Source organism: Bactrocera oleae, chromosome 2 (assembly GCF_042242935.1).
Source record: "Bactrocera oleae isolate idBacOlea1 chromosome 2, idBacOlea1, whole genome shotgun sequence".
NCBI lineage: Eukaryota > Metazoa > Arthropoda > Insecta > Diptera > Tephritidae > Bactrocera > Bactrocera oleae.
In genome coordinates this window covers 58,845,010-59,088,802 of record NC_091536.1, presented here as the reverse complement: position 1 = coordinate 59,088,802, position 243,793 = coordinate 58,845,010, and the positions used below count along the sequence as shown (strand labels likewise).

At 35.2% G+C, this 243,793-nt stretch overlaps 4 protein-coding genes across 6 annotated transcripts; 1 reads left to right on the top strand and 3 right to left on the bottom strand.

Moving 5' to 3' along the window:
• Positions 1 to 4,037: 4,037 nt before the first annotated feature.
• Positions 4,038 to 120,170, bottom strand: Dop1R1 (Dopamine 1-like receptor 1). 2 transcript variants are annotated; one of them, XM_036378456.2, is made up of 6 exons: positions 119,161 to 120,170; positions 73,397 to 73,502; positions 71,861 to 72,040; positions 55,203 to 55,332; positions 27,984 to 28,229; positions 4,038 to 4,850 (listed from the first exon to the last, which is right to left on the bottom strand). In XM_036378456.2, exons 1-6 carry the CDS (start codon positions 119,482 to 119,484, stop codon positions 4,313 to 4,315), a joined length of 1,524 nt encoding a protein of 507 aa, XP_036234349.1. In that variant the 5' UTR covers positions 119,485 to 120,170; the 3' UTR covers positions 4,038 to 4,312. The 2 variants fall into 2 exon arrangements, with proteins under 2 accessions (XP_036234349.1, XP_036234350.1); XM_036378457.2 differs by having other exon boundaries at positions 73,442 to 73,502.
• Positions 120,171 to 134,696: 14,526 nt separating this feature from the next.
• On the bottom strand, positions 134,697 to 144,629 carry LOC138859049 (serine protease gd). The gene is made up of 4 exons (XM_070113230.1): positions 144,012 to 144,629; positions 136,167 to 136,332; positions 135,487 to 136,105; positions 134,697 to 135,420 (listed from the first exon to the last, which is right to left on the bottom strand). The coding sequence occupies exons 1-4, from the start codon at positions 144,237 to 144,239 to the stop codon at positions 135,003 to 135,005; spliced, it is 1,431 nt and encodes a 476-aa protein (XP_069969331.1). The 5' UTR covers positions 144,240 to 144,629; the 3' UTR covers positions 134,697 to 135,002.
• Positions 144,630 to 146,705: 2,076 nt separating this feature from the next.
• Positions 146,706 to 155,883, bottom strand: LOC106619271 (serine protease gd). 2 transcript variants are annotated; one of them, XM_036378458.2, is made up of 8 exons: positions 155,142 to 155,883; positions 154,325 to 154,478; positions 153,646 to 154,261; positions 152,411 to 152,561; positions 150,367 to 150,687; positions 149,049 to 149,214; positions 147,295 to 147,961; positions 146,706 to 147,234 (listed from the first exon to the last, which is right to left on the bottom strand). In XM_036378458.2, exons 1-8 carry the CDS (start codon positions 155,337 to 155,339, stop codon positions 146,811 to 146,813), a joined length of 2,697 nt encoding a protein of 898 aa, XP_036234351.2. In that variant the 5' UTR covers positions 155,340 to 155,883; the 3' UTR covers positions 146,706 to 146,810. The 2 variants fall into 2 exon arrangements, with proteins under 2 accessions (XP_036234351.2, XP_036234353.2); XM_036378460.2 differs by lacking the exon at positions 150,367 to 150,687 and having other exon boundaries at positions 155,142 to 155,878.
• A 63,354-nt stretch (positions 155,884 to 219,237) lies between these two features.
• Positions 219,238 to 222,296, top strand: LOC138859048 (uncharacterized). Its single transcript, XM_070113229.1, has one exon. It carries the CDS (start codon positions 219,243 to 219,245, stop codon positions 222,096 to 222,098), a length of 2,856 nt encoding a protein of 951 aa, XP_069969330.1. The 5' UTR covers positions 219,238 to 219,242; the 3' UTR covers positions 222,099 to 222,296.
• The last annotated feature ends 21,497 nt before the right edge of the window (positions 222,297 to 243,793 follow it).

Sequence of the window (243,793 nt, the reverse complement as noted above, 5' to 3'; positions counted from 1 at the left end):
GTTTGAAAATCTTATTATCAATTTATTAGGTATATGAAAGATAGGGGTATTATGACCCGACTTTTCAATTTTTGAAATTACTTTATATTATTAACAGAATATAGTGCTTCCCTGAGTTTCATTAAGGTATCTCATATACCATGACCAACATACATATATGGAGTAAAATTAACCAGATGTTTGAAAGCTCTGTGATTAGTTATATGAGGGTTAGGGAAAATTTTCATCTAACTTTATTCATTTTAGACACAAAAATGCACCATTATAAGAAAAATACATCCACTTTATTTACTACACTAATTTGATACAATACACGAAATGCAACAATATATCTCACAGATTGACCGTTATTTCTGGTAAAAAGTTAACACCAGGCACTGGGGTCCCCATATTCGATAGCATGAACAGTTTTAGTCCAATTTTGAAAACTTTAATACTTGAGATGGTATACCTCAACTTCACTTTTTGTTCAAAGGTTTGTCCCGATATATTCATTGGTGATTGATTTGGTTGTAGCCGATTACGCCAATTTTCGCACTGTAACAGAGGATCGTCATGATAATTTTATGAGATGTGTGATTTTACCAGATGAATGGCGTTCTGTGGCAGTGGTCCGATTACACCCATCTACAACACCAAACTTTTTCTGGTGGCAAGGAAATCTTAATTTTTACTCAAATTACATTTACTAGTTGAAACTTTCGGTTGTTTGAAATATAATATATTAATTCCTATTATATAGTTTCAGTGGAAACTTTAATTCATTTTTGTATATGTTCCCGTATTTTAAGTGCAAAAACGAGTCGAAAGTCGTTCGTGAATAAGGTTTTAGCTTAACATTTTCTCAATGCGTGCAGCAGAGCACTCAACTGGAAATTCCACTTCAACAAGCAATCCATACAACTAATTGAAAATCAAGGTAACATATTTTTAATCTGAAATCAAAGTTTCGGATTTTGTTTTGAATTTCGCATACGCAAGTCTAGTTGGTTCTGAGTACTATAACTCTACTAGGAGAATGTATACAATTTAATTTCCTTTGCTTGCAGCTATTTGGAATACATTAATTAAATGCAAGTGCCAGTTTGTAAAACTTACCCTCACTGACTGACAAAAGTAGTGCAATAACTTCCGAATTTCCGAAAAAGCGCAATCAAAGCAAAGCAAGGCGCAAATAGTGATTCTGGCAATGGCGCGCAAGGAGCCAACCGTTCGCACTGCCATACTAGTGCGGGAAGGAGTAAGTTATTGACGGCGGCCTCTGTGTGATGGAAGCGCTGAGCGGTAATACCCCAGTCCGGCAGTCTGCCGTCAATCCCATTACCAAGTACTGTTTTGATTTGACTGCTACGCTGTGTTCTGTGCATTTTGTTAAAAACTCACTTTTAGACGAAGTTTTAATTAAATTTAGCATTGCATTTTAACAACGAGCAGCAGAACATTCGCTATCAAAGCGAAACGCGTTAATGACGTAATTTATAGATTGTTTATTTCGCTTTTATTAGCGCCGTTTTTATTTTAACATTTAGCGCCAGCACTGAATTGAAATTAACTAAAGCTAAGTATTAAATTTTAATGAGAGAGTTTGCTGAAATTGAGTTTTTATTGCATTTGTTATTTAGCATTGTTGGCTAAATAAAGGTAAACGGATTTGACAATTTAATCAAATTAGTTTAAAATTTTAAATACTAAAAATTTGTAGTTAAATTAGATTGCAGACAATTTAATAATAATTAACGAAAGCTACAATGCGAATGTTTAGGAATAATTTACAACATAAATATTCAAACATATTCAGGGGTTAGGTCATTCTGCAGTCCTTAAAAATAACCCGAATCTGACTATTTAGTCACAGAATAAGAAAAAGTAATATTTTTCTTCTTTTGGGTATTATTAAAAATTTATTAGAGAATATAAACATTTTTATATTCAGAGTATGATTCTTAAATTTTACTGAATATTTTGTGGTCGTGGCAGTGGTACGATAACGCCCATTTGCAAAACCAACTGACTTACGATGGCCAAAAACCATATTTCATCAAGATATCTCAATTTTCAGTCAAGTTACAGCTTGCACAGACGGACAGACAGTCACTCGGATTTCAACTCATCTCATTTTAGGTGATACAAACAACCGGTAGGTGAACAAAACTTTTATACTCTGTAGCAACATGTTGCAAGACTACAAAAATATTACTAATTTGTGAAATTGTGAATCAAAAAATGCTTTTCTATTCAATCTGCTAAAAGGTCAAAGAGTTCGGATCAGTCAGCATCTGAACTCAAAATTTATACGCGTTTTGTTTGAAACTACATTTTTAAATCAGACGACGTATTCATATAAAACTTTATCTGTAGCTTCACAATAAAATTGTCTATAAATTTTATTGGTTATAATTGTACATTTATTATAAAGTATTTACTCTCTGTTCATCAGTAAAAACTTTCAGCTTTTTTTACAAGTCTGCCGTGGTATAAAACCTATGTAAATCAAAAAATAGAAGTCTCATATGGGTAGGTTACGATTCTATCTTTATTTGGTTTCAGATAGCAGAACTTTTAGAAGTAAATAGCCAAATTTAGACTATTTTTCAGGGCATCCGGGCTGACCTAACCCTTTAAGTAACTTTAAGTTTCACTCTGTGAATTATGTTTATTATAGTTTGACAGTTGGAAAAATATTTGTAGCGCGTTTGTTCGTATGAATCTCAGTGTATTATCGAATGTGAAAGGTTGATGTGGTGCTCAGGACCCTAGACGAAACGAATGTGTTTAAGCGAACTTCGTAACATCTCTGATACAAACTTGATTAATTACTCACAAGCAGTTTATAGCTTTTCAAGATTAATATTTTGAGCAGTTTCAAAGATAAATGAACATAAACATATTAAAAAGACATGGCAACCAACTATTCTGAACCAACTTCGTCATCAAACATATGATTTCAAAGTATTCATAACCTTGTATTCTATGCTACTGCAAGAGTACAGTAATTTTTGTATACATATATGGATTACAAGTATACTGCAGTTTTAGTAATTTATAAATACAATATTACTGTATTGAATAGTTTATAATTAATGTATACCTTAGCCACAGCAACGCGTGGACGTGGTCCTCTAGTATCTTATAAAATTGTGTAACAATTTAATGCCTGTTCTATGACAAACAATATGTTAAATATTGGTTTGCTGTATGTCTTTTATTGCCATATTGCCATTGACCAAAACAAATATATTTAAGCTATAATAAGATATTAATTAGTTGTAAAATATTAGAACTACTAAAACTAGCAAAAAGTACCAATCCGTAGAAGCTTGAAAACGATTGGTTTTGTTTTGTAGCTTTTTAGATAAAAAAAGATATAATTAGTAAATCAGTAAATGAACGGATATCGGACTTATCGCATTTTGTTCAGCGCTAGACTTCACCTGTCCTAGATCACGAGATTGATAACTTTTGTTATGGTTACTAAATTAGTAGATTTCTAAAGATCCTTATTTAAGTTAACGTCTTAAATTTTTTCCAGTACTGTATCTCTTACGATAATAAGATCAAGGTCTACTAAGAACAAAAAAGCCAGGGATGAGAAAATATTGTTCTTGGATGCATTACTCAAAGACAAGATGCGTTTGCTATCAAAAAAAAAATGGCGTTGATACAATACCTAAATCAATATATTTTGGTAGCTACTATTCCTTAGACATGGATCCATAAACATAGCTCCATAGAAATACTCGTCATACAAGTATAGTTTAAGAGCGAATATTTTACTCAACCATCTCATTTCGCACAAAAACTCCATAAATTCCAATATACTAATTCGTTCATTCCTTAGCATAAACATACAACCCAACTACTTAGATAAATAATATTATTTTATTCTAAATAGTAGTTTTTACCACAAGCATACCTACAAATATATATACATATATATATGGTCCATTTTGTTTAAAAAAGTCTCAGCAGCTCTATATTGCTCACCCTGTTTTATTCCAGTTATTATTAACGGTTAAATGGTCTGTAAGTCGGTCGGTCGGTCACTCACCTTCAAAAACGCTTTGGCCTTCAGTAGCAAGGCATAACATTTACTTTCAACACGATTATCTCTCACGTTTCATCGTCACTATATCCTCTTCGTAGTTCAGCAATTTTAAACTAATTCCGTTTCCATTTCCGTCACAACCGGCAAAGCCTCCACGATGGTCGTGGTTGCCACAGTTACCGAATCTCACGGAATATATGTCGTCGTTAGTGAAGCAGCATCTGCACTGGACATGCAGCAAACCAACGCCGAAGCGGTGCGTTTTGGTCAAATCGCAGACACTTGCTCCAGTTCGGCCGACGAGCGTGCCGAATTCATCATAACCACGTTTTTCGCTGCATAATCGGTTACAAAACGATCGCTATTGCGCGGATGTATATTGCCAACTTCCTGTCGGCAACACCACGGATTTCTTGTAGTGAGTATGCGCTTGAAGGCGTCACGAAATTCTTTGTTGAATATTGAGTAAATGATGGGATTGAAGGCCGAGTTGGAATAACCTAGCCACGAGAGTATTTTAAAGGTCTGTCCCCCGATGCAGGTTTTACAAAAGGCGGCGACAATATTGACACAAAAGAATGGCACCCAACAGATTAGGAAGACCCCCATGATGACACCGACCGTTACGGCGGCCTTGTGATCAGAGACATGATAGGGTGAACTGTGATGTAGATTGCGCACTTTGAACTTTTTCGGTTGGTTTTTGTTGCGTCGTATACTTTTGTAGCGTTGCTTCTCGGCCACCTCGCCGGGTCGCGTCACCGCCTTAATGGACTTAACGTGCTTCTGTGCGTAGCAGTAGAGTCTGAAATAAGGTAATGGAAATTGCAGTTAGTAAGTGATGTCGTTTTAAATTCATTATAAAATATTCAAAGAATATTATATATATTATATATACATACATATATTCTATATAATACATATTTAATTGATATCTGATGTCTTTAAGTATAGAATTGTACATATTTATACATATAATATGAACCCTTCTTGAATTAATTTATCTCTTCAAAATAGCGATTGTCAATGAAATGAGATGAGATTGAAGCTTCGATTAAATCAAAAGGCAATTGCATCCAAAACCCGAATTTTTTAAAGGAAACGTTTTTCTTTTAAACCGCATTAGCTTTTAGAGAAATTTATTATTTTGATAATAACGGTAAGGTAGTGGCATTACGGTGAAGTAATCAACTGCTTCTCCACTTCTATTCGTCACCTGGTTTGAGCATCAAGTACCAGTTCGGAATTATAGAGAAGATTGCAAAAGCAATTGCTTGCTCTGTAGTGGAGAGAACTCGAAATAGTGATGCTGATTGTTGCTTCAAAACCGCACCAATTTCTATTAGTTCATTTCCCTACAGGGAGATATTAACGATTGTATGTATTCCATAGAGGCATTGAGTTGGCTGGCGAACCAACTACCTCTCATCCATGCGCATACAATGGCGTATTTGTTTTAGTGCGCAAAGGAAATTGCAAATTGTTTCTGCCGAAGAAAGGACGTGCCAACGTGTTCATTCAGACAACAATTACACCTTTTTCTTGTCAAATTCAAGCACGTCTCACCTTGCAATAACCAATTTGGGCATATTTCACAGCGCAATCCGAAAGTTGCCTTTTTAAATTTTTCCTATTCTTCTTGAGAATACTGGAAGATCAAACCGCCAAGCCGCAATTCCGCGAAAAATGGCGCAATTGTAAGTGGAAGAACGGCGGAAAAGCTTTTATTGGAGAAGTACGTGCAAGTGTGCTTTGCAATTGCATACGAATCTTCAATTAAACCATTCGCATTGTAACACTGCGGTGTAAGTTGCACCGTGAGGTGTGGCAAAATCCACGTTGTGTTGCTAGTGCATGGCATTAGGCGATTTGCAAAGAGCCGTGTAATCAACAAAGGAGGTGTGTATGTTCCAACGCTAGAGTACTAATGGCATTCGCTGCCTCTCACACACACACACACGTGATCGTTTTCGGAGAATGAACGTGGAGGAGGGACGGTAATGACCAGCTTGGTTGCACCGGTTCATCGCGTAATGGTTTTATGCTCATCTATGAGTAAATTAGAAAATAAATAAAAAATTACTCTTTCCCACTTCGCTTTGTAATTTCGGTAGAGAAACGAAGTTAAATGGGTCTCAAGTGGAAATTGAAAAATACTGGGAGTAGTCCCCAGTATAAATGGAACGTTAAAATATTAAATTGTGAATATTTGGAATTTACTCGAAAGAATTAGGAATATGAAATTTGCAATTAATTCAGAAAAAATTCACCTAAACACATTTGGCAACACATAAGCTCTTGCCTTTAAAACTTTATGAATATTCACTACTGAATATTTTAATATATATGCTAGGTTTATGGCGTAAAAGGTGTGAGCTTCTGTAAATTAAAAATTAATTTTAAAGTGCACGTCGTTTCGAAATTCTATGAAATACTCGTAAGTGCAACTACTACCTAGTGTGTCGCCAGTTTTCGAAGTATACTTAAATGTTTTGCTACTCTTTGTGTTTGAAGTGTTATTGCTGATACTTTTTGTAAAAATCGTACTTATTCCTAAAATATTTCTAAAATTGGACATTGATGAACAATTAGTGATCTTAGTTGATAAACCTTCATACAAAAGTTTAATCCAATAAGCTGCGACTGGTTACGAGCTTGATTAAAAACAAGGTTGTTATGAGCTTGATAAAATATGTTATTGTTTTAACGCTTGTTTTTTTTAGACGTGTAGTTTTCAATAACGCAATGTTTTTTTTTCGGAGTTGGTCTTTTTGACAACGGTTACTTGATTTATACTTAGTTTGGTGTACCTTTTCACTACGAAGAGACTGACTTCATCGCTGCTTTCGATATTCGGCCAACATAATCGACGTTTACCGAGTGAATATTACACTTTCTCAGAGACGCTGCTGATGTAGAGCTAAATATCGAAGAATACCCGCATGAGTCTATCCGCCTTTGCGCGCAACAATTTTAGCTGTGTCCATCTATTTTATGGAACGATCTTGAGCTTACAAAATCCAAATCGTTCAATAATTGAAACCGAACGGTGAATGAGCCCAAAACGTGATGGCCACAATTCCCGATTTTCACAAGAAAATTTTTTTCAGCGATGAAGTTCAGGTTTGGTTCGATGGGTACGTAAATAAACAAAATTTTCGCATTTGCAGTGATGATAATTCACAAGCCATTACTGAGACGCTGTTACATCCTCAAGAGCGAGTTATGATTAAGGGTTTTTTCATGATTGAACATCCTCCAAGTTGATGTGGACGACCTTTGGTTCCAATAAGTCGGCGCTACATGCCATACAACCAACGAAGCAATCACTTTTTTTAAGGAAACTTTAGATGAGCGCATTATCTCGAGTCGTGAGCCTGTTGCCTGGCCTTTAAGATCGTTCGATTTAACACCGCATATTTAAGAAACAACCCTAAAAAGCTAAATTAATTAATTGAGTTTAAAGAACGTCATATAACCTCTAAAGAACCGGATGCCTATTCGCCTAGAAATATGTATGACATTTTTCGGGAATATTATGGCTACATACATATAAAGAATCACGCATTGGCTCAAATTTTATAATCGCAAACAAATGTTTTAATATTTATGCCTTTAATAGCAAGGTAATTTAAATTTATTAAAACTCGCATTATTTTTTGTTATTTTTCACACACACGCAGGATGCAAAAAAGTTCATTGGAAATTTGAAACAAAACTTTTTTCCAGCCTTTACTGAGATGCGCATAGACGAAGCGCTATCAAATTAAAAATATGCTTGAATTTGCCACCGGCTTCGCTTTTTATGAAATTCAAGGAAAAGCCCTAAACGCAATTCAGTTGATGAACACAAAAAGTTTTAAATAGCAGATGGCCATGAAAAAATGCACAAAACAATTTTTTCAAACTTACGCTATAAAATATTATGAAAAAATGCACGTTTGGTAACCACAACAAACTGATAACAGAGTTACAAACTAAAAAACTATTCTCATGCAACAGCGAGAAGCGCCAACAACAAATAAGGGTGAGGCAAAGCTACAGAGGCAAAAAAAAAAAATATTGAGGGCGCGCCATATAAAGTAAACGTTATTGGCCAATGCTGCAAAATGGCAATCTGTACATTGGGAAATAAACCCAAAAAATGCAAAGGTACAAAGTTGTCCAACGAGTTTAGTAGAAAGGCGAACCGGAAAATATTGAATACTTTATAAAATATAATGAAACAAAATAGTTATCGGTATTTTGTTTCAATAAATATTAAAATTTAAATATTTTTAGTCGAAAAGGTGTTAAAGCATGCAGAATATGTGGCAGTTGCAAGTGCAAACAATAACTTTTCACGGTTGAATAAAATTTTATGTATGAACAGAATTAAATAAAAGTAAAAACAGAACAATACTCAGAATGCATAAACGAAATAATAAAAAACCTTAATGGCACACTAAAGTAAATGAGTGCATAAAAAGTTCGGAAGTTGGCGCCGGTCGACGAGAAAGAAATCACGGAAGAGGCATAGCGCGCCACAATAATAAAAAAGTAACAAATATAATGAACAAAACACATAAGAGTAGAAAAAAAGCAGCAACGAAAAGTAGTTTTGTTTACTACTCATTTATTGCCAAACACTACAATTTACGGACTGGCGTCTATTGCATTCGCTTCTATATAAAAAAAAGTAAGTGTGAGCTAAGATCGGGTATAACCGAACATTTTATACTCTTGCAACTTGAAATCGTGAATAAATTACAATCAAATTTGATATATTTTTGACTCATATTAAATGCCAAAAACTTAGACTTAGATTTATTGCTATATTTTAGTTCGCGTCAGTTTAAGTTATATTATTGTTATAATTGTTATATTAACTCGTCCAAAGAGGCTAAATTAAATATACTGAGTTGATGTGGAAATTCATTAGGGATATGAGGTTTGGGCCAACACCAATTTAATTGATATTGAGAGCCAAATCACACATTTTGACCAACCTAGACGATTTAAAGTCAGGTGTAGAGTCGGAAATCCTTTTATGGCGATAGAGAACGGGACTGAAAGGGAAGGCTGATTGCATTAGTTTTGACATTGTTCAGGTGTACTCTAGAACATATTGGGTGTATGCATTAAATCGTGCGAACTAAAGTCAGGTGAATGTTCGAAAATCCTGATATTAGTTATATGGGGGCTAGGTCAAGTTTTCACCCAATTTTTTCCATTTTGGGTACAGGGATACATTGTTATAAGTAAACAAGTAAGGAAGGGCTAAGTTCGGATGTAACTGAACATTTTATACTATCGCAAAGTTAAATGGTATATTCGTTTGAGACTTCTTTATATATTTTAATAATTAGAAGTAGGAACTGTTGCCTTAGTTATTTACTTTTCACTCACAGTGAAAATAATTAGAGCAATTTGTAAACTAAATTTACTCAAATTATGAGAAATCGTTCTTGTGCTTTTTGTATACGCTTATAATTGATTTTATATAGAATGCATTACAACTGTATTGAGAAGTATGAAAAGAAATCGTTTTTGAACAATGAATAACATTTTTTATTTATTATATCGATATTATTATACATGTTTAGCTTAAAAATAATAAATATTAACAACTTTAAAAATGAATAATAATAATATTATTATATTAATTTGTATATAATTTTTACAATATTAAACGTAAATTTTTATAGAGATTCTTATACATATATCCAAATTATATTTCTTTTTTCCTTATACTATTTAATTTCTATCATATATTTATACAATAATGTCATATATAATAACAAATTATATATATAATTTAAATTTTCTTAATTAAATTATTTACATATTATTCTTAAAATTGTCTTAAAACTACTGTCAAAATTCCTAAACCATTCCAATTCGATTATATTTGGAAAAAAAAATGAAGAACTATTGCACTAAGTCTGAAAACTTTAGTTCGAAATAGAGACACAAATACTATCATGATAGCTGTGTACTGTCTCAAAAGTAATTGCATTTACACGGGAAGGATCCATGTTTGAAAATGCCCAATCAATTTGTGTACCGGCAGGTGTAGTTGAATATTCTGCACCAAGCAGGGAACTAAAGTTTTTTTCTTGGAGCAGATTTCTTATTGCAGTCCCTGTAGACATTAAACAAATGTTAAAATCTCCAACAATTAGCACATTTTGATTGCCTAACTCAGAAGTAAGGACTTCCTGAAGTTCTACAATTAGTTGTCTGACAGAGAAAGCTGAATTTCTATATAGAACCAGAATATTAATATTGAAACATTTAAACAAAACCGCTTCTAAAACTTTGCGGACTGAATAAATTTTCTTTACAGCCTTTGATTCTATAGAGCAAGCAATACTATGCTTTGCATATATTATAATGCCCCGTTTATTTCTGTTGGTTGTTTCCGTGCTATCTATCCTCAGCTCGTTGATTGGAGTAAATCCTGGTATATCAAGACTTTCGTAAGGATAACTCCAAGTCTCTACAAAACATAAAATATCTGAAGATAGCATCAAACAGTCGCTTTTTATATCACTAATGTGAGCGTGAAGACTCTGAACATTATGGAATAAAATTTGATGTCCTGATGTTCGGGAAATCATAAAATTGAAACTTGTTGTCAAAGCTTTATTTGTGTTCAATTCCCCCACTTCCCTAAATACGAGATCCGATTCAGAAAATTTGTTAGGAGGAATAAAATTTCCTATGATGAATAGACCTTCTGCAGAAGTAGCTCGACTACAAGCGACATATATTGAAGCACTAGGCATTCTGGGTCGAGTATGAACTACAACTTTATTATATGTGGCACCCTGGCTTTTATGAATAGTTATTCCCTCAGCCGGAACAACTGGAAACTGATTTCTTTCAATTGAAATTTGTTCATTTCTTTTATATTGAAAAGATTTTAGAACTTTTTCAATTGGTGTCCAAGAACTTTCTAGAGGATGAGGCTTTTTTGATGGTGCTATCAAACCAACAGAAGGTTCCAAAAATTTAATCCACAGAATTGTTGGAAAAGAACAATGGAAATCAATTTGCATAAGTTGTCCAGCTGCCCCATTAACCAAGCCATCACACGTGTTTATGTTCACTGTAATCATATATTTGGCGGAGGTTTTTAGTGTCAATTCATAGGGCAGTCCCTGCGTTTCAGAAGTTTTGAAAAGTTTAACTTTTTCCAAAATATTATCATTTTCATTTATACCAATTCCTTTAACTGAGTCTTTTGCAGTTGAAAGGAAAGCTTCTGTTGGGATTCGACTGAGCTAAAGGGCATGAAATTATTTGTCTCTTCATTGGAAATTAACTACTCGAGTTTCAATGACTGATATGTCCTCATTTGTCATAGTACCAGATGCCATATGATTTAATGCAATTGCAAAGGCCTGATCCTCCCGTTGTCTCATTACCTCTGTTAATTCAAAGTATTTAAATAACTCCCACAAAGGGGAACCAACTAAAGTGCTGTATGCATCATTGGGATTAGGAGAGAATATCCACCTATCTCCAACAGGTGAGAGTTGCTTCAAATCACCAAACACTATGATCGGTATACCACCGAAGGGGCTGTCTGTTTTGAAAATTTGTTTTAATCTACCATCGATATTTCATCAATTATGATTAATTTTAAATCGATAAGTCTGGAATACAATGAATTCACTGTGTCATTGCTAAGTGGCCTCAACTCTCTATTCAACTGCTTAACAGGTAAAGAGAATATTGAATGAAGGGTCATTCCACCTATTCCGAATGCTGCTTTACCCGTAGGTGCGCAAAGAAGAACTTTTAAGGAACTTGGATTGGATCCAGGTGTAGAATTGTAACGATGGTTAAGAGCTTGATATATTGCAGATATCAAACGACTCTTTCCTACACCTGCACCGCCGCCAATGAACTCATAAAATGGGCGATTTGTTTTTAGCTGGTGCGTCAAATGTGTCAAATAGGTTCTTTGCTTAGTATTTAGACTTTGAACTAAAGAAAATAATTCCTCAACTGGAATTAAAGGGGGTAGTTTAATAAGTCTAATATTGCAATCAGATTCAGTGCCATTTTCTGTTGAATCATCGCCATGCAAGTCCAGCAAATTTATATTTGGGTTTATTTCTGGAAGTGCCAACACTTTGAACTCATTTTCCACGATAGGTAGTTCGTTTTAAGCACCTTCGTCCAAGTCTATTTCATTATAAAGACTTTCTAGAACATTTTCAAGTTCTCTTTGCTCAAAAATATCATATTTTCTTTGATTTTCCTCAATTATAATACGATGTGTTATGCAAGTCTGCTCATTATCGTTTTCAATGAGATCTTGCTGTTCATTCCGCCATGGATAGTAAAGCATTACCATTTCGCGGAAATACTCAACTCTGGCCAAATCTGGGTTAAACCTTCTATATAATACAAGGTTTGGTACGTTTTTTCACAAAACCGCTACCGTCTTTAAGAGGCATGACAACCCCGCTTTCTGGTAAATTATCGTCTTCCCTCTCTTCTTCTTCATGATCACTATCTTGTGCTCTTCTACTAGATTTAAAATATTTATACCTAGATGCAAAATCAGCTAAACAAAGAGTTTCTAACTGATCGGATCTTTAAACATAACGGTCTAAAATACCGGCTACGAATATTTCAGTCGAACCTGAAGGAAGGTGCTGAAGTTCCGCTCTAGGTTTTACCATTCGAACACGTTCCTCAGATCGAGAGGTATTTATAAATATTTCTGCATTACTTGCTTCCGAAAGATGAAGCCCAATGCAGCAATATACTGCCTCTTGTGCAGATATTTCTGTGCCTTATATAAATTTGTGACCTATATGTTTAAGTTTTTGCTTAACAGTATAATTTCCAGCATTTACCTCTGATATAGCTTCATTTAAGAGCCTAGAAATTTCCCTGTTAGACTTGTTAATATAATTAATTATATATGAACAGCAAGCATATGCATCCAGTATATATTGGATATCCATATTTGCTCTATGGAGTTCCAAAATCAGAGGATTATAAGCGTTTATAAAACGATCCTGTAATTTTCTTTTTAGAAAAATTTTGGGTTTTGTTAAACTTGACCTAAGGGCTAACAAATAGTCATCAAAAGACATATTTATTTTACTATCAGACAGGAAGTGTTCAAAATCGTTTAAATTAGAAATGTCTTCTGTAGTCATATTTGAATTTAAAACGTTTTGAATTTTGAAAAAGTTTTCCTTGTGCCTTTCTGAATTTTGACTTGTTGCTATAAGAGGTAACAGTATTTGCGTTGAAGGCATTGGTGGATATGGAATACTAAAACGACAAAACTGTTGTCCTCTTATTTCCCTAGTACAAGACCGACTGTGGTTATGCTTTTGATAACCCAAATAATTTTCTAAGTGGCTGATCGAACCATCGGTAGAAATATAATTGTCAATAAAACTAATGACATCAGGGAATGCCTGAGGATCTTGAAGTTTGATCCTGGGAGCATTATTAAGCCAATACATGCCATGTACATGCGGGGAACCTCTCTGTTGGAACTCCACTCTCCAGTAGAAATTTGTAACAAAATGCTCTCCAAAAATGCCGGCGTTATCTTTAAAAAGCTTAAGAATTTGTCGATAGCAGTAGTCAAAATATCTAGCACAAGTAACCGCGTCTGACTGACTTAAGCGATATCTATCTTGAGTTGTTAAACTGTTGGCTTCCTCTTCCGAAATATCTTTAGAATCAACAGTTTTAGAGAGGATGACCAAAAGCTCAACCCACTGAGATTCTGCAGCCGATAAAGTGATAAAGAAGGTTGGAAGCCCAAATTGGCAAATCATAGCGATTTCCTTTTTCTTCTCAGCTTCCCAGTGCGCAGGTGAGGAACGCCTTTCAAAACCTTGTAACCATCATCGTGTTGAATCAAGTTTTCGTTTAATAGATTTTGGGCCGTAACTCGGTTGCGACCTGAAAACTTTCTAAGGCAAATGGATGTACTATTCTTAATTTGTAGCAGTTCTAATTTTTTGCAATCATAGAACAACTTTGGAATGGTACACGCTCTTCTGTCAAAACGGCGAATTTCAGAACGTATTATCTTGCTATACGTTTCAGAGCATGTACGCTTCTGCCCAACGTATATTGTTCCAAATGACAACTCTTCTGAATTATTATCTTGAATTATGTCAATTGGTCTTTGTCCTTCACCTGGCGCTATAACTAAACGGTTATAGTCTAAGTTTTCTACAGGAATATTGTCCAAAAGAGTTTCTTGACCGCCTGGATTTAGCTCTGAAGGTAAAAGACCCGTGGGAATATTATTACCTGAGGGATTATCATGAGAAGTTTGTGCCGCATGAAAAGATTGAACCAATCGGGAATCCTCTGCAGATGCAACAAACGGAACTTCTTCTTGATTATTAAATTCTGAAATTCAGTTTGCATTAATATGTATATTGTGCTCACGATACAGAGGGGTATTCACTAAGAAATGCAAAGCTTCCACAATCTTTGCGGGCGTATGGTATCGATCATGTAATCATGATTGTATCCCAAACGCCTTCTTAAGTGAATTTGTATCACATGAGCTTCATTAAAGGACCTTGGTAGAGATGTCACATGTTAACAGAAACTGGTATATTAACAACAGCACCTTTAAATGAACTCTGACCTTGATATCCTAACGGACGGATTGTCATAAAAGCCAATTGAGGCATTATGAGACGTTCTTCAATTGGGGTTAAATCTTTCAAACAATCCGGTATTTCAGGATAGTCTAGACCGTTAGCTAAACATATTTTTGGAACGTTCTTTTCAACAATCGCATTTTTGCAAGTAGCACAAAAATTGTAATTTCCATCTTCTGAAGGAAATTTTTGCATTAAAAAGAAGGCGGATGCAGCATTCGGGTGACCTAGCGCAATAGTTTCGAAATTTAATTTGCGAACTTGGTGTGAAAACCATAAGCCGCCGCAGCAAATACATATTTCAGTAGGGCCCTTATTTATATTTTGGAAATAACTGTTTTTGAAATCTGTTAAATTGCCACTATTATCAGTTTCTATAACATTATTTTCTCTCGTTAATCGGATTCGTTGGGACTGCCTTTGGTTTTCAATTTGTCTATTGAGTGGGTTATCTCTACGAAGGCGAACTTGACCTTGTCTAAGACGTCTCTGATTCAAAATTTCTTCCCTCATACCCCTCCCACTAAGCTGTCGACGTTGTGTTTCTCTATCACGCTCCTCTCTCCTTATTTCAGGATTTCTTCTTGCATGTTCCCTTTGCATTTGATCACAAATGCGCTCTTAATTCCTATACTCAGGATTTCTTGCGCGAAGTTCTCTATGATCCCTAGTGTTCCTACTTTGTTCATCATAACGTACCTCAGGATTTTCTCGACGAGATCTATGACCTCTGCTGCCTTGTTCCATGTTGAACAGTATTTGCAACTTGCTCAACAGATCGAACCTCGGGGTCTTCACGCCGAGACCTATGACCTCGAGTATCTCTTATTTGCTCTTCAGAGCGAATTTGGGGATTTTGCCGCCTTGTTCTATGTTGATTTGTATTGATAATTTGTTCGGACAGACGTACATCGGAATCTAATCTACGATTAGCGTGACTTACAGTATTTTGTGACTGCTCACTATCTCTATATAAAGAGTTTGCACGAAGAACTCTCATACGTCTTTTATTCTGAAGACGACTTAGTAATATATATTTTCTACTTAATCTAGGCATAATTAATTAATAATAAATGGATTAATATATAAAATACTTATAGATAATACTTATATTGTATAATTCAGTCCGTCCGGGTGTTAAAAGTTGGATCCTAGGTGCTGCTCTCTTTCACTGTAATTTCTTGTAAGTCCTTGCTATGCTATTGCTCGTCACTATACACTGTTCTGTTTAATACACTAAAATTAGTTTGAATAAAGCACTTTGCTTGTAAAGACATCTAGTGAAACTGAAACTACAAACACAGTGTACTGATATTTATTATACTCTTGCAACATGTTGGTACAGCTTACGTACATTTGTAGACCTATATATTACTTAGCTATTCACTAATATAATAATACATAATATTTAGTTACATTTATATTTTAGAAATTAGTAGTTTATTTCATTGTACTGAAATTAATTTCTCGGAAAATCCCTCCGTAAATTACTTTTGTTACATGAAGGCTAAATTAACAATAACTTACATATAATTAAGTATGGTATACACATATGTAGAGCAGGTATTTTCTTCTTTCTGTCTTAATATCTAAACCTTTCATAAGCTGCCAACGGCGCTAGGTAAAAATGTAATTTTCTTGAGTTTACAGTTCACCTCATGACCTTCATATTAAAATGTGTCGCAAAACTGAAATAATAGACAGTAGCATGTAAACCGATGGTCGCAGTTTATCTATAACCACATAAAAAGGGTCTTTAGTCCTTACTTATATTTATTTCATGCAATTTTTTCTAGAAAGATTTTTTTGCTCTATACAAAGTCCAGCACTCTAAGAAACTTTTTTAGCATTGTTGACTAGTATATTTTATAATAAGTTCAACATGATGGCTGAGAAAATATACCTAACCACTGATTATCACCAAATATTAGAAGAAATATATGTATATAGAAATCTATATCTATCACTTTAGGTGATGCAAACAACTCTTTGGTGAACAAAGCTATACTCTGTTGCAACATGTTGCGAAAGTATGAAAATGTTGCGAAAGAATTCAACATTCATTACTCGATTATTTTTTGGTATCTTATTAACTTATGTTATTGATCATAGATTTATTTTGTGTCAATACTATTTTTTTCGCCGAAATGTTAACTTTTATAAAAAGAAGCTATTTAACTCAAACATGGTATATGTGATATAAACTGAACCAAATGGGTTAGATTTAATATGTGGGGTATATGAGGTTGCTGTTGTAACAGAGGAGCGGAAATCAGTATATTAGGGTTATAAGGTTTAAACAAAGTCTAGACCAATTTCATTCATATGCAGCGATATACATTATTTTTAAGAAAAACTGTCCATTTAATTTCATTAAATTATCAAATTGACGAAAAAAATTATACCATAAGTAGTACATGTGAGCTGGGAAAATCAAAGACCAGAAAATTCCTCCAAACCGTATATTAAAAAATGTTGATTAAACATCTATTATTAAATGATATCGTGATTAAATTACAATCAAATTTGGTATCTTCTTGACTTATATTAAAGGCCATAAACTTAGTCTCAGTTTTATTGCTTGAAGTGAGATATACATAAGTATGAATGTAATATTACCTCCACCAAAGTGGCTAAATTTTATATTATAAGCTTAGGTTAGCAAACGTCAACCAGAGAATCGGAATTCATTATATGAAGGTGTGAGGTTTAGACTTAGTATATACTAATTTTATTCTAATTCAGCGTCAAACCACATAATTTTTAAGAAATCTTTTCCACTTAATTTCGTTAAAATATCACGTTGATCAACCGGAACGGTGTAAAGTCAGGTGGAAAGACGGAAATCATATATATATTGGGGATAGAGAAATATATTAATATTGACATTGCTCAGCTATACTCGAGAGCATATTTTGAAGCAATTTTATATATAAACAAGTAAGGAAGGGCTAAGTTCGGATGTAACCGAACATTTTATACTCTCGCAAAGTCAAATGGTATACTCGTTTGAGATTTCTTTGTGGATTGACTGATATTTTCGGTAGAAGGTCAACTATAGGCACTGGGGTCCTCATATTTAGTACTTAGGGGTTTGAACAGTTTTGGTTCGATTTAGACAATTTTTGGCCGCAAGGTGGCATACTTTAATTGCATTATTTACGCAAAGTTTTACCCCGATATAATGATTGTTACCTGATTTGCATAGTGGAAAGTGAAAGAATCAGATGGAATTGAAAATGATGTTACATGGGAAGTAAGCGTGGTTGTAGTCCGATTTCGCCCATTTTCGCACTATGACATAGAAACATGAAAAGAACGTTATGCACCGAATTTGGTTGAAATCGGTTGAGCAGATCTCAAGATATGGGTTTTCACCTAAAAGTGGGCTGTGCCACGCCCACTGTCTAATTTGGAACGCGGTTCCTATAAAGCCAATTTATACCATCTCAGAGATAAAATTTAATGTCTCTGGCGTGTTTAGTGCTTGATTTATCGCGCTTTTAGTAGTTTTTAACAGTACCGTTATATGAGGAGTGGGCGGAGTTGCCACCCGATTTCAACTATTTTCACACCGTCAATAGAAGTGCTAAAAACATTTGCTTCTAGTGAATTTTGTTGTTATAGCATTAGCGGTTTAGGAGATATGCATATTAAACCTATTAGAGGCGGGACCACGCCCACTTTTTAAAAAAAAGTTCTAACTGCAGATTCCCCTCCCTAATGTGATCCTGTGTACCAAATAACAGTCTTGTATCTTATTGCGGAGCTTAGTTCTGACAATTTATTTGTTTTTGATTAATGGCGTTTTGTGGGCGTGGCAGTGGTCCGATTACGCCCATCTGCAATACCAACCGTCTTACTGTACCAAGAAACATGTCTATAAAGTTTCATAAAGATATCTCAATTTTTACTCAAGTTACAGCTTGCACGGACGGACAGACAGTCACCCCGATTTCAACTCGTCTCTTCATCCTGATCATTTATATTATATATACATAACCCTATATCTAACTCGATTAGTTTTAGGTGATACAATCAACCGTTAGGTGAACAAAACTATTATACTCTGTAGCAACATGTTGCGAGAGTATAAAAATGGTCTCTCATCTTCATTGAGATAACGCACATATTGGTTCAAAAATCTTTATATTATATTAGGTATGAGTATATGGAGGCTAAAGGAAGTATTGAGCCGATTCAATCCGTTTTTGACAAACAGACATGCTATTTTTAGAAAAGAATTTCATTTTGTATATATCTCACACATTGACCGATATTTTTTAATGTGTTATATGGGAAGTAGGTTAGTACTGTTATGTATGTATGTGTAATTGTTTTATCCTATGTGTAAAATTTAAACTATCTGACTTGTTTATTTACTGAGTTATCGAACATTTAGTAGTTTTAAACAAAACCGTTATATGAAGAGAGGGTGGGGTTATCACCCACTTCCACCCATTTTCACACCGTCAATAGGGGTGCTAAAAGTCCTAAGTGAATTTGGTTATTAAAGCTTTAGCGGTTTGAGAGTTATACACATTAAAACTATTAATCGGCGAGACCATGCCCACTTTTAATAAAATATTTTAAACTGCAGATGCACCTCTCTAATATGATTCGTCGTACCAAACAACAGCCATGTATCTTATTGTAGAGCTTAGTTATGGCAATTTATTGGTTAATGGCGTTTTTGGCGCCCAGACACATGTGTACCAAATTTCATCAAGATATCTCAATATTTACTCAAGCTACAGCTTGAGACGAATGAACGGACAGACGGTCACCTGGATTGCAACTCGTCTCTTCATCCTGGTCATTTAAATATGTATATCTCTATATCTAACTCTATTAGTTTTGGGGTGAACAAAACTATTATACTCTGTTGCAACTTGTAGCAAGAGTATAAAAATATATATCAAAGTGTGTTTATTGTTGTATATTATATGTAATGCGTTCGGAGTCTCAAGACAATGAAGAAAGCACTAAAAAGCTTATACCACTATTTATTACTCACTGCAACATGTGTTTCCCGTATAGTGTGTGTAATGGACGAACTTGTCGAATGAGCAACGAGTGCCTTTCCACACGCTTAGAAATAGTGCCTGCGAATATACTGCGGCATTTAGGGTCAAGACTTTAGGCGTACGCAGACCTATTTGGGTATGTAACAAGATGATGTATATTAATCGGCATGTCATTACCAACAACTGCAGTAACAAAGTGAGCAAGCACGTGAGCAATACTCAGAGGGTATTAATGCTTAGCCTAAACTGGCGCTTTCAAAAATGTAAATATACATATGTGCATACATATATGCTTCTGTGTTCAAAGCTCATTTAATGCTATGCTTTTTTTTTCATTAAGAAATTTAAAAATAATTTCTAGACTTTAGTACAAATATGTCAGCAAATATACATACTTGTATATTAGCTAGAGATGAAAACAGTGAGTTAGTTAAACGTGCTGAATTGTTTCGTTGGCTATATGGCACGTACATGTCGTCTTTTGTGTCCCCGTGCCCTTGGAGCACCCTAAATAGTGAATTTTTGTAGATGTACGGCATCTCTACAATGGTTTGTGGATTATCATCACTCCAAAGGCGAAAATTTTGTTTATTAACGTAACTCCGAAAAATATATTGCCTCATTGAAAATTTCACGTTAAAAAAACCTAGTTTTATACAGTTGAAAAATTATCAAAATAAAACCGCTACTATAAATAGTTTCCATTTAATTTATATATGAGTATACTATATGGTTAGTATCTTTTACAAGTAAAATAGAAGAATTGTTTTATACTTTTACTTAGCCTTCATTCAATTCATACATTCAATTTTGTCTCTCAATTTTAATATCTGTCGTAATTATGGGTGCGTATTTGGTGCATTTGAGGATCGATAAAACAGACCGTGACCCACTGATCGCCAAAGAAAACGTAATCCAATATCTATTAATCTATTTATTCTGAAGGAAATTTGGTGTATATATCTCAATTATGCCAAGTGGCCAAGTTATTTGCCTAGAAGAGATCCAATGTACTTGTACGACTGGTATTATTATTTTCGCGAATAAATCAATTTCAAGAAATCAATAAAACGCTTTATAAAGGAATATTAATTGTCATATTGTCCGTAAAGTTTCAAAGCATCGGATCTTCTCGATAATTATCTTGCAGCAATGCATTATTTCCCAAATGCGTTCACACTCTTTGCTTCTAACTATGTATGTTATAATATAATTTGAGTCTTAACGAATCGGGTGCGATAACTTCTCCACAAGCGTTGATAAATATAAATAAGTACTCTTATATGCCCAAGGAACTTTTCTTATTCAACTTCAATTGTCCTAAAAGGCTAAAAGCCATTCTGCTACAAACAGGTACATAAGAGGTGTGTTCAAAGGAAAAGGTGAATTTGGATTTTGCGCGGGCTGTGTACATTCGATTATCGATATTTTGTTTTTGTTATAATCGGACACATATGTTTATCATGTGTTTTCATTAGGTGCCAATTTCGATTAGTAAATTGTTTTTGACAACAGAAAAGATTAGTCACGTTTTTGTGTGCTCTTCGATTTTTGACTTTGTAAAGAAATGGATCAATGAATGTGTATTAAACTTTGTGTTAAAAATGGAATAAAGTGCCCCAAGGCACTTGAAATGTTGACTGTGGCATTGGCTGAGCCCACTTTGCCTCCAAAAAGTGCTTATAAGTGGTACAAGCGCTTTACAGAAGGCCGAGAAGATTTTGATGATGAGCATCCTGGAGGTACGACCACGTCAACAAGCGAAGAAAACATGAATATAGTGAACAAAATTGTTTTAAATATCATCGAATCACTATTAGGGAACTTGCAGAGGATGTTGGCATATCGGCTCATGCCATTCAATTTTTTCGAATGTCTTGGGCATTAAACGTGTGGCAGCGAAGTTTTTTCCGATATATTGCTAAATTTTGAGCAAAAGCAATGTCGCTTAGTATTGCTCAGAAGTTGTTGAATGACGTCAATAACGATCCGGGTTTGCTCAAACGGGTCATAACTGGTGACGAAACGTGGGTACATGGTTAGGACGTCGAAACCAAGGCCCAATCATCAGAATGGAAACTGCCAGATAAACCAAGATCGAAAAAGGCACGAAAAGTTTGATAAAATGTGAAGGTTTTGCTCACCGGTTTCTTTGATTACAATGGCGTGATCTATCATGAGTTCTTGCCAAAAGGTCATACAGTTAATAAGAAATACCACAAGGAAGTTAGGCAACGTTTGCGTGAAGCAATACGGCTCAAACGATCGGAATTGTGGAAAAACAAATCGTGGATTCAGAATCACGATAATGCACCAGATCGCACATCAATGCTTATTTGTGATTTTTTGACCAAAGACAAACCGTAATCATGCCCCAACTCCCTGCTACTTTTTCATATTCCCAAAACTGATGAAACCAATGAAAAGAAAGCGACTAGCCACAATTGATGAGGTCAAGTCAGGATCAAGTGCTTTAAGGTTTAGAAAAAGCGTGCACACAATAGTATGATATCCGAGGACGAGGACTTTGAAGGGGACTAAACAGATATTAATGAATAAATAAGTACTTTAAAAAAAATTCAAAATTCACATTTTCCTTTGAACACACCTCATACATCTGTTGTTACAAAAACCACCCTCAAACTCTATTTCAACTAGAAATTCTTAACTAACTATTCGAATAATATCTTCCTTACTTATTTACTGATGATGTATACTTTAGATTACATATCGGGACTTTTATGCCTAGGAATTTATCTATGCCTGTGTGTAGTACAGTTTTTACTGCGCCTTTGGATTTCCATCTCACATTTAATGAGCTAACAGTAAGATGCGCTTAACTTGTAAGTACCAAGTACTATTAAGAGCGGCTGGATATTCGACACAAACAAAACACTCATGTTTCTAAATATATATAAGTATACTCATATGTATACACGATGTATTAGCATGACCAGCAGAGCGTGCGTGTCTACCATATTTGTTGTTGCCGCACATGTGTGCGTATGTGAGTGCTTCGATAAAGCTGTCAGAACAAATTACATAATGAATATCCTTTTATCGTTATAATTTGTTCATTATTATTAGCTCAAAAAGTGTGGAATCTCGTTTTATTGCCATACACTACAACATAATGCCTCCTTGAGCGTTTGTATGTGTGTGTGTGTGCTCACATGTGTACTCAGTTATTAAATGTATATTTAAAATTATTGCATATATATAATCCCATTTTAATGCCATAAATATTTGCGCACATAAACATATGTAAGTACATAAATATTTCGAAATAAACTTATGGATGGATGTGTTGACGGCTATAAGCTAATGTAAGTATATCGTAAACTGTTTAAACAAGTTAGAATTTATTTAATTGTGAATCTGACGTAGCCCACAAGAGATGGATGACCAAATACCCAAAAAATGAAGTGATTCATTAGACGTTTCCAAAAGTGACTACATTCATTTCTGCGGTAAGGTTGATTTAAAGAGATAGTACTAGGAGAAGCAGTAAGCTAAGTTTGTGTCTGCAGGACATTTTCATATAATAATTGCTACTTTAATTTGAGTGATGACATTATTGAAGGATATTTTTATACCCTGAACATGGTATATTAAGTTTGCCACGAAGTTTGTAATACGTAGATGGACACATCGATTTAGCCATGTTTGTTTGACTGTATATTCGCAAATTATTTCCTCAGTTTTTGAGATGTCGATATAAAAATCTGCACACGTTTATTTCTCTTTACAAGTAAGACGCTGCTCATTTGTCGGAACCGCCGATATCTGACTACTATAGTATATAGCTGCCATACAAACTGAACGATCGGAATCAAGTGCTTGTATGGAAAGCTTTTGCATTTCAGATATCTTCAAGCAATTTTGTTTGGGTTATCTAAGGTAATGGTGCGATCTCCGAAGAAATTGTTTAGAACGAGTCACTGCGGCATATAGCTGACATACAAGCTAACCGAACAAAATCAAGTTCTTGTTAGGAATATTTTGTATTTTTTAAGGGTATTATATCTTTTTTTTCATCAAAAATGAAGGACTTTGTTAGCTTCTAGCATAAAAAAAGTCATACTGATAGCAGCCAACTCTCTGTCCTTATATGTTATGAAAACAAGAAAGGAAGGACTAAGTTCGGGTGTAATCGAACATTTATACTCATGTAACTTGCGAGAATCAAAGCCGGGGATATCCGTTCAGGTGTGGGAAAAATTTCATTTAAAAAAATCTTTCCAAAGATTTCAATAATCATTGTTCGACATTGTTCCGTTTATAATCAAATTTATATCTTATTTACTCACACTGTTGGTCATAGACTTAATTAGTTTTATATCTAGGTATATTGCAAGGTACAATTCAAAAGTTCCAGGACTTTTTAAACAACGCGGCTTCTAGTGGCGCCATCTGTCTGAAATTGTTATCTCTCAATTGTGTATTCTTCAGTGTTGTCGTATAAAATTTATATAACAGCTGACTTGTATAACAGCTGAGATAGCGCGCTACATGTGACATTACATTTGTAGTGTCGGTCGGAAAATGAGCATCGAACAAAGAGCCAACATTAAGTTTTGTTTTAAACTTGGTAAAACTTTTACCAAGTTTATGGCGATGATTGTCTGCCCCGTAGCCGTATTCACGAGTGGTTTAAACGTTTTCAAGAGGGGCGGGAGGACTTGGAAGACGACGAACGTTCGGGCCGGCCAAAAGATGTTGTGAACGAAAAAAACACGGAAATTGTGCGTGAATTCATTAAAAAAGAGCCGAAATCATCAGTTAAATATATGGAATCGGAATTATCAATATCCGCAGCGTGGATTTATAGTATTTTGACAGAAAATTTGGCCCTCAGAAAGGTTTGTGCTCAATTTGTCCCGCATACCACACAAAAGACCTCAAAATTCAACATTCAATTTGACCAAAAATCGCATTCATATTATCAACCATTCACCCTATTCGCCTGATATGGCACCCTGCGATTTTTATTTGTTCGGAAAACTACATTTGGCCATGAAAGGAAACCGCTATGCTGACGTTGATGCCATCCAAAAGGCGACCACCGCCATCCTCAACGCTATACTGACAAATGACCTAAAAAAGTCATTCGATAACCTTCTTGAACGTCCAAAACGTTGTATTCAGGCGGAAGGAGACTATTTTGAAGGCGACAAATAAATTTAAAAAAAAAAAACAAACAAATAATATTGGGTTTTTAATAAAAGTCCTGAAACTTTTGAATTGCAAATTGTATACTTCCCGTTAGCGAAAATTATTATAAAATCATCCCCTAATGAGATATATCTGATATAAACTCAACCGAAGAGGCTAAATTTAATATATTGAGTTGATGTGATAAACGTCAACCAAAAGATCAGAATTCATTATATTAGGGGTATGAGGTTTAGACCAACACCGATTTCATTTATATTGATAGCCAAACCATAAATATAATTTTATAATTTTTAAGAAAACATGGCCACCAAACTTGATTAAAATATCACACATTTTGACCAACCGAAACGATTTAAAGTGAGGCGGAAAGTCGGTAATTATGATATAGTATATATTGAGGCAGAGAAATGGAAGGGCTGATTGCATTCATTTTTGACATTGCTCAGATATACTTGAGAACTTATTTTCAAACAATTTAACTGATTAATTTTTATCTCCGATTAAGCCTACTTCCGCACTGTAATATAAAAATTAAATTGGTCGAATAGGATTCGAGATATGCATCTTCACATAAATGTGGGCAGTGCCACACCCGAGAGGACGGGGTTATAATTCGATTTCATCCATTTTCGCACTGTCGGTAGATGTTCTTAAAGGATTTGTCCTGAGCGATTTGGGTTATTGCAGCTGTAGTAGTTTAGGAGACATATACATTAAACCTTTTAGGGGCGGGGCTACACTCAATTTTTAAAAATTTTCAAACCACACGTGCCCCTTGTTATTGCGATTCGTTGTACCAAATTAGAAAGTCTACAAATTTTCAATTTCTACTCAAGTTATAAGTTCATTTGATTATTCCGATAATTTATATCTATGTAAGGATGGAGGAAAGATACGTCCGTGTTAGTTGAGAATTGACGATGCAAAGGGAACAAGCAGAAGCTTTATTGTTTCTTGTTACAATATGTGACAGAGTTGCATTTTAATTACAAATTTATTACTTAGGATTGAGAACGCAACGCACCGCACAACACCACATATATATTTATTACCCCATAGCTCTCTCGATTAGTTTTAGATGATACAAACAATCGTTAGGTGAACAAAACTATTATACTGTGTAGCAACATTTTACAATACTATAAAAAGGAAAAGCACTTTCTCGGTAAGTGACAAAGAAAATTATGAAAAAAGATTACAAACGTACACGTTCTGAAGCTTTGTTTAAAACCTTATATTTTCCTGCGACTAGTGAGTATTTGTTAGTTGTAAATGATTAGTATTTGGAGCAAATTTTAAACTACAATCCCCTTGGTAATACTTTAAAGGAAAAATTGTTCTTAAATGATTCTTACGCATCATAATATATTTTGTAACTAGGGCTTTTACAACAGTTCCATTTTCCAAAATAAGCCTAAATTAAAAGAATTTTAGTTATTCAGAAATCATGCAATTCTTTATATATTTACGCCTCAAAATCGAAATCTACCATCTATTAAATGCATGGAAAATCCCGAAAGGATTCAATCAATTTATTAAACACTTATCCGTTCAGCTTTATTTTACTTCAACCTTCTCTATAACTGTTAAATGTGCCACGAAATTCCTACCGTTAGTCACATTTGGTCATTTGAAATAGTAAATAAATAAAATGGGATGAAGTAACTGCCTCTACTGAATATCATTTAAATACTAGAAGCTTATTGAAAAGAATAAAATAATCAGTTGATTATATCAAAAAACAAGAAAAATTTTAGCTTCGGTTGCAGCGAGGCTAGAATACCCGTCACAAATAAAAAAGTTTTCCATACAAATACTTAATGTTGCTCTGTCAGTTTGTATGCCAGTTAACTGCTATAGTGGTCCGATGTTAACAATTTCATCGGGGATTTTACCATTTGTTTAGACAATCATCCATAATAAGAACTGGAAATTGATCATTCAGTACAAATAAGCAGCTTCTTGGGCAGAAAATGACGTATGCAAAACTTCGCGTTAGCTCAAAAACTATTGTGGTATGCGTATATACAAACAGACGGACATGGTCACGTCATGCTGATAGTTTCCTTATAGATGTTACAAACTTCGCGGCAAACTTAATATAGCCAGTTAAACTATAAAGTATAAAAATACATTTGTTGACGACTGCGTCGCGAAAGCTTTTTTAGTACAGTATTACCGCATTAACGTTTTGGCCAGGTGGAACAAATTATTTGTGGACAATACCCTTCGAATCATAAAAACAAATCAGCATTGTCTTCACTTTTGACTTCTCCAGGCGCGAATTTTCGGGTTCGGTGTTCATCATCATTTATGTCCTCACGACCACTTTGAAAACGTTGAAACCACTCGTGCACTCTGCTACGGGATAGGTAATCATCGCCATAAACTTGTTTAATCAGTTGAAACGTTTCGGTAAAAGTTTTACCAATTTTAAAACAAAATTTAATGTTGGCTCTTTGTTCAAAGCTCATTTTCGCACCGATGAAAAAAACATCCTGACACTTAAAATGCAATAACTTCACTTCCAATAGATGAAATGTCATGTCATTTTTACTGCAACTCGATAAAGGATAGTAGATTCTAACGCACTAGTCGGCATATAGATGGCGCCACTAGAGTTTACTTTGTTGCTTTTGTACTGTTAACTTTTGAACGCACCTTGTATATGTTACATACGCATTAAACTACCCTGCTGACTAGGGTGACTGCTTTCAGTGGCCTCGCTTGGATATCACCTTTAGTTTTTCAAACTATTTCGACATCTATGAAAGCTTAACTTTGTGTACTCAGTCGTCTATGAAATTCAACCTACCTCACTATGAGTAATAATGGTCATCTATCTTGTCGTCACACACCCAAATTGCATAGTTCAATTAACTCAAAGTTTTGTGTGATGGCAACAATTAATGGAGAAGGATAAGAGAGGGAGCAGAGATATACCGTAGCCTAGAAATCGAATAAATGCCATAAAGGGAATAAATAACTTTTTAAAAAGTTGCTTAGGCACTGTTAACCCCTTCATTTGGTTACCTCCGACACAAAAATTTACAATAACATATGTATATATGTGTGTGTACTTACCTACAGTAGATGCCAATCATAACCAGACATGGGAAGTAGAAACTGATACAACTAGATACGACCGCATAGGTTGGCGTCAGGTCCAGCGCACAGGTGGGATACCGTTTACCATTGTCTTCCACGATTAACGGCTGCTCCGGCCGATGCAAGCCCAACGAGATCGGCACAAACGAGACAAATCCGGCCAGCAGCCAAATGGCAGCAATTGTAATGACTGCGACTCGTCGTGTCACCCAGCGACCATATCTGCAAAGACATGCAAAAGAGAGAGAAAGAGATTGCAGCCAACAGACAAACAGAACAGCAGGGTATGTAATAAAGTCGGTAAGCGGGGACTTTTACTAAGTAGGTAAATCAACTGCTAAAACCGGAGTATTTGTGTATGTGAGTTCTGTTTTTTTGTTGTTTTTTTTGCGTTGCTAAGCTCTGTGCACAAATTTTGTGGGATTCAGCATGCTGCTGAAAATTGTGTGTCCATGCATAATTGTCGTGACAGTGAAAAGTCCGACTGATGACGTTGCGGTCGTCGTGGTGTTTCTTGCTGCATTGCTGTTTTGCAGCGGGTTCGTGGATGACAATGCTTTTTGCTCTGTAACCACACGTTCTGATTGGAAAATAGCAATTTTCTAAGCGAAGATGTGAATTTTCCATTCATTCTGTTATTGAAACATTGTCTGATGAGCTTTGAATGAGCTGCAGTTGACAGTCGTTGTCGGCGAGTTCTAACCAAAAAAAATTGTATTGAACTAACGGATATTACTAGTTCAGAAAAATGAAAACTGTGTGCATTTAACATATTTTGGGATTTAGCGACTCTAGTGTTGTAATTAGTAAGACTAACATATAATCAATATTTCATAAATAATTCATTGTAAAAAAAATTTGTTCACCGTGGATCCTACATAATTTGTCAATTGCTCAAAAAAGGCTTGTGGTGATTGGTCGGGAGAAATGTTAAAAAATACGATAGCGGTTCTTCAAAGCACCTCTATGACATTGTGATGGGTGATGAATCGTGGTTTTATGCATTTGGGCCCAACCAGGAGCAGTTGTCTCTATGAGAGTTTCAAGATGAGCCGAATCCAACAAAAGTTATTCGCCTACGAAGCTCTTCCAAGCAAATGGTTGCTTGTTTTTTTTGGAATAAGTGAACATCTGCAACCATACCAATAGAGCAATGACGAACAGTAAATTCTGAGTGGTACTCAACTTTTGCAGTTGTCCTTCCAGAAATCAGTAAAACCAACCGCCGAAGACGGATTGCTCTTCACCACGACAATGCGAGCATTAACACATCGATTAAAGCAACTGCATTTTTTAGTACTCAAAACATCGATTTGATGAGTCATCCGCCGTATAGTCTTGACTTGGCACCGAATGACTTCTTTTTATTTTCGTACGTAAAAGATAAACTAAAATGTCAACGTTTTTCGATACCTGAAGAGGCGGTTGATGGGTTCAGAACGCATGTTTTGGGGATATCTCAATCAGAGTGACATAAGTGCTTCGAAAATTGGTTCAAACGCATGCAAAAGTGTATAGATCTTAATGGAGAATATTTTGAAAAACAACAAAGCGATTTTCTATGATTAATATGTGTTTTTGTTCTTTAATACCGAAATAAAAAGGCAACCCTGGTATTGTTCAACTTAAACCTTATTCAAAGCTTTAAATATGTCGCCTTTCTACTTTTCCAGTTTCTCTATAAATCTTGCTTAAATTGTTGGAACCTGTGTTGGCTATGGAAATAATTTCATGAAACTATTTGGCTGATAGGTCACACCTCAAAAGTTCAAAGAGTTTTCAATGTAAATTACATCAAACCTGCACTGAAAATGTCAGATGGCACATGACACAGCTAGAAGCGCCCTACATTAAAAACAAACCTTGTAGCACGCTGAGCGATTACCATTATTCATAAAATATTTTGTAAATTTTGACCTTAATATACGTAATTTAAATTCATTCCGGACTGGATCACTTTCAACTAATTTTTGCGGGCTCGTTTCGGCTCAAAATAATTGAGTGGATCTTTTTTTTTTTGTTTTGTTTGTGGTAATTTAGCTTTGTGTCCCTTGAGTTTAATGATGCACATAATGCTAATGAAAATGAGTTTGTCGGTTGTATGTAAAGATTCAATAGCAATAGCAATTCATGTAGAATGAAACGAAAACAGAGACAAGCAAAAACACAAAATCAGCTTTCGCGAAAGTAATAAGAAATGAACAAGCTCATCTAATATTTTCTTTTGTCCTTTTTTACTCTTTCCCCCGCTACAGATGATTTGCTCTAAGTCATTAGACCTTTAGGAGGCTGTAATTTGTATGCTTAGGGAGACATGAGTGTAGAATACTTAATTTCGGCTTTGGTAAAGTTAATATTTAGTATGTGAAGAGCTGAATAGCAATTTATAAATAATTTTCTTACTTGAAATAGCGTAAAAATAAAAATAATATCTGGCAAAAATGAATCTTAACTCAAGATCAGTCCTACAGAAAAGAGAGCAAGGCATGGGCTCGGATACTAATGGGCACTCTGAAATGAAATATTGTATATTCAAATTCAAATATAGCGAAAATTTGGATCGAATGCTATTGAATAACTCCACTACTGTTCTAGATCATCAATTTCTTGGTATCAATAGTTGATTGTCAGCTTACGCAGCATCCACTTTGTAAAGGGCGTTCGTAAAGCCAATTATTTTTAAAAAAGTATCCTTTGATACTTTTAGAGTGCCAGGTTTTTTTTTCAACAGCCTTTTTTAGACGTCCACTGGGTTTGTCGTCTTCCCTGCTCCTATGATCCGTACAAAATTCAGCTCAACGCCAACAACGGCAGAACAAATCTTTCACGAAAAATCGTTTAAGGAGCTGGAAATGAATCCAATAATAACAAATTGGGACAATTTTCCGGCACGCATTACTCCTAATGGAATACATATGTATGTTCAGCAAGCTATGCGACAAAGTGAAAACGAGGTTATCCAATTGAAAGGTCTACCAAATTCAGAGAATTCCAAAATCAATTTCCATAAATTTTGTTCTTTGTTTTGGTGGTGCTTCGCGACGGATGTTGAGAATTTCTTATTTGTTAGAATTGATTATGCTTCTACTTTTGGACTATGATGAAAGGTACAGGGCAATGCAGGGTTAAATATAAAAAATGGTTGCTCTAGAAAAGTATCGATTTGAAGCAAGCCTAGATACAATTCGCATACGACAGATGGGTGTAAGAGCGCATGTGTTAACACATATTGCATATATTAGCATACTTTTACGCGCGCAAAGATATTATATCGGTGTTGGAAGAAGTCAGTTGTACGCACACAAGTTCAGCGTGAAAGAAAAGAAAATGAGCAAAAACAAATAAATATCTGGATCCTTATCTATAAGCATGTGAGCGTTTAATTTATGTTCACGCTTATGCGCATATTCAAATATGCCCTATCGCTTATGGTTCCTGCACAGCTGTTACGGTACAAGGTGTCTTTTGTGGTTGCATGCGCACGATTGTTAGTGAAACAAGCAAATCAAACGTAATAATTCATTTCAGATGCTAGAAAATGGCAAAGACAGAGTATGGAAAAAACCGACAACAACAACATTACCGATTGCTCCATTGCCTAGAACCGCTCACGAGTTTGGCTACAATCAAAAAAGCAAACAGTCGTCAGTCGCCAAAAATAGTGGCAATCGAGTGTAGGCAAAGACGGAAGTGTGCGCAATTGCATCTCCGCACGCATAAGGCTTACAAGCACGCACACACACCCACACTTGAGTTAAGCAGGTTTCAGACATTGCCAAGCACACGTTACATTTCCAATTCAAATTTTATTATTTCGTTACTTCTGCCTGGGGCAACAAACCTACTTATGATGTACTCGTATATATGTATGTACATATTTAAATTTTGACTTTGTTCTATTGTTGCTTTCTACATTCTATGTATGCACACACTTACACAATTATTTAAATTGTACATATTCACCAGCTCAAAATGCCTGTTATTTTTGTTTAACTTGCGAAATGAGCGCTTCACATGTCTACTGAATATTTTCCGAATGTCAAGTTCCAATTTAGACAACGTACGCTGTCTTAGTCTTCGGAGTATTAGCATACGCCGTGCTTGCGAATGCGGTCGGAAATTTGCATATTTTGTGGCGTACAAAAACGTTAATTCGATGAAATAATGCGATAGAATTTTTCTTTCTTCTCAAATTTAATTTAATTTTTCATAAAAGAAAAGCTACAAAAATAATTGCATAAATTTTACAAAGTGCTGTTTTCGATTCCTATCCTGGTGATTTCTATTCGTAATATATTGAAATTTTCAATTGTTTGTGAAATTATTTTAATTAAATTTATACAACCTTTGTTTATTCTATAGGTGAATAGTGTGAAAATAGATGAAATCAGATTATAACCCCCCCCTCTCCCCACATAACGGTTTTGTTAAAACTACTTAAAGCGTGATAAATCAATAGCGAAATGGGCCAGGAAACCTCGAATGCTGCAAGAAAACTTAATAAAAGCCGTGAACAAAATTGGACGACGGACGTGGCACCTCCTACATGTAGGTGAAATCACGTATCTCCGGATCCACTCGCCCAATTTCAACCAAATTCGGTGTATAACATTATGTTACAATGTGAAAATTGGTGCAATCGGACTACAATCACGACTATATAGCATTTAGCACAATTTTAATTTCCATACGATTTTTCCTCTTTTCATTACACAAGTCCAGTAACAATGAATATATTTGGAAAACCTTTGCATAAATAGTGCCTTTGAGATATGTTATCTTAGGTCCAAAAGTTGCCAAATCGGACCGTAACTATTCAAGACCACAGATACCGGAAATGTGAACATCAGTGCATATGGCTCACTGAGATTAGGAGAGAATCCTTACCTGATAATAGTATGTCTGTATGTCAAAAATGGTACCTAATAGAAAGATTTTCCAACCACCTATCTCATATATACCTTATACCGTACATATCGGGTTATATATAAGATATTTAAGCAAAATTAACCGAACGTATAATATTGGATATACCTTAGTTTAACGCCAAAAATATGTGAAATTATATTTATTAGGTGTAGTAAAAAGTAAAAAATGCATAATTTTTCCAATGGATGGCGTAATTTGTCTGTATCTCACGTTGTATAACTCGAATCGGGTTCGGCCGGATGGAATTAGAAAGATGACATTTCGTAATAAAAAAGCTTTTTTGACTGTTTTGTGATTGGTTGATTAAATTTTGTTTGGGCGCGCGTCAAAGATGGACACTAGCAAAGAGAAAATAGCTATATTATACAGTTTTTCTTTGATAAGAGCGAAAACGCAAGATATGCGGCTGAAAATGTGAAAGCGTTTATGGTCCTGATACTGTAACCGCTAATCATGTGGAATTTTGGTTTCGTCGATTTAATAATAATAACCCAACGATTACCTTCCTCCCGCCCAACCGACGCGAGGGGCGCAATGCGCATACGTGCGGAATTAGCCGAGTCAGAAAAGGCAAGAGAGTTTTTAAGTGTCAATAAATAAATAAATCAATAAAGTCTTTTTAATTTTGAAAAGTAAGTCAGATAAGTCAAATGTGATGGAATGAGAATTAAAATCATGACATATACGGCGAAATGGCTCGTTTAGTTCAAAATTTGATCTACAGGATTTTGGCAGTAAAGGTCTAAACTGCCTCGAAAAGCGAACCGGGATATTAAATTTAATTTCAGACAGAAGAAAAGAACTGCAAACTGTTCCGTTCAAAATTTTCACAAAGAATATTATGCCAAGCATTTCCCTACGACTAGAAAGTGTAAGTAGATTAATAAGTTTTAAACGACTAGTGTATGGAGGTAGACTTACCCTAGCATCCCATCGGAAATGCGCTAAGGCGAAAAGTAAAAATTGTTTTTGAACAAACTCTAATTTGTCAGAATGGATTAGGTCGTTAGGTATCAATATGAAGACTAAAATTAAAATCATTTCTATCACACCATGCAACCAAATTGTTTAAGTCTGTTTGCAACAGACACCTTTCCTCAGTTGAAGTGTATGATTTAAAAAGCTTTATGTCGTCAGCGTATAATAAAATTTTTGATAATTCTATTACTGAAGAGATATCGTTTATAAACAACAAGAACAGAATCGGGCCAAGATGACTACCTTGCGGAACACCTGAAGAAACATTAATTGTATCTGAAGGTGTATCCTCAAATATCACTCGTTGTGTTCTATTATAAAGATACCCATTGAAGGAAGGAGAGATTTACTTTATCGAAAGCTTTCCCTAAAACCCAGTCATACATGGTTTACAAATTCAAGTAAGTTTGTTATAGTCGAATTCCCTTACGAAATCCATGCTGAGATGAAAATTAACGGAGAAATCGAAAAGGTTATATGGTCAGTAATGATAGCTTCAAAAAGTTTAGGTATAACTGATACTCGTAGTTTTGCGATACCTCTATAGTTTTCATTGTTGGATCTAAATCCACTTTTATGCAAAGGAGTTATTAATGACTCTTTCCATAGGAAATATACCGTGTTTAAGAGAGGAATTAAAAATCCTTGTCAAAGGCAAGTAAATATATTTGGACCTATTTTTTTAGGAAGCATGAGGGTATCATGTCTGGGCCGTAACTCAAAATGGTTTTAACTTTTTTAAATTAAGTAGGACGTCTTCTTCAGAAATAATTGGAGCGTTAATTAAAGTATTCGAACACAGCACGTGCTGATAAGAAAAAGTTTTGGAAGAATTATTACAGTAGTTTGACTTCAAAAATTCTGCAAACATATTGGATATAATATCATTGTCACTTGAAATGATATATTTGTATTTTATCGCGGACAGAAATTTGGAAATCCTGCGTTTGGAGTTGACGAAATCATAAAACGATTTTGGATTACTTACAATATTTTTTTTTTACTTTATTTAAGTAATTATTATAACGTTTTTTGTTTAGGTCAAAATATTGTCAACGCAATACAGAATATTTAGAATAGTCGACAAGTGAACCGGTTTTTTTTAAATGTTTAAAGGCTCGAGTTTTTCTGGTTTTCAATTTATATAACTCTTTCGAAAACCACGGACTTATACTTTTGCTTTTATTAACAATTACTATTGGAACATACTTTTCAAATAATTTCATAATAATGTTATTAAAATGAGAGACACTCAATTCAATGTCACCATTATAATTAGGCCATGTTATTGTAGAAAGTTCTGTATTTAACCTTTTAAAATTAGCTTTTGCAAAGTTGAGCCGAGTACAGAAGCACGAAGTTTGATGATTATTATCCCGCACATTGCCTGAGATTTCGACAGATATTTCCAAAGCAGGATGATATGAGTCCTCTGGTAGAACAAGAGGATTTCTCTGAATAACGGAACTTTGAAGAGATATCAACGTATACTAAATCTAAGCATTTACCAAATTTATTCGGCATCAAATTAATTTGGTTCAGACCCAACTCAGACACTTTTTCGAAAAACTTATTAAAACATGACCGATTGCAAATCGGCACGATATAGTCATCGAAAGGTTTCCACGAAGCACACGGTAAATTGAAATCACCTAATACAATTATTGAATCCGCATTATTTGCCATCGAGGTAGCACTATTTATTAAAGAAGCATGCTGCATGTATACAGATAAGTCCGAATGGGGTGGTATATAAGATAGGGTTAAATAAATAAAGCAACTATTAACGTATACTCTAATACATTTAAATTCAAATGAGTCGGCCCCTGAAACAAGAACATCTTCAGATGGGATAGAGGAATGTACGGCAATAGAACACCTCCACCGATTCTGTTCAGTCGATCACATCTAAATATTTAAAATTCGCTGTTTAAAATCTCACTATCACAAATGTGAGGTTTTAACCAAGTTTCTGTAAATCCAATTATATGGAAATTAAAATTGGAACTGTTCAAATACAAGTCGGTTAATTTTGTATTAAGACCTCTAACATTTTGATAATAAATGCTTAGCGAATTTCTACCAATCATTTTTTTATATCGGTGGTTGCTTTTGGTAATTTAACAATGTTTTCCTCAGTTTGACTTCTAAGTTTAGGTTTAAGTTCGCGTACAAAAGCCCCAGGTGGCCAGAATGAACTATTTAAGATCTTTTTGAATGTTTCAAGAGATACGTCTATTTTAAACGATGATATACTTCTATCATAATCGAAGTTAAATTTACGGATATTGATATCATCGATTTTTAAACGTGACGAAATGTAAGACTTAATGTCCTCCACCAAGGTATCTTTAGCAAGTCTCGAAATATATATAGACTTTTTAGGTGGAATAACTATCAAATTATTAACTGATGAAACTAAGTTATTAGGGCGAGCCTCAGGAATTGTGAGACACTTATTACTATTAGATAGAGCTTTTGGGGAATTGAGCTCTTTGGAAGTTGACGGCTTATCACCTTGAGGGCAAGGAGAAGAGAGATTTATTAGGTCATTGGGAGGAGACGTTCTTTTCTGAACAGAAGAACTAAGTGTTACTTCATCGGAAGGACGTTTACGCTTAGGAGCAGGTTTCGAGGATTTGAGAATCATTCAGGCACTTAAAAGATTTGAACAATTTTTCATAGTGCCTAAATTTTTCAGTGAGGGTTACAAGATCACGACCGATCTCGTTAAAGCCATTGCGTGTCTCCCTATAAACTTTAAATAGATCGATTTCAATAGATCTACAATTTAAACAGGACCAACGCAATCCCTTACAGTCGAGAATAGAATCTAAGATTCTACCTGTCAGTCCAGCACATTTAATATGGGCTAGCCCATCACAAAGCCAGCATGAAACATAGCGATCTGACTCGCCTTTAATATTACAATTGGGGAAGTTACAAGACATAATAAAACAACAAGAATGAAGATCAAATAAAAGAGTAATTAAAACAAAATTTAATAGATATATAATAAATTAGTGTGTTAATAAAATCTTAATAATAATAAATTCAATTAAGAACAAACGCAAAAATAATAGCAATTTTTTTATCAAAGTTTAAAACCAAGACAGTTTGAAAAAGCAATATAGCGAGCAGTTTTAGAAGCACTGGAACAAATAAAAAGCTACACGCAACACAGCTGTGAATAACGAAGTAAATGAGATAAATAAAGAGAGAAAATAGAATAAAATAAAACAAAATGAAACAAAAAGCTGACTCGGCACCAAAAATTCGAAGGTTTAAACTTTTTAATAACTCACAAAACTTAAGAACATTTAATACTTATCTTGCACCTCAGAGTTAAAGCACTAAAAATTGTATTAAATCAGTAAAAAAAATCAATTAAACTTGAAGAATTTTGTAAAATAAAAACACAAAAGTTCACAGCCCAAATTACAGCTTTACAGCTTGAGGTGTTGCCACCTATTTAGTTCCCGTAATTTCGATGTCAAAGATGCACCACGCTTTGGAACGCCAATTGTCGAAAAATCTTTCAAATAATGGAAATCGCCGAGTTCAAACATCGATTACGATTGTCCAGGCCCTCAAAATTGCACAAAAAACCGTTTGGAACCATTTGAATACGGCTGAATAAATAGGTAAAGTAATAATTAAAGCATATAATTTCTTGCAAAATATAATTTTAACGGTTCAGAGATAATGGTTTTGATCTGAGAAATGAAGAACGTGGAAGACCTCCTAAAAAGTTTGAAGACGTAGAACTGCAAGCAATATTGGATGACGATGATACTTTGAGTCAAAAGCAAATTACAGCCTTGTTAAATGTTGCACAACAAACAATTTCAGATAGTTTGAAAGCTATGGGAAAGATCCAAAATTGTAGAAATTGGGTGCCACATGAATTGAATAAAAGAAAGAGGGAAAACCAAAACACTTTTGTACTTTTTGGTACTTTTGTAAAATTTTCCTTCAAGGACACGAAAGAAAATCTGTTTTGCATCGAATTGTCACTGGCGATAAGAAATGAATTTATTTTTAGAGTCCTGAACGAAGAAAACCATGGGTTAATCCTGGACAACCATCAACATCGACTGCAAAAACAGATCGATTCGGCAAGAAGGCAATGATCTGTGTTTGGTAGGTTCAAAATGAGATTATAAAATCTGGTGAAACTGTTAATAGTAAGCGACACAGACAATAGATGTTCAATTTAAACCATGCATTGATCGAAAATTATGTAATTATATAATATAATATTGATCGACCAGAATGGGCCAGAGGCAAAATTTATTTAGGATAAAATCAAAGTACTTGGCTGGGAGCTGCTACCCCACCCGCCGTATTCACCAAACTTGGCCCTTTCCAATTACTCATTTCTGATTTGTTTTCATCGATGGGAAACGCTTTGGCTGAGCAGCTCTTCGATACCGACGCAGATGTCGAAAATTGGGTGTCTGATTGGTTTGCTTGAAAATTCGAGCAGCAGTTTGGATGCTCATGGTGTTTAATAAAGCATTTACTTCCTTTGTTCCCTTTCTTCATTCCTTGACACATATGTTGACATCTTGATGAATATGTTCATTTCGGATATACCATGTGATCTTGTTATATCTCTAAGCGTTTCTGACTGGTCCAAATTTTTAATTTTAATTTAGAAGCCCGTTTAAATTTAGTTTAGTTTAATGAACATATAACATATAAACCAATGAAAATGGGTGCATTCGGATTATAACCCCGCCCACTTCCCATATAACAGTTTTGTTAAAACTACTAGTGCGATAAATTTATAACTAAATGCGTTAGAGACATGCAATTTTATCTCATATCTCGGGATCTACTCAACCGATTTCAACCGAATGCAGTAGGTCTTAGTATTCTGTCATTTCTACATTTCAGTACGAAAATGGGCGAAATCAGACAAAAACCACGCCTTAGGATAACCCAATTTTAAATTCCATCTGATTTTTTTACTTTCCAGTATCCAAATCAAGAGCCAATCAATGTATCCGGACAACACTTTTCACGAATGGTGCCTTTGGTATGGGCTACATTTTAACAAAAATTTTCCAAATCGGACAAAGTTGTTGAAACCTCTATTCACAATGAATATTAAATTCTTTCGCAACATTGTTAAAAGAAAGTTTTGTCCACAGCTGAAGGTATTTCGTTGGCTATGATTCTAGCAATTTGCAAGAGTATGAAATATTCGGCCACACCCGACCACACCCGAACCTTGTCCTTAATTACTTGGTTATACTTACGAATATTGCAGATTGATCAAATGAGTGGTAAGAAATAAATTTTGTGAAGGAAAAGTGAAAGGCTGTGAATGTCATTTTGCGACTTTATTGATATTTAAGAGAGCTTCTTTTCTTCTTTTGTATTTCTCTATGAATTAAGGATTAAAAGTTCGCATTTCCATTTATTCAATTACCCATATGCGAGCTTCTTTTGCATTTATCCTTCTTTTAACGAGTGTATATATACATATTTATATCGCAGACATATTTCCGTTTTAGTCTCTTAAAAAATATTCTAAGTTCACAATTTCGAAAAGTTGCCGTTGTGCAAAGTTAATCCATTTTATTGTTGCTATATCTTCGCCTTCATGTCAGTTTGCAAACTTAACTAACAAAGCGCGACAAATTGACAATTTCATTAGAAATATTTCCGGATCTACATGCGTGTTTACGCACACATATGCATCACGTAAGTATGTGTTCAACGCGGGAAAGCACACGCACACTCCTAAGGAGCACACTTTAAGATTAAATTTACGAATAACTTTGACATTGAATAGCGTATGCCGATAATAATGAGACACATACTTAAATAAATTGCTTGCATTGGTGTAGGTGTGCGCAGGAAAATACCCTGCGGGGAAATCTACTTGAGAGAACTCTCGCACTGTTGATGAATTTAAAGTTAAGATTGAATTGCCTTTTAGTTCTCCAGCATATGTATAGTAAATAATAAATAAAAATGGATAAAAGTGTACATCGACATTGAAATATTAAAATAAATTACTGTTCAGTTTTGGCTTGGGTTCTTTTTAAGTGAATCCGTGTTTTTATTCAACGTGAATAAATATGAAAAAAATTCCAGAACTCTGAAACTTGATTTTAATCTGGTACACAGAGAAGAAATTAGACAGTGTCTATTATTTAGACCCATTGTAAGTAAATTCAGTATTGCTGATCATATTATGAGCCGATGACTTGAAATTTTGATACCAGATCCCATTATTTGGTTAGGATAACGCACATATCGACGTGTATAGTACGTGGGGGCTAAATGAAAATAGAGGGTGGCTCACGAATCGTGATATCGAGAGGACTTGATAAATTGCCTGATTATGTCTGATGAGGCCCGTTTTGATCTAAACGGTAATGTAAACAAGCAAAATTGCCGTATGGAGTGAATCACTGTGTGGTGCGCAGTTTTATTAAGGTGTATTGTCGGACCCTGCTTCTTTGAAGAAAACATATGGTGAATCATTTTTTTTATTCAGAACTGCACCGAAGACGTATTTCTTTCAATAGCGTTGGGATGCAGCAAGATGGAGCAACTGCACACATAGCCAGAAGTTTTTTTTATGGGGTTATGTCAAGCCAGAGTTGTATAAAACAAAACCCAGAAATATGACTGAATTAAAGTAGTTCAGTAAATCGATAATTGAGGCATTCCCGACTTCAACCCTTTAGGCTGGTTGGCAGAGCCTCGTTCGCTAACAAACATGGCTAACAGGGGGTACCACGCGTAGGAGATGTTGACAATAGCATAGCAAAGGCTAAATATTCGCTTTACTACCCTTGGTCCATCTTGCGTAATTTCGATGGCTCTTTCACCAGGAAAAGTCTCATTGTGGACGTGTGTGTTATATTGGAACTAGGTGTGGTTGATCTTATGAAGAAGACACTCAAATTCCATCATTCGAATATCAGATATCAAAACTGATTTTGACTAATTAAATAGATAGCCAGTTATAACACAGGGTGTGCGATCTGTTATGTCGGTATGTAAACATTGAATAACTTGGAGTCTGGAAACCAAAATTCAGTACAATTATAAACGCAAATCGCTTCCTACCGAAACAAGGCATCAAGGCATGAAAATAGTCGTTCAGTTCAGTTCAAACCCACTTCCCACTATCCGAAGACATTAATAAGTAAACTTTAAAGACATTGGATATTATTTTTATACCCTGAATAGGAAATATTGAGTTTGCCGCGAAGTTTGTAACACTTAGAAAGAACGTCGGACGCCCTATAAAGTATAAATGATCAGCGTGACGGAGTCGATTTAGCCATGTCCGTCTGACTGTATAAACGCGAACTAGTCCCTAAGTTTTTTAAATATCGTTCTGAAATCATCTCATTGTTCAGAACTGCCCATTTTGAACTACTATAGGATATCCTATAGACCACTTTGTATGGAAAACTTTTTTAGTTCACGAAATTTGACACGGATTATTATCTGAAACAATGCTATATACTCTGGCCATATTGGTTAGAGCGGAGCACTATAGCATACAGCTGTTATTGAAACAGACCGGTATACTAAATACAATATATAATATTAAGCAAACTTGTGGATAGTCCAATTTTTTTAAAAACAACTCTTGTACGAGATAATAACTAAATAAGCTATAATTTTTAATAAAATAAGCATATATTTTGAGTAACTTTTCCTTGCAGGGCACAAAACATTACTTGCTCCCAGGCACAAACGCTTACTTCCTCTTACTTAAGCTATAGCGCCTTTAAAAAGTTTGTCTTTCTTTTGTTAAGCACTTCCTTTTGTTCACATGCGAGCAACATTTGTCAATTCGAACATGGTGTGTATGTAAATTAACAATAATTTCGTGTTGGTTTGCATAAATTTACACCAGCAGCGGCCAAAGTATAACAAAAGCAACAAACCAAAATGAACGGAATATTATGACACATGTTTTTTGGCAAAATCGTGCCTTCAAGTGTCATCAAATTGACACGCGACAATAAACAACCGGGCACTCACTTAAGAGAGTCCACATAAACATTTACACCCACATATTCCTGCAAAAAATACTTATAAACATATTTCTCTTGCTCATTGTAGGGTCATTACTGTTGGACCAAAGTATGTTTGTACATACTTCAACAATGCAAAAGTGCGATGGAATTGCTGATGGTCCCATGTGTGCATATTCCACATTGTCAACGCATTCTTGCACTCCACAATCTCATACTTGTTGTGGCTCAGCTGGGCTGCTGCACACCCTTCAAAGCACCCACTACCACTACTACACCGTGCATGTATGCATATATTGTTAGTGTGTGTTTGTGGACGTTTTTGAAAAATTTCATAATTTTGGTTGACTATTCGTCGTCATATGTACTTACATATATTATATTACATAGTTTTCAGTGTTTTTGAGTAGAAAATATTCCATTGAGCAGCTGCAAGCTGACATAAATAAGTACTAAAGGAAATGGTATCGTACAGGACTGTTGTAAATAAAATTAATTCTATTTGGATTTCATTTCTCAACATGAGGCAATAATTTAATAACATATTAATAAGTAATCTGTAAACGGCGGGACGTATGAGCAACTTTTTATTGCATGGTGACTGGTGCACAAAATCCAAGTACTTCTTCTTAGAAGTGTTCTTTAGTATTTTTAAGAAAATCGCTATAATGAAGCAATATTGTAGTTACTTTCAGATTTGATTTTATTTCATATTTTTGAATAACTCACTTACTTAATTTAGGTAAATGCAAACTTCATTATCACTATATGGAGACTTCTTGTGATATGAAAGGAAGCGGATGTTTTCAAAAGAAGTGCTGCTGATGTAAAGCGAAAATTAAATTTAATACATATTTTATATTCTATAATTATTTTCTTTCTGACCATCACTAAAACTTAATTTGGGCACAATTCCTTCTCTCTTGGAACGAACCAACCAGCCGGAAACAATATCAGACTAAAAATGTATGAATGAAACACTTTGTCAGTGAAGCCTTCTAACGCAAGCAATAAATAAACTGCGCTGAAAAAGTGTATGAATAAGTTAAATAGTATGGTTCGGATGAAGAGAGAGAGGAGGCTATTATTATTGAGGATATCTCATGCATTTCGTTAATAGTTCTACCAACACAAGTCCTTTTTCCGTATCATTTAAAAGAATGTGAATTGGTACGAGTAATTAAGGTACGGTCAATTAATTTATGCTATTTTATTATTACTGTGGGCTAATTTTCTCTGATTCTAAAAATAATGTTTGCATCCAAACAGGAATACTTCTATTTTCTAATGAGATTTTCCTGCAAACCTTTACCAAAATTTAGAGAAAGCAACAACATTCTGCGCACCCTTTTTCCAGAAACACTTTCACACCTTCACAATTTGTTAAATCTGCTTAAATTGGTGTAATAAAAATCTGTCTCGTGCAAATTACTGTAAATAGATTTTCTTTTATTCGGCGCATTATGCGCCTACTGGCGCCTTCATTGTATGTGCAGTGGGCTGTTTAATTTAATTGTAGGAAATAATTTAAAGATTCAAGCGTCCCAAATTGGGTGTAATTAAAAGAGTATTAAGTGAGGAGTGAAAAAATTACGCAAACAACACTAAACAAAAACAAAAGAAGAGGATAACGGCAATGAACACAACAAAAGAGCCGACAACAGATACGAACAAAAAATAAAAATAAGAAAGTCCAATGAGCTTTTCTCAGACTTCCCGTGCCTTTCGAACTGCTGCTCGTATTTCTCTAGTTACATTTTCTTACTTGTAACATCGTTGACTTCAGGACGCATTTACCTATTTCGTGCTTGTAATTTTATAGAACGTCGTCAGGATGTTTAAGCCCTGACTAAGTGAGAGGGTACAAGTGAGTACGAGAGGGAAAGTCAGTATGAAAGAGAATTACTATGACATGCAAATAAATCAAATGATCTGTGTTTTTTCTTGAGTTAAAGCATAGTGTGGACTCGCGTCAAATTCTGTAATACGAAATAGGGTGTGAATTAATTGGTTTGGTTGTAAAAGAAAATTTTATATAATATAAATATGATAACCTTCCCAGCCAAAGGGGACAAATTTAAACTAATAGACATTTTATCTGACATCCTTTTAGGCTAAAACAATACTTTCACGTGTTCCGGGCGAAACATTTCTTAGAAACACCCTTTTGAACTTTTAAGTGGGACACTTTAAGGCGTGTACTTGCATTTTAATGGCGTTTTATATTTTCTAGGAAAATTTGATTTCTCCTTCCTTTGTAAGTGCGCCGTTCGGATGAGTTTAGTAGTACTATAGCTATCGATTATGTTTTCGCTGCTAAAGTATAAAAAATATTCAAATATGAGCACTTAATATAAAGCAAATAAATACGGCATGATATACATCTATGCGTTTAAAAACGAAACATATGGAATGGACACATATGACAAGGTCGACCACTGCACATGTAGCTAAAACCTCTGCGGAAGATATGAAGTATTCTTTCTACAGAAGCTTCGAATAAAGGGTGGATAGAGATTGTCTCTGACTGCGAAGTACAGATCAGCGCTAAGCGATATTCATACAGGACAGAGCTGAAGTACTTGTGGCATTACTGGACAAATTTAGAATTGGCATAGTTATATAAGAATACTGTCCTTTCCGCGACATAGAGATATAATTCTAGTTTATTTGCTTTTGGAATTATTATATCCAACAAACCAGCATATCATCATAGGTTTTGAGATGGAGCTATATCCAATAAGGTTTTATGAAGAACAAGTAAAGTTGTGACCTTAGAAGAAAATATGTGGATATTCAGTGCGTTCAAAAAATAACATTTTCGTTTTCTAAAGTGTAAGTAGCGTTTATTGGGTAAAATTTTGAAATAATAGAAAATATATGTTTGGTTATAGCTGACGTTGATTCAATACTTGCTCCAATCTTCCGCGTTGTCTATTATAGCATGATATCTTTGATGACAACTTGCCACGAAACAAATGCAATTTTTTCTTAATGCTTTGTCTTTCACTAAAGCCAAGGCATTCTCTATTGGATTGGCGTCTGGTGGCTGTGATGGTCAATCTAAAGTAACAATATGGTTTTTCTCTTTCAATTGAGTACAGAGTGTGATGTTATGTTTTTGATCATTGTCTTCTTGCATTAAACCAACAAGGTTATTTTTACCGTAAAGAATTTCAACTGTTTTGAATAAACCCTTTTTATATAACTTTAACACTCTAACGGCTTTCAGGATTTCTGTGAAGCATTCAAAACTCAAAATCCATGAGCAAAGAAGCATCCATAAAAATGCACCTTTTGGGGGTGCTTAGCAATTATTTGAATACATATTTGTCGTTTTCTTAGCCAAACACGTCTCAAGGAGTTGATCAATAAAATTGTTTGTGTTTGCATCCACACAATGCAACTTTTTTATACTCTTGCAACATGTTGCTACAGAGTATAATAGTTTTGTTCACCTAACGGTTGTTTGTATCACCTAAAACTTATCGAGTTAGATATAGGGTTATATATATATATAGAAATTATCACGATGAAAAGACGAGTTGAAATCCGTCCGTTCGTCCGTCTGCCAGTGCAAGAAACTTTAGTAAAAATTAAGATATCTTGATGAAACCATATAAAGTTACTGTATAAACTACTTAAAGTGCGATAACTCATTAAATAAACTTGTCAGAGACGTTGAGTTTTGAATTTAGACTGGCACAGTTAAGCTTTATAGCAGAAAAAACAAAAATTGGACAATGGGCGTGGCACCGTGTTTTAATCATAACAGTGTAACTTTGTGTCTAAAATGAATAAAACCCCCATAATATCCGGATTTTCGAACACCCGTCTAACTTTAGTCCATATGATTGGTGATGTTCCACTCCCACTGTCTCATATACTTCTTATAATGATTGTCGTTATTCTAACAAGTTTTATGTCAAATATGTCGGTGAGTGAGTATTATTTATTTATAAAATTTCTTCAAAATATGTTCTCAAGTATACCCATGATTTAGTTATAAAAGGTTGTGAAGATAGCCCAAAATCAACAATTTGTGAAAAGTATCTATATTCTTTGATTCAAATATAAATCTTTCAAAGATTTCAACCAATGAAAAAGCGTGCTTTGAGTGATAGCTGATTACGAATAGATTGTAAACCACACAGTCATCAAATTGTGAACAGAAAATTAACAAGAAAAAAATAAAACAGTTTTTTTGACATTATGAAGACATACACTTCTTTCGTAAAAGAAAGCACGCTTTGTATCGATACAACCGTATATAATTGAGTCAGGAGTATACCTGAGCAAAGCAAAATTAATGCAATCAGCTCGTCCCTTTCTCTATCGCCAATATACCCTGTAAAATAATTTCCGTCTTTCCACCTGACTTTTAACCGTTTAGGTTGGTCAAATTGTTGATATTTTAGGGAAATTAAATGGATAAGTTTTCTTAAAAATTATGTGGTTTAGCGCTGAATTACAATGGAATTGGTCTCATCGAATAGTGAATGTTTAATTCTTTCGCAACATTTTTTAATATTATATAAAGGTTGGCCAGCACCTCAATCAATTTCCCGGGCTTTGTTTCTTTGCAGGTTGCTAGAGTATAAGATGTTTGGATACACCTGAACTTAGCCATTCCTTACTTGTTTCAATGTGTATTTTTGAAAGTAAGAGTTTGATTACGGTACTGCTGCGTTTAATGCCAGATGTCTGATATCTATCGTATTGTATTTAGAGATAAATATGTCTAATCCCTTTTTATACAAAATCTTTTTAGCTACTTTTTGACTGAGCAGTGGTTTTTCCTCAAAAATAAGAACAGTACCTATGTAATTTTGATTCCTGCATGATTACTTTGTCCTTCTGGTTATTCATCTCGGTTTCCAGTTTTTCTATAATGCTTATACCACCTTTTCAACAACTTGTATTTAAATACACCACCAATACCACCAATAATTCGGTAACATTTTTCAAATTATGCGTATATTTGTCTATGATTGCATCAGCAAAAACATAGTAGTATATGTTTACTACAAGTATGTAAGATCACTATGGGCTTGGAAATATTATATTTAGTGAGGAAACCTTAGAAAGAAGGATTTACTATAGAAAACATGACAAACAGTTATTGTATACGCAATATCTTAAACAGAATTTCAGTGCTTTTAATTAGTAATTAACTGGTTTTGTAGTAAACATTCGCAGTATTTAAATTTGCTTTTTTGTTTGTAACAAGGATCTTGAGCACAGGCAGACAAAAATTAATAAAAACAAGTAAGGAAGGGCCAAGTTCGGATGTAACCGAACATTTTATACTCTCGCAAAGTCAAATGGTATACTCGTTTGAGATTTCCTTGTGGGTTGACTGATATTTTCGGTAGAAGGTCACCTATAGGCACTGGGGTCCACATATTTAGTACTTAGAGGCTTGAACAGTTTTGGTTCGATTTAGACAATTTTTGGTCACAAGGTGGCATACTTTAAACGTATTATTCACGTAAAGTTTTACCCCGATATTATCATTGTTGCTTGATATACATAGTGGAAAGTGAAAGAATCAGATGGAATTGAAAATGGTGGCATATGGAAAATAGGGATGGTTGTAATCCGATTTCGCCCATTTTCGCACCATACCATAGAAATATAAAAAGAACGTTATACACCGAATTTGGTCGAAATCGGTTAAGAACGCGGTTCCTATAAAGTTATCTCATACCATCCCAGAGATAAAATTGTAGGTAGAGGTTCTAAAAACATTTGCTTCCAGTGAATTTTGTTATTATAGCTTTAGCGGTTTACGAGATATGCACATTAAACCTATTAGCGGCGGGACCACGCCCACTTAAAAGAAAAAAGTTTAACTGCAGATGCCCCTCCCTAATGTAATCCTGTGTACCAAATAACAGTCTTGTATCTTATTGCGGAGCTTAGTTATGGCAATTTATTTGTTTTTGATAAATGGCGTTTTGTGGGCGTGGCAGTGGTCTGATTACGCCCATCTGCAATACCAACCGTCTCACGGTACCAAGAAACATGCCTACCAAGTTTCATAAAGATATCTCAATTTTTACTCAAGTTACAGCTTGCACGGACGGACAGACGGATGGACGGACAGGCAGTCACCCGGATTTCAACTCGTCTCTTCATCCTGATCATTTATATATATCTAACCCTATATCTAACTCGATTAGTTTTAGGTGATACAAAAAACCGTTAGGTGAACAAAACTATTATACTCTGTAGCAACAGGTTGCGAGAGTATAATTAGGTAACGCTAGTATTCCACATATATTTTTCCTAACTCATTGCTGCAAGCAGAAATATTGAAATATTTGTATATTATTTACACAAATAAAAATATTGATGGAAATTTAACGGTATTTAGGTTATGACAAACAAATAATACTTCATTTCAAAAATGAAGGCATATATCGTTTGATTATTCATTTTATATACTAATAGAAGTGAGTTGTCAATTATTACAGAAATACTCATATAACTGTACTATTGGAGAATGTCCGAACTGATTTGTTTGGTTACTACATTTGATTAATTTTGTTGTTGTTGGAGTAATTTGGAAATGCCAACATATGCGCATTCCAAGCGAAACTGTTTTTGTTGGGTTAACATCGCTGAAACGCCAGCAATGTCTAACGGAATGCATAAAATATTGAACGAGTTGGGATTTGCATAAAATTTTGCTCGTTTGGCAAACAAATAGCCGGAAGCATTTCGTTTGCATAAATTTTGACCGAATATATAGTGCGTATTGCTAGTAGAAAGCATGGGTACACAATGTGGAAATGTACGCAAGTGGGCGTGGTTTTATGTGTTTACCGTTATAGTGCAAGCATATGTAAATAGCTATTCAGCGATTATTTATGTAAATAGCTATCAGTTATTTTGTTATCTACTGATTACCTATACTTTTGAATAATATGTACCATTTAAAAGTTTTTATACTCTTGCAACATATTGTTACAGAGTAAAACAGTTTTGTTCTCCTAATGGTTGTTTGTATTGGATGACGAGATGAGATAAAATCCAGATGTCTGTCTGTCTGTCCGTCCGTCTGTCGGCGAAATCGATAATTTGAGTAAAAATTGAGATATTTTGATATTCCCTGGCACCCATGGGCGATCGATATTGCAGATAGGCGTAATCGCCTATGTAGTGTCATAACTAAGCACTTAATTAAGATTCAAAACTGTAGTCTGGTACGATCTTCTGTAGCGAGGAGTGGACTAACAACTTTTTTAAAGGGGATTTGCCTTCGCCCCCTAATTGGTTTTATTGAGCTAGTTTAATCAAACTTCTGGATAAGAAGTTTTTAATCTTTAATCTTTTTAATCTTCATAAATATTTATTTTGTCGCCTTTAAAATATGCTCCTTCTGAAGCGATACACCTTTACCACCTCTTTTTCCAATCATCGAAACTTGGAGGCGTTGTGTGGATCGCCGGCCTTTCTTCGGGTGGCACACACCATTCAGTTTGCGCATGGAAATGTTGCTAACACCGAAAAAGTTAAGAAAATAGTACATGAAAATCATCGTGTTGGCATCACAGAGATAGCAGATGCTCTCAACATCTCTTATGGATCGACTCGCAAAATTTTGGTTAATATTTTCAATGCTTGACAACGTAACGCTGCTTTAGTGGTTCTGCAATTTTTTTTAAATCCTTATCGTTTGCACCTTCAAACTCATGAGCAATTATTTTATGTATTTATTTTAATTATAATTATCATCGATTTCGCGAAGTAAACTTTTTTTTTTCATTCTCATATAATAATAATTCTTTAGTGAAGACATTTAATAAAGCCGAATAAACGCTTTAATTTATTTCAGGAACTCTTACGTTTTTATTTGAATTCGCTGAGTGGACTTAAAAGGTTATCTCTATATTCACACTATATACAGCTTTTGCAGACTTTTTCGAGTGTGTTAGAGTGTTACACGTCTTTTTGTGTCCAACAAAATTGTGTAGGCGGTTTGCTCGACTGACCACTGATTGTTTCACAGACTCTGCATCTTTACCCGACACAAGAGCCAAGATGGCAAGCAAATAAAGACTAAGCAGGTAAATAATCAAACTAGAACCAAAAGCAACTGAGCTATCTATTTATATAACGACGCAAAAGCAAATGCAGTACATAAATTACATACTTATGTACATAAGTATGTACGTATCTTCCAATTTTTGCGAGGGACTGAGAGGCCGAAGATAAGAATAAAGAATAATACTTGCGCGCAACATGAACACTTGAAGTGTGTGAGAGAATCAGCTCGCAAGAGCTCATGCAGATTTATCTCTGCACACACACATAAATACATATGAACTCGTATTTACACGCAACAAATCCGCTGTAAGTCGGATTAAACCGTGCGTGCGGTAAGACGAAAAAATGCGACCAAAGGAAAAGGCGAAAGAAAATTGAAACAATAAATGTTTGTTTGTCAGTTGGTATGCTTTTCACAGTTAGAACAGAGGTATAATATAAACAACGTGTATCGCAGTAAATGTCAAAGTTAGTTGTTGCAAGGGAAATATAGGCGCGATTTAGTTTACTTTGCCTAACTTTGATGGTTGCACGTGCAGATTGTTAATGGATACTCTCAAAATTGTTTGGAAACCACAAACACCCAACAATACGAATTAGAGAAACAAGACTAATAGTTAAAATTTAATTTGTGAAGAAAAGTAAATTCGTGCTCTGCGGCAATATTCACGTTTTTTATACTCTCCAACCTGTTGCTACAGAGTATAATAGTTTTGTTCACCTAACGGTTGTTTGTATCACCTAAAACTAATCGAGTTAGATATAGGGTTATGTATATATAAATGATCAGGATGAAGAGACGAGTTGAAATCCGGGTGACTGTCTGTCCGTCCGTCCGTCCGTGCAAGCTCTAACTTGAGTAAAAATTAAGATATCTTAATGAAACTTGGTAGACATGTTTCTTGGTACCGTGAGACGGTTGGTATTGCAGATGGTCGTAATCGGACCACTGCCACGCCCACAAAACGCCATTAATCAAAAACAAATAACTTGCCATAACTAAGCTCCGCAATAAGATACAAGACTGTTATTTGGTACACAGGATCACATTAGGGAGGGGCATCTGCAGTTAAAACTTTTTTAAAAAGTGGGCGTGGTCCCGCCTCTAATAGGTTTAATGTGCATATCTCCTAAACCGCTAATGCTATAATAACAAAATTCACTAGAAGCAAATGTTTTTAGCACTTCTATCGACGGTGTGAAAATTGTTGAAATCGGGTGGCAACTCCGCCCACTCCCCATATAACGGTACTGTTAAAAACTACTAAAAGCGCGATAAATCAAACACTAAACACGCCAGAGACATTTTATCTCTGAGATGGTATAAATTGGCTTTATAGGAACCGCGTTCAAAATTAGTCAGTGGGCGTGGCACAGCCCACTTTTAGGTGAAAACCCAATTCTTGAGATCTGCTCAACCGATTTCAACCAAATTCGGTGCGTAACGTTCTTTTCATGTTTCTATGTCATAGTGCGAAAATGGGCGAAATCGGACTACAACCACGCTTACTTCCCATGTAACACCATTTTCAATTCCATCTGATTCTTTCACTTTCCACTATGCAAATCAGGTAACAATGATTATATCGAGGTAAAACTTTGCGTGAATAATGCAATTAAAGTATGCCACCTTGCGGCCAAAAATTGTCTAAATCGAACAAAAACTGTTCAAACCCCTAAGTACTAAATATGTGGACCTCAGTGCCTATAGTTGACCTTCTACCGAAAATATCAGTCAATCCACAAAGAAATCTCAAACGAGTATACTATTTGACTTTGCGAGAGTATAAAATGTTCGGTTACATCCGAACTTAGCCCTTCCTTACTTGTTTTACATTAGAGATCAACTTGATTTAAGAACTTAATAAACTTTTCATTGTGACATTGATATATTCAATTATCCATTTTGAGCTCAGAACTGAAAAATACCGAGCATTGAAATTACCTATTTAAAAATTCAGGCAATGTTTGTTGTGAAATCTCTCTTTCAGAAAAGTGGTAAATGAAAAGTGTTGATTTCTTCTAAAGCCTAAGTTAAATACTAATAAGACTTTATGCTGGGTAGCATGTACACTATGTATAGTCTGAAATGAACAAAATATGTTTACAAGTGTAATTGTAAAGGTCAATGGTGTACAAGGTCGAAGTTGACCAAGTCGGTAAACGTGTTGGAAACTCTCAAAGATACTAGATAAGTATCAAGGTGAATTGCAACAACATTTAATTTTACGTAAAGCCCCGAGAATGTTTTGGTTTAGTTACATAGTAGAACTTACATGTGGTGAGAATGTCTGTCGATGTGTCAAAATACAGACGCTAACGCACTCACTCAGCTGTTCGAGTTAAACGCATCGGCAGCGCTTTTTTTCCGATTTTGGGCTTAACACAAATAAATCTGTCTAAATTACAGGACCGTTTAACACCTTTACCAGCATATTTGCTTGATTTTCGCAGGAGATTGTACAATGCTTCGTTTTTATTTCCCAACTAATAATGTACTTTCATGTTGGTGTGTGTGTAGAGATTATTTGTATGAACTCAAAAAAGAATACAATCACCATAATTTAGTTGAAAACCATTGGTTATGGCTAGCGTGCAGTGACGGCAAATCGCAGATTCCTAATTGATTCATATTAGTTACACGAGTGGGATTATTTTTGTGCTCAAACACCTAATGTTTAAGTGATTAGCTATTTGAGCACATGAGTGTAGTATAATTAATCGATTGAGTGCAGTGGTAATTTTTTAATTTTGTTTTGTTGCAAATAATGAGTTGGTTAGTGTACACTTACGGCTTAAAATATTCCGCAGAAGTTGATAGAATAATTTACAATGAGCTCATTATCCCTTTACAACACGATATATAGGGTAAACATTCTGTATTTTGTATGAACTGATACTACTTATTTTTTTTCCTAAATGCAAATACAAGTAAAAATGTATTACCATCTTCAAATAATCTTAATGGGAAGTGCTCACCTACACATTTAAATGTTTAATTTCTTTTATCATAAATAACGACGCGAGATAATGCGTCATGTTAGAGTGTGAGTTGGATTTTGTTAGCACGTAAACCACGATCGTTTCGAAAAATCTTCCATAAAGTGGATGGGAACAGCTCCAATTGTTGCTCGCGATGGCGGATGGACACATTCGGTTCTTCTTCGATACTCTGCCCCACAGAGGCAGACTCTGCTCGGCGATCAATAATGGACGCATAGCGCGACGCGTTGCGTGAGCCGAATTACTATTTTGGTAAGAAATTTGCACGATGTTTTTAATGTTGTTCCGGACTAAGTTTGTTGATTATGAAATGAAAAACCAAACTGAATATAAATCAAGTAACAGCTGTCAAAAAGACCAACTCCGGAAAAAGTATTGCCTCATTAAAAACCACACGTCTAAAAAAGTAACCGTTACCACTGCCATAACAATACCGCTCACAGCCACGCCTTATTTTCACATTACTAATTAGGCGAGCGGCTCTTTTGAATTTTAGTTAAAATCAAAACATATTATTAACCATATCCCCTCTCAAATAATTCCTATGCTCGAGATTACTAAAAGTTCAGGTTTGCAAGCGCATCAATTTAAAAATTGGTCAGTAAGGATAAACAAGGAAGCTTTTTGTTTCGGTACTTTCCAGTCTGGTTTAGTATTAAAATTATGGCATATACTCGTAACTCCATAACTAAGGGTTATCTTCGAAGCATTTGGTAAGACTTTGGCGCTTAGTGAGTGTGCGGTATATTTCTGAAAATGAAGAACATGCTGATATCTTGGTCTAGCTACCAAATGTTATATGCAATGATTTCTTTCCCACAGACCTAAGGTTTTTCATTCGTTTCGCATAGTAGGATGTGGTTACAAAAAATATTCCCATTTATGGGAACATGCAACATAGATTAATGAACCATTATTTCCTGTCAGTAAATCTGGTTCTAAAAGTCGCGTTGGATTTATTTAAAGTTAAGAATCACATAGTATTTAAAGTCATGACCCTAATGATAATAGTCACGATTGCAACCCTCTCGACCTTTTCTAGCATACATCACCGCGTTTTCAGATTCTTTATATTTAGTGAGGGTGCAAGCCGAGATTTTTAATGTTATTCGGCCATGTGCCCAATCATGGATTGCCATCCAAGTCGTAAATCATAAAAATTCCTTATATTCTCCTGTTGTATTTGTACAGTTAAGCAACTTATGACTCTATATAATATATCATAATAATTTTATGCATGGAAGCACCGCTCAGAGTGCCCAAGGCGAGCTAAAGTTAGAGGACTTGAACTTTTACCAATTGCATACAGCTGCACCTTCGACCAAACAACGGTACATATAACACTTGGGTCTTTGAGGCATCTTGTTTTTTACGAACATAGCTACGCTCGTCTATTTATACAAGTATGTAGTTAAATTATATTGCTTTGCTGCAACAACCTGCCCGCGCACCGCTCTACGCACCTGCACATTTGAAAAATCAATAACCGAAAGCCAAAAATAGGATAGGATTGTCATACATGAATGCCCGCTGGTGCTCTGTCCCGCACCTTCTCCACCACCACTATTTTCAGTAACAGTTCAGTGTCATCATTCGCGTCATCATGCTGCATGCTTTTGTTGTTGTACCCATACCACATTTAATGTGCCTAGAAACTGTGCTGGACATTTAATGGGGTGGGTTCTACTGGCAATTATTCAATCAATTTTTCGCTGTATTAATATACTATATGTGTATGTGTGCTTCCTGACTACTGCATAAGTATGTGTGCATGGAATGGTGTATGTGTTTGCTATTATTTGTGTCATATCACCTGCCTTCGAAAGTTCTCTGTGTCACATTTACAGTTGATCCAATAATACATTGCCGCTGTTATTGCCACTTTGTATCGTACTCTCACACACACATACACATACAAACAACACCATTTGCACCTACAGCCATACATTAGCACAATATACTGTAGCTAGTAGGTATCCTTATGGGCCAGCCAGCTTAGTTGGCGGCACTTTCAACAGGAAGTCCATGTTTGTCATTTTTAACACCATCGTCACTGTGTTGTTGTTTTTTGTTGTTGTACTTACATAAGCTGTTTAAGGTCTTTTTCATGGCATACTGTTCGTTTATAAATTATTTACATTCTGCACCCCTGCAAATGTACACACACACACACACGAAATCTTGTACAGATGCCACACCGCTGGCCACTTACCTGAGCGGATCCTTTATGTGTATATAACGGTCCATTGAGATGGCGCATAAATTCAAAATGGACGCCGTTGAGCACATCACATCGAAAGCGACCCAAGTATCACAAAATTGTGCGCCGAAAATCCAATAGCCTGCAAAACCAAAGAGTGGCAATTTTATTATTCATTTTGTGTTTGGGAGAAAGATCACATTCAATTAATTCATATGAATATGAATGTATGCGGGCTTATACTTTTTTACTAATTAACTAGGAAACATTTTTTTTATTTTAATATCAAACGTTTTCTTAAGGATCTTATAATAAAGTGAAATAATTAACTGAAAAGTTGTTAACGGTATTTTTCCTAATATTTTAAACAACATGGAATACCACACTTTTATAACTTACGGTAAAAAATAACAGCTAAATAACATACAAACGTTAACCCTGTCACTTCTCAAAATCTCATCCGGCAGTATTTCACATGAAGTTGGGTCAACATTGGATCGTATGCCATAAAATACGAAAATGTGAAATAAATTAGAGCTTTTTCTTTTTAATTTAAATGAACTCGGTTTGTAAAATCTATCATTAAACTAATAATGAATAGTGTCGGCTCTAATTTTTATCGATAATGATCGAAAAACTGAACTTCGTTAGTATCATCTTTCTTTTAACAAAATAACACAGCGGACAATACTTTATTATTTTAGGAATATAATTTTAATGCAACTTTTTTTGTTAGAGAGGTTTCGCATATTGGAATATGGGGTTTATAAATATTGTTTCAAGTAAGTCAAAAGGAAATGCTTGCAGTATGTTTGGTTGTTATAGCTATAGTGGTTTTTGAGACGTGTAAACTAAACCTGTTAGAAGGCAGATTAGGCTCCACTTTAAAATACTTTAAACCACAGATGTCACACCTCACTGTAATCGCCTCTCCCCAATTACAGTTTTGAATCCTTTGCGGCTTAGTTATAGCACTTCAAAAGTTTTCGCTTAAAGGCGTTTTGTGGGCGTGACAATGACCCGATTTCGTTCACCCGCAATACTAACCAACAGAGTGGAATGGAGTCACATGTGTTGCAAGTTTGAATTTTCCGAAGATTCTTCAATTTGTACTCAAGTTATCGTACGCACAGACAGACGGTCGGACGGGCAAAGAGACATCCGGAGATCTTATCTCAACATCCTGACCTTTTTGTATATTAATAATATGTCTTACTAAATCCAAGTCGTGCAAAAATTTAAGCCGAACGAACATAAATCGCGTCGCACGTTTAGAGATTGGGTCCATCCCAATTTTCCCAAATGATGATAATTCACAAGCCATTTTGAGATGCCGTTGCGTCCTGTTTGGTGTGCCCTATGGAGGGAATCATTGGCCGATATTACTTCAATAATGAAGCTGGCCATAATATTACAAACGAACGCAAAGAGAACGCTTTTTCTTACCGGAATTGGATGATGCTGATGTGGGCTACCTTTGGTTACAACAAGACGGTGCTACATGCCATACAGCCAACGAAACAATCAAGTTTTTTAAGGAAACTTTAGATGAGCGGCTAATATTTATACCAGCCAGCCGCGGCGGTCACTTGCCCGAATATCAAATATTCTTTATAAGATATTTGTTTTATTTATCTTCCAAACCACATGTCTAAAATAGCACCCTTTATATGCATTCAGTGTTTTTTAAATTAGAAGAGATTGCCAAACATCAGGAAGGATATAGAAATAACATACGGATTGAGGAAGCTTTCTACTCAGTAGAAGGGAAACCGCTGCATATCTTCCCTTTTTACCGTAATAACAATCATTCCATAATTTTGTTAAGCCATCATATTCAGAAAACATACATAATGGTTTTTTCCCCGTGGGTTTATGAGCCAGTTATTTAGATATCTTAATAATATTTTGCTGTTTGCCATTAGGATCCGGCGCCTAACCTGAAAAAAGCTACAGAAAAATTCATACAGCTCAAAAGAGATAAATTTACAGGCTTTTTCGTTTAAATCTCAATTCTAATCAGTGTTAGATAATCCTGACCAGACAAGCGAACATATTTTATTTCAATATGTCCGGTTATCTCTGATCAGATTTGAATTACTTTACTTGAATAGTTGCTTTCATTTCAAAGTTTGATAACATATAAAATATTTAATTATTTCTAAACATTTGAAACAATTATTTGGATAATCTGAAAGCCGGCACTCATTGAAGCAATCAACCGTTTTCCAAATGATTGGTTCACAAGCCTAACAATATTATCGTGGATCAAAATTTTCCATTTAAGCCAACCACTGCTCGAGGACATGCATTCACAAAGACGTATCTTTTCGTTAACCACTATCAACGCACATATGCTTTACACAATATCCTCATTAGTGCCGATATTAATTTGTTTCCTTTAAATCCTTGAAATGAGTTTCACTTACAAAATTAAGATGAGGGGGTCGGATATGGACAAAATATAAACAGAAACACGAAGCTTTTTTAAACAAGTTGAAAAAGGAGCTTAAAATGGAAATAAATTAAGCAATAAGGACAAGGCAAACAACGCCGTTACATTATTAAGGTTGTGTACATGTGTGTGTCTGGTACACATATGCAATTATGTGCGCTTATTTGAATGACAAAGCACTTGCCCTCGGCGCAGACGGACAGCCAGTAAATAAGGTTATTTGCAATTCATTGGCGGAGTAGAAGAAAAAAGCTGGTAAAATCTTGTTGATGTATCGCAAAGGCAAAAAAAAAAAAAAATAAAAAATCGAGCAATCGTGTGGAGCAGAAAGAAAATGCAATAAAAATCAGTAAAAGTGGCCAGCCCTATATACTGACATAATCGAGTTTCGATCCTTTATCATGCACTTGTACTATATACCGGCATGAAGGTGAAAAGTAAAAGTAGTACAAGAAATAATGAAAATTGGGAGAGGATATGCAGAAATATAGAAACTCTTTAGTGGTAAATGTAATAAATGACTTCCTTGCTTGATGATGACAAAATAAGCTGGCTTGTGAAAATAAACAGGATTTTATGTCCTTGCGCCGGTAATTGAAAGGTGAAAGTAAATATACACATGGATGTACACGAGAGCTCTTCGTGGCGCTGAGAGTAAACAGTTGACTCTGGCCCACAGGATGCAACGATGTTCAATAAACATAGGTACATGTGTGTAATTCTTATTATATTTGCATATGCTTTGCAATAATATCGTCGACAATCTGTGAATGGAGGAGAAACAGAATGTAATACAAGGCGCGTTCCAAAGTAAACAGGACTTTTAAAAAAAAGACAGAACAAATGGTTTTATCGACAAAATCAATTAATTTTATTCAAAATAGTCTCCTTCTGCTTTAATACAGCTTTTTGCACGGTCCAAAAGCATGTCGCACGAGTGTTTTAGCTCGTTGCCAAGTATGGCCGCCAGTATGCCGGTGCAAGCCTTTTGAATGGCCTCCACGTCGGCATAACGCTTTCCTTTAATCGGCAAAAGCATTTTTCCGAAAAGGTAGAAGTCGCACGGTGACATATCAGGTGAATACGGGGAGTGGTTGATTGTTAAAATGTGATTTTTGGTCAAATAATCGGCCACAAGCGTCGATCGATGAGACGGCACATTATAGCAGATTCTAACGTCCTAGTCGACATATAGATGGTGCCAGTAGAGTTTACTTTGTTACTATTTTACTGTTTACTTTGGAACGCACCTTGTAGGTCTGTCGTAGATGCATGGACTTTACATATGTACACAGCCGACCCTAACCACTCGTATATGAAACTTTATATTGAAAGGTATGAAATGACTAAGTTCGGGCGTAATTTTATACTCTTGCGTTTTGCACGGAACATAGTCGGAGAATACCTTCAGGTTTTGGAAAAATTTTATATTAAATTTATCATTTAACCACATTATATTTAAGATAGCTTGTCTATTTAATTTCATTGATTTTTTCTATCATTATACGTTCACTAAATTTTCCTAAGATATCTTACATACGAGGTGTGTTCAAAGGAAAAGGTGAATTTTGAATTTTGTTGAAAATTATTTTTTTATTTATCATGCGCTTTTCGGTACGGCCATCAGCTCTCTCTTTGATTCTGACTTGATCTCATTAATTGTCACAAAATGCTTTCCTTTAATTAGTTGTCGGATCGTTCTTGACATCATTCAGCAGCGCCTGAGCGATAATAATGCGACATTACTTTTGCTCGAAATTTTGCAATTTCGGAACAAACTACGCTGCGACACGTTTCATGCCCAAAACATTTGAGAAAAGTGAATGGCATGAGCCGATTGATATACCAACATCCTCTGCAACTTCCCTAATAATGATTCGACGCATTTCAAGAATAATTTTTTTTATTGTTTCGATGTTTTCTTCGCTTGTTGATGTGGTCGCCCCTTGGTCATCGTCATCAACATCTTCTCGGCCTTCTGTGAAGCGCTTGTACCACTTATAAACATGTTTTTGAGACAAAGTGGGCTCACCGAATGCCACAATCAACATTTCAAGTGCCTTGGAGCACTTTATTTCATTTTTAACGCAAAATTTAATACATATTCTTGGATCCATTTCTGTTAAAAGTCAAAAACGTGACTAACCTCTTCAAAAACAATCTACTAATCGAAATTGGCTCCTAATGCAGGCACATGCTAAACATATGTGTCCGATTAAAAGAAAAACAGAATATCGATAAGCGAATGTACACCACCTGCAAAAAATTAAAATTCACCTGTTCCTTTGCCCGTATAAGCAGTATGAGCGAACCGAAAATTTGAAATTCGTATATTTGGCACATAAGCGCTATTGGTATTGTTGAAATGATATTATCCATTTTTGGTGTCACGACATATTTTTAACACAAAAAGATGCTCTCTAAGTTTAATTGAAATAACTCATTTTTTTAGACAGTATATGTGTTAAAATTAACCGAAAGTCAAACTTTGTGTTATATAATAAGTCAAAGGGAAGTCTTAACCAGACTTTACTCATTTTCACAATTGAACACATTAAAATCGGGAACATTTTCTTTTTGAATTTCAATAATAAATCTCAAGAATGATCGATTTTTTCGGTAAAACGTCATCTAAAAACATTAGGGTCAACATATTTGGTGTCTGGAGGAATTTATGATCTCATTTCGACAACGTTATTGGCTTTCGATTTATAGACTATAAAGTGAAAGAATCATATGAAAGTTAAAATTGTTTTATGTGGGAAGTAAGCGTTGTTGTAGACTGATTTCGCTCATTTTCATGGGTTAATGTTATGCAACATATTTGGTTGAAATTAATCAAGTAGCTCCTGAGGCCTAGGATTTCACCTCAATGTGCGTGGTGTCATGTTCATAGTAAAATTTTGACAGTGGCTCCTTTGTAGACCACACGATCCATCTTGGTTGTAGAATTGATTGCTTCGTATGAGTTTATTTTTTGAGTAATATAGCTTTGGTGATTTTTGTGATATTGATTGTGATCATTTATATATTGTATATGTATATATTATATCTACTTCGATTACTTCTGGGCATTTTAAATAACCGTTAGGTGAACAAATCTTTTATACGCTGTACCAACATGTTACAAGCGTATAAAAATGTTAGAAAATGTTAGCCTTCAATACTTAAACGTGTTTGAGTTCTAACGTAAACCAACATTTGCGTATGAGGCACTTGTTGTTGGCGTACGACTTGAGTAACGGATTGTTTGCACTTTCGTCACACTCGACTGAAGATGGTATTCGTGTTCATGCAAAGGATGTGGTTCTTGGTGATGATGGTCATGATGGTCTAGATGTAAGAACTTTGTGGTTGCATTAGTTGCATATTTCCGTTTTGCTTTTGCTTCGGCGGTGGCTTCAGGTAGCAGCAAATTTCTATGAGATCATTTGTTCTTCTTGAGAATTTTCTATGAAAAAGCTCCTCCTTCTTGTGTGCCAAGTTCCAAAAATATATTATCTTATATTTATAAAAATGAATTGCTGTTCGTTAGTCTTGCTCAAACTAGAGAAAGGCTGAACAGATTTGGCTAATTTTAGTCTTGAATCATTCGTGGAATACTACAAACGACAATTTTATTTTCCCATACAAACTAATGTTCATCCAATTGCTGTTGGTTTTTTTTGCTAAAACTCGAAAAGGCTGGACCGATATAGCTGAACAGAATATAATAATAATACTGTTTTTAAGGTTGTCATAGTTGTTAAGCATTTTTGTCATTGTATTGAAATATTTTTATGATTGTTATATATTGGAATCATGATTCAATTATATAAGGCTATGTTGATAGCCTAAAAACAGAAAATTGTCAAAAGCGTTTAATTCGTAATGTCAAAACATGCAACGACACCCGTTTACAACATCGACAAAAATTGCGCTATGGCTAAGATTCTCCAGATATACAAATGGATAATTTGGGACGAATGCACAATGGATCACAAGAGGTCGCTGGAGGTACTAGACAAACCTTTAAAATATTTACGTGGCAACTAAAACATTTTTAGTGGAGCCATGATTCTGTTTTCAGGTGATTTTCGCCAGACTCTTCACGGTATTCCTTGGTCAACTGTTGCTGACGAACTAATTGCATGCCTAAAATCATTTAATTTATAGCGGCACGTAAAAAAACTCCAATTAACGACTAACATGCAATGTTTTCGCAACCAGATCAAACTGCAATTATGCTTTCGAAGCAGAAATGGTAAGGTCGCAATTGACATCTCGACCGGATTAATAATATTTCCTTCAGATTGCTGTCACTTCACAGACTAGAGAGATTAGCTTATTCAGCGTGTTTTTTCGGACATAAAGCAACAAACCGTATATAATAACCATAATTGGCTAAGTTTTTTTTTTAAATTTTTTTCTTATACAATTCTACCTAGTATAAATATACATATGTAGGTGGATATGGCGCCCACAACTTTGGTACATTTAGCGATAGAAGGAAGCATAAATATCATACAAGTATATGCATAACACTTTAAATGTACAATATATTATATTCTGAATTAAAAGCCGTCAAACCTTGTTGTGGTATTCCTGGTGGAATCGATCGTTCTGATCATTCACTTATGTCACGAATATTTCACTGCATACTTGTATTTAAAGTCTTATTGCATATATTTATATCGCTTAGTTAACGGAAACGAAAACATTTTTGTCAGGACATTTTGCATTTTTTAGGACTTTATCTTAGAAGTAGCCGAGGCAAAGTTATATTATTCCTTGATATTAAAGATAGATGTAACAATTTCTATTGTTCTGGAACTAACGCTACCCCTGGAACTTTACGTTTTCTAATTCAATGTTGATGGAAACAAGAAAAGAAATAAAAAAATTAGGCCCGGTTTAAATGGAAAATTGAGAGCTTGTTTATGTTGAATCTTTTTTTGGGCGCAAAAACTGAAACTTTAGCGGCTGTTGAAAAGAAAAACAATCCACTTGGGGAATATCGGACACCGTAATAAATATGGTATGTCAAATATACTGCACAAATAAATATATGAAAATGTTTGTTTATATTTATCCAAACTTTCTCACGTATCTCTTTATGTAAAACAAAGTTTGCTCGTTTTGTTTTATCTTCTTCACTAAATGTTACAACTTTGTTATGAGTAAGTTCTTCTTTCTGCAAGTATGTTCTTTTACAATTTCACACTTCCTGAGAAGAACTACCATACGAACAAACAATTGCGTGAATATGTAAGAAAATTGTTTTTAAGTGTTTTTTTATATACGTGTGCTTCCCTTTTCATAAATAATCGGGATACCTTTCGAAAGCCCTAAAAAGAGATTTTCGCATATTATTTTCTTGATTTTTTGTGGCATTAAAGGCCATTTTGTCAATTCTAAAATCTTGTATTATATTTGATTTTTGGTGAGTAATTTTCGCTCTGAAAAAGTTTATTCTATGGATAAGCGCATGTTATACAAAATTGTTTGCATTAAAATTTCTGTTGATTTGTAATTAACATTTTGCACAATTACCGAGAAATGTGAACAATACCAAGTCATCGAAATTAAAATGTACTTCATTCCGTTTGTTTCATTAAAATTAAGTATATGCAAGGACTGCTTAAATAATGTGTTTATTATTTTTTTTAATTCTTGGCATAGGTCAAAAACATGCCAATCTCTCATTTCATTAAGTTGTTTTTTTCAACCTCTTATCTTCGTCATAAATGTGCACGATAATACATATTTTACTCATTCTTCAATGACGTTGATAAATAGCCTTTTAGCTCCTTACCATTTTTATGACGTTTATAAAGAAAATATTCTACACACCTATGTATATCTTAGGCAATAACTTAGATCTCTTAAGAAAATGAGAATGTGTTGTCATGCCAAATTTCAGTTTTTTGTTTTAGTGTTATTTTATTCAATACTAGTGAAATATTATCTTTGTTCTCTAGAGTTTGTTAGGGTTGTACTGTAGAACTTTTAAACTGCAGTTCCACACTTAAAGTGTATGTAGACTGTCCTTTCTTAGGGTAAGTACACACCACAGTTCACTATAAAATCAGTTCGACTTGGACTGAAAAAAAAGAAGGGCTAATTGATGTTTATCATTGTTATATTACCAACAAACAGCGTCATTAGTTAAGGTTGGGTTAGGTGAACGGGCTGATTTTTCGTGAAGCCACGATAATCAAACTTGGACAGCTATGGACGCCGGTTCGTTGGGATGCACAAAACTCCTAGGTATGATTCAAAAAAGACCATCACTTATTGACAAAGCTAGGCGAGCCTACTCTCTGTCAGCGAGCTAAAGGCCTGTATAACAGCTATGCTATCGGTGTGGATGCACACCTCCTCAAAATAAGCCGCACTTCGGAAAAGTACATTTGCTGCTACTGTAATGACTGAAATCTTTGCTTGAAAGACTCTACGGTAGTCTGGTAGTCTGAAACAACCTTCAACTTGACCGTTGATCCATCCGTGCAAAAGCTCAAAGCCCAAATTGGAAGCAAAAGGTTGCCTATTGTCAGTTTTAATGTTTAAAATCTTCGATTAAATGAGGTCGCAGAAATCATGAAATATATGAAATAATTAACTTGTTATAAAAAGTTGAATACGTTTCGTTTAATACTTAAAAAGTAATGGTTAGTGATCCAAGAGAAGGATAGAGTTTTTCTGTTTGAAGCGGGATCTCTGCGTCAAGCAAAATATTTTTTAGTACATGAACAGGGCATATTAAGGTTGGCACGAAGTTTATAGCACCAAGAAGAAAACCGCAGAGCCCGTACAAAATATACATATGTATAAATGATCAGCATCTGTATCTAAGCGAACTAGTCCCGCAGTTTTTGAGATATTGATCTGAAATTTTGCAAACGTCCTTTTTTTCTCCATGTCACAACCGCTGATATCGGACTACTATAGCATATAGCTGCCATACAAACTAAAAAATAGGAATTAAGTGCTCGTATGGAAAAATTTTTAATTTTACAATATATTTTCACCAAATTTGGCAACGATTATTGTTCAAGGCAACGGCTCAATATTCGTATAAATTGTTCAGATCGCGTCACTATAGCATATAGCTGCCATTCAAACTAACCGATTAAAGTTCTTGAGCTAAGAATTTTGTTTTATTTGTGAAGGGTTCTTGTTTCAATTCAAATTGCAGTTATTCAAAAAGTCTTCAAGTGAATCCCATCGCTTTTATGATAAGAATATTCTTTACGGTAGTGGCACATACTACAAAAGTTGCGTTAAGACTCAGTTGACAGCCGCATATTTTGAGAACCAATATTAGTTTCTCAAATAATTCTCGCAGACAACAGAATCACAGCAGAAGTCGAAGTGGAATATACAGAACTTGCTGTTGTTTTATTTGCGCAATTAAATTCATTTTAAAGCAGTAGTTTGTTTGGAATAAAGATAATGAAATTTTGTTGCGGTTCTTTTCTAAGTAACCTTTTTTCTACCAAACCACGAGGGCACACGAATACACTTACAGTTATGCAAGCTCGGCTTAGAATGAACTAGAGACTTACTCATACATGTGGGTGTGTGTATATATGAAAATACTCGCGTTTGCGATTTTCCGCTGCTGCCTTCCGTTGCTCATTTGCATTGCACAAATTGCGGAAATTTCCCATGAAAAACATTGCCATCACCACTGTAGATGTTGTTGTTGTTGGCACTGCTGTTGCTGTCGCCGCGGTGTGGTGGTTTGCTGATGCTGCTGACATTGATTGTCGAGAGAGGGGCAAAGGAAAAGTGACTGCATAAGTGAATTGTGCTGCGGCAAGTCGGCTGTGGAATTGAGTGACTGTGTGGTCGCATGCTACGTGGGCTCATTCTGTCAACGTCAACTGTTTCCCTTCTGCTTTCAGCGCTATGCCACATTATGCGGCAGATGCATAAACTGAAATATGGTTAATACGCACACCTATAAACACATACACATACGTATTTAATGGAATACACACTCGTATGTATTCACTAACATAGGTATTTATATGGATTAAGCGCCGTTATCCTTGGGAGTTCACGGGAAAGTATGAAATACTTGAACTTTTGTCGAGTTGCTTTTCAAAAATTCGCTTACCTTGGATCCGTTAAAATTCATTGTTACTGTTGACATGAAGTGCAAATAATTTTCTGTTGCTCTTACTAGTAATATTAGGAAAGTAATAAATGTTTATGCGATTTTTCACATCTTTTCTCTTCACATAACTGGGAAAAGTTGAACAGCTTATTACGAGCAAATAAATGTGTTGGTATGTATGGTATGTATATGAGTAATATATCATGTATATAATAATAATGTATATTTAAAGTCATCAACAATTTTTGTAGTGAATATAAACAAAGATTATTTTGATACGTCTGAAAGTTACGTTTCAGTAGTTCTGCAAAGCAGGTTTCCTTTAAAGCGAGAATCGCTTCAACTAAAAGTTCTACGTGGTAAGTGCCTTTATAAAGTTTGGAATCACAAAAGAGGTCAAATGAGGTTAAATTTGGACAATACGGAAGAAAGTGCAATTCAACCAATGTGGGCGGGATGACAACGCAGGTGTAGACAGAGTATTGTCACTTTTGTCTTTGCTCTCATCTTTTTCGCACAAATGTGGGTGATGTTCAAAGCTTCGATTGTTCCTTGGCCTCTGGTGCCTAGAGTTAAAACTATGTATCGATTGGCTTAAAAACCGCGTCAAACATTCCCGTGAGGTGTCCCACAGTCTCACGTGGATTAACAGGCGTTCTCTATTTTTCGGAAATTTCATTTCCAGTTACTTTATTCAAAGTTCCAAAACGGGAACCTTTTTATTTACGTCATTGATGTTTGATTTGTATACCTTAAAGTGAAAGAATCAGATGGAATTTAAAAGTTTGTTGTATGGGAAGTAGGCGTGGTTGTCATCCTTGTATAATATAAATGTTTTGTTAAAAACACATCAAATTTGGTTGAAATTGGTCAAGAAGCTTTTGAGGTATAGGATTTCACCTAAAGATGGGCGGTGACACGCTCGTTGCCAATTTTTACACCTGCTTCTATAAAACCCCTCTACCATCTAAGTTGAATATGAAATTTAATGGTTGTGCTTCAGTTATTCAATGAGTTATCGCACTTTTAATAGTTTTCAACACAACCGTTATATGAAGAGTGGGCGTGGTTACTTTCACAGTGAATGTAATGGTGCTAAAGGGACTTCTTCTCAGCAAGTTTGGTTGATTCAGCTTTAGCGGTTTGAAAGATATGTACATTTAACCATTTAGGGGCCGTGCCATGCCCCTTTTATAAATATTTTGTCCACAGATGTCCCTTGCTACTACGGCTCTCTGTTCCAAATGTTGCGTATCTTATTTCAGTGCTTACTTAAGGCACTTTATAGGTTTTCGTATAATGGTGTTTTGTGGGCGTGACAGTGGTCCAATTACACCCATCTGCAATGCCGACCGCCGTCAAGAATGACATGAAATTTTTCAAACATGCCACTGTCGAATGAAAATATATTGACTATTTTAAAAATTATCTTTTTTCGTTTTGCATTTCGATATTATTTTAAGATGCTCGTATGCCGATTATATCTATATCACGCATACACAGCCATTAAAAAAAACTATAACAAAGAAACAATACAACTCATAATCAAATATCATCATTATATGATTAACGTTTTAATGTGCAAAAATTGCACATTTATAACAAAGAATAGAAAGAAAACTTTATCTGCACATTATTCAAAAGTATTTGTGTCGTTAATTCAAATTTCGTTTCGCACTGCTTTGTCAGCTACTTTTAGCAGGTTTAATTTTCGCATCCCGTGTATTTTGATATCATCTGTTCAAAATTCCCTTATCTTAATAATCAGCGAAAAAGAATGAGAGAAACATTAGGGAAAATGAAAAAGGCTCGCACTTTGTCATCGTTGCCCCCGTTGGGTGCCAAGTAACATCGCTTGCATGGACAGACAGACACCCGGATTTCAACTTCTCTCGCCATCCTGATAATTTATATAGATACTTGTACTTGTATATCTAACTCGAATAGTTTCAGGTGAAACAAAAAATTGTTACGTAAACAAAACTGAACATTAAGCTTGTGTCCATTTTTCTTTATATGAAAAATGTTTCAAATTGAAGAATCTCTTTAGAGCTTGTCGATTTTTAACGATTTTTCTCACTTGCCTGTTTTTCTTTTGGCTCTTGCAAGTACTTTATCATTGATTAACTTTAGTGAAATACTTCAAAGCTACCCGAATATTTGTTCGGTGATAATTGAATTTACTAGTATTAGCACTTTTGATTTAGTCTTTCTTTGTGCGTCTCATTTTGACTTCTCTTCTTGAGGAAATGCAATACTTTGAATGAAATGTATCGTAAAACGTCCTTACTAAATGTGAATGCTTCTATTGTGTTTTGCCAACAACAAGCAACAATGAAGTAGTTTTGAATATCGTTCGTAACATTTTGTCAAAAAAGTGACTATTGGAGAAACTAACGGCATATTTCGGTATACAGAAATGGAAGGAATAAAAGTAAAGTTAACAGAAATTTTCATTTTATTTTAGCAATCACTTTCCAATTTTCGTTTGCATTTCCGTTTTAATTAAAGGTGTGCTGCTACTGACAACATTTGTCTCGTCGGAGGCTTGACACCAATTGGAGTGGTGGAGGGGATGACAGCAAATTTGCAAACGATAATAACACTCGTCAGCGTGACAGCGTAAGTGACAATACAGCAATGATTTCGGTACGTCAACTGTGCATCAGTCTATATGTTTGCGTGTATCTGTATACACATATGTGCAAGCTCCTATGGGCGTCAGCGATAATTGCAGTATATGTACGTCAGCCAAAACGAGAGCTAACAAAACTCAGATATGTTGGATGCTTACCCGTATGTGGATTATTGAGCCTTGAATCCAAATTGCAGGCGTCATTTCCAATTACACCAAATCTCGGTCGCACTGAGGAGGAAAAATAACGAAATAAACTTGCTTTCAATAGTTGGAAAACTAGTAATTGACTGAGCGCAGTGAAGCTATATTTCAGCGATAATCTACTGCATTGCTACGAATGCCGTTATTAAATTGACCCAAAAATTGGTTAGAACATTCAAAGCTCAACAGTTAAAAGCTCTTTTTATAGTTTAACAAGTTCGCTTTTTCCATTAATATAAAGAAAAATATATTTGGCAATCAGAAATTCATGTATGGAAAGCGAGTAGGCTTTGGTTCCATTGCTCGTCTTTATTTAGCATACTTTTTTCTTCCTTTTGGAGTCGAGTTTCGGTCTTAGAGATGTAGTCTAAAGATCCTAAGCCCTTAAGGTCTTAATTCTTTTAAGGGGTTACTAAGGTCTCATCGGGTAAAACATACTTTATTCAAACTTTTTATCCAGTTTTAAAGATACACATTTGATGAAGAATTTTTAAAATTTCGGAAAAAAATACTTAAAACTCCGCCATTGTGACGTCACTTTCGGCATTGTTGTAAACGAAATAAAAAAAATCCCTTCCCAAACTCACCTTCTGATGCTTCATAATGTCTTCTGTAATTGTTTAAAACCCCTTAAAGAGCTATAACCCTTAATAGCGATGCTGAAAACACAAAATGAGGTATTCCGAATTATTTGTTGGCCAGTTTAATGCGTGCTCATGGCATATTTACCTAACTACTGCTATAATAATTCCTGTTAAATGTTATTTTGAATAACGTGCCTTTAGTTCGTGTTCAAAATGGAGAAAATAAGTTAAGACACTTCTTAGCATCATACTCGTACGCCCGCTATTATTAAAAAACATAAAATTTTTATACTCTCGCAACATGTTGCTACAGTATAATAGTTTTGTTCATCTAACGCTTGTTTGTATCACCTAAAACTAATCGAGTTAGATAAAGGGTTATGTATATATTAGGTAAAGTAAAAAGTTCGTTCGGTTTTTTATTGATTTTTCAAAAGATGATAACTTTGTGTACATTTGTCCGATTTAAGTCAAATATGCGCCTTTTGTTCGTAAACTTGTTGGCAACGAGATGCCAACTTCATTATACCCCTCTCGTAGAAGACTGTGTCCCTATTGCCAAAAAACTCGGAGAGCCAATTTTCACAGGCCTCTCTTGATGCTATCTTCTCACCATTAAGCACGTTCGCCATGGACAGGAAAAGATAGTAATCACTTGGTGCCAGGTCCGGACTATAAGGTGGGTGCATTAGAGCCTCCCATCCGAGCTCCAGGAGCTTCTGGCGAGTCACCAAAGACGTGTGTGGCCTGGCGTTGTCCTGATGGAACACAATTCGGTCTCTGTTGATCAAAGGTGGCCTCTTCTGGATGAGTGCTGCCTTCAAGCGGTCCAGTTGTTGGCAGTAGAGGGCCGAATTGAGCGTTTGGCCATAGGGGAGCAGCTCGCAGTAGATGATTCCTTGCCCATCCCACCAAACACACAGCAAAACCTTCCTGGCCGTCAATCAGGTCTTGCCCACCATCTGGGACCTAGCAAATCCCTTTTGTGCTACACGTTCGTTTACAGTATCGGGCCCATAAACTAAATTAATGTTTTCAGCCGCTTTGGCTGCTTTTTCGCTTTGATCGCAGAAAAATTGTAAAATATAGCGAATTTTCTCTTTGTTGGTGTCCATCTTTGACGAGCGCTCACAACGAAGTGAGTAAATCAATCGAAAAACTGTCAAAAACAAACTTTTAGAGCGAATAAACACGTTTTCAGCGCCGTATAGTATGACATGATGCGACCCATAACACTAGTACTATGGACAATAACGCCATCTCTTTGATAAAAACCGAACGAACTTTTTACTTGACCTAATATAAATGATCAGGATGAAAAGACGAGTTGAAATTAGGGTGACTGTCTGTCCGTCCGTGCAAGCTGTAACTTGAGTAAAAATTGAGATATTTTTATGAAACTTGGTACACATGTTTATTGGCACAGTAAAACGGTTGGTATTGCAGATGGGCATAATCGGACCACTGCCACGCCCACAAAACGCCATTAATCAACAACAAATAAATTGTCATAACTAAGCTCCGCAATAAGATACAAGACTGTTATTTGGTACACGAGATCACATTAGGGAGGGGCATCTGCAGTTAAAATGTTTTTTTTAAGTGGGCGTGGTCTCGCCCCTTATAGGTTTAATGTGCATATCTCCTAAACTACTTAAGCTATAATAACAGAATTCACCGAAAGCAAATGTTTTCAGCACCTCTACGTACGGTGTGAAAATGGGTGAAATCGGGTGACAACCCCGCCCACTCCCCATGTAACGGTACTGTTAAAAACTACTAAAAGCGCGATAAATCAAGCACTAAACACGCCAGAGACATTAAATTTTATCTCAGGGATGGTATGAGATGACTTTTTAGGAACCGCGTTCAAAATTAGACAGTGGGCGTGACACCGCCCACTTTTAGGTGAGAACCCATATCTTGGGATCCTTTTAACCGATTTCAACCAAATTTTGTACATAACATTCTTTTTATATTTCTATGGTATGGTGCGAAAATGGGCGAAATCGAATTACAACCACGCCTATTTTCCATATGAAACCCTTTTTAAATTCCACTTGATTCTTTTACTTTCCACTATGCAAATCAAGCAACAATGAATTTATCGGCGTAAAACTTTGCGTGACCTTCTACCGAAAATATCAGTCAATCCACAAAGAAATCTCAAACGAGTATACTATTTGACTTTGCGAGAGTATAAAATGTTCGGTTACATCCGAACTTAGCCCTTCCTTACTCTTTTAGGTATATCATCGTTTACGTGTATCCTAATTATATAATTCAAGAAGAAAAAAGGTTATAGTGTTATGTTAAATATGCTCAAAATAGTATTTTTACTGTCTCATTTTGATTCATCATTATGGTATCGCTTTCGCTCTAACCTGTTTAATATTTTTACCCGTTAAGTTAAGGAAGTACAATTCGTTACTCATTCTGTTTGCCATGTAAATCACAATGAGACATCATATCAAAAGTCAATCAAACGGACTATCACTTTCCACGAACATCGGATTAATGCGAGTGTGAGCTCACTTTCAGTTTACCATACAAAGTAGCACGACCATTCATGACGATATTACCATTTCGTACGAGTGTATGCGTGCGTCATTATATAATTATATCGCTTACGAGTACACAAACAACTGCAGTGTTAAAATAATTTCGATAATAATTGCGAATACTCACCCAACAGATCATTGACGCCGGCGAATGTCATCACCAGGGATGCAACGAATAAGTCCGCTATTGCTAATGACGCCAGAAATAAATTGCCGATGCGCCGCAAACTGCGTTCCGTATAAATGGCGAGACAGACGAGTATATTGCCGGCGACCGATAGAAAAATCAGCACTGACAGGAAGATGCCTGCGGGGTGTGGTGTGCATTCCCCGGGTGTCGATGAAGTGAGATGAAGGCGGGCAAAAGGAAAATCAGCGTGAAAACTTACTATGCCATTCAGTACAAAACGCTTACGAGCACAAATACTTATGCATATGAGCCATCAAATATGTATCGTGAAATGATATGTGAGATATGCGAAGGTAAAATTAATAAGAAGTGAACAAACAGCGGTAAAATAAATAAGAACATATAGAAAAACACGAACATCAAAATCGAATCGGAAAAGCAGTGTAGTAGTGCATTTCGTTGAGGAAAGTAAGCGTACAACTATGCGACTGAGTGCTTGTGACAGAGTAACGGAGAAGAGATATGAGACCTGTGATCTGAGGTTGAAGTGAGCAGCGAATTTCAAATGTCAACCGATGCAATAGACGACGGATGCAGGTGTCAGAACATGCGACATGCTAGCATTCGAAAACTGTTTCTTAGCAACTTGTTGGTGTTTTTGAAAATTGTGAACAAAGTGTTTCTGATCATTCTGGGAGAAATCAAAATTTTTAGGTGCGGCAAATAATAATATCTTAATGAAAATTTATAATACTTAATGCTATACGTTTGTGACTCCGAAAACTCGGAGAGCTCTTGTCTTTGTTTTGAATTTTATGTCGAAGATTTTGGTTTTTGAATCCACACAACTTTTCGACTTTGGGATAAAAGTTTCCGATTCTTCATGTTATGCTTGATTGGGTAATATAACGTTAAAACAAATTTACAAATTGGGAGTTATTGCGTCGATTTCAATAGACATACAAGCAGCAACTTCTAAATTAGTTTAATAGAAGTCATCAGTCAAGTTCATTATGTCTATTATTATTAGTTCGTTATTAGTTCCAGCCTTTCTAGAACCTATTTGCAAACGGAGATCCGAACAAATATATCTTGTCACAAAATAACCTCAAAGTTTTTGATATTTCTGCCTACTTGAAAACAGCATTGGAACCGAAGAATATCTATTATAGTAAAAATTCGACGAAGAAAAACTTTTATATATAGTCACGATCCATCTTATGGGTGTTCTTGAGAAAGATTTTGGAAGAAATAAATTTTTAGCATTAGTCAAATGAGTTCAAGTTGTTTGTGGCTGAGCAAGAGTTACAAAACCACTGTATTATAAAGACGAAAAAACGAATCCACTTTGGCAAAGTTGCGAATAATTGCAACGTATATTTTAGTTAAAAAAACAATAATAATTAAAGACCCAAAATTAAATTTATGTGTATGCGAGTATAGGTGTGTGTAGATGCCTAAATAGTAGGTGATTTTTTTGTGTGCGTGTGTTTATTCATTCACTTGATAGACATTCAACGACATTTACTTTACCAACAACTAAAATTGACACAAGAGACACCGCATCAGGTTCCTCACCCACTATCGTGTCGGCCTCAGATGGATTTATCCACGACGTGTCATTGAAATAGGAAGTTAGCTGAAAAAAAAAACATTGAGGATATATTACTGAAAAGTGTCAGAAAGTTTTTGCAGTAAATAAATACGATGTATTATGCTGTCCGTTATTTACAAAGTTTCTTTTTTTTGACGCCGCCCAATAAAGTTTTAGTGTTTGTTTTAAAGAATATTATCGACAGCAATCTCTTTATTTTCACTTTAAACCGTGCCTAAATCATTTTACCTTTCGCATTATATAACATGAGGTTTTTTGCTATTTTTCATTGAGCAAATGAACTTACAACCTTGTAAAGAAGATATACATAAACAAGATTCTACAATTTTCAAAAAAGGGTTTTTCTATAAAACCCTTATAAATTCTATTCATCTGATATCTGATGATATAGATTCTTATGTGCGGTATTACAAAGTACGACTAGTGAGGCATTTATCTCAAAAATAGCTTCGATTCGCTAAGCGTTGGAGAGTAGTGAATCGAACAAACTAGACCAGTTTTTCAAACAAACTGGCTGTTCCTAGCTGTGTACGAGTAACTTATGCTTTAACATGTCCTCTGACGCATGCTCAGTTGTGTCGCCTTTCTTTCTATCGCCAGATAACTTTTTTTGTAACTTGGCTCTTTGTAAATGGCTCTCTGGTATCTAATTCAACGCGATAACTTTGTTGTTGCTTTAAAATGTAAATCTTTTGACAAGAGAGCAGCATGAAATCTAGTGAGTAGAAGAATGGCGTATTGCTAATAACTAATCTATACTAATATTATAAAGAGGAAAGCTTTATATGTTTGTTTGTTTGAATTGAATAGGCTTCGAAGCTACTTGATGGACTTGAAAACTTCTTTCACTGTTGGGAAACCGCACCATCTTCGGTGAACATCGGCTATATTATATTTTCTAAAAAGTTAAAGATTCTTACTAAAACGCCAGTAATGTTAACCAAGGTGTAAAAAAATTACCTTAAAAATTCTTTACATAGCATGCGCTGGGAATACTATTCATTATAGAACAAAATAATGTACTACGACTATGCAGCACATATTATTATCTACAGCCTCCTAACAGCATATATCTGACTGTTGTAGTTATGTCACAATAAGTGTTCTTTTAATTGAAAAATAATAATTAAAATAAGACCTCTGCAAAAGCTCGTTATTTGTATCTCGGTATTAATCCTTATCAAAACTAATTACTTCATATTCAAGACTGTTTCAATATCTTTATATAACTTTTTGAATTATTCGATTCAGACATTCCATGCGAAAGATATAACGAATTTGACTGAAACATAATATACAATGTATATGTATTGAATAATTTTTGCTTGAATATATTTGCAATATATTTTATGCTTTAAAACACCCTAACTCTGTTGGCTTCATTGGCTCCGTTGGCTCCGTTTGTCTCCGAAAATCATAACTTACACCAAACACAGCATTTTTAACAACAATATACAAAATAATCACAGTAAGCAATCCACTTGCGCTGGCGCCATCTGGAATTAAATAATAATGTTGCCCTAATCGTAATGTTGTTTCATGTTGAAAATGGATGGAAACAGTTCCTTCGTTCTTTTTTTTCATACACATAGCATAATAACTTTGATTTTTTATCGTCTATATCGTTCTGAGTATTAGATGTTTAAAAAAAATTAACCAAGTATATTTCTTATATGAAACAAAGTATAGCATTGGTATTTAAAATGAGCATAATCGGTTGTCTATTTCAGCAATAGGTTTAGTTTAAAAGTACTGTAATTTATAAAAGTATTTTGTAGAAAACTTGAAATATTTCACTCTCCTTTAATTCATATATAGAGTTCATTCTTATTTGTTTTAGGCTTTATTTCTTAAGTTACCACTTATAATATCATATTTTCATATATATTTCGAGTAAAAAGAAGATTTGATTCTATTTAGCTACGGTATCGTAAAAAGGTTACTTTGCCGCTGTTTTCTAAACGTAATTACGAAACATAAACAATATTTTTTTAAATTTCAGAAGAAATAAAAAGGAGAAGAAGTATCGAAAGCTCAAGACTTTCAATTGTAAGCTGTCCTGTACTCCTGACTCATATTATTAGGCAAACTATAAAAAACGTTAAACATTATAACTCGAACAACGACTAATACCTACCACATTCCTCCTTCTCCGTTATTTTTGCAAGTCATTCTTTCTCTAAAAGGCTGCCAAATTTTATTAACGCGTTGACGCGAATATTTACCATTAGCGCACCAAAGCCAAGCCAACGGCAAGAAGTTTGTTGTACATTAGTTTAATAATCCTTTTGCATTTGGAATTTGGTATTTTCTAGCTACGAGAACTTTTTTGTATTCACTTGCAATTTGCGCACAGGTCAATTTGCCATCGTAACTGTCAAGTGGCTGTCAAAATATGACAAGAACTGACAGCTCAACTGCGAATGTGTGAGTGACTTCAAGAAAAATTCCACTGCCATCACCACCTGCAGACACGATGGAAAAATAATAATACCGTGTGCAAAAGCGAGACTTTTAGTTTCCTAATGAAAATCATTCATTATTAGCAAACCGCACCCAAGACATGCTAATATTCGAAGCTCTAGTTGTTGTCAGAATACTACCATAAACAGATGTAAACAGCTGACGTCACTACGTTTAAAGAAGTGCTTGCTGTCAATATTTGCAATAACGACACTAAATTAAAAAAAAAAGTGTAAGTATTCAAGCACAGGGTTGCATTTAGTCTGCGTTAACTTTTTGACACTTTACATAATGATTTAATTGTATAAGGTTGACAGCTGTCGTAAACGTTTTTTTAAGTGATGCACGGATCATTGTGCCAACGCTGTTTCAATGCAAAGTGCTATTAGACGAATTTTCCATGATTTAAATCTACTTAGGCCGAAATATTAGAGAGATTTCAACAGATTTTAGTAACCCTTAACAGCCATTTATAAATCAATTCTTTCAAAATTCGACTCCAGTCGTAGTATATTTTCACAAAGGCGTGAAAGCCTAAAGTTGGTGTTAAATTTGCAAAACCTCACCATTTCAGTTTAATTGATCGCTCAGCAATTTGCCGAAATTTACAATTTCATAGTTTGCGGTGTAACGGGTTCGTTAACGAATTTGCACTTTAAGGAAGTGTCGTGGTATGAGACTTGCGATATTCGTAGGCAGCTGCGAAGCCAGCCAACGTAAATTCACTGTAATTGTTTAGAGCTTTAAACAATTCTCTATCTTAACTCTCACACATAAACACAGATGTTCAAATGTATGCATGGATTGCAGTTGATGGGTCGGTGGGTATGTTGATGGCTGGTCAGCTGCTCTGTGGTTTGCCGCCACAAATTTAATCAATTTACTAACCGCAAGTTCAGTGGTTACACAATTTGGAAGCGAAGCGTGTACATTTCGTTATTTTGGGTCGGTACTACTAAAGGTTAGGTAAGTTTGCCAAAACTTAGACTTAAAATGCACAAAATGATTCGACTTGCTAACAACTTGGAGCTTGATAATAGCAGCATTTTATATTTAGCAAAGGAAACATGATAAAAGTCTAGTACTGTAAAATCGAATTGATTGAATATTGATCGGTTTTAGTAGCAGCATGTGAAAACTAACCGAAAGATAGCATTCTTTTTCCAGCTGCTAAGACAGCTTAAATGGATAGGACCGTTATCGAACTATATTAAAAAACTCGTACACTTACCAATTAAGAATCTCAAGATAATATTATACAAATGTTTAAAAACGCACCATTCACAAAGAGAAAAGAGATTAATTAAAATATAGTTCATATAATTTTACCGCTATAATTGAAAGAAGGAAAACAATTCCATTAATTCGTATCCGCACGCAATATATAATATCTCAGATTATTCCCATTTTGTTCACTGTGTTATTGTTTCTAACACATAAAAACAATCGATAAAGGATTAAATCTAAAAAAAATTCAGGATAACGTGACAGATAAACATAGTTTAACAGTTCCGTATTAGACCGTGATCCGCCCATTTTTAGAAAAATTTTCATTTCACATAAGCTATTTCACCGATTGAAAACAAATTTGGTTCAAAACGTTTTATTACATCCGAAATCACATTATGACTACGGTCAGTTCTAACAGCTGAATATATTCGACTGCAAAATATTTTTCGGTACCACAACCGAGCAATAAAATGATGAATGCATTTATTTTTGTTACTTCAGCTGACCGAGTTGTAATGTGATCGAGGAAGTGGGCCGCTACCAGCTTATCTAGTATCTAGTACTTGTGTTTTACCCCATTTGTGATCTAAAATGCATATAGCCTGGGTGGGTTTAATGGGTAATTTCATCGTTTTCTTTCTTGCCAAAAGAAAAATTGCTTATGAAAGCGAAAATCTTTCGCAGTCGGCGTAAAGCTTGTATGAGCAAGTGTTCTTTTTTACATAGAAATATGATTGTAAACAACCGTAAATTGGACAACGATGGCATTCGCCAGAATTTGATTTGGGCATAAAGGTATATTCAAAGGCGCTTAACACAAATTCCATCAAAACTGTTTGATGGATTAATTACGGAAGGAATTGCTGTATTAATGGAATTTTAAAGCCTTAAATACATAGCTGAACGCATAATGTTTTCGCAAATAGTAGTTCATTTAATTGATTTTTTTACAAATAGCAAATAATTAAATATTATAGTAAATAAAGCAGTGCGTGGCGTATGGCCAAACTTTAAGGTCGCATAAAAAAAAGTTTTATGTTGATTGAAAAGAGCATAAAAAGAAATTCACCCATAAAACACAAATAATACTTAGCAAATGCGTAAAAACCGCAACTGCAACAATAATAATACATAAAGGGTGATTGAAAACCGCAGTGTGCAGATGCCGTATTTTTACACGCACTTACAGCCAATTAGTAGTGCGCCAGCAATGCATGTATTAAAAGCCAACACACTTTCATCGGCTCAGCACTGATGGATTTTCGCCGCTGTAATTGTGGTTACTTCGTTATTCTTTCCTCTTTCATTTAGCTTCGAAATTTTTTCCGCATTTGTTTTATTTATAAATTAACGAAAGTAATTGATTTAATTGTTTACTTTAGTTAATGCAATTTGGTTACAAAAACACAAAAGCATATGCATTTAATACAAATAGAGAAAAGATAACAATGGCGAAATGAAATGAAAACAATAACCGTTAATTAATAATGTATATATGTGTTAGTGCATGTAAAGCCATTCGATTTTTAAAACTTTAATTAAACACAAATATTGGCATGCCCACACATTACAAAGAAATCGAAAATGAATAGTTACTCATACGCCCGTTAGCGAAATGATATTCATTGGTATTCACTAAAATAATGTTGATAATTTTTTCCATATTTTATTAGCTTGTCTGTTTATTAGCCTTATTATAGTTAGTATTAAGATATTATGGAGTAAGCGGATACTTAGTTTCATACGATCACTGTCTCAATGGCACTGATATTTTATCCGTTCTATTCGTGAACTAAAAGGTAACTAGATGTTTTTCAACTTACTCTTTTATTATAAGATAAAGTAAATAATAATGTGCCTGATTATATATAAAAATAGTTTGTTGTTTGAAATTTGATTACTAAAACATTTATACGCGAGTAAACTTGACAAAGTGAACTAAAAAACTAGTAAAAATGTTAACTTTCGCTTAACCAAAGCTGTAATATTCTAAACAGGTTCATTTTTTATAGCACAAAAGTATAAAAAGGACTTTTTCTTGATTTTCATCGGTCAATTTATATGGCAGCTGTATCCTATAGTGGTCCGATCTGACCTTCGGAGATTGGAGCAAAGTCAGAGATTATAATCTATGGAAAATTTTGTGAAGATATCTCGTCAAATAGAAACGGTTTCCATGTACATGCTGTAGTGATCTGGTATCGACGGTTCAGACAAATTAGTAGCTCCTTGAGTATAATTGCACTGATAAGTACTTATGGCTTTTGAATTTCGGTTAAAGGTTGACAACTTTGAGTATTATTTGAAACAGCTTGTAAGTTGTCTGATAGCAATAAAGAAGATGATAGAAAAAATGTTCAACAAAAATAAATCCAAACAAAAGTATGACAACTACGGTAGAGAAGGCTGGCGAAGGTATGCAAACTATCAACCGAGGAATTCAAAAGTTAAAGAAACTCCACTTAAAAAATAGTTGGATGCTCCTCTCACATGTCATATCTGAATCTGTAAACATGGAAAGTAACATAATAAATGGAGGTACCTCGCGACTCAGTTCTCACCACTGACATATACTTTATTTTTGCTCGTCTCTTAAACTCTGAACCGTCAAGTCGTTGGTTTCTTCTTAGTTCTGTCTGCAGGGTTCCTCTTTTAGTATTCTCCCAATCTTCTATCAAAGTTCCAATACCCTTATTTCATTCGTGATCAGTTTCGCAGTTAGTTTCCTTTTATCTCCCTACTACACGGAACGATTATGGATATAATCAAGACTTCTACTTTTTCAGCTCCGACTTTGAGCTCTTTAGTGCTGCTCTCTGTACGACATAAAATAAACGAGGGAATTCGTTTAATAATGAGAGAAAACTTAACAAAACTTCCATTTTTATCAGACATATATTCAGCGGATTCAAAATTTCTCTTTTACGGTAATATTTACAGCTTGCGTTGTTGCACCCGTGATCCAAAGAGTTGAAATATTATAATATTAATACTAACTATAATAAATTCAACAGGCAATCTCTCTAATTTGCTTGAAACTAAAGGCCCTAATTAGTAAGCAGTTAATGGTAAACATTTTAATTTTGCAAACAGAGAGATATTACGTCCATTACGCAAGGTAAACGTTATCTGTTAATAGCTACTGAGTTTTAAGAATTTCATTCAATAAGAGGTGCCACATATAAATTTGGATTTATTTAAAAACTCAAAGAATAATAAACAATATTAAAATGTTAAATTTCAGAATCATCACTCATCTTGATAAGATAGGCCAAGGCTTTTTTGATAACGGAACAAACATGAAAGCAAGAAGGTTTTAAAAGATATATTGTACATTTCTAAAAATTCAATTACCCTAAGCTAACAAAAGTATTATTAGGTTTTTATACACTGTGCGATTTATTGCCGCGTTAATCGTTAGGTGCGTAAAATGCCTACCTAAATCCGTGATTATCTCTGCGGTAATAAATAATTTTGATGTTCGTAAAACTTTGAATATATTTCTCTACTTAACTTTTAGCTCCACCACGATTCGTAGTGTACTCTTGCTAAGCAAGAGTAAAAAGCAGAAGCAACGTTTAATGAGACAATAATATTTATACTAAATTTCGGCTGTAAATGCCACTATAATAAAAAAAAAAGTTAGAAGAATTTACTCAAAATCCGATGGCAGGGACTTTCACAAAAATATACCAAAGATAAACAAAAGTCAGAAAGTAAAAGTAATGTAAAGGAAATGTAACCGATTTGCAAAAAAAAAATGGAATGACAAAAACAGCAAAGCCTGCGAAAGCTAGACGAAATTGCGGATTTAATTTAATTGGCAATAAAAATGGTCAACATATACCATATAAAGGCCACAAACTGAAGGGAGGATAATTGAGGTGCTCCAACGTTGATGGTAACTTTTTGACAACGAGAATAAAAAAGAGAAAAATGAAAAGTAAAAACAGATGATTGTCACATAATCATTGTAATATATTATATATAAATATGTTTTACCTCTCTGCTTGTAATCGCTCTCTGGTATTTTAATTGGAACAACCAGATCTATTAGACAAAATTTTGTAAATATTTTTTGTAAAGATTAAAAAGTTCAAAACTTAAACATAGTCTCGCCATAAATTCTGTACGAAAGCAAAGTCGCAAAAAAAAGAGTAGCTTTTTTGTTGTTAAGAAGTGTATAATCATATACAATAATATGTTCTATGAGTGGGGAGCTAGGAGAAAATCGCAAGTAAAAATTTGAGCTTCTCAACAACTTAATAATTATGAGAATGTGTGTTTACCACATTATTCATCGTTTTTTCTAAATGTATACAGCTGACAAAAGAAAGAGAAGTGGTCGCCCACACGTGGTGCTAACCAATTCAGCCATAAAAACTGTTCACGATGTATTCGCAGAATTCCCATTAGAAAAAAGGAAATTATTTCAACGGAAATGGCTATACCGACCAGATCAATGTCAACACTTATTCGAGATGATCTCAACATGAAATAATACCGTCGGTCAATTAGTCATCTTCTGACAACGCGTTCGAAACAAAAATAGGTTCATCAGATTCAAGCGAATTCTTCAGCGGCACGTGGTCAACAGCCATATAAGTTTCCTTTTTAACACGCTTTTATTAGCTTCACTTGTATGTCTGTCTGTCAGTTTGTAACTCTACTGTACAAATAAATTGCCATAACTAAGCTGCGCAATAAGATACAAGACTGTTATTTGATACACAGGATCACATTAGTAAGGGGCATCTGAGGTTTTTTTTTAAAGTGGGCGTGGTCGCGCCCCCTAAAAGGTTTAATGTGCATATCTCCTAAATCGTTGAAGCAATAATAGCAAAATTCACTGTGAGCACTTTACCTACAGTGTGAAAATGGGTGAAATCGGGTGACGACCCCGCCCACTCCCCATATAACGATACTGTTAAAAAATACTAAAAGCGCGATAAACCAAGCACTAAACACGCCAGACATATTAAATTTTATCTCTAGGATGGTATTGGATGACTTTATAGGAACCGCGTTCAAAATTAGTCAGTGGGCGTGGCACCCCCCACTTTTAGGTGAAACCTCACCTTGGGGTCTGCCTAACCGATTTTAACCAAATTTATTATACTATCTGCATCAATATTACTTTTCACAAGTTAACAACGTAAATTTTATTACGTTGTTCGAGAAAAATTCTACATTCATGCACCCTCTGTTAGAAATTTATAATACTATCAACGAGAACTTAAAGAAAAAATCGATTGACAATAAATCGAACTAAAAAATGATAAATAAATATAGTTTAAAAAAACTACAAAAAAAAAACGCTTTTAAAGAATATCGAACTAAAAAGTTGAAAATTATTTTAAAAATTTACATTAAAAAATAGTATATAAAAAATACTAGTATAATTGAGGAAAAAGCTTGGGGCGCTTTGTGCCATAATTTTCGTATATCGAGCGCCCCACGCTTTTTCCATAATTATACTAGTATTTTTATACTCTCGCAACCTGTTGCTACAGAGTATAATAGTTTGGTTCACCTAACGGTTGTTTGTATCACCTAAAATTAATCGAGTTAGATATAGGGTTATATATATATAAATGATCAGGATGAAGAGACGAGTTGAAATCCGGGTGACTGTCTGTCCGTCCGTCCGTCTGTCCGTCCGTCTGTCCGTCTGTCCGTCCGTCCGTGCAAGCTCTAACTTGAGTAAAAATTGAGATATCTTTATGAAACTTGGTAGACATGTTTCATGGTACCGTGAGACGGTTGGTATTGCAGATGGGCGTAATCGGACCACTGCCACGCCCACAAAACGCCATTAATCAAAAACAAATAACTTGCCATAACTAAGCTCCGAAATAAGATACAAGACTGTTATTTGGTACACAGGATCACATTAGGGAGGGGCATCTGCAGTTAAAATTTTTTTTTTTAAAGTGGGCGTGGTCTCGCCTCTAATAGGTTTAATGTGCATATCTCCTAAACCGCTAATGCTATAATAACAAAATTCACTGGAAGCAAATGTTTTTAGCACTTCTATTGACGGTGTGAAAATAGTTGAAATCGGGTGGCAACTCCGCCCACTCCCCATATAACGGTACTGTTAAAAACTACTAAAAGCGCGATAAATCAAGCACTAAACACGCCAGAGACATTAAATTTTATCTCTGAGATGGTATAAGATGACTTTATAGGAACCGCGTTCAAAATTAGACAGTGGGCGTGGCACAGCCCACTTTTAGGTGAAAACCCATATCTTGAGATCTGCTTAACCGATTTCAACCAAATTCGGTGCATAACGTTCTTTTCATGTTTCTATGTCATAGTGCGAAAATGGGCGAAATCGGATTACAACCACGCCTATTTTCCATATGACACCATTTTAAATACCACTTGATTCTTTCACTTTCCACTATGCAAATCAAGCAACAATGATTATATCGGCGTAAAACTTTGCGTGAATAATACGTTTAAAGTATTCCACCTTGTGACCAAAAATTTTCTAAATCGAACCAAAACTGTTTAAGCCCCTAAGTACTAAATATGTGGATCCCAGCGCCTATAGGTGACCTTCTACCGAAAATATCAGTCAATCCACAAAGAAATCTCAAACGAGTATACCATTTGACTTTGCGAGAGTATAAAATGTTCGGTTACATCCGAACTTAGCCCTTCCTTACTTGTTTATATACTATTTATTCAAGTTAATTTTTAAAATTATTACAGATAAGGAAATGTTTACTATGCAAAACGACAAAATCTATAATCGTTGGTGTGGAGTCTCCTGAAAAGGCGTTACACCTCTTCACTTCTGTGATAAAGGGGTCAAAACTGGGCCAAAAGTATACCAACATAATTTTTTTGAAGGAGTGGTAAAGCAGTTAAGCAATACTCTTTTCCATGGAGGGCATTGAATCTTTGAGTAAGATACTGCTCCAGCACACAAGGCACCAAACCTTAAAATGGCTTAAAAGAAATTTTCCAAGTTTCATAACTCCAAATTCGAGTCCACTGGATTAAAATTTGTGGTCAGAGTAAGAGAACATGGCCTTTTGAATACGCCATAGGATTTGGAGGGTCTCTAAAGTTTTATGATTCAAGCAGCGTCGTCAATATCACTAGAAAATGTGCGTGTTGCAATTGAGTAATTGCCGGATGAGGGTAAAAGTAAAAGGTGGTCATTTCGAATAAAATTTTGTACAACGATAAATTAGTATTTGTTTAATTAACAAAAACTATTTAAAAATGTATTATCGTTTCATTTTTATAACGGCCTGAACTTATAACAGAACTTTTCGTAGGACGAAATAATTGAAAATAACACTTACTAAAAGTCGTGACTAATAAAAACAACTGCGTCTTAAATTCTTTGTATTATATAGATGTTTTAATTAAATGTTAAGAACCATGAAAAGAGTGATTAATAATTCAGAAATTACAGTGTGTCGTTATGTACCCTCTAGGAATTTTCGTAACCGATAAGTGTTTGCAGCGAAATGCATGCGTTTTTTTATATCAATCCAGCTGAGTTTGATATTTAATTCAATACTTTTCGGCCGAAATCACACTTACTTCTTCTGTGGGATATTTACATCTTGATAGTTACACCTTTTTCAGCGCCGAGGCACATTTTTGGCTTAAAGAGTACTAGAGTAAGTACAATTTCAATATTTGAAGACTGTTTTCAGAAAAGAGCTTCATCTAGAGCGGCATCCCGAAAGTGTGTTCACGCTTTTTTAAAACTCAAGATATAATCAATGTTATCGTCAGTGGTGAGGTAAAATGTTCTTGCAGGGCACGATGAAAGAAGACCAGTTAATATCAATTCACTAATTGGCTGTTTGAATCCGTTAGCACAAGTTTCGTGCATAAACGTTAAGTTCATACTTATAAACCAACTAAAACTGACTAATGATATACCAAATTTGGAGCACTATTTATTAGATAATAAATGATGCCAACTTGGGCTTACAAGATGATCTTAAAAAAACGCTGAAGGCTGATACTAAGGAAAACAATGTCCAAAGTTGGTACTCCGTACATAAACTCATACGCATGCTTTCCGTTTCCGATATATAAGTAGGTTATAATAAGATCTATTGAACAAATTTTTAGAAAACTGTGAGGATGACTAGAAAATGGAAGAGGGCAAATGTATAGGCACACACATTAAGGTGAGTCAAAAAACCTAATGTTTCTTTTTCGCTTGGTACTTTGAAAAATTGGTTGATAGACACCTTCAAGAGAGGCTCTCCAAATATGAGCTCGTAATTGTGACGGGAAGGTCCCTCGCCTACCAGTTTGGAATTTTTTTGTTACTATCAGATGAAAAAATTCATACCTCGCTTCCAACTACTAGAAAATATTATATAAAACATTTTAAATTGCAAAGCCCAATGATAATATACAAAAAAAATAGAAATCCGTTAGGCGGTGGACCTTCCCATTAAAATGAAGAATAAATAATTGAAGAACCTTTTTTAGATATATCTATCAATCAATTTTCCACAGCATCAAGCGAAAAAAAAACTTTCGGTTTTTTGACTCACCTTAATGTACATGCATAGTTTCGGTCGCATTATGCCAGTAACGATGGAGTGCCAGTACCCCGTGTTTTATGTTTTGTTGTGTATTCTGTAATTGAGCAAAGTAATCTTCAAAATATAAATTTTAAAACAAAACATTAAAAATATTAATTAAAAACAGACATATGTATGTATATGTAAGGTTAATATTTTAATGATGATTGTTAGTGGATGTAAATTCCATGGCTTATATTGCATTAGTGAATTCGTAAATAATTTTTATGCAACAATTATTTAACTTTTAAAATATGAAATCTTAATTTTGCACAAAATTCATTTGTATTTCCTCCACATAAACTTTTGTCATCCTCAGAAAAAAAGGTTGAAGAGCTCAAACAACTTAAACAAAGCTCCCCAACACCAGTTCGAGAATGATTATTTCATGATAGCAAATGCCCACATAAGAACATTGCCAACCTCAACGACTATGTATTTGACAGTTGGTTAGTAATGTATGGTACATTGCTTGTGGCGATGCGGCGTAAGCTTGTCGTCCGTTTTTGAATGAAATTAATAAGATTCACTGTGATAATTCTGGGCAGCTCTAATTTAATGTTTGCCTTTTGAAATAGCTATAAAATTGCGCTTGTGGGCAAGCAGACGCAAATAAATAATTGCTCGCCTCTTAGTAGGGATCAAATGTCAGCAAAACAACAGAGTAAATAACGGTAATTGTACTTATATTTAAATAATAAAGTACTGGCAGTAATAAGAAAGTATCTGCTGCAAAATGGAAGGAGCAGAAGCAAATACGGATAGCCAAACACAAAAGTGTGGCAGCAATTATATGCGAACTTAAAGCGCTCAATTGTATGCGCAAACAAGCGAGTGATTTGACGAAGGAAACTAAACTCACAATTTCATATCGGAACTGTAGAAATGGCGAGCAAGCATACATACAAATACACCTACATTTGCCATATCAACAGGAAATGTGCTAATAAGTGAAATCTGTCTACATTGCACAGTGGGAAGACTGTGGTAATAAGTGGGCATTATTTAATTAAGGCATAACCAAAAATTTAAAGCAGTTCAGTCGTTAAAGAAAAGCGTTTTTATATTTAAAATATCATAAGTTATTTCAAAGTCTCCCATTAATTGAAACGCTATGAGATAGTATATGATGTACGTCATTTTTTTTTTATTTTAGCCTTAGTATACTTAAGTTTCTGGATACGTGCATTATGTATTGTAATAATTAACAGTATCCCACCAGTGGCTTGAAATTAATAATAATATTGAAAATGTAAAAGTTCTGATCTTCCTAAGAGTAAAAGAATCCACCAACTTAAGACACTTTAATAAGTTGCCACAAAAAAACCAAAACTCTAATTCTGTTTATTTACTTTTCTGACAAGCTGCTTTTGTGATGTACATTGCGTTGAATTCGCTAATAGTTATAAGAATACTTACCGTATCCAGGTATACCTAAAGTAATTCGAAAATTTCCTGGTCTTTCAGTATTATTAACCATTCTCGAGTCGCCATTACTCTTTTATCAAAAATTTACATTTTAAAGCAAGAATAAAATTAGCGGGTTGAATCCGATAGTTAATACTTTATTGAAGTATTGAAGGTAGTATCCTGCTACCTCATTGAACTGGCATAGACGCCACTTGAAGCTAAGAGGTTAATATGAGCTGACGAGGAAAGAAGAATTTCTTGCTAATTTGTGTTATAAGAGATGTTAACCCAATGTTGCGCCGTAAGCTAGTTTGTTTGAACTGCTAGGATAATGCGTTTGTTTCGCCACTGTCTCACACTGAGCGATTCGAAAACAGCTGTTATAAACTATAAGTATTGTTCTTGGGAATTTGATACTTTCTACTAATTTCGAACGCTTTGTGTACTTGGTGATATTGAAAATCAACACCTTAGACACATACAGTTATATCGTCATTGCAAGAGATACAATGAAAAGGGAGAAATGCAAGATGATATCATTGCATCTAATTTAGGAGAGATCTACTTATGTGTTATGTTTATTTTAATCTTCGTTCTATTTACGTATATGTATGCGAACAAATATTTTGATTAAGGAAACAGAACTAAGCTCAAATCAAATTGCTGTAGAATATATTCACTTTCAATGAGAGGGGCAGCCAATGGGTTTTATTTTAAATTTGCTTATATAAAGTTCAGATTGTGCGAAAAAATTTATTGTTGGTTGTATATACATATAATAACGATACAAATAATGATACTGATCTTCATATAAATTCGCATTTTGAATCTGTTTGGAGAGTGGATATACATGACTGAATATGGCTTTAAATAATCCAAATATAACTCACGCTACTGATTCAGAGTGAGAGGATCAACATAAATGAATAAGAAAATGTCAGCAGCGGTACCTGTATTGAGAGCTCCTAACATCTCTCCGTACTCCATTTGGAGTAGAGTTCCTATTTTCCATCTTAAAGACGGTTAATAATTATTGTAAGGACCAAAACTATTTACTTATTCGATGATATCTGAGAATAAGTATGAATATTTACAAGTTTTGCTATGGGAACGGTATGGGGGTTACTTTAGACAGCGCAATCGGTCTGTTATTTCGTATGCGGCACACTGTGCGCTCCAGTCACTTCGAGTATCCATAGCCGTCGCCAAAGGAAAGTATGGGAAGCGTTAAGTAAAATATTGAGTTTGACAATAAAAATAGATACAAGTTGTAAGTTTTGTTATTGTAAAGTAGTAGACAAAGACGTCCGCAGCACTGATATTGTTTATACATTGCTTAACACATTCACACTTTGTTGGAACGCTGGCGCTACCCCTGACATTGTTGCAATGCCAACGTAACGGAAGCTTTTACGCAGATAGCAGCAATGTGCAACTGACCATTAAATCTTTGAGAGGGTGGTGCTGAGTCAAAGTGCCATGGAGACGTGAGCAAGCGACAGGAAAGACAATGAAAGGAGGACAATTGCAAAGCTTTACTCATCGCATCACTGCCTACATTTTTTTATAGATTGTGTTGATATGTAGACCTGCATGTGTATTGTTACGAGACGATGAAAGTAAAATTTACTTGATGTAGCTCGTACATAATATGAGTGTGTTTATGTGTGTGGCATGAGCAGCTCAATTCAGCAGTTAATGGTCACTAAACTTAAAAATATCTGTTAATGCTTCCGGCAAAAGTGTGTCTTGCGGCTGAGCGACTGTGTGCGTTGCTTTGACATTTCATTTTAGTTTTCACACACCTCTCTTGAGTGTCTAGCCGTATTAATATTTATTATGTTGTCGTCGTATATATATATATCATCATTTTGTAGCCCTGTGCAAGTAACCTGTACAAGTAACAACAACCGTAACACAATAAAAAAGTTTGGCGAGTATAATGGGCATTGAACTCGCTTTTGCTGCGTGTTGACTTTGTATATGGTGAGTCGCCTTGCGGGGCAGCGGCATGCGAAATCATATTTTGCTTTTGTGATTTGTCAAGGCGATATTACGGGCTTTATGTAAATTTGCTGTTGTCCACCATAGATTGGCTTTTGATTCCAAATATGGGTGGCAGAAGTTTGCCAGAAGGCGCGAAATATAATTGCTTTAATATAGACTTTGCGTCATTTTAAATTATAGCTGTGGGCTACTTGAAAGAGGCCTTAACTTAATAATTTATTTTATTAAAGCGAATTAAATTTTCTTCTTTAAATCATTAATTTAATCGTGGCAACTTTTTCAAAGTTTACATTTATAGTCATTTATTTATCTAAATTTTGGCTGTTCGAATTGACCACGGGAATTAAACTTATACGCTAGGGTAAAGTAAGCATCTACAGAACTCTACACCTGTTCAAGGATGGTGGAGCCCAAATTAGAACAGAAGCATACAAAGAGCAGCTACTACTAGAGCTATCTAGCGATAGAACAACGTCAAATCAGCCACTAAAGTTATTTTATATTTACTGCCCAAAGCCTTGTTCTGTAAGTGGATGGCAGCGAAGTCAGCTCTCGCACTGAGAAACTCCCGCCTCATAGTCGTCTGCAATAAGCGACATTCTAAGATACTTGGCAAAATCGATTTTCTACCCAATACCATGAATTTTCGTAATCTGCTAGAATTAAACCTAAATTCGGTTCCCAATATTGCCTTCCCTACCAGAGAAGAAGGGGTGCGGTGGCCAGGTACACAGGGATAAGTATCTATACGGATGGGTCAAAACTTTATAATCAAGTGGTTTTGGGACTTTAGCAGGCACTATCCTACAATCAGACTCCGACAAAGAGGGAACTTATATGCCTCTGACTTGTACATATTGAATCGACAAACTTCGAAGCAGCAGGCTTTTATATGAAAAAAATCGCAACTATTGGTAGGAGGTTTCTTGGTTGAACAAAAAAAAACTTTTTGTATCGATGAAGTTCATGAAAAGTACAGGATGGTTTACAATGGGCTTCCTAAAGGCCAAGTTGCGTCGTCAGACATCCACTCTACCTACCTACATGCCTATGTCCCCTAAGCAATATGTCGTTATTTTAAGGAAATGGAGCTAATTTATAAGAGACGAGAAGCTATTAAATTTCATTTCAAATTCTGTTTAAGAATATTTGATAAAACATACGTTTTTAACTCCAAACTTTTTTTGAGATAGTGTCTGTATTCGTTGCTGTCGTGAGTAATGCAAAATAATGACTTCGCAAAGATTAGATTAAAGCTGAAGTTAGGTTAGGTACTCAGACTGATACTTCGGTTCCTTGTAATCAAAAGACCGCCACATATCAACAAAGCTCCTTGAAGCTGCCATAAAATTGTTGAGGCAGGTAATCTCTATTCCAGCCATTGTGTCTTGTTCGGTTGGAGAGTGGAAGACTTACCGTGTGAGATTCAGTGAGGCAGTGTCCAGTAAGAACTCCCGTCGTTGCGGTAAGACGCTAAGGGCAAGTAGTTCAATAGACCTTTTACATTCCACCTTGATCCAGAAAAATATCATGTAGCCAATCCTTACCAGTCTGATTAGATTGGGATAAGGATTCCCTTTGTTATGAGCATATCAGTATGCAGTTTCCGGTGATTTCGCTATGGCCATGAACTGAAGCCAGTCTGATATAGAAATAAGTTGATGATATTGCTAGAGGTCAGACACTTTTGAGTAACATTGAGCGCGCGGTCAGAGAGGTTGCACTTCGAAGCAGTGCCTCTACCGTTTCCTTAATTGGAGCCACTTCTGCTTACAAAAAAACTTCAATGGATTGGTATCATGAAGCTAACTTAAGTCAATAGAGAGCTTTTAACAGAAAAATCCCTTTACAACCTTACTCCGAGCACATATACCTTGTTGGCATGAACGTAAAGAACAAACCAAGCGCCTTAAATTTTTCGTTCTGAAATTACACTTAAATATGTGAATTCGGAATAAAACATTTCATTTTTAAATCACATCAAATAAGAAAAAACGTTAACTTCGGTTGCACTGAAGCTATAATACCCTTCACAAATACAAAGGCTACTTACAAGAACCTGATTCCGATATAATTTCAAGAAGATACCTCGTCAAATGAAAGAGTTTTCCGTACAAGCACTTGGTTTCGATTGCTCAATTTGATATCGATATCGGCCGTTCCCACAAATGAGCAGCTTATTAGTAAGAAAAGGACAGGTGCAAAATTTCAGATCGATAGCTTAAAAACTGAGGGACTAATTCGCGTATATACAGACAGAGGGACAAACTGACATGGCCAAATCAATCCAGCTCATCATGCTGATCATTTATGTATATATTATATTTTATAGGGTTTCCTACGTTTCATTCTGGGTGTTACAAACTTCGTGGCAAACTTAATATACCCCGTACAGGATTTAAAAATTATTCGATCTCTTCGTTTGTATGTGAAAGTATAATACAGACCGTACCCGAATATCTTGATTTTGAAACTAAACTGTAGAAACCCAGATATATATAATAAAAAGATTAATTGTTCTCTTGAACGCTCACACAGGGCCGTTATTGTACTATGTCGTCATATAGTTTGCTTCTTTCGTAGGTATCCGTCGAAGCATCACATGAGTACACCGTAAAGTAAACTTTAGCGTTTTGAAACGTTCCTTGTGACGCTAAGATAAGTAATAATGAAAACACATGTGGTCGTTCAAGCCAATAAATTCATAATGATATTCCTATGAAAAAAGGTGCAAAATTTTGTTTTTGAATTTTGTTTTGACGGTAAAAATAATTTATTTATTCTAAATTTTCAGATATGCACAACACAAATAGCTTTACTTTAATGGCAACATAGGTAAACACCTGGAAAAAAAAACGAAATTCACTGATATGAATAGTGATTACATTCAGAGCTGTGAACCGGATAAAATGTAGTCGATTCAATACATTTGTTTGTAAAGTGAAGAAAAATGCTTAAAGGATTGTTTGTTAAAATAATAAGAAGAATGCTTTCTAGAAAGTTTTCGCTGATCTGAGATAAAATATGTCGTAACACAAATGTCATCTCTATTGAAGCCTAGAAGCTAAATCATTTGAAAATCCGTTTTACTTGAGAGAATTATTTGATTTTGTATTCTGAAAGTATATTTGTATACTCTCTCTTTTCTGAAATACGATAACTTCCCCATGAGTACTGATTTCAACAGTTAACGAAGAATCTTTAGTAGCGAGCCTTCTACTCCTTTCAATTCGAAATTACATATACTTGTATTTCCTGGTAATATTAAAGATGCTATTTCATTTCGAAATGTGACAAACTTATTTATATTTGTGGTTTTCGATTAGAAAATTTAAAAAAAGTATATAAAGTGCTTAGTTTAATATGTAATGTTGCAAACAAAAAATTTATTCTTTAAACGTTCACGATTAAAGGTCTTTGACTAGTTTTTGAAAAGTAACTTTTAGAGAATAAAACTATCGGCAATTTATTATATCTCTCATGTGATTTCTGTCTACAACTCACATATATAATTGCCCCACGAATTAAACCGTTTTCTTTATTTTAAGCAATCAATTTAAGTATACGAAATGCTTCAGATAAAATGCTAATGAGCCGCTTTTATTTTACAATGAACGCACAAATTTGTGTATAGCACATGGTGAAATGTGAACACGAGCGTTAAAAGACGTAGCAAATTTACCACCAACAGCGAAGTGAACATAGCTCAGAGCGCATAGCATTACCGTTTGCACAAACAGCTTCCATCCAGCTCTGCTTGCCCAAACAACGAACACATTTGTAGCCGTTATTGTGTGCATGTGTAGTAGATCGTCCATACGAACTGAGGGGTGAATGAGGAACGCGTGAGAGTTTTAAAATAAAATGAGGTTGCGTATACGCAGTACTGCCCTTATGTTTGCTGAAGCACTCCACGCGTGGTGGTATATTTGTCAAAAGCAAAGAGTCTTTAAACGTAGTACCTCGCTGTTTTATTTTCGAAAAGTTTACACATTACCAAATTCTTCCATGGCACAAGCTTAAAGGTGCCTAGCTTAAATATACGACTACATAAGAACTTCATGGTAAATGTGGTGTTGTTACTGTACTATACATATTTTGCATAGACGTAAAGCCATATTTTTATACCTTGAACAGGGTATATTAAGTTTGCCACGCAGTTTGTAACATCCAGAAGGAAACGTCGGAGACCCTATAAAATATATACATAAATGAGGAGCATGATTAGCTGAGTTGATTTAGCCATGTCCGTCTGTCTGTCCATCTGTCTGTCTGTATATACGCGAACTAGTATCTCAGTTTTTGAGATATCGATCTTTAATTTAGCATATGACCGTTTCTCACTAAGAAGCTACTTATTTGCCGGAATGGCCGATATCATACCACTATAACATATAGCTGCCATACAATCGATATCAAGTTCTTGTTCGGAAAACTTTTTCATTTGACGAGATATCTTCATGAAATTTGGACGGAATTATTATCTACGGCAATAATGGAATCTCCGAAGAAATGGTTCAGAACGAATCACTATAGCATATTGTTGTCATACAAACTGTATAATCGGAAGCAAGTTATTCTAAATACCCTTTTTGTGAAGGGTATTATAGCTTTAGTGCAAACGAAGTTAGCGTTTTTTTTTGTTATATTGGCAAAAAAAAAGGTCTCTCAAGTGAGTTTCGAAAGAGCTAAAATTGCGAAGAATTTCGAGCATTCAGCACTAAGGACCATAACAACCATGGCTCTTAATACCCTTCTGCATATAGCTTCCATCGATATAGCCGATATGGTATGGTGTATGGTCGCGAAAGTTTCTCACAAAAGCTGGGAATATAAACATGCAGATGGGAAAAAAGAAAATTTCGGAATACTAACACGCTTTTATTTTTTACTGGATCATTTGGATCATCGCTTCGCTGAATACTACCAATATTTTCTCCACAGTTGTAGTGTTAAGGCTGCCGGGATTAATTCATCAATATATAGCGTGTTTTTCAAGTCCATAAGCTCATTAAAAATGAGATCAAGATTAGTTAGGGAATACCTTACCTCACTAACAACGGTATCGTCTTGATAAGACTAACTAAACACATAACTGATATGTATAAAATTGCCTTGCTTATAGACGGGAACTTATCTATCAAAAAAAATTAGTTCACACATTTGTCGAGAATGTTGAGAAATGAAAAATATTTTTTAGGAAAAGGAAGGGAGACGGCCGTTAGCTTTAGCGGTACTAAAAACTTCTTTTACATCCTTTAGAACATAATTTAAACAAGGAAGGTAATACTTCATTAAAGGTCTATTTTCAAAACAAAGGTCCTTTTTACTTGTAACAAATGAATTACTTATTAAAATCTATTTTAATTATTTCAAACATCCAAGCTGAATTGATAAATGAAAAATTCCTAAAATATTCTTTTTTCCAACACAGTTGATTGTGAATTATTCGAAAATATTAGGAAAATATTCAATTCGAAAAGCATGCGTGCTCTTGGTTGCTTGAAGCATATTCTGTGGGATTGTTTGATATAATTTAAAACAAAAGTAATTATCTTATGCCTAAAACATTTTTTGTGTTCAATTTTCAAAAAAAAAAAAAATTATTATTTTAGGGAAAATTTCATGAATGTATGTACGTCTCTTGATATGCATGTAGACATGCTCTTGTAGAAAATGTATTATTAAATAATAAATAATAAAATCAATAAAATTACTAGAGTGCTGAAACTTGGAGAAACGAGAGAGAATCATTATCAATTAACCTTTGTACTCCGTTTTTGGCTCTTCTAAAAGTGGTCCCACTTGAAAACTCTAAAGGAAGCTATGTTGGTCTTCCAAACACACGACGTATTCGTATACAACAATGTGAGGAACAACACATCAGAACAAGCAGCGGCCAGTATATTGATTGAATAAAGAAGAATTCACGATAAGAAAGCACTATAACTCAGCCAGACATCGCTTACAGCGTAACCAGCCAACGAAAATCGACTGAAGGAAGCAAAAGCAGCTCCTGAAGTCGGCAATTACCGGCAGCAAAAAATTATGTTTTAATAAGCTCTGTGAAGAAGCAAATAAAGACCACTGGGGAACAGCTTACAAAATCTGTATGTCGATATTTAAAAAAGCAGCATAAACATTATTTTCGAAACACGATCAGATTCAGTCACTGAAAAAGAACTGTCGCCATAGAAAAAAACAACAAGGCGACTAGAATGGATGGCATACCCAACACATCTCTGAAGGAAGTTACAACCTTACAACCTTATCTGTTCGCTAAAATGTATAACGCTTGTATAAAAGAAGAGGTGTTCTCTGATACATGCAAGGCACCGCGTTTGGTTCTCCTCCCAAAACCAAAAAAAAACAACAGATGAACCTTCATTGTACCGACCTCTGTGCATTCTCGACACAATGCAAATCTCTGAATGAAATACGCGCACCTGTATACTTCATAAATATCATTATGAGCTATTTTAAAAACAGAAGGCTGATTTTCGATACTGACGAAGGCACCAAGGGTTACTCTATCTCGGGTGGAGTAATACAAGGCTCTGTCTAAGCTCCCTCTTATGGAACCACATGTGTTAAGGGGTGCGAAGAAGACAGCAACCAAAAAAAGTAAATATAACACATTATAAAGAATTATGACAAACAGAGGCTGCGACTCAGGCTCTAGACATCAAATCCTATGCAGGATCAATAAGTAGTGCTTTCCGAACCATATTAACTGACTGTGCTAAATTAAAGCCAGTATGCCGCCCATTGACATCCAGGGAGAATAACTCGAGTGATTATATCAACTATCAGCGCATAAAACAATATCTGTAAGGACAAAGAAAAGGTACAAGAGCACCAAATTGTGGCAGCAGCGGTCGCAATCCTCATCCAAAGGAAGGTGGATCCACAGACTGATACCAGACATCCAAGTCTGCAAAATAGAGGATACTTAATATGTCCTGTGACTCCCACGAAGGAATTTTTAACCGATCGTTCCGTGGGAGAGTCTGTAGTTGCGAGTAGGTTAGGTTTAGTGGATTAAAGCTCCGCACTTTGGCTTTCGAGGCTTCGCCTACTCTAAAAACACCAAATCCATATGATTTGTAAGAATATAATTAAAGACCGCACTTTAAGTAGCCTATTAAGCTCAGTCCTTATGTGAAGTGACCTAAAGGGTTGAGCTTTGATAAATGTGTTAATTACAATACTTTGTGAAGGAAATATTCAAAAGACCAAAAAAGTGAATACATTACATATGTATATATTGGTCTGAAATAATTCTATAATTATATTATTACTTATATGCTCTATGTATTTATATGACATATCTACATAGATATACACATATACTCACACATGTGAGCAGTTTGTTTTGTGTGTAAACAAAAGTTGTATCAAAAGTCTTGTGAATACTCACGCAAGTTCAGCCAAGTCCACGAGCGGATGCTGCTCCTGTCTTTAACGCACTGTCAGAGTTGTGCAGCTCGATTTCATTATGTCTGGCAGCTTTAGCCCAGTTTTGTGTTATTTATTTAAGTGTATTTAATTTCATCGCTTAACACATTAGTAGAAAGCCACTTGAGACGCATACTCATGGGAATTAGTGTTTGTGCGAGTCTCCATATATGTAATGTGTCTATCAGTGCGCGTGTGCTAAGAAAAGTTCCGTTTGGCTGAATCCTTTCATTTCACATACTGTGTTCGCAGAAAACTAGTACGTTTAGAAATTTGAGATTTGTAGATGTTATTTGTTCTTTAACTTTTTCTTTGACTTTCCTTTTTCCGCTATTGTGAACTAGAATGTTGTACAAATGTTTTCTAAAATCTTTTTAAATGAAAATTTTGATTTCACTCTCTTTCATCGAGACCTGTGCCATAAGCTATTATTATGAACCTGATTCCTGAACTCAAGATAGATGTATAAAATTTTGTGCTTAGACATTTTGTTGCTTTTTACTCTAATTCACTATAGCCGAAGTTCCAACCGAAATGCTGCACCGGGTCATCGAAAATTGGTGTAAACGCAGGGATATATGCAAACGGAGCCGTGGTGGCGACACTATTGGCGACCTCTCGTAGAACGAAATTTTCAGCCATGTTAGTATATACAAGCCACCTTTGATTCGTCAAGCGTTGGAGAGTAGTCAATCGAAAAAATCGAAATGTTGGTGGCAGTTGGTGGATAGTAGAAGGGCTTTATTGTAGCCTTTACTTTATCAAAAATAATATTGCCATATTATCTCAACGTTTTCATAAAGGAACTGCCGTCTTGGTATGTGACGAGTTTAAATAACCGCTCTGACCCGGCTAAGCCTAACCAATCAATTAATGACAAATGCGTCATCGCAAGGTCGCATTTGTGTACTAAGTCAGTCAATTTTCGGGGGTTTATTATATTTGAATATTTAAGCAAAAACCTGATTCTTGTTTGTATTTCTTTAATCAAAGTCCTTGGACGCATTACAACCTTGCGAGAAAAATTTCCATTGCCTTTGTTATTAGGACATCAGAGGCCCACTCCATAATCAACCACCTCAAAAATGGCAGCACACTGTAAATGACATTCGGTAAAACTCATATTTACATGCAAAAGGCAAACACTTGGTATAAACTCTCGACAGTCATGCAACGCAATCAATCGATTATTCGGTCTCTGGTTACCTTGAATTTACCATCGGTGGAGTCAATATGTGTGTATGCCAATATTTATTTAGCAAATACCATTGTGGCTAACTTGTATAGCTAAGAATCGAGTGCACACTCGCATGCTTTTAGAATAATTCATGTGTAATCATTAAATGCTTCCAAATCGGCTAGTTTATATGCGTAGTCAACTGCTTGAAAATTTATGTGCATTCTTATGGCCGCACACATGCGAAAATGAACACACATACACCCACATATATGTGAAGAAACGCATTGACATTCTTTCAGCGGCCAATTCGTTTGTCAAATGCTAAGCAACAATTACGAAATAACGCTCCAGCTCCACAGCTCAAGCTCTTTACAAAGTGGTGGCTCTAAGTAATTCACGCTTTTGGTGGTCACAGCGCTTGCACGAGCCCCTCAATTAATGCAAATGGCCAGCATCCATGTGCATGTGCGTGTGTGGAAAATTGTGCAAATATTAACATAATATTACTTGGTATTTGTTTGCTTTGCCACACAAATGACCAATTTGTGCAAATATTTGATTCGCCTTGAATTGGCTTGGCTTGGCTTGGATTGGCTTGGCCACTCATGTAGTTGAGTGCCTCAATTGAAATGCTTGTGATTTAATCATTTGATTGAATACCAATGTACATGCATTCGTAAATGGCCAAGCTCAATTCACTTCAAATGCTCCTTAAGTGCTTTGTTGTGCAGTAATGTTGTTGCAACTGACATTATATTCATAGTAATCAGCGCAAACTTTGCTTGACATCTCGAACTTGTGCATATTTCGAAATTTTGATTTCTTTACAAGCAGTGAGAGCTTCATTTATGATTGAGATGAGTTATTAAACAATTTAAAGTTGGGGAAAGATTTCCGTACGGGTTTAAATTCGCAGAATGGGATAGTCGATTTTTAATGAGCGCTCTTTCTAAGTTCAGTTAATTAACTGCGAATTATTGATATACCAATACCAAGATCGAATAAATTGTTTTATTGAACGTTGAACCGTTTGTCTATGTATGGTACGACATTCATATCTTCGTTCTAGAGGTCGTCAATCCATATTGATCGCGGCCTTCCCTTGCTATAGTGGGGAATGCTGTGGCCTCTACAATTTTTTTCTGCGCTCTCTTGTTCTCCATTCTCGTTACATGGTCGAGCCCTCTTAGCCGGTGCGCTTTGATAAAGCATAACATTTCCTTCTTTTATAGGTTGGTCTAGCTCTTGGATATATCTTAAACGCCACTCGTCTTTATCTTTTATTGCTCAAAAGATTTTTCTTAGGAACTTTCTTTCGAAGATAAACAGTTTGGTTTCGCCCTTTTCGAGTAGCGTGCATGCTTTTCCCCGCAGCACAATACTCGTACGAATGATGGTTTTGTATTCAGTCATAATAAATCGAAAGTATAAAATTACAGAAACATCAATGCAGTCAACGTCGGAAAAAACATTACCGATCGTATTGAAAGCCGTTACCGCGGTAATATCAGCAACAAATTAGCAAGATTTCGAACTCAGCAATTTGGATTGGGCACTTTCAATTCAATAAAATTTCACTCCCTTATTCAACAATATGTAGTTTCAGTTTATACCGAACTAGAAATGTTGGTGCAACAAATACACCGAAACGTTCAAAGTATTTTCGCATAAGCTTAGAAATTGTTCAATAACATTTTCGCATTAATTTGAGCATACAAGCAACAAAAATGTTTACGGTTCTGTTTCAGCTAGTTGTCATTGGTGTGAACTTATGAAGTTCATTGGGGTAGGTGAAAAGCTTACAGGTGTACATACTCGTACAAGTGAATTATTCACGAGATTGTGTTTACAAATCAACTTTTGTCGACATTCACAAATACAATTGGATGATAAAATGCGCTCATTTTCCGGACAATATATTAATGCAAAGGGAGAATAAAAAGGTAAAAACTGTTGTTGGCAAATTTAATGTGCAGATAACAAAAACACAATATGTTGGATTAATAGTATTGAGTTGTGTTTTGCAAGGAATTTTTCTAATAAGATATAGGAAAAGGAGACAATGGAGTTTGTGTGCTGTTATGAAGAATAGTGTAGAGGAGCACGAACGCAAAGCAACCCAGCGAGAACTAGTTAAACTATATTTGGGTCCTTTAAGTTCTTGTAAAGTTTCCTGCTTCTTAAGTGTCTTTAAGAGACCTTCTATACAAAATATGTAATCTTCCATATTTGGGATTAGGAATACCACCTCCGGAATGAGATAAAAAGGTAATCATACAAATGTTACAAAAAACTTATTCTCATACTATCGCAACAGAATCCACAGATTATTATAATTTTATTCACCTAACGTTCATTTATAATACCTAAAGCTAGTGGTGATAGATCTAGAGTTATACATACATATATATTCAAATGATCAGGATGACGAGACAAATTGAGTTCAGAATGTCTTTCAGTCTATCTAAGTAAAAAATATAAAAATAGACCAGCTTTCCCTGGTGCTAAAAATGAATAAAACCAGATTAATACTACCGCATAATAGAAGGATTTTCAAACTTTTGCTTGACTTTATATCGTGTATATCGACCAATATGTAAATATCTTCCCAAGATTACCGAATCCGGAATGGTTTTTTCCATTCATTTTTTTTTCAAGATTGGTACAACCTTTTTTCATGCTCGTGTGAAGCTTGATATCTATATGTCAATTAGTGTTTGTTTGGCAGGCGTTTGTTTACGACGCGGAAAGTGAAATCGGTGATTTTTACCATGGAAAAAAATTAACTATGAGTTTGCTTGAAATTTTATGGTTCCAGGCTAGGTTCACGCTAACGGAATCATTGAAAATGTTGCGGAAGTGTGTTGGGGAGTCTACTTGATCATAAACACAAATATTTGAGTAGCAAAAAGCATTCAGTGAAGGTCGTGAAGTCATTGAAAACTTAACTAAAGTGAGTCGTTCATCTACCTCTGTCAAAAAAGATCAAAAAAGTTAAGGAAACAGAAAAATCGCCGTTTGATATCAGAGAGATAGCAGATGATCTTAAGATCTCTTCTGAATATCGAGTGAACACAGTTTAGTTAATGTTTTGGGTATGAAACGTGTCACACGTATGAAACGTGACAGACCTGAAAGTCCGAGAGGTCTGTTGGTACGAGTCCAGTAGATGCTTGCCAACGTCACTCCGCGTCAAATTTTGCCAAATGCTATATTGCTTTAACTATTCTAGTGAACTTTCTGCCGAATATATCAGCAACATTTGTAGACAAAAATAAACACAATCACCTCAGACCCGTCGCTAGCGCCACTATACCCAATAACTGTATACCATTTATGTATTGTCACACGCATTCCATTCGAACCAACTTTGCTGCAAAATTTAATGCTTCAAAAGTGCCCCTTTAGCGAGTTCGTCATCATTATCATTTCCTATATCTTCCACATAGGATCTCAATAAAACATTTCCATCTGCTGCTGATTTTTGCTAGCATCTAGCATTAGTTCGCTAAATGATTTTTCGTTTTCCCTGATAGCGAGTTGGCCAAATTTTATTAGTTCGCTATTAGTTGGGCCAAGCCAAAATTTTAAAAACTTGTACACCAATCTCCTCAGGATGCCACAGAACATATGGCGGACATCGATCGGGATTTTAACCATTTTGGTATCTATGTCTATCTTATTATTTATTTTAGGTATTATAAGCAGACGTTAGATAAACAAAATTGTTACTTCCTGTGAAATATGAGAGATTATATAATTTTTCGAATAATATACGAATTTCGTTTAAAAAGTTTTGTGCAAGATTCCACAAAATGGGTCATCTTGACTTTCTTTACGAAACACATATCGAATAAACATTAAATATGTTTAGTGACACCATAATGTTATATATCATTCGGCTTTGCATGAGCAGTTGGTACACCAGGTGCATTTTTGGTGGGCACGTGGTATACCGTTTACGCTCTTTCGCACACACATCCACACGTATATAAATTAAAAATATATATACCGTACATGTGTGCATATACACACAGCTATGCAGAAAACTTCCGCAAAACTTTATTTGCTCACGTGCGCGCGTTACCTCCTCTTCTTTCTGGTTTGCGGTTTGTTGGTGTATTTTATGTGAAAACCCACACGTGGTACATGTGTTTCCGTAATTATGGCTATGTGTGTGCGTGTTTATTATTTGTACTAACTATTATGTTTTGGTGTGTTGTAAATTGCATACACCTCGCACTTCGGGCATCAAATACAGATATTTAGCCGTAAAATAATATTTACATGTTTCCTATGTGTTTACTACCATAATCATGGTTATGTTAAAAAAACTTAAATATTCGTTAAACTCTGTGCTTGCAATGGTATTTAGCTATAGAAATATTGCCCATTAAAATCATTTATTAGTTATTTTAATAACCACTTGCAATTATATAAAGGCATGGATGAGTATGGAAAAGTTAATGCCGTCGGGCCGTATTTTCTCCAAAACCAACATTTAAAATTTTGACTCGCAACTGTCTTCTTTTTTCTGAAGGGCAACGGTTCCAGAACTCTACAATGGTAGTAAAACTTTTTCTGCTTAGATATGTACTATTCTTTCATAATATCTTCTTATGTCCAAAAGTGGTAATTTCCATGTCGAGTTAAGCTATGTTAGTTATTAAGGCTGGCCTTTTAGTTCGGCAAAAGGTGACGAAATGGTTCTATCTCGCCTTTTTCCAAGAAATATCAAACAAAATTTTTAGCTTCACATCAAAAGTGGGCAATGACTAATTAGAACTCCGGAAATTACGACAAGATGAACCTTGCGCAGTTAGTACAACGGACCTCTTGTCATCCACTCTTGATCGAAAACGTCTTGCATTCACACAAGTGCAGACCAGGGACAACAATCCCTTTAGCAGAGACGAATTGTAATGATTTAATGTGATGCTTTAGATTGAAGTGTTCTGTCTGACATTTTCCCCAAAAACTGCAAATACTTTTGCTCTTTTCCGTTTAGTTAGAAGAATACGCCCATTATCTAAGAATAGTGCCACTTATACAACATTACAGTTTGATTCCTAAAAACCTAAAAATGAATAAATATTGTAATTAAGGAGATATACGTAGGCACCACAGATAACGCAATTACGAATAGTTAAGCTGACATATCTTTAAACTTCGGAAGGAAAAATATCATCACTTTTAGAGCGCTAATTTTTTTTATGTTTAAACATAAGAAAATAACCGTTAATGCTTCCTGAATTGGGTGCTAAGTAGTGTGAGCTTTATGTTTTCACGTGATTAATCTATATCGCTTCTCAGCGCTTTAGCCATAATGCTAACGATGAACATTCGTTCTTTTCGCATGGAATTATTTGCTTTTTCCCCCTGCTTCCCCCTTCACTGCAAACTTTTGTTAGAGTGTGTTTCTGACTTAATTATGCCAATTATCTCTTGCCTTTAAAATATGTCTTTGTGTGCTGGAATAAATACGCTTTCGAATAAATATCCCCGCTTTTCCAAAGCACACTTGTACCCCAATATTTTTTTTACTTTGAAGTCATCTTTTTATATCACGATTTAAGCCTACTTTCACTTATCATATGTAAATTTTAACTGCTCATAAATATAGCATACAAGCATACATTAGGTCGCCTTAAGTGGCAGGCTAATGCCAAATTGCCTTTTCATGCAATAAAACCCTATTTAAGCTTTATTACATCATCATGCACACACGTTGCAAATGTGTGTGTACGGATTTGCACTGTTTGTGTTTGCATGTGTGTAAACTCAAAGAAGTGTGTAAGAGTGTAAGAGCTAATTGCACTAATTCTTTTAAAGAGATTACGCAGATCTTATATGACATCTGGCTCTTATAAAATATTAAAAAGTTAAGCAAATGAAACCAATATTTTCACGAAATTTGTTTTACTTAGATATTACATTAGATAGATGTAAATTTTCATTAATTTTCATTACTTTAATAATTTAGTATTTATTTGGAATCACGCAACAATATTTTTTATGACTACGGTATGTTCCATGGATTAGTCCGAATTTCAATGACGAGTTAAAATTTGTTATTTGAATCGTAACCAGCTTTAATTAAGATAATATGATATATGTGTTTTTGCATATTAAAATGTATTTGTGAACGTCTAAATACATAGAGATAATTCCATTTTTTGTAATCTTTTGAAAACAAACTTCATTTTATTTGATTTTTTTGCTTAAACTAAAGATGAAAAGATATTGCTTCAACAAGAGTCATAGTACACACGAAGAACTTGGTAGAATAGGTTGCCTTGTTTTTCACTTAGATTTCGAAAATACAAAACTGATTAGCCACGACGGCGAAAACAGGCGCGAATTGAAAACTGTTTTTGTAAAAAATTAATAAATTGTGCAAATTTTGTTATTGTTTAATTAAATTACTTATATATTTTAAACTGAATGTATTTGGTTATTTATTTTATAAATTATGTTGTACATAAGACTCGCTATATTCGGCCACTGTATATGGGAAGCCGATTTTAAACATTTTCTACGATAAACTATGGTATATCCAATACTTTACCTCCACTTAATTTTGCTAACTTTATATATTGAGTGATATATATTACTCCAATATGTTTTTGAAATTTTATTTTTAAACTGTAATCTAAAAGAATCAGGTAGAATCTAAAATTCTGACATATGAAAAGTAGGCCTGGATGTTGTCCGATGTTGCCCATTTTCATATCAATATGATGTCATGCACATGGTAGAATACAACAAAACCTTTATGTAGGAACTGGTGCCAAAGAATACGCCTACAAGGTTTTGTCGATTCATGTCGCAATTTTTACCCAAGTTGCAGAGTGACCGAACAGATTCCCATTCTGATCATTTACATATATAACTCTTTATCTGTCTTGAATAGTTTTAGGTGAAATAAACAACAGTTAGGTCAACAAAAGTATTTAACTCTGCAGCAACATATTGCGAGAGTATAAAAATGTTAAATGATTTTCAAATTTCTACATAGTCATATAAAAATTTACATAGATATTTGAGCGTTGAACAGAATTGACAAAAAACCGTCAGTATATTTTACAATATTTTTATTTTCTGGAAAAAATCATAAATACTTTTTTTGGAGTTTCTGTAAAAAAAAATCTTGAATTTAACAGACCTCTCTTTCTTATGAAGCTTAAAGCTTCTAATTGTATAATGAATAAATTACTTCAGCGTCAGTATTTAATATATTAATGCTATCTTGCAACTCTTGTATATATATAGGTATATATTATATATATGCACTATTTATCTACTGTAAATATAAATATAAAATAATTCGTGCGGTTTTCTAATCGAGGGCTCTACTATTATTATTTCGCGTCGTGTTCATCTGTGGCTATATTCATTTCAAAGGTACTGTCATTTCGCGTCATTTTCAGTAGATGTCATTTGTTTTAGCGTGAACAACAATTTGCTTCATTCATTTGAAAATGTCGAAATTTGTACCAGATAAAGTGTTTATGCAGGGAGTTTTTCTTCATTATTTTAACACGAAGAAAAGTGCTACCGAAGGACATCGTAGTTTATTGGACGTTTGTGGTGACCATGCTTTAGCCGAACGAACGTGCCAAAAGTGATTTGCACGGTTTAAAAGAGGCAATTTCGACTTAGACGACGGACAATGACCCGGACAGCCAAACAAATTTCAAAACGAAGAATTGGAGACACTGCCCGACGCAGATGCATGCCAGACGCAGGAAAAACTGGCAAAAGTATTAGGAGTTGATCAAGCAACCGTTTCCAGACGATTAAAATCATTAGGATTCATCCAGAAGCTTGAAAATTGGGTGCCTTATGAATTAAAGCCAAGGGACGTCGAACGTCGATTCTGCATGTCGGAAATGTTGCTTCAACGCTACCAAAAGAAGTCATTTTTGCATCGGATTGTCACTGGCGATGAAAAATTGATTCATTATGATAACCCAAAGCGCAAGAGATCGGATGTGAAGCCCGGCCAACCATCGACATCCACGGCAAAGCCGAATATCCATGGGGCCAAGGTTATGCTATGTATTTGGTGGGACTACAAGGGTGTGCTCTATTATGAGCTATTGAAATCGGGTCAGACGATCAATGGGGACCTCTACGAAAAAAACCGCACGAATTATTGCGTACACCCAATATAATGCAAGACACAATTGTATTTTATATATGAACAGATGTATATAATATAAACAACATTGCCAGCACAATAACATGGTTACATTCGAGACATCTAAGGGCGACTTGAGATTTAAATCAAATGCCATTTCAATAAAATTACTATGAAATTGTGCGCATTCTCTCTCTTCAGTGGGCACAGCATCTGTTTTGATGTACCAGCGACCGGTTAATTTGGTCAAGAAATATTGTGGTATTCTACTTAATTTATTGTAGAAATAAACAGTTATTTTCTAACATAATATCACAAATGAATGATTATTGACAATTTTATAAAGAACGGTTGATTCAAGTAGAGGTACTTTTTTCAATAGCCTTTTTTTGACAGATCATGCATAAGTCCTGTCAAGTTCATATGTTATTTTTGTTCTTGTATTGTTTGTCATTTTATCATGGAAAGACTGACGCCTAAACAATGTTTACAAATGTTCAACCGAATATGGCGCATATTACGTCGAGATCTAAAATTTCAATCGTACAAACTACAACTTGTGCTAGAACTGAAGCTGCTCGACCTTCCCAAGCGACATCGCTTCGCACCGATGTTTTCGAGCCGAAAAAAAGACCCGAAGAGATTCAAGAGCTGCCAGTTTATCCAGAAAAAACAACCACACTAATGTTTCCGAACCGGTGGAAGCATCGGGCCATATTTCTTCAACAATGATAGGTAACCGTCAATGGAGACCGTTATCGCGCCATGATATTTGATGCCTGAAATTGATGCTCGTGATCTCGGCGACACTTGGTTTCAACAAAACGGCACCACTTTCTTCACATCGCGTCAACCAATGGATTTATTGAGAAAACACTTCAGTGATCAGATAATATCACGTTTAGGGCCGGTCGATTGGCCACGTAGATCGTGTGATATCACACCGTTGGATTTTTTCCTGTGAGGATATGTGAAGTCTAAGGTCTGTGCGGACAATTCCACTTCGATTCGCGCCCTTGGCGTGTTATTCACAAGTTACCAGTCGAAATACTCGAATGGGTCATCGAAAATTGGACTCAACGGATGGACCATCTGAGACGTAGCCGCGGCCAACATTTAAAAAAGATAATCTTTTAAAAATATTACATTAAATTTGAATTTTATGTATCTTAAAAACAGTAGGGAGTTTCGAAATGGATCACCCTTTACAGCACAAAGCGAAATATCACTCATACGCCCTGTGGTCATGAAGTGTATCTCTCCTTATAGCCGTCGCACAATAGCTTATTTCTTTGAATAACCATTTTAAACGAAATTACAATAATGATAATTTAAATTCGTAAATGTCGACTCATTAAAGTCACATATATTTACGAGCAACCGAATGAAAAGTCAAGCGATATAATTTGCAAATAATTTGAATTTGTGTTTAAAATAATTTGCACAAGTGTAATTTATGGTTTTTATTTAACGACATTTTTCGGCACATTTGCATTACATTCAACTACTTAGCGGCTGATTTTTGACTTTGTGGAAATATTTCTATGCGTTTACCATATTTTGATGTTATTCCAACAACTTGCTCTATGTACATTTGGGTTAGTAAGTCAACAATAAAGTGTTTATCGTTGCTATATATATTTCTAGCAATTCATTATTGTATTGTTATTTTGTTTATTGTATATGTTGTTGTTCATTGAGAATTTGATAAAGAAATAAACAAGCGCAGAACTGCATGCATGTATACATATGTTTGTATGTATGTGCATGTGCATGCCCATGCAATTTGTGTACTCAAGAGCATTTGTCATTTATTTGTTTGGTATGCAAATATTTCATTTCTAATAATCAAAACACACTTGAACGAAGCGCACGCTCACATTCAGTTGCGTAGATATGTGCGAGTATGTATGAGTGTGCGAGTGTCCCATATTTACTGCATGACACTCCATTCACTGTCTTTTGAGTTCTTTTGCTTGCAGCTGTGAACAGTAGCTCACGTATGACCCACACAAATACACAAAATATAATTAAATTAATATCCACATTATTTGGATTTATGTGACATTAAATAAATTTGACAAATTGCTCAGATTTTCAACTATTTCACAGCCAACGATCGCTCATGCGAGTAATATTTTATGTCTGAGTAGAAATTTGAATTTGTAGATTAAATTTATATGTAAATTTTACCACAACTGGCTAGATTTTAGCTATTTTTGAGTTAAACTTGCCAAATGTCAAAAATATTCTCGGTTGAAAATGAGTGCGGCAGCAACCTATTTTCATGATTTCTATATGTCCTTTGACGATGTGGTTATATTACATGGTTTACAACCCATATTTAAATACAATAGTTTTTGGCACCGAAATTTCACCCAAAATGATTAGTGTGTCTACAATTTTTGAAAAACTCCAAATATGAGACTGCTGTTCTATAGCTGTAATTAAATTAAATGTTTCCGACGTTATTTCCCGAGCAGTTATCGAACATTAAGAAACTTATAACGAAACCTTTACTCGAGCCCTTCCCACGGAAATAAAGTAGGTACATGAAATTAAATAACTGGAAGTATGAAATATGAACAAAAAACCGCTGACCGAACCTAGTAGGTACATAAGTATACATGGTTAGTTCACACTCTAGTTGCATATCACTGAAAGATGGTCTAAAAATATGGCAAACGTTGATTTTGGACGAAATAAAAACTTCCAAATGTTTAAGTTTATACTGCAATAGTTGTACAGGGCAAAACCGCAATAAAGCCATATCATCCATGAATAGCTTCTTTTTAAAATCAGCTACACTTACTCTTTCGGCAAATATAATATGCTGGATTCCTAGTGAGTGCCCTTGCCCTTATGAATGAATTAACTTGCATTATTACACCATTTTTAATTGGAAATTACTGGCAAATATACTGACATCATCAGAGCAATTATATTGGTAAGGGAGGGCTTAGTCCGGGCGTAACAGTATTCAGCTGAATTTTTGTCCACATACATTAATTGCTTCTTGATTTGTATACTGGAAAGTGAAAAAATCAGATGAATCTGGATGGGCCATCTTTCAATTTGGACACCTTCTCCTATAAAGCCTTCTGGTGCCATCCTGGATGTTAAATTTTATGGTTGGGGAGATATATACATTAAACTTATGAAAGGGTAGGGCCACGCCCACTTTTTAAAAATGTTCAAACCACAGGTGTCCCTTATTATTGCCATATACCAAGGAACAACTGCACAAGGTTTCATGACGATATCTCAAATTTTACTCAAGTTAAAGTTTGAACGGGCTGACGGACACGCAGACATATTTCATACCCTTAAATTTCTATTGTTATTAATGCTTCGAATTCTTACTAAATAAAATATGTCAGACCATAATCAGCAAAGACAAATCTAATAACATAAGATATTAATAAAATGCGAAAGAATTAAGTAAAATATAACACAGCTAACGCCTTATTTTGATGGGACAAGCCCCCACAATAGTGTGGCAGTAATATATGTATGTATATATGTATTTCATACATATTTATATAAATGTTTGTACAACGGTATACACGAAGTATCAGTAACAACAATGGCAATCAAACTCCTGAACTCGCAACAAACTGTAAGGCAATGAGCCACTTGGGAGATTACTCACTACAGCTTTGCCTTAAATATCATCCGCTGGTATTTCATTTATTCGGCTTTACTCCGCTAATCCTGTGTGGCTATATATTGAAATAGACGTGACTCAAACGGAGGAGGTCGTAATGTGTACCGTACAGTATGTAATGTTGTCATATGTAAATGAAAATTAGCATATAATATACTTGTATACTGTTTCAGGCATTTATTGGGTTACCGAATCTAAATGAGGTGGAAACTATAATTATTAGCAGTTATAGATCATTAAAGGGTTTCTTAATATTTTAAAAACAAATTAAAACTATTTGCAGTTTACTTTCCAGTAGTAATTATTGGAACGTCCTATGTCAAAATAGATGTCATTGACATCAATTGTCGGACACCTTCGGTCGAGCGATACCTAAACTTAACATATTTTAAGCCGATTCGTATTTTATTTCAATTCAATAATTTTAGTTTAGAAAGAATACGATTGATCCATCGTTCGCTCGATATGTGTCCTCCTTGTAGGTGTATGAACCACTCCGTCAGTAAATCGATCAGTAACGGACCGTACATATGTATACATGGTTGCATTTGAAAGTACATTTTATAATTGTAAATATTTAAAACAAATTGATTTGTTGCCCGCCGACAATATATTGGTGTCCAGTTTTCTAAATACGAAGCTAAAACATTTGAAATATATAAGACATATTGAGTTATCTAGACGATATTAATACGAAGAACGGTTAATTTGATTTTTATTACAATATAAAAAAAAATGTTTAAGTTTTTTAATTTCATTGTATTATTTCTGGAAATTCAGGAATTCATGGTCATTATCCGGTCTATCCAAGACAACGCTTACAATCAAACGACTCAAAGTTTGAAGCCAATGAACTCAGTAACACTACGGACAAGCCATCATATTTGAAATTGTTACATAACTCGAGGACACCTCCACGTAGAAGGTAACCTTAAACTTACTTACTACTACTTTGCCTCTCAGGTCTCTAAGATCGGTGGAAAGTGAGTTTAATAGAAGGCGCCAAGGAGGTTTCTGCCTTAACCAAAATTTCCATTAACTTTTATGTGAATAGCTAAGCGGAAAGTAAGGCTATCCACTGTACTAAGCAAGTCCAGTTATCTGGAGGAAGTGATTTGAAAATGTTTCACTATTAATTGATTCCAAGCCCCACTGCAATTATATCTGTTAAAATTCAAGAAACAGATGTAAAATAAATGTACTGTATTGCGACAAATTTTTTTTTTTTAAAGAGTTTTATTATGAATGTACACAATACGGATATGTGTGGTGGTTTTCAATTAGGGAACACTTTTTACTTGATTCGTCGTTAGATGACGAAGAGTGCGCACCGAGGACGCTATTGCTGCTGTGGAGCAGATAATCGAAGAATACCCGAATGAGTCCATCCGCCTTTGCACGCAACAATTAGAGCTGCGTCCATCCATTTTATGAAATTAGCGGAAGGATATTGGTTTGCGGGCTTACAAAATACAACTAGAACACGAATTGAAGCCGAATGGCTATCAAGCGCGTCGAACGTTCGGGGAATGGGCCCAAAACAAGATGGCCACCGATCCCGTTTTTCACAAGAAAATTTTGTTCACCTATTAAGCTCACTTTTGGTTAAATGGGTACAGGGCCGGCCCGACCCAATTTACCGCCAGACAAATGCCAAATTTTCCGCCAATTCTAAGCTTATTTTCACTGTTGGATGCGCTCTATAAGCAGAGGAAAAGATTTGTCATTATTTCTTCAAAATTTACGCCAACCATAATGTTACATACAACGGGGAATGCTATATAGCTATGATAAATGACGTTTTCGTGTCTGATATGGACAACATACAGTCCCAATTGCTGCAAAAAGTGGTCAAATAGTGGACCTCTCGGCTGGACTTTATTCGAGTCAGCCCGAAATCATTTTTAAAGCATAATGGCAAATCCTCATCTGTATAATAAAGCAAATTCTTGGACATAATATTAATTTATACGCGTTATATTTATTCTTGAAAACCACATGGTTTTAGAAATATCCTTTATTTTTGTTAAGGAAAACCTTTACAAATTTATTTTAAATAAAGTTATATATTACTACTTGTTTCATCTTTTTTCACATTTCAAAATCATGATTTAGCTATATAGAGAACTACTTTAAATTACTCAATCACTGAGTATTTCAAAAATTATATAAATTTTACTTGATTTAACGTGAATAATAAGTAGCAGCTTAAACTGTCAGCTCCGATATCGAAAAAAAATTATCAACTTCGAATGCCTTTCAATCGTCAAAAGCAGTCGCTTGTCAGTTGTGGTTACAAATCAGTTTTATTCGTGTTTCATTCCATGTTTAATCGGTTTGTCTGGAAACCGCATTCACTTTTTCGTGCTTAAACACACACATGAGCATTACATTTTGAGTGTCATGTGCATACGCGTCACGAATATTGTGCTCGTTATTAGTCGGCACAATGGCCACTAAGTTGTTGTAAGCCTGTATGCGTTTAATTATGAAGGTAAATTGGCAGTTGAGGCCTTTAATTGTTACGTGTCAGCCGAAAGCCACATTTCGCGCCTATGTATGTATGTATGTAACCGTGTTTGCTTGTCACTTGTAAAACAATGCCATAATTTTTCCCCTCGTTGTGGCGAGCTGCTGCCGACATTCTGTTGCATATTTATGGGGCAACTGTCAAAAGCGGCTGATCATTTTAAAACCGCCGCACAGATATACTCGCATATACACCTACATATACATATGTGTATGATAAAGGTCATTTTTTGCGCCAATATATAAATATTTATTGCGATTTCTCGCATAATTTCCATGATTTTCTGGTAAATGGTGTTCTTTGATATTTCATATTTTCACAATTTTTGTGATGTGAGTTAAATTTTCTTAATTTGCAATAGTTTTGAGGTTAGCGGTTTTAAAATCCATTGATAGTAGCGAGATGTATTATTTCCATATCATAAGAATATTGGGGAAATGCTAGGGAAGCTTAAACAATTTAGAATTACGAAACAATTAAAACTGAAGTGGGTTTAAAAGCTTTCAGTTGAAATACTTTTTAATCAGAGTTGACAACATTTAAACATTTTTTAGTCAATAAATTAAATAATGCTACCGAATTATGACAATCTCATTATTAAACTGAGTAATTCTAGACTAGTCGTGTCTCCTGATTGAAAATTGTATTTAAAAGAATTTTATACGAGTAATTGATATTGGTATCAAATGAAAGGGTTTCAAAGGTTGTCTTTGAACTGTAGTATCCAAACAAATATAATATTCACTGGAGAAGTGTCAAGATAGCCGAACCTGAATTTAACTTTTTTTCTACTTCCGATTTACACAGTCGCGCGCACTTAGGTATTTATGCATCCTGTAAAAGCGATATTTTCTGTTACTTTACATATAATAAATAGACACATATACAATAGGGATTTATAAAAAGTTTAAAATTCCACAATATTCTCTTTAGTTTTTTCTCCTTTCAGTAAGTCATTATAAGTATTTCGTTTTTATAAATCGAGTTTAACAAATTAAAATATAATCACTGAATTCATAGAAATGCCATTTTTTACTAACTTATTGATTTGGTTGATCTGCATAAAACTTGTACATAAATTTGAAGTGTTTATTACTTGTCTTTTGACCTATTTTGCTTTTGGTGCGATTTGGTTAGGCGCTCACATTTTATTTTCATGTTTTCTATTTACATATTTATTGCATATGAAAAATATTGACATTTAATATGCATTTTCTGTTTAACATACATTTTATTCGAAATTCACCCCTATATTCCCTTAGGTAATTTTTATGACAATTAGTTATGTCAAAATCACTTAACTTAAACTTTTTTTTCATAATTTCTGTTCGAAAATTTGCGCGTATAACTGTCAATCGCTCATATAATTCAAAATTTAAATCTTAAACGATTTACATATTATTGATTATTATTACTTGAATGAATTGACTATATAGGATTTTCACACTAGAGTTTTTATAAGCACTTGAAATCAAGGATAATATTGATTGACCATAATCTCAAACTACATATATCTCGTAAGTTATAAAAATATGTTAAAAATTCATTGAAGAACGCATTTGCCCGATGAGCCGTTCAGATGAATCGCCTTCCATATAAGCAATGATTGCTCAATTTTATACAACGCATTTACCGAGTATAGTCGCTTTGACAACGAATACGCGGCTGTCTATTCGACACTAATGACGACATTTATGATTGAAAATCAACAATAAGCCATACATAAAAGTAATTATGAAGTGGAGGAAGTGACAAAAAATATGCAGCTCTATGACGACCTTTAACAGAAATCAGCGGCAGTAATTACCAGTATAAAAATTGAATCTTGGTATTTTAATGGGATTAATACTCCACATAGACAGACACTGTATAGCGTTATGTCCACTATGGAAACATAGATGACAGGACAGAAAGAGGGAGAAATCACGTGACATCTAATAGTGAGGACAAAGCTATTCTTCTCTTCTTTCAAAAAAAACAACTACTTAGTTTAAGAAAAGCTAAAAAAATTTAATTAGATATATCTCTAAAAACAATAGGGGACAGACCTCAGAAATCTGGCATCCAATGCAGCAGTACTATAATCAAACCTATATCCAAAACACACATTGAAACAAGTAAGAAAGGGCCAAGCGAACATTTTATACTCTTGCAGCTTGCACGAATCAAAGGCCGTAAAACTCCTTCGGGTGCTGGCCAAACTTTATATTAAAAAATGTTAGTAAAGAATTTTGCTTTATTATCCGAAGAAATCGTGAATAAATTACAATCAAATTTGGTATGTTCTTTGGTATGTTATATTGAAGACCATTAATTTAGACTTAATTTTACTGCTATATTTTACTTCGCGTCAGCCAAATATCTATAAAAACATCTTCAATTGAGATACATGTGATACCAGAAGGAACTATATTCTATAATTTTTAATATATCAAGAAAACTTGAACATTTAATTTCAGTAAAATGTCACACATTTTGACCGAGCTGAACGGCTTAAAGTCAGGTGGAAAGACGGAAATCACTATAGGGAGTAGATTGGGGGAAAGAAAGGGGCGGGCTAATTGCATTCATTTGGACATTGCTAAGGTATACTTGAAAACATATTTTCAAGGTAAGTTTTAAATACATAACTTCCACACTTAACGACATATTCGCTATAAAATTTGTTAAAAATACGAAAATTATTACAGGTAGTACATGGGATTTGGGGGTAGTATTGACTCGATTTCTTCTACGGCCAATACCACATATTACTAACATGTCAGGTACTAATAAAATAATCCCTGGGTTTCATTAAGGTGCCTCACATATGTACCATCACCAATCATATGGAGTCAAGTTGACCGGTTGTTCGAAAATCTGATATTAGTTATACAGGGGCTAGGTCAAGTTTTTACTCAATTTTATCCATTTGAGGCACTAAGTCACACTTACTAGAAAAACATGCTCTCTCAAGTTTATTGAGATAACTCAGGTATTTGCCGATATACGTATGGGGCATAAAGTAACCCGGAAGTTCGAAAATCTTTTTATTAGGCTATGGGAAGTATTCAACCATTGACATTCAGACATTCTATTATCAGAAACGGATCTTCTCCGAATTTCAATTATATAAGGTGCGCGACAAAATGATAAGTTAGTACAAAATAAGCAAACGGGAATTCCTTGAAAATTGTAACTACTTGTATATTAAAAAAAAGTATATCTAAATGACAAGGAAAAAAACTGCTTTGAGACGTAGAAAGATACCGTTAGATTTAATAAAAGTGCGTTTATTTAAATAAGAGCACAATACATTGCTTTGTATTGAAAACTTGAGTATTAAAAAGAGGGTATGGAACGTGGTCGCTCTCTAGCTATGAACAAGAACAAATTTCTATACAACTCAGAAAATAAGCATGATAGAAATTGCCAAAAGTTTGTGTAGATCTTTGTGCGTCTTACAAAACTTTGTCAAAAACAGAGAAAATGACCGGAAATTCAAAAGTACAGGTCGGCAAAAGATTCTAACTACGCGTGAAACCCGTGCTATTTCACGAATAGCATCGAACTCTATGAAAAGTGCGGCAACAATTAAGAAAGATCTTTTGTCTAAAAGCATCCATTAGGACAATTTAGAGATCTATCAATGCTCAACCACACATTGTACGATCTAAATTAAAAAAAGTGCCATATTTAACTAAAGCACACAAGGTAAAGCGCAAGGAATTCGCTAAAAGGAATATGAGGACCAACTGGCATCAGGTAAACAATTTATAAATACAAGTACGTTTAATTTAATGCACATATTATTTTTCAGATAATTTTGATGGATCAGACGGTTTCAACTATTATTGGCCAGATTTACGTGAGGAACCAATGTGCTTTTCGAAGCGGAATTTTGGCGAAGGTTCGTTAATGGTGAGGGGCGCTTTCAGTTCCAGTGGTATCTTAGAACTCCACTTTTCATCAAATCGGATGAACAATCTGGAGTATCAGATTGATTTACCATATTTGCAGAGTTTGATTTACCATATTTGAATGTGAGGTGAGGAACTGTTGCCCGAAAACCTACACTATCCCTGTTAGGCATTAAACTTTTGCCAAAAATAGGGGGATGGAAAAAAAAATTATTACAATTCTCTGAAAACGAAAAATATGTCGGAGTGCTGTAGCCGAAAGAGTTGACGAGGTTCGTATAACTAACTGCTAAAGTTTAGAGGTCAGAAGTTTTATAGGCAAATATCTTCCCCAACAATTGCAAAATTTGCAGCACTCGAGATTTGAAAAAATTTCAAGAGACTAGATCTTTCCAAACGTTTAGTCGCGCTTAATGTTTTATAATAATTCAGGTATTCCCAGTTTGAATGAACTACCTGGTTCCAGCACAATTTTTCAAGAACAGATTTTTTTCTTTTTGGTCGACTACTGTTTAATATTCGATGTTTGACCCCACTCAAAATTCCTATAAACTATTAAAATATGAAATTAACCAGTAGTTATTAAAACAGTTAAGGATTTGCTCTGCAGTCTATACATTAATTTATTTAAAATGTCGAGAAAGATAGATCTTCCGCTTATGCCAAAAAGAAAGTTTCCGTTATTGCCCCGCGAAATAATGACAAACTTATTTAAACATTTCGAAGTCATGTTCAACTTTTCAAATACTTCTGAAGAATTTCTAGTCTCCTCTCTCAAAATACACTAAATTTACCATCTATAACTTTCCGCTTTTATATTTCTCTGCATGTCTATGTACATATGGATCCTATGAGAATGTGGGTATGTTATGCAAATGAAGATTTTACGGCTTTATTTTACAGATTGTTGTTAATTTTGCACGCTGACTGGCAGTAAAAATTATTTAATGGCAATACTGGTGAATTGTAAAACATAAAGAAAAATCCAACAAGATGAGGAAAACCCGTAATGGAAAGTGAGAAAATTAAATAATTTTACTTAAAATTAGTTCATTTGATTTAACTCCAAAAAGTCTAAACAAATAAAAAAGCGATAAAATAAAAAATCCCCAAAACGTACTGAGAAGAATTTCAAATTATACCTATACATGTATATACTTGTACTGTTTGGAACTATGAGGCTATTAAGATGTCTATAAAAATATTTACAGGGATGCACAATTGATGATTAATATTGGATATATGTAGTTTAGTGCTAATACCGGTTAGTCAAATGAGAAAGTTCAGCCTTATCAAATTAGAAAATTATTTCAATGGCATTAATACTCTTTGATATTTTCCTTAGTCTATCATTAGAAAATAATTTTTGATGTTGGGTGGTTGGGAATCGAACCAGGACCAACGTAATTTGTAGTGGTCAATATGGGTGCTTTTCAGTTTAAATTATATAATATATCAGCTTTATACAATTTATTTTATGTATTACCGACCAGGTAGTTGTAAAGGGGTCTTTTTTCTGAATTTTCTTAGAAAATTTAGCATGGTAATGTGTTTTGCCGGAAATTGAGTTAAACCGTTTCTAACCCTTAAAAATTCAACCCCTCCCCTACTTTTGCTTTAATTTTTGTTTTCTTTGTGTTTTTATCTTTCGTTTGCAATCGGTGTTAACCTATTATCAATTTCTTTCACTTTTTGCCAAAGGCTTCTGCATTGGTTTAATGTGCATATTGATATTAATTATTAATCACGAGAAGAAAAAAAATTAAATGGATAAGGATTTTGATTTTCCATCAACCAAAAATAGAACGCTTGCACTGGGCTTGAGCCATATATTCATCGACAGGCTATGACAGAACATTTCACTAGTTTGAGCGTAAATTGCTATATGAATATTGATAAATTTGGAGTTTTTTTTAAATGATTGAATCATTTTATAGTTTACCATATATTAACCAAAATTACTATAATGCAAATTCTGTGTTTTTAACTGTCATAAAAAAAGCTGCCAACTAAGCAGAACAATATAAATTTTAGTTTTAGGAGACATTATTAAATGGTCTTTCATGTTGATATTGAATAAAATTACGATTTACCAACGAAGTAGTGAAAATAAAAAAAAAATCAAAGTCTCCGAGTGAAGATACAAGCACCCTGTATAGTGTTATCCGCTAACTTCCATGAAATGAGTGCCATTTTTTTATTTATCTATTGAAAAATGTTAACTTTTCAAAGTTAAGTTATATGAGGACAGCTATAAAACTTTTCAAAATGGATTTGGTCACAGACAGATATTGAATACCATAATACCACAGAAAGAAACTAACGAGATGAGCGTGGCCCACCTAAGGTGTATATACTCGTATAAATAAAATATATGAATCTTAATCTTGAAATGCATTTTATCCATGAATACATTTAAATTGATTTTCAAATATGTTAAATGTTATTGTATTTTTTTAAAGGCACGCTTTGGACAAAGTTGCATAAAAACGGCTTAGAGTTTCCGCTTTCTACTTGTAGATTTACGACGGTACAAAGGTTGTGCCATACATAAAAATCAGCGGATGGAAAATAAATAGGGTTATAAAATGTATGAATAAAACTTAAGTATAATAACTTCAAATAAATCACAAAGAGAGGGATTTTGAAAACCGAACATAAAGGAAGTCGCTTTTACACACGTTCAACCGGTGGTACACAATATACGGTCAATAAACTCACACTTTTTTTTTTCGGAACGAAAATAATAACGCTCGCCACGTTGAATATGAGTATAGCCTGGTGCCTCTTTTGCCCTCGTGCCATTTTGCGTTTGTGATTTTACGATCGGAAACGTACTATGTACTTATGTAGCTATCATAAGAAAATAGCCCAACCGGTTCTGCTGCCACAACACAGGTGCCGCAACCCATGCAGATGTGTTGAGAATGAGCGATTCCATAAAATATGGTCTTATTTTTACCCGGAAGGCAAGACGAATAATAATCGCCCTGGCCGGTGGTACGAATGAGATTCAAGAGGACCAAGAAAAGAAGGCTGGAATGTATGTGGGTGTCGAGATATATAAATAAGACATCCGTCCTTAGATAGGTCAAAGGTTAAATTTTGTTGCAACTTACCGTTGTGCCGTCGTAGCCGTTTGTGAGCAGTTGTATATCGATTTCAATGTCCAAATCCACTTTGGCGGTGGTCAATTGAAGCGGCAAATAATCGGCGCTGCTAGCAGCGCTTGCAGTCTCACTTGTCGCGATGTCGCTGCCGGCACCCATAATGTTGGCGACATTGCTGTGATTGCTGCTGCCCGTCGCTGTTGCTGCTGCGAGCGCCGTAGCTGCTGCCGTAGCGAAGGTGGTAACTGTTGTTGTGGTTGTAGTAGTCGCAGCAATAGCAGCAAGCGCGGCGACAGTTGAACCTGCAGCCGCAGACATTTTCCTCAACGGCATTTAGCGGCGTGGGATTGGTATGTGTGTGGGTTCTATTTACTTACTACAACAAGGTCATACACACACACACACTCTCGGCAGGGGAGTGGAACGCTGATAGGCTAGAGGAAATACTTCACAACGCTGCGCTTCACTTGGACAATAAGTTTACGGAATGGGTGGGAAATGTGTTGGCATGCGTGCGTGCGTCTATGTAATGGACAACGGTACAGGTTTTACTCCCTTCGGTGTTGCTGCGTGTTATGATTTCACTGGCTGGTAATACAATTAAAGCGCACATTTACAACGAAAAACTAAAGTATCTTTCTACGTGTTCTGAATTATTTTTGCGCTCGCTGAAAAATCACAAAATTTTCACCCGATGCATGCACTCGGGGATTTTTCTGCAAATTGTATTTCTTCGTTCACCCGTTGCACATATGTATCATTTATAATAATTCACCTTTGCTATAATTCACTTTAAGCATTTTGCATTTGTTGCCTCAAAAGGCATTCATTCACATTATCACCGGCTTTCAAGTTCACAATCACAATGGATTTCACCTTAGCACTCATATTTAGTTGTTGCAAGCGTGCGCCAGTGTCAACATTGGTAGGTTTTCATAATTTACTCAGTATATTATGGCTTCGTTCTTCGCTTTTTTTTTATATTCACTTATTTAGCCTTCTGCTTAAACTTTAAAACTTTGGTTCTGAAAGACAAAAATAATAAAAATTGTTAGCTCTCTATAGTTTCAAGCATTTCTTGCCATTAGTAATACTTCTATCTAAGTCTATGGTTGCAGTTTGTTATCTACTCTTATAAGCAACATAATTAGAATTTGACTTACGATTTACCGAATATAACATTAGACTTATTTCTAATGGAGGCAATTAATACGACATTTAACATTCCAACTATATATCCAAACAACCATTTTTGTGCCCCGAATGTGTTGGGTTTGGATGAGGTAATACAAAGAATAGAATTTACATAAAGTCATGTGTCATACAAACTGATTGATCAAAATTATGGAAAACTTTATTTTTTGACAAGATATCACAAATTCACAAATTTTGGCATAGATTTATATTCAAGGCAAACTGACCGATCAAAATCAAAATAAAGATCTTCATAAAAGATCTATTTTCCCATAAAGTATCCTTAATTCCACTTAAAGGTCGGTTTTAAAACTGCCACTCTTCAAGTAAAAGTAGCTGTAGTAAATGTTACGGACTCATGTTTTCTTTAATCTTAAATTAATAATCAGATATTGCTGAAGAAATTCAATTAGTGCTCTTGTGAAAATGAATATATATTTGTTGCAATGTAAAGTATAGATATTATATCGATGGTAGAAGCAAAGAAAACAACCGGTGTATTGGTTTCCCGGAATAAATGAAGTCCTCGTAATTCACTCAACGAGCAATTCGAATCATAAATTGGGTTGTTTTTTTCACGTTTCTAAGAAACAAAAACCATACTGTAATATTTCTCGGTGTTACTTAATCCTTAAACATCTCTTCTTTGAGGAAGACAGAGCAGAGATTCTGCAGTTGTTTAAAATATCTTAAAGTCAATTATTACGAAATCATTGCATAAATATTAGTTTGCTACACTCGTGGCAGTGTCTGTAGAACTTAATATTAAAATAATTATATTATTTATCAGATTAAATGTACACGGCACATATATATGTCTATACATAACGCTGTCAAAATCAGAATTTAATGAAAATAGATTTTTATCGCTTACTGCATCAGACAGAACTCTACTTATATAATTGAGAAAATATTTCGAGCAGTAAATTTGCATTACAATAAACGAATAAATAAAAAATACACATTCGCATGGCTTTGCATTTTCCGCAAAAGTTTCCACTGTTCGCACAATTTCCATTTTCGCTTTCCGCACTTTCACCAAACACTTGCAAAGTTTTATCGCATGCGATAGAAAATCACACACAAATATTTTTTTATTTGTTTTAATGCTCACAAAAATGTTTGAGCAGACTAATTTTAGCCGCAGGCAACCATTAGTTTTTTGGAACTGTGTGGCAAGTGCCTTGCACAAGCGAAGTCTATGTAATATTCAATATAAGTAGGTACAAATTTATAAAAGGATAAAAAAACTGCACGAACAATATTGAATTCGAAAAAAACATAATTTGTACCGCAGAAAATAATTATACTTTAAATTAATTTATCTACTTCCCCCTAATTATTCGTGGGTTTCGTAAATAAATGCAAATAACCTACGTCGAAACGCAATATATAATATAATATAATGTACACTTTATTATGCTGTTATATACTTAATACTTGGCGTGTAGCTGATTACTTTTTCGCAGATCATATCCGGAACCGGAACGGAGCTACTCGCAATGAAAGATATACGAAATTGTTTCGGAACATGTTCGCCAGAGAGCAATAGTTTTGCACATCTAACGGTTGATTGTTGTATCCAAAAACTAATCGAGATGACCTATGACATAAATATTTATCGAAATAAATTAATGTACCTGAATGATCTATATATCTTCTCTGTTACTCTGAAGAAATTGATACCATAATAAAGCATTGTCTTTTCATCACCAATTAAAACGTAAATTTGGTATATTGGGAAAGGCTTGGTCTTAAGGATTTTAGTAAAAGTCGATGGGACCCCGGACTTTAATGGGTGTAGTGACATAACATATAAGTTACCCATAACCTCATAAACTAATAGCCCTTCTGTATTACTTTTAAGATTCTAGTAACTTGTCGCTATTATCTTCTGTATCACTTAATATTAATTAGATCTGGAGTTATATATATAAATAATCAGGATGACAAAATGAATTGAATTCCGGATGACGGTCCGTCTGCCATCCGTCCAGGCATCTGTGGTATGTTAAATTTTGAAAAAGTGAGCGTGGCTCTGCCCGATAATAGGTTTGATGTACAAATCTTCTATACTACTAGAGCAAAATCAACGAAATTTGCTTAGGACAAATTTGTTCGACATCTTTTCCAACAGTGTGGATTCGAATTATATCCACACTGAGACATGAAAATTCAAGTCTAAAATTGTCGAAATCGGGATATAATCTAATATGTGACCCCAATGCCATTAGCTGACTATTTACCGAAAATATCGGTCAATCTGTTACTACTGAAATTCGGTAGAATCTGGTTCTGCTAATTATTTACCTTTGTGTCAAAAATGGATGAAATCGGGTTAATACTTACCCTAACCTAACCCTATGTCAATATGTAAGATATCTTAAGAAAATTAAGTTAACGTATAATATTGAATAGTTATATTATAGTTTATTGCTTTCCAGGGCCCTTAGCCCTTCTTAACTCGTTATGTACAGAAGATTTATAGGTAACAATAGTGTAGAGTAGAGGCATGTGACCACGCTACAACTAGCTGCTTGTTCGAAACAAAAACATTTATAGAAAACTTACTATTTTCAGACGTGTCGACAAATCAAACCAGCTGGAGTAATTGCCTACAGTGCTAGGTAAATTTTATTATTTTGTTTATTATATTACCAAGCGTACACGTTAACTACCGAAGTCGTCATCTTTGTATACCTCACAAGTAGGCAAAGTGACCACGACCACCGCTAGAGCCCACTCATACATATTTACATATGTGTAACACTACCTCTAACAATTGGTCACGACCTACGAAACTTGTCGGCAAAAGCAAAACGGAAGAAAAATATTACCTATTGAAGAGAGCGCGCTAAGGGTGCTATGAGCAAAGCGCTATGGTAGGTGTTGCACCGACGGCAGCGAGGTGGGATGTGAGAACAATTAAACTTGCAACATGCTGCTCGGAATTTAAGTAAAAGAACAAAGCAATTCTTAAACGTCTTATTTCTTGAACTCACAATTGTTTTCATGCACAAAATAATTGTATGTTTTTAATTTATTTTAGAATTAAATTTTAAATGAAAATAAGGAAGCAATAGACGTGGGTGACTTAGAAACATTAGGGGTGTATAATGAAGTTTTTCAAAAAATCGGTTTTTCATAGCATTTAACTAAGATATTAATGAATTGATAGTTTTTGTAATAAAACAAAGAGAATTGAATAGGAAGGTCCAATCCGTTGCGGTGTCGAAATATTTCGGCTTAAACGTTAACTTTAAACGTATTTTCCTTGAAACTCCCTTTTCCTAATCGGGTGTGACAATTATATTAGTTGAGAGTAGTTCAGTTGATATTTTAACTATAGCTTCACAGCAGCATTGTCTCTTAAACTACATACCACTTTTTTGTTAGTACTGTAACTGTTTCTAAACAGTTTTCAGAAAAATGTATCTAAAAGTAAATATATGTGTAATTTCAGATAGCACGAGTTTCTAGAGTTTTAGCCACCGATTAAGGCCCATTAGCCGTCATTATGTATTAAAATATCAATTTACTTTTTATACCTCCAATGTACTTATGTAACATGTATTGTATATATATATAATTATGTATATATGTTCAGTAAAGCCTGAAACTAAAAAAATTTATTATTTTTTCCTTATCGCAAAATAAATTGTCAAAGGCATTTCTTTTTTGGGGACTCTATACTGGCTTAACTTCTTAAGCCAACTCCAACGGACGAATTTGCCAGAAGTCATTATATTTTCTGATTTGTTTTTTTTTGCCTTTGAGTCTAATTAATGAGATTTTTCGATATATATGAAAGGATTGCAAATTGATTCTTATGGTAGATGTGGATCTAAGGCAAAATTTTTACGGCTTTTCAAGGTTTTTCAGGTAAGAGACCTTTAAAACAGGATAATATGAAAAATATACTTAACACATCCTTTTAAAGTCTGTTGACTTTGACTTTGGTATAAAGTATCACTCCAAATATTTTAACCAGTTAATTAATGTTGTATTCACATTATTGATGTCTCATTTATTTCCAGGCATGTCTAAATAGTACCAATTTTGGTGAATTTTTTGTACTTTATAATTAATGTTGTTGCTTAACAAAATTTTAGTTTTATTTATAAACCATTAGAAATGTTTAATTGGATTAAATATATATGAATTCAAACAACATTTTGTATTTTCTACAATATTTCTCTTTACATAGGTATATACAAAGTTTTGAAAATAGACACTTATTGGATATTTATCATATTTCTGTATGGAAAAAATACTGCACTACTGGTTTCAACAAAAGCTTCATTAGGCACAGTTTTAAATAGAGTTACCACCTAACAGAGAAAATGAAACTTTAATTTACTGTTGTTTTGAAATCGATTTTAAATTACTACTGTTAAAAGTAGTCATTCAGAAAGAATTCAGAAAGTTTTAAATTTAAGCATATTTTTGAAGAAAGTTGGCAACTCGAGAGGAAAATAAAAATAAATGGCATACAAAATTTGTGCCACTCTAAGGCTTTCAAGGAAGCCTTCCGAAAAATTCGTTTTTTTGTAAAGGAGTTGTCAACTCAGGAAGAAATTACAAATAAATTTCTTAAACAATTTTTACCAATGTTAGGCGTTGGAGGCTGCCTGCCGAAAAGTGTAAGAAGTAATTAATATAGATTTATTTTTGAATAAACTTCCCAATTAGGATTAGGATTAAGGAATAAAATATAATATATTTTTCTTACAAAATGTATCCCATTTTTTAAGGCGTCTCAGAACACTTTTTGGAAAATAGCTAATATAGATAAATATATAATATAAAATAAGAATTATAGAATTTTAATCAGCAGTTGCTGAGTTTTATATTAAATATTCATTATTTTTCTTTCTTTAATTTTTTTTAAGATCAATGTAAATCCGTTGATTAAAACTTTGTTTTTCAAAGTACGTTCTTAATTAAATAATATATTTTAATGTCACATTTTTTAATAACAACGCTACAATGAATAGTGTGAAACTTATAGTGAGACTTTATCTGATTTTTGACACAAAATTGCACGAAAATTTATCCTAATTAATTAATTGTTTTATTTTTTGCATATCCCTTGGTATAATTAGTTCCAAAATTTTATCATTCAGATTATTTTAAAAACTTGTTATTTTCCTTATAACATAACAAAACAAATTGGTTTGTAAATAATCTTATATATGTTTATTTTTACTATACTATTTTCTATTTTCGCATAATTAATTTATGTTTAGTTAATTGCTATATATTACTAAGTTTTACGTAATTAAAAAAAATCACTATTTTTTAAAAATATATGTATAAGTTGTGAAGTTTGAATTTGTATAAAATTTCTTATTGTTACGGCTTCTAATTAGTTTTACAAGCACTTTTTAATATTTTTACTTTAAAAGAAAAATTTAACTGCAAAAATATTTTTATTCGATTAATTTTAGTTTGTTGTAAATATTCGTTTAACTTTATTTACATTTCCTTCGCCACTCAATTTCGATAAGCTCCTTAACACACAAAGAACTTTAAAACCACATTTCAAAGATTCTATTACAATTTCCATTAAAATTATAAGAAAATTTCTTTGCGCACTTTGTCATTAATATCAAAAAACTGCTTCAAGCCGCCTGTGTCACTGAATTATTCAATTTAAATCACCAATTTATTTTACTCTCTTCGCACTTGCCTCTATTCTAAGTAAGTAGAACGGTAGTGTTTCACTCTATGCACTTTGCGCCATTATCACCCGCTAAATTGTTTGTAAACACTGAACGCCTTGCTGGTGCACCTTCGCCATCGAATACACAGCGACTTCGAAGACTAATCGCAATGTCAGTTTAAAATGGCATTATTACACTAGTCACTTGAAATCACTTGTATTTCTCTCTCACTCTCTATCCTCACAGTTGTGATTTCAGCTTTTCTTCTTTTCTGCTTTCCTTATATTCTTTTTTACTCAAACAAATAAATAAATGCCGCTGAGCAGTCTCAAAATCAACCGTACGGGATGAGAGCTTAGTTTCGACTGAATAGCTTGAGCCATCGAGGCAGCGTTCCAAGCAGCCATGGCAAAGACCAACGAAAGCCATCGAAACTGTTGGGTGATATACATACAATTCGCACTGTATAGAGATATTTACATATGTATATATGTACATAGGACGAATATTAGGCTGTTGTTGTAACGTGCGTTAACACACTGCTTCGCATCCTTTTCATACACACAAACAATATTATTACTTTCTACCAAAATGCTAGGGCTGTACACTTCCACTCACACCCGCATACATAAATGTCGCTTCAGCGCCACAAGATATGCAACAATTTTCGACAGTACTGCCGCAACCGACTCGCCTACATATATATGTGCTTACATACATACATACGAAAACGCATGAGAACGAATTCAACAGGATGCTCGTATTTTGTATGTGCCGATAATAGGTAAAACATATTTACTGTTATAGCCCTGCTTGTCGCTCGTTGATTGCTCTGCTTAAATAAGTAAATTGTTGTTGTTGCTGTTTCATCCGCTTTTCCTTATCACAGAAACCGCGGTTAGGATTGAAAAATTCGCCTGCTCGCTAGTCCGCCAACCGCAACATGTACTCTCCCTCAATGCTTATCAGCGAGAGAAAAAGGAGCTTTTCACCACACTGCCAAAAGTGCTCTAGCTTTCTCTCATAAGCCTGCTCTCTTATGTGTTCTGCTCCGATTTGCTGTCGCACTTGGAAACCCACCTGTTGAACTTCCCTAATTTGTAATTATATGTTTATGTGCGGCAAAGTTTCAAATATACATATACACATATTCATCGTCTTATTTAATGGTTTTTACTTCTTTGTGCAGTTTAGCTCTCCATTCGATTCGATTCGACAAAATGTTATATTATATTAGGTCAAGTAAAAAGTTCGTTCGGTTTTTATCTAAGAGATGGCGTTATTGTCCATAGTACTAGTGTCGCATCATGTCATACTATACGGCGCTGAAAACATGTTTTTTCTTTGACAGTTTTTCGATTGATTGACTCAGTACGTTGTAAGCGCTCGTCAAATATGGACACCAGCAAAAAGAAAATTCGCTATATTTTACAATTTTTCTTCGATCAAGGCGAAAAAGCAGCCAAAGTGGCTGAAAAAATTAATTTAGCTTATGGGCTCGATACTGTAAACGAACGTGTAGCACAAAAGTGATTTGCTAGGTTCCGTTCCGGTAATTTCGATGTCAAAGATGCACCACGCGTCGGGAGGCCTGTCGTCGAAAATTGCGATAAAATCACGGAAATAGTGGAAACAGACCGTCACGTGAGCACTTATTTAATTGCTGAGGAACTAAAGATAAGCAAGGAAACCGTTTGGAACCATTTGCATATATTTGGGTGTCACAAGAACTAACGCAAAAAACATTATGGACCGAATTTCCATTTGCAAATCGCTGCAGAATCGCAACAAAATCGACCCGATTCTGAAGCGGATTGTGACTGGCGATGAAAAATGGGTCATTTACGACAACATCAAGCGCAAACGGTCTCGGTCAAAGCTCGGGGAAGCGGCCCAGACGGTGGCCAAGACCGGATTGACGGCCAGGAAGGTTTTGCTGTGTGTTTGGTGGGATTGGCAAGGAATCATCTACTGCGAGCTGCTCCCCTATGGCCAAACTCTCAACTCGGCCCTCTACTGCCAACAACTGGACCGCTTGAAGGCAGCACTCATCCAGAAGAGCTCATCATTGATCAACAGAGACCGAATTGTGTTCCATCAAGACAACGCCAGGCCACACACGTCTTTGGTGACGCTCCAGAAGCTCCTGGAGCTCGGATGGGGGTCCTAATGCACCACCGGACCTGGCACTAAGTGATTACCCTCTTATCCTGTCTATGGCGAACGCGCTTAATGGTGAGAAGTTGGCCTCAAGAGAGGCCTGTGAAAATTGGCTCTCCGAGTGTTTTGCCAATAGGGGCGCAGCCTTCTACAAGCGGGGTATAATGAAGTTGGCATCTCGTTGGCAACAAGTTTACGAACAAAATGGCGCATATTTGACTTAAATCGGACAAATGTACACAAAGTTATCATCTTTTGAAAAACCAATAAAAAACCGAACGAACTTTTTACTTCCCCTAATAATAATAATATATACATATAATATAACAAACATTACAGAGCAGATAAATATTATTATACATACAGTGAGTTCAAAAAATAACGTTTTCGTTTTCCTTTTTTTAGCGAAATAGTGTTTAGTTAGCGAGGTAGTGTTTATTGAGAAAAAGGTTGCAGTTGTAGAAAATACATTGTTTTTTTATAGCTGACGGTGATTTAATACTTTCAATTAAATGTTCCGCATATTCCACAGGAAGGGACCTCCAGGTATGTTATGCTGGAGTAGCCGAATACAATATATTGGTTTATGTTTTCTTGGTACTTTGGTTTTCATTAAAGCCTAAACATTTTCTATTGGATTGGTCTGGTGACTGTGATGGTCAATCTGAATTTGCAAAAAAATAAAAAAGTTATCCGCGCATTGATCGCCCAAAGAAAGAACGTTATTTTTGAACGCACTGTACTTATCAAATTAAAGGTATTTCTAAAGACCAGTTTGTCCAGCCATTTGTTACTGCAATGACTGAATTGGTTACAAATTCCAGTCCTAGTTTGTATAGGGAACATATGTATGTAAAACTCCATTCAACAAATACGGGAGACGGAGTTACGTCCTTACAGTAAATAAGTAGCTCGACACAGGAATCACCTAAAGTGACCAACAGGTCAACCAAACTTCGTATGAACCTCGGCTTAAGGAATTTCACAATAAGGATAGTGGGTATCCATGGAGCTTTCCTAGAATATAACGAATCGGAATCTAATTCTAATTCTGCCTCCATTGATAGATGAAGCATTTTTGAATATATGGAGTAAACTTTAGCGAGAAGAATACCTACGAGGTGTGGCTTTAATGAGATATCACATTTGAGAATAGTTTAAATTTGCTTATAACTTTCCTGGTAGTTTCATGTAATGAATATACGAACTTTCATGTTTTTCAATCGTAACGGGATTAAGCTTTTTTTCATATTTCAGATATCATAATTGTTAGAAGTACAAAAAACATGTATATACAACGAGGTTATTTCTTATAACGGGTGCTTTTTTTCGAGGTATAGAACTTATTTTTGGCGTTACGGTTCAACATGGCGACCGATTTAACAGCTGTTAAGTGATTTATTCTCAGTTTGGATTGGCAATTCATCATTAATAGACTCACGCCTGAACAACGCTTGCAAATAGTGTAATTTTATTTCGAAAATAATGGTTCTGTGCGGAATACGTATCGCGCACTACGTTCATTTTATCCGTTCCAGGAGCTGTAGTTCCAACAAGACCGCGCAACATGTCACAAATCTCGTGCCACAATTGATTTATTGAAAGACACGTTTGGTGACCGCCTAATTTCACGTTTTGGACTTGTGAATTGGCCTCCAAGATCTTGTGATTTACCACCGCTAGACTACTTTCTGTGGGGTTATGTAAAGTCATTGGTCTATGCGCATAAGAAACGCTTAACCATTTGGAAGACAACATTCGCCGTGTTATTGCCGATATACGGCCACAAATGTTGGAAAAAGTCATCGAAAATTGGACGTCTAGATTGGACTACATTCGAGCCAGCTGTGGCGGTCATATGCCAGAAATCATATTTTAAATGTAATGCCACAAGATTATATTTCGGATAAATAAAGTTGATGTCAATCGAGTAATCCATCGTTGTTTTATTGTATTTTAAAGTTCTATACCTCTAAAAAAACACCCTTTTTATGTGTATATTGTACTCTATATTTTTGTCTCACATAAACTGTGCATCAAATGTGATCATTCTGGACTTTCTTGAACAAGTAATTTGTAAAATTTAATAAGTAAATTAATTCCGTTATACATTCTATTGAAAAGCTGGATGACCACAATTACAGCGCGTGGATCGTTCATGTAAAAGCTGCATTTGATGCAAAAGACGAAAAAGAATTAGCCAGCATTATTCTATGCATTAAGTCTTCACAGATATATAATGTGAAGAATTGCCGCACGTCAGCTTGTGCGTGAGAAAGACTAAAAGAAATTCATATGCCTAAAAGACATGCACGTCGCGTTACATTGTTAAACTTGCGTATCAAATCGTCTGAATCGGATAGTATGGCCAAGCATTTGGAAAAGTTCACAGATCTGATAGAAAAATTGTGTATCTAATAATAATAAAAGGAAGTGAGAAAAAATGTGTGAACATTTAAAAAATAAAAAATTATATATTGTACATATTTACATACAAATAAACCTAATACTATGTTCGCATCGAATTGAAATCCTCTTGAAAACACAATTTATGGATTGTGAACCAAAGTCGTTCTGACCGACATTGTATGTTTTCGATGAGTTTTCATTGACAGTTCACACATCTATTCGTTTACATTTGTTACGTACCCTGCAAGAACACGGACGGTCATCTTATAACCCATCAGTCATAGCTGAAAAAATTTTGTCAGCGCGCAGAACAAAGTTTCTATCATTTTCTTAAGAGCCTTGTTTTCTTTTTCATTGTTTGTTTTGTTTTTTCTGAGTCATTGCTGACCATAAATCCGTCATAGCTGAAAATTGTCAATTATGACTGAAACGCTATCAGAAGTGAAAAACTCTTTTGCGCAGTAGATAATATAATATAATTTTTATTTCTTTAATAAATTTCAAACTTTTAATCAAAATTAGTTATAGTTATATACTTAAATATAAAGAGGAATGCAACAAAAAATATAATAATATATGAATATTATATATAAATAAATTGTCACTTGATGCCATCTCCTCCTCTCAATAGCTCTGCGTACGTCTTTCTCCAATCAGTGGATAGTTCTTAATTTAAAAAGGCAAATGTAAATTAACAGTACTGACATATCAAACGTGAGTGTATCGGTGAACCCATCAGCAGTTTCTTGTAGGGTACGTTTAGGCCAATTATGGAATGTAAACAAATTGTCAACTGACATTTAGGGCTGGCAAAATATGTCTTCTAATAATATCGATTAAACTAGGGCAGGCACCGATTAAAATGAGTGGAATGTAAGTTTTCAAGGGGTTTTCAGCGAAAACTGTGTTTTCGTTTGAGAGATTTCGTATGGATGAAAACACAAGTTTTCGCGTGAAAACCTCTTTTGTCTACGAAAACACGAATTTTGTGTCGGTGCGAACATAGTATTAGAGGTCAATTAAATATAGCAACATGCACACCCTTTCCCGTGTACATTGCCGGCAGGTATGTTGCTGCGAAGTGCGCTCATAGGCTCAGGTAAGGGTATATGAAGGAGTCCACATAAGCACACGCGGAAATTCTCTCCTCATTCAACTGCATTCCTGAAAACTTTGGTCTCTGCATCGCACAGGCTACTAGTGGTGGTGTTTTCGCTGCTCACATACCGGCTAGGATATGTGGATGGGGAGCAGTCGCTGGAGAAAAGGCGCAGTGAGCTTTTTCACAAAAGGTTCTTATGATCCATTATATTGGAGTTTTAGGTAATCTAACATAATACTCTTCCTTTTCTTCAAATCAATCGAATATTTTTAACCAGTCAATACGAAATATTCGCTTTCTGATGGCAATATTACTTTGTTCGGTTACTGCGGAGGTTTTAGGTACTTTGATGTTATACATAAAAAACCAGTTGAAAAGTATAATACTAACAACTATTCAAAATTTACTTTTGATGGTTCTCATTAATAATAATTTTTTAGTTAGTATGAAAGCAAACAAAATATTATCCAATATTGAGCGAACTAACCTAAAGATCTTCTATAAATCTGCATTATTAGGTTTGGTTAGGTTAGGAGGTCGATCCCAAAAAGAATCTCACTTTTAGAGCTTAAAACCCCGGTCCATTGTGGTACCTTAAAAATTCCTATAAGCTGGTTCAAAAGACCCTTAAAAGTCGACAAAACGCTTTGTGCCTATAACAAACTTGCTAAGACGGCCAATATCCATTTCGGCTAAGTATTCAGGTCGGCCGTGTGAGACGAAAGTGTGATTGCCGAGATATTTTAATCTCACCCTAGCGATAGCTTCCCTCGACCTCCTGCGATCCACTCTTGGCCAGAAGATCTCGCATTATTAATACACCTGATAAAAAATTAAACAACCAATTTTGGTTCGATCGGACCAAAATGGCAACGCTGTTTGCTATAGTTAAGTGCGAGCGAATGTGAGCCAGTTGTGAATAACTGACGATTATATCGTTAGTTTCAAGCGCAAATCAACTGTTTGCTGTCATTTTGCGTGTTGTTCTTAAAATGTTGTGTTTGTCAAAAAAAAAAATGTTTTTGAGAGACAAACGGAGCCAAGTGAGCTATGGTGTGAGCACCCGTGGTATAAATAGATTCTTTTGTTGAATTTACATCATTCCTTACTGATTTTTTTTTTATATCATATAGGGTATACCTATTAAATTCACCATGAAGTTTACCATATACCACCCACAAGGAAACAGCGGAGATATTATAAAGTAAATACTCGTATGTAATTTATTATCGTGACGGGTTGAGTCGACTTAGCCATGTTCGTCTGTCTGTATATATCACATTTTAAGATTATTTTCTACCCAAGAATCTGCTCATTTATCGGAGCCGCCGATATTGGACATATAGCTGTTATACAAACTCACCGATAATAAATAAACGAAAGATCTTTTTTCAGTCTTGAAGGTTGTTTATATAAAAAAAAAAACGAAACCGTTAGCCGGTTATGTTATGAACTATACCTTATATTATTCATAAACTTATATGTCAGAACTGCAATATATAATATAACATACTAAGTCACATAAAATTCTTCAAAATAGCCCAACTAAATGGTATAATGTGTGCACGTAAATATGAATATATGAGGACGGTTTGATTTTGATTTCATCGTTTTGTATTAGCTGTAAATCTCACACCGCCTTAATTGCTAATAGTTTAGCACGTGCTTCTTGGTTTGTTTTTCGATTTCATGCCTGTCACGATTCGAAGGTTAACATGCGGTAATAGTTAACGTGCTGTCAAAGTTTCTGTGCACCAGAATATAAATGAGGACTATGACTACTAAATGAATACGATTTTCTTCCCGCAAATAAATCAGAGTACAACAAAAACTATCGAATTAGGAAAGGATGAAGTGGAAGCGATAACAAATATCATGTAACTTGTTTAGTAAAAAATATCAAAGATATCATAATTTAATACTCTTTCAGATATACGAGGTGTGATCAAAGAATTAGGTGAATTTTGATTTTTCGCGGGCTGTGTACATTCGGTGATCGATATTTTGTTTTTGTTATAATCAGACATTTATAATGTTTATCATATGTTTGCAGTAGAAGTCAATTTCGATTAGTATACTCTTCGATTTTTAACTTTTGAATGAAAAGGATCAAAGAATTTATTTTAAATTTTGCGTTAAAATGGAATAAAGTGCTCCAAGGCACTTGAAATGTTGGTTGTGGCATTCGGTGGGTCCACTTTGTCTCAAAAAAGGGTTTATAAGCGGTAGCAGCGCTTTGCAGAAGGCCGAGAAGATGTTGATGACGATGACCAAGGGGTGACCACATCAACAAGCGAAGAAAACATCGAAACAGTAATTGTTCTTAAAAATCGTCAAATTACTCTTGTATTAGGGAAGTTGCAGAGGATGTTGGTATGTATATCAATCGGCTCATGCCATTCAAGACAAGATAAGACAAAGTACATGAATACAAAGATACCTAGTGTTTTGGGATCCACGTCACTATTGGCAGCAATAAATTTAAAAACTTAACTTTGTATATCTCAAAACCATTATATATTCCACCAATAATCTAAGCCTGGAGATCAAACGCAGAATAACGCTTGCCAACTGATACTACTTTGAAATCGTTAGGCATTTGGAAACAGATTGCTCTCTCGACGAACAAAAAGTACTCCCTATAAGCCCCTTATTATTCCTGTCCTATTATACGGCGTAATCGAGATGAGAAAGAACTTGGAGCATTCCAGAGAACTTTTCTTAGAAAGATCTTTTGAGCCGTCCACGTGAGCGATGAATATCGAAAAAGGAACCACGAACTATATGAGCTCTACGGCGACATGGATGTAGCTAGCGCATAAAAATCCAACGCATACGCTGGTTAGGTTATGTCGTTCGCATGGAAAATGCTGCTCCAGCAAAAAGCTCATTTGGTTCGAGACTGATGGGTGGACAACGTAGCAAGGAATGACCAAGTGCATAGCGACCGGGGAAGTTTCGTGTTCTAGGCCCACACCGACCCATGGTTGTAGTACCAAAGAAAAAAATTAATATATTTTAAATATTTCAGAACATAATGTCGTTTATACTATATTTTGACTTTTGTTGTATACCAGAATTTTACAGTAAAGATAAAAGAAGAATATGAGATGCAGAAATTTGAAGAGCTTTGAAGATACCCTTACGTGTAAGTCAGTCAATAAACCTTTCTTGTAATCCCTAAACTGGTAACATTATCATCATTATAATCTCAATTCAATCAGTTATGGAGACATTTTAATAAATAAGTTAAGTAGGCTTGTAAATATTCACAGTCTACGATGCAGTTGCGCATGTGTTTGGCTAACCAAATCCCGCTGTCACAAAACATTGCTTCGCACCCATGAAAAATGCTTCGCCAGATCACAGTATATTACATATTGACTGAGATCGCATTGACCTTGACTAGTAAGACCGGCCGATACGACGCCACGTAACGTCCAAGCACCGTTACGACTTAACATCAAGCCGCCACCAGAATCGCCCATACAAGGGCCAGTACCATCACGATTACCAGCGCAAATGGTGCGTGGCGTTGTCAATTTACTATAGACCTCCGAAGAACGTAGACATTCGTTGTCGCTGACGATTGCTGCATCAACCATTTTAGGCAACGCGGTCACTTCATGACCACTATCATCCGCTCCCCAGCCGGCAACGAATGCTGTTTGACCAACAATCAATGCACTGTCCACCGCTTCACTCCATAAGCAAATAGGCCGAATAAACTGACTAAAACTACAAAAACAAAATATTATTTACATCACCAAAAAACGTAGTAAATGGGTTGACGAATTAACTTACTCAACACTTGACTGCATGTGTAGTATTGCGATATCTGCATCTGGCAGCGACTTTCCATCATAATCGGGATGAATTATCAAATTGCGTATATCTCTCGATACAGCTCCAACCTCACCATAATTTTCCAAGTTGTGACGGCCTAAATATACCACGACCTGAGAGGCGCCGATAGATTTTAGTTTAAAACAATGTGCCGCAGTGATGACTGTGCTCGAAGAGACTAGAGAGCCGCCACATAAGAATCTCAAGCCGGACGACTGTTTTCGATAGATGGCGGTCAACCAGGGGAATTGGCCACGCGAAATCTGTATGCCACCGTGAATGAATGGCGTCGCCGCATTACCCTCCACACCACAGCGCAAGTTATCAGCAGCATCTGGAGTTCTCGATGTTGTTGGCTGTAAAAATGGGTTATTAGGCACAGGCCTTGGCCTTGTGACTTGAGGCTGCTGACTAACAAATTGACGTTGCTGCCCAAAGTGATTAATAGTCAAACTGGGTATTGTATTTGTTTCGGTGGAAAAAATGGGTCCAAAATTACTGTTTAGTGGATTTGTACCACGCACAGTTGCTGTTTGCAACGTATGCTGAAGATCCAAAGCAGTACTTGGAGGGGGATCTACAAAGTGGAAAAAATAAAAATTAAATTGTTTTGCGCAATTAAGTATTGTATTACTCACACTCAGAGGCCGTGCAAACAGTGACGCCATTGATAGCGATACGCGTCAACTTTGGCAATACATTAAAAAGTGGGAAAGCCACACGATAAGAAATAGGAAGACCACGTGCCAAGTTATTTAATGTTGTCTGTTGATCTTCAAAGAGCGATAAACGGCCGTAGTAATTCTGGAATCAAAAAGAAAAATAATAGTGATTGCTAAATAATTATGAATAGAAATAAGTAGGAATATCGTGAACTGAATTATTTTTAGGTAATAAAATATCTAAATTAGAGGAACAATCGTTGGAAAATTTTCCGAAGTTGGAGTTTTACAGGTTTCGGTTTGTTACCATAAACTACCCAAGTCTGTTATTTATGGTCAGCAAACTTACACATTCAAACGATTTGTATTCTGAGAAGGTGTGAGTGTTGAGAGCTATCTAACTGTCCCAGTCGTACATATTACTGATCCCGAAATTTATGAAATAGAAAGAAAAGGTATAAATCAACTTACGAAAAAAAATGAAAAGAAAACAACAAAATATATTAACGATTTTTAACATAACGAGCAAAAGTTTCAATGCTGCTTTATTTCCAATCGGAATTTATATTAAGCAAAATATTGAAAATATTACGCTGTAACTCTACATAGGTAAGTTTAAAATACGATATAAGGAGTATATTGAATAAATATCTGTAGCTGGTTGATAAGGTTAATCACGTCGCAGGTGGCGATTATTCAGAACGCCCCACAAAAAGCAGTAGAAAGTTCAATAACGAGTAGATAAATATACATATGTACGTATTCAATGAGAGAAAAGGAACATTTAGAAGGCGCTCTTCCCGGAAAGCGTATGTTCTTCACACAGCTGACACCAGGGAATCAATCAAGCTAAATACCTGTAAAGTAGAACTTTCGGAGTATACGCAATGTTAATTGAAGAGGCCAATTGCCATACATTATTAATAATTCGCCTCGGATAAGGCAACAAGAGAGCTGAAAATTACGCAATAAGTATTATTTGCAGCAAGGTACTACTTGATTTAGTTGAGGGGAAAGATTACACCACTTTACAGTAAAGTAGAAGCAGCACGCTGCGGTTGTTAAAATATCATTCAACCAAAGGCAACTTTGATGTGTGAATGTGTAAATGTGATTAATATACCAGCACATTAATAATATTGAAAGTTGGGCGAAAAGACTGAAAGAAAAATGGTACTGAAGAATAATATATTATAAAGGTGTTTTTAATACATGTGGTTTTCAAAAAGAAATAAAACGGATATAGTTTATATGGCCAACAATTTAGCTTTATTATAAATATAAGAGTTTGTCATTGTGTTTTAAAAGTGATTTCGGATGAGTGACTGCTGCAGCTGTTTCGAATACATTTCAGCCGAGAGGCTCAATTTTCAACCATTATTTTTAGTAAACGGGGCCCTATGTCAGTAATAGCGCGCCAAATATACGTTTTCAAGGTATCAATCGGTTTATCTGCGTAGTCAAGCGACTTAAATTGTACAATCTTGAAGCCTACGCCATAGCCTCACGACGCGAGGTAATGCGCTCACCAAAAGCTTCCTGAGTGTCTATTTAGCTGTATGTTATGTGTCGTCGTCTTGTTGCAACCAAAGGTCGTCTACATCAACATCCTGTAATTCAGGCACGAAAAGGTCATTAATTGACTGTAACAGTGTGGCCGGCATCATTTTTGAAGAAATATGGATTCCCTCTGCCCATAGAGCACACCAAACAAGATGTAGCGGCGTATCAACAATGGCTTTTATACATATAATATTATATTATCATCACTATATGGTAAATGCGACAGTTTTGTTCTTTGAGCAAACTATTAATAGCTCTGCAGAAGCAGCTGGAAATACAAACGGCAAGAGTTGATGGTATTTACAATATAATAGATACAGCATGTATTTAAACCATACTATTACTATTACCCAATCCCAGTTATACGTAATTTCTCTTAATGTCAACTCGCTTATTAATATTATATTATAAAATCATCTATGCTTCGTTTTTTTTTACTTTTTCCTTGCAAACAAATACAAGTATATACTATATATTTACTAAGTTAATATATAAATAATATTATTAGTTAATAAAATGTTACAAATTATTGATTGCGGAGTACTCAAGAGCTCGTCTAGAGACACTGTACTTATATATTATCGTTGTACTATTGTGTATTGTAGTAATTAAGTTTATTAATTTTATTCGTTATTAAACAACATCAGAAATTTTTTCTCAGATGCAGCAAAAAAAAAAACTAATATGGACACCAAGTCATATAGGTATCACCGGCAAAGCAGCGTACCTAAATTTCCACACAACTGAACCAAAAGATTTGTTAAATTACATTGCTCGCAGTTTGGCTGAAAAAACAGGGAATATAGTGGCAGCAGAACCTCCATCGATACGTCACATTTAATCCAAAGGGCACAAGGGCAACATACCCAAAAACAACCCCAAGGCAGCAGTCTATAGTAATGGTTTGCCTACGAATAGGTCACAGTAAATTGACACACGAACACCTCTTGACCACCTAATTCAGGACTACAAAAAACTAAAATCCACGTGAGAAAGAATCTTCGGGCAAGTTGCTCCAAAAGATTTACTTACAATCATCACAAAAACAAACATCGAAATAAAAAACCAATTTTTCAAGAAACTAGACTTAAGCAAGAAAATCTAATGAAAAATATACATAAACTAAATTAAATAAATTGTGCACGTGACAAACACCTTATTATAACATAAAAATAATAACAATACCATTTCCCTAAACTGAGCCGTAGGCTCTGGCAGCCAGTATTCCCTTTTTTTAGATATTATATTTGTATAATATAATATATAAAAATAAAAATAAATGTTTATCAAATAAAAAAAATGTGTTTATTAAGGTAAATTAGCTTAATCACTGAACAATATTTTCTTGTGAAAATCGGATTCGGTGGCCATCTCGCACGAGTTGGATTTAGCAAGGACCCGCAAACCAAGATCGTTCCGTAAAGTTGATGGACACAGCTCCTATTGCGAGCGATGGCGGATGGATTCATTCGGGTCTTCTTCGATTATCTACTGCACAGCAAAAAATGCGTTTCGCCGTACGCCAATTCTGACGATGCAGACTATCCACTAGAGTCATTCGTTGTTTGGATTCCGACGCGAATAGACGTGCGTGCGCATCGATGCGATGTATTAGTGATTTTCGGTATTTTTCTTTGAGCGATATTTGTTCACGCGTTAGTGCCGTTGCTTGTCGAGTGTGTGGGAAATTGTTGTTACAATTTCTTTGGAATTTCGTTTTGTGCGAGTATTCGTTGACAACGTGTTTCGTTGTTTTTGCTCGTTTACGGGACCGCGTGTGTGTTTTTTCGTGCAAAGGCACAAATTGCGCGTTTTTTGGGCATTTTTCGGCGTGGGTGAGCTGAATAGCGGTAAGTACATATTTTTAATATTGTATACTGTACCTTTAGGTACTACCGCAACGTGGTCGTTCACGTTGTTGTTGTTGTGGAACTCTTTGCACAGTTCCAGTTTAGTGCCGTGTTGTTGGTATTTTTTGCCGGCTGGACTGCTTATTTGGAGTGCTGTGTTGGGCATCTGGCGACCAGTTGGTCAGTGTCAGCAAGTACTGAGCAGGATTGCTCAACAGGTACCGGCGGCTGTCCCAGTGTTGGAGATAGTGTATCCTGTACAGACAAACGGTCGTAGTAGTGTGCGTTTAGCTCACGGATCGATTCGGTTCAGCGCCACATCGGTCGACTCGCAACCGTTACGGGGACTTGTTCCGTCCGGCGGTCATTTGAGTGACCTTTGTCCAGACCATTCGGCTGGAGTTGTGGGCTGTTCCCTTGCGAGAACGCCTTAATCGTCCGCTTGGCTCGTCGCTGCGTATCCCGGCATACGTCTGGATATCAAAGCCACAGTCAAGGCGAGGCATTAAGTGAATGGGTGGTGGCTAAAAACCTCCAAATTGTGATAGGGCGTTCGTACTAGATGGGAGGTTAAGGGAGGGTTGGGTTTGAGTGATCATAGTACGATCCAAATTATGGTTACTCCCGAATCCCCTCCCTCGCTCTATGAGAGTCCATTGCGGCGATGGCGTACCTCTGGTATCAACTGGAACCAATATGGACGATCTGTTAGGGAAGCGGTATTAGGTATAACGTTTAGAGAGTTTGAAGATTTGGGGGTTGATGAGCAGATTGCTCGTCTTTATGAGGTGGTGTGGGGGGTAAATGATAGGGTTCTTAGAAAGTGTGAAAGTTTTATGGTTAGGAAAATAAAGTGGTGGACGCGTGAGTTAACCTCGAAGAGGAGGACTGTCAGGCGATTGAGGCGAAAGTTTCAACGCGTTCGACGGTCCAATTCTGACAGGCCGTCCACCGATTGTCCGGGCGAATGGGGTCAGCATCAGGTATGTGACGCAAGTCAATACATAATGTTTGTGTGGGGTGCAATGTGAAGACTGGGTTCACGTGATCGCGGAGTGCCCGATTGACTCAGACATTAGGAATCTCGGGCGTATGAGGATTAGCTGGATGGACGTTTAGATGTTAGCGGTATGATATCCACTAGTCGGAATGCCGAACAGTTAGGGTCGTTTGCGCGTGAACTGTTTAGGTTTAATTGAGAATTAGGGTTAGCTTCTTGTGTGAAAGGCGTGTGCGTGTAATATGCGTATGGGGTTCAACCCTTGGTTATCAGTTCAGAGCTGTATGGAGGCTCAACTGGTAGTAGCTTCGGCTACGAGGTCTGACCGGAGACTTAATTCTGGTAACACGGGGAGCAGGGGCCCTTGGAGTTCGCTTCAACCTGCTCATGCGGACTGGCCCTTCGGGGCGTATCGTTGTGGTTGTGGTTTATACCCAAATGCGGGAAGAATTGACGTTTTGTCAGTTGAATGTGAAGTTGCATTGCAATCGGGTGCCGGACCCAAAGTACGGCAGAGGTTTTAGATAGGCCTCGAACCCCACCAAAGTGTGTAGTGTGTCCATTCCACACTACCAATCGGTACTGGAAAATGCCTGGCATTTTCGGGGCGCTGATAAACGCATTGTATTGATACGCTGTGCTTTTGAGCACCGTGAGATAAGGCCGTCGACGGCAGGTACTCACGTTAAACACACCGGACGTTATCCACTAGAGTATACGTGAAGCAAAACTGATCCAAGGTTGCTCGAATTACTTACTCTGCCGAATATTAGACGCAGCGGGCGATGCGTCGCGTCAACCGAACTATTGTTTTGGCAATAAATTTGTACGTTGTTTCGGAGTATGCTTGTTCATTATGAGACTGCCGAAAATTAAACAGTCGAGGAGAAAGTTCCTGGATATTTCCGCCTCATCTTCTTTAATGCAACTTTCACAAGTTGCGTCCTCCAAAATAATTAGCCTTAACGCGTGAGTGCCAGTTGAACATTGTCCAGTTAGGATACCTCTCATTACGGCGATGTGAACCTTGCTAAGAGCTAGTCGTTCAATGGACTTTTTACATTCCGCTTTGGACCAAAAGGCTTTCACAAACCCAAAAGTGCTGATTGCTGACCAATGCTTGCTGAGCTCGCGCAAGGCCATATATCCAGTGCCCGAATGCACGAAGACAGGAAAACACCTGCTCGTTCCCATCCTGATGAAATTGAGGTAAGGGTGCCCTTTCTTACAAGCTCATCGGCTCTACAGTTTCCGACAATTCCGCTTTAGCCAGCAACTCAAACAAGTTTGATATAAAATTTAATTGATTAATTGATTATTGCCAATTTAGTGAGTACAAATAAACAATAACATAGAAACTGCATAATAAAAAAATTACTCCTCCACATGTCAGTACATGAGAGAGGATGTTATCGTTGCAACAAAGATCTTCTTTGCAGACTGCCAAAAAACGTATTTTTCAGACGACGGCACTAAAAAGAGATTAAGCTGAGAAATAAATTACAAATTTCGTAACATTTTCGTTTTTCGTTTTTTTTTTTTTGTGAGCTAAGTACTTATCGGACTGCCCTCATACAGTCATTAAAGTATATTGTTCTCGTTACTGGTGACAGATCATGTGGGTATGAAAGTATATTTTGCATCATAAGCATTTATGATAGTTACCTACAAATGTAAATGATATGTACTAACGGGTCCCTGCTCGTAGTCATAGAAAATCAATATTAATGTCATCAATTAAATTTGCTTGTCCGGTTCGCAGTTTTGTCTATTTATCCATAGGACCGTATCCGTTAGGTGCATAAACGATAATTTGGCGCTTACAACATTTTAATTTTTTTATATGAACTATTGACTGCGGTCGCTGTTAAACAATATACTCATATATTCTATAATATTCGCAACCGGAACGCGCTTAGAAGCCCATGAAGCAACGAGCTTCAATCAATCCACACACTTGCATATTCTCACGGAAATTTGCTAACAAATAAACGTTTAGGAATTTCCAGATTTTTATCAATGATGATAAATCGGTAAGTAGAAACATTAACACGATTTCATTCACGATTTAAATTTATTATTACTACTATATTTTAAAATTTTGTCTTTCAAAATCTCTTTTCTTCAGATGTATATATGTATGTAGGTACACATGGCGAGTATATTAATAATTCCGCAATATTGGTAAAACCAGTTGGACCAAGCTTTGCGGTTTCATATAGCCGGAGAAGCGACGGCGAGATTTTCATGAATAATAATAATAAGATGTAAATGCAAGTTTACTTTGCTGTGCTGTCAAATACATAGACGTCAAGCATTTTTTTTTCGTTTTTTGTAAAAGCACAGCTCAAAGAATGACGCCTCTCAACAACTTTTTTTGTAATTTCATTAATCGTGTTTACTGTGACGAATATACGCTTCCCCTATATTTAATTGTACTTGTACAACAATAATACCGTATTGCATAAGTTTTAATATTTTCTAAAACAAAAATATAAGAATAATAAGAAAATGTACCCATCGGAATTATTAAAATAAATACTACAATGAAGTCACTACAAAAAAGTCGCCTTGCCTTTAGCTAGTCGTTCCGGGTTCCACAAATTGCTACCGAATTAAAGTACCGTAAAATTCCTTTTTCGGTGCTGCAGATTTTGCGTTGAAATTTATTGGTTTAGAATATTATTTTATTGTTTCCATTGAGTTTCAAACCGTAAATCATAAATACTCCTTCAAGAAAAAGAACTGCCCAAAATTTTCATATTCATATATAATATCTTATAATGAACAGACACCGCTAAAAATCAACTTCGCTTAGCCTTTCCTTATTTTTGTTTTCATAATGTCCGGGCTACTCACTTGTGGTAATTAGTCCTTAAGTTCATCCAACCATCGGCAGGTACTTAAGTTTCTAGTAAAAATCAGACAAACCTTGTTTATCAATGTTCGGGTAAGGTAAAGCGTCCAATTTTAGTCATTATAATAATGCAGCAGCTCGAACAAGTTAATAAAAATAAATTTGTTTTTCTTAGACTCCGACTAAAGCTATTTTAGCATTTTCACAAAGGTTGTATTGGTTTTTACATCCTGAACAGGGTATATTAAGTTTGTCACGAAGTTCGTAACACCCAGAAGGAGATCCTATAAAATAGTTATATAAATGATCAGCAATACGAGTGGAGTCGATTTAGTCATGTCCGTCTGTCCGTTCATCTGTATAAACTCGTCCCTCAATTTTAGAGATATCGATCAAAAATTTTGCACACGTCTTTTATTGGGTAAGGCAATGGTACAATATCCGAAGAAATAGTTCAGATCGGATCACCATAGCATATAGTTGCCACATTGCCTATTATAGCTTCGGTGCGACCGAAGTTAACGTTTTTCTTTTTATTGTACTGAACTTACCGATTGTACCGGATATCTCTGCGAGAAGCGCACATCCAGTCGAGTGGTGCCCATCGATATATTAGGCAGTGTAATGCGTCCGATGTACCCATTTCCGTAATTGAGGTACTCAAAGTAGTTGGGACAGGCAATCGAAGGTATATCCTGAGCATTGGCAGTATTTGGTATGCACCATAAATGCAAGAAGAAGAGTACAAATGCGGAACAACGCAAAACAGCGTGTAACATTTCAAAATGGATGCGAGATTTAGTAGGGAGTTCACTATAACTTAAATATTTATTTTTATTCGATATCGTGTTGTCTTTTTCCCAGAGGTTTTATATCATAGTTTCACTGATATGCTGTTAATACCCCTTTTTCTATTTATTATACATTTAAAACAATACTAAATATTTTTGGTATTTCTGATATTTGTCAATATTTTCAAATTAATTGCTGATCCCCACTCTTTAATTATATTCTCAATTATTTTCTTTTACAAGTGTTTTTAAACTGGTCGTACTTGTATTTGGCGTCACCCTTTTACCTATTGAAAGTTCAGCTTCTCCGTTTCCGAAACCGCGCTAATTTGCTTGTATCTTAACACGCTGAGCATCGCGAACTGAATGAGCGAACTGGCGCACACCAGGTTCAATGACGAAACATCTATTGATCACGTACTCTGAGCAGCTTCGGTTCGAAAGTACAAGTATTTTCAAAATTTAGTCTCCTCCAGAAAACTGGAGAGAGTTAAAAATTTACAAAAATCTATTGCTTTTACACAGTTGATTCCAGCAGCAACATATACAAAAACGTTTAGCAAAAAGAAGAAAAATCAAAAATACTAATAACAAGAATAACAAATAATTTTAATGACCAATTAGTCATCAAATTCTGGTGAGTTTGTATTTGTTGTGTAAACAAAACGTGCAACTTATTCATCAACTTGTCTTTGAGGTGCCTTTCGTTGATTATTCTCGCCTGTGGTGCTGAAAACCAGCTGATTTTGAGAAACTTAACTCGCCTTGCTGTGTTAAAATGAGCCAACGACAACATCATTATGATATTTTGATCGTGGAGTAATCGCGCTGACAGTTATTAGTTTTTTTTTGGTAATTTCACGCTTACGCTATTTTGGTTTCCATATGTTAATAATAATATCACCCCTGGTCTGTACATTGTTAAAGATATTTTTGTGAGTCATATAAGTTATCACTGTAGATATGCACATTAAGGTGGAGCGATATATATATAAATAATATTTCTTCAATTTCAGCCGATTGGCTTTATTTTCGTATGCCCGTATGTCAGCAATAACGTGCCAAATATACGCTTCCAAGGTACGACGCGAGATTTGCGCTCACCAAAAGTTTCCTTCTATAAATTTATTGTTTCGTTGGCTGGCAAAGATCGTCCACATCAACACCCTCCAATTCAGGCACAAAAAAGTCATTAATCATGGCTCTATAGCGTTCCCCATAGACTGTAACATTATGGCTGGCTTCACTTTACAAGAAATATGGACCAATGATTCCTTATGCCCATGAAGCATACCAAAAAGTGATGTTTTGAGGATGTAACGACGTAGAAAGGGAACCTATCAGTTGAAAAATACAATACGAATCGAAGTAGTATTTGGACAGTAAGGTGGGAATGGTATATGGGAGCTAGTCTCAGAGCTCAATATACGTACTGCTGGATTTATCTACATTTTATATATGTTGATCTTCCCCTTTTTCCTTATTATCCACCCACTATTTCCAATTCCTCGGAAGTTCGAGCCGAAAGTACCGACAATCATTTTAGCGCTACTTGGACGGCATTTCCTAACCATCGTATTTGTATTTCATAAAGCTTATGGTTCCTCCTACCAAGTTTTCATCGTCTATTGTTAACCATATGTAGACATTCAATGTCAATACCTGATGTGAACAACATCCGGTGTGTTTAACGTGAGTACCTGCCGGTAACGGCTTTACCTCAACGGAACCCAGTTGCTTGTGCAACGTCTTTTTTGAACTGAAAATTCAGTTCTTCCCGCATTTAGGTTTAAACCACAACCACCACGATACTCCCCAAAGGGCCGAACCCAATGAGCAGATTGAACCGCAGTCCAAGGGTATTCTGCTCCCCGTGGTACCAGAGTTGAGCCTGCGGTAAGACTGTGTAGCCGAAGCTACTGCCAGTTGAGCTACCCATTACTTAATGACTGGTGACATTTGTCGCTTGAACTTCAACTGTCTTTTTATTTGGAATCTCATTTAAAGTCTGTAATATCAGTTCAAGCTGAGTATTATAGCACTATTTCTGACATCATTTACTATGCATTGGCATTGCATTTGGCTTTTAATCGCCGTTTACGACAGGCATGCCTTACCGCGGGTAAATTCTTACCCCTACCCGCAGGGGGAACCTGATGTGAACATTCGGTTATTGTTAGTTTAAGCTCCGGTGTTCGTTTTAGGAAAGTCGGACTTGTTAAAGTACAGTTTTTATATACCAAAGGAATCGCCGTGGCTTAAACAATATATAAATGCTCGGGTCCTTTCTAAACGATCGGACTTTCTAAACGCTACTTAACTGGCACCTGCTTAGCTTCGATATATTGTACTATATTAATTATAATATTTATGATAAAAAAAATTAAATTAGTCGAAATATTATAAATATGAAGTATTCTGACTTGACCCATAAAATAATCTTAGATTATAATATATTGTTCCCGTAAACATTTAATTTATTATTAACATTTTATCACCACATAGGTATTATTAGGTTCATAACAAATTAGTAAATGAGAACACAACTTCATTTGAGCGCTAATCCAAAAGATTTTGTCGAATCCATGAAGCATATTTCGCAGCATCGCAATAAACAACATATTCAAACAAATCGCAACGCTGCCGCGATGACTGACCTACGGACACAACACCACGTAAAACCCAGCGACCGTTACGCTGCAACATTAGAGCACCACCTGAGTCACCCATGCAGGGTCCAGTGCCATCACGATTGCCTGCACAAATTGTTTTATCCGTGACAAGGTTTTGAAAGGCCTCGGACGAACTTAAGCAGTCGTCCTTACCGACAATTTTAACGTCGACTATTTTTGGTAACGGCGATATATCCTTTTGCCTTTCACCCTCATAACCCCAGCCGACCACTGAAGCTGTTTTCCCAACAATAAGGGAACTCTCATCTAATTCGCTCCACAAGCAAATCGGCTTTATGTACTCCGAAAATCTATGTCAAATGAATAAGATACATAAGTATCTGAAGTATAGATTTTATACTGATACTTACTGTTCGACAGGTTCGATTTGTAGTAAGGCTAAATCAGCATTCGGTTGGCCATTAACATAATCTGTATGGATAATGAGTTTGTTTGCATCGCGCGTTACAATGCCATCTTCACTATAGCTCTCCAGATTGTGTCGTCCAAAAAAGAGTACAATCTGCTGGGCTTGTAAGCGTCTAAAGCAGTGAGCAACTGAGATCACCGTGCGTCGTGAAATCAATGATCCGCCGCACTTGAAACTCAATGCATCTGTGTTTTTGCTATAGATTGCCGTTAGCCAAGGGAATTGGCCCCGCAAAACTTCAACTCCTCCATAGACAAAGCCGCGGACCACAGTACCTTCTACCCCGCAAACTCCTGATAAATCCGTTGAATTTATTGCAGTATTTATGTTGCTAGTTGTCTTCGGCGTGACTTCTGCTGGATTGGTCGTTGGTGTGTTAAATTTATTGCTAACATTCGGAAAGGGGAAGAAATTAACCGGCCTAAACGATGGGTGAGTATTAGCATGTTGTATAAGTTGATTATTATATGTTGTTGTATAGATGGGTCTTGGCTCTAAGTCAACATGCAACAAGTGGTTGGGAACATCCGGTACCGTTAAGCTATTTTCGGCGGTGTAATAAGTGTACAGTTGGTAAGACAGCTTAGCCCATGATTTCGGCGGTGGATCTGAAATATGAAAAATTAAGGATTGACAAACAGACGGACATGGCTAAATGGACTCAGCTCGTCAAGCTGATCACATATTGGGTCACCAACATTTCCTTCTGGCTGTTACAAACTTCGTGGCAAACATAATATACCTTTTTCAGTTTTTTTTTAGCAAATAACAAAAAGGCCTCCACTACTGCAGTGATTGCGGCCTTTACTGTGGTTGAAGATAAAAACACGAAAACAACTCGGATTCACTGAAGCTATTATAATATCTGATCTGAAAAATGTGTTCCAAAATTGTAGCACTGAGTAATCTATGCCAAATTTCACTAAATAAAAAAGTTTTCCATATAATAACTTTACTTTGAGCGATTATTTTGTATGGCAGCTATATTCTATTGTGCCCCGATAACGGCGATTTCGACAAATGAGCAGCTTCATCGGGAGAAAGGTCGTATGTAAAATTGCAGATCGATATCTCAAAAACTGAGGGTTAGTCGCGTATATACAGATGGACAGACGGACGCATTTAAAGGTAGAGGGCAACTGGTGGAATGCAAAAAATATATTATTAATTATTAAAAAATTATTAATTTTTAGTATGTTGTTTTTTAGTGTATAGACTTTAAAAAAACAAAATTTTCCAAATCTCACACTAGATATAGTTTGTTGCATCGTCCTACTTAAATCTTTTAGCACTTATTCAATATCAACATCATAAAATCGAAAACCATTTGCCTGTACTGCTCACCCCTAACGGTATAGTTAGCTCCATCTTTACTTCTAAACCTATCTGAATTTTGGAGTTAATTTACCCAAAAGACGATGAAATGATATTTACCGGCTAAGATCTTTCATAATTTATTTAGAAAATTTTAAATCTGTACCCATAGACCATAAAATTTACTTATTGAACAAACCTATTAAAGTCCTATTTGCATTATATATTATATATAATAAAATGTATTACCGTAACTGGAAGTATTCAAGAATTAAGGAGCTTTAGAACAGTGGAATACTGCGGGAAATTCAAACTGTTTGGTATGCACAAATAAATTTTAAACATATAGTTGAATTCACCATTATTTGGTTTAATACTCACAATCAGAACTCACACATAAATCGTTGCCATCCAGTGAGAGTAATGTTAATTTAGGCGGGTCACTGGGATTCGCGAAATCCACACGAAAAGTAGCAGGTTGACGATTTAAAACATTACGCAAAACGGTGCTTTCATCAGGATTAGGGGCGATGCGACCATGGTAAGCCTATCGAAATATTAAAGCTTTAAAATAATATCTAGACCTACAGCCTACAAAATGTCTGTTTTACTCAATAAATTTCTCCCTTTGAGTTTCAAACGTTATTGGCATGCCCTCAAAAACAATGATTTCGCCTAATGCTCAGAAATTGGTACAGTCTACCGGTAAAAGCGAATGGGAGGGTTTACGCCAAATTTTCTCAAAATGAACTCAGTGATTTAATAATTGAACAAGTTAGAAATGGTAAAGCAATTTTTCAAAACAGTGGATGTAGAAGAAAATTATTTTAATTACACTTGAAAAAATTTCCCGATACTTAGTAAAGAAAATTTTGGAAGTGGAATATTTGATGGTCTTCAAATACGTCAATTAATGAAAGATATAGATTTTATCAAAGTGATGCCCGTTCCAGAAGCTGAATCTTGGAAAAGATTTGTGTTTATAGTTTAAAATTTCCTGGGTAACCATAAAGCAGCAAATTATGAAGAAATTGTGAAAAATATGCAGACAACAGATTCTAGGAGCAAATAGGAGTATCAACTTATATTATCTCCACAATTATCGGATTTCAACTCGTTTTGTCATCCTTATTATTTATATAAACATATATAACTCTATATCTATCTCGAATAGTTTTGGGTGATATAAACAACCTTGCAAAATCATTGATATTTTAACGAATTGGTAGCAGAAATATATTTTAAATCAATCTTATGTCTTGGGAAACAAAATCTCTGTAGACCAGTGTAGTGTTTCCAATTTTCTTTAACAACTTTTACAAATAGTGTTTATGGACTGTCTCGTAATTGGAAACAGTTTCTATGCGTACTTATATTTAAAAAACATACAGTATTAGCTGTCTAAGGTCGGAGCGGGACTCGACTTCATTTATTTCTTAATAAAATTTGTGGAATTCTATGCTTCATTCTATCAATCGTAGATTCGTGAAATGAAATGTCTGCTTTCCTACTGCAGTACCGCCAGAGCATAGCAGAGATGATTGACGAAAAGTTAATATGCTCGAGTAAAATCGCCATCACTAAAACCGTCTATCAATCACTGGAAGTTTGATAATGGATAGTGCAAATTCTGCTTCACTGCTTCTCTGGTTTGTTTTTGTTTTCTTGTGAATGAGTAATGTAATACACGTTTACTTACCGACGTGGGTAGACCACGTTGAGAGAAATGCGCACGCACATCTGCCCTGCCCACTGGTACTTGTGGCAATGTGATCAAACCATAGTAAGTGTAGCCGTCGCTCACATATTGAAAGTACTGGGGACACGCGATTGGCGGGAGCGCCATCTGCGCGAGCGCAGAGCGTAACAGCGTCGAAATACTGCACATGAAGATGAGCGAGTGTAAATTTGTAGCGTACATACTGAGCGGCTGATCTGCGCTAATAAACAGACGATTACCAAAGACGGTCCCCTCTAGGTTATGAGCACACACTAACGGCGAATCCCGACCACGATTTTTCTATAAAAATATTAAAATGTTTTGAATACTCTCGCACTATTTCACGGCTTATTGATTGCACTACAATATCGCTTATTTTTTTGCTTTGCTAACAAGTATCACTATGTTTGTTTTTACACTTGATTGGTGCTGAGAAATACCTGACTCAGTACCACAGCAGCCGCACAACTACTACTACACTGGTATTAGGGAACTGGACGCAACGGGCTGAGCACAACGAATGACGGCACGTCTGTACTTGGCAAATCACTTGAGGCAAAAATTTGTTGGAATTTCGTATTAAGATCTGCAGCGTAGTTTACACATCGACGGTGTGTCAGTTGACTGAAGTGGGCGCGAAGCCTGTGACGAATAATGACAGTAATTCTTTGGGTAAAAACTTTCAGCAAAAGTACCAGACATTAAGCATTCAAACGAATCAAAAAGACTGATCGTGTAATTGTTTGAAGCGAACGTTGACGGTGTTTATTGTACGTATGTAACGGTTGTTTATAATGCAATTATATAGTACACAGTAATAATAAGCATGATTCCGAATTATAACTAAAAAAGTTTTCTATACAAGAATTTGATTTTGATCGTTCAATTTGTATGGCAGCTATATGCTGTCCTAGTCCGACTTGAAATTTTTGTTTGGAAATTCTAGGGTTCTCTTTGACAATAATCTGTTTCCGATTTCGTGAAGATATCTTGTCAAATAAAGAAATTTTCCATACAATCCGACGCCGGCAGCTTCTGAAGAGAAAAGGATGTGTCCAAAAATTTCAAATCGGAAAAAACTGAGGGACCTGTTCGCATATATACAGACAGACTGAGAGACGGGCATGACTAATTCGACTTAGCTCGTCACGCGGATCATTTATAGGGTATCCGATATAATTTATATTTACTACTCGGTCCCGTCAGCACTTCTTAAGCTCTAAAATTAATTATTTTTTTCAAAACACTATTTATACCTAAGGTTAAAATATATACATGCCAAAATCCATCTACAATAATGTACATCGGAAATTAATGTTTAAGTTAAATACGACATCACGTATTCTGACCTGTTCCAATATTCACAGGCACCTTCAAAGACATATAGAGGTTTATATTCACATGTTGTCGAAGTCAGCAACACTATACCAAGCCCAAGTTTTTCCCTCTCTATATCACTGTTAGTAAAATCTTCACTGGTTGTTCAAGGAAATTGGTTCTTGTTGGGAATAAAGCTTCACAGAATCGAGATTAGAATTAATCACTGATAAACCCTTCTTGTGTCAAAATGTGGCCACTCTTTTTATTCATTGGGTATCTCTTTGCAATGCATAAGACTCTATGAACACCTGGTCCCCATAAATATTACTTTAACGAATATTTACTAAAATCTAAAACTAAAACAATAAATAAATAAATGTAATTTATGTATTTTAAATGTAATGTAAATAAAAATTAAAACTATGTGTCTTCACATAAACTATATATTATCTTCCAGCCAATTCAAATGCTGTGCCACATCAACATACACCACATATTCGTACAAATTGCACTGCCCCCGATTAGTCTGCCCAAATGATACGATGCCGCGCAGCATCCAACGGTTGTTGCGTTGCAGTACCAAACCACTGCCCGAATCGCCCATGCAGGGCCCCACACCGTCGCGATTACCGGCGCAAAATGTGCGACTAGTTACTAGTTTTGAGAAAACCGCCGAGGAGCGTATGCAATCCACTTCACTAACGATTTTTACTTGTGCTCTCTTGGCGATCGGTGAGACGAGTTGACCATTCTCATTGGAGCCCCAACCAGCTACAGTGCCCGAGAGGCCAACGACGCGTGAGACTTGTGTTGACTCTGTCCACAGACAAATTGGGCGAATGAAATCGGTGTAACTTTGTGGAAAGAGGGAAGTATATAAAAAAAAAATTATATTATATAAATTACTAAATTCTGATTATAGAACTGCTAGAAAAGTTTTAGATAGACAGCTATCATATATGTACATATATGTATGCTAAATTAAATAGTTGGTAAGAAGTTAGCTTAGATTTAATCTGAATGGAGCTTATTGATATTATGTATATTATGTATAGATGTTTTTACTACATATGTGTTTGCAACGATGGCGTGTCGAAATATGTGTAATATTGATCTGTTATATTGCCAACTAAGACCAGGGCTTCAAGATTCATTATGCCGATGCGACCGACATAATCTCAGAGGATAGTCAGGCTAACTTCAAAGAGCTTCCTACCATGAGATAAGATTCCAGTAATGTTGTTGTTTATATGATTATATTACACATATTTTCCAACCTCCACTCCTTTCGAGTTTCATGCCTATAACAACTCTTAAACCGTCACCTTCGGTTGCACCAAAGCTAGAATATTATATATAAGAATGGCATAATCCATGCCAAATTTCGTCAAATAAAAAAGTTTTTCATACAGGAACGTAATTTTGGTCGTTCAGTTTGTATGGCAGACATATACTATGGTTGTCCGACATCGGTGGTTCCGACAAATGAGCAGATTCTTGGGAATAAAAGGACGTATACAAAACTTCACAGCGATATCATAAAAATCAGGGAACTAGTTCGCATATATAAAGATGAACGATTACACGGCCATAGTTAAATCAACTCAGCTCGCCACGCCGATCATTTATATGGTATATTTATGTATTCTGAAGAGCGTCCGACGTTTTCTTTTGGGTGTTACAAACCTCGTGGAAAACTTCATATACCGTGTTCAGGGTATAAAAACGTGCAGGCATATCTGAGAACTTCAGTTCATTCATAATAGGTAAAATGTAAGGCCTCGAAAGGATTTACGTCCTTCTTCTAATTTCTGTTTATTACATGTCTCGCAATATTTGTTTACAATATATGGTATGTATAACTATATATGATAAATAAGTCCTAATATCTAAGTTTCCAATAAAACATATACCTTTAAATTTCAAGTTACAACTCACCTGCTTATAGCCGCCATACGCATCACGGCAATATCCGCGTCTGGCAGATTATTATAATCCGGATGTATAATCAAACGTTCAACATCACGCGTGACAAATCCATCCTCACTGAAACTCTCCAAATTTGTGCGTCCGAGAAACAGTGCCACCTGGGTGGCGGGCAGGTTTTGAAAGCAATGTGCTGCTGAGACAACACTTCGTTGCGACAACAATGTGCCGCCACAAATGTAGGATAAGCTATGCACCGTCTCCTTCCGATAGACCGCTGCCATCCAAGGAAATTGTCCACGTACCAACTCTTTCCCGCCATGTAGAAACGGACGGATGAGATTGCCTTCGGTGCCGCAGGTAACAGTGGTGTTTTGCTGAAAACGCTCGGTGAGAAAAATATTGGAGAATTTCGTGGGTGGTGGTGCGGCACTCGGTGCGTGTGTAGACGGTGGTCTTTGTTTTGGCGTCGAAGTGTAGCTGGTGGTGTAAGTTGGCTTCGGTCGGGTAGGTGCAGGTGGCGGTGCCGTTGCGTAGGTCGGTGCTTCCACTGTTGTTTGCGTATGCGGATTTCCACCGTGGGCATTTACGGTGTACGTAAGCTCGAACCAACTGCTTGGCGCCGAATCTGTAAGAAAGTTATCATATTTGAGGGTGTGTTTGTAAATGAATTTACTTATTTAATACGTACATCTGGAACCAGAACAGAGAACGTTGCCATTGATGCTAAGCTTAGTTAATTTGGGTGGTTTGCTCGGATTCGGAAAATGTACACGAAAAAAGGCCGGCACACGGTTTACTTGCAGTGGTCCATCCGGATATGGTGTAATACGGCCGTAGTAGTTCTGAGTAATTAAGTGAGTTGAATACATTATTAGTTGGTTTAGAGGGCGCTAAAAATTTATTTAATGTTCTTCGGAGTTGTGTGTTATTACCACAATTGACTATGAGCGTCAATTCTGGTGGTATACTTGGGAACGTAAGTGGGAAACTTTAAAATAGCATGTGCTCCAAGCTTCACATAAGACTATGTTAAAATTCTTTATATATTATATATTGCTCAAAATCACCCCAATCAGGATCAATTTTGCCAGTTTTGCAACTAGCTACGGATCAAATAAGAGTTTTATGCTCATATTAATGGTCTCCGGGTATTATACTTCAGTTGCCAATTATTGCCGGCATTACTTTCGATAGAGACAGAAACAATTATAAATAACATCTATATCGGAATTCTTAGTCACATATGTAGATCAAAAGTTATGTTAATTTGTATTAGGTTTTGTGTGTGAACCCCACGAATGATATCATGGACAAGGCCCAGATGTTTTAAATGTTCTATGTGTATATCTAGAAAAACTTGTATGCGAGTATTCTGTCTTTGACTTCGGCCCTCCTTGGAGCTATCTTCGCAAAGGCAAATATCTTTGTTTTAAATATTATATATAAATATTACAACAAATACCCATTTGGCATAGTTGTACTTTCTACACACCAGACATACTTACAGAAGTTAATGAGTCGTGTTGAAAGAATGCCACTTTAATCTCGGTGCGTCCTCTTTCCAAGCGGTCCAATTTGATTTCACCGAAGTAGTTATTGCCCTCGTGTACGTAGCTGAAACGCGGCCCGCATGGAGATTCCGGGACTTGAGAGTGGCAGACGTGGGGGAGCAGTAAAGTACATAGCACCAGAAACTGCAGCATAACTGTACTCGTTTAATTTGAGTTTTTACTGATAATAAATTAAACAATAAACGCTCTCAGGTGAAATGCTACAGCCACAAACGTAACAAATGGCTACCAACAGGCGGTGAAAGTTTTTAAAAACAAAACATTATTTAGTCCGAAAATTTCACTTCTCTTGTATGCAAGTTAAAACTCTGCCGATATTTTTCTTACTTTTACACCTTTTTTCAATTTTTAACATGAAGTTGTATTTTACACAAAAATTTAACGCTTGCTCCTCCTCCTTTGTTTTATTTACCACGTATCCACAGTTTTGTATAGAGCACACTTAATTATTTTCTAATTGGTGTGTATGTTTGTGTTCGTTCTATTTTAGTATCATGCGTAGTCTGCGTAAAGCGACATGCACCTTACCCAGCCAAGAGCCCGAACCCGACGAGCAACTCACAGCGATTGCGGCGCTTTGCTTCTCTGCAACAAGCTGAAATGCACACTTAAGCCAGTCAGCCAGCTTCGTAAATATGCAAACAAGTTGAAACTTAAGTACTGGGCGCTGCTGACTGAGAGCACCCTACAAGGGACCGATCAAATTAATCCACCCATCGTACATCAATAAAAAAATTAAAGTTTATTTAATTTCACAGAAAACAAAATGTATTTGTGGCAAAGAGATTCAATAACAGTTATGTTACATAACAAAAATAATACTATGATGAATTGTTTCTCTCTGAAAACTGTTGTCGCTGTAACTATCTCAATATATGAATGCATATTCCAGTATATAATCAACCATAAATCAAATACAAATAAATACTATTTGCTTCCTATGCGTAAACAAAAGTCACTGAAGCCCGAAATGCTTTTCAGTGCAACACCCTCTCGCAGCACTTTTCTCAACAGTTGATAACGCTCTCGCGCTTCTCTTGTAGCGTACCACAAAAGTAAACGAGCCTAGGAAGCGCTGCAATCTTTAAGCCACAAACTCAAAATCCAGAATTAAAAGTCGGCGCCTGCAATCCAATACATAAATGCATACATACATACAAACTTATTTACACACTAAAAATTATTGATTAAACTGCTGAATGCTGCTTTAACAGCTACGCCAAACGCTAAGGTCGAATTTCGTTTGGGTTTACTCTGAACACACAGATGGTTGAATGGAAGCACACATTAGAAGAATCTGAAGAAGAGATTTAAACTTTTTTACACAATCAATTGCACACAATCATAAAAAATTAAAACAAAGAAACACGTTTACTTCGGATGCACCGAAGCAGTAATACCCATCACAGGTAGCTTAAACGCGAATAAAAAGATCTTTATCTTTATTTTGATCGGTCAGTTTGAATGGCAGCAATAAGCTGTATTAGTCCGATCCGAACTACATATATGTTCGGAAATTATAGCGATGCCTTGGATAATAATATATGACAAATTTTGTTCAGATACCTTGTCAAATTAGCTATATGCTACAGTTGTCCGATATCGACGGTTCCGACAAATGTGTAGCTTCTTGGTGAGAAACGGACATGTGCAAAATCGATAGGTCGACAGGCGGAATCGGCCCAGCTTGTCATGCTGCTCAATTATATATATACTTTATAGCGTCTTCAACGTTTACTTTTGGGTACTACAATATCAGGGCTAACTGTTAGGAAATTAAATATAAAAATGTACATTTAAATAAGGAATTCTCAATAAATACCATCCACCTACCAACGCAATATCAAGTTTGCTCTATAGACGTTATTTAAATAACCACCCTCCCCCTCCAAACTGAAACTTTCAATTCTTCCACCGATATTGGTGAATTCTTTTGAAAATGAAAAAAAATATATTTGAAGTTGAACGACAATTCCCTTGTGCTTATTTTGCTTCGTGAAGATAAAATGTCTTTACTCTTGGAGTTTCCCTTTAAAGGCTTATTCAGCTGCTTTTTCACTGGGCAGAAATAATATTATCCGGTTTTCAGCAAAACAAAAGCGGTGCTAAACCGGGCTATTCATGAGAATTCATAAGAAGTCAGTAACTCAAATGAGTAATTAATTTTACAACCTTTATTCATAATTGTTTTATTTCATTTCTTTTTTGTACCAGGTACATACTCGGATCTGAGATAGAGTGCCGTTACTTGTCATGCTCTTGTCCAATGTCGTTCACGTTTTCAAATGGCAGCCGTACACCAGCTTTGCTATAGATGGCTTTGTGACCTGGCATCCAGTAGAAATGAAGTCCCTTGTTCCTGGCGACACTCTCCACAAATCTTCAGTCCACCTATTTCATTAGCTTGTTCGTAGCATTTCAGCATCCCTTAGGAGACTTCATACTGTATATATTTAACATGCTGCTAGCTGTTCTCTAGGTAAGCATATGCTAAACTATACTTTTTGTGTTTTATGTGTGATCTTAAAATGTTTCTTACACATCACATTTTTTTCAAATCAAGTACATACAGGGTCCTTAACTTTTGTGATCAAGCAGTATGCACATTCACTGCGTTCACCCTATCATTTCCACCAATTAATTACTGTTTCTTCACTAATAAATTTCTTTTCTGTTAGATCTCGGGCGTTCCACATCACTGTCATCAATGTATTGCATAATTGTGACTTTACAACAGAAGGAAACCAAAGTCAAACATCGATGAACACTTAGTCGCTGATCTAGTGTATATAGAAACTTATAGATGCTGAATTTTCGAAGGAAATAAGATACTTAACTTTTCCGTAATAATTCATACTAAAGTTGCAAAATTACCAAAACCGAACCACAAATTTTATGTAACGTTATTTTAGCCAACTAATATGTCGATACAAAATGTTAGAAGTACCGTGTGGAGATTTTCTTCAAAAATTAGTGAATTTTATTCGCACGTTCAACATTTTCGATATCGTCACGAAAATTCCGGAATTAAAAATTAAATAATTTCAGATCTGTGTGGCTGATAGCGTTTCAATAAGCATACCATCAATTGAATACAACAGTTCCACAAGGCCCCATATATTGAATACAATGTTTTTTATACAGACTTATACAGTCCTTTAGCGGAAATAACATATCCAGCCATACGTGGGATGTTACCATAAAGTTCATTCATTTTTGGGCGAATTATAGTTTGGAGTTAAATTGTTCCATAACTCAAGCTAATATACTTGTATGTTAATGACTTCTGCACTTCGCTTAATATAATATATACCGTACATAACTCTCAAAAATAATATATTTATTTCAATAACATTGAGCTGACATTAATCAAGGCGAATCTGTACTCAAATTCTCGTTGATAATATCGGCCTATATATTCTTTGAGTTCTTATGCGATAATGTACCACACCCATAGCTTTTGTATAAGCCCTCCAATTGCGATTACCCATTCACTTAATTCCTAACAATTGATGCTTTTCCTCTCATTATTTTAAAAAAATAAAAAGATCGTTGTGGTGAATTTAATGTCCCTCATTTAACTTTCAACATGTAATCATAATCAAACTAAGTTTTACGGTTTATATCTCTCAAAAACCATAGGTCAAAAAGGCAAATCATTAATTTCGTGAAATGCGATAATTAAATAATTGAGAGTCAGATGTGTTCGTTTTACTAGCAAATACTTGTTATATATATATATATATAGATAGAGATCTATACAGATAGAACATCTATCTGTTAGAACATATTATTTACTGATTGCATACTAAGGCGGATTTTACGTCTCACTTATAAACAAGAAATTAAACTAATATTGATTAGAACTCAGAGTGTTTCACTTGTGAGATCGCGGAAATATTAATGTGGAATATATGCTTTTAGCATTGGGAATAAAAAAATAAAGGTGTAAGTTCACTCTTTTAGAGATTCTATGAAAATTTGATAGATAAGATTTTGTTTCAAAAATATAATTTCTCCGAATTGCAACAGTTGGAAATATTTAAAGACAGTTGGCCAAGTTGAAGGACAGAAATGACTGTACTAGTTTTCTAAAGTTGAGTGTAAACTTCAATAATAGGATGAGAGAAAATAGAAGTTAAATTTTTGGAGAGAGGGTAAGATAAATTGTAAGTCTCAAAAACTTTGACGAAATATTATTTAGTTTGTTGTAATAAAAGGATTATAAAGCTTTGCGAAATTAAGTGGAATTGAATTTAATTAAATCTTTTTGAGTGGAAAATCTTCCTTATCGAAGTTCGATTGGATAATTTTCTTTTTGAAGCGGGATATACGATATTGTCCCATATCGATACCACCATTGAACTATCTGAAATCGGAGCAATGAAACAGCGTATATTTTTTGGATTTCACTCTGCCGAAATTGCGGGGTCTGCTATTTCCATTTAAAAATACTGGTTTGCATATCTTATTTATTAAAGATGTAATCGACTCAAACGCTGCACACCTTCAGCTAATCAGCAATACATATGTATAACACTCACCCTCGAAACAAAAGCACGCTAAATTCCGTTTACTTTAACTGATTTTGCTTTCATCCAATCAATTTTGCGAAGCTGGTTGCGCGACCTTTAACAATATGGAGGCGCACACAAATACCCTGCCAATATTGTGTGTCAGTGCACAGAGCTTTCCGAAAATTGTCACAATATAATTGAATTTCGTTTAACAATAATTCAAAATCGCTTCTTCTACAAAGTTCCGAAATCTTCCCTTGGCGGCGTCTAACAATGTACGCATATTCATACCGAGCACTTTGATTCACGGAACAGAACTCAAGGAAGATGACGCCCATTTTGCGCGCCCTACGTACTTTTCCTATACAGACATATGTAAAGGGTGTTTTTTAGAGGTATAGAACTTTTAATTGCAATAAAAAAAACGATGGATTTTCGATTGAAATGAATTTTATTTATCCAAAAGATAATTTTGTGGCATTACATTTTAAATATGATTTCTGGCATATGACCGCCACGGCTAGCTCGGATGTAGTCCAATCTGGACGTCCAATTTTCGATGACTTTTTCAAACATTTGTGGCCGTATATCGGTATCAAATGGTTAAGCGTTTGGGGCTTATGCGCTTAGACCAATGACTTTACGTAACCCCATAGAAAATAGTCTAGCGGTGGTAAATCACAAAATCCTGGCCAATTCACAGGTCCAAAACGGGAAATTAGGCGGTCACCAAACGTGTCTTTCAATAAATCGATTGTGGCACGAGATGTGTGACATGTTGCGCCGTCTTTTTGGAACTACAGCTCCTGGACAACATGGTTGTTGGCAGGAATGAAAAAGTTAGTAATCATGGCTCTTTACCGATCACCATTGACTGTAACGCTCTGGCCATCATCGTTTTTGAAGAAGTACGGACAAATGATTCCACCAGCCCATAAAGCGCATCAAACAGTCAGTTTTTCTGGATGTAACGGTGTTTCGACATACACTTGAGGATTAGCTTCACTCCAAATGCGGCAGTTTTGTTTGTTGACGTAGCCATTCAACCAGAAGTGCGCTTCTTCGCTAAAAAAATGATCGACGATAAAATGAACGTAGTGCGCGATACGTATTCCGCACAGAACCATTATTTTCGAAATAAAATTGCACTATTTGCAAGTGTTGTTCAGGCGTGAGTCTATTAATGATGAATTGCCAAACCAAACTGAGAATAAATCACTTGACAGCTGTTAAATCGGTCGCCATGTTGAACAGTAATGCCAACTTTAAGTTCTATATCTCGAAAAAAAACACCCGATATAAGCATGTATATATGTATATACGGGTGTGTTCAAAGTATCAGCGTCACCTGCATTTGAAGTAAGCGTAAATTGATTTCCATTTTTCGCTGTTGGTGATTTCCATTTTGTAACTTTATTGGCAGTCAATGACGGAGGAGGTCACACACAATCACTTACATACCTAAGTATATACACCTGATCATTGAAAAGTCATATGGATTTTATTCTAAGTCGACTTTGTAGGGATCAATATACATCTATGTCAGCTTAGAAGAATATTGGTTAGAAAACATAACTAAGTAGAAATAAATATAATATATTTACATAAGAAAATATCCGCCACGTGTAAATGTGAAAAAATGAATAACTTTGTATTATGATTCTTCCTTGTTTTTTTAATTTATTCAAGTTTTTACTTCTTCCTTTACTCCATTAAATTTCTATTGGGTTATGACGCACTTTCCACCCCAAGACAAACATATTTTTTATTGAGACAAGTTGGTTTAAAAGCAAGGAACCAAATATTAAAATACGAAAATAAAATTTTATAAGTGGAACATAAAGCAAATCGATTGCCTATAGTTCGCGCGTATACAGGGCCTTTTTGGAAAATGTAAAAGCTAAATTTATATATTTACAATATTATAATCAAATTAAACGTTTTTGCGAATCCTTTGGTGTACACAATAATAGTCTCAATACCATTGTGAATAGTAAATTTAGATTAAAGAAGTTTCAAAATGTTTCCTCAGATACATTAAAAACTTACAAATACTTTTTTTTATCTGAATGACAGGTTGAGTTAAATTCCAGACGTGTTTCTAATTGTCTGTCTGTCCATCCGTCCGACCGTTGCACATTCGCCCATGCAAGCGATAGTTAGAGTAAAAATGTCATTTTCCTTGTCGCTTTTTGTATTGAGATGGGCGAAATCAGACCGCCCACAAAAAACTATCAAGTACTCTAGCTAGTATAAAAATTTAGTTATGATACTGAAACCAGACAAAAAGCGTCAGAGTAGAACGGGTTATCTGTGGTTAAAACAGCGCTCACTAATAGTTTTATTGTATAAATCTCACATTCTATAAATGCTGTATCAATCAAATTTGCTGGCTTACATTCCTAACGTATTTTAACATACATTAGAAAAATTGCTGAAAAAACGTAAATAATATAACCCAAGGTGTAACGCTCTTGAAGTATAAAGTCAACTGGAAGTTTGAAAATCTTTCTATTAAGTACAAGTATTTAGTGTCTGCGTCCTTGAAAAGTTATAGTCCGATTTCAACAATTTTAAGGCGCACGAATAAATGCCTTGAGGACACTATTTGTACAAAGTTTTACTCTAATAACTTCATTGATGTTTGATATGATGAGTGTAAAGTGGAAAAATCAAATGGAATCTAACCGTTTGTTATATGGGAAGTAGGCGTAGTGGACAACCCATTTTGCTCAATTCCATAGTGCACGATAGTAATAATTGCATAAACTCACGCATTTCATTTCGGTTGAAATTAGTTAAGTTGTTCCTGAGATATAGGATTTCACCTAAAACTAGGCGGTGCCATGCCCATTTCCCAGCTTTTACACCGGCTCTCATAAACCCTTTTCCTGCCAACCCGGTTGGCAAATTTAATGCTTATGGGTCTTTTATTCAAAGAGTTAATTTTCAACATAACTTTCAGTAATTTTCAACATAACCGTTATATGGGGAGTGGACTGGTTATTATTTGATTTCATCCATTTTCACAGTGTATGAAGAGTTCTTGGCAAGTTTGGTTGATTTAGCTTCAGTCGTTTCGAATATACATATGTACATTTAACCATTTAGAGGGCGGGTCACGCCCATTTTGAAAAAAATGTTGCCTACAAAAGTATGTTACCGATACCAAACTAAAGTTTTATATATTAATGTACTGCTTAGTTATGACACTTGTTAAGTTCTTACCTCCTTACGATAGTGCGAAACCGGATGATAACACCAACGTCCACCCCCCGTTAGGTAAACAAAACTATTATACTCTGTAGCAATATGTTGCAAGAGTATGAAAATAATTTACCACGTTCGGTTTCGGGGGAACTTAACTCTTCTTTTATTACCACATTTTCCTCGAAAATTTTCAAAAGCATTTGTGAAGAAAGTTTACCTATGTTTTATGTGTACACTTCATCACACTTTGACCAGACTTGCCACTTAACCAGCAAACAACTTAAAGTTTTTTTTGTATTGTACTTTTTAGTACTTCACTTAACTTTGACTAAGTTTGTATTAAATTCTTTTTCCAAAAAGGCATTTGTATATACAAACATATATATAGATGTGTGTTTGCTTTGGTTTAAGCCACATTAGCAGCTGCCATCAAACTAAAAAAACTTTTGATAAGATCTCACAAAAATATCAGCGTCGTTATTATCTGAATGAAGCATTTTTCTTTTTCAGAACAAGCGAAAAACTTTTCAACCCATTTTCTTGGAATAGCTAAAGTTCTTTTAGTGGCCACTAACATAATTTAGATAAGATTATTTATTCCACAATTTTTTTCCATTTGCCTTTGGTTGACACGTGTTTGTGTAAACTAAAATATGAGTTTTAAAACTCCGGCGATGTTTATATGTTTTGTTAATTAAAAGATTGTCTTCAAGGCATATAAAGATTTCTAGATGAATCGTGTCAAACCAGCTGTCAAAGTAAGTACATATGTTTGACATTGCTCAGTATACCATACTTTGAAGAATAATAATATAAATATTAATAATTAATATATATGGATCTCGAAAACTCATGTCTTGTACCCGTACTTGTATATATGTATGCAAAATTGCCATCTTTTGAGTGAGACCCATTCTAGAGAGAAAGCACGGACTCCCTATCGTCTAGCAAAAGTTATTTTCTGGTGTAATTTTTATCCTGAAAATATTATAGGCTTATACTGAAAATGGAACCTATGTTACCTTCAATTGTGAACGCCATGGTGATTAACGATTATCAATGGCAGGTACAAGGTTCCAGCCGCTTGGTGTAACAAACTAACAAACAACATCGAATGATAACCTATGTCCTGTGATCTGATTTACTTTTTAGGTACATATGTGAGTCAGTGGTTAATGCTGATAAATAAACTGACACTGATTTGTTGACGACAGAACAGTCAGAAAGTATATTTTCTGATAATATTGTTTGGTGGTGCTTACACTGACTAAAATCGGTTCAGCACTTCCTCCAGCCACCTATAACGAATATAAGAGTTTTAAAGCTCCAGGTTGGCTTTATACCGTTTCTATCAGTACTTCAGATAATTGAGCAAAATTAGTGAACATATAATCTTTTAATGTAATTTGATGACGAAAATTAGCAAACTCGCTTTACGAGTCCTTTTTACTAGACATAATGTTTTTCGCACTTCTGGTTGACTTTATACAAAATACATACACCATATGTATGTACGTATCTTCATAAAATTACGTGGAAATGTTCTTTAAAACACTTTAGTTGAATACCAAACATTTAATGCAAAGAGTTTCGCCAAACTAAAAAAAAAAGTTACCACCAGTTGGAATATTTTATGGCAAAATCAACATGTCGCACTTTTTTCATCTATAATACACAATTTATTAAGATTTATTTACTTTTTTAGTCCGGATTGATAATTATCGCCCTTTAACTCGTGCCCTTGAAAGTTGCTGACCTCCAAATAACCTTGCGTAATTACACATAACAGACATGCGTTTAAAATTTTTACTGAATAATCGAAAAATAATCCTTTGAAGTTACGTAATATTTATATATGTAGGTATTATGAAAAATGTGTACTTGCACGCAAGGCTCACACAAGTTCTTATACAAGTATGTATCTACTTATATATACAATAACTAAGTTAAACCTTTCGGAAGCACGAATTTGCTGTCAAGTCGGCATTACTGGTATAGCAAAAAAAGCATTACAAGGCTGAACTTTGATATTAATTATTAATTAATAATTAAAGAACCCAACTTTTGAAATTAGTTATAGAGTTGATTCAAGACTAACTGCAGACAATATTTATAATTGCTAATAAATGGTGCAGAGTGTTTGATGACGTCAATTAGCAAAGTTTTCGAACGCTAATGGAAAACAAAGCGATTGCTAAATCGTTCAGATTTTTTGAGAATTCTTAAAAGAGCTCTAGGTTGCAAGCAAACTTGTACTAATAGCAGAAACTACAATACTTCAAAACGTTTTTTTTCATATTTCAACAGAATCTCGGCTCTTTTACCCCATATAACTACCAACACACCTACATATATATATATATTACATATATTAATAAAATATTGGCTGAAAATTTAGTAATTTATAAAGGATTTTACTAACATTTTCAGCACTAAATTGCTGTTCACAGCAACGTGTAATTAGATAGTGAAGAGTTCATGTGTCTGAAATTTCATTTAAACTTTAAATGCGAAAATAAATATTAAGTATCTAATTTACCACACAGCCATAAACTAGACACGTGTTTGCATAGACTACTTTTTAATGAGCAAATTTTATTAAATTCCTGCTTTGACATGACAACACTATACATAATGGGTTGCTCATATGGAAAGCTCGCCAGCAACAAGGCATAAATTGCTTCCGGCAGCGGAAGCTTCACTAAAAACCAATACGAGTGAATTTTTTTGTATTAAGTGTTGATGAATGTTACGTCGATGGCTGAAATGGAGCGGAAAGACATGCCAGCTTTGTAAACATGCTGTCGGAAGTGTTAGGAAAAAACTTCTTTTAAATACTGCAGAAGCGTCAAATCGCCAGCGAGAAGTGGGTGTGCAGCAGCGGACATAATATTTAATATGCTTATATATTATTGTAAGTATTTAAGTTCGCTGCCGAGTAGCACAGCGGATGATTACAAACAATCCGACAAAATTTGCCACCTCAATACAAAGTGACTCTTGAGACGACACTGAGAAGCATTATAATATGACACTGCCCTTATCATTTTATAATTCTCAATTGCAGTAGTATGTAAAAGTTTACGGGTGTTGCCCATTATTTTTTCCCGATATCGAGAAATTCCGTAACGGAAATAAGCCTAACAAGATCACAAAGTATGCGCAAAATATTTGCATACATTTAGGCGTATTTGCGTATGTCGGAACAAATCAATTAAAGAGACAGCAGGGTGATTTAAAAATAATAATATTTAAGATACAAATTTTTTAATGTCAAATAAAAATAGGGAATTTAATAAAAATTTAATTATAAATAAAAATAAATTATTCAATATTTGGAGTCAAAATATCATTAACATTATTATTATTTCATCGCGGGCTTTGAGCGCGGCAACCGAATCAAGAAGTTCCGTAACGAAAACAAACCTAACACGCATAATGTTTGTATATCTGCCTACATGCAATATATTTATGTAAATATGTTCACTAGTTGATTCATTCATTCAAAATATTTTAAGTCGACAAGTTTGTCACTTTCTTCTGTGTTTGCGGGGTTGACACTTTTCCTTTCCAGAAGGAACATCTGAAAGTTGTTCAATTCAATTTAGCTTTCGCCATCGTAGCGAAAAGAGGCTAGACTAGGCAAACGCCTGTTCGGTGAGTACGCGTAAAATTTGTATATAAAGTGTTTTAAATATATATAAACAAAGTGCATTTATTAGTGAAGAAAGTGATGAAAAAATAGTGAATGAAAATGTGTGATTTGTGAATGTGATTTAATATGTTTCGTATTTCAGTAGCAAATCCCTCTTAATTTTTAAGGTATAAGGTTCTACCGCAGGCTTTAAGCGCGGCAACCGAATCAAGAAATTGCGTCTCGGAAAAGAACCTAACACGATCACAAAGTATGCGCAAAATTTCTGCATAATTTAGCCGTATTTTCACATATCTCAAGCGTCACAAATCAGTAGAAGATTCAAATCAGATGGGTGATTCAAAAATAATATACAATGAACAATGATATACAAATAAATATATGGAATTTAATAAAAATTTAATTAAATTCTAAAAAACATGTATTCTCAATTAATACATGCTAATATAATATTAAGAGTTCAAAGATCAATTGTTTTAATATATTACAAAATCACTAAAAATTATTTAAATAGTTTCTGCATATGTTAAACGAACACATGTATAATAATAATTAATCTTAATAAATGTTGGGTATTTTAATTTAAATTCCCAAAAATTATTATTTTGCCTGATCTGGCTACTATGAAAATGTTGTAAAAAACGCTAATTTTGAGGCGCTCTACCAGTGAAATAAGTTGGGCATCCCTTTATCCCTGGTTTCAATGATAAACATTCCTGAATAACCTACATGTATTGTAAGATAATAAAATTATTTTAAAATATCTACTACTAATAAATAATTTTGATAGCTTTTCTGCGGTAGTCCGCTATTGCTACACGTAACTTTTTTACTTTTTCTTCGCAGTGACACTGCTCTCGTCATTGTTTTCGTGCGATCTTTAGTTTCTTAATTCTCCTCAGCCTATTCAGCAAGCGAGTTTTTTCATATTTAAACACGGTTATCTTTTTAACGCTTTCAATCGATTTTCACCTAATTGAAGTTCCTTTTTGATAGCTCCAAACCAACACCATATTGTCTTCCCTTCAGATAATACCAGAGAAGTTAAAATTTCTTCGCGACTCAGTTAATTGGTGTACGTTGTCCATTCATCAGTACCTACCAAATAAAAATTATTGAAGCCTCATTCTCTGTTATTTAGTGAGACCTGAACGCAAACTCTCTACTTTTTACATTAATACTAGAACTACCGACGATTGACTTATACCTACTTCTACCGGAGGGGTCAAAATGACTTGTTTCTTAAATTACTAAGAGACATATAAGAAAAGAAAAATTTAATTTGTAATTTTATGAACAAAACTTGAATATAATCTGAATAATAATAGTAATAGCAGTAATTTTTTTAAATAATTACGCATAAAAGTCAAAAACATTTTTTGCAAGTTACAGATATTTTAGCAGAACATTTACCACAGACTCGTTCATGGCATAAACCCCAAATGTTGTTCATTTTATTATTAGGACACTGTGCTATTTGACACCGTTTACGTTCCATCGAAATATGTGTCTGGTTTTTTGACGATATATTGTAGATGATGATATTCCTTCTACTTGATCTGGAGATCGACCGGTTAGTTCTTTGTAGTCAATTGCAAGTTCTTCGGATAGCTGGAATAAAAAGCCTTTTCTTGAAATATTTTCTCCTGTTTGTTTCTTTATATAATATCCAGGCATTTATTCCGGCAAGATCTAAAGTATTGTAAAACACTTGTAATAGCTATCTTCGGGATCCAGCTTTCACAGTATATTTCCGAGCCGTTTGATCCGTAACATCTACACCAAATTTGGTATTGTTATAAAATGTAATCGTTTCAGGTAAACGTTTGTCATCTTTTTCAATTTTCACTGACTTATGGCTTGAACTGAGCACTAATACTTTTTTATTGGCTTTACTCTTATATATGATCAGAGTACATTTTTCTGTTTTATAAAGTACTGTCGAGAAACGAGACATGTTATCCTTTTTTTTCTTAGTAGGGAAATGCATTTACAACATATTTACTTTTTACATCCGACGCCAACCAGAATTTTATACCAAACTTTTTTTTTTGTTTTTTGCTTTGTATTCACCACGAGCATATAAAATTCCTATAAATGCACTCAACTCTGCTAACGAGTCATGGTTATTCAGAATTCGATGAGCTTCTGCTTCAGTGCAAATTTGTATATGTCTCAAAACACTATTGCAGAGTGTCAAAGAAAATGCTGTTCTTACACTACCTTTCATAATATGTCGTTTCGCGTATGCCGTTGGGACATCATTTCTTTGAAAATGTTGTGTACTGATAATCTTCCTGGTGTTGAGCCCTCTTGCAGTTTTTCCCACATAGTGCCGTCAACAGATATATCAGTATCTTGATCGTTGACAGACTAAAATTGGAAAAACTTGGACTCTTTCACTTTTTCTACGCAAACGTCGTTAGTATTTCATCTTGACTGTCAGTATCGGATGACTCGCTTGGACTTTCGTTGTTTGATGGAAGGTATTAATTTTCATTTTCCACTAGATCACTTTCATCATACTCTGTATCGAAACAATTTTCTTCCAAATTATTTATTTCTTTCAATAATTTACTGCTTCGTGAAATTTTTCCCATTGTTTCGAAGTAACTGTATGGGTTCAAATATTTCTGCAGTTTGCGTAATGATATACTTCTAAAACGTTACAAATATTTTCCGATATAGTTAGGATGAGTTACAGCTAATATAGTTGTACTGAGAGTTGTGTTTCAATGTTTCTGATAGACGACTGAGTTGTGTATGGCAGTGTTTCTGATCGACTGAGGCTAAGCGCACACTCATCGATAATAAAATTATAAACTTTCGATTTTGCATAGGTATTTTGACAAAATAACGGTTTCTCTGTGTATCTTTCAGGCTACGTGCCACAAATAGTTTCAACGATACAACAGAACAGCACCGAAAACCTTATTTCGTGGGGGGTCAAAATGACTCATCTCGGTATATGTAGGTATACTGCATACAATTTTACAACAAAATAATAAAAAAAAATAAAACTGTTTAACAGAATTAATTATTTGTATGTTTTAGAAAAAGTCGTACAAAATTTTCAGAAACAAAATGTACCTGAAATGAGTTATATTATATTATAAGAAATGTCAAACAAGTCATTTTAACCCCCCTTGGTAGTTCTAGTGTAAAGGTATAATTTTTATACCATGAACAGAGTATATTAAGTTGTCACGAAGCTTTTAACATACAGCCGGAAAATATATAAATTATCAGCTTGACAAGCTATCTGTATATACCCGAACTAGTCCATCAGTTTTTGAGATATCAATCTGAATATTTCACACAGCTTTTTCTCCCCAAGAAGCTGCTCATTTGTTGGAACCGCCGAAATTGGTCCAATATAGCATATAGCAGCGATACAAACTGAACGATTGGAATCAAGTGCTTATATGGAATTGTTCACATCGGACCACTATATCATATAGCTGCCATACACACTATAAAGATCTTTTTATACCCTTAACATGGTGTATTAAGTTTGCCACGAAGTTTGTAACACCCGGAAGGAAACGTCGGAGACCCTATATCAGCAAGTTGATTTAGTCATGCCCGTCTGTCTGTTCGTTTGTTTGTAAACACGCGAACTACTTGTAGTCTCTCGGTTTTTGAGATATCGATCATAAATTGAGCATATAACCTTTTTTCACCAAGGACCACTATAGCATTTAGCCGCCATACAAACTGAACAATCGGAATCAAGTTCTTGCATGAAAAACTTTTTCATTTAACTAAATATCTTCATGAAATTTGGAACGGATAATTATCTCAAGTCCTTCTTAAAAACTTTTTGTATTTGTGAAGGGTATTATAGCTTTGGTGGCGATAAGTTTTTTTTTATTTCTACAAAAGGAATTTATTATTAACTTGTTGATGTGATATATCCGCATTCTCTGCTTAAATTTTCCAAAATGGACAAGCGAAACAAAAATGTGAGTATTGTGAAACTTACCAATCGTAATTAGTCAGATATTTTGAGACATTTTATGATAATGAATGAAACCTGGTTGATGTTTCGCCTAAATCCAAGATTTCATTTCAATAAAATGAGAGTTATGATTCATTTGTTTGAAGAAAACTTCCACTTGGCTATACATCCACTGTATTCTGAGGATTTGACGCTTTTTCCTGTGGTTAGACATCATGAATATGCTTGACGGAAAGAAATTCTGCGACAATAATACTGGTATCGGAAATTGGATATGGTAAATTTTTGGCAGTCTAATATATTTATTATGCCCGTCATATTGTGATAAATATGCAGTTTTCTGTATATTATTTTCCCAAAAAAAAACCACAAAAAAAGTAGTTGTCAGAAAAGTACAATGTTTGCTGTAAATACACCGGAGCAATTCGGTCAAAATCATAATTGAAAGACCGCCTTCCACCAAAATCAATCAGTTTTAGAAATAACCGTTATGTGAACAGCTAAAATATATAATTTTTATGCATGTACTTGCATACCGGCTACCACGTATATAACCAAAATGGTGGATTTGTGTGGCAGTGGAAGAATTGAACCCAAGCATTTAACGAAAATAATCAAAAAATGATGTCCCTTTCTCTGGACTCAGAAAAGCGTTCTATTCGCTGTGGCACTTGGGTCGCTCAATCACCGCCTGTTATAACTTTCATCTGCCACTCATTTTGTTTTTGTGTATTTAATTGCCTGTCGTTGCAGTAATTTTTAAATGAACATCAACTGAAGCGAAAGTTTTTCAAATTTTCCACGTCACTCCACGGCGGCCAACAACAACAACCTCACCAAAAACACCGTTCACATTGCGTTCCTGCGGCCGCATCATATTTATGGTAGCTGTTATTGTTGCTGAAAATCCGAGTAAGCTACTGCGACAGCTGGTGTGTAGCACGACCAAAGGGACGAAAGTAATGAGTGCCAACGAAATTTGTAAACGTTTAGGAGCAATTATTGATTTATGGTTTTTTAACACATACATAAGTATATATATTCGAAAAATAAATCTGTGTTTTTGGGAAGTTATTAATTAATATGCGAATAAGAACAAACTTTGAGGATATACGCATACACATGGAAATTTGCATGCTTGATATTCGCTACGAGAGGCAAAAGAGGCAATTCGGATTAGTGAAATTAATAAATTAAACAAACCGTTTTGAGTTCAGTATTTAATTGGAATTTCATATCCGCAACATTTCTAATAATTTTTTGCTTTGAAGTCTAAACTGTAATATTGCTCTGAAATCTTCAACAATCCTTTTTAAAACGCTTTCATTAGCTTTACCTATATAGTTGCGTGTATGTATGTATGCTTGTTTGTATCTTCTGCCTTTGCAAGTGGTAACTTGAGTAAACATTGAGACATATTGATGAAACTTGCTACATATGTTCATTGGCACCTGTAGTTGCCGGTATTGCGGATGGACCGTGTCGGAACAATGACATGCCTACAAAACACCATTAAACGAAAACCTCAAAAATGCCATAATGAAGCACAAAATTAAAATACCGAACTGGATCACGGTAACAAGATACACCTGTTGGTTGAATTTTTTTTTTAAGAGGGCGTAGTCTCGTCCTTAAAATGGTTTAATGTACATATCTTCCAAACCGCTGAAGCTTACTTAACCAAACTTGCTGAAAAGATGATTTATAGTACTTCTTCAGAGATAACTCACTGCCGGGATGGTGGGAAAGAGCTTTATGGGAGCAGGTATTAAAATTGAACAATGGGCTTTGAACCGCCCACCATTATGTGAAATGCTATATCTCAGGAAATACACGACCAATTTTAGTATATGAGGTTACTCAGCCATACCTATCACACACTGTGAAATTGGGCAATATCGGACAACAACCACGTCTTCTTCCCATAAAACACAACTTTAAATCCCATCTGATTCTTTTACTTCCAGCACACGACACTAAATGGCACTTACAAAACAATCAACAGTTTGATAGGCACTGCAAACAAATAACACAAAAAAATTACCGTAAAACTATGCAGCTACCATAAAAGCATCAACTTTCCATCTGTCATTTAAGTAACAAATTACTCAAACACATCTTCAAAGAAAGCGAAATCACTACGTGTGGCTAAATAATAAATGGTTTAAAAGGCTAAAAAGCATGCTTTTAAATTACCTCAAAATATAAGTGGACTGGTCTCTCAGTTTTTGAAATATTGGTTTGAAACTTTGCGCCGCCTTTTTATCACCAAAAAGCTGCTCAATTGTCGTAACCGCCGATATCGGACCACTATAGCATATAGCTGTCATTCAAACTGAACCTTTAAAAATCGAATGATAACCCCGCCCACTCCCCATATAACGGTATTGTTAAAAACTACGTAGAGTATGATGAAATGCGCCAAAGACAATAAATTTTACACTCAAGATGGTACAAAAGAGCTTTATAGGTGAAATCGCATATCCCGGGATTAGCTCCACCACTTTCAACCGAATTCGGTTGCTATATTACAATGCAAAAATGGAGAAAACCCGACTACGTCACATATAACAAATTTTAAATTCTATCTGATTCTTTCACATTCCAATATACAAATAAAGCAGCAATTAAGATAACGGGATAAAACTTTGTTCGAATATTGGCTTTAAAGTGTGTTCAAGCCCCTAGTACCGAATATGTGGACCCAAGTGACTATAGTAGACTTTTTACCGGAAATATCGATCAATGTGTGATATATATAATTGAAATTCGGAGAGAATCCTTTCCTGACAATAGAGAAGCGTCTAACTTTTGCGGCTGCTACAGAAAAACTAAGCAATGAATACTGCTGAAAGTTTTATCGACTTCAGGGGCATGTATATCAATATATTATAATAAAAACAGACTTGACAATTGAACTTTCGAAACTCTCGAAATTTTATTGTTCCCGTTATTTTCTGAAAAATCCAATACTGTCACCCCTTCAATTACCACAAAATACATAAAAATTTTGTATCCTGTAGATTAAAATTTCCTTTCATACAAGATCCTTCTACTTAATTCGAAAATCAAGCGATTCTCTTAATTGCCTTGTTTTTGTTTCGTCCTCTTCACACTGATAAAAAAAGCCTACTTAACATCACAACCGCAATATGCCTGCACTTGAGGATTTATCAAAGACACTCGTTGCTGATTACGTACACGCCATGGCTGCCACTCAAAATGTAAACATCTCAAAAGCAATTGCAAACACTGAAGGCTATGAGTAGCCAGTTGCAATTAGTAAATTCGGCTAAGGCCTAATGGATGACCAGCCATACTAAGCGCGACTACAACGGCAACAATAACAAAGACTTCAACCACGAAAGCCGCTTGTGTTCTGCGCATTGATATTTATTGCCTTTGCCAAAGGCGGCCATTGTGATTGCCATGTGCCACCGTTGTGCGGCCACAACTTTGCGTGCATGTTCTGCCCTCAGTGATATCCCCCACATATCTCGTCGATGCCGCGCAAGTTGTCGCCTGCACTTAGTGGTGTAAGTGTTTAGTTCGCGTGTGGGCGTTTGTGTGGTTATGTCTAAATGCAGCAAGCAGCTTTTGTTGTCAATTCGGTTGCAGCCATTTATGTTGGCCACTGTTGTGCTCACGCGCCAAATTCATTTCAGTGAATTGCTCTAGCAGTTGGTCGCCAACAAAATGCCCGAAAATTCTGCATTGACACTCACTTGATATTGAAGTGAAAAGCTAAGCGCCCATAATTTAAACGTCTTTCAATAAAACCGCTTGTGTGTTGGCTTTTCTACTACAATAGTGCATACTTTACGTTCATGCAGAAGCGAGTAAGAGTTAGTGCAATTTATTTATTTTACTTGTAACAATGATAAATTTTAATCCGATTCTTACAAAAATTTATTGAAATTCTATCTAACTTCCCCGTACCCCAATCTCTTTTACATTCCAGCTAACCCCTTGTACGGAGATCATTGATGTCTCTGTGGCCATATAAAGATAAATCATATATAAATATCCGATTATTTTTTAATACTATAGAGCATCTAAAGATGTTATTGAGATCTATATTGTTTGAATGTCATTGTTAAGTAAACCGACACATTTGCAATTACTTAATTGTCAATATTTAGCATAGGTCTAAGATCCGAAACCCCATCTGACCATTTGATAAATTTTTGCCATGATGAGCTCGAGCAAGCTTTCTCCCTTAATTTATGATGGAACTTTACACTTTCACGCGCGTGACTTGCACTCTAAGGAAGATCGCGAGTGTTTCGTGCATTTAATCCACACTTATGGTTGTGCACAACTGGAAAAATCTTTCTAAAAATCTTTCGGTGATCATCGTCCAAAACGGAAGTACTCGCCAAAAATTATTTCATTCCAAGCACGACGTAACCTTCTTTCTTTGGATCAGATGTCAAACATGAACTTATTCAGGGGAACCCCGAAAACAATGCTGTTTATTTTAATCCATATCATTCACAAATAACGGTTACCTCCTATAATCTCTCCTGCGGCAAATTTATTTTTAGCTTAAAACTGATTAGTGCTTCTGTACATAACCTCTTTAGCTCAGAGGACTTGGTCTACTATTGTAGTCGTTTATATTATATATCGCCGTCATGTAAAGCATTGACAAGGAAAAGAGTTAGCAGGTACTGTTGGGAAAGGATTAACCTCTCGAATTTATAAACTATCTCCAACACTAACAGATACGGCATTCCAAACAAGCTAAAATAATGAAAATAAAATATTAATATTATTTAAACAACATCAACATATATTCAAGAAAATTTCGAATGTGATTTTCATTTCTTTAAACTTGTGTTACTTAGTACTCACATAAAACCATAAGTGTCTGCCGAATATTAAAAACCCAAAAAAAAAATTGAAAAAATCATCACAGCAGACACAGTCGCGTACGCATTTCATTTATCATCTGTCTGCTAGCCTAGTTAACCTTTTCAGCGCATAAATACCCGGCAGCTGTGCACCACGCTGACAGTCTACATACATACACGCAAGTACCGTATTAATAAAATCGTATAAGGAAGATACCAGCATCCTTTTTGCAGCGCCAGGGACAGACATAACTCGTTAGCAATTCAAATCGTTTTTTTATATTGTCATAGTGTACATTGGCGTATGTGTGTATGACTTGAACTTCGGTTGCGCCGAAGCTATAATATTCCTTATAGCTATATGCTATAGTGACTTGATATGAACAATTTCTTCGGAGATTGTACCATAACCCATGATAACTTCTTTAAGATATCTCGTCAAAAGAGTTTTCTGTACAAGCACTACATTCCGATAGATCAGTTTTATTTCAGCTAAATGCTATAGTTGTCCGATATCATCGGTTCTGACAAATGAGTATTTTCTTGGGGAAAAAGGAGATAAGCGAAATTTCAGATCGATATCTCTAAAATTAAAGAACTAGTTTGCTTATATACAGACTAACGGACATGGCTAATCGACTCAGCTCGTCATGCTGATCATTAATTTATAGGTATACTGATATATATACCATATTTTATAGGGTCTTTGACATTTCCTTCTATCGACTTATCGAAATATATAGTAAAATCGAATAGACTGAATCGATATTCTTTTCACTCATAATTTGTGTACCATGCCCACCAGTGAGAGCTTTACCTACATATATATGTTCACGTATACGACTATATTAAAAAAAAAGGAGGCACATCATTTTTTATGCGCCGCTAAACGATTGACGTTCCTTTATATTGTGAGTGTGTGTGGATGCTTTTTTTGCAGCTTGAACCCATATGTTCAGTATATGTAGATATGTAAGAAGATCCTTATCTCTTCGCAGCCTTATATTTTATGCTGTCATCGTCTTTCATCGCGCACATTCGTCAAGCGTAATTTTTAAATTTTATTGCCTTTTCGTTTCAGTTTTATATACGCACAAGGTTCTACTTGTCAGCGCTTGAAACGAATTGGCGTAAATATTCGCACCCACAAACGTACACACACAAATGCATGCACCCATAGATACATTCATAAATATTTCCTCGCACACATATATCAAAGATAAACACTACAGAGGCGCTCGAGCGTTCGGCAATTTGCAGTCTCATTTGCTCTCAAATGCTGTAGCATACATTTTGGTGTAATGTTTGGAAAATCTGGTACAATAGCTGCCGCATTAATTTAATATTATTTTATCTGTTGGCAACTTAATGTGTGTAATATTGGAACGAAGTTCGTTAACGGCAGTATTAGAGATGTTCTTCATTTTCTTCCTTTGGATTATACGATATTTCGACCGTATAAAATAATTTTTCAAAGAACAACGGTAGCTTTATCGGTTTGGAGAGGAACACGGGAATAAATACACTGCTATAAATAACATTACTGAACAAATTTGAAGGAAAAATTTGCGACTGATGTGCTAAGAGTCTGTGGCGGTATTTGAGGTGCTCTGATTATGAATTTGAGTTCAAAAATTTTCCATCATGGTGGTGGTTTGAACCTCTGACTGCAACACAAACAATCCTACGTGTTAAGAAATCTGTACTATCATTTTCGGTTTTAGTAATCTAAAATTAACAAGAAACAGCATCTAACATCACAGTCGCAAAACGACTGTAAACTAGTCTAATTGATATTTTTCAATGTTTACCTATGATTAGTGTCCTCTATATTAACATCAAACTCCATTGACTGAATTTTTACAAGCCCTACATTTTGCAACAAAAGCTGTTCTAAAGCTAAATGTATACGAACTTTACCCGCAAGTCGTAGATTTAGGCAGGGTTTTTATACTCTAGCAACATCTTCGGTTTAAAACAACTTTGAAAAAATCGGCGTGCCCCCACCTTCTAATATGTTCAATGTACATATCTTTTAAAACCACTCATGCTATAATAACCAAATTCGATTAGGATGAATTCATATGACATCCCTATTGACAGTGATACTACACACCCTCCGCATATATTGGTTTTTTTTTTAAATCTGATAAAAAGGCGATAAATCAATAGCAAAATGCATCAGAGACAGTGTGAAATCGACAACAACCACGTTTACTTCCCAAACAACTAAATTTTAAATTTCATCTAATTCTTTCCCTTTCCAGGAAGCAAATCAAGCACCAGTGAATGTATCAAGTTAAAACTTTAGACGAATTCTTCGTTAACCGAAAAATGCCAAAATCGGACCCCAACTGTTCAAGTCCCCAGATACCGAATATAAGAATCCCAGTTCCTACTGCAAACAATTTTTTGAAGATATCGATAAATCGTTTCGTAATAATTATTCTGCCTGCAAGAGTGTGTCAAAAATGGGTTGAATCGGATAAATACTTTCCTTAGCCCCCATATACCTAATATAAAAGTTTTCGAACTTCCAGTTGACTTTATACCGCATATATCGGGCAATAAGTTAGTTATCTTTATGAAACTCAGAAAACATCTTTTTCCGTAATGATATGCGGTAATGCCAAAAATAGACAAAATAGGTTCAATGCTATCCTCCCATTTACCTAATATAAGATTTTCAAACTTCCGTTTGGCTTTATACCACATATATTGGTCCTTAAGTAAAATATATTAGAAAAATTAACTGAACGTATAATATCGGATTGACGGCCATTAAGGTTTTGATGTGTGTTTGGTGGGATTGGCAAGGAATCATCTACTACGAGCTGCTCCCCTATGGCCAAACGCTCAATTCGGCCCTCTACTGCCAACAACTGGAACGCTTGAAATCAGCACTCATCCAGAAGAGGCCATCTTTGCTCAACATAGGGCGAATTGTGTTCCATCAGGACAACGCCAGGCCACACACGTCTTTTGTGACGCGCCAGAAGCTCCGGGAGCTCGGATGGGAGGTCCTAATGCACCCACCTTATAGTCCGGACCTGGCACCAAGGGATTCCCATCTTTTCCTGTCCATGGCGAACGCGCTTAATGGTGAGAAGTTGGCCTCAAGAGAGGCCTGTGAAAATTGGCTCTCCGAGTTTTTTGACTTAATCGGACAAATGTACACAAAGTTATCATCTTTTGAAAAATCAATAAAAAAAACCCAACGAACTTTTTCCTTGCTCGTTGTTGTGAGCACACTTTTTGTCAATACCACAAGGCTTTCTTTGATTGCTGTGATCTCTGACTGATAGACACTGCAGTGGTCTGGCAAACGGAAGAAAATTTTGGTGTCTAATTTTGCTGAAAAGACACCACCTCCCACTGGGTTATCTAGTTTGGATCCATCCGTGTAGATGCTAATTCCATCGTTCCCTTCGCACTCCTCTGTGGTGGGGAAGACAATATTGTGGATCGAATTCGGCTTCAATTCTATTGGATTACGGAAATCCGAGGTTTTGAGTAGAAACGGGAATAATCTGAGTATCCTAGAATGCCCCTTGTTACATGCGACTAATTGGGCCTTCAGTCTGAGAGTTTACTTTGCTGCCACTTTTTTACAACACAGGTCTGTTATCCTTTATATACATATGTATAAATTGCTGAAAATATGTTCCAGAGTACCTGAGCAATGTCAAAAGTTAGTGCAATCGGCGCAGCCCTTGTCCTGTCCTTAATATACATTATATTGTATAGTGATTTCCGACTTTCTATTTGACTTCAAACCGTTGGTCAAAGTGTGTGATATTTTAATGAAATTTAGCGGACAAGCTTTTTTAAAATTATTTGGTTTAGCGCTGAATATGAATGAAATTGGTGTTAACCTTGCTCCAGGCCTCATATACCTAATGCAAGCTTTCCGATCTTCTGCTTAATTTTTTGCACATCAAGTCAATATATTATATTAAGTTCAACATTTTCAGTTGAGTTTATGTCACATATACCTTATTTGACAATTTTAATAATATTTTTGCTGACGGGAAGTAAAATAAAGTAACAACAAGTAAGGAAGGGCTAAGTTCGGATGTAACCGAACATTTTATACTCTCGCAAAGTCAAATGGTATACTCGTTTGAGATTTCTTTGTGGATTGACTGATATTTTCGGTAGAAGGTCAACTATAGACACTGGTTTACACATATTTAGTACTTAGGGGCTTGAACAGTTTTGGTTCGATTTAGACAATTTTTGGCCACAAGGTGGCATACTTTAATCGCACTATTCACGCAAAGTTTTATCCTGATACAGTCATTGTTGCCTGATATGCATAGTGGAAAGTGAAAGAATAGATGGAATTGAAAATGGTGTTATATGGGAAGTAGGCGTGGTTGCAGTCCGATTTCGCCCATTTTCGCACTATTACATAGAAATGTTATATGAATGAAGAATGTTTGGTTGAAATCGGTTAAGCAGATCCCAAGATATGGGGTTTCACCTAAAAGTGGGCGGTGTCACCCCTACTGACTAATTTTAAACGCGGTTCCTATAAAGTCATCTCATACCATCCCAGAGATAAAATTTAATGTCTCTGGCGTGTTTAGTGCTTGGTTAGTATTTTTTAACAGTACCGTTATATGGGGAGTGGACGGGTTTGTCACCCGATTTCACCCATTTTCACACCGTCAATAGAGGTGCTAAAAACATTCCCAGTGAATTTGGTTATTATTATAATAAACTTATTAGGGGCGGGACCACGCTCACTTTTTAAAAAAAAATTTAACTGCAGATGCTTCTCCCTAATGTGATCCTTTGTACCAAATAACAGTCTTGTATCTTATTGCGGATCTTAGTTATGGCAATTTATTTGTTTTTGATTAATGGCGTTTTGTGGGCGTGGCAGTGGTCCGATTACGCCCATCTGCAATACCAACCGTCTCACGGTACCAAGAAACATGTCTACTAAGTTTCATAAAGATATCTCAATTTTTACTCAAGTTAGAGCTTGCACGGACGCACGGACGGACGGACAGACAGTCACCCGGATTTCAACTCGTCTCTTCATCCTGATCATTTATATATATATGACCGTATATCTAACTCGATTAGTTTTAGGTGATAGAAACAACCGTTAGGTGAACAAAACTATTATACTCTGTAACAACAAGTTGCGATAGTATAAAAATAAGCATATAATTTGGTTATAGTCCACTCACGATTTCGTCGAACAATGCAAGCTGAATTCCCTCGCAAGCATTTATAACATAAAGTTTTGGAACTACCTGCAAGTATTACCCCGGCTTAGATTGTTGCAAATTGCGAGAGTATAAAATATTATGTTACACCCGAACTAAATCCTTCCTTACTTGTTAATTTTGTTTAAGATAACATGAATTTATTGAATCACCGCCGCCCACCGGACCTTATTGCTAAATTCCGCATTGATTCCGCAGATTGACCGAGAGTAGTCGTCATTTTGTAGGAAAATGTCCATATACAATTTTTTAACAACTAAAACAGAAGTTTAATAAAACCTGAGAACGAGAAACTCGATTCCGTTTTGCATACTTGCCTCGGACCTCATTAACTTCTGTCAATATATTTTTTTTGTAATATTATAGTAGCACAATAACAATCGTACTGTTGAAAAATTTTTACGATTGCAATTTTGTAAGTTTTTTCACAGTGTAAGTGTTTTCGAAGCGACTGGTGTGCCTTTGAATGCGAATGGACTAAAAAACGCTCTGACGTGTGTCGGGTGTACGCATTATTGTCATCCATGCACAACCAACCGTAAAGCATGAGCTGCACTAATGGCTTTAAGCGCAAGTAAATATTTGTATCGCATTCGAATGCAAATGTCATATTTGAAATTTACAATGGCAATCATTCCGGAAGTATTACGAATATGCCACAAAATCATAATTTCAAAAAGCATTGGTATTTCATGCTTAACTGCTTTTAAATTGAATGCATTGTAAGCAAATAATTTATTTAAAAAAAAAAAATTAATTGGGACCCGTTATAATTTAAACAGCGGTGCAGAAGAAATTTTGGTTTAAAGTATATACTGTTATATACGTATATACTCGTATTATATTTATGTGGAATTATTTGCTTATATAGCATTAAGCTTAGCATTGACCCGCCAATGAAATGGTAAATGGAAAAGGAATAAGAATCGTCAAACGTTCCTTAATAGGAGCAGTGAATTAGTGTAGTCGAATAACCACAAGTAATCCCACGTGGACAGGTAGAAATTCCTGTCCGTTGCGTAGCCCAGAACTTTCAGATATGGATCAAGAAGTCCGTCTTATATCTTAGTCCGGCGAAAACTGGACAATGGGCTAGAGGAGAAAGTGTTTAGATTTTTCGACCTCATCTTCCTCATTGCAACCTTGATAAGTTGCGTTTTCCAAAATATTCAGACTCACCGCGTGAGTGGCAATGGGGCAGTGTATAGTTGAGACGGCTATCATTGCAACGATGTCAACCTTACTAAGAACTAGCAGTTAGTTGGACCTTTACATTCCACTCTAGGGCGAGAAAACTTTCGCAACCCCACAGTGCTGATTGCTTAATTTGTTTGTTGAGCCCGCGTGAGGCCCTAGATCGCGAAAATAAAGACTAAGAGATAAGTCGCCCAGCTGCCCCGAAAACGGTTACCGTGGAGGAAAATGTCAAAAAAGTCAACGTTTTGGTATTGACAGACTGCCGACTGAACGATGTTTCCTGACTATTGAAAGAACATGGGTCTTTAGTACGGTAGGCTTCACCAGCGAACCTACTAAGAAGGCGAATACGGTCTTATCGGTCGGAAAGGGCATGGACACCGCTCAGGGATTGCCTAGATATGATCTAAATTTACCACATAAAGAAAGAACGTCGGTTACAGGAGCCTAATATGTCAACGATTCGACGTCAATTGCCGAAGAATCAGAAGAATTGCAGGACCTCTCTATAAACTTCAGTTTCAGACCTCCTCACTATTGTAGTGTTTTTCAAGCTGAGGTTGGTACCATTAAGGTAGCGGTACATTTACTACTCCGGAGTGCAGGCTCCTTCAGAGAATGACGATCTCTGATAGCGAGGCGATACTATCCTTGAGCTCACTAATCGTGCTGATCAACGAATACCTAACCTTATTACCAATGTTATCGGTAATCAGAGGTAACTGTATATTTGGCGTTTTGATGACGAATAAGATCTGATACAGGAGTTTTATTTTTATTGTTTCACAAAGGACTGCATATTGTATTCCAAGTGCGTTTTTCTTTGTATTCAAACGGAAAAAAGTATCTCGCCAGATGGGTTAATGGATTTAGAGAATGCTGAGTACAGTGAGTCGAGCTGAAAGCAAACGAAGTTGAGAAATTAACTGCAATTTTTTCAAAACTTGTTTGTCTTTTATAGGCTAAATTATAATTAAATCACTCTTGTATATTGGAAATTTTTCTCACTTTCATACATTACCTTAATGTGGTATCCCTTCTTCCCATCGTTTTTTGCCATCCTGTGTCACAGTTTTGGTTGCTTAATTGTTCACTGGGTTATAGTTTTTTATGAAATTCAAACATGGACTCACTGTTACAGGTTTAAATAAATGGGCGTGCCCTACCAGCATAATAGGAAATGTTTGACTATCTGTGTACGAGATTCTTCCTTTTGCGCTTACGCTAAACAAGGTATGTTAAATTTTTTAAACCCAGAAGGAAAAGTCAGAGACCAAAAAATATTTATATATAAATGGTAGGCATGACGAGCTGAGTCGATTTAGCCATGTCCGTCTGTTTGTATATATGCGAATTATTCCCTCAGCTTTTACGACATCGATCTGAAATTTTGAACACGTTCTGTTCTCTCCAAGAAGCTGCTTATTTGTCGGTACCGCCGATATCGGACCACTTTAGCATATAATTGCCATACAAACTGAATGATGATGGAAATACTAAACCCTACTCTTATAAAATATCAAAATTAATCGTTAATATTAACCATTATTTCCTTGAAGGCGCAGAATTTGAGTTACTTAACCTTTTTGCTTTCGTTCCTGACTCGTCTCGTGGTTGACTTTAATAAGCTAATATTGTTAACAAAATAATAAATTGGAATATTTTTCATTACATTCCCACTCATGGCCTCAGAAAAATTTAAATATTTACTTGCCTTGTGTTGGTTTATAAATAAAAATCGCAATAAAACCCTCTCAACCATAAAAATTACATTTTGGCCTGACGACACTCGTGCACAAACATTTATATAAATACATACGTATATTAAATACACATATATATAATCTCACATATAGAGCAATGATTGTACGCTCCAACGCTTGAATGCTTGCTTGAAGCTTGTTTACACTTTTGATGACCAAAGGACGGCCAATGCAGCAACCGTTAGTGGTAGTAAGTAGTAGCAAGAGCATTATTATTATGGGGTCAGGACGAAGTAAACTATAAGCAGACAAGTATCTATACTTATATTTTTATTTATGTGCATCTACAAGTATACATACAAGTATTTATATGAATTTTCATTACAGCGAAGTTTATGTGCATAAGATTTAATGGGTGTGTGCGAGTGTGTGCGGGAATATGTCCACTTGCCGTAGGCAGCTGGTGAATAGCTTAGGAGCAGCAGGGAATAGGTAAAGTGCAGTTCGTGTCTGCAGTGCAATAACGCATTGCAACAGCCGGAAAGGAGGACCATGAACCATACATAAGGTATGTGTATGTAATTGCATACATATACACATACTACATGGAGAAGGTGTGGTGATGGTCAGCAAAACTGGCAGGAAATTGTTTGCGCACTTAATGAAAAAATGTTAAAGAGGAAGTAATATTTCGTTCAGAATTTATAATTATATTTCGTTTTTTTAATTGCGTGTTGAGCTGCGGGTGGAGTGAAACTGTTGTTTTGTGGGCCTCAAAGGAGTACTGCCTGGAATTAATATAAAAAAAATAATTTGCTATTATCACATTTATTAAAAATTTACATCGAAACATAGTTTTATTATTTTCGTGAAGAAACCCAAAAATCTTATCTCAACCCTACTTAACCCTCTTAGCTGCTCTCCAGCTGTGACAATGACCTCACTTAAATCATTGCTAAAGTATTTTTTTTTTTTTGCAAAGCTGGAGTATAAGTTTCACAAATTTCCGTAAAATGTTTGAAATGTTGTCATAAATATCATAAAGAAGTGTCGGAGCTGAACTGAGGACACACTTTTTGAAGTATATTTATTAATTTTCTCGTCTGTTCAAAAATCTCATATAAACATGTAATATATATATTTGGTCTAATATTTCGAAAATGAAGTTGGAATCTGCTATCCTTGTGCGACTTTTTCAGTTTATGTCATTATTTGAGGAGTAATCAACAGTTAAATTTTTACTCATATCTGTCACACTTTACGCTCGGCAAAAGTGTTTTTGCGGGGATCCTTCTTCATTACTTTAATATGACGAAATCATCATCTGAAAGTTCTCACATTTTAGTAGAAGTTTGTGGTGAAGATGCTCAGCTGAGCGAACTTGCCAAATTGGTTACCAAGGAACCAAAATACGTTGATAGACGATTTTATGTCTAATTCTTGAACGCTGCAAAAAAAACGTCGCTCTTGACTCGAATTGTGACTAACGTTGAAAAAATAGATGCAAAAATCTTGTGTGGAACCTAGCCAACCAGCGAAATCAAGGGCAATGTCGAATAATTGTGGCGCCAAATTAATGCTCCGTACTCAGAAGGGCGTGCCCTTCTTCTTGTAAATACATATTTTGGTTAAAATAGCTGGCCTGATTAAAAACACTAGTTAACGCCTCTGCATAAACTCTTTCGAAAGATTTAAGCTTATACTTGCATATGTATATATCAATCAAAAACTAACCATACATGTCGCGTTTCTTTCATTTTCTTGAATGCCTTGTGCAAAAACTGATGTAAACAAACGTATGTGTGTAAGTTTGCATCTCTCTTTAACACATGGGTATTTGGAATTGATTCACTATATATCTATGCTGCTTACTCTCATGTCTTTTTCAGAGTCATTGCTGTATCTCTATCACAAGTGAAAAAATCTTTTGCGCAGTAGATATTTAATTTTTATTTCTTTAGCAAATTCAAAACTTTTAATTAATATTAAATATAATAATATATATAAATACAAAAAAAGAGTGTAATAAAAATATAATTAAATAACAAGTAAGGCTAAGTTCGGATGTAACCAAACATTTTATACTCTCGCAAAGTCAAAGGGTATACTCGTTTGAGATTTCTTTGTGGATTGACCGATATTTTCGGTAGAAGGTCAACTATGGAGGCACTGGGGTTCACATATTCAGTACTTAGGGGCTTGAACAGTATGGTTCGATTTAAATAATTTTTAAACATATATTCTCGCAAAGTTTTGCCCGATATAATCATTGTTGCTTGATTTGCATACTGGAAAGTGAAATAATCAGATGGAGCCCATGGCTGGCTCATTTTCGTACTATAACATAGAAATATTATATGAAGAATGTTTGGTTGAAATCGGTTAGATATGGGCTTTCACCTAAAAGTGCTTGGTTCATCGCGCTTTTGGTATATTTTAACAGTACCGTTATATGAGGAATAGCCGGGGTTGTCACTTGATTGCACCTATTTTCACACTGTAGGTAGAGGTGCTAAAAACATTTGCTTCCAGTGGATTTTGTTCTTATAGCCTTAGCGGTGTAGGAGATATGCACATTAAACCTTTTAGAGGGCGGGACCACGCCCACTTAAAAAAATAATTTTAACTGCACATGCCTCTCTCTAATGTGATGCTGTATACCAAAAACAGTCTTGTATCTTATTGCGGAGCTTAGCTCGATTAGGTTTAGGTGATACAAACAACCGTTAGGTGAACAAAACTATTATACGCTGTAGCAACAGGTTGCGAGAGTATAAATATAATTATATTTGAAACTTAATAATAACTTACTTACAAGTATACTACAAGTATATTTGAAAACTCCTTCGATAGTTATTTATTTTTAATACAAAAAAAATTGTTAATGCACGAAATAACAGATACCTAGGTATTTCACAACTTTTCGAAACTTCTATGGAAATATATGCTGTCTCCTTTCGACGTATACAGAATTTGCTTTTGGAAAAATCGTAAACATTGACAGTCATTTTACTGTTCATTTTACTGTCAGTACTGACATAATAAATGTGAGTGATTTGGTAAGCCCATCAGCAGGGCTTGTAGGGTTTGTAGGGCTCATAAAGCCTCAACTGTAGCTTCTAACATTAATAAATAACAAAATACACAAGACCACAAATATTAGGTGTTTAGTTGGGTTCAACGCTCTCAAGCAGTAACAGAGATAACTGTTAAGTGCCAAAAAACTACTTAAGGGTAAAAGCGATAAACAGCTGTACGAGCATGTGTTTATGCTGTCAGTGAAGTAAGGTTCAAAAATGCACCACACTTTCGTCTCGGAGAATATTTAAATATCTCTATATATGTATGTATGTATCTAAATCTCATGCGGCACTTATTATTAAGCATTTGGATTGGAAATCAATCTTTCAATCAATCCTTAACAACAAACAATTTTGGAGATCCAAAACAAAAGATCCTCTATCATGCATGTACTGAAGACCACCCGGTAACCAAATTTAGGACCCGATATTTTTCGATCGTTTCATATACTGATTGAACTTTTTAATGCGAAGATGGGTCTCACTCAGAATATTCTCTACTAACTAAATAAGTTAGTGTAGCAAAAGGTAAACACGCACTCTCTTATCTATTCAAAATTATATGACCAGGCTTGGCACATTAGCACTGGAATCAGGTATGAATAAGGTCAATTTGACTGAAAACAACCGAAACTATTTCAGAACTAAAATCTCGTAGTTCATTGGCTATTCCAGTTAAAAGTTAGTCGGTTCTACCAAAAAGTAGTAGATGCGTTCTGTTGTGTGAATAATCGCACTAATATTATTGTTAAGAAATTACATTCAGATTTGGTCCCTAAAGAACCCATATTCTCGTAACCGATGTTCCTCTCTGGAATCTACTAAGGAGCTTTTAAAAACTTTAAGAAATATAAGCCTAAAAATATTTGGCTTCTTTACATGATTTAACAGAAACCCTACCGAATATATTATTTCTAGAAGAAAGTTTCATAAAAAATGCGGAGGCTGTGTAAACATGGATGGATTTTCGAGGGTTCAGTGTGGTCATGTATAGCAAGTTAGTGTGGGGTGTCATCTTGGGTGTTGTATTGTGTGTGTTGGTGCGTGTTGTAATGATGTGGAATGTGAGTTGTGATAAGATGAATAATGCTGTTTGCTAATGTGGTGTGTTAAGGCTCATTTAGCCTTTAAATACTAATTAATGTTTGCGCTTTAAGTTTTAATAAACTGTATGGAAAACATTGCTAACACGGTGCACATATACTCAAATGAATCTATTTAGTACATTGTTTTAAAACTTCGGTTTGTAATAGTAATCCTCATCGGAAACAAGCCTTAAATATACAGTATACGTGTACACTGTTTAAGTAAAAATATTTGAGTGCGAAAAATACTATTCCCTGAAACTTATTTATCTTCGTCAATCAGCAAATCAACTTCATTTCACATGTCATTTCATTTCGACTTCCAATTATCCTCAAAATACATACATCACTTGTTACTTAGTATAAAAATATCCTATATGGCTGGCTTTTTCCCAGACTTGTTGCTGTCCGACGGGCTGCTGTATTCGAAAGAGAAAAGACTATGGAAGTACATGCACTTGTACATAGTAAATGAACACATCAATTTCCCTTATCTCATGCCACAGCATATGTCAGAGCACACAAATTGCTGCACAATCTGTTAACTGGGAATATGTGGCATTGACTCGATTAGTGAGTATAAAAATATGTACTAAATGTTGCAAACACAAAATGCTATAAATATTTAAAGACAAAAGACTGTACATACTTACTGTTTAAGCAAATAAATTTGCTATTGACTTCGGTTTGAGATAGAAACGTCTGATATAAAATATAATAAAAAAAAAATTTCGAGTAGATTGTGGCCAAGTTTTGAGTTATTGAATTCTGAGAATGCACTTAGTACTTATATGAACAATTCTATATATATATATATATTTTCATATATATGCAGATAAGTACTATAATATATTGGATTTATGACTATATTCGTGCGGTTTTTGTTGAAAATTGAAACGTTTATCTAAGAAAAACATGTACAAAAGCACTAATTAAAGTATGGCTATAACATTTTCTCATCTTTCTGGGAATTTCTGGCTTTCACCACAAAAGAATTATGCCGGCTTGGCAGCCACGAATGAATCAAGGCAATTTTTGATACCCTGGCCTGATGTCAACCGTAATTCAGTGAGGGCGTTCTGCATCATGCATCTGAATGTTTGTCCGAAGTAGCAAGGTCAAAAGGGAAAATTTCCCATCCGCTGTTTTCCAAATAGTTTTTATCCGGTCTTGCAACCTGAGGCCGAGCGTTGTCATAATAGAAAATTATTGCAACAGGTCTCCTCGCAAATTTCGGGCGTTGACTTCAGTTCTCTGAGATGTTGTTGGTAGTGTTCCCCATTGCTTCTCCCAATAATATTAATATTTTTATGTCCATATTACTGTCAGTTGATATAACTAATTACTTTTCACCTTTTACTTTGAAGTGCTTTCAAAGCATATTTTTTAGTTTTTTTTAAACTATATATATTATAATCAGAGAGTTAACGGAAAAAAATTTAAGTGATCTGTTTTTTTTATTTTCGTCGCCATGTTTGAGTTAATTGTTCGTCAAGATATTTGTTGTGTTTTATTTCAAAAGTATTTTTAACTATCAATAAAACGATGAAATCGGTAGATCTTACCGTACACCTCAAGAAATATTGGCTCCCACATAAATACTTTATGGATAAATAAAATGTTAAGGTCTAGTACAAATCATAAAAAGCTTAACGAATGATACTTGAAACGAGAATGCCCACTTGGGGGCATCTAGAGTTATTAAAAGTGAATTGAAATACCTATATGCGAACTAATTTTGTGATAATTCGGCTCCACGTCTTTACATTTTTTCATAGTTCTCTATAATGGAATTCCTTAGTTTTGAATGTAAGCTCCTTTCGCTGATTTTGAAGCAAGTGAATAGTTGTAAATTTCAAGTCTTAATAATTTTTTATGAAAAACTGAACCTTTGTTGAATAATTGAATCGAATTTTACGAAAAAACTTAAATTTTTTCTTTAAAACGTTTCGAACTTTTTACCCCATTTATATCAATTTTCTAATATCAACAGTAAGTCAGACACACCTTTGAAACCTCCTCAATAAGTTGCTAAACTCACCTCTCAATATCCTTTGCATTCCACCGTTATGCTATTTGCTAAAAAAGTATTTACAACGAATCGACTGCTAATCGAGTTACGGTCGTTCGGTTGAAAGAATACCTATAAAATAATATGCACTCAGATGGCAAATGCATATCGAAGAGGAAAACATAAGGCGAATGAAAAAATCCACATTCATCAATATAAACTTTCGCGTATTTAGTATGAAGTCCCACTAATAAGAACAGTTTCTAGTTCAGGACCGGTTTATACCATACATGTATTCAACGCAGAGAGAGTGAACCTACCATTCTCTTATCTCGTACAAACTTGCGGTTTCGTATTCCAAGAATTACATGATCGAGTTAGAAATTTTTAAAATATCAAAAATCAGCAATGTGCACCACTCCTCTCTCGCTTACTTCAGCTTTTGTTAGAGCACTTGTTTCTTTTCATTAGCTGCGTTTCCTAACCTCGTTTAGGACCAGTATGGTTTTGATCGGCAATACAAGATGATTTTGATAATAGGATTTTGTGGTTCGTTCAGACCAATTTTGAAGTAATTTGCAACTAATGTGTTGAACTGCAGGGTATCGACATTGACAAATCAATTCAAATACACCAGGAAGGAAAATGCGAAGGAAAAGGGACTAATTGAAATAAATCGAAAACTGCTGCAACTAGCGAATGGTAGAATTACGAGTAAGTGAACTCTGTAATGGCACATTAACTCCCCAAACTAATTCCTGCTGCATTGACGGGCACACCATGTGAACAAATGGAGGAATGAAAGGAGAAAGGATTTGCGGAAAATGTGGCAACGAAATTAAATTACAGCTTTTATTCAATACATGCATGCGGTGGCGCCGTTGTTGAGCTGCTCATCGAGCTTCGTGGTTTGTCGGTATTGTTTGAGTTTGATTTTGAATTTGTAGTGGTTTTCCTTTTTTGGTATTTGTTTTTGTTTCCTGCCGGTGGCCTGTAATTGCAAAGCGAACTACTTGAGCGTGCAATGCAGTCGCTCAAACTGAAATTCGCTAAGCTTATTGATTGCAAATGCCGCGGTTTTGTGTTCAGCTAATGAGATTTGTTTACGGTTGACAAATGTAAACAACAAATATGCGATACGTTCGCGAGAGTTCAGGTCGCTGATTGCGAACGACGCGCGTTTAACGATTGAAGTCGATTGAGATAGTAAAAAAGTGACGACTTTTATGGCAATGTTAGTTCTGTTATGAACTATCAAAATTGAGAAAAATTATATTTCATATTAAAAACCCAAACATTAACATATCGGAAATTCTTTCTGAGGTATTATTATTTTAAAATTTATTTTTTATATGAAAAGTTTGCATTTAATTTTTTTGGGACAAATATTAATGGTTTTAGCGAATTCTAAAGGTAATATGAAATATTTCGATATTTATTTGAAAATTTTTGCATGGGAAATGTAATAAGGTAACGAATGCGAAACTATTAAAACATATTATGCTAAAGATCGCAACGGTTGTTTGTAGCATCTAAAACTACACAATACGATAATATGGTAGACATACATATCTATACTAATATTATAAAGAGGAAAGATTTGATCGTTTGTTTGTTTGAATTTGATAGGCTGCGAAACTACTTGATGGACTTCAAAAATTATTCACCGTTCGGAAGCTACACTATTACCGTTGAACTTGGCTAACGTATGTTATATTATATAAAATTACTGATCCTTACTAAAACGCCAATAACACCAAGGTGTAAAAAATTACCTAAAAAATTCCTTACATCGCATTCGTTGCGAATACAAACAACAAAATAATGTACTACGACTTTGCAGAACACATAATTATCTACAAAAGATGTCGCAGCAGCATATGTCCATTATGTACTAAAGCCTATTAACAAAATACAGTTGACGTTTTTGGTCAACAGTAAGGCAATAGGAAAGGATTTTAAAAAAGAAAACAACGAGAAAGTGCATGTACTTTGAATGAAGTTACATGATTCTTCCAATAACAATGGCCATCATCGAAATCGATTCCAGAATGAAACAAGTAAGGAAGAGCTATATTCGGATGTGACCGAAAATTTCCGATTTCAATAATATATCTGAAAGGTTCACCGATATTTTCGGTAAAAAGTCGCAATAGGAACCGGGATCCACATATTTGGCTTGAATAGTTTTGTTTTGATTTCGACAATTTTTGGTCATAGGATGGCACACCTCAAAAGCGCTATTCGTTCAAAGTTTTATCCGGATGCATTGATTGGAAAGAGAAAGAATCAGAATAAATTTAAAATTATGTTATATAAGAAGTAGGCTTGGTTGTAATCCGATTCCACCCATTTTCGCCCTGACTTATAAGAATGTCAAGAGAATATTACCTACCAAAACCGCTTGATATCGGTCGAGTTGCTCCCAAGAGATATGGTTTTTCAACTAAAAGTGGGTGGTGCCAATAAATATAAAATATATAAAATAAGACGACTTTTAAAACAAAACACAATATTACAATGGTTTTTTTAATAAATATTAAACGATGAGATTTTTTATTGTCAAAAACAGCTGTTTTATAAATCCCCAACGGCAGTGCGTGATTAAATGTAATCTAATCACTTCAAATTTTTGTTCGGAACATGGTATAACCGTATTTCTATATCGATTATTTTATAGAATTACAAATAACGATTAGTTGCAGTAAACAATATCACTTTTGGCCAAGAAATATTCTGTTCTCTGAGATTTTATTATGTAAATATCCACTTAGAGTCCACCAAACATATGAATAATTGTGCTCTTGCAACTTATTGCTACAGAGTATAATACTTAGTTTTGTTCTTGTTTGTATCACCTAACACTAATTGAGATAGATAGGGAGTTATATATAGGTAAATGATTGGGTTGACGAGACGTGTTGAATTCCGAATGACTGTCTATTGGTCCGTCCGTACACTCATTAGAAGTATTTTTAGAAATTATATAAAAATATTTAAATCAGCAAGGACGAATATAGAAAATCTGACTGCGTACTAAGTAAATTCAAAAGTAGGTATTCAGTTGAAAGGTAACTTACTGAGAACATGAATTTCGTTTAGACGTTGGTTGTAAAATAACGGAAGTCAATGATTAAAAAAATATCTTTTTGGGGCGACGCTGTTCAGAAACCTCTAAAAATTGTTATACAAAAGTACGGGGCACACTGAAGCACACAAATATATCAATGCAATTCAATGCTCTCATTTGAAATTCAATAATGAGGGTATAACATATTGCTTTGTTTGTCAAATATTTTGAACATGGAAAATAATTTCTTCTTTCTTTGTTCGACTCAAAGCCGCTTTGCAACCTCGACAACAGATTTGCAACAGCATTTGCTTAACCAAATGACTATTGATATCACATAATATGCATTTAAAGTATGTAAAAATATTTATTTAATTGAATATATGGATTCTATCCTCTTTCGGCTAACAAATATTTCCTAGTCCATTCAAATTCCTTTAAATGTCTCAAACAAGAAAGCATTCAGGTCGCAATCGCACACTTTAAAGATTTTTGCTTTTGTTGTGCAAAATCACTCATTCCACAACTCACTTCACTTTGACACTTCATTTAGTTCACAAAATGTCAATATTTGGACAAACATAAGCTTAACAATTGATGGCGTTGGAAGTGAGTGAGAATGCGGAAGTCGCATACTCACAGTGTCCGGTGACTACGAACGGTATTTGTAGCTCGAGACTGCGTTGAATAAACATAGTTGGGGCCAAAAAATATATGAAAGCAAAAGCAGCCGCGGAAGTTATCCGAGAAGAGGGAGACTGTCATCAATTCCTCTTCGTTCAAGAATGATAAAGTTTTCGCCACAATTTGAGTGCGCCGCGCCATTTTGTTTAGCGGCGAGGCTTCACTAAATTCTCCAAATTTCAAACACAAACACAATGAGTAGGCGATAAGGCGGAAGTGTAAGTTGAGCGACAAGTGCGCGGCGGAAGTCGCTGAAAAACTGAGCAGCATTCATGCGACACAATTGACTACCGCCACCGCTTTCAAAGCTCCTGCCACCGCTGCTATTTGCACTATCGCCACTGTGTTTTCTCTTGTCACCGAAAATTTTGTCTTCGAATGACTTCCAAGTACTCCTGGCACACCTGACTAAAATTATTTATGCAAATTCAATCTGCGTGTGTGCCCTCTGCTCTGCTTCCTATGACTGTGGTTTATTCTTGTAGGTGTTTCTTTATTATTATATTTTGTTATATTTTATTTATTAAATAAATTTGAAGCCATTGGAATTGTCCAAATAAAAAAATAAATTTTAGCTGATTGATATTGATGAGTTTATTTTTTAAGAGTTTATTGAAAGTACTCGTAAAGTGATATTATAAAGTATACTGATAGATCGATTCATTGTTCAAAAAATAAAATCTAAATAATAATCATTGTAATATTACTTTACGCATATGATATCAGAATCATTTTATCTAAAGATCAGTAGTGCCCAAATAATAATACTTATATGCTTATGTAAATTTCGGGGAAAGTAAAATGAGTACTCGTATACTTCCATAATTATAATTCAATATATGTTTCATTCATGGTTTATTGCGCTTGTGATAGCTGTGATTATTTTTGCAAAAAATTATTTTCAAATTAAGATTTAGCATTTTATTGAAAGTGTTTTATTAAGGTAAATTTTGAAATAAATTGATAAATTGAAGGGTTCTTTATTTTTCCCGCAGTTCCCATCATTAAGACTAATTTCAGCATCGTGCTTCCTTATTCAGCCCTTATGACTTACTTCAGTGGAATTTTAAGCAGAATTTTTCTGCGTGGTTCCACTGAAGCTTTCTCTCTGTCACAGAATTTGCTTGAGCAGAGTATTATCATAATTTCTTTTTAATATTATTGTTTTCGTAGTAGCTGGAGAAAACACTTCTCAAATAGTTTTGTGGAATACTACCAAGTTGACAATTTTGGTTAAAGGGTCCTTGCCCGTTTTGCTAACTCATCCTATTCTATCATGACTATATCAGAAACGGATAACTTTTTAACAGTAATTGCATTTTCGACGAAAAAGTACATTAACTTAGTTAAATTAGGTATAATTTTGATCTATTATCTAAGTTTGTACTCATCAGATAGCTACAAATATATCTCTCTAGTGGATTATGCGGTTTCAGATTACTATGGTATATACTTGTAGTCATCTGGTAAGTATCAATATACATATGCTGCAGTCAACCCCTACGCGACAAGGGGGTCGGAAACACAGCTTCTGTGTATATAAAATAATATCCAACAGAACGCTATGTGCTTCAACTAAACAACCAGTAAGGAAGGGCTAAGTTCGGGTGAAACCGAACATTCTATACTGTTACAGCTTGCAAGCATCAAAGCCGGGGAAACACCTTCAGGTGTTGGCAAAACTTCATATTAAAATATGCTGCGAAAAAATTTAATATACGGTACAATATTCGAGGAAATCGTGTTTGAATTACGACCAAATTTGGAATTTTAGTAAGTATATGTCAGTACTTTCGACCAATGCATTTTACTACTGAAATTTAATTCCAATACAACCGCATATCAAAGTATAATATTCTAACACCCCGAATTATGCTCACTGATGGAAAGCGCTCTTTAATGATTTTTCTCAAAAAAAAAAAAAAAATTTTACAATAAAACAGTAATAATTCACTAAACAAAATTAACTTAATATTATAAATTTTCTATTATAACATACAATTTGACTCTCAAAAATTAGTGGATAAGAGGATCGAGTATCATTCCGGTGTTCTCTTTTTATTATAATGTTATAATCAAAAACTATATTCTGAAAATATGCTTTCTGCAAAGTACCTTAGTATCAAAGATATACAAATTCCATAAACATAAAGGGTCTACCAACAAGAACGAAATAAATAAAACACTCAAATTTGGTCAAAATGGGTTATGTTTTTTTGCTATGCAGATAATGTTATGCCATTTCTGATTTGAACAAAACGACGGCCAAATGGCCACCTCGGCTCCCTTTTCGCCAATTTTCGAGGACCTGGTGCAGCATTTCGGCTGATTATAATGCGGTAGTTATAGTGCGCTGAAAAGTCTTGGAGCTCCTCGACCATTGCTAGTTAATTGGCGTAAGCCTTTGATTTAACATACCACCAGAGAAAATAATTTAGAGGCATTGGATTTCATGAACCTGGCGGCCATTTGACTGAGCCGTTTCTCAAAATCAACGAGTCTCTAAACTTTGCATGCAATGTGTTTATGTTCAGAGGTGAAATATGAGGCAGCGCACCGTCTTTTTGGAAATAGAGATCGTCCGTGACAACAAATTCCGGAAAATACAGTCGGTCAACGTCATGTTATAACGCTCGCTATTGATGATAACGGCCTTTCCTGCCTCATTTCGAAAGACATAAGGCCTGATGATGCCCTATGCCACCATCCACACAAAATGGTAAATTTTTGGAGATCCACTTGCGTTTTCTGGACAATTTTGTTTGCTGACCAAACCATTAAGCCAGAAATGAGAATCATCATATAAAAATTTAGAAGGTGATTTTTCGAGAAACATCTTTTCAACGTTTATTGCGCGGAGATGAATTTGCGTAATACTCCTGAACAACTTCCAAGCGTTGCAACAAAGTGACATGATGAAATCGCAAACCATACTGAACACACTCACAAAATTTGATACAAATCTGTAGACAAACTCATAGCGGTTTGCAATTTCAGATTGAACTCAAAACACGTGTCCTCTATATTGTCATGATTAACAAATTCGGAAAATTTACTTTGCATTTTGGATCATTAAAACTGCTTGGTAGATGATTAAAGCGATTTCCGGTTAAATGATCAGTAAAGAAAAACATATTTATTTGTAAAGAGATTATTGTACAAGCATACCTGCATGCCATATATAGAATACTTGAAAGAAAACCCATAAAACATGTGAGATAATTGTTTCACGAAAATTCCCCATAAAAAACTTTTAATTGAAATCCTTGTATTTATCAGTCAAACACGGTGGTTTACATTATTATGATTTATGTTGCAGTACGAAATCAGATTACAACCACACCCACTTTCCCATACCATATACCTGATTTTCGAACTTACAGTTGCCTTTATACCAAATCGAGCAATGTGAGAGTTATTTATCATAAATAAAATTTAGAGAGCGTATTTACTAATAACAGTGTATCTTTGAGCCTTAAATGAATAAAATCAGTTGGTAATTTATATATAACTGATATTCACAATTCACGTTTCGATGGCTATGACCTTCAAAATAAGTTAATATGATACCAAATTTGATAGCAATCCATTCACGATTTCATAGAACAAAAAAGTTTAATTCATTCGCTACATTTTTATACTCTTGCAACACATAATTAATATAACTGTTGTTGTTGTTGCATCACTTCAAACTATTCGAGATAGATATGGAGTTATATATATATGAACAGGATGACCAGACGAGACGAAATCCGGATCAGTAAACATTGAAATAGCTTGCTGAAACTTTTTACACATATTCCTTAGCACACAAGGGGGGTTGGCGTTGGTTGGTTTGCAAATTGGCAACATTTTCTGCCACCGCCACAAAACGCCATTAAACGAAAACCTTTAAAGTGCCATAACTAAGCCGCAAACTAAGATACAAAGCTGTAATTTGGTGCACGAGATGGCAGTAACCAGGAACACCTGTTAATTTTTTAAAATCCTATATGGCTTCGCCCTCTAAATTGTTTAATGTACATATTTTCCAAACCGCTTAAGATATATGAACCTAAGTTGTTTAAAATTTGTGTAAATGGGTAGGTAGAGTGGGTGTCTTACGACGCAGCTAGGAATATAGGAGGCCCATTGTGATACCACCGAGACTAATGTTCCCTCACTCTATTGTCTCCTCTTTGACCCAACCTGTGCTTCTGATGGAGTTCATCAGTATAAATAGTTTTTTGTGAGCAGCTTTCGATACGTCGTCAAGGAACCCTCGACCGATAGTTGCGATTCTTTTCCTGTATAGAGCCCACCATCCTTTTACATGAACCCCCTTTTTTCTCCATCCAACAGCAACTTATTGATTGTCAGGATCCAGAGTAATGGATTATAGGACGTCTTCTTGAGGAGAGGCTAATTGTTTTGAAGTCTTTTGGACTTGTCTGCGAGCTTTTGCCTGCCTCAGTTAATATACATACCTTGACTTCTCTCCATAGCGAAGGGATATAGTTTAATTGCAGCGCCCCCCTAAGAATGGTTACTAGCCAATCTATTATGTAATTCTGTGACTGCTATAATTGAGCCAGGAATAGACCGTCTGGTTCCGGCGACTTGGAGGGCTTAAAGCTATTTATTGCCCAGCGTACGTTGCTTTCTGACACTATGTTAATAAGAGTGGGGTCTATTTCTGCTCCGCTGTCCTGAGTATGTTCTACAGTATGGCTTTTAGAGCTACCTGCGAAGTGGGTATCCCTTTGTAGTCCTAGTGGCTCTTCAGTGGATATCGTCCAACTGCGGTCTGGATTCTGAAGATAACCGATACTATGCACCGATTGTGTCATTATTTTCCTAATTCGAGACGTTTTCGCCATGTTCTCGATATCATTACAAAAAGGTTTCCAAGAATTTCTTTTTGCTCTCCTAACTTCCTTTTTGTATGACCTAAGGAGATTGTAATAATAATCCCAGTCTGACTCTCCTCGGATTTTTTAGCTAAATTGAACTGCTTTCTGCATTCTTTCTGTAACTTTTTAAGTTCGAAAGACCACCAGGGGGCCCTACCCCTACTTCTTGTTATTGGACAAGCCACTTCTAACGTTTGCCGGCAAAATTCAGTGAACCGATCAACGAGGATATCGAGATCCTCCCTACTTTTAGGCTGAAACGGCGGAATTATTGGGATACGTTTTTCCAGCTCTTGCCTGTGCACCTGCCAGTTCGTTTTCCTATAATTCCTGAAGTTAATGTCTCTATCGGCCCTTTCCTCTATTATACATTCAATATATCGGTGATCCGAAAAGGAATGCTCTTCGAGGACTTCCGACACAAGTGTGATATCCTGTACTTCTTGTCGGTTTCTTGTCATAGACGTTGGCATACTTTCCTTATTACACCAGAAGCTTAGTGCCTAGTAGGTAATTGAAGAGACACTCACCTCTGTCGTTGACATCTGTGCTGCCCCAGACTGTGTGATGCGCGTTTAAGTCGCATTCAAAAAAAGTCATGCACTTGGATGCCTCGCTATCCCGTACCACCTCTTTTACCATCAGATTTATATTAAATATAGTTTCAAAAAATAAAAAAACGGCTGCACTTGAAACAAATAAGTGAAAAATAATTCTTAATGTAAACTGACTGAAATTTTGACAGGTAAATATTATTAGTTAGTTATTATTAGAAACCCGTGGAAAGCTTTGCGCCATATTTTGCGTATATCGAGCTTACCACACTTTTCTCAATAAAGTAGTATCCAAGTTTCTATAGAGTTTTGTGGCATTTAAAGAAAAGGTTAAAATTCGCCTAAGAATAAATTATTTAAAGTTGTTAAAAGAATTTTTTTTTAGACAGAGTTAGACAATTCTTCAGCCCATATCATATCAAAGAAGTACAATCAAATCCTTTGTTAGATTTGAACGAAAAGCCGTCAGGTTTTCCTTCATCAGAAGATGCTGGAGAAACATAGTCATGAACTGATATTTTACATTAAGTAGTGATCTCTTTCAATGGAATTTACACTCGAGATTTTTAAAAATTTCTAGAAAGGTTTATAAAGATGAAACGAATTTTTGCTTTAAACATTAATCGAACGGATAATTTTAATTTTATATTTTGTACTGCATGTTTACTTTTTCAACTATTACCGAATTTGAGATACTTGCAGCATACCATTGGCCGGACATAAAAGTTCTTAACAAAATCTCTACAAAAATTTTAATTTTTTTTTATGATTTATCTGAAATAGATAGAAATAAATGAAAAGATCTTACAAATAAATTAGACAAAAATTATCCTGGGAATTTAAAAGAGACATTAGGGAATGAATGTAATCCTTTACAATGTCAACTCAAAGATTCCCTGCCAAATAGGGAACAAGTACGTTCCGCATAAGACATAGACAAAGTGCATTCTTAAAATCTGCGAGATGTTTATCAGAATGCAGACTTTGCTCTACGTAAGATTTTGAGTATTCCCGCTAGGAATTGTTCAGGAGAAAGATTTATTTCCCCCTTAAAAAAGTTTTAAATAAGTATACACATAAGTATGGGCCAAGATATGTAGGCATTATTGTCTATTCAAGCTCAACTAGTTCAAGAAATGGATTACGATGACATAGTTGATATATCTGCACGTACAAGAAAAATGCTTATTATTATTTTTTTATAAGATTTTACACTGGTCTAAAATTCTTAAACAAACGCGCATACTTATATAAATTCAGCTCGATAATTCTGCTATTCCTTTTCAAAAGCTGTCTTCGATTCGTCATTTCTCTTCTCGCTTCTGCTCTGTTGTAAAAAAAACACACGTAAAAGAAACAACAAAGTTATCGAGTTGAATTCGTACAAGAGAGTATGCGGATAGCTCATTAAAGTGGTATAGCCGCTATCTTCAATGCTACTAAGTTTCGTTTTACATATTTTAGATCCGATTTACTGATGACAAATCAAAACACAAATTTCTTCTATTTTTTGTATTTTTAAATCTTAAGACTTACAATAAAATATAGTAATTTATAGAAAATAAAGGATTTCTGCAACGTTTTAAAGAATTTCTCTAATAACAAATAATTATTACACCACTGCGCATGCGTCAGAAGACATCAGCGCAGGGTTGCACCAGAGTGCTGCCAGTTGGTTTAAGCATCTAGTATAGCTTACTCGCTTCGCTGGAGAGTAACGCTTGGCGAACCGAAGACTGCTAACTTTTTGACAATAAATATCGGGCAGAAAAATTAAGAATCAAAGACTAACGGTATAACACAGTAAGGAGATATACCACATTAATAAGGTACTCTCTAGTAGTTAAATAAATCTGATGTTGTATTCACATTCAATGGTTTGACAAGAGATCAAAAATTAAACATTGTGAAGAGAAAAGAAGGGAAATGAAATTCAGCGGAGTTTTAGGTAATAAAATATTTATATGTAGAAGTTCGAGGAAATAGTCACCGAAAACTAATTGACGTTAAATTTTTTTGTATTTAAACGATATTAATTTAAATCTTTCACTATGATGAATGATAAAAGACAGTGGCTTAACATAAAATTTTTCTGTGAAAATATCCATAGTAGGATTCGTCTAATCTAATGTTCTCTTGTGACAAATATTCACCACACAGCTCACTTTCACTTTGCTTGAACATTTGGCTTTTGTCACGGAAATTATTGCATTCTATTTTTAAAATTGTATGGCTTGTAAACACTTTTGACACCAACTTCTTCATGCTAACACATGACCTAATGCAACATTTGAAAGTGCCAAAGCGTACATCTACAATAGATGCCAAATTTCTATCCTTTGTCCTTGACTTTCAACTCTTTTTCATCTGAATATCGATTTTTGGTTTTGCGTATGCTGTAAGAAAATTGCGAATTATATTTTTTTTGACGTTTGCGTATCTATTTTTAAAAATCTTTCAGTCGTTTTGACAACAACGAAAATTTCGGTTTTGTATTTACTTTCATCTTTATGTGTGTATAAGTACTATGAATAGAATTTAATATTAAATTTCAAACATCTTGAGACTGAAATTTTTTGAATGGTTTTAAACATTTAAACCCTAAATTTCATAATTTTTTGCGATTACTTTTTTCAAAAAAAAAAAATCCTATTTTTGCGATAGCCACATGTATGATGAATCTACCATTCAAATTTTAAAGCAATTGATGGAACCGTTTTCGCAAAATCTTAGACGTCACTTTAAAAAATGTTGTTCACGCGAGTTACGTGGCCATCGACGCCAACTAACATTTGCATTGCCGATGCGAACGAAATTACAGTTCTTAAGAACGTTACCGACCCAAATAAATAAATGTCAATTGATTAGCATAAGCAAAATTAAAAAAAGTATTTATATATTTTTTGTTTTCGCAACAGCGTAGTAGATTACATTAACAACGCACATTTCTTTGCACACTCTATTTGCAAACGAATATTGCGACAGTCAAAGAAAAGGAAAGCAATTAACGTCGCAAGAAAATCATTGCAGTAATGCGAAAAGTGGGCCACTTGACATATAATATTAGCTGTAGTAAAAAGAATTCCATATACTTGCAATAGATGGCGTTATTTATCTGTATCTCGCGTTGTATAACTCCGATCGGTTTCGGCTGAATGGCTTTAAAATGATGACATTTCGTACTAAAAAAACTTTTCTGACAGATCTTTGATGGGTTGATTCAGTTTTGTTTAGCAAAGAGAAAATAGCTAAATTTTACAGCTTTTCCTCGATAAGGGTGAAAACGCAAGTCGTTCGAGTAATTTCGATGTCAAAGATGCACCACGCTCTGGAAGACCAATTATCGAAAAAAATCGATCAAAGAATGGAAATCGCCGAGTCCAAACATCGATTACGATTGACCAGAACCTAGACATTGCACAAAAAACCGTTTGGAACCGTTTGAATAAGGCTGAATATGTTATATATATAAAAGTAATAATTAAAGCATCCAATTTCATGCAAAAATTATGGAATTCTTTTTAATACAACTAATACAATACATATTGCCGTCATTTCAAGTGGTTGCGTCAATATTAGAATAATAAAAACAAAAAGAAAGAAAGCATACAATCTTATAGAAAGTAAGGCTTAGCTTAAGTAAAGTTTTTAAATAAAGAATCAGAATCACTTCGGCTGCTTCAAAGACAAGTCCTGTTTCAATAAAATCGTCAAACCGAAGTTTGACAACGGTTTTAAACTAAGAACCTAAGTTCAATATACTGGTATAAAATGAGTTTTTTAATGAAAATCAAATTCTAATTTTGAATGAAAAGTTATAAAAATGTATTAACATTATTTTTACACATTTTTACACATTTGACCACTTTTGGCAATTTGTGAATGCCAATAGAAATATTCGTCTTTTGAAGCAACCCAATCAGACCGCCAATTTCCGACTTCTGCGTAGGAATCGAAGTGCTGCTCAGCCAATGCGTTTCCTATCGATGAAAACAAATCGGAAACGAGTAATTGGAAGGGGCCAAGTCATTCACCAGACGAGTGGGGAAGCAGTTCCCAACCAAGTACTTTGATTTTATCCTGAATCGATTTTGCTTTTTGCGATTTTTGCAGGATCAATTCCGATCAATGCATGGTTTCAATTGATCATTTGTTGGCTGTAGCGACTAGTATTAACAATAGTATATATCACACCCTTCTTATTGATCACTTTTTTCGATATTAATGGTTGTCCCGGATTAACCCATGATTTTCTCCGTTAGAATTCTTAAAATAAATCCACTCATCGCTAGTGTCAACTCGATGCAAAACTGATTTTCTTTCGTGTCTTTGAAGCAAAATTTCACAAATGTTTTTTCGGTTTTCCATTTGTCTTTCGTTCAATTCATTTTGCACCCAATTTCCACACTTTTGGATCTTTCCCATAGCTTTCAAACGGTCTGAAATTGTTTGTTGTGCAACATTTATCATTGCTGCCATTTGCTTTTGACTCAAAGTACCTATTATCTTCATTCAAGATTGCTTGCAGTTCGGCGTCTTCAAACTTTGTTGATGGTCTTCCATGTTGCTTCTGATAGAGCTCGAAAAGCACTCGATGACACTCCGCAGCAATTTTCTTCAAATGGAAACAAAAAATTCTTGCGTTCCGCAAATCATAACTTTCTGGTACTAAATTTGATATTTTCAATACAATGAAAAAATATAATGTTGTTTATTTAATAACTGTAAGGTTATTGAATATGTTGATTCATGCCAACCAAATAGAAAAAAAATTGGCTCGTTTACAACAAATATTCCCTACCAACACATTTGCATCAACACGCTCACTTCATACCGGTAGATACATAAACTCAACTCGCGCTCTAAAGACCTTACTTTCTCACTCCTGTAACGGTTCAACTACATTCAATTACTTTACCAGCACACTCTATGAATGCTCTAGATTAGATTTAAAAATCGATTTTGTGCCCTCTTTTGCTAGGTTCACTGTCTACAGGGTTCATATGATTTGTATGGAATTTAGCTAACTGTGTAAGCATATTTGCTTCGAGTAAGGCAGTGCTGGGGTAACACTCATCAAGCCACTTTTAGGTATCAGAAATATTTTCGATTTAGACAGTCTGTGGGTCTGTGTGTCTGTCTGTCTGCATATACGCTAACTAGTTCCTCAGTTTCAAAAAGCTGCCTATTTGTCAGAACCGCCGATATCGGGCCACAATAGCATATAGCTGCCATGCAAACTGACCTATTGTAATCAATGGTTGTACGGCAAGCTATTAATTTGACATAGATTATTATCCAAAACATTGATATAATATCCGAAGATATTGTTCAGATCCGACCACACTATAGCTTATGGTTGCGATCCGATTTGACCGATTCAAATCAATATAAAGATAATTTTATACCTTTGTTACCCTGAACAAGGTATATTAAGTTTACCACGATGTTTGTAACACCTAAAAGTATATATAATATATAAATTATTAGCGTGACGAGCTGAGTCGATTTAGCATTGTCCGTCTCAGTCCCTCTCAGTTCACTATAGCATATAGCTGCCATATAAACTAAACGGAATAAAGTGCTTGCATGGAAAGCTTTTGAGGAGATATCTTCACGAAATTTGGCATGAGTTATTGTCTAAAGCAATGGTGCAATCTCCGATGAAATTGTTCAGACCGGATAACTGTAACATATAGCTGCCATAAAACTAACTGATTAAAATCAAGTTTTTGTAAGGAATATTTTATATTTAAGAAGCTACATCGGCGCAACCGTAGTTAACATTTTTTTTTTGTTTTATCTAATGTTATTTTAATGTCCCTACTCTCTTATTCAACCCTTATTTTTATAATCATCTAAGACATATTTGAGTTATGAATAAAATTTAAAAAAAAGAAGCTCGAGCGTTATAACTTAGAGTTTAATTGTACTTCGAGTAGTGAGACTGAACTATGCAGCTAGACTCACTTGCTACATGTTGTGCTCGGGTACAAAACGCTACCTAATCGGAAGCTCAGTCAATGATTGCAGCTAACCTTTGCTACGATTCTTGGCCATCTTTGGGATGAATGCAGTGTGTTCATGTGTTTGTTGTGTGGTACAAGTGTTGCTCTCAAATGCTATTTACAACAAACTGAAGTTGCCAAACGCAACACTTTTGAAAAGCTTTCGCACTACCATCCCAGCCCGACAGCAAACAAACTGAAGCAACAACAAACGAATTGGATTGCAGAGATTACATTTCATGCTGTCTTCTGAGTTTTGGTAAAAATAGTTTTTGCTGCCAGAAAACTGTAAAACCAATTTTTGTAATGCGCTTTCAGAAGACTTAGGAAGTTATCGACAGTGTACTTTTATAAAAATAGCAAAACTCGTATGCGATATGCTGTTAAGTGCGCACTTTGGTACATATTATTGCATACTGTTTTGTGATATTAAGCAATTACTTTGATTGGCGCTTGAACTAAAAGTGACTTCTGACATTGTGAAAACTGAAGCAGTTTTGTTTTTGCTTCTGCTCTTCCTCTTTTTCTCATTTCTTCTACTATGCGCTCAGCACTTATCTGAAAAAATATTTCACGCGCACATGAACGCTTTCTCCGTAGAGATATCTGTTCGAACGGATATCAGCCAATTTTACCCTTTAGTCGAAGAGAAAAACAGCTCTGCTATCGTTACGGACAGTTCATCTGCATAATGAGCTTGCCAAAATGAACAAATGCACACACGTGGTTAGTAAAGTTGCATGAACATGAAAATCAGTTATTGTTTTGCACGAAATCACTTAATATTAAATAATCGGATACATAGTAAGAGCCAGTGAAGATGAAGCTCCAGAGTGACGGCTAACGGATAATATTGCACCCATTACTGTATAGTTGTCATTAAGAGGAGTTCATGTTTAATTATTAGAATGGTTTTTTGTTGCCCTAGATATAAGATCGATTTTGGATAATTCGTGCTAGGAATTCATGAAATTACATATCTTATTTTTGTTGCTTTTATACCTCAAAATAAAAAATAGTTCTGAATCTGCTTTTATGTACAAAAAATTTTAAAAATAAACTCAATAAAAATACATAAAAATGCGCATATAAATAATTGATTAAAAGATAACAATCATCTATTTAGGATTCATTTTTACAATAGTCATTTTATAATAGACTCCTAATATTAACTTTTACTTTTCCTGTCATGTTCCGTAGAAGTTTCTTTTATTAACCCCCAAATATAATCCTCAATCATGCTTTCAGTATACTCTCCTTTAAACTCCCATATAATCTTTAAATTCATCTAAATGAAAATGAATCATGTGCATATTTAGAGACATTCTACATCCGATGATCAGTTTGTGATCAGCTCGTCATAATTGAGAATTCAATTGCTAAGTAACTTCAGGAAAATATCACAATCCATAATATATTTGATTTAAGGACCTAAAAAGATTTCAGTTTTTATTTGTTGTCCTGATTTTTAGCAGATAGATTGAAGTAAACTTGATATGCTTCGCTTCATACTTTTTTTCCTTTTCATTTTAATAATTTCGCCGCAAATAATTGTTACAAGAAACAAAATTGTGAAACACGTTATTCCGCTGCAATGTGCAAAGATATACTGTCGTACACAACGAGCCGTGCAAGCAACACTATCTTCCATGCTCTCCCCTCTCTTTTGACACAAGAGCCCGCGAAAACAAAAATCAAAAATGGTCAAATCGCTTTAGTTGCTTAAAAAGCAAATATAAATAGTCTTTTTCATATATATTTGCTTATATAACCGTAATATATTAAGTAAAACCTATACTCAAAAACAAAATTTTTTGATTAAGATTTGCTCTCGTTTATTTTTAAATCCCTATTTTCCTTTTACATAATACAAATCAGAAAACATGAAACGAATTAACAATATACTTAAGATGTCGGTTTTATTTAAAACCAAGAAAAAAAAACTTTGGTTGTACCGTGGCTATATTACTCTTCACAAATTTAAAAATTCTTCACAAGAACGCTAGTCGGTCAGTGCGTATAGCAGGTGTATGCTATAGTGACTCGATCTGAACAATTTCTTTGGAAATTGCACCGTTACCTTAGATAATAAGCTATCTAGATATCTTGTTATATAAAAACGTTTTCTGTATAGTAACTTGAGACCGATTGTTTAGTTTGTATGGCAGCCACATGCTATAGTTGGCCGATATCGTCGTCTCCAACAAATAAGTCGCTTCATGGGGAGAAAATGATGTGTGAATACAAACAGACGGAAAGACGGGCATGGCTAAATCAACACAGCTCGTTACGCTGATCACTTTTATATATATTTGAAAGGGTCACCAGTTGCCTTCTGGGTGTTACAAACTTCGTGATAAAAATAATATATTCTGTTCAGGGTATAGTAAGGATACATCGAAGTAAACAAAGAGGAAAAACATTGAAAAAATTTATTAAATTTCAATAAAACTCCACTTACGGACATTTATTTTATAATTTTCCGGTAGTCAATATCTTTTTAAAGACCACAACTAATCTGCCATCATTTGGCAATCCCAACAACTTTAGTAGCTTTCTTCCCTATCTTTTAGATTCTGGTGAAACCGCTCCCTCTGTTTATCAGTATGATTTAGTAGATTATCCGATTACGGAGATAGTCTTGTCTAACCTAACAGTACAAAACGTTTGTAAGGTTTAATTTCCGGAACAGTCAATACCTTGATAGAATCTGTCTCTATCATTAATTGCCGTATTTGAGGACCATTAAATACTCCAACTCTAAACTTTTCGTTACTAAGCTTCAAAAATTTTCCTACAAATGTAATTTAAACAATATTCTTTAACTTCCACCGCTTTGATTTTCACCTGGCGTACCTTCAATTATCTTTAGCTTAACGAAAATATCATCTAAGGATGTTATTACAATCTTATAGAAAGTAAGGCTTAGCTTAAGTAAAGTTTTTAAATAAAGAATCAGAATCACTTCGGCTGCTTCAAAGACAAGTCCTGTTTCAATAAAATCGTCAAACCGAAGTTTGACAACGGTTTTAAACTAAGAACCTAAGTTCAATATACTGGTATAAAATGAGTTTTTTAATGAAAATCAAATTCTAATTTTGAATGAAAAGTTATAAAAATGTATTAACATTATTTTTACACATTTTTACACATTTGACCACTTTTGGCAATTTGTGAATGCCAATAGAAATATTCGTCTTTTGAAGCAACCCAATCAGACCGCCAATTTCCGACTTCTGCGTAGGAATCGAAGTGCTGCTCAGCCAATGCGTTTCCTATCGATGAAAACAAATCGGAAACGAGTAATTGGAAGGGGCCAAGTCATTCACCAGACGAGTGGGGAAGCAGTTCCCAACCAAGTACTTTGATTTTATCCTGAATCGATTTTGCTTTTTGCGATTTTTGCAGGATCAATTCCGATCAATGCATGGTTTCAATTGATCATTTGTTGGCTGTAGCGACTAGTATTAACAATAGTATATATCACACCCTTCTTATTGATCACTTTTTTCGATATTAATGGTTGTCCCGGATTAACCCATGATTTTCTCCGTTAGAATTCTTAAAATAAATCCACTCATCGCTAGTGTCAACTCGATGCAAAACTGATTTTCTTTCGTGTCTTTGAAGCAAAATTTCACAAATGTTTTTTCGGTTTTCCATTTGTCTTTCGTTCAATTCATTTTGCACCCAATTTCCACACTTTTGGATCTTTCCCATAGCTTTCAAACGGTCTGAAATTGTTTGTTGTGCAACATTTATCATTGCTGCCATTTGCTTTTGACTCAAAGTACCTATTATCTTCATTCAAGATTGCTTGCAGTTCGGCGTCTTCAAACTTTGTTGGTGGTCTTCCATGTTGCTTCTGATAGAGCTCGAAAAGCACTCGATGACACTCCGCACCAATTTTCTTCAAATGGAAACAAAAAATTCTTGCGTTCCGCAAATCATAACTTTCCGGTACTAAATTTGGTATTTTAAATACAATGAAAAAATATAATGTTGTTTATTTAATAACTGTAAGGTTATTGAATATGTTGATTCATGCCAACCAAATATTACAACAAATATTCCCTACCAACACATTTGCATCAACACGCTCACTTCATACCGGTAGATACATAAACTCAACTCGCGCTCTAAAGACCTTACTTTCTCACTCCTGTAACGGTTCAACTACATTCAATTACTTTACCAGCACACTCTATGAATGCTCTAGATTAGATTTAAAAATCGATTTTGTGCCCTCTTTTGCTAGGTTCACTGTCTACAGGGTTCATATGATTTGTATGGAATTTAGCTAACTGTGTAAGCATATTTGCTTCGAGTAAGGCAGTGCTGGGGTAACACTCATCAAGCCACTTTTAGGTATCAGAAATATTTTCGATTTAGACAGTCTGTGGGTCTGTGTGTCTGTCTGTCTGCATATACGCTAACTAGTTCCTCAGTTTCAAAAAGCTGCCTATTTGTCAGAACCGCCGATATCGGGCCACAATAGCATATAGCTGCCATGCAAACTGACCTATTGTAATCAATGGTTGTACGGCAAGCTATTAATTTGACATAGATTATTATCCAAAACATTGATATAATATCCGAAGATATTGTTCAGATCCGACCACACTATAGCTTATGGTTGCGATCCGATTTGACCGATTCAAATCAATATAAAGATAATTTTATACCTTTGTTACCCTGAACAAGGTATATTAAGTTTACCACGATGTTTGTAACACCTAAAAGTATATATAATATATAAATTATTAGCGTGACGAGCTGAGTCGATTTAGCATTGTCCGTCTCAGTCCCTCTCAGTTCACTATAGCATATAGCTGCCATATAAACTAAACGGAATAAAGTGCTTGCATGGAAAGCTTTTGAGGAGATATCTTCACGAAATTTGGCATGAGTTATTGTCTAAAGCAATGGTGCAATCTCCGATGAAATTGTTCAGACCGGATAACTGTAACATATAGCTGCCATAAAACTAACTGATTAAAATCAAGTTTTTGTAAGGAATATTTTATATTTAAGAAGCTACATCGGCGCAACCGTAGTTAACATTTTTTTTTTTGTTTTATCTAATGTTATTTTAATGTCCCTACTCTCTTATTCAACCCTTATTTTTATAATCATCTAAGACATATTTGAGTTATGAATAAAATTTAAAAAAAAGAAGCTCGAGCGTTATAACTTAGAGTTTAATTGTACTTCGAGTAGTGAGACTGAACTATGCAGCTAGACTCACTTGCTACATGTTGTGCTCGGGTACAAAACGCTACCTAATCGGAAGCTCAGTCAATGATTGCAGCTAACCTTTGCTACGATTCTTGGCCATCTTTGGGATGAATGCAGTGTGTTCATGTGTTTGTTGTGTGGTACAAGTGTTGCTCTCAAATGCTATTTACAACAAACTGAAGTTGCCAAACGCAACACTTTTGAAAAGCTTTCGCACTACCATCCCAGCCCGACAGCAAACAAACTGAAGCAACAACAAACGAATTGGATTGCAGAGATTACATTTCATGCTGTCTTCTGAGTTTTGGTAAAAATAGTTTTTGCTGCCAGAAAACTGTAAAACCAATTTTTGTAATGCGCTTTCAGAAGACTTAGGAAGTTATCGACAGTGTACTTTTATAAAAATAGCAAAACTCGTATGCGATATGCTGTTAAGTGCGCACTTTGGTACATATTATTGCATACTGTTTTGTGATATTAAGCAATTACTTTGATTGGCGCTTGAACTAAAAGTGACTTCTGACATTGTGAAAACTGAAGCAGTTTTGTTTTTGCTTCTGCTCTTCCTCTTTTTCTCATTTCTTCTACTATGCGCTCAGCACTTATCTGAAAAAATATTTCACGCGCACATGAACGCTTTCTCCGTAGAGATATCTGTTCGAACGGATATCAGCCAATTTTACCCTTTAGTCGAAGAGAAAAACAGCTCTGCTATCGTTACGGACAGTTCATCTGCATAATGAGCTTGCCAAAATGAACAAATGCACACACGTGGTTAGTAAAGTTGCATGAACATGAAAATCAGTTATTGTTTTGCACGAAATCACTTAATATTAAATAATCGGATACATAGTAAGAGCCAGTGAAGATGAAGCTCCAGAGTGACGGCTAACGGATAATATTGCACCCATTACTGTATAGTTGTCATTAAGAGGAGTTCATGTTTAATTATTAGAATGGTTTTTTGTTGCCCTAGATATAAGATCGATTTTGGATAATTCGTGCTAGGAATTCATGAAATTACATATCTTATTTTTGTTGCTTTTATACCTCAAAATAAAAAATAGTTCTGAATCTGCTTTTATGTACAAAAAATTTTAAAAATAAACTCAATAAAAATACATAAAAATGCGCATATAAATAATTGATTAAAAGATAACAATCATCTATTTAGGATTCATTTTTACAATAGTCATTTTATAATAGACTCCTAATATTAACTTTTACTTTTCCTGTCATGTTCCGTAGAAGTTTCTTTTATTAACCCCCAAATATAATCCTCAATCATGCTTTCAGTATACTCTCCTTTAAACTCCCATATAATCTTTAAATTCATCTAAATGAAAATGAATCATGTGCATATTTAGAGACATTCTACATCCGATGATCAGTTTGTGATCAGCTCGTCATAATTGAGAATTCAATTGCTAAGTAACTTCAGGAAAATATCACAATCCATAATATATTTGATTTAAGGACCTAAAAAGATTTCAGTTTTTATTTGTTGTCCTGATTTTTAGCAGATAGATTGAAGTAAACTTGATATGCTTCGCTTCATACTTTTTTTCCTTTTCATTTTAATAATTTCGCCGCAAATAATTGTTACAAGAAACAAAATTGTGAAACACGTTATTCCGCTGCAATGTGCAAAGATATACTGTCGTACACAACGAGCCGTGCAAGCAACACTATCTTCCATGCTCTCCCCTCTCTTTTGACACAAGAGCCCGCGAAAACAAAAATCAAAAATGGTCAAATCGCTTTAGTTGCTTAAAAAGCAAATATAAATAGTCTTTTTCATATATATTTGCTTATATAACCGTAATATATTAAGTAAAACCTATACTCAAAAACAAAATTTTTTGATTAAGATTTGCTCTCGTTTATTTTTAAATCCCTATTTTCCTTTTACATAATACAAATCAGAAAACATGAAACGAATTAACAATATACTTAAGATGTCGGTTTTATTTAAAACCAAGAAAAAAAAACTTTGGTTGTACCGTGGCTATATTACTCTTCACAAATTTAAAAATTCTTCACAAGAACGCTAGTCGGTCAGTGCGTATAGCAGGTGTATGCTATAGTGACTCGATCTGAACAATTTCTTTGGAAATTGCACCGTTACCTTAGATAATAAGCTATCTAGATATCTTGTTATATAAAAACGTTTTCTGTATAGTAACTTGAGACCGATTGTTTAGTTTGTATGGCAGCCACATGCTATAGTTGGCCGATATCGTCGTCTCCAACAAATAAGTCGCTTCATGGGGAGAAAATGATGTGTGAATACAAACAGACGGAAAGACGGGCATGGCTAAATCAACACAGCTCGTTACGCTGATCACTTTTATATATATTTGAAAGGGTCACCAGTTGCCTTCTGGGTGTTACAAACTTCGTGATAAAAATAATATATTCTGTTCAGGGTATAGTAAGGATACATCGAAGTAAACAAAGAGGAAAAACATTGAAAAAATTTATTAAATTTCAATAAAACTCCACTTACGGACATTTATTTTATAATTTTCCGGTAGTCAATATCTTTTTAAAGACCACAACTAATCTGCCATCATTTGGCAATCCCAACAACTTTAGTAGCTTTCTTCCCTATCTTTTAGATTCTGGTGAAACCGCTCCCTCTGTTTATCAGTATGATTTAGTAGATTATCCGATTACGGAGATAGTCTTGTCTAACCTAACAGTACAAAACGTTTGTAAGGTTTAATTTCCGGAACAGTCAATACCTTGATAGAATCTGTCTCTATCATTAATTGCCGTATTTGAGGACCATTAAATACTCCAACTCTAAACTTTTCGTTACTAAGCTTCAAAAATTTTCCTACAAATGTAATTTAAACAATATTCTTTAACTTCCACCGCTTTGATTTTCACCTGGCGTACCTTCAATTATCTTTAGCTTAACGAAAATATCATCTAAGGATGTTATTAATCCGCATTTCAACAAGTCTCTCGTAACTATAGGCCGATTTCTAAACGTTTCTGTAGTAAAACATAAAACTTGTACTTTATATGTAATTACATATGGTATACGCCGTGATTCCAATCTGTGTGTTGATTGTTAGAGAATAATGGATTGATATAGTGTCACATTGGTTTCTGCTCACCAAGCTAGCTTATTCAGATTTTCCTTACAGGCAAAAGAACTTACTCAGACTGCCCAGAAAAACACTGCCGCTCACTAGGCCCGATGAGGGGAGGCGGGTAGGGGGTGTTTCCCAAGGGCCGGAGTTCTAGAAGGGGCGAATTTGAAGAAATTTAATAAATAGTTAAAATTTATAATGCTTTTGATAGCTGATAGGAAAGAAGTTCAGAAACTCAATTTACGGCAGAAGCTTATAGAGTTTCGATGGTGTGGTTTGAGGTTGAAAGTCCTTTAGTCAATAAATGGAAGAAACTTGGTTCCAATGTCATCATCGATCCTGAAGTTATAAATATATAAAGCCTTCTTGTAAGTTCTTCAGTAAAGAAGAAATTGAATTCTAAATAAAAACTTTCTACGTCATACTTGATAGCGATATTTAAGGAATGAAGAGAAGATTCGCCGCAGTGAGTGACATGAATTAATCATTCTCATTTTCTATTCCAGTTCCATGATATGAAAGAAGATGAACTCAACACAGCTGCAACGAATTTTGCAAAAAAAATCTGCCGTTTAGATATACTTGTATGAAAAGTTGTCCAATGAAGCTATTCACCTCAGACACTTTTACGACGCAAATATGGTAACTCGTTCTATATGGTAACTTCATACAACTTATTGAATGCCATCATTGCTCGAAAATTAGGAAGACTTTTCCGAAATATTTTCACGTTTCTGTTTCAAGTGGTGATTAGCGATCAAGCTCTTCACAAAGCAGGATTTCAGTACTAGCTACACTGTGCATAGAGACAGAATTAGTCAAAAAGTTGGATTTCCAGACTATTACCGATGCATTCGCTGCTGCCAAAGCTCGAAAGGCTCACTTCTAAGTTCCAAATAATAAAAGAGTGCGAGATTTTAAAATGCATGTTCTAAAACTAAATCAAATTTCAAAATAATTTTTTTTTTATTAATCAGATCGATAAATAAATGTTTAAATAAGATGGAAGGGGCCCCACCTTTTTACTCTTGAACCTGATTTTTCTCTCGCGGCCCTGCTTCTCACTGAACGAAGTTCTAGACAGTTTTCATTCACATTCGGTGCTAAAGTGCATTTAGGTTAGAAAAAAATGTTCTCTAAATTTCATTAAATTTTACCAACATAAAGGGTGAAAAATCAAGTGTTCGTAAAGTTATTAGGGGCGAGGTCACAGCAATAAAAACCTTAAAAAACTTTGTTTCATATTAAAATTATACTCTAAATCTGCCAATGATGGTTTTGTTCAGTTCAGCTGACAGAATTTATCATATTCTCACACAAAAAGCCAAAGCAAAAGATTTAATTTTCAACAACCGTTATGTGAGTACGAGTAAGTGACGAATAATTAACTAATAAGTAGAACCATGTCGACCAAATTTCCGATACTAAACTTTTCTACTTTACAAAATTTATAAGCGTAGAAAAGATATTGCTTTAAAACTTTTGCTCAGCATTTCCCATATTCGCCATAGTCGATCTGCAAGCACATACACAAACATATTAACATGTGTGTATGTTTTGCCATAAAACCAGTGCATTGTTATATCTATATATGTATGTATATTAGGGTGGGTCAGAAAAAAAAATTGTTTTCGCTTTGTACTCTGAAAAGTAGGTTGTTAGACACATCTATGAAAGATTATTTTGTAGAGCAGTCAATTTCTTACGAAACTGTGTTTTGCAATTTAAAATAATTTTTTTCAAATGAGTTATAAAATTCATAAGAAAACAAGTAAGGAAGAGCTAAGTTCGGATGTAACCGAACATGTTCTACTCTCTCAAAGTCAAATGGTATACTCGTTTTAGATTTCTTTGTGGATCTTGCCGCCTTGTTCTATGTTGACCAATATTTTCGGTAAAAAGTCAACTATAGGCACTGGGGTTCACATATTCAGTACCTAGGGGCTTGAACAGTTTTGATTCAATTTAGATAATTTTTGGTCACAAGTTGGCATACTTTAAACGTATTATTCACGTAAAGTCTTACCCCGATGTAATCATTGTTGCATGATTTGCATACTGGAAAGTGAAAAAATCAGATGGAATTTAAAATGATGTTATATGGGAAATAATAATTGTAATCCGATATCGCCCATTTTCGTACCGTACTGTAACATAGAAATATGAGAAGAATATTACGTACCGACTTTGGTTGAAATCGGTTAAGCAGATCTAAAAGTGGGCGGTGCCACGCCCACTATCTAATTTTGAACGTGGTTCCTACAAAGTCATCTCATACCATCCTAGAGATAAAATTTAATGTGTCTGGCTTGTTTAGTGCTTGATTTATCGCGCTTTTAGTAGTTTTTAACAGTACCGTTATATGGAAAGTGGGTGGGGTTGTCACCCGTTTTCACCCATTTTCACGCCGTCAATAGAGATGCTAAAAACGTTTATTCCCAGTGAATTTTGTTGTTATAGCTTTAGTGGTATAGGAGATATGCACATTAAACTTATTAGGGGGCGGGACCACGCCCACTTTTAAATAAAATTTTAAACTGCAGATGCTCCTCCCTAATGTGATCCTGTATACCAAAAAGAGTCTTATATTTTGTTGCGGAGCTTAGTTATGGCAATTTATTTGTTTTTGATTAATGGCGTTTTGTGGGCGTGGCAGTGGTCCGATAACGCCCATCTGCAATACCAATCGTCTCACGGTACCAGGAAATATATGTACCAAGTTTCATAAAGATATCTCAATTTTTACTCAAGTTACAGCTTGCACGGACGGACAGACGGACGGACGGACAGACAGTCACCCGGATTTCAACTCTTCTCTTCATCCTGATCATTTATATATATATATAACTCTATATCTAACTCGATTAGTTTTAGTTGATACAAACTACCGTTAGGTGAACAAAAATATTATACTCTGTAGCAACAAGTTGGGAGGGTATAAAAATTCCCTCTACGATTTGCTGCAGTGTCATACGAATTTGAGATGCAAAAAATTTGCAAGAAGAACAATTACGTTCAAGTTAAATAATGGTTGAGCTTAAGTCTGCAATTTCACAATAAGTCTTTCCACGAATTGGGTGCACCGCAGCATTCGACACAAGAGTAAATTGCAAGTATAATAAGTGTCTCTCATATGGCAGTTGGTCATGGCGTATGAGTAATACCACAGATTTCTATAACATTCGAGTGCTTAGTTTGTATATAAATTACACGGAATCTCTGTCCATTTGTCGATTTAATACAATTGAGTACGGCCTTCGAGGCGTATATAGCTTAATGTATATGTGTATGTAACGTTATTTTGTCTATGAAATATTAAATGCGTTCGTAGCATTTCGGGATGAAAAGTTATGAGTTTTATATACACAGAATTATGTGTATGTATGTATTATTTAATATTATATAATGCAAGCAAGCCATCATTTATATATGTGTGTTTATGTTCGGCATGGCTAAAGTGTGTTGGTCATATTATATATTTATATAAATTATGTAGAAATTTGCGCCGTCAACTGGATTTTGTCAAGGTATGTGTAAAGTATTGAAGAAAAGTAATCTATAATATAAAAATGAATCGCAAAATGTGTTGGTAAGCGCATAACTCAACAACGCCTGGACCAATTTAGCTAAATCTTTTTTTTAAATTTTCGTTGAAGTTCAAGGATGGTTTTTACGGCGATAAAAATTAGAATTATTGCTGGAAAAACCCTAAAAATAGCCCTTTTCTTTTTCCCATACAAATGATTTGTAACTAAAACGTAGTCAATTTGAGCTTTATTGCTATGGTATAAAGTTCATATTAAATTACAAGCACTCACTGTTGTCTAAGCAATGTAGGTGTGTTCCTAACGTCAAAGATCATATCTATCAAAACAATGTGCGTGTGTGCGTTGGAGCTCAGAATATATAGTTGGAGGAGTTTAATGTGGCGTTCCGAAACTCGCGGACCAACAGTGTTTTATTATTTTTAATATCCAAATTTTAAGTACGGCTTAAAAGGATTTGACTTCAAGTCATATAAAATTTAAAAAGAAAAAAGTTGTCTGTTACCTAATCTACTGAGTTTGCTTTTGACGACTGATACACGAAACAAATTCGTATATAGTTTTTTGTGCAGAGTGTTTACTTAGTTAGTGTTTGTTTAGTTCGTGATTAGTGAAAAAATAATTTATATTTGATATGCCTCCTATATGACGAAGCAATTTAGGTAGAAGAACCAGAAATGCTACAAACCAAGCTAATTACCGATCTAATCGTACTGCACAAGAACGTGACGACGGAAATGAACGTGAAAGAATTCGGATATCACAAACGCGTGAAGCGCGAGCGCGACATTCAACTAATAATCGCGCAAGTTTGAATCGAGCTGCTTTCAGTTACGATGTGTCAATTGACTACAGTAACTACCAATGTGTTGTTATTGGTTCTATGAACTCGGTTTGCTCACACTGTAAGGCATTAAAATACAAAAACGAAGCCAATGGATTGTGTTGCGCAAATGGTAAAGTGAAATTGATACCATTGGATCCACCACCAGAACCATTGTACTCATTGGTTTCAGGAATAGGAACAGATTCTATACACTTTTTGACACATATCCAACAATATAACAATTGCTTTCAAATGACTTCATTTGGGGCAACAAATGTAGTTCGGGAAAATTTTATGCCAACTTTCAAGGTATGTATTATAGCAGTTACTCATAATTATTTTAGCGAACAAAATTTTTTGGCACCAAAGTTAAGATGTGTCACTAATCTTCAATTTCTTAATCACTTATATATCACTTAGTCATCATATTATATGGGGATTTAGTTTCAGTGACACTTTTATTATATTTTATATTTAATAGATATTAGTTAAAACTAAATATATACATCCAATCCATTAATTTATACCACACCATAATATTTTTTTTTTATTTACAGATACAAGGGCAAATATATCACAGAGCAGGTTCACTGTTACCAGTGTCAGATAACGACAACAAATTCCTGCAAATTTATTTTATGGGCAATTCACCACAAGAAATTGATCTGCGTTGTGCACATAACAATTTAGTAAAGAGGTCTATTGTAGAACAATTACAAACTTTATTTCATCAACACAATCAATTGATTATATTGTTTAAAACTGCCTTGGATCTGATGCCATCCGATAATCACAAAATTGTAATCAGAGCTGATAAAACACCTGCAGGTCAACATACAAGACGTTTTAATGTACCAACTATTGATGAAGTTGCTATCGTTGTAGTTGGAGAAAACTTGGAATCCCGTGATATTGTTTTACATCGTCGGAATGATCAATTACAACGTATAAAGGAAACACACCGCTCATATGATGCACTGCAATATCCCATTATATTTTGGCAAGGTGAAGATGGCTACGATTTCTCAATAAAAATGATAAATCCCATTACAGGTAACTAAAATATCTCAGTCATTATATTATGTATTTTGAATGTTATTAAAATAAAATCTATTTACAGGTTCTGAAACCAACAAAAAAGTCAGTTCAATGAACTATTATTCATACCGCCTAATGATTCGGGAAAATGAAGATAATCACATATTGAAATGTCGGCGATTATATCACAAATATGTTGTTGATATGTATGTTAAAATTGAAACGGAGAGATTAACATTCATCAGGTTGAATCAAACTAAACTCCGATCTGAAGAGTATGTTCACCTTTGAGATGCGATTAATACTGATGGAAATGCACAGAATGTCGGTCGGATGACTATTCTTCCAGCAACATACATCGGAAGCCCTCGGCATATGCACGAATATGCTCAAGATGCCATGTCGTATGTTCGTCATTATGGTACAGCAGATTTGTTCATCACATTTACATGCAATCCACAATGGATAGAAATCAAGCAGGAGTTATTCCCTGGGCAATCACCCATTGATCGTCATGATATTACAGCCAGAGTCTTTAGACGAAAGTTGAAATCTTTAATGGATTTCATCGTAAAACATAATGTGTTTGGTGAGACACGCTGCTGGATGTATTCTGTGGAGTGGCAGAAACGAGGATTGCCACATGCACACATTTTGATTTGGTTGGTTGAAAAGATAAGGCCAAATGAAGTTGATGCAGTGATATCAGCTGAAATCCCTAATGTACAAGTAGATCCTGGATTGCATGAGGTAGTTATCAAAAACATGATACATGGTCCCTGTGGAACTCTTAATCAAAATTCATCGTGTATGATGGATGGTAAATGTTCAAAACGATATCCACGGACATTAATATCGGAAACAATTACTGGTAATGACGGTTATCCATTGTATCGTCGCAGATCGACAGCAGACAATGGAAAATCAACAATTGTCAAATTAAATCAACAAGATATTGAAATAGATAATCGTTGGATTGTTCCATATTCACCCATTTTATCAAAGACATTCAAAGCACACATCAACGTTGAATCTTGCCATTCAGTGAAATCTATTAAATACATTTGCAAATATGTAACCAAAGGGAGTGATATGGCTGTGATTGGAATTGGTGCAGAGAATTCCAATGATGAAGTTACCCAATACCAAATGGGCCGCTACGTCAGTAGTAATGAAGCAGTTTGGCGAATATTTTCTTTTCCTATTCATGAGAGACACCCTTCTGTTGTTCACTTAGCTGTGCATTTAGAAAATGGACAAAGAGTGTATTTTACAGCACAGAACGCAGTACAAAGAGCTGCTCAGCCACCATCTACTACATTAACCAGTTTTTTTGAGACATGCCAAAACGATTATTTCGCACAAACATTGCTATATTCTGAAATGCCAAAATATTATACCTGGAATCAATCCTCAAGGAGATTTATACGACGGAAACAAGGAAAACCAGTTCCAGGATATACAGATGTATATTCCACCGATGCGATTGGCCGGATTTATTCAGTACATCCAAGCAATGATGAATGTTTTTACTTACGACTGCTATTAGTCAATGTACGTGGCCCAACATCATTCCAACAGTTACGAACTGTTGATGGTGAATTGTGTGGATCCTACAGAGAAGCCTGTCAACGTTTGCAATTGCTTGAAAATGACGCTCATTGGGATCAAACTCTCAATGATGCTGTAATATCATCACACGCTCACCAAATACGAACATTGTTTTCTATAATCATATCTACATGCTTCCCATCAAACCCAATTGATTTGTGGATCAAGTACAAAGATTATATGTGTGATGATATTTTGTATCAAATACGGAATAGAATGGGAAATCCAAATATACAAATCAGTGAAGAAATTTACAATGAAGTATTGATTTCAATTGAGGACATGTGCTTGATAATGTCAAACAAACTATTAATTCAATTAGGCCTGACCGCGCCCAATCGTCCAATGCATGACGCTTTTAACCAAGAGCTGCATCGAGAAAAACTGTATGATCTCAACTCTTTGAAAGAATTAATTCAAACAAATCTTCCACTGTTAAATGAACAACAGAAGTATGTATTTGAAACTCTTATGAAAGTAACAAATGATGAAACTGGAGGCATTTACTTCTTAGATGCACCTGGTGGTACAGGAAAAACTTTTTTGATTTCATTAATATTAGCAACAATTCCCTCACAAAATAAAATTGCACTTGCACTCGCTTCGTCGGGAATCGCAGCAACTTTGCTTGAAGGTGGTCGAACAGCCCATTCAGCACTAAAATTGCCATTAAATATGCAAAGCAATGAAACTCCAACCTGCAACGTTTCGAAGAACTCTGCAATGGCAAAGGTTTTGCAGCAATGTAAATTGATTGTTTGGGATGAATGCACGATGGCACATAAAAAATCTTTGGAGGCTTTAGACAGAACCTTAAAAGATCTACGGAGCAATAATAACCGATTTGGTGGTGCAATGATTTTATTAGCAGGAGATTTTCGTCAAACATTGCCAGTGATTCCACGATCAACGCCAGCTGATGAACTCAATGCATGTCTAAAGTCCTCCAATTTGTGGAAACATGTCAAAGTTCTTCATTTAAGTAAGAATATGCGTGTCGAATTGCAAAATGACCAATCTGGAAACATATTCTCTAAACAACTCATTGACATTGGTAATGGCAAATTTCCTATAGACATGTTGACTGGCTGCATTAACTTTCCTCAAAGTTTTTGTCAGTTAACTCGATCAAAAGATGAACTTATTCAGAAGGTGTTTCCAGATGTTTCTCAAAATTACAGAAACCATGATTGGTTGAGCGAACGAGCTATACTGGCTGCAAAAAACATAGATGTAAATGAATTAAATTTCAAAGTTCAAGAACAAATTACAGGCGAATTGAGGATATATAAATCAGTTGATTCGGCTACTAATCAAGATGATGTAGTCAACTATCCACCGGAATTTTTAAACTCGCTGGATTTGCCAGGATTGCCACCTCACAATCTTCAATTAAAGGTTGGATCGGTGGTTATAATGTTGCGAAATATCAACCAACCGCGTCTTTGCAACGGTACACGGTTAGCGATAAAAAAATTACTAAACAATGTGATAGAAGCAACTATACTCAAAGGAAAGTATAAAGGAGAAGATGTTCTTATACCGCGCATCCCAATGATTCCGACTGATGTGCCATTTGAGTTTAAACGACTACAGTTTCCAGTGCGGCTTGCTTTTGCTATGACTATAAACAAGTCCCAGGGGCAATCATTAAGTGTTTGTGGTATTAATCTAGAAAACCCATGTTTCTCACATGGTCAATTGTATGTTGCCTGTTCCCGTGTTGGAAAACCATCAGATTTGTTTATCTATGCGCCAGGTAATCAAACAAAAAACATCGTATACCACAAGGCACTACAATGATAATAATAATAATTATGATTCACATGATTAACAATAAAGCGATTACTTATTTTTAAATCCTTATATATGTTTTATTTAATTATTTTTTATTCACAACGCCCTATCACCAGGGTGACGGTTCTGTTCAGGAGAATTTTTTAAAATACGTAGGCGAAAAAAATGCCAAATTACAAATCTTTTTGACAGGACGAAGTCTGTCGGGTCAGCTAGTAGTAAATAAAAATAAGGAATATGTGTATATCTCCACAAAAGATAAATATATTTTGCAAAATATATAAAATAATGTATTTCCTGCAGAAATAATTTTCAAGTAAAACAGATTTTTTTTTTATTTCAATAGAAACAAATTGTAAATTTTAGAAACTTGAGTATATATTTGTTTAAATGTAAAATTGACTAACTACAAGTATTATATCAATTTGGAACAAATTTATTTAACTATGCATTTTTAATTAGACGCTAGTGCCTTAACAATTCCATAAAACTAGGAGGGTTCTTCAGTTCAATCTGTTAGATGGTGTTCAACCAGCATGCATACAGTCTAATTCTCAAATACTCGAATTGTGCTTCAATGGGAGAATATTATCTTTGGTTTTCTACCGTATGGTATGAAATCGCTGTATCTCCTATACCATATATACCATATGTTCAAAGTTTACGTACCGTTATAAAAGTTGACGTTTCCCATACATCAAGTATACTGTCTCATGCAAGAAATAATTTATTTCATTTAAAACGTGTCAATTAATCGTTATTTTTTATGCATTACAATTTTTCTACTCCATCCTTAAATTTGTGAAGATTTCGCTTAAATTTGAGAACTGCACTCATACCTCGCCAAAGTTCAAATACAGGCAACGGTAACTACACGAGTGCCAGCACGCACCCTCTTCATTAATTATTATCGCCCCATATACATATGTATACTTTTTTCACAGCAGCACAATTTTATTGAACACATATAAATACCGATGAATACTCCACTTCGAAGTGCTTGCATCATAACATGCATTCGGGTAAGTGTGCTAAGAACTTAGGGGAAACACTTTTGAAGTAAAGTAAATAACCTTGGCTATGAAAATGCCGGAGATGTAAAAATAAAATAGATAAAACCGTTGAATTAAGTTTTCAACAGCAGCAACTTGCGCTCGTAAAAAGTTATCCCACTTGCATTGGCACCTATTCGTATATGTAACATGTACGAGTGCGGCTCAATAAATATTTATCCCACTAAATATAGAGTTTTGTCATCATAGTCTGCTCTTAGCAGTGTTAAGTGTGGCGAACTTGCTCGCTACGCAAGAGTGCAAATCTGGCGAATATGAAATAGTACTTATTGGATAGCCCTCGTATAGCCCTTTACTTACAATCAATACAGGTGTATAGCATTTATAGGTATAACGGTATTTGTCTCGTCTGAAAGAGTAAAAGAACTGAAAGAAAGTTGTGCAAAATTTACTTGATTGCACACACTTACGAAGACAGGGCTTACAAAAATTTCATTTGGCTAAAAGTTGCGCTGCCAGTGATAAATATAACGATGAAGTTAAAAATCAATGATACCCAAAGCTCGATAGTTGCAAGACTATCTCAAAAATCATGTAAATAAATTTAAAAAAACGCGTTTACTTCGGTTCCAATTGTTCAAAGCAATAATACCCTTTACAAAATGTAAGGACTTTTCAAATGAAGAAGTTGTCCTTCGAAACTTGATGCTCAGAATAATGATTCTGAAAAAGAAGAAAACTAAATATGAGGATATTTTGATATAGTACAGAGGTTTAATTCTAAAATTCTTAGAGCTATCACGGGTTCACCATGGTACATTCTTAATGAAAACATTCACAAAGATCTTGGAATTCCTATGGTAAAGGAGGAAGTAGTATACACCAGAAATAAATACGAACTTAAATTCCGTAATTATAATAATCTATTAGCTAACGATTTGCTACAATTCTTTAATTAAACCCGCTTAAAAACGATTTACCCTTGAGCCTTCTAAAGAGCAGCGTATCGCCAAACAGCCTCAAGTAGATCCTTAAGCTTGTCTAGTTAGATTTAAGATTTTATTACTTATTGTTAGGCTTTGAACAAACAGGTTCAATAAATAAAGATATATTAACAAAAAAGAATATGACGCTATGACGAACGAGCTATCAAGAGAACAAACCAATTTTAAGATAATTAAAACAGTAATCCTCTCCTCTAAGAAGTGTTGAGACCATTCTACTTCATCTCCTTCTATAACAGACACCTAATAAAATTTGTATTCTTATGGTGTGAACGCCGATTGGGTAACAGTCAGTTATTACCACTACTAGTTGACTAGTTCTCAATAAGCATTCATGATAAGATTACTACGGGTGCCTGAGTTGTTATGCTCTATTTACTAAGATCGTTGGTCACTTAGACACCAAAATCACATATAGGTAAGTATATACATATATTTATAAATAAGGTCACCATTTTCCTAAAGGGCTCCTCAATGAGGTTGTATGAAATTTGACACAGCGCTGAAAGCAAGCACAGAACCAGTGCTTACACCAGCATGTGCTCATTGAGGAAGTAAAAATATTATATTTATTTTTCTTCGAATATTCGCAATTTTATGCTTGAGCTAATTCCACGTGCTTTCTGCATTCGTGAAATGAATATACGAGTACATATCTACTCAAAGCTTTGGTAGCCGGAAGTTTCAAAAGGAATGTTGAATTTTTGAAATGTGGTTCAACACTGCTATATTTATACATACCTACATAGCTCTCTACAGTTGCAACAGTATGTATTTACCTTTTATAGTCATGTTTCCAAAATGGTCTGCTGACCTCAAAACCTTGGTTTCTTGAATATGAAAGTGAAAGCTTAACTTACTAAATAAATATTTAAACATATTCCAGCGGTTTACAAATCTCACTACTTTCACTTTAAAAGAATTGTGCTGATTTCAAAATCACTAATTTGAGCTCAAGGAAGGTTACAATTACTTTATGCATTAACAAGTGCATTATATAATAATTAAAAAATGGAAGCTTGGGCAGAATGTTTTATTTGCTGCAAAAGTTCATTATATTATTCTGATTGATACTTCTAGTAATAAATGTATTATATAAATTTTTGATTGTTTTTACATATTTCGGCAGTTCTAGGTTAAGTAAAGTTACAAATAATGTGCTTTACCACTAAATTATAAAATATTCAAATAAAAGCAATAGCCCTAGTAATACGCTACTATGACGAACTATGTATGCTAAAATTATTTCAACGACTGATGACCGATTTTAATGCATATCTGTTATACTGCTGATAGGAAAAGGTCTGCAAAAACCCACCAGACTGTTTTAATAGCTGACACTCAGAAGATATCAAAGAAAAACAAGTAAGGAAGGGCTAAGTTCGGGTATAACCGAACAATTTATACTCTTGCAACTTGCAAGGATCAAAGCAGGGAAAGTATCGTCAGGTGTTTGGAAAGCTTTATAATCAAAAAGGTTGCTGATTACAATCAAATTTGTATATTATTAATATATTGAAGAAGTTAAATTTTATATAGGGTGATCCATTTCGAAGTTCCCTACTTTTTTAAAGAGAGAAACACAGAAAATTCAAATTTGATGCGGAGTGCTTATCATCATTCGAAAGAACATTATCTGGCAATTAGTTTTTGAAGGTTATCTCTTTCAAATGTTGGCCGCGGCTACGTTAACTTGTTCCAAACCAAATGTCGCCGAGATCACGAGGCATCAAATCAAGTCGATTATCATGGCGCGTAAACGGTCTCCATAGACGGTTACGTATCATTTTTAAAGAAATATGGACCGGCCCGGAAACTTTAGTGTGTTTGTTTTTTCTGCATAAACCTGCAGCTCTTGAATCTCTTCGGGTTTTTTTTTTTTGGCTCGAAAACATCGGTGCGAAGCGATGTCGCTTGGGAAGGTCGAGCGGCTTCAGTTCTAGTACAAGCTGTAGTTTGTACGCTTTCAATTTTAGATCTCGACCATTGTGAACGGCGCCAAATCGACTCTCCACGGTCTTCGTGTACACTCTCAGCTACGACAGCTATATTTTCTTCACTGCGTGCTGAACGTAATCTATTCGGTCGAATATTATCCAATAATGAATGCTGGGTCTCAAGATGGGTTATGGTGTTGCGAATAGTACGCTCAGTAGACCAATTATGTTGACCATAAGTTCGGCGAAGTGCGGGAAACACATTCTTTAAAGAACGTGAATTTTCGTAATAAAGTTGAACGCTTTGTAAACATTGTTCAGGCGTAAGTCTTCCCATGATAAACTGCCAAACAATACTGAATAAAAATAATATGACAGCTGGACACGACTCAAGCGAAATCTGAGATTCAAGAGAAGGCTACTGAAAAAAGTATCTCTACTTGGATCACTTGCTATTATGGTTAAAGTGAAAACGTCAAGCAGAGGATCGCAGTTCCTTATTTTAAGGATATAAGGTTTGGGCCAAAGTTTTCATCGGACTTTACTCATTTTAGGCAAAAAATTCGGTTGCCCCGAAGCTATAATATCTTTTACAAATACAAGTATTTGATTCCGATCTACTTTTTTTAAGATACCTCGTCAAATAAAAAAGTTTTCCATGCAAGTACTTTATTCCGATCGTACAGTTAATATGGCAACTATGTGCTATAGTCATCCAGTCATTTATACAATTTCTTCAAAGATCGCATTATTGCCTGAAATAATAATTCATGCCTAATTTCGTGAAGATATTACGTCAAATAACAAAGTGTTCCATACAAGAACTAGACTTCGGTTTGCAACACAGATTTCGATATCGGCCAGGTGCAAAATTTGAGATCGATAATTTAAAAACTAAGGGACTAGTTCGCGTACATACAGACTGACAGACGGACATGGCTATATTTTATAGGGTCACCGATGTTTCCTTCTAGGTGTTACAAACTGTTCTGGGTATATATTAATGTACCCTGTTCTGGGTATAAAAATATTTACAATACCATGTTCCGATATTTAATGACAAGATTTAGGCTGATCAGTAAATTATCTGACTAATCTACTGAATTTAGCAAGATTACAGATACCAAAATGACAGTGGTGAATCTCGTCACTGAGGTTATTTGAAGCTAATCTATACGAAATCTCCTTTTGCAACTCTGATTTAGCGCCAAATGTTTGTCAGTAGGAAAATTTAACACATTATTACAGCGGATCTAGACACTACAAACTATCAAAGTAAAAACAAATTAAACCAATATATAAAATCACAAGTAGGCAAGAGTTAAGTTCGGGTGTAACCGAACATTACATAGTATTGCAACTTGCCAGGATCAAAGCATAAACACCTTCAAGTGCATAAGGTTAGAAAAACGAAAGTCAATATACCAATATAACATGTAGTACGTGGTATTTTGGGTAATTTGGGGACCAATGTCACATATTTTCGGCATTCAACTATAGTGTATACAATATTAATTGTTCGGTAAATTTTGCCAAGTTATCTCACTTATTTGCCGATATATGCGATATAAATTCAGCCAGTAGTTGGAAAATCTTTCTGTGGGGGCTAAGGGAATTTTTGACCCTATACAACCCATTTTTGACATACAGATATATGTTATTATCAGAAATAGGTTCTCTTTGAATTTATACTATATCTCACAAATTGACCGATATTTCCGATAAAATATAGGTAGGAACTGGGGTCCATATATTCGATATCTGAGGGCTTGAATGGTTTTCGTCCGATTTTGATAATTTTTAATCTCAAGACGGCACACTTGAAAGGCACTATTTGTGTTAAGCATCATTCCGTTATATTCATTGGTGCTTTGTTTGCTTACTGGAAAGTGAAAGGATCAGAAGGTATTTAAATTTTGTTATATGGAAAACAGGTGTGTCCATTTTCGCACTGGAATGTCAAGATAATATTACGTACCAAATATGGTCGATATCGGTGAAGTAGGTCCTGGTTTTCACCGAAATGTGGGCGGTGCCACCCCCATCGTTCAATTTCGATACCGGTTCCTATAAAGTCTTCTTGTATTATCCTAGGTGTAAAATTTAATGTATCTGGCATATTTACTTAATGATTTAATGCGCTTTTAGTAATTTTTAACAGAACCGTGATGTAGGGAGCGGGCGGGGTGATCATCCAGTTTTACGGTGTAGGTAGGAGTGCTTAGAGTGTACCTCAGTATTTTAAGAGATAAAAGGCAAACCTCTTCAAGGATGAGGCTACGCCCATTTTTCCAACATGTTTAACCCTCAGGTGATCCGCTTCACCGAATTGTGGGGCTTATTTATGGCACTTTATAAAATTTCGTTTAATTGCATTTAATTGGCATGGAAATTGTCCAATTAAGATCATCTACGAACTCGCTCTTCACTTTTTACACGTGTACCAAGTTTCATTTTTACACTAGTTACAGCTTGTACAGACAGACAAACATCCGAATTTCAACTCGTAGCACCATGTTGCAAGAGTATAAAAAGTAAACAATCAAAGCAATATTAAGTAAAATAGTATCAAACAAGCAAAAAAGAGCTAAGTTCGGGTGTAATCGAACATTTTACATTCTTGCAACTCGCACGAACCAAAGCCTGCCAAATTGCTACAGGTGCAGGCAACACTTTATATTAAACAAGTAAGGAAGGGATATAACTGAACATTTTATACTCTCGCAAAGTCAAATGGTATACTCGTTTGAGATTTCTTTACATATTTTATTAATTAGAAAGAGGAACTGTTGCCTCAGGTATTTACAGTGAATCTAATTCTCTTCTTTGTAAACTAAATTTACTCAAATTATGAGAAATCGTTCTTGTGTTTTGTTGCATACGCTTATATAGAATGAATTACAACTGTATTGAAGAGTATGAAAAGAATTCGTGTTTTGACAATGAATAAATTTTGACACAAAAATATACTATTATCGAGAGCTTCATTTATTTATTTTATTATATGAATTTCAATTATATATCTTACACATTAACCGATATTTTCGGTAAAAAGTCAACTGGTGCCCACATATTCAGTACCTAGGGGCTTGAACAGTTTTGGTTCGATTTGTTACCCCGATATAATCATTGTTGCTTGATTTGCATAGTGGAAAGTGAAAGAATCAGATGGAATTTAAAATGGTGTTAAATGGGAAATAGGTGTGGTTGTAATCCGACTTCGCCCCCATTTGAGAAGCATTTTAGGTACCGAATTTGGTTGAAAACGGCTAAGCAGATCCCAAGATATGAGTTTTCACCTAAAAGTGGGCGGTGCTAAGTCCACTGTCTAATTTTGAACGCGATTCCTATAAAGTCATCTCATACCACCCCAGAGATAAAATTTAATGTCTCTGGCGTGTTGAGTGCATACCGTTATATAGGGGAGGGACTGGTTGTCATCCGATTTTTACACCGTCGACAGAGATGCTAAAAACATTTGTTCATAGGGAATTTTGTTATTATAGCTTCAGTGGTATAGGAGATATGCACATTAAACTTATTAGGGGGCGGGACCACGCCCACTTTAAAAAAAATGTAACTGCAGATGCCCTTCCCTAATGTGATCCTGTATACCAAATAAGAGTCTTGTATCTTGTTGTGGAGCTTTATTATGGCAATCGTCTCTTCATCCTTCATCATTTATATATGTATATATAACCCTATATCTAACCCGATTATAGGTAATACAAACAACATTAGGTGAGCAAAAATGTTATACTCTGTAGCAACATGTCACAAGAGTATAAAAGAGGATAGTAATGTGAAGTGAGGTTGTTGAGGCCGATCTAAGAGAGTTGTGGCGATCTCCAACGGCAGTGAGGACTGTCTAGATTAGTGAATAGATTAAATGTAATCTAAACACTGCAAATTGTTGGTGGGAGCATGGCATATATAAAGGCTTTTGAACAAATTAACACACATAATAAGTATTTTGACTGGACCGAAATAGTATACATTTATGTATAAACGTTTCGAAAAAGTCAGAAGTGCCTAAAAGCATTCTATAAATAAGTAGACAACTTAATTAAGCGGAAGTGCTTGATACCGTACAAAGAAAAAAATAAGAAAGCGTAAATATATTACATATATATTGTATGAACGATGGTTGCTCGAGTGCGTGCAGAAGCCTGTTATTGTTTGTTGTAGTCGACGACTAGAGAAAGCCTTTGAACTAAAGCCGAAGTTGAGAAAAGTTGTAAAGTAATATTGAGCACAGAACTATGAAATTTGTGTATCCACTCACGGTTTGATTGTATGTATGTTAGAATGTAAGCAAAGAAAGAATAGAAATTTGAGTGCTAGACATTTAGCACCGTTAAGCTTACATAGTGATAAATGTTATAAAGGGATTACGTTTTTGTAGTTGTATAAAATTTTTTGCAAGTGATTTTGTGCTGCTTAAAGTTGGCAGTTAATTGAGTGCTTAGCAGCGATTTTCTCTGTAAAAACGGTGGAGAATGTTATTATGTTATATTATTCGACAATAAAACCTGATTGCAAATTTTGTCGAGTGCGTGAACGCGATAGACGTTAAAACAATAGCATTTAGACAACGTAGCCGCAGGATTATCGCTTACAACTCGTGAGGCATACATACATTCGTAGGTGCATTTAGACAAACAGGATTCGCGAAAATAAGACCCAATTAAAAATTGTCTATTTAGACCGTTTTGACAGTATACTTTGTTCACAGATGGCCAAAAATGAAACACCATTTAATAAAACTGGTCACTCTTTGTGGATTCGCTCAAATTATGTACTTAACAAGCAATCTATTTAAGACCGCTTAGTGAAACCTAAATTTAAACTAATTTGAAAACCCTCAAAACGACTCAACCCGGGTATCTCTAATAGTGTGGTTTCGGCCCCGAAAACTCACGATTAATGAAAACATATTGTAATTGTTATTTTATATACAGAAGAACGGCATTACTATAAGAAATAGGGATGGCATTTTAAAACTTGGAACGCAACGCATTTACCCATACAGCTGTTGTCAAAATAATAGGAGTACTGTTACATAACTAATTCTATTCTCAGTTGCAATTCTATTTTTATACTCTCGCAACATGCTATTGCAGAGTATAATGGTTTTGTTCACTTAACGGTTGTTTGTATCGCTTAAAACCTATCGATATAGATAAAGAGTTATATCTATGTAAATGACCGAAATAATGAGAGGAGTCCGATAAAGCGATAACTGGAATAAAAACTCAGATATGTCTATGAAACTTGCTTTAATATTGAACAACCACGGTGGCAACTTTTATATCGCATCTGATTCTTTCACTATACATTATACAAATCAAACATCAATTAAGTACATTCTTCAAGGACTCAGACACCAAACATCGGTTATTCTGTGGGATTTAGTATTGCAAATCAGAGAGAATATTTTTCTGATCATAAATTAATAGCCTTTTCTTGACAGATCACGCCTGAACGATGTTTACATATCAGTGCAATATTTTTCCCAGTCCTCATATACCTTATATGGGGATTTTCAAACTTCTTGACTTTACACCTTATATATTGGTCAATCTGTTAGATTTCATAACGCAAATAAGAGAGCCTCTACCAATTCTGGCAAGAAAATCGGGTAAAAATATTTCCTAACCGGCATATACTTTCTATAAGAAAATTGATCAGAACTTCAAACGGCCGATTGGCTTTATAGCGTATTGTTCGATATAGTACAATATGTAAGATATTTTAGCAAAATTAAGTACAAGTATAATATTGGATATACCATAGTTCAATACTAAAAATGTACGAGATTTTCAATACTTTATTTGACGTTTTCCTTATACATCCCATATATTAAATTTAGCCCCATTGATTGAGTTTATATTACATTTATCTCATTTAATTTAATTAGGTTGATCTTAATATTAATATTTCGGACATGAAAATGTAGTAATTAAGCAAAGTGATTCTACGATTTACATATGATACATATGTAATGATATTTGATTGTAATCCTTTCACGATTTCAATGAACAATGAATGTTGAATTCTTTCGCAACATGTTTTAATACAAAGTTTTGCCAACACCTATAAGTATTTCGCTTTGATCCTTGCAAGTTGTGAGAGTATAAAATATTTTGTTACACCCAAACCTTTCTTGTTTGTTTGATTTGTTCTATTCCGCCTAATTCGTTTAAACATGAGTGCAAATGAAGAGTTCCCTTTATATAATATATGTCTTCAACTGTTTTCTGTCCCCAACAATTTATTTCCTATGTGTAATTTTTAGCTTTTGAAAATAATAGAAGCTCATTTGAAATCACCGTAGGATGAAAACTCAGTCAAAAGTAGCTTGAGTTCTATTTTTATTAACTTGTGGACGTATCAGGCTGATGTCGTCGTCGAAAGCATTACACATCTGAGAAACATGAATTAATCTTAAAAATAATTTTTATTAATGGAAAAACGTACAAGCTAGTACTAAGTAGTTCCGATAGTACGAAATACTGTTAAATATGAACCCAAAGCCGAAACACGCGAAAGACCACAAACGCTATCAAATAAACTTTCTAATCATATATCTAGATACATGAGACAACATCCTTTCTCAAGATAAAGAAAATTAAGGATGAGCTGAGCTTGAATACAAGTATCCGAACTATGAGCCAACGAATAACAGATAATAATTTAACAGCAACGAGCCCAAAATAATTCCTGTTCATATAAATAAAACCTAGAAGCACAGATTTAATTAGCAAAATAACTCGTTGACTGGCATTTTGTTGTGAGAAATGCTTGAATGCCCTACCCAGTCTCTTGATTGAAATTTCGTGCGCAGACATAAACAAAGTAAGTCGCTAGTAAGATTTTTACAAATAAATAGGAGCATTAGGAAACAGCAAGATCTGCTTGTAGCTCAACGCCCCCTCAAATTATTATCCAGGGGCAGTCCTATTATTTTGAGCAAGCTATTTTTTATAGTTTCATTATTACCTTTTAATGAATTTATATGAGATGAAGTTACTTTTTATACCCTATATATATATACTAAGTTTGCCACGAAGTTTGTAACACCTAAAAGGAATTATCGGAGATCCTATAAAATGTATATCTGAATGATAGCCGTGACAAGCTGAGTCGATTTAGTCATGTCCATTTGTCTGTTCGTCTGTATATATACGAACTAGTCCCTCAGTTTTTGAGATATCGATTTGAAAATTTGCATCTGGCTTTTTCCCACCGAAAAGCTGCTCATTTGTCCGAACGGCGGACCACTATAGTATATATCTGCCATACAAACCAAACAATCGGAATCAAGTTCTGCATGGAAAACCTTTTCATTTCACGAAATATCTTGACCAATTTCCCAATGGATTATTAACTAAGGTAATAATGCAATCTCCGAAGAGATTGTTCAACTACCATACAAACTGACCAATGAAAATCAAGTTTTTGTAAGAAATATTTTATATTTGTGAAGGGTATTATAGCTTACATGCAACCAAAGTTAACGTTTTTTCTTGTTTGTTTATATTTTTTCATTACTAATTATGCAAGAATAAAAGAATAAATTCGAAACAATTAAGGCACATTCATATTATTTTTTTCTGCATTATCCACGAAGCACTCGTGATTCTGATTACAACTGTATTTATTTCTATTTAGATAGAAGGTAGTAGCAAAACATATATAGTAAAGGACGTGTATTAGTTAGAGCCAAAATAAATAAAGCGTATTTCCTACCGATATAGTAGTCCTAGCGAGAAAGCTGTCAAAAAGGCAAAGATTGTCGCTTTGACATTTACGTTCAGTATACTTAGGCTATTTAGCAAGCACAGCTCGTGTTATGTGCGGCAAACTGACATTTACATTCTTACCGCCATTTTGTGTAAGATATTATTCTATTCAGGCTCCCTTGCAGTCAGAAAATCCAGGAGTAGAAGCTGTCTGCCGTGGTTCGCATTCCGATAACACTACTATCAGTAGTTCTTTAAAACTACGATTTAAGATACGTTACCGTCGGTGAAAATGATTCACTACATTTTGGACACTCGCGTCAATATCAACCGTCCAAGTGGTAAAGATTTCCTGTAGGACAAGAATCCTTTTAGTGAATGGAAGCGCTAAACGATAATAATTAAATATAAGATTATCTGTCTTGGAAAAGGTGGTGCAAAATTGCTCCGACGGGATGGGTTCTATATGAAATTTACGTCAGTGAAATTTGAGAAGTACAATAATAAAACGACAATATTCACCTATACTAATTTTGTGTGATTTATTTAAAATAAAAATTCCGTTTCACCTGTTGAAACGGTCAATAAGGAATACTACTGTCCGTTTTGAAGCGTCTACGCGAAGCAATCGAAAATGACCGGATTTGTGGGTCACATTCTAGTATGATTGTGGCTGACAAACACGAAACGAGAGTTATCAATCAGCCATCGCAGACGGGGCTTTTAACAAGTGTATGGAAAATGGGATTAAGCGTTGACATGATTGTAAAAACAAATATTAGAAGGTTCTTTCTATTTTTCTTATTCTTCCAAAAAAAGGCAAAACCGATCAAAATATCTGCCTAACCTTCAGTTGACGAATTTAATTGTATCAAAGAATTTATTCTACGGCACTTTTATTTAACAGAGGCGGAAAGAATCGCGAAATCAATGCTTCGCGACTCTCAACAAACCCTTTGGGAGGAGAGTTCAACTATGATGGTGTGTAGATTTGTTGCAAAAAAAATTTCTTTAAACTCAAGTTAAAAAATTCAAATGAAATAAGCTGTTTTGACGGCCAATCAAATTTACATAGTTCACTTTCGGTCACTGTGCTTGCCACACTGGATTACGAATTGCAAAAACCAAGCGAAATAAATTTTATCGATGATTTGTTTTAAACGCTTCAGTTCGTTCAGTCCGTTTACACAACTTTTTAACTGTAAATGGATTTGCCTTCAATCTTTTTCTGCTGCTTAAGCGCTTTAGCTACTCAAACTACACTGCCCCGAGTACATGTGGCGTCCAATTACTCCCTTAGACACACACGAGTACAAAGCTGCAAAGAGGGCGCTGGTACTAAATACAAAAGTGTTCCCACTAGAACAATGTCAAAAATGCGCTTGAAGGGAATGGCGCGCTAAGCCAAATGCTCCACATGAAGGGTATAAGTACCCTTTTACCCTCCTCTTGCAATGCCAGCATCTTGATAACGCTCGCTTCCCGCTCTTGTCCGAATGCCGCCGAGGTAGCGCTAAAAAACAAAACAGTTTACATCGCGCTAACGGTAGGGAGTGCAGTTATATGTGGTACTTGGTGGCAGCGTGTGGACAAGCTTCAGTAAGCCGCACCAAGCATCCTCTTTAGCGTAAAGTGCAATTTGTAAATGTCATGTAACGTATCGCTCTCTACGACTACGGCAGGTATGAAGAGCACGGTGGCTACCGGCACTAGACGTGGGCTCTTGGTTCTGAAGCGTTGAAATCCAGCTGGTCTTGTTCCGCTTTCGCGGAATTGAGGTGCGTTCGCGCACTTTGTCTACTTAGATGTTTCCACGGTTCGTTGGCCAATGTTGATGTTTTTTATTTTATACAGAATGCGCATTTGTCGTGACGCTTCTAAACGGACTGGCTTGTTTATTATTGCAGTATGTCTATCAGAGTGCACAGTGGGCGCTACAACAACTCGGCGAGATGTTCTCACTGAGATTCAAGTAGATTTTGTGGCTCGATTAATTCAATTCAATTTGCTATTTACCTGTAGCGTTGTGATTCACTGCTTGCACACATAATTTACATGATTTCTTGAGTCAATGTAAAGAGTATACGCGCAAAATTGCTTTTTTAAAGATATCTAATAGTAAACAAATGCCTTTTGAATGGAACTTATTCTGTTTCGCATTTAACTCCCCTGAATAGATATTATTATATAAATTGGATGGCGGTTTCCCCTTTCTTCACTTACATTTATTTTTCACAGAAATTTTTGTTGTTAAAGGATTCAATCTGCCTCAAGCCAAATGTTCTTTGTCGCCCGTATTAAGCAATGTGATATACGTTTCGATTTATTTGAATCCTTTGATTTAATTATTTTTTAGACAGTTCAAAATTATTTGTATTTGTATAAAATATTTTAAGGGTGAGGTAATATCACTATTGGTATTATGGTATTCAACCGTAGCATACTGATGGTATTGTAAGTGTTACATATAACCTACCTGCGAGAACATCTGGCAACCTACATGAGACCAACCATCTTGCTCTAATATTTGCGGATCTACTTTCTGGTAACGCTTAGATTAGTAGCACTGCCAGGCTCAGAAAATATATAATTACTTTGTCATATATTTGACATACCATATATATGGTTTCTCTCCTTCTTGAAGAATTTGGTAGTATCTTTTGCGCTTCCAAATTAAGAGTCCTTGGACTAGCAAGAAAGTGGTTCTGAACTTATAATTGTCCAGAATTATATGCTAAAATTGTAAACACTCATTTACTTCTCCTTATATGGTAGAAGGGATCCGCAAAAATATTAATCTGTCTTGCGGATCCCTAAGCAGCTATAGCTATTAAAGCCTTTTTCACATATTATATTAAAGCGACTTATAGTTTTAGAAAATCGGATAATCCTATGTGAGTCTACTCGCCATATAACGGCTTTGGTAAAAACTACTAAATATGCGATAAATGCACAACAAATATTACAAGTATAACCGGGATGGTATTAGAGAGAGCTCTATAAAAGTCCAAAATGGGGATTGGGCGGGGCATCGCGCACATTTATGTAAAATCTCATATCTCAAGAACTACTTGACCAATTTCAACCAAATTTGGTGTGTGAGGTTATCCAACTATGGAAATGGTTGAAAAATGAATAAAATCACGCCTACTTCCCATGTAACACAATTGTAAATTCCATCTACTTTTTTTCATTTTCCAGTATACAAATAAAGCACCTATAAATATATCGGGAAAAAACTTATCACAAATAGTGTATTTAATGTATGCCATATCAAGTCTAACAGTTGTCAAAATCGGGCCATAAATGTTTAAGTTCCGGATACCCGAATATGTTAAGAACAGTGCCTATGGCTGACTTTTTACCGATAATATCAGTCAATGTATAAGATATATTTTTGAAATTCGAGAAGAATTCTTATCTGATAGCGATATATCTGTATGTCAAAATTGGGTAGAATCGGGTAAATATCGAAAATTTACAATTTCATCATGGAAAGATATACGTAAAAACAATGTTGACAAATAATTCAATTTTATTATCAAAATAATCGTTCTCCAATTGCAACTCTTCGTGCGCTTCTGCCATTTAATCGTCCACCTGTGCACGCTATTCGTCTTCTTTCGTCACTTTGCAACAACCATTATATTCACCTAAATTGACAGTTTGCTATGGTTTTGGTGTGGTGAGACCATCGGTCCGTAATTCTTTCAAAATGAAGCTGGTGACACCTTTACTCTGGTTCCAACAAGACGGGGTTACGTACCACACAGCACGTGCAATACCGAATTATTGCGATAAAAGTTTGGAGACTCGACAATTAAACGAAAGTTTGACATTGAAAGGCCCCCAAGAATTTGTGATTTAACACCATTAGACCACATCTTGTGGGGTTATTTGAAGACATTTGTCCTCAGCAATAAATCAGACTCTTTTCAAGCTTTTGAAGTCAATAATTAAGTGCTATTCATGACATACGACTTGATTTAGTAAACAAATAAGGAGGAGCTAAGTTAGGATGTAACCAAACATTTTATACTCTCGAAAAGTCAAACAGTATACTCGTTTCAGATTTCTTTATAAATTTTGCTAGATTTGCATGGTAGTGAAGTGAAAGAATCATATGAAATTTAAAATGGTATTATATGGGAAGTAGGCGTGGTACAACCAATCCAATAGAGTAAAAATTGAGATATCTTTATGGAACTTGGTACACATGTTTCTTGGTACCGTGAGACGGTTGGTATTGCAGAGCGTAATCGGACCACTGCCACGCTCGCAAACAAACAAGCTATTAATCAAAAACAAATAAATTGCCATAACTAAGCTCCACAATAATAAGATACAAGATATTTGGTATACAGAATCACATTAAGGAGGGGCATCTGCAGTTAATTTTTTGCATTTGTTGCATTGTCGAAAAACGATTTCTTTTCATACTTCTCAATACAGTTGTAATGCATTCCATAAAAAATCAATTATAATAGTATACAAAAAACAAAAAAAAACGATTTCTCATAATTTGAGTAAATTTAGTTTACAAAGAAGAGAATTAGATTCACTGTGAATGTAAATACCTGAGGCAACAGTTCCTATTTCTACACGGTGCGTTCCAAAGTAAACAGTATAAAAGTAACAAAGTAAACTCTAGTGGCGCCATCCATATATTGACTAGTGCGTTAGAATCTGCTATCCTTTATCGACCTCCATTAAAAATTCCATGACATTTCATCCATTGGAAGTGAAGTTATTGCGTTTTAAGTGTCAGTATGTTTTTGTCATCGGTGCGAAAATGAGCTTCGAACCAAGAGCCAACATTAAATTTTGTTTTAAAATTGGTAAAACTTTTACCGAAACGCTTTAATTGATGATGATTGGCGATGATTGCCTATCCCGTAGCAGAGTGCATGAGTGGTTTCAACGTTTTCAAAGTGGTCGTGAGGACATAAATGAAACCCAAAAAATCGCGCCTGGAGAAGTCAAAAGTGAAGACAATGCTGATTTGTTTTTATGATTCGAAGGGTATTGTCCACAAAGAATTTGTTTCACCCAGCCAAAACTTTAATGTGGTATTCTACCTTGGAGTTGTGAAGCGTTTGGTGCGCCGTATTCGATGTGTTCGGCCCGAATATCGCGAAGGAAGTTGTCGTTTGTTGCATGATAATGCGCCGTCTCATCGATCGACGCTTGTGGCCGATTATTTGATCAAAAATCACATTTTAACAATCAACCACTACCCGTATTAACCTGATATGGCACCGTGCGACTTTTGACTTTTCGGAAAAATGCATTTGCCGATGGCGTTATGCAGACGTGGAGGTCATTCAAAAGGCTTGCACCCGCATACTGGCGGCCATACCGGGCAACGAGCTAAAACACTCGGTCGACATGCTTTTGGCCGTGCGAAAAGCTGTATTAAAGCAGAAGAAGACTACTTTGAATAAAATTAATTGATTTTGCCGATAAAACCATTTGTTCCGTCTGTTTTTTTTTTTAAAGTCCTGTTTACTTTGGAACACACCTTGTAATTAATAAAATATGTAAAGAAATCTCAAACGAGTATACCATTTGACTTTGCGAGAGTATAAAATGTTCGGTTATATCCGAACTTAGCCCTTCCTTACTTGTGCCTAAAATGCATAAAATCGAGCGAAAACTTGCCCCAGCCCCCATAAAACTAATGTCAGAATTTTCAAACATCCGGTTGACTTTTCTCCCTAAATATTGGTGATAGTATGTGAGGTACCTTAATGAAATTCTTCATACGCTGAACTGGAACGATGTTTGTAACACCGAGAAGGAAACCGGAGTCGGAGACCCTATAAAATATATATCAAAATGCTCAGCATGCCGATTTATCCACGGACATGACTGTCTGTCATATACGCGAACTAGTCCCTCAGTTTTTGAGATATCCATCTGAAATTTTGCACACGTCTTTTTCTTCCCTATAAGCTGCTTATTTTTTGGAACAACCGATATCGGACGATTTCAAATAGCTGTCATACAACTGAACGATCGGAATCAAGTGCTTGTAGGGAGACCTTTTCATTTTACCAGATATTTTTTAAAGAAATTTGTCGGATTATTGTCCGAGGAAATCTCTGAAGAAATTTTTTAAATCGATCGAAAATGGGCGAAATACGCCTATAACGCCTGTTTCCCATATAACGCCTATTTCCCATATAACACCATTTTAAATTCTATCTGAATGAGCTTAAAGTATGCCACCTTGTGATCAAAAATTGTTTACATCGAACCAAAACTGTTTAAGCTCCTAGGTACTGAATATGTGGACCCCAGTGCCTTTTCGAAAATATCGGTCAATATGTAAGATATATAATTGAAATTCATACATAAATTCAGTCATAAAATAAATAAATAAAACTCTCGATAATAGTATGTTTGATGTCAAAAATGGATTGAATCGGATCAATACTTCCTTTAATATAAAATTTTGCCAACAGCTGAAGTAATTTCCCGGCTTTATTCCTTGCAAGTTGTGAGAGTATAGAATGTTCGGTCAAACCCGAACTTAGCCCTTCCTTACGTGTTCCTATATTTGCTAACATTTTGATAGTGGTCAAAGCGTATACAAGATGAATAATAACCATAATGTAAAACAACAAATGATTGGCATTTTCTGTGTGCCTGCGCATTTCTTACTATTTGAAATGTGGTTTTGATGTTATCCGAGAATATTACAATTTTAGTTGATTTCCAAAGGTTTTTACGATAATATTATATATAGTATGTATAAGAAGCAAATTTTTAGGTTTCCGAGTTTTTAGGTTTAATATTGGCCTACGAGGAAAGCGACGTCTGTTATAAAAATCTCTTTGTTGTTCGTCCTATGGTGAAATCGAACTCACGACCTCCGTACAGATTACGCGCACCTGTAACTACCTTACCATGATGTCCTAATTGGCATGAGAAAAATCGTGGAAATAATGCTGGCATTTCTGAAGTAAGGTATTAAGTGAAACTAAAAAAAATATGCCGAAAAGGTTTCTACAATTACATGTTGGTTCCACGAAACTTAAAGGAGCATATATGACATTAATATTTCGGTTTAACAACACTTATAACACCGTTAGTGTGTTGAGAGTATCCTTTCAAGTGGTGGAAATATTTCATTAAAACTAAAGTTTTTATTTCTTTGCAAAACAACGCACGGAATAAGGAAAAGTGAAAAAGTTTGTCACCAACAATAAGGCGAAGCGGCTAGAGACTTTTGAAGCGGCGTAACGTTTGATAGAAACGTGGAGAGGTGGGAACTCAGTGCCTGACTGGCGTGGCTCCAAGCGGCGTTTCGCTGCGGTCTTGCAATAAAGTGTTAATATAAAAGTGTCATTTATCAGGTTGGTGCTGTGAAATCGCAGGCTTAAGTTCTGCGAATTGCATTCTCCCTGAGTAATTGGTGTGTGTGCGGGCGGCGCATTACCAAAATGCTGTTGCACCAAGCTTAAGTGCTACATCGCTGTAGTAATGACAAATTCCAAAAGTTTTTGTTGGCAAAGACAAGTGAGGATATGAATCAACAGAGACACTTTCATAACAAAAACTGTGGCGACAGCAAAAATACCGACAACAAAAGTGGCGATGTCGAGAGAAAGTTGTATTCTGGCGGCAAATCACATGACATCACATACACATACATTCACAAGCATGTTCTGAAACAAACTATAAATGTATTTATGTTATATATATATGTATGCAGCCATTTGCGCAATGTCACCTGCTTCCGCTGCTCATTTCCCAGGAGGCGTAACTTCCGCCTTTGCAACTTTTAGCTCTTTGCACGACAGCCAGGTGCTTAAGGTTTGCTTCTTATACTAGAGGTGATAACACTGGAGCAACTTAGAATACATAGCAAAAGACAAAAAATACATAGGAACAATGTTGGCTCTTTAAATATATGTCAGTTTGACGAGGTATGCGTAGCTATAGCAGTAATCTAACCATCTTTGATTCATATACTCAGTGGGTATAATGACATGTGTCAAGTTAGTCCAAGAAAAAGCTAGCAGAAAAAAATGTATCTTGACCTTCAATCTTAATATACCGGCAGTGAACCCTCCATCGTTACAGATGTTTAGTGTTTTTATTTTGGGTCGGTTCAAATATTTAAATTGTACTTCCTATTTTATCACATTGGTTATCTTATGACTCTTGCTTCCTATTGTGGAATACAAACTTTAGCCTTAATCAACTCGTGTAATTTAATAATTTTTTTCCTTTAATGGTACAATCTTATGTTCGTGTGAAATTTGATCTCCGTATGCCAATTATTGTGTGTTTCGCAGCTGTTTTGGTTTACGACGAGAAAAGTTAGTCCGGTATTTTTTACCATAATATAAACATAAAACATTGCACAACGAGTTTGCTTAAATCTTAGTGTTTCCGTGAAATCACGGTTACGGAATCGTTTTAAAAATTGCGTAAGTGTTTGGGGGATTCTACAATACTTTATCACGAACACAAGTATTGTAGTGACACAAAGCATTCAGTGAAGGTCGTCATCGAAAATGTGCCTCAAGCGAGTTTTCAATCCATCTCTGTTAGTGTCGATAATTTCAACATCGTTTATGGATCGACTCAACACATTTTGTTTAATGTTAAAACCTGAATCTTTTGCAAAAACGACGTCTAGTAGACGTCGCAAAAGAGATGCTTGACAATGTAGCTGAGGACCCTATATTCATCAAAGGCATCGTTACTGGTGGCAAGAAGTGGGTTTATTAATATGGCGTCGAATCTCTCCAGCAATCTAGCGAATAGCGCTCCAAAAATGAGCTGTAACCTAAAAACATCAAAATTTGCCGAAGGCACTGAAAGCCATCCAAGCCGAGGCTGTATGGAAAATCTGATTAAACATTGGCATGCTTCTATTGGCTCAGAACCCTATTATTTTAAAATACCTGCAAATGTAGTTTTTGTTTTAGAAGTCCGGGTCAAATTTTATCAGATGGTATGTAAGTTCCAATAGGTACAAATCAATGCAGGGAAAACCTAAACATACTTTAAGTCTATTGTTGGATAAACGGATTTTACGATAGCTGAGCATCAATTGGGGCGACAAACTACGTAAGCATTTTTTAAAAGTGAAAAGCAGGTTTAGAGCAGTCGAGGTCAATTAAAGACAGTCGCCACTTAAGACCCGTTCCAGATAATGTCATACGTTTTTTACTGAGATCACTAATCAATGTGATTTATATGTAGTTAGGTATAGCGTGAGGTTACCTTCTACGGTCTACGGTCTTATTTGGTAAACAGCGGTTTCAAATAAATTTATATAATATTTCTTCTATCACATATATTTGTAAATATATGCTTATGCACGCATATGCTTAGGTATCGACCTCTTTCATCTGCCGCCCAAGAAATACGAGTGTTTCTCCTTTAACAACCTGGTGCATCGCAATTTTGCACATAATTCATATAAACAACATAACGCCATGTGCTTCATAACTAATAAAAAAAAAAAATTACAACAACATAAACATACATACATACCTTAGTACGTAAATGAGCTTTATGTGTCTGCGTGTTTGTGTAGTGTGAACTGTTACATAATTTATCAGCGAAAGTTGGAAGAAGCGGCGCACATCAGCGCTTGCACAAGTTGTCTCCTAGAAGCACATATTCATAAATATATACTACTTACACATCTATGTGTGTGCAGGTACGTGACCTACAAGTGAAAATGCATCTGTATGGGAATGTGTTGAGAAGTAACGACAACGCCAACAGTAGTAGACCACAACGGCATAGAATAAATGACCTCAATGTGTCATGTGTAAATGATTATAAATTGCTCCCGAAGTTGAACAACAGTGGCAACACCCGACAATCAACCACAATATCAACAACAAGCAACTCCGCTAATTTTGAGATTTATACTTGCACAAATGCGTATGTACAAGTATGTGCAGCTGCTAGTGAATTTGTTGTTGCATTTGTTAAATACTGCCAGCGAAAGTAAAACAAATTAAAGATATG

Coding starts and splice junctions, on each gene's coding strand:
- LOC138859049 (XM_070113230.1), bottom strand. CDS start 144,239: ATGTTACACGCTGTTTTGCGTTGTTCCGCATTTGTACTCTTCTTCTTG. Junction 136,333..144,011: donor AGAGATATCCGGTACAATCG/GTAAGTTCAGTA, acceptor TTTTGATTCCAG/AATTACTACGGCCGTTTATC. Junction 135,421..135,486: donor CACATGCAGTCAAGTGTTGA/GTAAGTTAATTC, acceptor TTGTTTTTGTAG/TTTTAGTCAGTTTATTCGGC.
- LOC138859048 (XM_070113229.1), top strand. CDS start 219,243: ATGGATTTCATCGTAAAACATAATGTGTTTGGTGAGACACGCTGCTGG.
- Dop1R1 (XM_036378456.2), bottom strand. CDS start 119,484: ATGCCGTTGAGGAAAATGTCTGCGGCTGCAGGTTCAACTGTCGCCGCG. Junction 73,503..119,160: donor ACGGCTACGACGGCACAACG/GTAAGTTGCAAC, acceptor TTTTTTTTTCAG/CTAACTTCCTATTTCAATGA. Junction 55,333..71,860: donor CGGCGTCAATGATCTGTTGG/GTGAGTATTCGC, acceptor TTGGTTTTGCAG/GCTATTGGATTTTCGGCGCA.
- LOC106619271 (XM_036378458.2), bottom strand. CDS start 155,339: ATGCTGCAGTTTCTGGTGCTATGTACTTTACTGCTCCCCCACGTCTGC. Junction 154,262..154,324: donor TCTCTGTTCTGGTTCCAGAT/GTACGTATTAAA, acceptor ACTTTCTTACAG/ATTCGGCGCCAAGCAGTTGG. Junction 149,215..150,366: donor AACGTGGTCTACCCACGTCG/GTAAGTAAACGT, acceptor ATATTTCGATAG/GCTTACCATGGTCGCATCGC.